Source organism: Lissotriton helveticus, chromosome 7, assembly GCF_964261635.1.
Source record: "Lissotriton helveticus chromosome 7, aLisHel1.1, whole genome shotgun sequence".
Taxonomy (NCBI): Eukaryota; Metazoa; Chordata; class Amphibia; order Caudata; family Salamandridae; genus Lissotriton; species Lissotriton helveticus.
This window is the reverse complement of record NC_136068.1, coordinates 1,591,541,532-1,591,829,889: the sequence shown is the minus strand read 5'-3', so window position 1 is coordinate 1,591,829,889 and position 288,358 is coordinate 1,591,541,532. Positions and strand designations below refer to the sequence as shown.

At 44.7% G+C, this 288,358-nt stretch overlaps 1 protein-coding gene across 1 annotated transcript; it reads left to right on the top strand.

The window, feature by feature from the left end:
* The first annotated feature begins 74,854 nt into the window (after positions 1-74,854).
* KCNA7 (potassium voltage-gated channel subfamily A member 7) lies at positions 74,855-272,018 on the top strand. Its single transcript, XM_078655162.1, has 2 exons — positions 74,855-76,066; positions 267,881-272,018. The coding sequence occupies exons 1-2, from the start codon at positions 75,419-75,421 to the stop codon at positions 268,760-268,762; spliced, it is 1,530 nt and encodes a 509-aa protein (XP_078511288.1). The 5' UTR covers positions 74,855-75,418; the 3' UTR covers positions 268,763-272,018.
* The last annotated feature ends 16,340 nt before the right edge of the window (positions 272,019-288,358 follow it).

Here is a 288,358-nt window from a genome sequence, read left to right as displayed (position 1 = left end):
TGACATTTTGAAGTCTGATAAATGTAGTAGGAAGGGGTGTAGTACAACATTCCCTTTTTAGGTTCGTTCACAGTAAATGGTTGGCGTCTTGAAAAAGGTAATATTTATGTTGATGATGAAGTCAATAGGCTCATAATATTGATTTTTAAATGTGGTGAGAATGGCAGTAGGCCTTTGATTTTATATTGTGAAAGACTTGACAGAGTGCGTGGAATTAAAATGTTTGATTGTTAAAAGCCTTAGGTTTCCTAATAGGGAAGCTTCAGGTTTCCCAAGTAAGGCCAACGCTGCCTTTTTACGATAACAGCCTGCTGGTGTGCATATTGGCACATGGTATCACATTTACAGGGCTACTGCCCCCCTGTGATTTTTCTTTAGGGTGCGTGATTACACCCTAAACATTTTCAAGGCCTTGACAGGAGTGGTTTAATTTGTAATTCCACTTGAACTCTTGTAATTATTTGTCATTTGATTATAGCATTTAGTTGTGTGTATATTAAAGAACGTTTCTGTTGTACTCTGTACATGAAGACACTGATAGCCAGGTTGTAAGTTCTTAAAGTCTTCTTTATTAATCCATGTCAAGGGGTATCAAATAAGGATCAGCCATGTAACAGCTCTAGGCTGATTCACATATGAATGTAAACCTTAGGATATAACAGTTTGTTGCTGTTTCTTTACTTTCTAGGCCCCAACATCTCCCTGAGCTAGCCCCCGTAGGAGAATTCCTCATGCCTTGCCGCCATGGAAAGGCATGTTTCCACCCACATGCTAATATGGATGGCATTGTCTACCAGACACAACCACTATATTAAAACCTTTTCCGCCCGGTTGACTTGTCGACCGGGCGGAAAAGCGGCGGACGGTCTTTCCGTCTGCCGCGGTACCCCCGCCATACTAATGTGGCGGGGGGAAATGGGTGGTGGGCAGGGAAGGATGTAGGGCGGATCGCCACGCCATGCAGGTGGTAGCAATCCACCCTACATCCTAAAGGGGCCCTAAATGCCTGGTGTATTCAGAGATGACGTTATATTCAGAAGAATGAATACTTTGCGTTTGGTTAAAATGTTTTTTTGCATCTTTCAAAGCAAATACCAAATAATTATGTGTATTTATTTTCACATTAATGCCAACAATCAGATTTATTATTAAATGTGGTGACAAAGACAGCAACCCTTTCATTCTACATTGTGAACAATTTCAAAAAGCCTGATTGTGAAAAAGGCTCTTGTTTTTCTGTACGCCTTCATAAGAGCATAGCTGTTTTTTATGATTAAAGTCTGCTGGTGCAGCTTGCCACATGAACATCACAAATAATGGGAGCAGACTACATTCATGGGGTTTGTTATGCCGTATTATATTTCTTAATGGTATATGATTTACACCCTTGTTAATTTCTGAAGACCCTAATGGAAGGATTTCAATTTGTAGTTGTCTGGATGCAGCCTAAGACACACCTATCATAGCACACTGATGCGCCCGACTTGGCTCATGAGTGTGCATGTCTTAAGGAGCGCTGAAGAATGAAAGGCTGTGCAGAATCTGGGTTCTGCCTGGAAAGAAGGCTTATGTTACAGTAGGATGCTCTTTTGAGACACCTGATTAAAGACAAGAATGATTACATGTCGCATGAGACCACAGGACTCTAACAAGACTTACAGAAGGTAGAAGACACCTTGAAGCATACAGTATACGTTCCTCGTGGTCCATTGCATCTTTGCTATGTAGCCGTGATACATAGTTGCATCTCGGGCATGTTGTTGGAATCAATTTATCTGTTCCAACATGAAGTCAACCAAAACATCTAAAACCAGAAAAGTATCTTGCAACAAATCGTCATACAGTTGTTTGTTTTATAAAGAGTCAACCATAGGGATAATGGCCTCTATAGCACTTGTTTGTTTCACATGGAGCCTTCCATGGGGATTACGTACTCTATAGCACTTGTTTGTTTCTAAAGGAGTCATCCATAGGAATTGCGAACTCTTAGCACTTGTTTGTTTTCACAATAGTCATCTATAGTGTTTGAACTTTATTTGAACTGTTAAAAACTCTAGTGGAGATAAGGAACCACAGAAGTATTGCTGTTTGTTATGCTGAAATCAAAGACAGTTAATAGATATACAACAAGGATTAGAAATTACACATGCAGTACTAACCAATGCTTTCATGTATTAGCTATCGATTTTTCACCTTGAACACTAACCAAGCATGAAAAGTTATTTCCTATATCTGAAGGTAGATCTCGTTAGTAAACAAGCTCATTATAATCCTGAGGTTGTTCAAAACTTAATAGTATTTCATCTTGGAAGAAGGCTGAGTTTCAAATTATAATAGAGGGCAGAAATACTGAGAGTGTCACCAGGCATGTCAAAAGCAAGACTTCAAATTAAAGCATCAATAGCCAAACTGTAGTTTTTTTTCTTTTCTTTATTGGTTTTTCAATTAACACAACACAACAACGATTATACAGTGTCAATACAGGGGTACAATTCAGGCGGTGATTACCAAGTGCATCTTGTCTGTCATTTGTAAATCAAATTGAGGTAGAATTATCCATACATGTCACTACAAGAAACTCCATAAGGTTACACATGCCCATGTAGAGTTCAGTTCTTCACACTTTCGCAATTACTCTAGGGTTGCCGCCCTTTCCCCGCTTCCTGCTTGGTCTATTGACCCTTCCCCATCTCCTGCTTCCTCCGGTTCCCCAGTTTCTTTACCCACCAGGTATTGCAGAAATATGCTCCAGTAAGCCCATGGCCTAGCTTGCCGAGGTAGGAGTTCACTATGGGCATCAGACTGAGTATTACAATAGATCATGTCTCTAACCCACTCCTTGGTAGTTGGGATCGGGCCCCTGCCCCATCTCATCGCCATCCTCCTTTTAGCCAGCAACAGCCCCATCGCCAGTAGCTGTCGGACCTCTTTATTGATTAACTTTTCGTACCCCAGCAAGGCGAGGAAAGGATCTGGGACTAGTGTGAGTCCAGTTATTTCGTTCACAAAGTGGAATATTTTTTTCCTGAATTTTAGTATTCCTGGGCAACTACAGGCTGCATGCATAAAACTAAGTCACTGGCCCTGTGCAGCGACAACAGGAAGCTGATTCTCATAGGCCATATCTGAACAACCGTTCTGGAGTATAGTACGTTCTATTGATATATTTAAAATGTATAAGGCGATGCCTGCCATTCAGCGATATTTGTCTAGTCACTTTGCAGAAATATTGACATTCCTTGTCTCCGATTATAAGCCTCAAGTCCCTCTGCCAGTCCTGTCTCACTTAGCCAAACTGTAGTTATACAAAAGCTCTTGTTTTTAGATATCAATATTCTGGTGGTCCAGATTAAGTCCAGCTTAATCTGTGTAACCAAACATGAGGCAGTATCCAGTGTCTGTTCCTCCTTCTTTTCCTATTCCCATTTTCCCAGGCCTACTGTATAACTTCACAATAGAGTGTTGTGGAGTTGGATGTGTTTTGACGACGTGTGGAAAATCGATTCAGTCCCGTCAAATCAGGATTTCCAGGTTAGTGCATCATGACAATAATTCCACCTAAAATTATGAATACATTTGTCTTTTTGAGTTTAGTATCTAGTTTGCATGCATTAAAATACTTCCTTTGTAAAAAAAAAAGCATTTGCTGGATATTGATTTATTGTACGTTATTTTTGTGTGATGCTAATTTCTGAGTTTGTAGCCCACAAAACCTCCATGAATCAACCTTGAACTGCTTTAAGTCCCTGAAAGTCAGGTTTTACACTGTGAAGTCTTTAACAAATGCCCATTGAAGATGGATTATATTGTTGGCTCTCTGACAAATCCTAAGGAAAAGGATTTATATTGAGAACTCTGTGACAGCTATAATAGGAAGAACGTCTCATTGTGAAGTTCCTAATGACCGCCATTGCAAGAAGCTATACTTTGTTTAACACTAAGAGGCCTTCTGTGACAGATCTCTAGTTCAGGTGGTTCTAGGGAAGTCTCATTTTCCTTGTGTATATGTGTAATGTTATGTTTAGTATTTTGTTCTGTGTTAATGAAAGTACTTTTGATTTTACAGTACAAACAGTAAAACACTGAACATTGGTTTATTTGTGGAGTTATTTAACCGTTGTTTAATCCCTTTAGTTGCTTTAATTTATTATTTTGCATTCATTCTCTTACTTTTTTTAACTACGCTGTTAATATTCAAATTCTGGAACAACAAAGTGGTAGTTAAACTTTTGTAATGTCTTGCTTCAGTCACATGTTTTATGACCAGTAACCTTTTGAAGTTGAATATAGATAAAACAGAGGTGTGGGTTCTGGGGAATCGTCCGTAGACCTTGACCTTCATTTGGTAGCTACAGGCGCTCTTGTTCCACTCCCAGATCCTGTTACTGTCACCATATATGTAGGTGTTACTATCAAAGCTGATCTTACAGTCTGCCTGTATGTCAACAGGATCACTGGTACATCTGATGCTATTTTGACGAGCCTAATAAACATTCTTTCTTGCCTCAGTTGAAGGGAGAAGGTTGGTTGTCCAGGCAGCGGTCTCATCCTGGTTGGATTATAGGCATACAGTCTTGCTTGGCATACCTAAATATCGGGAAACATCCTTTACAACGCAACTTTTACCACGCAGTGCCTTTATAACGCAGGTTTTATAACAAAAACCATTACAATGCATTGCGCTGGGGGGCGCTCTAGGATAGGGAATAGATTTAATTTACTATCCAACACCTTCCCTAATGTCCACGGGGACTGGAGTTGGAAAAGTAAATTAAACTATTCACTCTCCAGCACCCCAAAGCGCTATGCGTTGTAATGGTATGCGTTGTAAAAACCGCGTTGTAAAAGCATGCGTGGTAAAAACATGTGTTGTAACGTCATACATCCCTAAATATCTTATCTGTCACCTTTGGATTGTGCAAAATGCCGCTGCCACGTCTGTTGCTTATTTTACTTCAGCGTATTCTGTTAAATTCCTGTTAGACTTTCTCCACAGATTAGCAATGAATAAACTTATTTTAAGACACTGTGCAAGGTGCACAATGCTTTGCTGGCACTTCGCCTAAATATCTCAGTTATTGGGGTCATCCCTAGGCACCGCACCGCACCCTCTCAAAGGCTTTTTTCATCTTCTTATGCACTCTTGGTTGTGCCTGTGTTCCATTGTACCAGATCAAGAAGCCACTTGTTCTTGGTTCTTGCTTCTATTTCCAGTACACCAGAAGTAAAGTGCTGCCAATGTGAGCGCAAAATGAGCTTTCTGAGAGTACAGGATTCAGCACATAAAGGCCTGCCTCGTGGCATTGCTCGTACTTGTTTTTCTATCTAAAGCCATCGTGGGTCTGGTTTGCACTATATAAATAAAACTCACACGGAGATACTTGTAAAGTTGGGGCCCTAGGCCCACATGGTGAAAGGAATGAGACACAGGACACCAGTTAGGGGATAGTAGATCTGGCCACGAGCACGTGCGCTCGGGTTCCTTTCTTAGCAGCGTCACCTGACCCAGTGACGTCTGTGGTGGGTGGGTGTACAGTGTATGGTTACACTGAAAACAACTAGACTGTGTCCTGGCAGGACACTACATTCCTCCCAAAATCTAATGAAAGGAAAAACGAATGTCCAACCTGCAAGAAAACAGAATAATAACATTTGATAGCCCCAACAGATCTTCTTCAGACGATCAGCTGGGAGAATGTTGAAAGTTCCAGGACTACAAAGTTAGTCAGATGAGCTTCACCTCGGCGGTGTACTTCAGATCATCCTTGTCTTGCTGTGTTGACGCTTATATACAGTGTTCATCACTTGGAGCATTGGGAGCAGAATGGGTGTGACCCTAGAGGGGTCTCGCAGGTGTTCCTAGTCCAGTGGATGACAAGGCTTGTTGGTTGTAGGAGACGACTATGGCACGAGAGGTCTTTCCTTGGATTTGCTGATCTTGATGCCTTCACATCTCCGTCCGGCCAAGTAAACTTCCGACTTGCCTTTCTTGCCGGACTCCTCTCTCACTGGAGCCTCGAAGACTGGCCTCTCCTGCTTGGACTCTTCTCTCACTAGAGACGCTGGGAGGACCCTCTTGCCGGACACGATGGGACCGGGTGGACCGTGCGGGCTTCGCATGAGCCGCGCAAAGGCATCGCTGAGGAACTGCCAACGGACTCACCGCCAAGTCTCTCATGATGTCCTCGGGGGTGTTGATGTCATCCGCCAGGATGGTCTTGCCGTTAGGACATGGGTTCAGTGTCTTCACCAGACCGTTTCTCGGTGCCAGGTGTTTACCTGGGGCCTTCGTGCTTCCTGTTGCCTGTCGCGGAGCTGCCGCTGCTGCACCTCTCCCATCCGGATTCCTCTCTCACAGGACATGCGGCCGAGGCCCTTGTCCCCTGGACTGCCACTTGATCGCGTGGGCTGTGCGGGTCGCTGCGGAACTTCGGACATGGCCACAGTCGAGTCTTGTGTAGTCCACAAGGGTGGATTGTCTAGTGCTCGGTATGCTCTGCTTCGGCAAGCTTCAGGTACACGGGGCACCCATACAGTTCTTCAGTGGTTGGTCTCCTCTAATGCAGGTTGTAGGGATTACTGGGATCCACATGGATGTTGCGATGTTCCTTGGCCAGCACCGATGTTCCTGTGTGCTGACTGTTGTTCTCTCTCTTCTTCTGTGGAGTGATGTTGTGTTACTCCATTCTTCCTCTTCGTTCTCTTCCTCGACGCGGTCAAGTCTTCTTTCTTGTTTGCTCGTGCTAACCAGGCTTCTCCTTGTAGCGGGCCCTCTACATGTCGTCCCCTTGGTCTTGTCCATGTGGTAGGACACTGTCTTCACTTGGCTTGGTGACTAGACCTGTCGTGGTATCTTCCTGTCCCTTCTTCCTTTTCTTTATGGCGTCGCGCCCTTCCTTTCCATGTTCCTTCTTGCGACGTGGTCTGGTCCTCTTGGTGTCGTTGGCCTTCCCGACCAGTCTTCCCCAGGCGGCGTGCACTCCACCTGTTCCTTTCTGGTTTGGGCATAGCTCTCCAGCATGGTGCTCTTCTCTTCTCTGACTGGACCAGTTGTCGCGATCTTCTCTGTTACTTCTTTTCTTTCCTTGGCGACCAGACTGGGTGGTCGGCTTTCATCTTGGACATGAGTTGTCATGCTGTGCTGTTTACTTTGTGGTCGCTATTCGCCGTCACGGAGTTTTGGCGTTTGCGCGCTTTTGTCTGCGCGGAGGAGGGTTGCGTCACCACTCCTGGTGCATGCCGCCATGCGTGCTGACGATGGCGTTCTGGTTGCTGTGAGACATCGCTGTCTCCCTTGGGGACTTTTGTGCTATGTCCCGTGGCGTTGGCGTGTCGCTGTGCAGCGTCACTCTGGCGCTCCTGGCACGTTCCGGCGCAGTGTTGCGCGGTCCTGTCGTGCGGGTGTGGAGTTCTGGCACTCCTGTCGCGTTCTTGCGCTTTGTGGTACGGCTCCTGCGTTTTCTGGCACGTCCCTGCGCTGTCTCCTTTTGTCCTCAGGAGGTTGCATATTGACGTGGCGTCATTCGGACGTGGCTGTGTCCTTGTGCTGTTGCGCAGTTACTTTGTGTGTCTGTTTTCTTGGTGCACTACTGTGCTTCAGTGGAGATGCCTTGATTCTCTTGCTGTATGTCGCAGCAGCCTGAGATTGCTTCTGTGGCAGAATGCTGGTGGCTCTTGACACTGTGCGTAGCTACAGTCCTAGGGTGACTGCTTTGTGCAATGCTTGTTTTCTTTCTTATTGATGAAGGTGCACTTTTCCTTTTGGCCACTGGGTGGCAGTAGACTTCACTTTGGCAGCAGCCTGCCTTGCTTAATACTTTCTTCCCTGGTTGAGCACTCTATTGTCTGTCCCTCAGTGCACACAGGGGGCTGGAGCTGCTGCTGTGTCCCGGTGAGTCTCTCTCCTTCTGCATATTTTTCTATTGGGGCAGAGAGGCACAGGCACCCGATTGCTCCCAGTGTTGCATAGGCACAGGCTCATTGTTCGGGAACATTCTGTGTAAGGCACCGTTATGATAGATCACGGGGCAAATGCTCACATACTTGCCGGGTGCACCGGCACTTTCATTTGTTGTTGCTGTGGGGGCACATTCGGACTCGGCGGCGCTGGCCGCATGCCGGCTTCTCCCTCCCCCTAGCAGCAGGCCAAATGTTCACGGGCTGCGGGGGGGGGGGGTCACTCTGATCGCTGGAGGCAGTCCTGTCGGCTGTTGCTCTCCCCGTCCGTGGAAGCCCTAGACTTTACTCGTTCCGCGAGGCGGGGGAGAGCCGGCGCTGCAGCTGAGGCACTGTTTGTCCTCCGTGCATTCTCCCCCCCTCCCTGCAGCAGCTTCTTCATCCACACGCTGCCGGGGGGGTGTGTGTGCGTGTACACCGGGTCGCTGTGTGTTCCGTGCTGAGCGGGTGGGCTCCGCTTCAGCCGTGTGTTGGAGGGTGTTCAATGCCCGATTCAGGGCACCGCGAGGTGGTGCGGGCGGCCGTTACTTTTCCCTCTGTCCTCCCTGCCCGTGGCGGCGTCTAGCAGTCCTTGCGCGGGCGGGGAGGGTGGGGGGTGATGCTGGGGTCTTCGTGTCTTGTTGCGGGTGGGCTCCGCTTTTACTACGGATTGTCCGGCAGGGGGTCGCTGCACTCGCGGGTGGGCTCCGCTTGCAGTAGACCTTAGACAAACGTTGCGAGGGGGTCGGGAGGCGGTTAGCTACTCCGCTCCCTCCCCCTCGTTGTTTCCTTTAATTACGGGCCCGGCAGCACTCCCCATGCCGCTTGCAGTAGATTTGCCCCTCTGCCGCCTCCACTCGCGGCGGGGCAGGGGACGCCTCGGGCAGGCCGCGGGTGGGCTCCGCTGGTCCAGCTTATAATTGGGCAGTGTTCATGGGCGGGCACTTCTCGCCCTGGCTCACCTTCGGCCGGCGGGCCTGATGCTCAGTCGCGGTTGTGGCGGGTGGGCTCCGACTGGCCGGTGCACCTCTCCGGTGGGGGTCTCTGCCTCGCGGCCGTCGCAGGTGGGCACTGGGCGGTCCGCTCCTCCCTGGTGGTGCTTGTTGGTGGCGGCCGACGCGGGTGGGCTCCGGTCAGCTTGCTGTGAGCCTCCCGGTCGCTGCGGGGCACCGACGCGCCCACCGGCTTCTCGGCGCGCTGCGCCGTGCTGCAGGGGATGCCCTCCAGGCGGGCAGCTCTCTTCCCCTATTCCTTTTGCTTTGGGTAGTGGCACGCATGGGCTGCACTACCGACCTCGTCGCCAATGTAAAGTTGGGGCCCTAGGCCCACATGGTTAAAGGAATGAGACACAGGACACCAGTTAGGGGATAGTAGATCTGGCCACGAGCACGTGCGCTCGGGTTCTTTTCTTAGCAGCGTCACCTGACCCAGTGACGTCTGTGGTGGGTGGGTGTACAGTGTATGGTTACACTGAAAACAACTAGACTGTGTCCTGGCAGGACACTACAATACTGATTGGATTGTTCATTCAAGGATCACTATCTGCCCCCAGAGTTAATGGGGATATTCTGAATGGTGGTCCTAGTCAACCCATACTTCTCTAGCAAGAAGAGCTTCAGAATATCAAACACCAATTCTTCTATCGCTGCAGGTCATGGTCTACTCACTTGTGATCGCTGTAATTCTGCCTGTTGCCATTCGAAAGCCCTCTTCCCCTGTGCAGCATGGCCATTTTAATGTGATTTATTGCAATCTGGTGCTCTTTTGTTTTGGCTCTGTAAGCAAACTACAGTCAATGTCCTTAATGTTGCACTGTCCCTGGTTTGACCAATGCATTTTGAATCTGGGATGATCTGTTTGGAGAGAAAACTTAGCCCTAGAGGCTTCAGTCACGTTTGTCTCTGAATACATTTTTATTGCAGCGGAGGTAATCTGCTGCCCCCTCAGAAGTTCTGTTTGTTTTACTGTCGGTGACTTGGGACAGGGGCAGAACCTGCCAGCTGGGGATTAGGTTTGTTCAACTCTGGGTACATCTTGGCTTGACCTGGAGGGGTCACCTTCCCCGTATGGACTTTATTGAATTCAATTCTGATCAAGCCTTTGCTTGTGTTGAGCAGTGGAGAAGTGTGGCTCACTGGTTAGAGGAGGTAGACCCTGAAGCAGAGGTCAGACCCGGGACCAGGGTTCAATTCCCGACGCGGCAGGGTCTTGAGCCCAAAATATCCACGGACTCGATAATTCTCGTTTCGGTGCCTACTCGAATCACGGGTTCACACTCTGCAGCTCTGGGCATCAGCATGCTTAATCTCCACTACAGCCCCCCCGCGGCGGGATGCCTGGCTTTCACCTTGGGGATGCCCAGTACGGGTATCTCACAGGGAAAAAGCCAGGACGGGTTCCCAAGGCAAGCGCCGAGATGCCTACGGGTATTCGAGCGCTATATAAGAACGCATAATAATAATAATAATAATAATAATAATGTTGAGGAGATGCCTGCCCATTATGGGCTTATGTTTTGAAAAGCTCTGGATAAATCTTTGTTTTGGTGGATGGGACATGTACCCCATTAGAAATTATGTTCGGCTTTGGATAAATATTTCAATGAGTTGAGGAGACACCTGCATCACATGTCATTTGTTGAATTCAGGTCTGAATAAATCTTTGCTTGCGATGAGGGAATTCCTCCCCAACAGGGATTTATGGTATGAAAAGTTATGGATACATTTTTGCTTGGTTTGATGGGAACATCTGCCCCATAGCGACTTATTTTATGTTCCCCTCTGGTTAAATAGTTTGTTATGTTTGGTTCTGGATAAATATTTCGTTGAATGAGGGGCCCCGCAGGGACTTATGTTATGTTCACTTGGTAAATCTGTGTTTGATTTGGAGAGGACAGCTGTTCATTAGAGACTGACGGTGTGTTTGGCTCTGACTTTTTTGTTAAAATAATCTTATTTATTACATTGGGATTCATATTTTGTTTAAAGTTTACTTTCATAGCTTGTTAGAGATTACAAATGACATTAGTTCACAACATATTTTAGAGTGTCTGTAACCATATAACAATTTTGACTATTATATAACTTTGAAATGTAAGGTCAGTGGTCGTATCTGTCTTTTAGCCTCTTTATTAGGGATTGCTGGTCTGTATGTAATTTTTCACCTAGGGTGAAAGCGGATTCCTTTCTCAAATGATTTATATTCAGTAGATTGTTGTGTCTTTGCTGGTGATAGTTTCAGATGCCTCATGTTGTCATCTCTTCCGATTGCTGGTTGCTCTCTAGCATAAGAGTATCCCATGTTCCTATTTTATTTATTTTGGAATTTTATAAAGCGCTTAGTTACGCTCACCGGCGTGTCCCTGCGCTAAGAATGCTTTAGTAAAGGAGGAGAAGTTAGGGCAGTGCTAGACGAAACAGATGTGTTTTGAGGGCTCTGCGAAATTTGGGCTCAGAGGGTTCCAGGAGTAGTTCAATCAGCAGTAAGTTCCAATTCTTGGCGGCAAGAAAACGGAATGATCTTCCCCCCATGCGGGCTCTGCGAATTTTGGGGACAGTGACCAAGCCAGTGTCGGAGGATCTGAGCATCCCCTCTGGTCTGTAGGGGGTGATAAGACCGTTCAAAGGGGCGGGTGCTTTGCCTCCTAAGATACGCTGGCATACGCAGAGGGCTTTGTATTTGATCCTTTCACAGATTGGTAGCCAGTGAAGAGATTTTAAGGCCGCTTTGGAGGAGGTACGCCTCGGGAGCCTTAGTACCAGCCTGGCTGCTGCATTCTGCAGTACCTGGAGACGGTTAATACTGCTGACCGTACTACCCAGGTACAGGAGATTAGCATAATCCAATCTTGATGTTACCAGGGCATGCACAAGGGTCTGTCTGTCTCCAACAGAGAGCATATCAAGGACCTTACGCAGGGTTTTGAGTACTCCAAAACACATTCCTACTACCCGATTGATCTGGGGCGTAAACAATAGTTCGGAGTCAAACAAAACCCCCAGATTTTTGGCCTGTTGAGCTGGCATAGGTGTGGGGCCTAGGCAGTCTGGCCACCATGCTGAGGACCACACAGATGGACTCCTCCCCACCACGAGCACCTCAGTCTTGGAGCCATTCAACTTCAGGCAGTTGTTAGACATCCAGGAGGCTAGCTCCTGCATGCAGGCACTGAAGTTGGCGGCCGCGGTGCCGGGCGCCCGTGATAGGGAGATGGCCAGCTGCGTGTCGTCAGCATAAGATACAAGTTGGATATCGTATCTCTCCACAATAGTGGCTTCAGGAGAAGCATACAGGTTAAACAGGGTGGGGCTAAGGGCAGAGCCCTGGGGAACCCCTTGGTCAAGATGGAACAGCTTGGAGTAGCATTCACCCTGTCTGACCTGGAAGCCTCTTTCCGTCATAAAGGATTGTAGCCATCTAAGTGCCCTCCCATTGATTCCTCCCTTATTGAGACACTGTAGCAAGATGGAGTGTGCTACAGTGTCAAAGGCGGCACTAAGGTCAAGTAAGATGAGTGCCATAGTTTGACCCTCATCAACTCCTTGCCTGATGGTCTCGGTGGCCATAAGCAGCGCAGACTCCGTGGAGTGGCGAGGACGGAATCCAAACTGCGTAGGGTGGAGAAGATTGGATTCATCCACAAAGGCCATAATTTGAGAGTTGACCGCCTTTTCTGCCACCTTGGCCATATAAGGAAGAAGAGAAATGGGTCTCAAGTTGTCCAACCTGTCCCAGCTAAGGTTAGATTTTTTTTGGAGCGGGAGTACAATTGCTTGCTTCCATTTTTTGGGTCCTATCTCTGTTCCTCGTCCTCCTTGTGCTTGTATAGTGTTTAGTGTTTCCATCTTCACTGCTCTCACATCTTTGTAGGTCCTTTAGCCACGCTTTTATCAAAGGCATGTTGTGCCCTACACCAGGGCCTGCTTTAGCACTGGTGCCGCCCTGTGCGACAATCACTCTTGGCGCCCCCACTCCTCATAGCCGCCTCCCCAGATTCTCTCACCAACGCCGAGCAAAAGTGCCCCTCATCTCTCCAATAATAAGTTATTGCTTAATACAGCGCCCCTTCTGAGTTCAGTGCCCTCCTCCACAGGTCAGCACCCAGTGCGGCTACACCAGTCGCACTGCCCTAAAGCCGGCACTGCCCTACACCCCATGGCTTTTCTGCACTTGGCCAGCACTTCCGCCTGATCCAGACATCTATTTTTGTTTATATTTTTTAATATAGTGATTAAAACCAGTAGCCGACTTCCGGGGGCGCAGGCCAACCTGTGTTCTGTAATTTGCAACACTGTTGTTACCACTACTTTCCAAAATCCTTGATCAGCGCACGTTCCCACACCAGGTGGAACTGGAAGAAGGCTACCTGTTCTTTATGGCATCTTGGTCTCGGATGTATGACGTTACAATGCAGGCTATTACAACGCCTGCCTTTATAACGCGGTTTTTACATCGCAAACCTTTACAACGCATAGCGCTTAAAGGTGCTGGATAGTGAAAAGTTTAATTTTCTATTCCAACTCCAGTCCCCTTGGACACTAGGGAAGGTGTTGGGTAGAAAATTAAACTTATTCCCTATCCTAGAGCACCCCCCAGCGCAATGCGTTGTAATGGTTTGCGTTGTAATGACCGCGTTGTAATGGTAGTGTGTTGTAAAAGTTTCGTTGTAAAGGTTGTTCACCCTTGGTCTCATGGTGTTATCAGCAGCATATATATGTTCAATTTGTTTTGGGGAGAAATAGGTTGCTGCAGGTAGTTGAATTGGGTATATTTAATCCTCAGTATTGATGTCACTTTTTGGGTGTACTCTAGCACCTTCTGCATGCGTTATTTCTCTTTCTGTGTTTTTGGTCCACTGATTTCTTACCTCAGTTATGTGACTTTTGAGATAGTCTCCTGATTAGAAATGTTATGACCCACAGGTATTTCAGTTTTTTTGGCGCTGGGAAATATTTTTTTTAGTCAAGGAGGGTCTATCCATCCATCCATCCATCCATCCATCCATCCATCCATCCATCCATCCATCCATCCACCCGTCTATCTATCTATCTATCTATCTATCTATCTATCTATCTATCTATCTATCTATCTATCTATCTATCTATCTATCTATCTATCTATCTATCTATCTATCTATCTATCTATCTATCTATCTATCTATCTATCTATCTATCTATCTATCTATCTATCTAATTATCTATTTATTTTTTTCAATGAATTTCAATGTTTTTTTTAACAGAAAGTAAGATGCATATCACCGTGCACGGCGTCGGCTCGGACACGGGCTGGTCTGTGCACAGGGGTTGTCTGTAGCCAGATCCTGTACACAACCCCCTGTGGCCAACCTACCCCTGCAGCGCACAGCCTTTGGTTGTGTGCAGGTGGGTTTGGGTGCAGAACCTGGCCGTAAGCATTGGAGGGTTGGGCGCAGGGCCTGGAGTAAGCCAAAAGGCCCTGCTTCCGACACCTTCCCTCCTTCCCAGTGACCAACCCCACAGTGAGCAGCGGGGAGTGAGACTTGGCAGTTTTACGACGGGCCTGTACGTAAGTAGAGGGGTTAGGTGCAGGGCCAGTCCCCCGCTGAGATCACTGACTATGTGTAACAATGTAAAGAGTGTAATTTTAAGTAAGGCAGGCATACTGGGTTTGTCAAAAGTCACCAATAACTATAATCAAATGTAAATTGAAATTATTCACTCTGTGCAATGTTTAATAAGAGTGACCATTTAAAAAAAAGTTAATAAAAAAATAGAAAATCAATGTCTTTAAGTTTTTTTGAAACAGTTTTCAAATTAGAAAGTGCAGCATAGAACCAACCACAAGGGAGCTCTGCACTCCAGCTGAAAAGCATAGAGCTCCTGCTAGGAGTGCCTTAATAAAATATGGTAAGTTCTACCGGGTTCATGGATTTAATGACCCAGGAGACTTAGGGCCGATTATGACTTTGGCGGTGCGGTAGCGGGACACCATGCCGCTGCCCTGCTCATGCACCGCCAAAGCTCACCACCAGCCAACCCCCAGATTTCAAGTATGTTTGCAGTTTGGCAGGTGGTCCTTTGGCGTTTCCACGGTGGTGCCTTTTAAAAAGGCTCCACAATGGGAGTGTCATAGGCCGCTCCTGCACAGCATGGACTGTTAAGTCTGTGCTGTGCAGGAACAGGGGGTGCATGCACATGGGGGGCACAACATGTGATCCCCTGCATGCATTCCTAGGGGCACAAGTAGTTTCCTACTCGCCTTATTTTTCACGGCGGGCCCACCGCAATGAAAAATGATGAGGGGAGGAAACTCGTAATATACTTGGTGGTGCTGCTAAGTCACCGCCAAGCATATTGCGGCCTCTGGACAGCCGCACCTCTGCCGGGGACTGCGGATCCCCAGCGGTTGCAGCAGTTCCCTCACTGTCCAACCGCTGCACTCATAATGCAGCAGGTGGACCGTTGGTGCAGGGGTCCATGACCGCCACCATACCTCCACCACAGGTTTGACTGTCCCATGGAACGCCGAACTCGTGATCAAGCCCTTACTGCTTTTTCTATGTTGCTGAGGAGATACTGCACTCCCTGCAGCCCCCCACAGGAAATGGTTGGTGGTGACCCTCCTTCTTCTAGGGGCACCCCATCAAGAAAAGATGTAGTAGAAAAAAAACCCTAGGGCATTATAGGGCACTGTTTGTAAGAACGGTGAATAATAAATATTATGCTTTTTTTTAATTATTATTTTTTGGGATGTTCCGATGCCCACGCGGGACTCCCACATCTTTAAATGTCATTGGGGACTGCGAAGGAGTCCTTAGGATCCCTGCAGCCCCAGCTGGCACCCATCCTGTGTGCTGGCGGGAGCTGGTAATTATCTATAAAGTAGGTGTCCCGATGCTCACCCAGGTTACCCAGAGCTTCATTTTTGTTGGGAGATGTAGGGGGGAGCCCCAGGATCTCCATGGCCCCAGGTAGCTCCCTAGCTAACACCATACTGGGTGGTGGGGGGAGGCTGGCACTATTCGTTGGCTCCTGCCTATGCTGGAGCAGCATTTGTCACTTCTGCCGCCCAGGCAGGTGCAAAGTTCTGTTTCCTGCCCAGGAGAGTGCTAGCATGGTATGCCTGATCTCTCCCAGGCAGGGAACTGAAGTGTCACTGGGGGTGTGGAGTCGTCGGGACACTGCGATCGTGCTCTGGAGAATGGAGTCCCCTGGGTAAATTTCCAGGGAGGGATGCCACGCATGCCCTTCTCCTCAAAAACAATATGCTGATCACACTCTCCTTATTAAAAGATTTGGCCCCTAGAGCCTAAAGAGGATCAGGGAGGGGGGCCGCAGCCACCCCATATGTTTTGCTGCCCCCAAACCCTAGGCCCTGGCCCACCCAGATTTTTTTTTAAACACAGGAGAGCCTGCTCTTTTTTTTAAAATAGGTTTCATGCAAAATTTAAAAAAATGTTTTTGGCTCCAGTTAGAGTTCCTCTAGGAACCCTACCCACCAGGCCTAGGTGGGCAGAATATCCCTACCCTGCCCCCCCATCCATTTGTCTTTTTGACTTTTTTATCAGGACAGGGTACTGAGTCCCGAAGTCCTAAGATAGTAGCTGTCACATCTTAGTTGATGTGGTGACAGCCAATCAGATCCCATCTTGAGATCCATCGGCGATGTGGATCTTCCGCGGTGTAAAATAGCTGTATGTCTTTTAACCAACATTTCTGGAAAGCTAATGAATGGAATTACACAAAACATACACTTTCATGACCAAGAACTTGCTGTCTGACAAAATTATTATTTTTTTTTTTATTCTTTTATTGTCGCAAGAACATATATTGTCAATACCAACCAATTATTTACGAATGTGCCTACAACCCTGAGGCCGGCATAACAAAAGCATCGTAATTACAATCGTTTATTATACAGTCTACCCCATTCAGGCATGTAGCAAAGGAATAATTAGGCATTGTGTGTGTATCGTACGGTGGTAGTAGTTGAGTGTGTGCTGAAATCTTGCATTTTGTATTTTACTTCCAACTTGTAAAAAAAACTGAAAACATGACTCATTCGTATCTCACAAAACTCGCATCCTACATTGCACTCAAGACGCTACTCCAGAGTGTGTCCCTCCCATCAGTCAACAAAAGCCAAAACCTCCTTCCGATCTCCCTCCCCTGCTGTTCTCATTGCATCGGAAAAAGTCTGTATCCATCATGCCTGGCCTTAATTACAACCTCTGACCATCACTCAAGGTCCTCCTCCCCCTCTGAACTATCAAGGTCATCCTCCGGCAAAGGATCACAAATGTCCCCTCTGTAGGTATTCCAGGGCAGCCAGATATCATTCCATTTACGCGGACTAGTTCTTGATTGGTATACTGTCCTTTCCGTAAGCATGAGCATGTCCATATTTCTGCTCCATTGCGCCAGGGTGGGGAGCTCAGCCGACCCCCACTTCTGTGTGATATCCCGTTTGGCTGTCATGAGGCCTATCGTGACCCACAACTTCCCGTAAAGAGTCAAATCAGTTGGCCCCCACACATTGAGCAGGCACACCCGTGAGTCTAGTGTTAGTGAGGTGTTAAGTGTTTGTGTGATGGTGCGGAGCACTCGCTGCCAATAACTTACAATGTTGGTGCAGCTCCAGAGTGTGTGGAAGAAAGTACCCTCCTCACCGCAACCCCTTAAACAATATGGGTGATCCGCCCTCTGTAACTTATGTAGAGTGGTTCTCGTGTAGTATATCCTGTGCAGGATTTTCAACTGTACCAGGCGGAACCTAGCTGATATTCCAGCCTCCCGTGGGGAGGCAATAGCAGCGTTCCATTCAGAGTCGTCAAAATCGCCGACTTCCTCCACCCATTTCTCTTTCAGTTTCTCCAAGGGGTCAGACATCTTATTGAGTAGCTTACGGTAGGTCAATGATGTCGCTTTCTCTTGCATAAAATCTGTAAGTAAGCGGTCTTCGAGTGGTGAGGATTCTGGTGGTGTAGAGTCCTGAGGGATCACTGCCAGGAGGGCATGCCTAATTTGAATGTATCTAAAGAGTTCAGTGTCTCCCAATTCATATTGGTCCTGAAGGGACGCAAATGAAATTACCCCCCCCCCTGGACCACATGTCTCCCACCGTAGAAATCCCGATGGTATCCCATTGAGTAAAGCCCTTCGTGTGCCTCAGGTGCCCCAGCGCTTTGGAGTCCCACAGTGGAGTAAGTTTCGTAATGATCCCTTCCCAACGTAGTTTAGTGTGTGCTTTGTACCATATCTGCACGGTATGTTTAGTGGGCCCTATCAATTTCGCTGCTACCCCTTTGTGATACAGTGGTGCCAGTAGAGTATGGGTTCCTAGTTGTATCCTGTCCGCCTTGAACGCCGGGTCATTTTGTGGGGCGTGCATCCACTGATTGATGACCTTTAGTTGGGCCGCCCAGTAATACATTTGTATGTTAGGCAGTGCTATCCCGCCATCGAACCAGCTCCTGTTGAGCTTCGCGTGAGCTATTCGCGCCCGGCGATTTCCCCACAACAGAGTCGAAATCAGCGCCGTCACCTTCTGGAGGAAGCTGATGGGCACGAGCATTGGGGTCTTTTCGAGTATGTATAAAAAACGAGGCAGCGCCATCATTTTAAATAAAGCTGCTCGGCCGAGCAATGTTAATGGAAGCTCCTTCCAGTGTTGTACGTCGCTGCGCAGCCGCACAAGAGGGGGCTGTAGATTAAGAGCGATGAAGTCTGCGGACTCCCGGGTGACATGTATTCCTAAATATTTAAAGGAGGCGCCCGCCAGCGCCAGAGGACATGTCTCCGGGAGGGCTGGGAGCGGTCCCCTAAGCTCATAGAGTGTTGATTTCGACCAATTGATAGTGTAACCGGACAGACGTCCGTGTGAATCGCACAACGTGAGGAGGTTCGGAAGGCTATTTTCCAGGTCGGTGAGGTATATCAACATGTCGTCAGCATACAATGACACCCTGTCTTCCCAACTCTCCTCCCATTTAATCCCTTTCAATAGTGGCGTCCCTCGAATAGCAACTGCCAGAGGTTCTAGGACCAACGCGAAAAGGAGGGGCGAGAGCGGGCAGCCCTGCCTCGTCCCTCGCGCCAAACTGATCTCCCGCGATATGTGTCCATTGGCCACCACCCGTGCCACTGGGTCTTTATACAATAGTTTGATCCATGCGATAAAGGTGGGCCCAAATCCCATGCGGGTGAGCACTGCGAACAGATAGTTCCATTCCACCATATCAAATGCCATTTTGGCATCTAAGGACAGTATTGCCGCCGGTTCCCGCAGCAGTGGGGTTCTGGCCAATACTCCCTGCACTCTACGAAGATTCAATGCCGTGCTCCGGTGCGGCATAAATCCAGACTGGTCCGGATGGATCAGCTGGGTAAGGCACGGCATGAGCCTGTTTGCCAATAGTTTCGCTAGAATTTTCGCTTCAGGATTCAGGAGTGAGATAGGCCTATATGACGTAACTTCGTTAGGCGGTTTATCCGGTTTCGGAATGGCCACTATGGTTGCCATCCGCTGGTCTGGGGGCAATGCTCCCTCCCTTCTACTCTCTTCGAACATCCGGAGAAGGGGGGCACTCAGGGACTCCGACATCATCTTAAACCATTCAATGGGTAGCCCATTTGGGCCCAAAGCCCTGCCCGAGTGGAGTGCGTTTATAGCCAACTGAACTTCTTCAGTTGTGAGAGCGGCATCGAGGTCTTTTGCCGCCTCCTCAGTTAGCGTGGGCACGGGGATATGGTTCAGGGCCTCTCGAGCCTCGTCCTCTGTCACGAGTATCGTGGGGGTGTATACCTCAGAAAAGTGATCGGCCAACACACTAACAATGTCGTCCGGCCTGGTATATGCTATTCCGTGTGAGTCTGTAATCTGCAAAATGGTCCTATTGCCCCCCTGTTTTTTATCGAGCCATGCCAGGAGTCTGCTCGCCTTATCTCCGATTTCGTAAACCCTATGTTTGGTGGCTTCAATATCTGCCAAGGTTAAGCGCCTCAGGTGGTCGTCGAGGCGCCGCTGATGCAATTGCAGTGAGTGTAGTGTGTCATCTGAAGGATCCGCCATATGGGCAGTGTTGGCCCTTTCTAGGTTTAGGTCTAATTCTGAGGTCTCCCTCCCTTGCGTTCTCTTATGGTGTGTGATTGCTGCTATGGCTTGACCCCTAAAAACTGTTTTATACGCCTCCCATAGTATCGAAGGCGATTGTACCGAAGATCGATTTTCTTCAAAATAATATTGGGTAGCTTTCTTTAAGTCAGTACGAATAGACGGAATCTTAAGATACCCTGGAAAGATTGGATAGACCCTCTTGCGTATTTTCCCGGAGTTAGATATAGTTAAAGTAATCGGTGAATGGTCCGAAATGCCCCTCGGATGTATCTGCGCTTTGTCTATGGTAAAGAGACCGCTCCCTAATGTGAGGAAGTAATCTATCCGTGAGAGGCTATTGTGAGTGGCCGAGTAATAGGTGTATTGCCGCTGGTCTGGATGTAGCAGGCGCCATATATCTGTCAACCCTTGCGCTTCCAAAAAGCTATGGAACTTACTGGGGCCTCCCGTGTGTGATCGAGTTGGGAATCTGTCATGCGTGTCATGCAGTGTCATGTTAAAGTCCCCCCCAATGATTAAATCTCCCGCAGGGAGGTTCAAGAGGAACTTGCCGAGGTCCGGCAGCGCTACAGCGTGTAGCGCCGGCGGGATGTAGACCGACACCACGTTCAATGGCCTGCCCTCCCACTGGCCATGTACCGCCGCGAAGCGGCCCTGGTCATCAGTCGAGGCGGATTTCACAATGTATTGGGAGGATGTTCGTAGCATTATGCCGGTTCCGCGAGACCCCGAGGTGAACTCTGCGTGTGCAATCATGCGGTAGCCCCTTCTATCCAATGCCCGTGTGGCCGTACCCACTAAGTGTGTCTCCTGTATCAGGACCAGGGCAGGACTCAACCTCTTGATACTCTGCATAACCAGGCCTCTCTTGATCTTGTCGCCCAGTCCCCTTACGTTCCAAGAGACAATGTGCAATGGGGTCATCGGGGCAAGGTTATCTACCCTGGCCATAGCGGTGATTTGTCATGTGGCCCATGTAATTACTCTTGAGTGCACGTCCACTTTCGTGGGCCTGAAGGCGAGTCCCGTGGCATTGTGTATTAAGATTGTCATTGTATCTAGTGTGAGTATGAGTCAAACTTTGAACCCTGAGGACCAACTGGCCCCGAACACGAACCCCAAAACAACCTGCGATCCCCCCCCATAACTTCCCCCCTCCCTGCCTCTCTGCTAAACGGACTTGGAACTGCCCGCCCCCCAACTCAGCAGAGTGCCTAACCCAAACCCAAAAACACAGTACTTGCTCGCTGGGGTGAAGGACTCTCCGGAGTCAGCGGCCCCTCATCCAGTCCACGGAGGACCTCCGCCCAGTGTCCTTGGCGGCCCACCCAGCCAGAATTACAAGTGGATCAGCAGGAGTTCATTGTTCCTCATTGTCTGCATGTTCTGGAACCTCGCTCAGTGGCGGATGCCGTTCCGCATCTTCCCCGGATACCTGGGAGCTTGGCCGTGCATCTTGGTGTTGGTGCTTGGGCGGTCTATTGGACCGGCGAGGCAGTCCTGTCGTCCTCCAGCCCTCCAGCCAGTCGTGAGCCACTTCTGGGGTGTCAAAGAACCAAGTTTTATTATCCGCCACTATGCGTAGTTTGGCCGGGAAGAGCATTGCATATGGGATTCCTCTCGCTCGCAGTTCCTTTTTAACTTCAAAGAAGGTTCTTCTCCTGCGCGCGACCTCGGCCGTATAGTCTGGAAAGAACGCCAGCGTGGAGTTTTGGACCTTAATTGGGGGTGAGTTTCTTGCCGCTTGTAAGATCGCATCTCTGTCTCGGAAATTGAAGAGTCGAACAATGATTGGTCTTGGGGAAGCTCCTGTTTTCGGTCGACCCCCAGGGACTCGGTGTGCTCTTTCCACCGAGAAAAATGCAGAGAGACCCTTGGGTTGAATCAAGTTTTCCACATACAGATCCATAGCTCTAGTGTCTTCCGATTCTGGAACCCCTATTATGCGGATGTTGTTCCGCCTTGAGCGCCCTTCCTGCTCGTCCAGCTTGTCACGCAGTTCTCTATTTTCTTTCGAGATCCGTTCCATACTGATTTGTAGTTCTGAGACGTCTTCTACTAGCGACTTAGTTACCACTTCCATCGTCTTCACCTTTTCGGACATCTTGTGGAAGTCTGCTCTTATTAGTGTTATCTCAGCTGAGATCGACCCCACTGTCGCTTGGACCTGCGTCAAGGCCCGCATCACATCCTCCAGCGTCGCCTTCTTCCCTACCGCCGTATCGGCCGTCCTGGTTGCCGGTAATCTCGCGTCTGTCGGGGAGGACTGCGATTTTTCAAAGGCATACTTTTCGAGTCTTGACTGTGTATTTCCACCTTTTGTCCCCTTACCCGCCATTTCGGTCGTTGCCGCCGGGGGAAACCTCCAGAGAGCAGATGACAGGAGCAGTGCGCGTAGGGAGCGCCCGGCAATGGTTTACAGTGTCCAAAGGGTTATAGATACGTGTGGGCCCTGCCGGTGGATGCACCCTCTTCCTTCTTTGACAGTCTCCCCTCCCCGAAGGCAGACACGTCGTGCGACACTCCTGGAAAATTAGTCAGTGCAGGTCGTAATGATTCCGATGACCTGGGTCCACACGCCCACAGACGTTGTCCTCACTGTGCTCCTCTCACCCCGGTTAACAATGCGGCCCCGGTCGGGGTCTCTCTGTCCGTCGTAGGTACGTGCCCACCGGCCGCCGCTGCCAATGACCCTACGTCGCCTCGATCCGCTGCGGCCACCCCAGTGACACAGTCCCCTCCTCAGTTGGGCGAGATAGTGGGGTGATGGCTCCGCACTTTCGCGGCAGCATACAATGCAGGGCAAGTGGTGACGGGCCCTGGATGATAGGGCCCCCATCGGGACCTCTCTCCCCTGTTGTGGCGAAGGGGCCGGAGTGGCGCCTCGGCGAATCCCCCCGCCAGTCTTCCCGGGGTTTGGGCAAGGACTCCTTACCGGTCTCCACGGTGTCACTGGGCCCCTCACTAATAACGGCTGCACACTCGCCGCCTTCCGCCTCCAGCCGGGTCCAAGATGGCGGAGCCGCACTCCGACGAGGTCGGTCCGGTTGCCTCTTTGTAGGGTGCTGGGTGGATCCCGGGGCTCAGCTAGTCTCCGCTTGCGGCCGACGGCCTCCGCGCCGCAGGCGTCCAGGTTCCGACCTCCACCCCGGCCTGCGTGAACCTCTCGTCTCCGGAGCCGCACCACCAGCGGTCACTTCCGGCGCCGCAGTTCCCGGCTCGATGCACTTCCTGTCGGTTCCCGGATTCACTCCGCCTCCCGGCCGCAGTTCCCCTTGCGGCCCAGGCGAGTAGCGCTTCCAACTCCGCTTCTCCCAAACGGATCGTCGTTTCAGTTGCTGCCGGGTGTGCCGCCCGGTCCCGGGCTTCGGTACCTTACCGCAGAACAGCTGCAGTGGACGGATTACTAGTCGGATTTATGAAAGGGGCCGCTTCAACCTCGGAGCTCGCCCTCTTAGCTGCCGCCATCTTCAGCTGCTAGCCACGCCCCCTGTCTGACAAAATTTGATGTAATTCCGTTGAGCCTTTTTGGTAGTAGCTACACAAATTTTCCTATGGAAAAATGAATGGGAAAAATGTGTTTTTAGACCCCCTTTTTTTCTTGACTCCTGCTTTTGAGGGATCACCCGAAACTTTCAGGAGGAAGGAGCTGAGGTGGAAGAACATTTGTTTTGAAAGTTTTGTGAAGATTTGTCAAACGCCACCAAAGTTATAAGCATCCCCAAAAAATGTTCGTATGGAAACGTGACGTAACTACCCAGTGAGATATATATATATATAATATATATATATGTATATATATATATATATTTTTTCATACCAAATGCCCGAAAGCTTTCCAGAGGGCACTCAGCAATGCTTCTGCCACCAGGCATTTAGTTTGCAGCTTGCAGTAAAAGTTCCGATAATTATTTTCAAAGGCCGACGCGTTTCAAGGCTGAGTTGCCTCTTCTTCTTGGGCTGTAGGTCAGAACGTCACATCGAGGCTCACATGACCCAGTTTCCGACTTATCAGGGAGTGTCACGGCCCCCAGTGGGCGTTGTTTAATGCCAATGTTTTTTGCATTCTGGGAAGGGTAGTTCCTCATGTAAGCAGCAGTTAATGTCCATTCGTGGGATCGATGTGCATTCAAAATTAAGACCGATTTATTTCCTATAGTAGGACTCAGAGCTATCTGCAAGCATCTTTCGCATTGAAGCGTTGCGCTGAGTTGGTGTAGATTCGTGCTACTCCACAGCCTCGTTGTAGTATAACGATGGTGCTCATCTGCACGGCAGGGCAGCCGTGATCATAGTTTTTCATACCAAATGCCCGAAAGCTTTCCAGAGGGCACTCAGCAATGCTTCTGCCACCAGGCATTTAGTTTGCAGCTTGCAGTAAAAGTTCCGATAATTATTTTCAAAGGCCGACGCGTTTCAAGGCTGAGTTGCCTCTTCTTCTTGGGCTGTAGGTCAGAACGTCACATCGAGGCTCACATGACCCAGTTTCCGACTTATCAGGGAGTGTCACGGCCCCCAATGGGCGTTGTTTAATGCCAATGTTTTTTGCATTCTGGGAAGGGTAGTTCCTCATGTAAGCAGCAGTTAATATCCATTCGTGGGATCGATGTGCATTCAAAATTAAGACCAATTTATTTCCTATAGTAGGACTCAGAGCTATCTGCAAGCATCTTTCGCATTGAAGCGTTGCGCTGAGTTGGTGTAGATTCGTGCTACTCCACAGCCTCGTTGTGGGATCGATGTGCATTCAAAATTAAGACCGATTTATGCTTGCAGATAGCTCTGAGTCCTACTATAGGAAATAAATTGGTCTTAATTTTGAATGCACATCGATCCCACGAATGGATATTAACTGCTGCTTACATGAGGAACTACCCTTCCCAGAATGCAAAAAACATTGGCATTAAACAACGCCCATTGGGGGCCGTGACACTCCCTGATAAGTCGGAAACTGGGTCATGTGAGCCTCGATGTGACGTTCTGACCTACAGCCCAAGAAGAAGAGGCAACTCAGCCTTGAAACGCGTCGGCCTTTGAAAATAATTATCGGAACTTTTACTGCAAGCTGCAAACTAAATGCCTGGTGGCAGAAGCATTGCTGAGTGCCCTCTGGAAAGCTTTCGGGCATTTGGTATGAAAAACTATGATCACGGCTGCCCTGCCGTGCAGATGAGCACCATCGTTACACTACAACGAGGCTGTGGAGTAGCACGAATCTACACCAACTCAGCGCAACGCTTCAATGCGAAAGATGCTTGCAGATAGCTCTGAGTCCTACTATAGGAAATAAATTGGTCTTAATTTTGAATGCACATCGATCCCACGAATGGATATTAACTGCTGCTTACATGAGGAACTACCCTTCCCAGAATGCAAAAAACATTGGCATTAAACAACGCCCATTGGGGGCCGTGACACTCCCTGATAAGTCGGAAACTGGGTCATGTGAGCCTCGATGTGACGTTCTGACCTACAGCCCAAGAAGAAGAGGCAACTCAGCCTTGAAACGCGTCGGCCTTTGAAAATAATTATCGGAACTTTTACTGCAAGCTGCAAACTAAATGCCTGGTGGCAGAAGCATTGCTGAGTGCCCTCTGGAAAGCTTTCGGGCATTTGGTATGAAAAACTATGATCACGGCTGCCCTGCCGTGCAGATGAGCACCATCGTTACACTACAACGAGGCTGTGGAGTAGCACGAATCTACACCAACTCAGCGCAACGCTTCAATGCGAAAGATGCTTGCAGATAGCTCTGAGTCCTACTATAGGAAATAAATTGGTCTTAATTTTGAATGCACATCGATCCCACGAATGGATATTAACTGCTGCTTACATGAGGAACTACCCTTCCCAGAATGCAAAAAACATTGGCATTAAACAACGCCCATTGGGGGCCGTGACACTCCCTGATAAGTCGGAAACTGGGTCATGTGAGCCTCGATGTGACGTTCTGACCTACAGCCCAAGAAGAAGAGGCAACTCAGCCTTGAAACGCGTCGGCCTTTGAAAATAATTATCGGAACTTTTACTGCAAGCTGCAAACTAAATGCCTGGTGGCAGAAGCATTGCTGAGTGCCCTCTGGAAAGCTTTCGGGCATTTGGTATGAAAAACTATGATCACGGCTGCCCTGCCGTGCAGATGAGCACCATCGTTACACTACAACGAGGCTGTGGAGTAGCACGAATCTACACCAACTCAGCGCAACGCTTCAATGCGAAAGATGCTTGCAGATAGCTCTGAGTCCTACTATAGGAAATAAATTGGTCTTAATTTTGAATGCACATCGATCCCACGAATGGATATTAACTGCTGCTTACATGAGGAACTACCCTTCCCAGAATGCAAAAAACATTGGCATTAAACAACGCCCATTGGGGGCCGTGACACTCCCTGATAAGTCGGAAACTGGGTCATGTGAGCCTCGATGTGACGTTCTGACCTACAGCCCAAGAAGAAGAGGCAACTCAGCCTTGAAACGCGTCGGCCTTTGAAAATAATTATCGGAACTTTTACTGCAAGCTGCAAACTAAATGCCTGGTGGCAGAAGCATTGCTGAGTGCCCTCTGGAAAGCTTTCGGGCATTTGGTATGAAAAACTATGATCACGGCTGCCCTGCCGTGCAGATGAGCACCATCGTTACACTACAACGAGGCTGTGGAGTAGCACGAATCTACACCAACTCAGCGCAACGCTTCAATGCGAAAGATGCTTGCAGATAGCTCTGAGTCCTACTATAGGAAATAAATTGGTCTTAATTTTGAATGCACATCGATCCCACGAATGGATATTAACTGCTGCTTACATGAGGAACTACCCTTCCCAGAATGCAAAAAACATTGGCATTAAACAACGCCCATTGGGGGCCGTGACACTCCCTGATAAGTCGGAAACTGGGTCATGTGAGCCTCGATGTGACGTTCTGACCTACAGCCCAAGAAGAAGAGGCAACTCAGCCTTGAAACGCGTCGGCCTTTGAAAATAATTATCGGAACTTTTACTGCAAGCTGCAAACTAAATGCCTGGTGGCAGAAGCATTGCTGAGTGCCCTCTGGAAAGCTTTCGGGCATTTGGTATGAAAAACTATGATCACGGCTGCCCTGCCGTGCAGATGAGCACCATCGTTACACTACAACGAGGCTGTGGAGTAGCACGAATCTACACCAACTCAGCGCAACGCTTCAATGCGAAAGATGCTTGCAGATAGCTCTGAGTCCTACTATAGGAAATAAATTGGTCTTAATTTTGAATGCACATCGATCCCACGAATGGATATTAACTGCTGCTTACATGAGGAACTACCCTTCCCAGAATGCAAAAAACATTGGCATTAAACAACGCCCATTGGGGGCCGTGACACTCCCTGATAAGTCGGAAACTGGGTCATGTGAGCCTCGATGTGACGTTCTGACCTACAGCCCAAGAAGAAGAGGCAACTCAGCCTTGAAACGCGTCGGCCTTTGAAAATAATTATCAGAACTTTTACTGCAAGCTGCAAACTAAATGCCTGGTGGCAGAAGCATTGCTGAGTGCCCTCTGGAAAGCTTTCGGGCATTTGGTATGAAAAACTATGATCACGGCTGCCCTGCCGTGCAGATGAGCACCATCGTTACACTACAACGAGGCTGTGGAGTAGCACGAATCTACACCAACTCAGCGCAACGCTTCAATGCGAAAGATGCTTGCAGATAGCTCTGAGTCCTACTATAGGAAATAAATTGGTCTTAATTTTGAATGCACATCGATCCCACGAATGGATATTAACTGCTGCTTACATGAGGAACTACCCTTCCCAGAATGCAAAAAACATTGGCATTAAACAACGCCCATTGGGGGCCGTGACACTCCCTGATAAGTCGGAAACTGGGTCATGTGAGCCTCGATGTGACGTTCTGACCTACAGCCCAAGAAGAAGAGGCAACTCAGCCTTGAAACGCGTCGGCCTTTGAAAATAATTATCGGAACTTTTACTGCAAGCTGCAAACTAAATGCCTGGTGGCAGAAGCATTGCTGAGTGCCCTCTGGAAAGCTTTCGGGCATTTGGTATGAAAAACTATGATCACGGCTGCCCTGCCGTGCAGATGAGCACCATCGTTACACTACAACGAGGCTGTGGAGTAGCACGAATCTACACCAACTCAGCGCAACGCTTCAATGCGAAAGATGCTTGCAGATAGCTCTGAGTCCTACTATAGGAAATAAATTGGTCTTAATTTTGAATGCACATCGATCCCACGAATGGATATTAACTGCTGCTTACATGAGGAACTACCCTTCCCAGAATGCAAAAAACATTGGCATTAAACAACGCCCATTGGGGGCCGTGACACTCCCTGATAAGTCGGAAACTGGGTCATGTGAGCCTCGATGTGACGTTCTGACCTACAGCCCAAGAAGAAGAGGCAACTCAGCCTTGAAACGCGTCAGCCTTTGAAAATAATTATCGGAACTTTTACTGCAAGCTGCAAACTAAATGCCTGGTGGCAGAAGCATTGCTGAGTGCCCTCTGGAAAGCTTTCGGGCATTTGGTATGAAAAAAAAAATATATATATATATATATGTGTGTGTGTGTATATATGTATGTATATATATATATATATATATATATATATATATATATATATATATATTATCGCTCAAAGTGTACCAAAAGGGTCTCGGGTCACTCGCAGGCGGGTGCTTCTACGCGATGGTACTCGCGTTCAAATCGAGGCTCAAGCTCCGTCCCCATCCGTGGAACAAAGTACAGCACTCTGAGGGTAAAGGCAAGATTTCTTTATTTCCCCGTTAGCAGTGTGAACAACAGAGACGCGTTTCGGACGCAAGTCCTTCGTCAGTGTTTGCCCCTCACGCTGTACAGCGGCTACTTTTAAATACGTCATCATCCAGTGTCCATTAACAGCGATGACGGCTTGAAAATTACATTTATCGCGCTTGCAAATGTAGCGGCCATATTCAACGATTTACTGTTTACGTCTCTTAACAGATACATCTTTAGCATATACATATTTATTGTACTCTCGCCGTGTATCGGCATATGTGCCGCTAAAAAGCCGGTGTTTAGAATAATCTTGCCGTGTATCGGCATATCACCAGCTTACATTGGCATCGCGCATATTGCAATTTCAATAACCGTAATCAACATTGTGACACATTAATCATTGGGCATGTTCAAGATGACCTATCAAATTGTAACAATTCTCGACAGAGGAAAGAGAGAGGGAAAGATCAAGTGGACGGGTGAAAATAGGATTAGAATAAGAAGTATCAGAGTCAGCATCGAAATAGTACATAGGTTCCATTCATTGTCTGCTCCTCATTTGCCTAAATGTACCATAAGTTCTTCTCCACTATTCATCCCCTGTGGGCTTTTTGTTTGCATGTCAATAATGTACCGTGACTCTAGTCTGAGCAGACTCATCAATCTATCCCCTCCCCTAGGATTGACGGGGACATGATCTATGCCAAAATATTGCAATAGATCCCTACGGGTAAGCCGCCTCCAAGACTTTTAAGACTTTCCTCTTTTGGCTACATTGACAAGCGGTTTAATAATCTGAAGCAAGACGTGTGGGGTAAAAAGGCCGAGCACGGAGAGGCTTCTCCGTGCAATTATCGCTGAGCAGCATGTGTGATGAAGCAGATCGCCGTGAGGCGGCATTGGACATGTTCAAAAAACGAACACTAACATCAACAATTATACCAGATATAGGAGGTGGAGGGATAACATCTCGTAGTTCACTCCAGAATTTATTTCTAAAATTGGAAAGATGTAGTGAGAGGGAGATAAGAAAATGGTGGGAAGCCACCTCCCTCCAGAACTACATGGATGTCAATAGGGTTCCCAGGAGTCTACGTATATACACGGTCCCTGCCTACGAAAACCCGGATCCTAGACTATTAGAACAATGGGCCGAACTAACAGCGGCATCCTGCAAGGCTATGCTTGACCTGTTGGTTAAGTTTGCGTGGAGTGACAGGGCGAAAATATTGGAAGAAATTACCAATTTAGAAAAGGACATTGCGAAGGAAAGTGATAAAGCTAAACAGGAGCATCTACGAGAAGAAATGAAAAAACGACTGATAAAATATGAATTGAAAATCAGACAAAGAAAACAAGAGAAATATGAAAGAGACGAGCGCGACTATGCTCTCGGCAGGATTCTCACTTTCTCAAAGAAATTTGATGCTCCACGGAAGGCATTAAACAAAAAGAAAGGGGTTGCACCTACAGTACGAGGAGAGACTTCAGAATCCGAAGTCACTGAGGGTGAACAATCAGGCGATGAAACAGCTATATCATCAAGGGAAATGTTGAAGAGTCCTTTTCATTTGGAATTCAACCTAATACGCCAGAGTTGGCTCAGGGGTAGAAAGTCAAGACCCCCCGAAAACGAAGAAGAACCCGAAGAGGAGGTTGGAAAGGGAAGAGGAAGGGGTGGAACAGGACCCCAGAACTCCCGCAAGAAGAGGGGCAAAAGATGGTAGACCCAACTCCAACCTCCCAATCATTAATTTGACCAAGAAAACTCTGACAAAGGAAGAAGACACTTTACAACTTGGATTGACTTTCTGCCCTAATGAAAAACTCGAGTATACTCAAACTAGAATAGATCTTTTTAAACTTTTTCGAAAAATCAAGCTACATAAATTCTTCACATTAAAACCATCAACGACGTAAGCAAAGACAAGAAAGAAAAGATCGACCACACATGCCACAGATGTTTTAACTACGAAAGATCTCAAATTCATTGAACTCATGACAGAATTACGGACGGAACAAAATTTGGAAGAATGTGACGACCCAACAATAAGAGCTAGAAGAATCAACATAGAACAACAAGCACCCTTGACCAACTTTAAGGCACCGTCACAATTCAATCCACAGATGCTGTATGATGCCATCGATACCTTTTCAGATGCGGTAATCCAAGATCTGATGAAGTTCAGGACCACTGGGCAGAAACGAACCCTGAATAAAAACAATCTTTCCAAAGCGCAATCGAATGCTATACTGAACATCAGCAAAAATGATGAGATTATTGTGAAGCCCTCCGACAAAGGGGGAAATATCATCCTATTGACAAGAGAACAATATTGTCATGAATCCTTTCGCCAGTTAGAGGATTCCCAATACTACGTCAAAACGAATAGAGATGAATACTTATAAAGTATCACAATATACCATGATCTTCTGAACAAGTGGCGCAACAGATTAATGTTGGACATGAATGAGTATCTATTTCTAAGAAACCCAGAGCCTGTGACACCAACTTTTTAACAACTTCCAAAGGTGCACAAAGACCTTCACACACCACCAGGGAGACCTATTGTTTCCTCAAAGGGAGGACTCACTGAGAATCTCTCTATCTATATTGACTCATTTCTATCACAATTTGTTGTGAAGTTGAAATCGTATGTGAGAGACACAAAAGACTTCATAGCACAAGTCAAAACCATTGAATGGGATACTACATATGTATTAATAACTCTTGACATCACGAGCCTCTATACATGTATTCGACATGACCAAGGAGTGGAGGCTGTAAAATACTTTTTAGAGAAAAGAGCTATGAAGTACATGGAGCATGGAGTGATGCTGATTGAACTATTGGAATTCTGTTTGACACACAGCATATTTATGTTTCAGAATGATCTCTTCAAACAGGTCTCTGGAACTGCGATGGGCACCTGCTTCGCCCCCATCTATGCGAATTTATTTGTAGGCTGGTGGGAGGAGCAGGTGGCCCTCGCGGGTGACAACGCAAAATGGGCAGCATACATAGTTGTGTGGCGTCGTTATATTGACGACCTTTTTCTTGTATGGAGGGGCTCCTTCAAGCAAGCAGAAGAATTCATTAGAGATCTAAACGGAAATAATTTAAATCTCAAATTCACTTGTGAAATGAGTAGAAATGAAGTTCATTATTTAGACTTAAGGGTCTTTGTGAATGAGGGAACACTTGAGACAGCACTATTCAGGAGGACCACAGCGGGCAACAGTATATTGCACGCCAAGAGTAGTCATCCTCCGAATCTAATTTGTAGTATACCTTACGGTGAACTACTCAGACTTCAACGGAACTGCTCAAGAGACTCTGATTTTTTAATTGTAGCTAAAGAGTCTATTATGAGATTCAAAACTAGAGGTCATGAATCTACTCTCCTAGATAAAACCCTCAACAGAGTTTTAAAAATCCCCAGAAAGGACCTGTTGAGTAAGAAAGAAGAAGAAAGAATAGAGCAGTCGGAAGTCACTAACAAGTTCTCAGATGAAGCCAATCACCTGAGAAAGATACTCACCAGAAATTGGCATATACTACGATTAGATCCAACAATAGGAAAAGATGTTCCCCCACGACCCCTAATCACTTTTCGCAAACTAAATTCCATCAAAACAAATTAGTACAGAGTCATCTTATGCCTCCCAAATCAAAAATCAGTGGAACTCTGAAAGACATGAAAGGGTTCTTCCCCTGCGGCAAATGCAGAGCCTGTGAGAACAGCAAATGGGTTTTGTTATATAAAATTCCTGGCCTGCAAACTGCTAGATCCATCAATAAATTCATAACATGTCTAACCCCATATGTTGTGTACTGCTTGACCTGTCCATGTGGTCTTAAATACATCGGCAGTACTATCAACAATGTGAAAATGCGAATTTTGGAACACCAGCGGGCCATCACTATCAGTGATACAACTTATCCAGTGGCCCGGCACTTTGCCAAAGCACATCAAAGTAATAGGGATCTATTACAATATTTTGGCATAGATCATGTCCCCGTCAATCCTAGGGGAGGGGATAGATTGATGAGATTACGCAGACTAGAGTCACGGTACATTATTGACATGCAAACAAAAAGCCCACAGGGGATGAATAGTGGAGAAGAACTTATGGTACATTTAGGCAAATGAGGAACAGACAATGAATGGAACCTATTTACTATTTCGATGCTGACTCTGATACTTCTTATTCTAATCCTATTTTCACCCGTCCACTTGATCTTTCCCTCTCTCTTTCCTCTGTCGAGAATTATTACAATTTGATAGGTCATCTTGAACATGCCCAATGATTAATGTGTCACAATGTTGATTACGGTTATTGAAATTGCAATATGCGCGATGCCAATGTAAGCTGGTGATATGCCGATACACGGCAAGATTATTCTAAACACCGGCTTTTTAGCGGCACATACACGGCGAGAGTACAATAAATATGTATATGCTAAAGATGTATCTGTTAAGAGACGTAAACAGTAAATCGTTGAATATGGTCGCTACATTTGCAAGCGCGATAAATGTAATTTTCAAGCCGTCATCGCTGTTAATGGACACTGGATGATGACGTATTTAAAAGTAGCCGCTTTACAGCGTGAGGGGCAAACACTGACGAAGGACTTGCGTCCGAAACGTGTCTTTGTTGTTCACACTGCTAACGGCGAAATAATGAAATCTTGCCTTTACCCTCGGAGTGCTGTACTTTGTTCCACGGATGGGGACGGAGCTTGAACCTCGATATATATATATATATATATATATATATATATGATGAAAAGTCTGGTTCCTCTTGATTGGGAGCCTGCGACCGCGGTGTGCGTACAGCTGTGGGGCCCGTAAATGCCAAATCATCCTCCACCTCCAATGGAGATGTGCACTCCAGTGTAAGACGAAACTGAGGCATGAGTTCAATTCAAGGTTTGAATCCATTGTGATCCATGGGGAGGCAAGATGGCGGCCGTCAGCTCAGACATGTGAGCTGGATGCTCCTGTGCTCCTACATCCGTGAAGAAGAATGCTGTGTTGCATGGCAGCGAGAGGGCGAAGACGTGCCCTGAGCGCTTACTGAGACAGAGTAGAATCATAGTTTTTGATTTACCGGCATGCTTGGATTTGCCGCAAGGGTCTTTTTTGCTTGTTTTCACAGTATTCGCATGGGATACATTGTATCCACAAGGGGCCGGCTGTGGACACTGAGCCGTTCAGCGGCAACAGTTTCAGGCAAAAGTATCGGAGGACCGAGAGCGGGATTTTGTAGAACGCCGACAATGCCGCCTAAGGGTGTAAGAGGGAAAGTCCGGCTCCCGGCCGACGCTGGTGCTGGTGCTGGTGCCGCAGGAAATACCGCCGAGACTCCAAGGGGTAAGAAAGTCCCTAACTTGAATGGCAAAACTACTAAGGGTAAGAGCGCCAGCGGTACTAGCACCAATGTTACGATCAGCCCTAGCAAACACACTATTCCTCAACTGTTCTCACAGGGAAGATGCATAAAAAAGATACACAGATCTCCCAGACCTCCCAGACTTCCCAAATGGATAACCTTTCAGGTTCACTGGGATTTGAGAATATTGCTGAATCTCTGGGGCTCCAGGAAGTGATGGAGGAGAGTTCGGGTATACAGCAGATTATCCTTTATACCGCCCTGGGAGAAGATAACCTTACACCTGGCAGCAATATTGATATGGGTAATGGCACCGGGTTAGAGGCTGCACTTGACTGCACAGGAGTGAATAATTGTGAGTGGGAGGTGGTGAGCCCTGATATCGATATAGTTCTCCCTCAGAAATCGAGTATTGACATTGAGGAAAGAAGTGATGCTGGCTCGCTCGGAGCCCTTAATGGTGCAGAGTCTTTGAGTGTTGGATCGCTAACGAAGGAGGCAGAGCTGGTGGATCTAGTAGAAACGTTTTTTTCATTATTAGGTCACTTGGATGTGTCTAGTGACAAGGGGGCAAGAAATGGGAAGACCCCTATGAATCAGCAAGGGGTGAGCTGAGCGAGCACAACTGTACACCTCATGAGGAAAAGGGAGGGAACTCATTGGAAGAAAGCCCACAGACATTGCGTAAGAAGTGGGCTTTGACAGAGGACTCTCGCTACCATGGTTACTCTCCTTCACCTGTGCAGAAGGCAGGGATTAGACCCCCTGATGAGACAGATAAGTCAGAATCTGAGGTACAAAGAATGGCAGAACCAACATACGGTGTATCCCTGACTCTCATATATCAGACGATAATGATGCACAGGGAGGAAACACGGCTAGAGAGCCACAGGACACAAAACGTCTGTCGTAAATTACAAAGCTCAGTATGATGTATTGCCAAAACATGCACAGAAGTTACCACAAGAATCACTGAGGCAGAAGCACGCATTTCTTGTCTGGAGGATGAGCTGGCAGCACAAAAAACGACTGAGACCCTACGTGCGGGGAAGGACGATATGCTTTGGAAGCTCACCGATTTGAAGAACAGAGCCCAGCGGAATAATTTGAGAGTCCTTCAAATTCCAGAGGGGCTAGAAGTACAGGATCCATGTAAATGTATTATTGAACTGTTTACCTAGGCGTTCCCTGAACTAACCCAATGGGACTGGCAGACAGAGGTGCAGAGGACTCATTGCTTCCCCTTTTTTATTCGGGCGCTGCCTGGCCAGACAGCAGCAGTGTCTAAACCAAGGGCTATATTGATCTAGTTTAACAACTTTTTGGCACGTGAGTCTGTATCCGATCTGGCCCAACCCGATAGAAAAAGAACTGGCAAGGGGGTCGAGTTCTTTGTTAGGCCTGATTACTGCCATCAGACGGTAGAAAAACTGTGTCAACTTCGCCAACTTATTGTACCTTTTCAAGCTAAGGGAGCCAAAGCGTTTTTATTGCAACCAGCCAAATTGAAAATTGTGTACAAAGAAAATACCAGGTTTTTTACATCTGAGACCCTTGCGAAAGAATTTCTGCAAACCCTTAAAGATGGATAAGGAGGGACTTGGTTTAACCCCTTCCACGCTGATGACGAGCTGGGCTCGTCATGAGGTAGCCTCCTGCTATGCTGATGACGAGCCCAGCTCGTCACGTAAAATGCGGTTTCGCAAAACTCCGCGTACGAGCGGAATTCCGCCCGCACGCATGCGGTTAAAGAGGTTATTGGGCTTTAGAGTCTCTTTGAAGCTCATATGTTTAAGTTTTTTTTATACATCTCTGCTTATGAAGTATTATATCCCCTTTAGTAGCATTATGTTATGTATGTAGTGGAGAATTGTGGCTCAATGGTTAGAGCGGTAGACCCTGATGCAGAGGTCTAGCCCGGGGCCAGTGTTCAATTCCCCGCCTTGGCGGGTCTTGGTCTCAAAATTCCACGGACCTGATAATTCTCGTCTCTGTGCCTATTCCAATCATGGAGTCCCACTCTGCAACTCTGGGCAATAGCTTGCTTAATCTCCACAACGGCCCCCACAATGCTAAGGATGCCTGGCCTCCACCTTGGGGGTGCCCAGGAGTGGACACCTCACAGGGAAAGCCAGGATGGGTTCCACAGCGGTATTCGTACAAGCGCCTTGAGACCCTTGCGGGTGAGTAGTGCGCTATACAAGTATCAATTTACATTTTATATATATCTAGGGGGAAAGAGAATAAATATGGAATATTGTTTTCTGTTTATTAACTTGTTGGTTCTTTTCCTAGTTTTCCTTTTCTCCTCTTTTTCTCTTTTAGTTAACATGAATAATTATAGATTGGTTATTATTGTAGGGTCATTACACGGGTGTGGGAGGCACTCATGGGTGGTGGGAGCATGTCATCGCCAGGAATAGCAGTCCTAAAGCCTAGATGTAGGGGGGGTGGGTAGCGGGGGCGGTTCAGGGGAGGAAGGGTGGTAGGGGGCAAGGGGGATGGTGTGAGGGGAAAAAGAAAAAGAAAAATGAAGATTGATAACAGCTAAGAAAGGTGTAGAGGTTTAAGAATATTTGTGCGGGTTAAACAATTATAATAAAAGGAAGAAAGTGGTTAGAGCGCTTCGGGTGAATCAGCCTGCTGTAGTGTGTCTGCAGGAGACGCAAGATTTTGGAAGAATTAGGATATACAGTATTGGTATCTTCAAGGCAGTCAAATATGACTAGAGAGGTGGCGATTTTAGCAAGACTTTCTATTCAAACTACTGGGCGTATACTGGCTGATATGATTGGGCGGTGGGCTATTATGGAATGTCAGATAGGGGGAGTAATATTTACCCTCTGCACAATATACGGCTCCAATTTTGACGAAGCCCCGATATTGGAATATCTAAATGGGGAGCTTGCTACATGGCTCACTCTGCTATTTTTGTGAGGGGATTTTAATATAAATTTGACGCATGAACATTTTCAAAATTGTGGGTGAAACTACAAAGGTAGGAAACCTAGGGTATGCTAGGCCCTTTTTCAACAGCTAACTGACCATGGGTTATTGGATGTCTGGAGTAACCTGCATAAGCAAGACCCAGGATATACGTTTTATTCACACCCTCATAATAGGCTTGTACGTCTTGATTATTGCTTTTTATCTTCACTAATATTTACTGGGCTTAAAATTAGTGTGTTCCCAAGGGTGACTTCAGATCATGCACCATTGGTTGTGGAAATTCTGGCTCTTGGGCGGTGTGCAGCCTCCTGAACTCTTACTTTTGATAGAAAGCACCTGATGAATGATATGTTTATTGAGCATATGGAGGCCTGGATAAAAGAATTCTTTCAGATTAACCGACACTCGGCGTCCTGGGGGATTGTTTGGGATACATTCAAAGCTTGGTTTAGAGGGGAAACACAGAGTTATGGGTTTTTAAAACGAAAATTAGCTAAGCAGGCATTGCAGGTATTATATAATGAATTTAAGATTGCTGAAGAGGAGCTGGCTAATGGGTTAACAGCAGGATATAATACTGCAATACTACAGAACAATTTGGCTAGGTGTAAGTCTAAAATAAACTTAGAATGGAGTAAAGGAATTGCTATAAAATATCAAACTTATAGAAAAGAGTGTCACGAATATGGAGAGGACACGGGACGATGTTTAGCCCAGAAACTGCGTATAAAAGAGGCCGAACAAAGAATAACGTGGATTAAAAATGCGGCTGGGGTTATTGTGTCTGATCCCCAGGAAATTCTCAAAGTTTTCTTTGATTTCTATACAGATTTATACACAGGACATGATACTGGGAGCTCTCTGATGGATTTGGGACTCTCAGCTTTTATGGGGCCAATTGGCTCAGGCTGAAGCTGAGATGCTTGAGGAGCCTATTACGCTGGGGAAGCTAGAACAGGCCATACGTTCTCTTGCAGTAGGGAAAGCTGCAGGACCCGATAGACTGCCCCAGGAAATTTTTAAGACCTTTTGCCAAGATATTAAAATTGATATGCTTAACGTGTTTCAAATGGCACAAAAAGGGGAGATACCGCGATCTTGGGCCGAGGCCAATATCTGGAAGCCAAATGAACAACCTGGGTCTTCCAATTTCTCTTCTTAACTTTGACGGTAAAGTCTACACAAATATTTTGGCCACAGGGCTGGTTAAAATTATAACACCAATAGTATCTTTAAAACAAATTTTTTTTATACCTGAAAGAGGGACGGTAGACCATGTGAGTAGAGTAGTCACTCTATTTGACATTGCACAGGTAGAAGCTCAAAAATTAGGGCATATTTTACCCGATGCCATAAAGGCATTTAACCGGGTGTCTTGGAATTTTCTTTGGAGGGGATTACAACAAATGGGTTTTGGGCAGGGATATATCCAAGCTTTACAGGCCCTATATCATCTCCCTTCAGTGAAAATATGTTCAATGGGACATTTTTTCGGAGACCATTGTGATTTCTAGAGGCACACGACAAGGGTGTTCATGCTCACCACTTTTATTTGTGTTGTATAGTAACCCCTTTACTATTATGCTAGAACAGAGTAAAAAGATTATGCCTTTTATTGGACAAAAAGAACGGTTCTTTGTAATGGCATACGCAATATTACGATTGTTACTTCCAACCCTTGTCTAGCAATACCCGAAATAGAATCTTTAGCGCATAAATTTGGGGTGGCATCTGGGTATAAACTAAATTCAGCAAAAACCCAAAATCTAGGTACAAGTCAAGCAATGGATAGGAATGCTAGACTGGTTAGGGAGGCCACATATTTGGGTATTAAGATTCGCACCTCGGTAAAAGAGATTGTTGAGGTTAATTGTGGCGGTATTATTTGGGGAGTAAAACGGTCATTCGAAAGGTGGAAGAATCTTCATCTGTCACTAGTTGGCAGAGCCAATGATCTGAAGATAAATGTTTTGCCAAGGGTTATGTATCTTTTTTTAGGGCAGTGCCTCTGGCGGTATCTGCTAAACAAATCCTGCATCTACAATCACTCTGTGCCAGGTACATGTGGGCTCCGGGGAAACTTCGAAGAGCTGCGCAATATATGACCCTCTCTCTCTCTCTCTCTCTCGAGAAAGAGGAGGGTGGTCTATACCTGATTTTGCTTTGTATTATTTTTCTTGTATTTTGGTTAACTCATGCATTTTGTTGACTGGGGAAGAGGTTAGTAATTTGGCTGAAGACCCCTCAATCTATCAGATGATTCTTGGCTCGGAGGTGAACCATTTCATGTTCAAAAGACTGGATGGCAGCTACTTTAAAAGAACCTTTTTTATGGTGTTAAATGCCGTCTTTAAAGTCTTGAACAGTGTACGAAAAAGCTTTAAGATTCCTGTGCTCTTTTTGTATACCCCTACAAATCCCACCAGAGTTTTGCCTTCGATCTTTTGGGACAAGGTGTCTGCAATTTGGAGAGAGAAGGGTATTACCCGACTTGGCGATATGTATCAGGCCGATGGGAGGTTAAATTCATTTTCGGAGCTGGTGGAGAAATACCATCTACCCCCAACCCAATTTTTTAAATACTTGCAAGTAAGGGACTGCTTAAGAAAACATCCTATCTGTACCACAACGTTTAAAATTGTAGAAATCAGTAGATGACAGGGAAATATTGGGTTAATTTATAAAATATTGCTAGAACCAATGATTCAGAAAAGTACCACAGTAAATGGAGAACCTTCTTGGGAAATCTTGAAATTTCATTGGAGAAATCTATTGATTTGTCTGGGAGTATTTTTATGGCTGCTAATTTAAAAAGTCAAAAGATAGAAAGGAGGTCTCCTTAATGTTCCAGTCAGGGACAAGGAGAAAAGTCAAAACAAAAGAGAGGAGTCCCTATATTCCACAACTTTGGGAGAATTGTGATAGTACCACTCTTTTAGAAGCACACAGACCCTGGACATAACAAAACCACAGTGTAAAAAAAAAAATTTCAATTGGCTGAATGAAACAAACACAGTGTTGATTAAAATTAGAAATGATTGTATAATTTATTAAAAAGTTACATATATTCATTAACACTTTTAGTGCTTGCAATATCAAAATGATACAAGAAGAACAAAAATAATTAAAAACAGCAATGATTATTACACAAGAGTCAATTTTAAAAAACAGCAATAGTTGTTGCACACAAGTCGACGCAGCGTTTCGGTTTTATTTTAGCACCTTCATCAGGACAATGTTCTTAAATTTTCCAAAAAAGGAGGAATAGCTAGAAGTCCTCTTTTTTCAATTCGAGGTAGTTTTTCTTAGGCCATTCATTCCAACACTGGCATCAGTACAGTGTGCGAGGGATTCTTTTGTATATTGAACTATCCTTACATCTGAGGGTTGAGGGAGCCACCGTTTTCTTTTTGAAGTTCTTTTAAGGTGATTACTCCTTAGACGGAGAGAGATAGAACAACATCTAGGTGGATGCTCTTGACAACAGCGTTACGACTTGCAGTGTCCTTCAATGAACAATCATCCGTATTGTTTAGATATAAGATCCGTAATTCATCCAGATCTGATGTGCGTAGACCGGCCTCCCTGCTCCACTCGAAACCCTCGTCTTTTGATAAATTTAATTTAAAAAGTCAACATTATAAAATGTTAATCAACCTGTATCACACCCCGTTAAGATGATGAAGTGTGGGGGGGAGGGGGGGAGGGTCAGCATGATGGGAAATGCTTTTGTTGTGGAATAGACAGTGCAGATATCTTGCGTGTTTTTCGCTTGTACTGCATTGGACTCTCTGATTGGATCTAAAGAGAGGTTTCTGTCTCTCAATCTACGATGTTGCTTGGAATTGGGGAAGAACTCCGCCAGGGGAAACTATTGTATAAATATTGTTATTTAATTTTCATGGCTAAGGCGGTGGCTCGGTTAGTAATAGCATCATTTTGGTTACATCAAGAGTCCCAAATCTCCCATGCTCGAATGCTATTAAAGATGCCATCAGATGTAAGTATTGGGAGTATGTTCTCAGCGTTATTGAAAGGGGAAGGAGTTGGTCAGTCAGATTTTTTGTTTCAATTTGGAGACCCCAAGTTTAAAACAAAAGTTAAATTGAAGGTGTTGCAGGGTATGGCAAAAACTTGGGCTAGGTTGAGGTCATCAATAAAGCTGGGTTACTTCTCTCGCAGGTCTCCGAAGTGGGGTCTTCCGGAGAGTCCAGGTTGGCTGGGAGACAGTTTGGCAATCCCATTGAGGGAGGCAGGAATAGAAGTTTGGGGAGACCTGTTTGTGGAAGGGTGTTTGCACCCTTGGGATTGCTTAATTAACAAAGTTGGGCCTAATCTTTCGAGATTTAAGTACATGCAGATAGATAGTTGGGCTCATGCGTATGCCTCCCAGCGTTCTCGGGGGTGTAGATTACCAAAAGGGGGGGGGGAAGCTGCCAATTTGAATCATTTTTATTAGATAAATCCCTGGCCAAGAAGGAGATCTTCCTATGGTATAACCTACTCCAGGAAGAAATTGACGGCGAATTCCGTCTACCCGAGTCCCTGTGGGGTCCCCTAATCCTTGACCAAAATATGCAAGACCTTAGGTTGACATCTTGTAAGGTTCGGTGGGACATTGTTAAGCCGGCTTGGCTTCGTAGAAACCACTTCTTTACCATACACAGGGCTTACTATTCCCCTCAGAGGTTGTCTAAATTCTACTCTGGAGGACCGTGGCTTGTGCTCGGTGTGGCGTAGAGGCGGCCTCTGATGTACATATGTTTTTTGACTGTCCCCAGTTGGCTCCATTCTGGGACTCAATAAGCAATACGCTCACGTCCTCACTGGGCTTTCCTGTAATAATTGACCTCCGGCTTGTAATCTTTGGAGTTTTAGATCAGGCTCGGAGCCCAGCCAAGAACCTTCTGTTTTATTCCATTCTACTGGCACGTAGAGAAATCTGCAGAAGATGGAAGGACTCTACTCCCCCTTCTCTTAATGATTGGTATGCCTCAGCTCTGAACATATCAAAGTTAGACCTTGCGAGGGCCGGGAACCAAGATAAAAGAGCTTTTTGGTATTTACTTGATTGGGTTCATTGATAGTGCCGTTTTTTTTTTTCCCTGGTCCAATGATTATGCAACTATGGTTTAATCTCCCTGCTATGCCTCTCTCTTCTGTTGGAATCTCGGCAAGCAATGGCAGTAACTGGTACCTTGATTTTATTTGTCGTCTAGCCTGTTTGGCGTTTGACCTTTATGTAAAGAGTCAGTGCTGTTGGGAATTGGATTCACTCGCAAACCGAATTTCCCTGCCAGCCTGTAACTGAGGCAGCATGACGCTTTTTCTATTTTTGCTGTCGACATCTGGAACCATGGTGGCTAATGAGGACCCAAAAAAAAATAATAATAAAAAGAGTCCCCGTCCTTCGATATGTGGCACGCCAAGTTCTTTAATGTTTTTAATATGGAATACTGTCTATATGCTGTTAAAGGATATAGAAAAAGGAAATTGGGGTTACTGATTTGGGGGGTCTTGAGGGATTATATGGTAGGTTAATGAGCTTCGGCCAAATGTAACTTAGTAGGTTTTCAAGATATTTTGATGTAAGGGGATACTATGCTGGACCATGGTTCTTTTCTTCGTTATGGCTTATTACAATCAATGATGGATGTTTTTTATGTATGTTTTATTTATGTATTATGCATTTCATGGCTATGGATCTCAAATAAAAGTAAAAAAAATGAATCCAGTGTGATCACCAACCATGCAAACACCCTTTACATATATATAAAGTGTGCCATGAGTCTTATTATGCATGGAAAGTTTTGGGGTGATCTGTCAAGCAGGGCCGAGAAAAGGGGGCGGGGCAAAAAAAGTGCCTGAACTGCTGGACAGAATGACACCAAATTTGGCAGAAAGGTAGCTCTTGGTCCAGAAAGCGCCTTTTTTGTTATTTGGTGTAATACTGTTCAGTAGTTCTGGAGATATTAAAGGAAAAAGACATTTGCATATAATAATAATAATAATCCACTTATATAGCGCCTGGTTGCGCCTGGTTACACCAACCGGTGTGTCCCTGCGCTGGAAAAACTACTCTCCAGAGAGGCAGGAAGAGTCAGAAATTATAAACAGACTAAAGAATATGAGGGTCTCAGAACTGGAAAAACCACGTTTTTAGTTTTTTCTGGAGAATGTTTTCCGAGGGCTCAGCTTGAAGAGAGAGATGCGTTCCAGTTTTACCTGCCAAGTAGCCGAACAAGTGTGCACCCATTCTGGCTCTTTGGACTTTGGGTACTTTTACCAAGTGGGCTCCGGTTATCTAAGATGAAGGGCCAGGTGATGGGGGATAAGGAGATGGTGGAGATGACTGGGACCTTTACCCTGCAGACTCTGATGACAGTAACATAGGGCTTTAAAGAGAATTCTTTTTTTAATAGGTAGCCAGTGCACAGTTTAGGGCTATCAAGGCAGAAGTTCTTCTAGGATTGTTGAGGACGTGCTGCCGCATTCCAGATGTGTTAAAGCATGTAGAGACTTTGTTTTGCTGCTCCAAGGTAAATCATGTTTCCATAGACTAACTGGGAAATTACAAGGGCATGACCAGGGGTTTTGGCCGATACACGGAGAATGTCCAGAGTTTTTCTCAACATTTTGAGAATCCTGAAACATTTTCCTGTGACCTTCAATTCTGTGAGTCTTTAAAGAGAGTTGGGGTCCAGCCAGACACCTAGGTTTTTTGCTTCCTCCTTTGGGATAGGCGAAGGGCCCAGAATCTGGGGCCACCAGGCTGAGGACCAAATGGAGGGAGACTTTCCTACGATTAGGACTTCGGTTTTGCTGCCGTCCAATTTGAGGTCAGTTACTCGACATCCAGGAGGCGAGGTCACTCAGGCAAGAGAACTGGGTGGCTGCTTCCTCCGAGTTTTGGGAAAGGGTGACAGTAAGTTGCGCGTCATCTGCGTAAGACATGATGGTGACATTGTGTTTTTCCGAAATCTCTGCCAAGGGTCCGATATAAAGGTTAAAAAGAGTTGGGCTTAGGATTGAGCCCTGTGGAACCCCTTCTGAGAGTGGGATGCTTTTAGAGATATGTGGATGCTGCGCAACTTTGAAAACTGCGATCCTGGAGGAAGGAGGTCATCCATTTTAGGGCTACTTCCTCTAACCCGCACGACCCAAGTCACTGTAGGAGTAGTTTGTAGGATACTGTGTCTGCCCTGAGGTCAAGTAAGATCAGAGTTGCACTTTGACCCTCATCTGCACTCCTAAGTAGTGTCTCAGTAACAAGAGTGAGCAGCTCTACAACCTGATTGCATAGGATGCAATAGGTTGTTCCGGTTGATGTGGAGAACCAATTGATAGCTCACCACTTTCCCTGCTATTTTAGAGAAATAAGTCAGGAGTGAAATGGGACTTAGATTATCCAATAGACCCAGGTCAGCTGATGGTTTTTTCTTTAAGAGGAGGATGATCGCCTGTTTCTGCTAACACAGGACCACACCGCGGTGGAAGGAAAGCTCCACGAGCTGCCGAACATACGGCAGTATTGCGTTGAGTCCTTCCCTGATAACCTTCGGCGAGGCTGGGTCCACAAGGGAGCCAGAGTTAATACTTAAGGCTACACCTTTTAACTCCTCCAACATAGGTGGGGAAATAGCCAATGGAGTTTAAAACGCCACAAGAAGGTTTTCAGACGAGGGTACAGCCAGCAGGGCGTCAACCTCAATCTCCATTCAGTTAGAAAAAATGGGATCTAATATATAACCCAGCTGATGAGTGGGTCGGGTGGTTTTTTGATCTAGCTGGAAAGCAGCTAATTCCAGACAGAGGAATTGCACTTAGGTGTTCATATGGGAGTCAAGATGTATATTAAGACAGCCCAGAATAATGAGATTACTGTGACTCAACGCTGGTTGGACCACGGTCTCCACCAGACTTGAGATAAAATTGATCGCCGGGCCGATAAATCAGAAAACCATTAAGCGCACAGTCCTTAACCGCTGCTATAGTAAAAAAGGCAGTTTCACAGTTGTCTATGGCCGGTTGGTGTTCAGATATGCTCTGATTGGCCAATTTAAAGGAGGCTAGTCAATCGTGATTGGTTGGTGACCACCTGAACAAAATGCTTAGGCAGCCATTACAAGACTCAGGGATTTGGTCCTGGTGTCCTGAAGATGAATAAAAAAAAATATGTAAGTGGGCAGGGTCAGCAAACCTAGAGCCCAAAGGGCATACAGGGGGGTCCCAAATGGTCCCCACCCCTTTATTTTCTGGCCACAACATTGACAACATGCTGCCGCAGCACTTACAGTACTCAGAGTCATGGTCCCCATTGAAATGCATTGTAGTGAATGCAGGTTTGGAGGGTCTCAAAAAGGAGAACACTTAAAGGGTGATGACAGATTTTAGTTACTATAAAAATTATTTGTGGATGGTACCATACTAATATTTCAGAATTGTAGTGTGTTCTCAGGTGATTTTACCCTGTGAAAAAACCTTCTGCTGGGTTTTCATGTCAAGTCATGTTTGAGAGAAAACTGTTTGCTCATGATTTTCTCATAGAAGTTATGGAGGGTGCTGCAGACGCTAAAATGAAAGCATATTTTCTGTAAATTTACACACTCTTTCTCAGCCATATGATAATGAAGTCTGACATTCTCGGTAAAACGTACTTCACACAGGAGCAGCCTGTCAGTTGATTCCTTTGTGTTCGACTGCAGTCTCTCGGAGGGTTCTAAAGAACAGCCAGAGCACATGGGGCCAGATGTAGGTAATTTGATTTTACCGATTCTTAAATACCGAATTGTACCGATTCGGTATTAAAAAATCGGTAAATGATATGTAGTTAAAAAATCGGTATTTTTTACCGAATCGGTAAAAGTCGGTATCGGACTATCGGAAAATACCGATTCGGTAGGTACCGAATCGGTATTTACCGATCGGTATTTCCAATGCATTCCTATGGGCCAAAAGGCCCATAGGAATGCATTGGAAATACCGAATGCATTGGAAATACCGATCGGTAAATACCGATCGGTAAATACCGAATCGGTATTTTCAAAAACGGGCAGCAAACAAAAGTGAAACTTAACACAACAGCCAATCAGGTGCAACCACCCTCCCCCTTCCTACCAGGAAGTGGCTACCCAGGCAGCTGCAACTCATTAGAAGGTTCTGGAGAGGCAGTCAGAGCTGAGCAGAGAGACAGAGCAGCAGGGAGAGATTTGTTTGGAGTGAAATACAGAAATAATGGCAAGCAGCACAGAGAGCCAGAAGGCTGACAGAAAACGAAAATTAAAGTTTAGCAGCATGGAGCTGCAGGTACTGGTTAAGGAAGTTGTGAGGGTCCACAAACAGCTTTTTGGCAGGCTGTCCCTCACTGTAGCAGAGTCAGCCAAAAGAAACCTGTGGCTTGCCATAGGGGAGAAGGTGAATGCTGTGGGTGTGACCAGCAGGAGCCAAGAGGACCTTAAGAAAAGGTTTTACGACTTCGGGAGCCTCACCAAAAGAAAAATGGCTGAGATCCACAAGCAGGCTGGTGTGACCGGTGGAGGCAGGAACCCTGACTGACCTTGAGGAACTGGTGGCCTCCACCATCGAGCCTGACAGTGTCGTGGGATTAGGAGATGTGGACAGCTCCGCCAGAGCTACTAAGAAAGGTAAGAGGCCTGCGCAGCATGACACCCCAAAGCAAACTGCTTCCCTTTAGCCTATGTGTACAGCCCAACCCCAGTCCAGTACTGCTAGCACTATACATGAGCAATGCATTATGGGTAATGTAGTCAGCAAAAGTAGGACCACATGTAAGTGCACAGAAAACAGCAATGCATTGAAAGGCAATCACAGTAATGAAAGTGAAATGTGCAATGCATTTATTGTAGTGACTGTAAGACAATAGCACTCAGTGTTCATACGCTTCTTTATACCTAGGGCCAACATCAGCCAGTGGGCCATCTGCCTCAGAAGGAACTGCGCCAGCGAGGGAGGAGAGTGGTGAGGCAGGGCCAAGCACCGCAGCAGCCTCGCAGGAGGGAGAAGACGCCACTGCCCTTTCCATTGAGGATGACACTGTTCGTTCCCTTGTGTTTCCCCAATCCCCACACCTTTCCCAAAGCCCCCCATTGGTGTTCTCACCTGAGAACTCCCAATCACGGTCCCTGACAACACCTGCTACCTCACCAGCCAGGAGGAGATATGTGGCCCCACTGAGAGTCATGCCGGGAGGTGAGGGTGAGGCACCAGCAACCATAGAAGTCACTCCTACTGAACAGGTGTCCACACATCAGTCCAGCAGCACACGCAGGCGCCAACGCACTCCCAGCAGTGCAGGTCCACCTGGAGAGGGCACTGTATTCCGTGGCCTTGAGGGGAGCATGGTGCGCATCCAGCGCATGCAGGGGAAGTCCATTCAGGCCTGCCTCCGCCAGTTTAGGATCCTGAATCAGCAAATGGGAGAGATGGGCAAGGGCATCAGTGCTTTAGTTGAAACAAACAGGGAGGTTGCAAAGACCAACACTGACATGACCTCCGCCATCAACAAACTATTTGAAAAAAATGGATGCCCAGGAGCAAACAAGGCGCAGGGATGCGCGTGTGCACAACAGGGCTATGCACCGGCTGGCCACGGCAACATCCCAGCTATGCCGTAGGAGCGCAAACATGCAAGAAAGCCTCACGCAGAACACAGCGGAGGTAACCAGGGGCATGGCCAGGATTACCAGTGCCCTGGAGGCCATGATAATCTCACATACTGCTGCGAATCTTGCCCTGGACGTGGCTGAGGCATACGACAGCAGCAGCCGCAGCAGCCCGGCTAGCGCAGTTGTTGAGCCACGCCGGAGCACCAGGCGCTCAGCTGAGCCTGCAGGCCATGCCGAAGGGAGTGAACCACACCCCAGTGGGTCTGCGAAGCGCGCCCGTAAATGACATTTACAGTGTGTGTGAGTCAACCTGGGACATTAGCAGTCCCCACATTCAAATACTTATTATTTGTTCAACATCAGTGCATTAACGTTGTTGCAACATTAAAAATACTTTTTTTCACATTCACAAGCTGTCTGTGTCTCTTTACTCACTCAGAAATAGTTGTCTGTTATCTCCTCACGTCTGTATCTGCCATCACTTGGTGTTGACACTCCAGCAGGTTGTCTGTCAGACACAGCATTGTCATCGTCATGATCCTCGTAGTCAGACAACTCCACCTCAGTACCCTTCCTCACAGCCAAGTTGTGCAACATGGCACAGGCAGCAATTATCTTGCAGCAGGTGATGGGGGTATACTGCCTTGCACCTCCACTCTTGTGAAGGCATCTAAATCTGCTCTTCCAGATGCCAAAGGTCCGTTCTACCACATTGCGTGTACTTTTGTGGGCCCGGTTATACCTCCTTTGGCTGGGTGTGGAGGGGTTGAGGTAGGGAGTGAGGATAAATGAACGTAGGGCATATGCACTGTCTCCTAAAAGGGAAATGGGAATACATTACTCACATGCATACTTGTGATTCTCACTGCATCAGGTGTTGAAGGGGTCGCACACTCTGTCTTACCTAGGAGGTATCCTTCGCCAAATTCCCCTGCTGACAGCCATGCATAGATGCCGCTGTTCTGAAAAATATAGGAGTCGTGGGTACTTCCAGGGAATTTTGCGACAAGGTCTGTGATGACGTACTTTGCATTGCAAATCACCTGGACGTTGATGGTGTGGCTTGACTTCCTATTGCGGTAAATGTATTCTGTGGCAGCAGGGGGACAAATGGGGATGTGCGTGCCATCAATGCATCCGATGATATGGGGCAATCTTGCCATCTGGTAGAACTCAGATTTGGTTTGAACCAGTTCAGCATGGGTGGATGGAAAAGAAATGTAATGCTCCATCCTATGCAACATGGCGGCAAGGAATTTGTGAAAAAACCTTGAGAGGCTGCTCTGGGTCACCCCTCCCACCGCAGCAACCACGCTCTGGTAGCTCCCTGACGCCAGCAGGTGGAGGCTGCACAGCACCTGTACATGGGGTGGTATTGCATGTGCCCTTGGGGTGGGGTGCTGCAACAGTGGTTGTAGGTCCCTGATGAGCTCCAAGATGGTGTCTGGAGCCAACCTGTACCTCTGCATTATCTCTTCCTCTGTGAGCATGAACAGGGTCACCCTCTGCCTGTAGACCTGCTCCTGTCTCAGCCATTCCCTCTCTCCTTCCTCCTGTAGCCGTAGCCGTCTTGCGATGACATAAAATGCCGCCATTGTGCAAACAGCATTGCATTTTGGGTCCATTTTTATAGGCTGCACCTGGTTACCACCTGATTTGAATCCATGGTAAATACCGACTCTTAAATACCGAATTTGAAGCAAATTCGGTATTTCAGAGCCTCCCTACATCTCAATCTTCAATTTTACCTATTCTTAATTACCGATTCGGTATTTTACCGAGTCGGTATTTTACCGATTCGGTATATTTTCCGATTCGGTAAATATTCCAAGTCGGTATTTTTCCGATTCGGTAAATATTCCGATTCGGTATTTTACCGATTCGGTAAATTTACCGATTCGGCCAAATTTCTGTCACCTACATGCCGATCGCTCAATACCGGTCGGTAACGGCCGAAAATACCGATTTTCGGCCGTTACCGACCGACCTACATCTGGCCCTAACAGTCTTACTTATAACAAAAGTGTGGTACACCTGAAGCCATCTTGATTGAATCAGACAGGTAAAACTTAAAACATTTAATTTAGGAGGGATCATAATGAGGGGTTTAATTTTGTCATAGAAATTATGGTTAGTGCTGTAGAAAGAAAAATTAGGACACATTTTAAGCTTTCATCTATCTTCATCTTCTATTTAATTGAAACATTCTGACATGCAGACTGAAACCTTTTCTTTCAACACCAGCACCGGACTGCCAGTTAACTCCCTGGTAATCAGTAGTTTTACTACAATGTTTTAATGAACAACTAGAGTGATAACATTCTGAATTTATACCAAAGCGGACAGCCAGACTCGTGGTGGTGCGGCAGTAGTAGTCCAGAGGGCCTGATTACGATGGCGGGTGGCCGGATGAGTGTCCGACCGCCATCGCAGCAGGAGTGGGACTGCCCGACAAGTAGTCGGAGGTCTCAACCAACAGACTAGGATGTGACCACTGTGTAGGCTAAAAAGGGCCGCAGCATACGCCGCAATAGAAAAAGGGATGTTTTTACACATTCATGCACTTTGTGCCAGGCCCTAAATCGTTCTTGCACACGGTGCATGGATGTTTGGAGGGGGCACCACATGTGCCCCCCAGGCCACATAGTGGAGGCCCAAGGGGGACAGGGCCCTGCTAGGAACCCCCAAAGTCCCTTTCTGACACCTTTCCATGGCGGTGGTACAGCCATGGAAAGGCTGTGGGATATAGACTTTGTAACCTTAATTTTTATGGGAACACGACCCTCCCATTTTATAATTTCTAAATGAAATGCTTTAGGTATTACAGTTTTTATTACATCAAGATGAGGTTAGATGTGCCACACTTGTGTAATAAATATAGAATGTTAGGAATCTAGTTGATCATTAGAATACTGTGGGGAGGAAAAGAGGGAAGGGAGGAGGGTGCAGAGGTAACAAGTTGACCATGCTGAGCAGGCGGGGCAAGTGGCAGCACAACAGACCATGGAGGGCAGGGGCAAAAAACCATACATGCAGCACAGCCAAGAGAGGCTGTTGCAATATACTAGTCCATTGAGGAAGGGGCAGGTGGAAGAGGCAGTGAAAGTGCAACCATACATGCCTACAGACAGGTAGATTCAATTCTCAATGTTTTGTTTTCTCCAAAATCTCCCTCTTACCAAGTCAAAATGTTGGCAAGTATGGAACATTGGATCACCAAGGGCAGGAGGAATGGGGTAGGGACGTGGACTCGGATAACAGAGGGCAGAAGGCAGATGGGCAGGGGCATCAAATTGACCTTACAAGGCAGGCACCAGGGGTTGCAGCAGCACAATACACCACACAGGGCAAGCAGAACGGCAGTGCGGCACAACCGACCATGGAAAGCAATAGGTAGGGGAGAGGGTCATGCACACATGGACGACAGTGAGCAGAGAGGAAAGAGGCAAGGGAAGCAAGCTGAACATACAAGACGGAAAGGATAATGGACCATGAAGGCAAGGGGCAGAGGCCAGGGGTATGACAACGGACCAGACAAGAAGGAGGGAAGAGATAGAGGCCTATACATGGAAAAACAAAGAGTAGGGTGCATGGGGGCAGGGCAGGAGCAGCCAGCTGCCCATGGAGGGCAAGCGAGATGGGCACATGGAAGCACAACACACAATGGAGGGCAACAGTAAAATATAAAAGCCAGTACTTGTATAGCGCACAAATCCCCCCCGATGGGGTATCTTGGCGCTGGGGGCCGTTGGGAAGATTAAGCGAGCTATTGCCCAGAGTCGCAGGGTGCTGGGCAGACCCCTGCGGCCGGAGCCAGGGATCGAACCGTGATCCCCAGCGTCCAGCGTCAGTCGCCCTGGCCATGGCGCCACACCTCTTCCCCCAGTGAGACTATAATAGCATACCCACTGACAACGACGGAAAGGGAGGGTCGGGGGCAGCAAGCTGACACCACAGAGCAGCAGGTGGGAGGTGCTGTGGCATCACAGAGGACCATTCATGGCAAGCAGGAAGATTAGTGGCAGAACAATTTCCAAGGTGAGAACAGGGGGTTGGGGCTTGGGGATGCACAAAGGACCTTGGAAGACAGAAGGAAGGGGTAGGGGCTGGACACAAACAAAATAAATCGGATGGTGGGCTTCACAACAGACCACACAAGTCAGGCAGGAGGAGCAGCTGCAGCACAACATAGCATGGGGTGCAGAAGGGAGTGGCAGCAAAATGGACCATAGAGGACCAGAGGGAGAGGATAGGGACATGGAACTCGGACAGGCAGATTGGAGGTGGCAGCCATCTGACCATGCTAAACAGGCCGGAGGGGCAGTCCCAGTTCAACAGAACACTCAAAGTGTTGATAGGATGATCAGTTGCAGGTCCATGTAACATGGTGGGCAAAAAGGAGGGAGCAGGGGAATGCATACAGACATCGGAGGGTAGAGGGAAGGAGGGTAGAAGCAGCAAGCTAAGTACAGAGATTAAGCAGGAGGGCAATGATGGGGCATAGAATTGGGCAACGGAGGGCAGGAGGAGTGGACGGAGACTTCAAGCTAAGTGAAGGGCAGTGGTAGCATATCGACCATGCAGGGCAGGAAGAAAGGTGCTGGTGCATTGACTGAGACAGCCGAGGGTAAGGAGGAGGTGGATGAGGCAGCAAGCTAAGTGTTCAGGGCAGGTGGGAAGGGCAGTGGCAGAACAACGGTCAAACAGAGTTGTTAAGAGGGAGCAGGGGCATGGACCTGGACAATGGATGGCAAGGGGGTAAGAGCAGCAAGCTTGGGTGGGGGCAGCACAATTCCAGGCCAGGACGTGCGTCCAGGTCCCCCCCCCCCGACCCCTCCCCCCACCAGGCATTGCAATGGGCATCTTACTTCACGTTAGAAAACATAGTCAGGTATTAGAATTTTCCAAAAACATAGAAATTCACTAAGAAACAACAGTTATAGGGACGATATAGTTAGGTTCAGATTTTACATTCACAAAACGGTGTAATTAGAGTTATTTCAAGTAACTATAACTCCTGCCCAATGGTAACTATTCTATACTGGGTTTTCTCTTGTGTCTGGACAAAGCTATACCTCTCTGAAGAGCTCTAATGAGAGTGAAACACGTGTCAGGGGTTGCTTTTATTAATTTCAGGTTTGCTTGGATGGTATTTTACCAATTCAAAGCTGTAATACTGTGCCTGGAGTGGTAAATGGCGTTGGCCATTTTCACAGCTCAGCATGGATAGCACTGTGCTAATCCTATGTTTAAAGACTTTACTGTGGAAATCGTAAAAGACTTTGTTCCTTTCTATCTCAGTGTGGATGGCACTGTGCTAATCCTACGCTTAAAGACTTCGATAGAAAAGCAGACATTTTAGATGAGCAAATTTAGAGTGTCACTGGTGTTGAGACCTGCTTTCCACCTGAACTTGAGAACTACCCAGAGTTCTCTGCTTCTTTTTTTGCATTATTTATGCTTCACTCTATGCCCAAAAGGGTTTTGTTCTGACTCATACTGGGTGCTCCCTGGTGTCTGGACAAAGCTATACCTCTCTGAAGAACTCTCATGAGAGCGAAACACGTGTCAGGGGTTGCTTTTATTCATTTCAGATTGGCTTTGATGGTATTTTAATAATCCAAAGCTGTAATACTGTGCCTGGAGTGGTTAAATGTCTGGCCATTTTACCACTCTGCATGGATATCACTGTGCTAATCCTATGCTTAAAGACTTTGCTGTGGAAATGGTAAAAGACTTTCAGCCTGATTCATCATTCTCCCGTTTTGCGAGCCCCTAATAGCGATTCATAAGGAATCGCTATTAAGGACTTGCAAAACGGGATTCATGTAGGAATTGCTAAATAAATAGCGATTCCTACACATTCCTTATTTGCGAGTAGCAAATTGCTAATCGCAAATAAGGAATAACTCCCCATTCATTCCTATGGGCCAAAAGGCCCATAGGAATGAATGGGGAGTATTCCTTATTTGCGATTAGCAATTAGCTAATCGCAAATAAGATAGCGATTTAAAGGGTGCCAGGGGTGTCCAAAGGACACCCTGTAGCACCCCTTAAATGCAAATTGAAACAGGTGTTGCGCACACACATGTCCTTTGGACATGTGTGTGTGCAACATGCAACTTAGAAAAATGCTTTTAAAAGCATTTTTCTAAGTTTTCGCTATTTACCACGAGGTTTGACCTCGCGGTAAGTAGCGGGCCGAAATTGCGAATTCGCAATTTTTAAATGGATGATGAATTGCATTTAAGGAATCTCAAATAGAGATTCCTTAAATGTAATTCCTCGCAACATAGCGAAATCGCTATTACCGATTTTTGCATTTGGGATGATGAATCCCAAATGCAAAAATAGCGCTCGCAAAGGGCCAGATTCTCAGAATCTGGCCCTTTGCGAGCCGATTTCGGCTTGATGAATCAGGCTGTTTGTCCCTGTCTATCTTAGTGTGGAAGGCACTGTGCTAATCCTATACTTAAAGACTTTGATAGAAAAGCAGACATTTGAGGTGAGCATATTTAGTGTCGCTGGTGTTGAGAGTGCTCTATATTGGAGCTGCTTACTAAGGTTAAAGTTAAGTTATAGTTAGGTGAATTTGTCAGTGACAACATCAATGTTTTGACCTGAAAAACACAGAGATTTATCAGTTATAGTTAGCAGAGCTAACTATAACTTGTGCCCCAGCCATGCACTGCTTATGACCTCACATATTACATCAATCATGAAATGTTCTATTACATCATTTATGCTATCACTGATAACATCTCAAATGACATCATCCACTGAGTGTGTTAGTTTGTTTTGATAGTTTTCATAGTGGCGGTTAACTACCATATTACTTTTCTACCTAATTTTGTACAGCATGCATCCAGCTAATCGGTGTAAGTGTTGACAAAACGCAGCTGTTACTAATGCATTGTAGGTGTGTAGAGGTATTGAACATTTTATAAATCTTTGTATTGAAGAGTAACTCTGTGTGGAGGTAACAGTTGACGACTTGTGTTCAATATGTTCCTCACATGTTTTTTGGAACAGCAGACAAAGTTTACTGCACTGTAAATATTCTATGTTCTACATTCAAAGGGCCTGATCTACAAGAAAATGAAGCAGCACGGCCCTGCAAGCCTTTTAGCTGTGCTGTGCTGCATCATTTTCAAAACGATTCAAAAGGGGGTGGTGATGGACAGAGTATCTGAATTAAGCAGAACACTCCTGCCCAGTCAAAAGATCAGGGCTTGATCCATCACCGTTTTTTAGCTCACTGCACCATCCCAGTTCAGAACCTGGCTACATGCAAATTAGTCTGACCCTGGCCCAGTGCATCATGGGAACAGGGCAGACCAAACTACCAAGCCAATTCTTTACTGGAAAGGAAACAAGCTTCCGGGGACCGGTTTCTGGCATTACAGTTGTCTTCGGCCCGGCTTGCTTGAATCCTGATGGTGCAGTGAGCAAGGGACTCACATCTGAGCATACCCTTCCACACTTGTGGTGGCCAAAACGATTCAAAAGGGGGTGGTGATGGACAGAGTATCTGAATTAAGCAGAACACTCCTACCCAGTCAAAAGATCAGGGCTTGATCCATCACCGTTTTTTAGCTCACTGCACCATCCCAGTTCAGAACCTGGCTACATGCAAATTAGTCTGACCCTGGCCCAGTGCATCATGGGAACAGGGCAGACCAAACTACCAAGCCAATTCTTTACTGGAAAGGAAACAAGCTTCCGGGGACTGGTTTCTGGCATTACAGCCATCTTCGGCCCAGCTTGCTTGAATCCTGATGGTGCAGTGAGCAAGGGACTCACATCTGGGCATACCCTTCCACACTTGTGGTGGCCAAAACGATTCAAAAGGGGGTGGTGATGGACAGAGTATTTGAATTAAGCAGAACGCTCCTACCCAGTCAAAAGATCAGGGCTTGATCCATCACCGTTTTTTAGCTCACTGCACCATCCCAGTTCAGAACCTGGCTAGATGCAAATTAGTCTGACCCTGGCCCAGTGCATCATGGGAACAGGGCAGACCAAACTACCAAGCCAATTCTTTACTGGAAAGGAAACAAGCTTCCGGGGACTGGTTTCTGGCATTACAGCCATCTTCGGCCCAGCTTGCTTGAATCCTGATGGTGCAGTGAGCAAGGGACTCACATCTGGGCATACCCTTCCACACTTGTGGTGGCCAAAACGATTCAAAAGGGGGTGGTGATGGACAGAGTATTTGAATTAAGCAGAACGCTCCTACCCAGTCAAAAGATCAGGGCTTGATCCATCACCGTTTTTTAGCTCACTGCACCATCCCAGTTCAGAACCTGGCTAGATGCAAATTAGTCTGACCCTGGCCCAGTGCATCATGGGAACAGGGCAGACCAAACTACCAAGCCAAATCTTTACTGGAAAGGAAACAAGCTTCAGGGACAGACTAATTTGCATATAGCCAGGTTCTGAACTGGGATGGTGCAGTGAGCTAAAAAACGGTGATGGATCAAGCCCTGATCTTTTGACTGGGTATGAGTGTTCTGTTTAATTCAGATGCTCTGTCCATCACCACCCCCTTTTCTGAAGCATCATTTTCAAAGCACAGGGATGCGTCGTATTAACAACTATACAACGCATCCCCTTGCTTTCCCTTGCGCTTGACTTGTGCCATTTTGCAAGGGTGCCTACGTCACGAGGATGATTGTTTCTGTGCTGGATGGGATACCTTTCAGCACAAAGTCAATAATTAATGGTATTTTCCTTTTTCTATGCGTGCTGCAGAATGCAGCCCACACAGAAAGAGGAATAACTAGAAGAAATAGAAGTATTTCTCCTTTTTGCACCGTTCTTACGCCACTGAGGATTCTGACACATTCCTAGTTTTACAAAATGTTGTAAATCTGGGAATGCGTCAGGCTCCATGCATGTTGCGTGGGAACTTCCACAGCAACATCCACGGAATGGCCATTTCACGCAGAGTAATGCATGAAAGGGGCATATATTTACAAGGCCATAAAAAGTCATGCACCTTCAGATCGTGGTTATTTTAAGTGTGCACTGTCTGCAAACAGTTTGGTACAGAGTAAACTCTCTCCACAGAGTAAACAGTGTTAACAGTACCCGCTTTTCTACTTATATTAACTTAATTTCCCAATTTAGGTTCAGTGACTGTTAGGGGTTTAATAAAGGTAAAGACTGCCCATAGAGGGGCATTAGTTATGTAACAAGGCTTCAGTATCTGGAGGAAGTTGGTTTTCCCCGAATAGTTTTGAACACTGTGTGCAGGATAGGCTACCCTTTCATTTATGGTTCATAGTCAACATGAACTTGGCTACCCATGAAGTGTATGGTATAGGGTCAATGCTGCGCATAAAACAAGTTTGCTTTACCTATGGGGCTTGTATGTATGATATCAGTAATGATGCTTCATATTATTCTGAGCTATTTTGCGCTTGCTATCATATCTCTAATGTTATACCCGTTTATAGAGCAATTCGCACAAAAGAAAAACTTGGATGATGTCATCAGTGATGTCTTCCACGATGTCATTAATGATGTCATTCGAGATGTTGTCAGTGATGTCATAAATGATGCCATAGATCATGCCATGAGTGATGTCAAATGTGGGGTCATAAGCAGTGCATGGCTATAACGTTACATTAACATTTATTTTTCTAAATCGAATATACATATATATATAAACTCCAGCCTGTCCCTCGATGCACTTTCCGTGCGGACAAGAACGGGACACCAAAATAACGCCACAGCCAGACTGGAAATGGTATCACAAGTGATTTGCTTTTATTCGTGCATACAGGGTGCAAAGCCTTGTCAAACGCGTTTCGGGCACCGGCTGTGCCCTTGCTCACTGACAATTCGCCACCGTTACTCCACCAGCATAAATACAACTGAGTAAAAAATGCGCGCCAACCTTCCAATTCAAAAATAAACATAGTCAAAGGACTTATGCCGTTATGAGCTTCACAGGTTACAGGGAATGGTTCCGCCATATTGGAACGGTGCAATTGAGACTAGCCCAAGATGAACATAACAACTTAGTATCAACATAGGTATACCTAGATAAACGTTAACTCATTAAAAAACGTTAAAAAATGCATTTTATATATATAGCATTCATTAGGTTGTTGATATCCTGTGCAAAGGTGTTAGGAAGTCTACCGGATGATGAGAATTAAACCTTGATAAGTGTTGGAAACAAGGTTATGTGGTCCGTTTGAATGGTATATAATGGGATGCCTGTAAAAATTGGTCCCCAAAATTTGTATAAAAACAATCCACAATGTGCAAATACGCTGTAATGACATACCGATATGCATAAACATAGCAATGTATAAAAAAAAATTCCAGACAAAATGCCATATTATTCCAATAAAGTGCTAATGTGCTAAATTTCTCATTACAATTGTAAGCATATGACCTGTGCAAATTTATCCATGCAGACTAGATGAAGGTGCATAGTGCAAAAATGCAAACGGTATATACATACAAAAGGGACTTATCAGAAGCAGTACAGGAAATGCAATTATATTGAAGATCACAATTACATATTAGTTCTCCTTTAGTCATCTGGTATGGGGCTAATTACAATTAATGTGATGATATTATAGTGCACAAACGCATCCTGGAACATATCAGAGCGGTGAAAAATAAAGATTTGTCATACGCAACCGCTAAACACATGATGCTATGCCAGAAGGGAGATTGGAGATCAATGTGCTACTATGGCATAAAAACAGTCACCTTAAACGAACGAGGTGGAAATAGAACCAGAACACTCCGTCAGATGGAATCCAAATCCATCATAAGACTCAAAACTAAGACCCCGAGAGGGATGAACTATGATGAGGAACTTTACACACACTTAGAATAAGATCTGAACTGTAAATGACGAACTGTGGGGAGCCTGAAGGCATTGTTGAGCTGTGTAACAATATGGTTAAAAATTACTAATCTGCAAGTATGAAATGTAAAATGAATTTTTAATATCATAAATTGTCCACATATAACCAAATAACATTATACTTATGAGTACTAAACTCGGTTAAATTAGACAAAAATGTCAAATGCATTGACTTCACTGCAAATGAAATGTGAAATGAATTATGGCACCATGCCCTGTCACGATATTTTATATTTTTATTTAATTTTTTTATAAATGTATAGCATTGCCACTAATTATAATAATGAGTACTAAACCCGGTTAAAATGGACTAAAGATGTTATATGCATTGACCTTGCTGAAACACGTCAAGCATGTAAAATACAGAACAATGTTGGCAGAATTGTGAAATCATAATGTTTAAAAAACCTCCATGAAAGGACAGTGAATGTAAATAGAATTCTTTCTTTTTGTGTTAATATGATTTTGAGTATCAAATAAGAAAATCACTACAATGCCCAGAATGTCCCATAATGGCTGACTTGGCTTAAATAGTGTGGAAATAGAAAACTCACTAACCGTGAACAAAGCCGAGAAGGCTGAAACGCGTTGGTTGGGTTCGTTTTTTCGAATAAACAAGTTTAAGACTTTCACTCTGGAGTGCTCTGCATCTTTGCCCGCAAAATTGAATTTGGAGCCAGGATCCGACTCCCACGCCAAGCACCCACTGCGAGAGTGCGCTGTAAGAAGGATCACTTTGTGGACATATATATATATATGTATATGTGTGTATGTCACCTACTGGCGGTCAACAATAGGTAGTTAGAGATAGGACCTAGTTTCCGTAGGAAAAGCATTTTTGGACTTGCCTCTATCTTTGGCGTTGTATTATGAATCTTCATGAAATTGTCCCCATAAAACAGCCCTGGTGATTCTTGTTGCACATGGGAAATTTCGGGGTGATCCGTCAAGCGGGGGCTAAGCAAAAAGTGGGGTCCAAAAATATGTGTTTCCCATGTTAACTCCCATAGGAATTTTAGACATGACTACAGCCCGAACTGCTGAACGGAATTACACCAAATTTCGTAGAAAGGTAGCTGTTGGTCCAGAAAGTGACCTTTTTGTAAATTAGCGTAAATCCATTCAGTAGTTTTTTTAAATATTAAGGAAAATCTAAATGTGTATGCATAGGATCCTCCGACGATCCGACAGTACCCGTGCTCAAATCTGATTGGCTGCCAACACTTCAAACCAGGAAGTGTTGGCAGGCATTTCGGGACTCGGGCGAGTCCCGACAAAAAATATTTTTTCAAAAGAGGAGGGGGCAGGGGAAGAATACCCAGACCCCGTTGGCCTCTTGGGGATGGGTCCCAGGGGACTCTAGTATAAACACAAACAAAGTAACTGTGGGTCTAACCACTCTAATAATTAACCACGGTCTGACCAAAACCTCCTAAAAGTTTCTAGCCATGTGGGAAATTGAATTTAATCTGAACATAACAGGATACTTTCAATGTGTGAAAAATACCCATCAGTTATCGTCCGGTCCCGCCCTTGTCATCATATAGGACTCCTCACACAAGGAGAAATAGATCCCGCAGTCATCTGCGACCATGCAAAGGTGGGAGCCCCAGAGAAAAGGTTATGTAATTGGCATGTACTTGATAACTGAAAAAAGCAGTGCATGAGTGTATGGGACTGAAAAATTGTGAAGGGTACTAAAATTGGAGAGCTGGGAGGAAAAAGTGAGTTTATTAAGTGCCTCTCAAACTTCCAACATATAAAAACCAGTGCAGGTAAACAGTAGTTTCAACAAATAGCTACTGTACAAATTGGTCAACATGTTTCTGCAGTCTTTGGACCCATAAAGGTGTCCGCTGCTTTCGTCAGGACCATAGATTGCTACTGCTAGTGATAAAGGGTAAAAGAACAAAATGATATCACCTGAACGTTCCAGGTGTACAACAATCCTCCTATTCAATGGTGGATCCCCAGGATTGGGAAGGTGGCGAGGTCAGACAGCAGAAAAACAAAAAGAGAAAGAGGAAGAAAAACATTGGTGTCAGACAAATTAAGTATCACTACAACCAATGGTGGGGTGTTAAACACTCATAACACCCACTGTGTCCATTAAATGGGCACTTGAAGGCCCAGCGAGAGCCAATGATCCGCTTACCTTTCTGGTAGGAGGAAAATACTACGCCTCACGTGGCTGCGGCTCAGGTAGGTGGAGCACCGCCCTAATAAAAAAGGAAGGACAGTGAGGACATCATCAATGATATAAATATACAGATTAGTTGTCTAAAGAAGATTAGTTGTCTAAAAATGAGATGGTGTCAGGAGCTGTTAACCCTGATATTAGAAATAAGCTTGCATTTAGCGCTTAACCTTGTTCAGGAAATAGAGTATAAACACACTCCCTCTTATGCACCTTGCATAGAGTGTCGTGATAACTCACAATTGCACCTGGCGCATGTAAGCTCCATCAAGGCATAAGAAGCAATACAAGCAGCCACACCCATTGGCACCCCTTCATGTTGTTAACATGACCCAAATTTAGCTCTGATCATTCAGACCGAATTGTAACATTAAGCTGGAATCAGAAACTAAAAATTAATTCGAGTCGCCTTAGTACCAGAAGCACATCATGCCGGGAATTGCACGTAGAGCAGTACAGGCACACTCCAGAAGACTATAAGTGCGTGTGGGCTCTAAAATGGTATACGAAGCAGTGTAAGCAGCCTCCAATATCCGCACCCAGTCATATCATAGGTGTACTACAGCTTTTTTTGATTTCAAGAAAATTTTATTAATGAGAATAATGGTAAGAACAATAAATATAAAATGCAATACAAGTGATACAATCGATGCAATAGAGATATGCAAAAAGGGCTAAAATTGATAGGTAAATCAAGATAATATAAATACATAATGAACAATAGCCTGTGATAGCTATAGAATTCATTCAAATAAAAAAACCTCTACCAAGGCAATACAACATATGTATCACTTATCAAATGCGGAGAAGGGGATAGGGGAGGAAAAAGAAAGAAGAAGAGAGGAGAGAAGAGAACGAGTAAAGAGAGGATGAGTAGGAAAGGAAGACAGCGAGGAGAGAAGAGAAAAAAGAGCAAAAAGAAGGATTCCCACAGGACTAACCCAGCCTAGAGACCAAACAGCAGACAACAATTAGACAGACATATCAAAAGGAAACTGAGGAACCAACCCTTTGGAAGACAATTCCATATAATCATCCAAAGCTTTCCAAACCCCACTAGAGATAGATGGAGAGAGGTGAGCTTGATCAACCGAAGTGTGTGCACTACGTAAAAAGGAGACCCAAGCCCACCACGTATGATAGGAAACCGATGAAAAGGATTTCCACTCCATAAGAATAACCTTCACCGCTACAGTCAGGAGAAGATCCAACAACTGTAACTCCAATGGATCTAAAGGGAGAGGAGTAGGGGCAGCCAGTGGGCCTAATAAAATTACGGGGAAGGAAAGTTGGAGCTCAATACCAAAGATAAGAGAGAGATGTTTCTGAATGAGGTTCCAAAAAGGTTGAAGTAAGGAACAATGAAAAAACATATGAGGAAAGTCGCCTGCCATCAAGCCACAGCTCCAGCATAAGTTGTCCTCTTTAAGGTTAAGCGAGTGAAGACGCACAGGCGTCCAATGGAGGAGATTAATAGAAAAAAACTTAGATTGCATTAAAGAAGGTGCGATTTTATTACGAAGAGAGAATTTACCAATTGATTGCCAAATATCAGAGGAAATATGCTCTATAATGGCATGATCAAAATGATGTAACCATTTTTGATGAGCAACCGTCTGTTCGGGGAGTGCAGCAGAGGACAAAAATTTATAAATTTTGGAGGCAGCGTGACCAGCTTTGATCCAAATATTAAAAAGTGAGATGGTAGAAGAGGTAGGATGAAGACGAACTTTAGCAATGGCCACCTTAATCGTGAGAAAAGTATAAAAATCAAGATTTGTTAAGGAATGCTTCTGAGCCAAGGTAGAGAAGGGTAATGGTTCGTCAGAAGCACCATATAGATGTTTAACAAGAGAGATTCCTTTGTCTGCCCAATAGGAGATGAGGGTAGGAGAAATGATAAACTTAAATTTGGAATTCCGCCAGATAGATGTCCACCTGGTTTTATGCAACGGAATTGCCACCTTCTTGTCTATTTTCCTGACCGCCGCAATTGTATCAAGAATGATAGACCGGGAAAATAGGATATGTAAAGTGGATGCAGTGCAAAAAGAGGCAGTAGGCAAAGGAGATGCTAAATGCTGTTCTATGAGCAGCCAAGAAGGAACATGCAGGGATGGCGGAGAAAACCATAAAGCACCTTGAGACGCCAAAAAAGCAGTCTGATATTTCTCCCAGTCAGGAAAATTACAACCTCCCATATCACAAGGACGACGCAGAAATTTGTATGCAATTCGAGCACGTTTGTCATTCCACAAAAATTTAGAAGTCAGAATATCAATTTCGCGAAAAAAGGAATCTGACAGTTTAATCGGCAGCATGGATGAAATAAAGTTAATAATCGGCGTGATCATCATTTTGAGAGATTGGAGGCGACCCCACCAAGAAATATGTTTCGGAGACCATGTATCCAAAAGACGACGCACTTTAAGTATAGTCTGAGATTCATTATAGGCAACAGTGGTAGTTAAAGTAGAACAAAAATAAATTCCTAAGTATTTCAAGTGTGTAGACTGCCACTTAAAGCCCGCTGATCCCATATGCGAGGGGAAACAATAGGTATTTAAAGGGAACATTTCCGTCTTGTCTTTATTTAGGGTATAACCTGAAACCGAAGAGAATAGGGAAATGATGTTAGAAATAGCCGGGATTGCTAGAGCGATATCATCTGAAAAAATAAGAACATCATCCGAGTATGCAGCAGTTTTAATACAGTGAGGGCCAAAAGAGAAACCCTTGATATCAGGATGGAGGTCAATCAAACGAAGAAGAGGATCAATGGATAATAAAAATAAGAGCGGGGATAAGGGACAACCCTGTCGAGTGCCCTGACTAAGATTGAAAAAAGAGGACGTAGCACCATTAACCCTAATGTTAGCTTTGGGTTGAGAATATAAGGACATAATCATATTAATGAAAGAGTCACCAAGATTGTGCGCGCATAAAACAGCACGAAGAAACGGCCAAGAGACCTTGTCGAAAGCCTTTTCCGCATCAAGGGCCAAGGCCGCGGCAGGAAGTAGAGATCGCTTGGCAACACCGAGAACATGACAGAAAGTGCGGATATTGTCTCGCGCGAGACGGCCTTTCACAAACCCAGTTTGGGAAGGATGAACAAGAAGAGGGACAAAGGATTCCAGTCTTTTGGCCAGGATTTTAGCAAAAATCTTTGCTTCCATGTTAAGGAGAGAGATAGGTCGGAAGTTTTTAGGATCCGAATGATCTTTCCCCTCTTTCGGGATCACTACAATTGTAGCTTCAGCAGCCGTGCCAGATACAGACCCATCTTGGATAAAAGAATCAAAGACAGATTTTAATTTGGGGACAAGTGTAGGGAGAAAAGTTTTATAAAATAAGATTGGATACCCATCAGGACCTGGAGCTTTACCAGACCGAGTAGCTTTAATCGCAGATTCAATTTCGTCGGGGGAAATATGGTTATTTAAAAAAGAGCGATCAGCATCAGAAACCGACTGAATCGGAACCGATTTTAAAAAAGCTTGACACTGATCAAAAGAGGACTGACTCGAAGGAGTATACAACTTAGTATAAAAGTCCCGAAAAACTTCAAGTATTTCTTGTGGTTGGAATTTTTTAGAACCGGCGCGGTCAGTAATAGAAGAGATCTGCGAGGATTTAAAAGAAGAGTCCTGAAATTTTAGTGTAGCAGCCAAGATTTTCCCAGCTCGATTTTTTAACAGCAACTTCTTTGATTTCTGAGCTTGTACCCCAATATAGTCTCTTTTAGTAACAATGGTATTATATTTGTATTTAAGTAACTTGATTTGCTGTAAACAAGATGGATCCTTAGAATGCCTGAAGGAGGCTTCCAAAGTCTTTATTTCAGATGACAAATCCGTAAGTTCTTTTTTAATAGCCGAATTACGTTTGGACATACAATTAATGACCTGACCACGGAAAGTACATTTAAAGGAATCCCATAGAACAATTGGGGAAGAAACAGAGCCTTCGTTCTCACGAAAAAAGGTATCGATATCTTTAGAGAATTCATCAACATGAGAAGAATCATGTAACACTTCGGTATTCAATCTCCACGAGCGAGCTCGTGAGTGAGGGGCAAACGATGATAAAGTAAAAGTGACCGCAGCATGATCAGAGATCAAAATAGGATGTATAAGCGGAGAAGAAGAAGATGAAACAAGAGAAGAATGAACTAAGAGATAATCAATACGAGAGAAGGAAGAGTGAGGCGAAGAGAAGAAAGAGAAATCACTACCAGTGGGGTTATGAAGACGCCAAATGTCTTGAAGATGAGTAATGGAGCACATGTTAAGCATTTGTTTGTGGGATTTAGGAGGACGAAACTGGAATGCAGAATTCCTGTCTAAAAGAGGGTCCATTGGTAAATTGAAATCACCACCAACAATAAGATTGCCAGAGTGCGGGGTGTCATTTAGTTTTTTGGTAACCGATTTCCAAAAGGACGGATCATCAATATTAGGCGCATAAATATTCATCACATACAAGACATGCTGGCCATCCGATAATTTAGATAACAACCAACGACCCTCAGAGTCATGCTCAGAAGAAAGTAGCGATAAACCAGAATTCTTGGAGATTAAAGTAATAACTCCATTTCGTTTACCCAGGGCATCAGAGCAGCAAACATCCGAAACCCATTCCTTCCTCAAAAACAACGCTTCTTTGTTAGAGACCTTGGTCTCTTGAAAAAGAACCAAATCAGACGACAGGGATTTACAATAATCTAAAATTTTTGACCTCTTCACAGGGTGAGTTAACCCCTTAACATTAAGGGATAATACATTCAAACCCGGCATGGAAAGACATAAAAATCAAAAAACGACAACATGGGTGACAGAAACAAGACCAACGACAGAACTACAAGGAGCCAATCATCAAACAAAAGAAACACTGTAGGCGGGTGCATTTGGGGAATCCGAGAAAAAGAGAAATGGAGAAGAAAAGAAAAGAGAAAAGAAAGGAGGAGAAGAAGCAGGAGGGAAGGCCTAAAAGAGACCAACATCATACCAGGGAGAACGTGGAAAGGCGAGTAAGGGACCCGTGCGAGGCGAAAAAATAATTAATAGCAATAGCCCCCAAAAAAAAATATGGTGACCAAATAGCAGGAATAGGGGAACTGGTAAGAAATAAAAGTAACAGCGCACAACAGCTTGATAATGTAAATAAGTAAAACTATAGCCAAGAGAATACATAAACACATTTAGCTAATAGTCTAATGAAAAGCAACATAGTTATAGTACCAAATAGGATGGAACAAATTCTAAAGAAACAATCAACAAGAGGTAAAACATGAACACTAGATTATCGCATGGCAACCAATATGTAACTTCTACAAAAGATAACTGTATAGGTAATAAACAATTTATAACTGTATGTAATAGCACTAAGACTTCGACAGCATACTAGGGAGAACGCGGAAAGGCAAATAAGGGGCAGTACTAGTCGAAACAATAAGTGATAACAATAGCCCCAAAAACTACAATAGCCGGATGGTAGGAAACAAGAAACTGGTAACCATCAAAAACAGTATCGCCAAACAGCTTAATAACGTAAATAAACATACTCGAACTAAGATATTGTAGAAGCACATATAAAGCAGTCAATGGCGAGAAACATAGCTATATTACTAAATATTATGAGAAAACCTGATAAGAAAAAGAAAAGCATGAGGACAACCAAGAACAGTAGATTAATGCATGGCAAACAATATGTATATCCTAAAAAAAAATAGCTACACATTCAATGAATACACTATAACTGTATATAATAACATTATATATGTGAGAGAAGAAAAGTAGTAAAATAACAGAATAGGAGGAGAAAATAGAAAAAAGAAAGAAAGAGAGTGAACCATACCAGAAAAAGCAAGGGAACTATTAAGAGATGAGCAGCAAAAAACAAAAAAAATGGAGAAGTAAGTCGAAAGAAAAGATGACAGAGATGAGAGATAAGAATGGTTGAAGACAAGTGAAAGAACAGAATAGAAGAAATGAGTAAATGAGGAAGAGTAAAGATCGAAAAGCTGAGGAAGCGGAGTAGAATAGGAGAAGAAGAAAACATTAAAGAGATACGAAGAGGTACCATTAAAAAGAGAGCGATAAAAGGAACGAACAGGTGTGGATGCCAGAAAGAAGGATAGAGCAAAAATGAGTGTGAACACAAGAAGAACAGAAAAAGATCATTAACATCTATGGAAGTTGAGGTTGGCCCATAAGCTCAACAGGAATGCGTAATCTAAAAAACAGTAACGCAATAAACAGGCCTGATGACTTTATAACATACGAAATGTGAGAACAATTAAAAAATCATAAACAGTAGAAAAAATTGTAAGAGAAGAACGCAAAGAGAATAAGAGAATAAAAAGAAAGAAAGAAACTGAAAAGATGAAACACACTAGAGAAAGGTAGCTTGTAGTGGAAAACGAGCCTCAACTAAAGAGACTAACATGAAAAGAAAGGAAACGTAGAGTATATATCTCCAAAGGGGAGTACGAGAGAAAGAGAGGAAAAATAGAGATCGTCTAAGAAGCAATCAGTATATACATAATAGCAAAGAATGCAAGGAAGAGAAGTGAGAGAGAAATAAAACAGAATATAACATGGCTATGAAGAAAATATGAAGCAGAGAAAAAGAAAAAAAAAAACTCCATTAACGGAGTTAAAAGTCAACACAGCAGTATGCTAACAGCAAGCGAGAGAAGCGGAAACAGCAAAAAACAGAAAGCCACAATAAAGGAGACTAAAGGAGACAGTTCACGTGCCCGAAGCACCAGGATCCTGGGAAGTCGCCCTTTGAATCTCCATCTGAATCTCCATCTGATTGTCCAGGAAGGTAGCTAAATCCGCCGGCTCATCAAAAATCCTGGAACGTCCCTTGTAAGAAATGCGGAATTTGGAGGGACCTGCAAAGGAAAAGGGAATGTTCATCTCAGAAAGACGTTTCCGAAGATTAAGGAAGCCTTTCCTTCTTATGACTGTGTCCCTGGCAAAGTCTTGAGATATTGAAATTCGATGACCTTCCCAAACGACATTTTTAGTCTTGCGCATGTGCGAAAGAATTTGTTCAGTATGTTGATGACGCAGTGGCTTAAAAATTATTGCTCTTGGCTGGGTGGCAGACTTAGAGCGAAAAGTTGGAACACGATGTGCTCTTTCTATCTCAAAGTCTCTGTGAAATGAAATTTGTAGCGTATCAGGAATCCAATGATACAAAAAATCAATCATAGAGGAAGATGATTTCTCTGCATCTTCCGGCAGACCAAAAATGCGTAGGTTAGATCTACGATTACGGTCCTCCTGCTCAGTGAGATCTTTACGCAACGCCGCCATTGAACGCTCTAAGTGGCTGAGAGACCTGGAATGCTGGTGGATATTATCCTCTGAAGAACTGATACGTGATTCCGTGGCCGATACTCGAAGAGACAGGGCCTTGAAGTCATTCCGAATCGCCGACACCTCCACTTGTAGTAAATCCGTATTAGTTTTTGTAGATTGTGCAATATCATGCACCTCATTAAGGCGCGATAATATTGCGTCAAGAGTAGAGGTGGTGTCTGACGGAACAGTCTCAGGTGTAGGAGACACAGACTTAAGACGTTTGAGTGAAGCGCCAGTCTCTTTTGGGTCTTTAGTAGTTGTGGAGCGGCCCATACTTGCAGCCATGAAGAGACAAACCCAAAGAATATACACAGCCTCTTGAGAAAAAAATAAAAACTGCGCAGTTGCCTCAAAAACAAGAGATACAGCACACCAAGCGTGAGAAGCGTAAAAAACAGTGATAACGGCGGGCTTAGAAGGTGAGCAGGCAGCAGAATATATGGTAGAGCCTCAGAGACTTCAACAGGTTACACCAAAAACATCGTGAGGCAAAAGCAGTTCCATACATAGATAGTAGCACTGAAGAAAATAGAGAGCATGCAACATAATAACTAGCCACGCAGCCCAATGAGCATAGAAAAATAGAAAAAAGATGTTACCATTGCAGCGCTGTGAGCAAAAAAGGTCCAGGCTATCCCACACCGGCTAAATTGTAACAAAATCGGCACCTCTGAAGGGAAAGCGCCGTCACCGTCACCAGCTGTAAAATGGCGGCCGCTCGTGAAGAGACGGAGCGTCGCCTCAGCTGACCGGGAACAGATGCAGCCTGCACCAGAAGTCGTTCGAATGGACGTCAGGCGGCTCCTGACACATTCCGCCACCAGGAAATGTCCATGCCGCGCAGAGGGGCAGTCAGGAAGCGGTAAAGAATCGCCGCCGGCTCCCACTCACCTGAGAGCTCAAGCGCGACCCGCCATGTCCGAGCGGCGCGCAAGCCACGCCCCCGGTGTACTACAGCTTTTGACCCTGAGCGCAAATACATGAATAATGACAATGATCTAAACACAGCAAGCTGCGCTGTGGTATAAGCCGCATTCGTTAAAAAGGCATCGCGTGCCGAAATGCGTGTAATTAAAGGGGCTCACAACGACCATCCTCATGGTAACACCAGTTGCCTGAGCTGTAGAGTTGTGGCGTGAGAGCCCAGTTATGTAGGTGAAAGATGGTACTTCACCCAAAGCAGCTTACCTATATCAAACAGTGTGGCAATGTGGCTTACCTAACCATCGGTACTCCGGGCGTCCCTCTGTGCCGTACCGGCAATGTGGCTTACCTAACCGTCGGTACTCCGGGCGTCCCTCTGTGCCGGTAAGCATTATTAAATACCATAGTAGACAAAATTATATGCTTAGAAACAAATTTTAAAAAAACGTACCAATTCAATGAAAAAACAGAATGTTTAACATTTGTTAGTTAGAAAAACCTCATTTACTATTCTGTACAAAACCAACTTTAAGTACACAAACAGTATAAATTCAAAATGTATAGTTATAACTTTACAGTTATAACTTAAAGTTATAATATATGCCTACCAAAAATGTACTATTAATTGCGCACATCGATACAGAGTGTTGTCAAACTTGCTAGCCAGACAAAATTAACTATAACTCGTACCTTCCCCATGTGCTGGCTTTACCCTATCATAGTACATCACTTATAGCCTATAAAATTATAGCATTCATAATAACACTCATGACATCTCAACTGACATACTTAACCTCTTCGCTGAGGGGGGGGAATTCCTCCACGGTGCGCGTGGGGGAATCACATTGCTACTAAATCCTCCATTCAGACACTTATACGTGCACTCAGTTTTCAAGGCAGATTGCTATATATATATATAATACTTATTTAAATATCGAACCAAACCATATTCAGTGATGCCATCAGTGATGTCACTGACCATGTCATGAATGATGTAATATGTGACATCAGCAGTGGATTGCGGATGCGCAAATTATAGTTAGTACAACTAACTATAACAGGGGAATTTCAATGGTTTTGTACGAGTGAAATGTCCAGCTAACTATAACACCCCTAAAACCTATGGTTTTTTCAGTGAATTTCTAGGGTGTTTTTAAATGGTAATTCCTAACTATAACATGTCTGAAACCTATGGTTTTTTCAGTGACTTTCAGAGGTTTTTTAAATGCTAATTCCTAACTATAACATGTCTGAAACCTTTGGTTTTTTCAGTGAATTTCAAAGGTTTTGTAAATGAAAATGTGTAAATGTATTAATTCTCATATTTATTTTTTTGATACTGATTTATTAAATTTTTTTAAACTATTTATTTTTAGATATTTTATTTTATAAATGACATTATACATTACATTACAAAATATACTTTCTCAGAATGAATTACTATAGTTTAAATACTTTGCAAATAGGCAATAGACTTTTAAGTACAGTAGTTACAGTTGTAATGCGCAACATAATTTCAGACACAATGCAACAATGAGCTCAATGTGAATTTCCAGTTAAATGCAATTAGTTACTTTTTGGATTACTTTTCTAACCACAAGACTAGATCCTAGATTCAGTCCTGGGATATCTCCTGCAAACAGTTGAGTAAAAACGTTTTGGTTACAGTAGTGATTTTTAAGGAATATTATTGTATTATAAAAGTTGAAACTTAGAAACTTTTTCACATAGAACCACCAATGTTATCCTTTGGGAGGAAATTCACTTATCAGGTAAGTAGTCAGACCCCCCAGTATATTGCGGCATAAATTTGCAAATTTAGCGGCACAAAAATTGAAATGTAGCGGCACAAAAAGAAAATAGCAAAAACAGCAAATAATTAGGGGAGACACATAAGAGCACTGTCACACAATTATCTACTTTCTACAATGAAAAACATGTCCTTACCCAAAAAACTAAATTTGACTCTGCAGTGTCTAAACTCCCTGTGAAAGTTTTTCTTTGATTTGAATAGTATATGTTAGTTCACAGAGGTACCTTACAGGGGGGCCCCCTCCATTATCGTTACGCCACTGACTGTTCTGTCGGCAATTTGGTGTCTTGTATTGCATGAGTTCGGAATAGAAAAATGTCAGAAAAAGACATTCCCTGATTGGGGGCCTTTAGCGGGCCCCCAGGTATTTTGGGGTAGGAGGTGCACATGGGGGGTACCTATGGTACCCCCCTGTATTTGAATGTACAACGTGGCAGGCACGCAAAGTGCCTGTCATGTTGTACATTCAAATGCACAACTTGCATTTGTGGCATTGCGGAGAGCGGTGCTTTCAGCACCACCCGCCGCAATGTTAGAAATGCGGGATGCGCCCACCAGTGTGGCGGACGCATCCTAATGGAATGTGCAGGACCGCCGCATGCATTGCGGGCGGTCCCATTCCATGGGGTATGGCGGGCAAAGTCCGCCCGCCATGCTAATTATTATTATTTTTTTTGCAGAATTTTATATAGCGCGAACTAGTCCCGAACCGAATTGGGTATCAGAGCGCTTTACATAGCACCAGTTACGTTACATGAGGATACACATTCATTTTAGGCACGGGGGGATTAAGTGATTTGCCCAGAATCACAGGAGGTTTTGGCGTCGTTACCGAGACTCGAACCCAGTTCCCCAGGTCCGAGGTCGAGCGCCCTAGTTGTTAGGCCAACTCCTCCTAATGACCCCCTTAGTCTTGGATTTTATATGTAGCGGAAATTAGGTGAGAGTAAATATTGTCTTATGGGAATAATTGTGTCAGACTGCTATAGATTTCCAAAACTACTCCTAAATATGTTTGCGAATCTCCAAAAAGTCAGAAAAATATTCCATAGGTAGGGGTAAACTAATGGAAGTAAATTTCAGATGTATCAGTGTTTGATTTTGTGAATCTGCCCTATGAGGGTACCAGCAAGCAGTACACCTCTGCATATTGTGGAGGAGTGGATGGCTGTTTACCAAACGCGTATAACTCAAGTCCCTCTTTAAACTTACAGATGCAGAGGGTGAAAAAATGCAGAGAGGATTTAGAAAACAGATTAAAGAATCCCCGTGTTTTCCTGTTTTGGATCCATTTCACAGGGGAACAAATTAACAAAAGAAGGAAAGGGAGGGTGAGAACCGTTTCTTAGAGTCACGGTTTTCAGTAAAAGACGAGGAGCTGCTAGACAAACAGAGGGAATAAGAGGGAGAAAGAAAGAAAGGGGGAGGGCAGCTGAAGCGGCAGAGCAGTGAAGAGTCCTTTTCTTTCTCTGCCCTTCCGCCCGTCTCCGTGCTGGGAGCCTCCTTTTTTACATTCTTTACTGCAATTACAGGACAGCAGTCGAGCCTGCAAGCTGGAGCGCAGAGAAGCGACACTTTCGTTTTCTCGCTCGCATTTCATAAATAGTGTAATGGAGGAAGCAGGCAGCTCTCACGGTTGTACAGCGCCGTTCACGTGGTGACATCGGCGCTTACAGCGTATAAAATGGCTTTATTTTTTTTGACCTGCCGGGAGACCTTTTTTTGCGGCCGGTTTGGCAAATATCGCGGCCATTGCGATTGCCAGCTGATTTTGCGATTTTTCAGTGAATCGCGAAATTGTGAAATGCTGGAGGATCTGAGTAGTGTTAACGTTACATTTTCTGAGGCCCGCCCCTTTTTACAACACTCTGCAACACAGCTCTGTGGCGCTTACTGGAGGTACCTGGTGGGCTAGTTGACTCCTAGGGGACCTCTGGATTGAAGAGGAATTAATTTCCCAATTTAAAACACGCCACAGGGCGTGTTTGCACATATATCACCTTAGGCCCCACCCCCTACTTTCACCACTGTGCAAAAACGCCCTGTGGCATGTTTTAAGTTGGGGTATTAGGTCCCCTTGAATCCTGAGGTTCCCTGGCGGCCAACTAGCCCACCAGCTCCCTCCATTATGCGCCAGGGAGCTGCATTACAGAGAGGTGTTCTGAGGCCACACCTCTTTTACACCACTCTGCAATGCAGCTCTGTGGCGCTTTCTGGAGATACCTGGTGGGCTAGTTGACCGCCAGGAGACCTCAGGATTCAAGGGCACTTAATCCCCCAACTTAAAACGTGCCACGGGGTGCGTTTGCACAGTGGTGAAGGTAGGGGACGGGGTCTGAGGTGATATGTGTGCAAACACGCCCTGTGGCGCATTTTAAGTTGGGGAATTAATTCATCTTCAATCCAGAGGTCCCCTGGGGGCCAACTAGCCCACCAGGTACCTCCAGTATGCGCCAGGGAGCTGCGTTGCAGAGAGGTGTTCAGAGGCCGTGCCCCTTTTTACTACACTCTGCAACACAGCTCCTTGGTGCTTAGTGGAGGTACCTGGTGGGGGAACATCCTTTACAACGCAACTTTTATAACGCACTACCATTACGACGCAACTTTTACAACGCATGTCATTACAACGCATTGCGCTGGGGGGCGCTCTAGGATAGGGAATAGATTTAATTTACTATCCAACACCTTCCCTACTATCCACGGGGACTGGAGTTGGAATAGTAAATTAAACTATTCACTATCCAGCACCCCTTAGCGCTATGCGTTGTAACAGCATGCGTTGTAAAAACTACGATGTAAAGGTAGGCGTTGTAACAGTATGCGTAGTAACGTCATACATCCACCTGGTGGGCTAGTTGGCCCCCTGGGACCTCTGGATTGAAGAGGAATTAATTCCCCAACTTAAAACGCGCCACAGGATGTGTTTGCATACATATCACCTCAGGCCCCGCCCCTTACCTTCACCACTGTGCAAACGCACCCGTGGCGCGTTTTAAGTTGGGGGATATGTGTATATATATGTATATATGTATATATATGTATATATGTATATATGTATATATATATATCAGACCAATCTGTGGCAGTAACTCGAGGTTGGATCAGTGCAACAGGAGAAATAACAGTCACAGCAGGATGCTGTAAATGAGGTCAACTTTGCATTCACAAGAACAGATCTACATTCTGTATGGTGCTGGTGCAGGGCCAGGTCCAGGTGCCATACCTAGTAACCCACTCTAGTCCCACTGAGACTCACAGGTATGCCCCAGATGTCCTAGGAGACCGGTGCAGGAGGCGGGAATAGACCGAAACCACGGGCTGCAGGCAGGTTTATATGGCACAATGAGGCCTGCTGGGTTCCATGGAGTGGAAACATGTGGATCTAACAATTCCCTCCACCCTCTCCCAGCGCAGCGGGCGCGTGGTCCTTCATTTTCAGAGAGGGATAGCCCCGAACAGCTGGAGGTATCCCCTGTCCCAGACACGGTGCGAAAATAGCCCGAGAGGAAGGGAGAGGCCCCTGTAAGATGCCGGACCGGTGTTTGAAGACGGCAGGTGTCGGATGAGGAAGGCGCGCGCAGCGTCACCCACCTCCACCTGTCCGCGCGCTCGTGGCCCCTGGCTCTTCAACTTGTCACAGCGCAGTGTGCGCGAGGAGAGTAGAGTTGCTGCGTAGGACCCTATCGGGGGTGCTGGCGCCCTCCGCACCCCCACCCTTGGGCCCAGGGTGTCGTCTCTCTGGCTCGCGGTTATTTTTAGAGGTTGTGCACTGCAGGCCTTTGGGGCAGTACTGGCCAGCGGCCTTTCGTGAGTTATGGACAGTGGAATACGGGAGGGGGCGAGGGAGGGAGGAAAGGAGCCGAGCTGGAGCAGCAGATGAGTATTTTTATTTTTGCATGGAACTGTGAGCCGGTGCACTTCGGAGAACCTGACACCTTGACACCCATGAGGCCATTCGACGGCAGAAGAGCCCGGACACTGCACTAGGAACGGGGGGCTCCACGGGAGCTCAAGCAGGGCCAGAAAAGGGGGGGAAAAGACTCTCTAAAAGCAGAACGAGAATGTTGGTTGGCAAGTGGGCGAAAAGAGCTGAGCATGGAGAAAAATACCTGCTATCACGAATGGACCCACCTTCAATGTGAGGGCACAGCCGAGAGCAGAGGGCAGAGCTGAGCAAAAGGAATGCCGAATGCAAGGAAAGACGACTCCGGATAATACAGACTCAAAAAACGGACACAAAGAGTGCCTAAGTCAAGTGTGGAGAGAAGTCAAGAAGAACAAGCAGCGACGTGGTGGTTGGTAGTTGAGGAGATTGTGGCTGAAGTATTTGTGGACATCAAACAGGATTGCTCAGGGTAGAGGGCAAGATAATCCCCCAAACCTGGAAAAAAGACTATGACCAGGCTGTTGTGACTGTACTGAGACTTGTGAGTCTGCTGCACTATTGTCTGCCATGGACAACTGCACCAGTGGGATGGAGTTGGTGGAGAGCCCCCCGCTGCTGCCGGAGGTGGTTGAGGACAGCCCCCTGATGTTACCTGAGAAGGCAGTGGAAGAAGAGGATGAGGAGAAAAAATATGAGCTCTGCCACATAAAAAACTGCTGTGAGAGGGTGGTAATCAATGTGTCTGGTTTGAAATTCGAGACCCAAGTGAGAACCCTGGGGCGCTATCCTGACACCCTCCTAGGGGACCCCCGGAGACGAATCCGCTTCTTTGACCCAATGAGGAATGAGTACTTCTTCGACAGGAACCGGCCCTGTTTCGACTCCATCCTGTACTACTACCAGTCTGGGGGTCGTCTTCGGCGGCCTGCCAACGTGCCCTTGGATGTCTTCATTGAAGAGCTGAAGTTCTACCAGCTCGGGGACGAAGTCCTCACAAAGTTCCGTGAAGACGAGGGCTTTGCCAAAGAAGAAGTGCGGCTGCTCCCCGAGAATGAGTTCATGAAGCAAGTGTGGTTACTTTTTGAGCACCCGGATAGCTCTTCTGCCGCTCGTATCATAGCTATCATCTCCGTCATGGTGATCCTCATCTCCATCGTCATCTTCTGTCTGGAGACGCTGCCAGACTTCAGGGACGAACGGGACCTCTCTTTGCCGGTATGTCCTCTGTCTCATCCTTATCATCATAAGAAACAATAGTGTAGTAGATAATGAAATAAGAACAAAAGAGAAGAGGTTTAGGAGAATGTTCCTAAAAATGGAGAAGTTGGTTTTGGAATCGATTCTAATGTGCACTGGTTGGTGGCTCACCACTTCAATGTTCAATGTGAAAACAAACACTGCAAAGACATCTTTTGTAAAAATGACATACTCCAAAACCTAGATTATCAAACTCAAGACCTTCCAAACATAAAGCTCTCTACAAACCATTCGACATGTATTCCTACTCTCAGTCAGGCTGTTTTCCAGCATATTTTAGGTTTTGTGTAATTTAGCACTTTCACGCCAGCCCTACCAAATCTAAAGGAACATTCTTAATACTGGGGTAAGGTGCAGGGCTAAACTTTAGTAGTGGGGTATTTATGTGATGTCAATGGTTATGGTAGTCCATATTTTGGAGTCTATAGTTTTGCAAAATATGTTTTTGCAGTTCTTTATGAAACATGTATTGTAAAATAGATTTCAAAATAGGCTGATGAAATCTAAACTTTACATAAATATCTTCCTACAATAGTTTGCACCATTTAATTCTTCAATTAATCCGAACCCACTTTATTAGGATAGGGTTAATTTACTATTCTAACTTGATAGAAGGTTTAAATGCAGATCGACATTTTTTTAAATAAAATATGTTGATTCCAGATTTTGATAGTCTATGTTTTGGAGTCTACATTTTTGCTATTTTTTGTAGTCTGTTTTTACATGCTAGCGTCATACCTGACATTTTCTAACGTATTTAGTTTGTTGGTGTCAAAATCCCGAAATGTAGAAGAAACATGGGTAACTTTTCCCACCTCATCATTTGTAATTCTGTAATCTACCAAAACCCACTGAACCTTCCAGCTTGTGAATAGCTGTATAATCAGTGCCCATCTCAGGTACAGTTCCACTGGAAATGGAACGGTTAGTCCATGCAAGACAGCAGCGTAATTGTCTAAACTCTTCTAGAGATGGTCACTTAAAGATGGCAAAATAAGAAAGTGTATATGTTTGTGGGCAGCCAGATGGGTGTCGAGAGCTTTGCGGTAAATGCTTCTTCAGAAAGGCTTTCTAATTTTGTTGACGTATAATTCCAATCTTAAAGTCCTCAATATTAATCAGACTTGAGCGATGTTTACCTACAAATGTCAAGGCACATTGACCAACAGTTGTATGCCTTGTCTTCCTTGCTATAATAGTCCACCTTAATTAACTCAGGGATGTAAAGCTGTCTCAGTGGAAAGTCGTGTGAACCTAGTGCTTACGCATGCACACCTAGTGATGAAAATATGAGGCCATGTCGGATTACATTAGCGCTGTCTGCCTGAGGGCAAACCACTGAAAGAGCGAGGCAAGGTGTACAGCAATCTAGAATCATGGGTTCAAAGGAGTAATATTGATCACGTTTGAAAATTTGAATTTTGCTGTTGCTGACTTACTCTCGTCTGGGACTGACATACTTCCCCAGATAGGTTGTATTACCACAGGGACTGATGAATCCTGTTCTCTATTGCTGCAGTCTCAAGGTGGTGCACAAGATCTGTCGGACTCGGGTTTCCCTGACGGCACAGCTTGAGTTTTTTCAAAGTCACGGGTACTCTATTTACAGAAAGCCGCAAACTCAGGCACTTAGTACAGCATGGTCTGGTGTGCCCGAGGGTCTACATGCAGGAATTGCCTCTGTGAGTCCTGAACCTTGTGGGCCACATTATGAATAGTGATGCATCGCTGGGCAAAAACAGGGATGCATGACTTTTCATAGCACCATCCTTACGACACCATGGATGTGCCATAATAACAATACGGTGCCTCATGGCGCAAGGATTTACAGGTAAGTCAGGAATTCTGACGTATCTGGTGGTGCAAAAATTAAGCATTGCAGGAGTGTGTTGTAAAACTGATGCAACTCCAGCAATGTGTCATAACCCATGTTCAAGTCCTATTTGATAGGACCTGCGTCAAACCTAACGCCTGCTTGAAGCAAGCGTAAGGATTTTGACGCAGTCAAGTCGTAGAAGAGACGTGGTGAAATCTCATCAATTTCACTGTGCCACTTCTACAAGCCTTTTTTACGGGGGAACGCCCAGCCTGCATACATTATACCTGACGCAGGTATAATGTAGCTCAGGCCTTTACGTAGTGACGCATTTGCCTAGATGTGTCACTTTGTAAATAGAGCGCAGTGCATTGATTACGCTGCTGCAGCGTCACAAAAAAGTGACACAACTGCGATGCAAACCCTTCATAAATTTGGGCCCTCAGTATGGAACAGCTCCTCAACTTTGGGTCTCCAAAGCAACTTTTTCATTTTAGCTTTACGTTTTAGTTCTTGCACTTTTCGGATGTTACAGCCTCACCATTACCAGATTCTGTAAGTTATCCAGTTATGTTAGGAGGAGGAGTGTGGTTCAATGGTTAGAGCGGCAGACCCTGATGCAGAATTCTGGCCTGGGGCCAGGGTTCAATTTCAGCGGACTGACAATTCTCGCCTTGGTGCCTATTCTAATCATGGACCCCATGCTGAAACTCTGGGCAATAGCTTGCTTAACCTCCACACCGGCCCCAACAGTGCTAGGATGCCTTGCTTCACCCTGGGGGTGCCCAGGAGTGGACCTCACAGGGAAAGCCAGGAAGGGTTCCACAGCGGTATGAGTAATAGCGCCAGGAAACCGCTTGGTGGCAGTGCGCTCTACAAATACCTTGACATTTACATTATATTATTATGTGAATGGCACCAAAAATCTTAGATACGAAAGAGCTAACAACTGCTATTGTGGGCAACGAAAATAGCCTTCATTTTAAGCATGCAGCATAACCTACTGCGCCTATGATGCCTCTATTAAAATATTCCACTTCTGAACATACTGCAATTCCTCCTCTTCTGATGATGAAACGATTCTTTCATTTCTGAAGATGGAAAAATTCTGTTAATTTCTGAAGATGCTGTTAGTTCTTTATTTCTCATGATGAGGCACATGTTATGCTTCCAAAGAAGATGAAAGTCAGCAACTTACGGAGAAGAAACCTGTGAAGATGGAGAAAACACTTCATGTCAAAAGAAGCAACCGTGCTTTCACTTTTGAAGAATTGTTGTGGTGCCCAGAAGCCACTTTTGATGAGGCAACAATCTGACACTTCCGAAGATTCTGCAAGAGCTCACCTCTGAAAATGTTGTAAGCACTTAACTTCAGAAGATACAACAGTTGTGCAACTTATTAACTTTCTGCAAGCATTCTACTTCTCAAGAAGCTGCAAGACTTCCACTATTAGAGATACGGCAAGCTCTTCATTTTAGAAGATTCTGCAGGTACAAAACATCTGAAGTTGCTAAAAAGAGTTATTTTTCAGAAAAATCTACCTGACTTCCAATTTTGAATATACTAAAAGCCATTTACTTCTCAAGATACATGTCTGCTCCTTCTGAAGATGCAACAGTGTTATCACTTCTAAAGGTGCTGCAAGTCCTCCACCTCTGAAGAAACAATAACTCTGTAAAGGAGAAGAAGAGGTCGGAGGAACCTGAGGCGTCAGACCAAGGGAAATTGATAACTCAGGAGCAAGAGCCTCACACACCCAAATGGGTGTAATGCTGATTCATCGGGAAGCTACTTGTTGGGCCTGTACTGCAATGCCCAACGCGCCCTGCACTGCAATGCCCAACGTGCCCTGCAGGGGGCCTCCTTGCCTGAGTTCTTCTGTTTTTGCCGATGTGAAGAGTGAGGTGCAGTGTTGAGTGTAATAAGTTAGTAGATGTGAGATTAAAATGAACTAAAACGGATACCCAAAAGTCAGTTTAATATGTGAGTTCCCTTGACATTGATAAAAGCAACGAGAGACTAGATATGGATACAATAGTCCACACTAGCTCTATAAGTGATAATTGAAAGAGGGTCTACTTGTTTCTTGCCTATTTAATATCAACTGATCACAGGAATTCATCAGTACCAATCTACTCAAGGTTGGGTCGGTAGAGGGTGCAAAATGTTTAAACCGTATTCAACAGCAATACTATACCCCAACTATGAATGGCAGAGAACAACGCTTGATGGTGTCGGACCACAGTTTGCCAAGAGCGTGATTTGTGAACAACGTACCTGAATCTCTGCCACCTCGGAAGACCTCTATTGTGGCAGATATCCGGGTAGGTAATTCGCAAATCGCGCTCTCGACAAACTGGTTTAACACGATCAGGCATTTTTTCTCTGACATTCGTATTTGGTGTATACTATTTGCCCACATATGGTAAATTTTAACCCTGAAGGTATATTATATACACTTGTGATTGCTGTTGGGTACAGTTTCAATATTTTTCTCCCTCTTCCATACACCAACTTTGAGTAGATTAGGACCTTGGTCCTGATGAACTGCTGTGATCAGTTTGATCGGGTCTGGTGGCTCAGTGGACTAATGCATCCACTGCAACTGCCTGTGTTCAGCCTCATGGTCACAGGTTCAATTCCCAGCAGGGCCACTCAGCCTTTCATCCACCTGAGGTCAATAAAATGAGTACCATAGAGTTGGGTAACAATAAACATGTTATTCAGCACCAAGATGCCTAAGGGTGAACGTGCGCTTTACAAATGCACATATTATGTTATATTGAATAGGCACAAAACATGTCAACCTTCTTCTAATTATCATTTATAAAGCTAGTGCGGACCATTGTATCCATATCTAGCCACTCATTGCTTTTAACAATATCAAGGGAACTCATATTAAACTGCCTTTTGGGTACGCCTTAGTTAATTTTAATCTCACATCTACTCACCTTATCACACTCAACACTGCACCTCACTCTTCACAGTGGCAAAAATAAAAGAACTCCAGCAAAGAGCACCCCTGCAGGGCCTGTTGGGCATTGCAGTGACGGCCCAACGAGGAGCTGCAAAATGATGAAGCATGACACTCATTTGGGTGTGTGAGGGCTCTTGCAGAATCAGATCCCCCGATCTGATGCCTCAAGTTCCGCCGGCCGCTTCTTCTCCTGTTATGAACTGCATACCCTTTGATTTACATAGCCTGTCACGGGGTATGTATGCTGGACCTTCTTTCGCCCCTTGCCCCCCCCCTGTAGACTCCAAAATAATAACTCAGTCACGTCCCCAAATCCCCACATCTGAAGGTAACATTCATCCTTCACGTCTGAAAAGGATAGACATTATATAAATATATATAGGAAGATACTTTATGAATCCCACTTTGAAGGTGCTGTGAGTCCTCCACTTTTGAAAGCACTGCAAGTCACCCACTTTTGAATGTGCTGCAAGTCCTCCAGTTCTGAAGATGTAACAACCTGCCACTTCTAACTGCGATCAAGTGATTTACAAATAGGCTGCACACACACAACTGTAGATGGGTTACACATTTTCCATTTCAAACACACCACAGACCCTCTGCTACCTAAGTCCTTTATTGGTCGAATCCAATTATTCTACTTTTGGAAGTTCCAGGATTCTTCACTTCACCATGGGTGATACACGCTAGGACATATTGGATTTTCTATTTTTAGAACTCTCAAAATCTGACTTCCCTACCTTGGCACCATGATTCCTTTATTTGCAGGAACATTTTAGGCTAGTACCAATCCTCCAGTTTTTCATTGCCACCAATGCTCTATGATGAGGGCCCTTAAGGAGGTCTTTCACTTTCAGGACACCAATGGTTTTTTGATTTCCAGGATGCCCTGTGCTGTTACTTTCCCTGACACTGTGGATTCTTCACATGCAGGTATACTATACTAGGCTTCATGTACAGTGAACTGGAGGTTCTTCCCTTCCAGGATGCCAAGGATATTTCAGTCCAAGGACAGTGAGGATCCTTAGTTTTCAGGATGCTGGGAGTCATCTACTTCTTTTATACTGGATATTCTTTCTTCTAGGACAATGATGGTGTTTTTTTTTAACAAGGACAGTGTGGATCTATAACTGCCAGTACATCATAGGAGCTTCACTTCAAGACACCATGACTGCTTCACTTCCAAGGAGGTGTGGGTTCTTCTTTTCTTGAGTGCCAAAGCGTCTTTACGAACAAAATGGCAGAGTTCCGATCCTTTCAAAGTGCCATGAATTCTTCTTTTCAGGGGATAGGAGGTTCTTAATCTGCAGGAGACTGGAAGGCCTTACCCAGCAGTGCACATAGTGATCTTCAGTTTCAGGAGCATTGAGGTGCATCACCTAATGTTCACTTTCAGATATCAGTGGCCCGTCACATCCAGGACACTGTATGATCTTCAGCTCTAGTACATTCTGGATCCTTCACTTCTAGAACATCAACAGTTCTTCACTTCCAAGATGGTACTTCACTTTCAGGGTGCTAAAGTATCTTCAGTTTCAGGAAAACTGAGAATTTTCACTTTTATGGTGCCAGAAATTGTTTAATTCCAGTGTGTCATAGTCAGTCGCAGAAATGTATTTAGCCAATTGCGGCCATAAAGTTACGGATAATAAAAAAACATTCCATAAATGAATAGAGCCACATTTCAAGGTTCAAGACACATCCAGGGATACTACAGTTAGTTTCAAGGGAGACACTACATAGTGTTCGTACCAATGATAAGATGCATAAAACATATATTAAAGGGCCAATGGGTATCAGACTAAAGATTAACATTTTTTTTAAGTTTAAAAAATGAGGTCAGATCCTAACATACAAATATGATAAGGACTGGGGTAGTTATGCTGAACCATATTTGTTTCTAACTCCCAGTAAAAGGCGGACAAAATTTCCCACTTCCATGAAAATATTCTCATTCTTCAGCCTTTGCAATTGCTCAAAAGCCTCCTTATGGAAGTTCGTATTAAAAGAGTAAAAAATAGGGCCCAGAAATCGCTTCCTAGCGTAAGTATAGAGAGTGCATAATACAATAATTCCAGAGTGTCAGAGGTTTTTCACTTCCTAGCACACAAGAAGTACTCCCTTCTAAGAGAAAATACTTTACTATCAGCACACTAGAGCAGTGGGTCTTAACCTGTGGTCTAGGTACCCCTTGGGGGGTCCACGGATGTTTTATAACGTTAAATAATATTAAAATTAATACATGTAGATTAATAACATGTATAAAAGTAAATAAGCAACATTTAAAATTGTAAAACCTTTCTTTTGTTGTGAATAAAATAAATATTCCAATATTTGAGTATTTCTTTGGTGTACATGTATTTTTTTTATTTTTGTGTATTGTTTTGAGGTTCAAATCATAGAAATTGCTTAGACTTGGCGTCTCCGGCTTCCGATAATGACTCAGTGGGGGTCCCCAGATTCCACTAATGATTCAGTGGGGGTCCACTGCAGTGAAAAGGTTAAGAACCCCTGCACTAGATGATCTTTACATACAGGACACCAGAGGTTGTTCACCACCATGTCATGGATTCTGTCATTCTAGAATTCCATGAGTCCTTCACCTTCAGCTGAAGCTTCACCTTCAGAAGGTGCTTTATTTCCAAGGCTATGGAGGAACTTCACACCCAGAACACCTTAGATTCCTCACTTCTAGAAACCCAGAGATTTTTCACATCCAAGATGCAATGGTCCGTCGCTTCAACAGTGCTGGAGGTTTTTCAGTTCCAGGACATCCTGGGTACTTTAATTCCAGATTGCTGGAGGTTCTTTAGTTCCTCAATACTGAAAACACCTCACTTCGACGATGTCAGAGGGCCTACCATTCCAGGATGCCATGATCATTCGCTTTAAAAATTGCCAGTTATAGTCCTCATCCCAGATGCTCCACTTCCAGGCTGTGAGCCTGACTCCCAGGCCATAGGCGACTATTGCTTTTGCAATGTATTAGAGATTTTACAATGAAAGAACAAGAAATTAAGTTAGATCGTCCTCCAAGTCCATGGCAAATGTAACTAAGTGTAATAACTAAATTGTGGTCTACAGAAAATTAATCAAACATTAACATAGAATAATGGAAATTATACAAATATTGTAAAGGCCCTTGTAGGGAAAGTATGAGTGAAGCAGATGTGGTGATAGGAGATAAAACTGTAGTGAGGTATACATTATAGCTACAGAAAGAGAACAAATGTGTTAAAGAGGATCCAGTCATACAAATCTTATGTGAGTGATTTACAACATACACTTCTAAGTATCTTCCAAAAACTTTACCCAAAACTGCAGTTTACTAAGCAGTTGATAAGAGATCTTTTCTAGAGAGGCCTAGGTGGTCACATTGTTGACCCAGTTATCAATAGATAGTTTGTGTGAGTCTGCACCTGCTGCATGTGCTCCTCACTACTGTGGGTGAATCATAAGCGGTAGATTCTCTTTAAAGAGTGTGGCCACTGACGGACCCACAGGATTAGGTGTCTGTCAAATCTTTATGTCCTAAATTGTCCCAGCATCTCTTGGGCCAAAGTATTAAATGTGAGTCAAATTATGGGGCCTGAGCATGTCTCAGCGACTGTTTGATTATAATAGACTGACATCTAGATGTCATAAAAAGTGCCAGTCATTCCTTGGCCACAGTAGTAGATATGAGTCCAATCTAGATGTTTCAATAATTCATAGTGACCCTTTGGCCACAGTATTAGCTGAGTGTCCCATTTAGGTGTCCCAACAAGTCTCAGCATGTCCTGAGCCTTAAAGTTGGTGTGAAACCAATCTGGGTGGCCCAATAAGTTTCAGCGGCTCTTGGGACACAGTAACAGATCGGTGTCCAATATAGGTCTCTCAACATGGGTCTGACAACATATGCCAGTGTCTCTGGGGCTGAAGGTTTAGATGAGAGTCCAATCTAGTTGTCCCAACAAGTCTCCGCATGGCATGGGCTTTAGTATTAGGAGAGACTCCAATGTAGGAGGCCCCATAAGTCATAACATCTCTTGAGGCATATTAGAAAATTGGAATGTGGAGCACTCCATTGAATACAATGGAGTGCTCCGTGCTTCTACGGGCTGGTAAAGGCCCGCAGAGCAACATTCCAATGTTGCTTGAATAAAGGCCTCTCGGAGCCGAGGGGATTTCAATCCCCTCGGGCTCCGAGAGGCCTTTGTTTTATTTGTCAGAACATTCTGCCCTCTAGTGGCAGAATGTTTTTTTTTTTTTTTTTTTTTTTTTTAATCCAGACCGTGGCAGAATGTTCTAATAGCAACAACAAACGGTACAACTCATGCTCCTTAGCTCACACACTGCAATCATCCACGAACCTGACATACCGTAGCGGCTGCTACCGAGGAGTAATGTTGGGGTGGATGCCGGTGTTAAAAATAAGAAAAGGGGGGAATAAATAAAGAAAAACCTTCTTACCTTCCCGGCGGCGGACTCTCCTTCATCCTCTTCGTCCACGACGCACGCAGGAACAGGAAGCACCCAGGCTCCCTCCCCTAAGCCAATCACAGCGCTGCAATGCAGCGTTGTGATTGATCTGAGCGCCCAGCGGGGACTGGGAGGCTTTAAATCTTCCTCACCAGGCTGTGTAATGCAGCCTGGTGGGGAACATGCAAAGAGCGCATGGCTGTTCGGCCAGCCCAAGACGGCCGGCCAAACAGTCATGCACACTTTAGAGCATGCTCTCCACTCCTCCCCCTGCTCTGCGGCCGGCACAGCCCGCCCCGCCTACACCTTTACAGTACACCACAATAGTGATAAATAAAATGATACACTGTTATTATCATTTTATTTTTCTTGTGGGGCAACGCTTCTCTGCCTTAGCGGAGGAGCCGCCACTGTTGACATAGTTGACATCATTACACATCCCAACCTAGGTCCACTTTTCATCATAGAGACATGGTTCACACTCACCTCCACAAACATCGTGAATGTACTCATCACCCGGGACTACAACTTTCAGTAGGTAAAATGTACATATGAGATATTTGGAGGACTTGGGATCACTCAAAAATCTACCTGGGTCTACCATTTAAGTGAACCAACAACACCTTAGTAATGACTCTTCTCCCCTGCATCTTCTACTCTCAGCATCCTGCTTGGCCTCCTTTGAACTCAGCTGCATATGCTCAAGAATCTCACCCAAAATCTATACCTGTGCCTCTGTCCAGCACACCAACCCACATCCCTCTGATACTTCAACCTAGCCAGTGACTTTAGCACAAAGTTAATGAAAGGACAATAAGTAGCACATTAGCAAATCTTCCCACTCCAAAGGCAAACATTTCTGGCTTCGACATAGCCACCTCACACTAATTCACTCTAACGCCCTACTAATGACTGGACTAACCATTGTGCCGCCTTTCTCTTTACTCCATACCACACCAATACTCTACGGTCAACCAAAATTAGAAAAACAAACATTAAGCAGCATTTAGAACTTCTCTGTAGACACCCTCCAAGAAGGACTCAACCTGTTGAACACCCACATTTCCACATCAAATTTCACCATACTCATCAGCACATACAACCCTACATGGGAAAACATGTGAAGTGACACACCACTGAAAACACAACCCATCAAGCCAAAACCTTCAGCTCTATGGTAAGTGCTGAATACACAGACAATTAAGGATACCGAAAAAACCAATGACCCCGACAACGTCGTCCATTGGAAAGAACTCCAGATGCTGGACTTTGGTAGGTTCTCAGATGAACTATTGACTTACTGCTTCTAACAATCTGGGAGACACCACCTATTATATACTAAATTCCTGGACAGAGTATATTCTATTTTGCAGCTTCTTTTCCACTTTGCTCTCCATACACTCTATTCTGTGCTGGAAGTGGATATGAAAGAACGGATTTATTATTACATTTCGCACAGGCATGTACAGATATGTATGTGTAATAGATAGGAGTGTTTAATGAGATCACTAAAAAGACTGAATTATCATTAGCTCTGCCAATGTAAGTGGATCCATAAGGATACATCAAGGAGGTGCCAAAGGCACCTGCACATTCACAGCCTTGGCATTCCTCTTGGTGTAAAGACAGATAGCAATATGCTGGGGGCAAGAACCACTGCTACCGTTAATCGTTGGATTCATGATCTGATATTTTGTAATAACAACATGGATCTGTATTTCTTGCTGATGCCACCCAAACTTGAAGCACAAAGCTACAACATACTCAACTCCCCCAAGGCCACCTTCTACAAAGATGACATTCTGCCATCACGCATTGTGAAATGCCCTCAGAACCTCCTCAACATCATCAACTCCTCCATCAGCCATGGAATATTTCTGGACGTCCTCAAGACATAAAACAGATACTTCCCCTGCTGAAATATCCTATCCTGGAACCAGGCAACCTCGCTCTGCACCTGCTGCTCCATCACCACTGCAATGTTAAATGTACAATCATCGAGGAATGATTCTATATTCAGTTGTGGGATCAGAGCAATAAAAATAACCTGCTACGGGACTGCTGATCTGGAATGCTGCAGCACTGATACTGCCATCCTTCAGATAATCAATGATCCCGTCCTCATCAACAATGAAAATGTCTTTTGCCCACTGATCTATCTCGACCTCTCCGCAGTCTTCGACACATGACCCACAAGCACTTATCCACAACCTCAAAACGCACCTAACTTTTTTGTGGCAGAAACCTGCAATGGTTTACCTCTTTACATACCAGCTGTCCTCCACTCATCCATAGGAACCTCAAGATCCAAGAAACTCCTCATATCCTGCGGAGTATTGTGGGATTTATCTTCTTCCTCTTTATTATCAACTTTTACATGATACCCCTTGACCTATACTCATCGGCAACAGCAACAAGATCCATTAATATGATGATGAGACATAATTCTGACTCTCAATTTCAGATTATGGCATTCAGTGACTCAAAACCTGCCTCGATATCATTCAGAACTGAATTTCAAGCACCTACCAAAAATTCCAGTACCTAAGTACTCCTCCCATTATCCAGCCACTAGACTGTCCGACCTGAACTTCGATGACTTCATCACCAGCTGACAACCAACACTAAATCACTTTATTTCGCCATCATCATCAATAGCTACTAAGAATACTGTTCCTAGAAAACCAAGACAGCATGTTATGCACTTCTGAAAAAAGTGGCACCCTTCTTATCCAAAACTGACATCAGGACAACTCTCCCACAGAGATGTAGGCAATGATCTTTCAAGGTGCCTCCCAACACCACTCTGCACCAATGAAAGGCATCCTGCAGGAACAATACCACTTCATACCTGGAAGGGAAATTAACCACCTCAGATGGACAGCACCAAACCTGGGCCCAGGGCATTATGTTAATGTAAATGTTAATGTTAACAGGATTTATAAAGCGCACGAATACCTGGAGGTGTCTTGGCGCTGAGGAACACAGTAAGCCCGCTCTAACGTCTAATTCATGGACAGACAGATTTCTAGTTCTTTCCTGAAGGTGGAAAGGGAGCTTGCACTTCTGAACTCACTTGGAAGAGTGTTCCAGAGTTTGGAAGTGCCGTGGTGAAAGCTCATAGTGATGATGAAGAAACACAAGAAGGAAAAGTCCAAAAAGCAAGCATTTTACATCTAAACATCCAGGATATGGAACAAAAGCCCCATCAACATGAGAATGATGCCTCCCCCTGCAATACAGAAAGGAATTGAAGAACCATCTCCTCAAACAGTGCTACCTCTTCAAAAAATATTGAGAGGGAGAGGTGTGGTGCTGCGGCCAGGGCGACTGACGTTGGAATCTGGGGATCACAGTTCGATCCCCGGCTGATTAGCCCAGCACCATGTGACTCTGGGCAATATCTTGCTTAATCTTCCCAACGGCCCCCAGCGCCTAGAGACCCTTATGGGTAATTGTTTGCACTTTACAAATGTGGATTATTATTATTATTATTTAAAAAATATATATATTTTTATTAGCATTTTCAGTGCAAAACAATAAAACAGGCATGTCAATATCTCTCCAAAGATCCAAACCCCGAGCCCCCCCACGAACCCCCCCGAGCCCCAATCCTCTACACATCATGGAAAGTCTTAGCAGCGTACAGTCCACTTCAATGTCTCTGGCAAAAATGATTAGGACAGCACCCGCCAGTCCGTGACCCACATGGTCCCCCAACCCCCCTCCCAGCAACGTTTCAGAGACCACCATCCAACCCATGATATTGGCGCCATTTCCCCCACACCCTCCCAAACTTCTTCGGACACCCCGTGCCTTGTAAGTGACCCTCTCTGCAGCCATATACAGGTCAAGGCCATCACGCCATTCTGCCAGTCTCGGGCACTCTGGGGCTCCCTACTTCCTGGCCACATCCCTCTTGGCCACCACTAAGGCCAGCACCAGGAAAACAACGTTATTTGTCATTCCCAATAGGACCAGTTTGGGGTCCAGCTGAAGTGTGGTCTCCAGCACCGCTCCCAATTCTTGGATTACTGCTGCCCAGTAGTTCTGAATTTTCGGGCACGCCCAGATAGTGTGGAAAAAATCCCCTCTTTCAAACCCACAACGTAGGCAGCATGGATCTGGCGCCCTCCCCATTTTATGCAGTCTCACTCGATCAAAATAGGTCCTGTGGAGCACCTTGAACTGTATCAGCCGCAGGCGGGATTTAATTGCCACTTCGCGTGGATGCATTAAAACAGTTCCCCAGTCCACCTCATCCATTTCCCCCACTTCACTTTCCCAGATTTGTCGTAGCTTTACTAGCCCCTTTAGGTGGCTTATTATTATTAATATGAAACTTCATATGCCCTACCATTCCTGTAAACAATCCTGAAGGATATTGTAGGGCTCAATTGCACTGTGGCTCACTCTTCTACAGTTTGGTTCTTACATCAAGAATACCACAAAAAACATACATTCATACATGTTTGGTTACCTGATTATTAAATAAATGCAGCTCTCTCGCCCTATTATAATCACTACCAGGATGGAGCTTGTCCGTGTCATCATTTAATATCAGTGGAGACTGTGGGTTCAAAGGCCTTTTGTGATAACACAGTCAAAACCACATCAAAACCACATTTAAATCTTAGAGGGCGTTTATGGTATGTCCAAAACTTTGAGAAAACATCAACATGCCAGTATATGATTTACTCTCTTAAAGAACAAGATTTTGCTGCAACATTTTTGTAGCCTCCTGTTGGTCAAAATATGGGTCATTATAGATTTCGTCCTGAGTGCCTAATTGGGACAGTGGCAAACCAACTCCAGTGATGTCTATAATTTTATGGAGAACATGCTCCAAGAAGCCATGTACATGTTTACACGTATGCCACATATGGGCATAGGCACCAGTCTCATTGCACCCATGCCAGCAAACAATGGAACTGTCAAACATCTCCTTCAGGTACACCAGCAGCAAATACCATCTAAGCATGAGTGGTTTCTTGGAATTTTTAAGTCCATATTAGCACTTGGGGCATACAGCAGTGTCTGCAAAGATTGTGATCGTTCCAGGGCTTGATAGATTTGTGTTATGATGTGTACCCCTCCTCCCAACTGCAACATACCCTCCAATTTAGTCAATGTTCTACTTCTGCTTGCTATCATTATGGGGTCCCTTGACCAGTGCAACGGTTGGGTAATTCTAGAGATCTTGTGGTCTCAAAAGGAGCTCATGAGCACACTGGTTTCTACTTTTAAGCATTCCTCGTTCATACACCATGCCTGGGGCCAGCCCCCCCAGCCAGTAGACCAGGTCGAGTAATTGTTGTTAGACATCCCTGGCGGAAAGTCTGGGTTTCCCACAATAGATATGAAGTGCAATATCGGTGGATGTTAATAATCATCTCTGAAGTTTATGTGTAGATGGTGGGAGCCAGAGCAGAGTAGTTAAAGGGACCCCACTAGTCTCCAGGTAAACGGAACACCAAGGTTTTGCAACAAGTTAAGAAAACCAAGTCAAGGCTCGAGCCAGTTGTACAATTACTATATATCTATAAATATCTGGAGCACCAACTTCCCTCCCAGTGAGACCTGTGCCACAAGGACCTCGCCAAACGGGGTGATTTGTCATTCTATACCATATCTTTTTCTGTATGCCTCAGATTACTTTAGGAGAAAAAACAAAGGGCAGTGTTCTTGCAATATACAAGAGTCTTAGGTAGAAATTCCTTTTAACCCTATTAATCTGGCCCAGCCATTTATTTATTTATATGGTTTGTAAGGCGTCTGAATCACCCCCGAAGGGGTATCTCTGCGCTGTGGACACCCAACAGTAGGCTGAAGGAGGGAATAAATTAGAACAAAACAGCTTTGAGGAGCCTTCTAAATTGAAGTGGGTCAGGGCATTGTCTCAGATGGGTGGGGAGCTGGTTTCAATAGAGAGGAGCAAGATGAGAGAAAGCTTTCCCACCCATCCTTGATTTCTTAAACCGAGGAACCAGGAGAAGGGATTTGGTACATAAACAAAGAGACCTTGTAGAGATATAATGTTTAAGTATCTTTGCAACGTAAGTGGGGCCCTTGCCAAGCACGGCCTTATGAACGGTGCAACAGATTTTAAACTTAATTCGCTTCCGTACCGGGAGCCACTGAAGCTGCTGAAGAAGGGGATGGGAAGCTGTTCTGGGTAGAGCATTCGAGACAAGGAGCACCGCTGTGTTCTGGACTACCTGTAATCTGCACAGTAAGGACTGATTAGCTGAGACCAGGAGAGCGTTACAGAAGTCTAGTCAGCTTAGTACCAAAGCCTGAATGAGGGTTTTGTGTGTGGATTCCTGGAGGAAAGAGAAGACTCTCTGTAGCAGACCAAGCACATGGAAACAGGAGCTGGCAGTATTGGCCACATGTTTTTTCATGGTCAGTGCCTGGTCTAGGCGTATGCCAAGATTCTTGACAAGAGTCAAGTCAAGTCATTATCACAAGCCTTTGGGTTGGTGAAGGATTTGAGGATCTGAAATAAAGCTTTGGGGACGTTCCCTGCCTGGTTGACCTGTTGCTTGATAAATGCTTTCTGTGCAGCTTTTATATTTTTGTGATAGTGGGTGTGAGCGAGCTTATATCGCGTCTCTCCAGATTTTTACACCGTCGTTTTTCTGTCCGAAGATCGGACGAGAGCCATGCTGTCTGGGGGTGCCTGGCCATACTGGGAAGCAGTTTCAGAGGGGCAAGCTGATCTATGGCCGTTTTTACGGAAGAATTATAATGGACGAGACCTTCCTCAATGTTGTTTGCCTCCACATTCCATGAAGTAGAGAAAGCAGCCTGGAAAAGATCCGGAGTGATTTTATGCCATTGTCTACGGAGGTGATTGGAGGCAGGTTAGGGTGTATCATGCAGCCTAGAGCCTTTAATGTGGAAGTCAATGACATGCATGGTCGGTCCAAATCAACAGGGGGAGAGATTCGCATAGGATACTGGGCGAATTGGTGAGGATAAGGTCCAGTGTATGTCTTGCTGCATGTGTGGGGCCGTCGTTGATCTTAGCTAATTCTAAAGAAGCAAGATCTGCTAGAAGCACCGAGGCATCTAGATTTGACGTGCACTCACTATGTACATTGAAGTCTCCCAGCAGTACATTTTTTTGGGTTTGAAGTAACATGGGGAGCTATCAATTCCGTGAGTTGAAGTGAAAAGTCCGCAAAGGGGCCAGGGGGCCGGTAGACTAAGGCACCCTTCCAATTGTGTTGTGGAAGTAGGTCCATTCGGAAGACTAGAATTTCAATCCAATCGTTGCACCATTGCTCAAGTATAGATTCTTTGATGCAATCTTTATTGACAATGGCTATCCCACCCCCCACTTTAAGCTGTCTATCCAATCTTTGGATCCGGTAGCTCTCTTGGAGTGCTACTGTAATGGTAGGGGTGGATCTGTGTTTAAGCCATGTTTCTGTCAGGAATCCTATATCCGGGTTCTCGGAGGTAAGTAGGTCCCTCACCTCAACCGCATGTTTTGGCAGGGATCTGACATTACATAGGAAACCTTTCCAATTATGGTTGGAGTTTTTTGGAGCCATGAGAGCTCTACCCGCCCCTTCTGTACAAATCCTTGGAAAGGCTTTAATATGGGCGTAAGGGTTGACTCTATCATTGTGGGGGTAGCCCTACAGGTGTCCATGAATGTAGCAAACAACTTAGTCAAAGGGGAAACCAGGATTTCAGCAAAGACATTGTAAAAAGATTCGAAGAAACCATGAAGGCAAGTAGTCTTATTATTTGGAAGGAATTTTATAGCACTCCTAACTTCTCCTCTGAGATAAGTTCCTCTAATCCCTCCAACAGTTCTCAGGCAATCTCTGGAAAAGTGACTCCCTCTAGATAATATTGCTGAGGAATCACAAAGATATCCTCTACATAGAGCTGTGTTTAACTGCGTAAACATTTCTAGTATGTCCTCATCTGAGGTGTTGTGCACCTGGATTGGTGTCATTATGGCATGAATGTAATTTCTAGTCGATTTGTGATGTAGGTTGTAGGCCGGTAGCTTGTCAGCTTGTCTGTCCTCTCCTAATATGATTGTTTAATGCTCAGTAACTTGCGGGCAGTGTCTTTGCTCAAAAATGCTTCTAGTTATCCCCTTCAGGAGCAATGTCACTGTAAACCCTTGACCCTGTTATTTTGTGCTCATTCTCAAGTGTGGCTATTTTGGCCTCTAGCTTTAGCCACTCTAAAAAAAGTGGTTGTATGTTTTATCAGTTGTCCTCCCATTACTGCTTTGGTCTATTCCCATATCACTGACAATGACATGCCCACTGCCTCGTTCTCTTGTAAGTAGATCTCTTTAATGCTTCCTTTAAGTTTCAATGAAGCACGGGGTCTCTCAGTGCTCTTTCATTTAGTTTCTGTAAACATGTACTTGTAGGGCTACCAGAGGCTTCTGGATTGTCTTGTGCACCGGATCGTGATCTGAAAAAGGCCTTTGCCCCAAACTCTAATGACACTAGGGATTGCAAAAGGGTAAATGATCATATACCTAAAGTTCATTAAAGCATTGCAAACACTGCAGAAGTTTCTAAAATCCAAGCATATCTGCTGAACTTTGACTGGTGGCGCAGGGAGTCCAATAGCATGTCCCTAGAGGGCCTCCACCAAACAATGGACATTGGTCAAAGAGGGTGCACTTGTACGTTTCCCATAAATGGTAATGGCAGATACAGTTTTTTCTTGATATTGGTAGATGCACAGTCAAAGTAGAGTAGAGTAGAATACTGTATGCAATGCGAGGGCATAAAAAAGGATTCAAGATTGTGCACAGACTTATACAGAGAAGAGAAACCTTGTGTTGTGTGGCCATGCGCCTGGCTGTAGAGGTAGATATATTTACTGTCTCTGGTTGATGAGATACGTTTTTTAAATGTGTTTTCAGTTTCTTTCTGTAGTGTAGTAGTGAAAGAGTGGTATGGCCGGTGGATGGGGAACAACCTTTACAACGCAACTTTTACAACGCACTACCATTGCAACAAAACTTTTACAACGCAACATCCATTACAACGCATGCATTTACAACGCCACCATTACAACGCATGACACTACAACGCACACCACTACAACGCATGTCATTACAACGCAGTCATTACAACGCATACTATTACAACGCATAGCATTACAACACATAGTACCCTTACACTATCCAACACTTACCCTACTGTTGCACCCCCTGGAGTTAGAATAGTAATTTTACCCCTACACTATCCAACACTTACCCTACTGTTGCACCCCCTGGAGTTAGAATAGTAATTTTAACCCCTACACTATCCAACACTTACCCTACTGTTGCACCCCCTGGAGTTAGAATAGTAATTTTAACCTCTATACTATCCAACACTTACCCTACTGTTGCACCCCCTGGAGTTAGAATAGTAATTTTAACCCCTACACTATCCAACACTTACCCTACTGTTGCACCCCCCGGAGTTAGAATAGTAATTTTAACCCCTACACTATCCAACACTTACCCTACTGTTGCACCCCCTGGAGTTAGAATAGTAATTTTAACCCCTACACTATCCAACACTTACCCTACTGTTGCACCCCCTGGAGCTAGAATAGTAATTTTTACCCCTACACTATCCAATGCTTACCTTATATGCAATGTAATGTTATGCGTTGTAATGGTATGCATTGTAAAGGTAGTATGCGATGTAATGGAATGCGTTGTAAAGGTAGTTTTTAAAAATTCGTTGTAAATGCATGCGATGTAAAGGAATGCGTTGTAATGGATGTTGCGTTGTAAAAAATGTGTTGTAAAGGTAGGCGTTGTAAAAGTATGCATTGTAACGTCATACATCCCCGATGGATGGATGTTCAATAATATTACGGATCCAAGATGCGTTACTTTAGAAGGTCTTGTCTTCTATTCCTTTTGAGATTTCTAGGTTGATGATGCTGTGACCTGTTGGTTTGTGTTAGCCTCCTGAAATGGCTATGTTTTCTGCGAAGTAGAGCGCTGCAGTATTTGTTTATAGTATACCATGTAAGTGATGAGGCAGTTCACATGTATAGGCTGAAGGAGCAGCCAACAGAGGTCATCCAGAGTGAAGATGATGTGGTGTGTTCTAAGGTCCTTTCAGGTGGACAGAGGCATGCACGACTTTTCAGTTCAGTGAGGGATGCTGGCAGACAGAGTATTTCTATCACCCACATATTTGAGTGGATCAATGCTTGGACAGACATTCTGAAGTTTGAATCTTGAAGATAGGATTTTCTCTTTCCAGGAGGCTGAACTGATACCAACCTGCTTGAATGTATTTAACAATATTAGCTTTGAGGACAGGTCCAGCTTCATATCGATGTTGGAGGTAATGTCACAGAAAGCAACGCAAGGCAAGACGTGATAAAAATCTCAATGATGTTTTTCATTAAATGAATGGGTTCTTTGGCACTACATTGCCATCGTTTATATACTTTTGTTTTTGCTGTTTTTGATAACTACAAAGCACATAGATCAGCCTTCAAAATGTCAACCAAGCCTAGGTGATTTCTATGTTCCATGAAAGATATCTAAGTTGTTACGTTATTTAGAACCATTGATGTGGACAAATTGCTAAATTCCACACACAGTATTTTGTGTTGCTTGGAGCCAGAAGGGCAGTATATTTTCGGACATTTGCTGACTTTGAAAGTGGTGGTGGGACAGGGGGTTTGGGGAGAATCTGTGTAGGCCATGAAATGCTCAGAAGTGCATTTCAAGCCCAAAATGAGTATGAATTTGAAACGGTACACATTTTATATCAGGGAACAAGAGGAGGAAGAAACATTTGATGGGTTTCATGCCACCTTGCCTGTTAGCTACAACCTATAATTCCTGAGTTACTTTGGATGAGATGTGAAGAGATCAGATTGTGTTTCACAACAATAACGAAGGAATACAAGAACTATGGTGGGTGATTTGGAACTCTGTTGAAGATGAGATGAGTTTATCAGGGCTGCCTAAGCAGCCGAGCAGTCTGCGGGAAGTAAAATTAACAGAGAAGGGGAATATGGAAAACATGCTTAAGGTCTATACCGTGTTATGAGTATCAGAAAAGTAATACATGAAGAAGAACAAGTCATGTAAATGTGTATGTTACATACACTTATTCCCATCACTAGGAGTTAAGCAGCTGCTGAGGAAAGTGGGATTGTGAGTGCCGTCCATTAAGAAAGGGGGGAACCCATGGTTGCGATAGTGGAAGACATTAAAGAAACAGGACTCCATTATCCTGTCCAGATGTCCTGGTGCAAGGGGGAAGCGAGGAAATGGACTGGAACAAGCAACTCGTGTGTGATAAGAATCTTGGGGGAAGAGGTTCCCTGGGATAAAGAACCTGGGTTTCCCCTTAAGACAGTGAAGGTGCCTACACCATATTACTAAGTGAGAGTGTAAAGGAGATATGGCTTATTTTACAGCAGAGGTACATTACAAACAGGTGGCGGGAGGTTGAAGTGTGTGTAGTGAATTAGGATGGAGAGATCAAATGAATGCGCACTCAAGTGCAGCTAGGGAGTGTGATAGAGCGTGATAGGATAAAAGGATGAGTATGGATTTTTGCATGGGTTTATAGCAGTGAACTGTTTGTTAAGGAGCTATCAGCATTGGACTTGTCTCTGGTCTCCCTCCACACCTATGAAGCAGTCTCCGAGGGGTGCCCATCATGAAAAGATCTGTTGGATGAAATGTTCACACTGGAAAAATGAACGAACTAGAATGCTGAGAGTTAAATGTCCCCATGTTGGGTTGTTCAAGGTTGATGGGGTTTGAGTATGTGCATTTACCTTAGGTGATTAAATAATTATATCTTGGTAAGTGCATATCCTTTTTCTCACCTCAAAAAATCGTGTGACTGTTGGGGAAGCTGCAGTGTTCTTGATTCTGGATGTACTTTCTGCCTACCCCTAGATACAGCCACATCTGATGTCTGAAGTTGACAGTTTTAATCATTAAAGCGCGCTTCCCATTCTAAAGAATGGCACTTGTCCAGAGGGTGAGCCACAGCGTTTTAAAGCAAGTGAGCGATAACGTGTTTCCAAGATAATATTCTATCATGTACTAGAGATGAAAGTTCACATAAAGAAGTGTTGGATGGACTGATATGAGGTTGCAAAATGTCAGTCTGACCTAAACATGCAAATTGTTTAATAAAGCAGTAAAATAGAAAGGCATCAGGCTGAAATTTTGAAAGAAATTGGAAAGGTTTCCTGGTCGAATAACAATAAGCAATGTCTGTTATTTTGTAGCATGTGGGAGTAGCATTTTAAATGTATACATCTTGCTCACTAAGTGAGTGGGAAAAGATCAGAAAAGAGTGTTTACTGCTGTAGAAAACGCGTTAAAGACAACAAGACTGTTCGCTGTGGTTAGAAGGTGCATTGTTACCACCTGTACAACTGTCTATATCGTAGGATAGAGTCTGTCCTGGATAGCTGGTAAGTAAGCGTGAATCGAGCTTTGGCTACCAGGATGCTAATGCTTTAGAAATGTAGGTATCCCATGAATAGGAGGGAGAAAATTGTTGTTTTAGGCAGTTGATCAGGTTCTCTGGAGGACACCTGTCATTGTGTATTGGCCACAAACCTTTGGTCCACATGCTCTCATTAGCAGGTGATAACAAGCTCACTGCCTCTGTTATCATGGTTTGTAAAATGGGATTGCCTATTGCTTGACCAGAATACTGGGATGGGGAGCAGGATGTGATAGCCTCTGTTGTGGATGGAAAGGAAGACTTGTAGACAAAAAGTGTGCCAAAAGTTTGAATAAAGACTTAAAAAGATTCATTGCTTGACTGCTGGGGGGTTGGCATATTTATGCAAACAGAATTGAGGTTTTTTAACCATGTTTTAAGTCTACGGGGTGTTCATTGTAAGTTGTTGCTATAAATAGGGAGTGTGTTAGGTTAATAAGTAAAGGGGTAACATACGATTTCACACCAACAATGAACACCAATTAATGCTGGCAACCAATTTTATTTCTTGTCAGATTTAGCTTTGGATGGAATAGTGTGGTAAGAAGCTGTGTGAAGTTTTTATTTTTTTATTTTATTGTTTTAATCTTGAAGTGTGCGGTATAAGTGACAGCAGGCTGAAGACTAGACCTGCACCAATATCATGTGTTGAGTAACTTTGTGATCCCCTGTAGAAGGTTTCCTTTTATATTGCCCGGCCTTTGAATGTGTACCTGCAAGAACAGATGTTGGTAACATTTGAACGCATGTCACAACCTCACTACATGACCAACAGTACCGGTGTGGAGATTTCCCGCTGTTTTGAAAGAAACTGTGCAGCTTGTACTGACCAGTGGCATTCAAGGTTAGACAATTTAAGGAAAACACATTTGGATGCATCGGGAGACGGCTTTACTCGAGTGAACCCTATAAGATTGCTTAGAGGAAGTAAGGCAATTTATTTGTGCCCCTTGAAGGTGACGGCTTAGTGTGGTGACGAAAGCACAGCAATACAAGATGTAAGAGAGAAAGTAAGAGAAGTACAGACACACAGTGAGGGATGATTTTATAACAAGAATAGGAAGGAATATATAATTATTGGCGATTTAGTAAAGCTATTTAAAGGAAATTCCAACTTTCGAGATCTTATGGACATTGTTTGTATAAGTAAAAATGGTGTGTGCTTCAGGTTGGTGCATGCTGAGCTGAAAGCTTTAGCAAAGGTGGCTGTTCAGGATGGGGAAGCTGAAAAGCTAGGAAAAGACAGCAAGTGGAGAACTGACATGAGTTCCCTCGAAGCTCAGTTGGTGGATCCTTCTTTAGTTGGTAGCAGTCATTTCAACAGGACTGCATGATGCACTTCGTAACAGATATTTAGGAAGTTGAAGAAGTTGCTGTTGCAGAGCAGGAAATCAGTGAAAGATCCTTGTGTGCAGGATTGTGTAGCTGCCAGAGAGAAAAGTACTGAGCACATAATGAAACAACGTGTGGAATATTTGTGCTTTTAGGAATAGTTGTGGTGATTGTTCTATAAGTGTGTATGTGTATATGTGAAATGTGCTATAACGCATTGTTATGTCTTTGAGCATTCTAGTAGCTGGGCGTGGGTGGAGTCATGGGGTGGAGGAAGAGGCGGGGCACGAACAGGAAAGGGTTAGTTAGAGTAGGGACAGAGACGAGGAAGGAGTGTGTTAATAAAGCTCCTTGAACATCAAGTAGTGTCTGTCCTTATTGCATGCACGACACTACAGCTGGCGACGAGGGTGGGATGAAGTAACCTGCCATCCCCACATTGAGGAAACGAGTGTCCTGTCCCTGGGCAGCACCGAGAAGTAGTCGCCGTCGCGACACGTGTGCCCCCAGAGAAGATCGCCGCCTGAGGACCCAGGCCAGCGATAGCTGCGACAACTCCACGATCCGTCGATCGTGTGGAGCGCTGCAGAGTGAGTGCTAAAATAAGTTTGCTGCCGAGAAGTCACTTCGCGCCAAAACGGGAGCTCACCCCAGATGCGTGCAACTTGGCAAGGCGTCGGAAGTGACAGCGAGCGAAGCGACAGAATCGCGAGCCTACCGTGACCCCTTTGCGAAGAAGTTCCAGAGAAAGCAAGTGGAGCGCGGCTGCTACAGTGCTACTGACAAGATCGGCGATCCGGTGAGTCTCAGTAACTGGATCGGAGTGAGGAGAATGAATGAGGTTGAAATCTCGCGGGAGCCCAGATTTCACTAGCGGCGGCCATCTTGAAGTCAGGCAGCCCACAGGACAATCCCTATGTGCAAATGGGAAGCGGCCATTTTGAAGTCAGGAGGCTCACAGCTCCAGCAAACAAGCATTGGTGAATGCGAAACAAGCACTGGTAAATGCAAAACAAGCACTGGCAAATACAAACAAGCATTGGTGAATGCGAAACAAGCACTGCTAAATGCAAAACAAGCACTGGCAGATGCAAACAAGCATTGGTGACTGTGAAACAAACATTGGTAAATGCAAAGACAAGCATTGGCAAATGCAGAATAAGCTTTGGTGACTACGAAACAAGCACTGGTAAATGCAAAAGCAAGCATTGGCAGATGAAATAAAATAAGCAGTGGTGAAAGAAAACAAGCACTGGCAAACGCAAACAAGCATTGGTAAATGCGAAACAAGCAGTGGCACCTTAAAACGGGTTTCGACGAAACGACTGGCACCAGTAAGATAAAAGGTGACGTAGCCAATCGCGCTCAAGGATGTCGAATCCACCGCAACAGAATGGCCATGCTGCCGTGGCTACCTCGACTGAACCTAATATATCACACTTGCGTCCCCTGAACCACTAATGTTGGTGGCTGGCGGAAGCATGGGCCCTCGATGGCAGGAGTGGCTAGAAGATTTTGAGGACTATCTTAAAGGTTCAAAGGTCACTGTAGATAGAGAGAAACTCATTGCACTGCATAATTTAGTTGGCAAAGAAGTCAACAAAGTGATTAAAGAGCTGCCAGAAGATGACAAAGGGACTTATGCCAAAGCAAAAGAAGCGCTGAATAAGAAATTCATACACAAGAGGAACGTGGACTATGAGAGATATGTTTTTCATCAAGCTCGTCAAGACAAAAAAGAAATGATGAGCACCTTCATCTCCAGGTTACGACGACTGTCTCAGTACTGCAATTTTGATGCGTTTTCAACGGAAGATGCTATCCGACTGCGAGTGATTGAAGGCTGTCACTCCGAAACACTCTGGAGGAGGTTGCTAAGAAAAAGCCATAACGTTAATGAGATAGAAGAAATGACAAGGGTACATGATCAGGCGGAGGAACACGCCAAGTGCATGGAGACAGGAAGAAGCGAGAGAAAAGAACAAGCCTTCTGTATGCACAGCACCAAGACTCGCAGGAGGTCAGGTGAACAGCAGAGGAGGTCCAGACGGGCCTCTCGTCATCAACTCAAAGGACGCAGACGCTATGAGTCTAGCCGGAGAGCCAAGAAGGCTGAACCTGCAAAGAAACTGGACACGTCTAGAAAGTGCTATCGATGTGGATTTGATTATCCGCATTCAGACGTCTGTCCAGCGATGGGTCAACAGTGTCACAAGTGTGGGCGCAAGAACCACTTTGAAGCAATGTGTGGAACATATAACAAAGAAAGGAGAGGTGAAACGAACAGGCGGCAGTCTGACCCCAGAAGACACCACGCCAAAGCGGTGCAAGACCAGGCGATGTCATCCTCTGGATCGTCCCGCTCCAGCCGAGACTCTCGTGAATCTCAGTGGACCAGAAGGTCACCGAAACGATCACCGTCGAGAGAGTCCAGATTGACATCGGCAGAGTCTAATTATTCTGATGAATATGTCTGCATGGTATCAGACCCTGATCAACTAAAAAGGTATCCTCCATTGGACATAAAAGTGGGGACTCATGCGACACAGTTCATGCTTGACAGTGGGGCATCCCTGAACTACATGCCCGTGACAGAATATAACAAGATGAAATCACCACCTCACCTGAGCCCAGCGCACGTAAGAGTTTTCACCTGGATGGCGAAGAAACCACTTCCATGCTTGGGCAAATTCGAAACAATTCTCACACACGAAGACAAATCGGTGACAGCATATATCCATGTCATTGAAGGTCCCGAGGCGGAGTGCCTCCTCAGCCTGCCGACGGCGGAATGTCTCCGCCTGGTGGAGATCCTTTACAGAGTCAGTGATGATCTGGATTTAATCCGCAAGTTCCCCAAATTATTTACTGGGCTAGGCAAAATGAACAAATGCCAGATCCGCCTCCACATCAATGATCAAGTGCGCCCTGTGGCTCAGCACCCTCGACGAGTGCCTTTTCATCTTCAGCAAGCGGTGGAGGAGGAAATTCAGGAGCTGTTACAAACTGACATTATCGAAAAGACAGATGGTCCGATGCCATGGGTGTCTCCTGTAGTCATAGTCCCAAAGAAAGGCACTCCAGACAAAGTGCGCCTATGTGTAGACATGAGACTTCCCAATACTGCCATAGAGAGAGAGCGTCACCCAGGACCCCACCTGAGTGACATGATAACCGCCTTGAATGCAGCCCGAGTGATTTCCAAACTTGATCTGAGCAAGGGCTATAACCAGCTGGAACTCCATGAGAAATCAAGATATATAACGACTTTTGCTACACATTTAGGTTTGTTTAGATACAAGAGACTAAGTTTCGACATTTCATCAGCAGCTGAAATCTTTCAGGAAATGATTCGGCAGACCATCAGACACATACCCAACTCGCTGAATTACAGTGATGACATCCTGGTATATGGGTCAAACACGCAGGAGCATGATAAGGCGCTGGATCGAGTATGCCGTGCTCTTCTGGAGGCCAACTTGACTCTCAATAAAGATGAGTGTGAGTTCCACCAATCCACTCTCAAGTTCTTTGGCCATGTGCTTCCGGGAGCCGGCATGAGGCCTGACCCGGAGAAAGTGACTGCACTCAACGCCACCAAGAGGCCCCAAGTTGTTAGCGACATTCGTTCCTTTCTGGGCATGGCGAGCTATTGTGCCAGATATATCAAAGACTATGCCACCATCAGTCATCCCCTGAGGGCTCTCACCAAGCAAGGACAACCTTTTGTTTAGAGTTCCCAATGTGAGAGGGCCTTCCTGGAAATCAAACAGGCTGTTGAGGCTGCAGACAATCTGGCATACTTTAGCCCCAAGAGAAAGACTGAAATACCAGTGGATGCCAGTCCAGTAGGTCTGGGTGCCATCTTGGCTCAGTATGACAAAGACAATGATCAACGGCACATCGTGGCCTACGCCAGTCGCAGTCTGACTAAAACAGAAAAGGCCTATTCTCAACCAGAGAAGGAGAGTCGCGCAGTTGTCTGGGCTTGTGAGCACTTTCACGTCTTCATCTATGGCAAGCATTTCACCATGATAACTGATCATCAGGCGTTGGTCACCATATTTGGCAACCCTCATGCCAAAATGCCACCTAGGATAGAACATTGGGGCCTGCGCCTACAGGAATACACATACACAATCATACACAAACCGGGGAAAGGGGAGAATCCGGCGGACTACATGTCCCGACACCCTCAGGAATCCCAGGCCTCGCCTCCGACAATTGCTGAAGAATACATCCATTTTGTAGTAGGATCAACCCGACCTCGGGCCATTCCCTTAGAAGCAATCCAGTAAGCCACTGCCCAAGATGGTGTTCTTCAGAAAGTCATGCGCCGACTGCGCACCCATCGATGGAGACACAACAGTGAGGATGAGCAGACCGATCCTCAGGTCCGCCAAGAAATGCAGGCGTTCAGACACATCTGTGAAGAGCTATCCGCCACCTCGGAGGGGCTCCTCCTGAGAGACCATCGGATTGTCATCCCGAGGCAATTACGACAAGGAGTCATTAACCTGGCTCATGAAGGTCACCGGGGAGTGGTTGCAACCAAAAGACATCTCCGTGAGCGAGTCTGGTTCCCGCTGCTTGATACCATGGTGGAGGCCACCCTCAAAGACTGCCCCCAGTGTCAACTAGTCAGCCATGGAACACCCCCGGCCCCGCTTCAAATGACTAAACTACCAAATGGAATCTGGCAAGAACTAGCCATGGACTTTTACGGACCCCTTCAATCTGGCAAGTATGTGGTGGCTATCATGGATGAGTACTCAAGGTTTCCGATAGCCCAATTCGTGCCCTCCACTAATGCCTCCTGCGCCATCGCAGTTCTTGATGAGGTGTTTGCCGCCTGGGGTGTCCCAAAGGAACTCAAAAAGGACAATGGTCCTCCTTTCAATGGCCAGGAGTTTAGTGAGTTTGCACGACACCTTAACTTTAGACATCGAAAGGTCATGCCTCTGTGGCCCAGGCTAATGAAGGACTTGCAAGTTGCCCTCAACGAAGTCTTGCGAGCTTACCGGACTACCCCACATGCCACCAAAGGAAAGGGCCCGGCCACTCTCATGCTGGGGCGACCCATCAGAACCAGAATCCCGACAAGGGAAGGTGCTCTGCGACCAGTGTCCCCGACACATGTCCACCAAGAGGTGGATCTTGCTGATCGCACCAATAAGAACAAGACGAAATCATATGCGGACCATCGACGGCGAGCCAAGTCTCCTTCCTTGCAGACGGGGGACTGTGTGGTGGTCAAACAAGAACAATCCCGCAAGACAGACTGCAGGTTCAAAGACGAACCGTTGGTTATCACCCAACAAAAGGGCACCATGGACACTGCGGCATCTGACAAGAGAAAGATTACCAGAAATGTGTCTCACTTTCAAAAATGCACGCCGGGCCTGAAGGAGGCTCTTGAACAAGATGGAGACATACCGGACACACAAGGACCCAGTCAAGTGGGCACATTCCAAAGACTTGATCAGCAGACTGAGGCTGAATTGGATGCTGGCGGTATGAGTCTGCGACCGAGAAGGAACATTCACAGACCTAAAAGACTGATTGAAGAACTTGAATAAAGTTAGTTCGTTCTTTTGTTAACAACGGGGGAGATGTTATGTCTTTGAGCATTCTAGTAGCTGGGCGTGGGTGGAGTCGTGGGGGGGAGGAAGAGGCGGGGCACGAACAGGAAAGGGGTAGTTAGAGTAGGGACAGGGACGAGGAAGGAGTGTGTTAATAAAGCTCCTTGAACATCAAGTAGTGTCTGTCATTATTGCATGCACGACACTACACGCATCATCTCCCTTGTGGCCCTGAGTTTGGCAGCCAGAACCAAGGTCACAGCTCAACAGGTAAAGTTCGCAGTAAAGCATCATCCTTTCTTTTTACATTCTTGCAGATGTATTCTCAAAACTGTATTTGCAGAGTGTTGCTTGTCAGTTTCACTTTGGACAATTGAATATTGGTGGCAGGACTAAGTATGAAATGCACCCTGTGAATAGGGTAGTCAGTAGCCCGAACTTTGCCCATTTTTACACGATTGCTTGTCAAGTAAATAGTTCTACCATGTGGTTCATCCAAAGGCTTGCCACGTTCCTTCCAAACCTGTTCATGCACTAGAGGAATGAGGCTCAATTAAAGTATGATCTGCTTGGAGCCTTCTAGAGAGGTTGTACATCCACCATTGCTTGTAGGAACCCCTCGTTATCCACAGGGACAAGGAGATCAGTTCCACTGCTTACGATATCAACATTCTTTCATCTTGCATTTTGATGTACCCTATCATACTGTGCCATGCTCTGGAAGAACTGAATCACAATTTGCTGTTGGGGTGGACCATCAGCCCAGTATCTGCATACGGGTAGCCTTTCACAGCAGGGACTGCACGGATTGATACTGGCCTGGGTAAGGCCTTATAATATGAATGATCATTCATAGTATAGGTCTGTAGTGCTTACTGGAAACTCTGTGGTATTTTCACTGTATTATATAAATCTACCCTAGAGTACAGATCTGCTCCTCTTAGGCTTATAGGGTCCGCAAGGTAGCAAACCGGGGTAAATCATGTGCACCAAGTTTGAATTTGCAGTCACAAGTAACCCACATACTCATCTTATGGGACTTGATTTATCATATTCCTGTGGCTCAGCTCATAATCAAATTCTATGCCTTTGTAGCTGCTACAGTGCCAAGTTATTAACTTTGCTGCCCAGCAGATAAATTGTATGCCTCCACATACAAAAGTAAAATCAACAGTGATTAACTACGTTTCTGGGAAAGGAAGGGGTGAGGAGGAAATTTGCATCTGATAGGTAGCTTGTCACGCTAAACCTGGGCTGAAACAGCCAAGGCCCATTGAAAAACAGAAGGGAGTCGAGAACTCTGGAGCTAACAAAGGAGGAGCTCAACTTTGAGGTTTAGGTGGGAAGGCATCAGCTTACTGTATCACCGAAGGGTGGAGGTGAGGCTACCAGAGCAGCTCTTACCAGAACAAACTTGAAGTTGCCATCTTGGATTGTGCACATATGCCCTGGAGGGATGATGTGACTGTCGTGAGGTTAATAGCCCAGCACAAACATTTCCATTTTTCATGTTCATGTTTAAAGCTGACATCTTTTCAAACTGTGACTTTGCACACATTTGCCTGCACGCCCGTATGGGATAGGGTGCTCAAAAAAGGTTTGCTTACAAATACATTTCTTCGTAGGCACATTATCATACCATAGAACATTCTGTCCAAGGACTGGGTACACTGTGCAAATTGGCCTTGTTTGTTGTTGTATATTCGACAACAACTCTGAGTGGGTAGAATCAACAGTGACAGCTGGACCAAAGTTCACGCAGAGAGCAAAGGGGTCCAGTTTTAATATGTAAACTGCACCAAGCCTCTGTTCAGTAGAGCAGCATTTTGATGAATTGTCATTGTCGACCTGTGCCTGAATTCTAAGCCAGCTGAATTCTATCACTATCCTGAGAGGGACGGCGGCCTGCTCTACACCAAGGATGGCTACGAGATGGCGCACGTACCCAGGTAAATGGGGAGTTAGGCCACTCTATGGTATCTGACAAGGAACAAGGGAACCCTACTCACAAGGAGCATGGGATAAGTCAAGTATTAGATCAAAAAACAACGACTCCTGTGGACACGTGATTAATTGATAATAATAACAAGATGCACAATGGCAATGGTACGAGTTAGCAAAGGATATCTGAGAGAGAGCCACAACATAAACATCGGCTGTAAACAATTTCTGTTTAGTGTATAGCCCAAAGATTGAAATAACATTTGCAAAGCAAATTACAATGTTGAGTGGTGTCCCCGTGAAAGTGTAAGTAACCTATACCAAAAAGTGACATATTCTGTGAAATATTTACATGGTTTCCTTTGAAACACAAAAGCGACCGTTATCAAGTATACATAATTCAATCAACACTTCAAACAATAAACAAGTGTTGTGTAATGGTTCACTTTTTTAAAAGTCGACGGCGTTTTGACCCTATGTGTGGATGAAAGGTCTTTTCAGGACCTACAATGGTAGGGACACCTGGTAGATGTATGTCACTGTCTAATGTGAAAAAGTGTCACCGTGCGTCGTAGTGAAGAAAAATACTCACAGGGTGACCCAGCCGGGCACCCATGTGAGGGTAGTGGTAGACAATGCTTGTGGTGGATGGCACTTCTGAGGTTTATCTGTTATATGCTATGGACAGGTGAGGGCGCCACTCGGGTGCGTGTGGGCGCTAGAAAATGTTGGGGAGGAAAACGAACACCGTTAGTTGTTCGTGGACTGGAAGTATCAGGATGCGTATCCAGTGAACCCTGGCAATTAAGTAGTTTGTTCCTGTGGTCCCCCGTGATGAAGGAGAGCGTACACGTGTGAATCACGTAGCTCGGTACAGTGACACTGTATCGAGCTACGTGGGTTCACTGATATGCTACAGCAGTTGTGTATGTTGTGGCTCTCTCTCAGATATCCTTTGCTAACTTGTACCATTGCCATTGTGCATCTTGTTATTATTATGAATTAGTCACGTGTCCACAGTTGTTTTTTAATCTAATACTCTATGGTATCTGGCAGAACAGCATTCACCCTGTGCTCTCTAGGATAGGAAGTGCTACGTAGGAGTACAATTATAGGTATTCATATAATGCATGCAACAATTAAAATGGTTGAATTATTTATCTTCATCATTCTTGCTATGATGTTTACTATGCTTTGTTTTTTCTACTAATAATTGCAATACATTTATTTTACACAAGAATCCGCCGGGACACCTCTGATTGAGGTAGCTGTTTGTGCTTTATAAATGTCTGTATTATTGTTATTATAATCCAATTGCCTCAATACATTTTTGAAAAGCTAGTGTGTGTATTTCTTTTGTCTCCCTTTGGCATGCCTGAGTGAACAGCAAAAGGGTAGATCTGTTTCCACGATTTCCATGGGGGAATTAGGGTTGTCATGTTTTGAGGTTGCAGATACCATGAGGTACCCTGTAAGGTTTATGGGTCCAGATGGCATACTGTGAGCTAGCCAGGTCAACATATTCTGCGGGTGTGAGAGGACACAGCCCCCATAGTTTTGACGCTTATTTTGCCCAAACGCAGAGTCCTACTGAAATAGTAAGAACCGTACAACATTGCACCACCAATGTTCTAGCTCAGGCACTTATTTAACAGGTCTTCTAAGTCTTTTTTTTAGGTGTGACTAAAGCCACTAGTTGCCATCCTAAAGGAGATGCTTATGGTTGTAGGGAAAACTCCTACTCAGCAAAATAGGGAATCCTAATTTCTGGCAAATCCCTAATAATTATAGAGCATACAAAGATTTAGAAATTGCACTATCATTTCAGGAATGCATAAGCTGATTCCAAGGCACCCTACCACATCCACTAGTAAATGTCAGTCTGGGTCCCCTCAGCAATGATGGGGCAGCATGGCCAGTCCTAGCCGGCTACACACCATACCCACAAATAGCAGCACTCACAGCATCTGAGCTGCGTACACTTTACACTGGTCTAGTTAGATTATACAGATGTATGACACAGTTCGCCACTCGAACAATAACTCGGAAGCTGGGAGCAGAATGCCCAGCTGGGACAAGAAGCCACCTGATGTCCTGCAAGGATCAATTGTGAACTTTGCCTCATGCTGACTCACAGAACAAGAATGGGTCTTTTGGGGGCCAGTGGACTGAGGGTCACTTAGGGAAAAGGACCTGCCGGGGGAATTCTGTGGACTGGCCATTGAGTCTGCTGCTGACACACAGATACGCTGCAAGACAGCCAGGAGAACATGGGGCTTAGGGAGTGTGGCAGGGAGGGTGCTCTTCTTTTTGGCTGTGGAGAGGTTGTGGACGAAACCCCAATACAGAAGAAAGCTGCTGGAGCACCGGCAGGGGACAGGTGTAGCGCAGGGATCTACAAAATCCATCTACCCCCTTTACGAGACCAGGAAGCTGAAGAAAATGCTCCTGTTGGCTTGGCCTGGCCACAAGGAGCAGAGCAAGCCTAAGATTAACAAAATATATCCAGTGGACCAGAGAACTGCTGTTTTAATGAATTGCCCTATTTAAAAGAAGATAAAATAGAAAAATGGGTGCAGCAAGATATCCAAAATACCCGCACATTGAGCCACGGACCATGGTTGCTATGCAGATCCATTTATTGATTTGAACTGGGCTGGGAGTGGGACAGGGTCCCCTTCCTAAAGGCTCTTTCAGCCTTGGGATCCCATCCCTCAGAGCCAAGGGCAAAAACAATGCACCGGAGACTCCCTCTCCTGGGACACCGAACTTGTGCAGGCAAACCTTCAGCCTGGAACTTTACCACCACCATGTGCCTTTAACTGGGGGGTGGTAGGAGCAGATGCACCTGCCTCCTGCCTCCATGCTTTCTCTCCTGCAGGCAAGGAACTGAGCATGGCTTTTGCTGCTGACGGGAGCCAAGGTGTGAATGCCTCAGCCTGGCAGTAACAGAGAGACTGGCTGCCAGCTCCTTTGTGACACCAATAGAGAGTTGCTCTGCATGTAGAGCCAGTAGGGTCGCGGGAGCCAGGGGCTCCATTCATTACCTCCAACAACAATCTGCATGTGTGGTACAAGAACACTCTTGAAAAAAGATACAAAAAGAAAGAATACTGTGGTGCAAGGCCTCAGAGTAAGAGAGCTTACCAGACATTAAATATGCACAGCTCCAGGCTGAAGTATCCTGTAATGCCCCCTTGAAATGGATTCAGTGTGAACATCCTTTCCTTCTGGTTCCCAAACGAGGGGCAGGGGCACCACTAATGGTTTTGAATCACTGTTAGGACTGCAAGGATTGCTGCAGCTGCCAAGACGTTCTTAATTAAAAGTCACTATCTCTCCAGAGGACATAAACATTATAACCTCAGGAACGGTTATCATTTAGTTAAGCTCTCCTACAGCTGGAGCTGTTGCTCTTGGGTTATGGAAAGTGAAAAAAGACTCTAACTCACATTTCCATTTTAAATTGCTTCTCTGACAGTATTGATAAAAGCAATTATAACATTTTAATGGGTGCTTTTGGATCCTGATATGTTTTTTTATTGATCCTATATTGATGAAACATTACATGTAGCTGCTCTTACTAACGTGGTGACACCCTGACAAAGCCAGTAGGCCTGCATTATTTAAAAAGGACACCTTTTTTAATTGTGATATGGGAGTTATTTTGACACAGGTGTTCAGGACCCCCTTGGGATGCAATGACAAATGAGGGTGTCACAAAAGGTATTATCGTGTACCTTATGTATAAAACATGACTTTATTGCATAGTATTTAGTAGTGTGTGTAATAAAAGTACTTTTACATTTTAAAAGAAAAAGCACTGACTGGACGATCATTTATTGAGAGTTGTTGCGTACCAACGAACTGGGATTTCTAACCCACAACACCTCCCCTGAATAGTCCTTGAGCTGGTCTGCTTCACTATCCTCAGAGAGTCAAGTGCTACAATGGGGTACTTAGTTCCCAGTAATAAGACAATTGTGGACCTATCACTTGTGAAGGATTCACATTCTTCGCAACTAATAACACCATTTCTCACAATAGTCCTTCTGTTTTTGAGGATGCAGCCATCCCTTCTAGCTTTCAGTACCTCTTTCTGCTGCCACAGACCATGGATTCTTATGATCCACTGCCACATCATTGTGGCTTTCCTTCATGTACATGTTACCATTGAGTATACTGTTGAGTATACTATTTAAAACATTATCTTAGTGGAAGTAGTAGAACACGCCTATGCCAGTACCACTGTCAATTGTGAATGCATTGGTGAACAGAGTAGCAGTGACTTGGTTTTGAGTCAATTGTCTATTCATCTTTGGAAAGATGTATAAATATATCATATTAATGGGATGAACTCACCCATACCCTCTTTATATATATATATATATATGTAATATTTTAATTTAAAATTATAATATAATCCCTCTTACTCACTTGTTGGAACTGGCACGCTCTGGTTCGCTGAGCGAAGGCCTAGCCAGGCAGAGCTACCACTCCTTTCAGGGGTGGGTGATTACATTCACTATATAGCCTGTGCTCTCCCTTGGGTAGCTTGGCACTGAGCAGTCAGGCTTATCACCGAGGCAATGTGAAAAGCATAGGCACAGCACTCACACAAATAAATACACTGAGCGTCAGAAAATAGACTTCAAACGTGGTGTATGTAAATAAAGTTTATATTCAACACACACATTAGTCAACACAACATGGACATCATGTATTTCTGAGCATAAATCAAATTTTGAAATATCACTAGCAGTACTAGGCCCAACTGTGCTAACATGACATCAGTAATATACACACTTGGGAAAGATCCTACTGTCCCCCCAGCACTGATATGTGGTGCGAAACGCTGTCAGAACAAGGCCTACCCTGGCTAGTATTATAATTCAATACTACACAGTTATAGTGTGTACCCCAGATCACAATGATATCAGAAATGTGTACACACAGAGAACTGCAGCACTTTTAAACAGCAACATGGGCCAAGGCCGCACGGGTAAAAACTAATGTCAAACTGGAATTATCTTGGCAAGAAAACAACATGTAAAGCAACACCGCCATGCGGTACAATTAATAATAGCCAGCCACTCCCACACACTCACTCAGCACAGATATGCGGTGCCACAGATATCAGGCAGGTTCATGTGGAGCGCACTCTCACACACATACACATAGCACTGTAATGCGGTGCAACTGACATCCGGCATGTCAGTTGATAATGCACATGCATACCCTATGGCCCAAGCCCTCCTCCATCTTTCAGCTAACTTCGAGTACCATACACTCATAGGCTGGAGATAAAGAAAAACCTTCCCGCTGATACTAGGCTGATCGCGCCAGAGTCACACTTAGTCAGGGTCCCAGGGAAGAAGGTGGGGTTAGGTAGCAGGGCTAATTAGGCGGCAGTCAACAAACTCACTCAGGAAGTTCACCCACGGTATGCGGAGCAGAAGCGGGCTGAGGGCAATAGTCATTCAATCAAAAGGGTTCAATACTGTGCCTTCCGGGACCAGCCCAATTCTGCAAAGCACAAGGAGGGTCTGAAAGTCTCTTGACCCGTTTCCGATAGCTCTCAGAAACGCCCCTCAGCCCAGTCAATTATTCTCACCACCCAGGCCCGATCCGTGCAATACTACCTGGCAACACAAAGTCGTTGGGGCCGGGTGAGGATAGGGGAGTTGGTCCACCGCACTGAAGGCACAAAAGGAACAATCGATGAATGGGAGATGAAGTAGGGAGCCTCTCGGAAGAATGAGGCACCCTGCCAGGCACACGTTGATCAAAGCAGCACCCCGACAATCTGGGCACACCAGAACATGAATCCGCTCCTCCCTGGAAATGAGGCACAACATCTGGTGGGGAATGATCTCAGTCGCACTAGACATTCTGGTCACACACAACGAAGAGTTGCAAATTCCGTACCTCCTTGGAAATGAGGCACAACATCTGGTGCACGTTGATCTGAGTCACACTAGACAATTCCGGTCACACAGATGCAAGTTCAACAGTGCATCTAGAGGTAGAATTGAATTGAATTGAATTTGTACTTTTAAAGCGCACTGCTGCCCCAGCAACGGGGTGTCCTGGCGCTGTACTCATACCGCTGTGGAACCCTTCCTGGATTTTCCCTGTGTCCACTCCTGGACACCCCGAAAGTGAAGCCAGGCATGCCAGCACTTTTGGGGCCGTTGTGGAGATTAAGCAAGCTATTGTCCAGAGTTGCAGAGTGGGACCCATGATTAGAATAGGCACTGAGGCGAGAATTATATGGTCCGGGGAAATTGAGCCCAACTCTGGTCCCGGGCTAAACCTCTGCATCAGGGTCTGCCGCTCTAACCATTGAGCCACACTTCTCCACTACTAGGTACTGAGGTACTACTATGGGTACACCCTCACCTGCGAGGGTCGCAACTTGTGAATCAGACACTGCACGCAATGAGCATGCAGTCCGTGTGTTGCACGAGAGAGATGCAGCACGATCGATAAAGCGGGCCACACAGGGTACCGCAACCGGTGAATCCACTCACAATCAATAAGACACTTATGCGTGTTGAGGCCCCATGATGCAGGAGCCACACTCCTTGGATGCCGGCAGTACTTTTGGGGCTCCGCACAAGGCAATCCAGTCTTCAGGAACAAAACTTAGGAACACACTCACACCGCGCTACCCGTTGGGGTCCAGCAGATGATGTGGGACCTTAAGAGGGCACCGCTCTCCAGGTGCCACAAGTAGATCATGTGAGCTCCTGCGGGAGGTCTTTGATGTCCATGAGACATCCACAAGAGAACAGAGGAAAAGCCAACAAGCACTTAGAGAGAACACTTCAGGATGCCACACATCAGCAGGTAGTTAGCCCAGGCCAGCCACTTTTAAGGAAGGGTGCATGGTCCCTTCCACTGGTAGTAATACTCCTTGTTCAAAACAGATTCCTCTGTCAGTGTGCACCACACAGTTCCAGGATCTCCTGGTCTCATGTTTCTACAACTGTGTTTCTCTCCTGCTGAAGTATGACACCAGCAGTTATACTGTAGAGTGCTTTTTAAGTTGGGAGTGGTTCTGAGGGTTTACCTATGAACCACAGATGCCTCCCCTAAATGTCAGTCCTGTCTGCCATGGGGCCGTGGAATGTAGATCTTAATCTTTAGTGGGGCCAAGATCTGGCTTCCCAGAGGCCAAGTGTCAAAATCTCTCCCTCCAATTTATCCAGCATAGCCCTCAAATGGCGCACAAAGAGTTTTAGAGCAGAGGAAAGCACACTTTCTAGAAGTGGTATTTTTAAGCTCTTAATTACAAACCCCTCTTACCACAGGAGAGGTTTTGTCATTGTGAATCCAATGACAGGAAACATTATAAGGCTGCTCCACTGTAAGCCTCTATTGCAGCTCAAAGTATCAGCCATTCTCCTATGTTAACCTATGGGAAGAGCAAACCTCATAGGTAGTGAAAACACACATGGGTATTCTTCACTATCTGGGGAGGGAACGCACATGTGTACCTGCCCTGCCTTTCACCTAACACTTGCTTCTCCCCTTAAGACTTACACTATAGCTGCCATTGTGGTAGTGAAAGGTCCCCTCAGGATTCACCAGTTGTGCTTCAGAAATGCCCACCTGAGCATAAGTGCAATTGTGCACACACAGGCCTGCAATAGCAGGCTTGACACATGTTTAAAAACCTCATAGTTGCAAGTGCACACCCACAAGCCTTATATGGCTGGCGTGAGGCATGTTTAAAAATATCATGTAAGCACCACTTCCTAACGTGTAGAACCGGTGCGTACACTTTCACACGGCCACTAAAAGAGAATCAGAAAAAAACCCTGTGTTGTCCCATAGGAAGAGCCAACCTCCTAGTCAGGGAAAACTCACATGGGCATTCTTCACTCCCTGGGCATGGAACTCCCATGTGTACCTGCCCTGCCTTTCGCCTCCCACTTGCTCCGTCCCTCAGGGCTCACCCTACGAGTGGTTCAGTAGCAGTGGAAGGCCCACTCAGGGTTGGCTAATGAGTTAGAAATGCCAACCTGAGCATAAGCGCAACTGTGCACCCACAGCCCTGCAATGGAATGCTTGATACATGTTTGAAAGGCTATTCTGGTGGGTGGTACAATCAGTCCTGCTTCCCACCATTAGCCAGTGTGGTACATGCCCTGGGTATGCGGTGTACCTTTTTACAGGACACTCGCAGGTATAACACTTAAACCAATCAAGGACGGAAAGGGCGCACACGGTTTCACACTGCATTGCAGTGTGAAAGTCCAGACCGTACTAAGGCCACAAAAAGAGGATCAGCGTTAACTATGAGGAAAAAAAGCTAAATGTTTTAGGGAAATCCCCTAAGAAGGGCCATGTCCAATCCACCCTTATCTCTAAGAACCCCTTACTACATGTTTCCACTACCCATCTGTGAAACCCTAACTTGCCCTTCCTATCTCTTAGCACTACCAATCCCTGAAGCCTGAACAAACAATTACTGCACATAAGTACCACGATGTTGGGGTACTGAAAAGTGAAAACGACCCTCCAAGGTAGTTGCGTGCAATGTAGTGACTGTAATGTACTTATCTGCGATGTAAAGGCTGCTCAGTTTGGCAGTAGACTATCGTGGAAGATAGAGAGGGATTGTGCCAGAAGGCATAAGTGTTTTGAATAATACATACCATTTGTTCCTGGGAGACATTGATGTAAAAGTCTTATGAGACTTCCTGTGTGTCGATGTTACATACATGGAGTAGACACTTCATGCACAGGCTGCGCTGCAGTGCTTGGACCATTTCCGGTGGGACAGTAACATTTTCACAGGACACTGTTCTTGGAATGCCAAAAAGTGGCATCACCAATCCGCACAGGACACCCAAACCAGGGGCAAATCATCTATCTGTAGACCATCAAGAGCGCTCTGAGGCTTTTTTTTTCAAGCAGTATTTTTTTATATTCACTCACATAAATGTCATAGTTTACTCACAACATAAAAACATGAAAAAAGAAAAATAAACACGAAAAAAGAAAAAGGGGCAAATTCAGCAGAAATACTTAAAACATTAGCTTGGAAAGATCCTAAGGCATACTGATCGTGGCGGACGTTGTCAGTGGGTACATTTTAGATGGATTTACTAAAGTTACGGGAAGAAATGGAAGCAGTATGTGTGATGGGAGGGAAAGGGGATGGGGGGGGGGGGGGTGCCGCAGGGTGTAATGTGAGCATCATGCAGTGTGACCGCAGTGGTCTGCTAGCGGGCAGCAAGCTGTAAACAGCGTGCACTCCAGCGACACCGTTCAGGAACCTATGAATAGCCGAATTAAGTGTGATTTTCTATTGTCAAAGAGGAATCATTTAAACGGCACGCCATTCTACCGTTTTTATTGCATAAAATGCTGTGCAATTCAGTCTTTTTAGTTTGTGCTGTCGGTTTCTGTCCACACATACGAGCAATTTCAGCTTCAAGGCAGCATTCCGCTAGTAAGATGCAAATTGTACAGCTGTTGTTCTCTGCTTTAGCCTTTGTGACTTCGTGACTCAAACAACATGTTTAATCTAAGAGCTGTTGCATTCTTCAGCGTTTCTGGAACACTCAAATTTGCCCACTTTCCCCACCAGCGCAAAGTGCTTTGAAGTGGTCCCTGGGCACTTTCAACACTACTTAATACAATACATAAAAATAAATCACCCAGTAGATAGATTAATACTTTATACATACATATAGGAAAAATCAAGATATGTTAAGTTGCATTGTGTAATATGCAGCTGTGTGGCACTGAGTTTTGCTGTGCTATGTTACGAGATATGTGGAGTGTAGAGGTTTGAACAGAGTTTTTACAGCAATGTATTCTTGAATATGGGTGTTGTGACTGTCCTCCTAAAATTATGTTAATCTTTTTCAGTTATTAGTTCTTTGTGATGTGCTTTCCTTAGGTTAATGTCCAGGACTGTACTTGAGTGACCTCACTACCGCCTGATTTTGTTTGTTGAGAAAAATATGTTATTGGAAGGCAGATTGCATTGACTTTTTTGCACTGGAAATATAACGGCGACGTACATTAGATGCTGCATACTTGATATCTTTACGGTTGGTGCAAAGGGGTATTAATTTAATAATTCTACTTCTTACAGACAGCCAAATATGTTGTTCTGCTTTTTCTACCAACGCGTAACTCTTGCTAATAGATTCTGACCTGCCCATAGCTTTTACTCTGTATGTGTAAGAAAGTTGCTAGAGTGACGCTTTCCAAAACTAACATAAATAAATTGTCTACTGCATGTTAGCTCTTTGGCATTTCATAAGGATTTTTTTTACAATCTATTAAACTGGCAGATAGAAGAAAAGACTGTGGTTGGGGAGCAGTCTCTTGTATTTGGGAGATGTGTTTACACTTTGTTCTGCCTACACATTAGGGCTATTTATTTATTGCTGGTGAATAAATAATCTTGAGATGCATCTTTGAAGAATGTAATCTTCATTTAGCATTGTGAGGTTATTCCAAGTGGTCGCTACTTTGCCAATTTCTTTGTATACAACTGAAAGGTATCTACACATTGTTGAACTTGACTTCTTGGTTGTCTGGTCTTCTTACCATAACGTCTATAATATTGTTTATAAATACAAGACACAGTAAAGTCTGCTAGGGTACAAAGGTCCTTCTACTTAGGCTCAGTGCTTCATGTTACTCTTTTGCCATTGAACTCCTGTAGGAAGGATTCAGACCACTGCAAGACAGCACGTTGGATGTTGTTTACATTTCAGTTCCTCTTTGCTCCTAGTTGTTAGATTATCTTTGAATGAAAGGACTTTCTGTTTGCCATATACAGGTTTATGACGACTTGCAGTTTCAGAAAAGGTGTGCTGTTTTTAAGCTTGATCGAAGAAGTTTAACTAATGACAGATATTTCATGAAATTTTTCTTTGAATAGCTATTGTTAGATTATGATTTAACTCGGGCACACTATTCTCTTAAAATAGGTCTTGCTGTTGTTTATTAAGACATTGGTGCTCAAGCTATGGCGATGTAGCCTACCAAGGAATTTGCCTAGTTTCATTAAACAAAAATTTGAAAAAGGCTGTAGCTTCCATATGATGGATTGTAATTCTTTAATATTTTCAAACGTTTTATGTATTTTTTTTAACATATGTATGTTGCGGAAAAATTGTTTTTTATTGTTTAAAAATATCATGAAGTTCTAAGAGCATGTTAAAAGGGGTGCCTGGGTCTTATATATGTTTTCTCATGGGGATATTTTATTAAAACCATCAGATATTAAAACTACTAGTTTCTTGTATGGGTGAAGTTATTGTTACAACTTAAAAACGTGTTTTTTCATTCTCAGATATATATATTAGAGTTAAAACAAAGCTTGCATCATAATAAATATAGTTCATTCAATAGTGAAACCTATAAATATATTTGACTGTATGATTCAACCTACCTATATTCTACTAGGTGAGAGCTACATTAACAAAGAAGCCTAAGACAACATCATGAACAATTATAGATACAACAACTGTGTAGAATGAATCTAAATGCTATATAGTTTTTATAAAATATCTTGTGCAAGGCCCCCATCTGTATTTTATGCTCTACCACCTCACTATCACTGCAAAGCACTCAAGGGACCGTCACATTCCAAAATGCACACAACAATGTACTTCCCTTTGTCCTCTGCTTATTCTTACCAATGTACTATCTTCCAGATTATGCTAACTCGGTAGAATACCAAGTCTGTGCCATTTCTGGCAATATTTTACATTGTTCTCCAATGTCAAGTATTGTTCTTCGATTACATTTTCTCTTTTTCCTCTTGTTGTCCTGCACAGTGAGACACTTCTAGTGCACAAGCTGGGATAGAGCTGCTACATTATAAATTGCATTGACTCCCCTGGTTTTTTTTGCGGCCCCTTTATCTCCACACATTTGTGGAATTGATGCATTGGGGTCTTTGATATTTGTTCAACATAAAATGAGTTATCTTGCATTTACATCAGACTCTGCTTCTCTGCTATCATTTCTCACTCCCCTGTACTCACAACTTTTATGTAGAATGGTGGATTCTTTGGTTACCAGACACAGTCAACGGGGGGAGCAGTTACTGCTTCAACTTTTCACCAAAGTAAAAGTTCAAACAGGTTAGTAGAAAAGGACTTGCATCCACAGTAGGTCATCGTGTATTTTTTTGAAGCACAGACTATTGCAAAAATATTGAGGCAGCATTGGCATCCATGAGACTTTGGGCAACAACTGAACAGAATAACAGTTCCAATCTGTAACTGGGGAACTGGAAGTTAGAGTTAGTGTTCAGTTGTGCTTTTATACTGCAGTATCCCTAGAATAGTAAGTTGTACATTTTGAGATCAGCAGCAATCTGTAACAAGCAATAGGGATGCAGAGTAACTCCCATTACCATAGAGTAGCAACACTAATGGAGAGCATGTACCTTACTGGTAAAGTGCTGCCTCTTGGTTTAACAATCTTTTCCTTGCTATTAATGTTTCTTAATGTCTGCATCTTGTATTCGCAGTAGTAGCGCCAGTTGTGCTGGTCTGTCTTGTTTCATTGGTTATCTGCTTAAAGCAAAAATAAAAATACATTAAAAAAACAATCTGTTTTGTAGCTTCTGCATCAACAAGATATTTTGCTAAGGCATGGCAGACCATAATGTCTTTCGTAACCATTAAATATTGAAGACCCTCTTGATAAGAAACATTCAGATTTTTTTCTAGTGTTTCCGCAGATTTGTTATTCCCCCCCCCCCCCCGACAGAGATTTTGCGCTCTTGTCCCTTGGATACCTGAAACTATTTCTGCAGATTGTTACAGATTTTTCCCTATTCGGACTGCCTCTTTTAATAGGATAGGGCTGGATACCAACTTTTCTTAATGTTATAATACTGTGTTCTACTAGTTCCAAACCTACTACAGCCTCCTGGAATAAGTCGTGACTACTCAACCTCTCTTTGGAAAGTAAATTATTCAAAGGGAATAAATTGCTTATCAAATACAACAGTACTTTAGACACTGCCCCAGTGACAAACAAATAGATGCATCACAGATATCGACGAGTAACATATGGATGCCCAAGGAAGCAGAGAAATGGGGCCTCGATGTCCTCATGCATAGACCAATGGTACAAAAGCAATAGTTACATGAGTCCATCTTTCTCTCCTCATTCATCTCATCTTAATGGCTAAAGCATATAGTGCAAGGTACTGTGGATCCAGCAAAACATCAGGGTTACTTTTGGCTCTGGTCTGTGCTCAGTTCGGGTATCAATCTTCAGATCTGTAGTATCTGATTTGATCACATATTTTTCTTGTTTTTTATGTTGGTCCATTGTTAGCCAGTGTAAAACCTTTGTTGCTGTCTCCACACTAGGAGAAACACAGTGGAGGTGTTGTGGTAGACGTTTAAGTAGTAGATGTAAAAGATGTAATGTAGCTCTAGGTGTCACTTCCTTCTCGCTTGCTTGCTTGCTCTGTGCATTTAGCCTTTTTGAATGGTCAATACCAGCTGTTCCTGGTTCTCAATTTTTGGAATGGCATTCTTAGGCTGCAGTTGTTTGTATTTCCCATGCGGGACTCTTCCTTGTGGTCCCAGAGAAGTCCAAGGTTACTGGGTAATGCCTTTTGGTCATAGTACAGCTGCACTCACATTAAATTACTAATTGCTCTCTATTTGCTCTTGACCTTCTCAGGGTATTGAAGTTAAGTAGTCAAGTCACAGTGGCGTCTGGTTAAAAACTCAGAAACAGAGCAACACCTCAAGTAATTGTTACTTTTAAAAATACAAAGGCTTTTTTCAGATAATTAAAAAATACACAACAACAAAGAAAACTAGAATTACCTAGAACCTTCTGGGCCAGATTTGCAACTCCAAAACGTTTCTAGATCATACCCTGTTTATGAACTATTGAGCCTATGGCTATTGTTATCACTAGGAAATCATTTGTTGTTGTTATGTTATGTTATGTTTTATTATCAGTGTTTTTATAGCACGCTAATCACTCTCGAGGGTATCCAGGTGCTCTGTCGCAGGCATGAGAGGTCAGCCCTGGAGGTTCTCAGAAACCTTCCTGTTGAGGTTTCTTCAAAGACATTTTAGAAAAGTGGTCAAATATTTCAACCAATGGTTCATGAGAGTTTGGTATTCAGTGATGGCAGATCACGGTTTCTAAGTGATCGTCCCCATACATTTACACTATGCGCCTGCTATAATATTAAAAGATGCTAAACACCCAGTTCCCAAATAAAGAAGAAATGATGTGCCCTTCCTGCAAATAAGCTACTGTAATTATTTCTCAGAACCATTCCCAGGGGTCTCTAGTAGTACCCAATCACCAGTGCCCAGTTGAAGTGTACAGGTCCTTCAGTAGCATGAAAGAGCCCAGTAGGCGTTCCGACATGAAGGGGACTATGGCTTGCTAGAGTACCAATTCAGTCAAGGAGACACAAATGGTGGATTTTGTGGAAACTTCATCTTGAAAAGCAGTCATGGTTGAGTGGCCGGTGCCCCCCACAATAGACTCTGGAAAATCCAATAACCAGTTGACTAATGGCCTGCATAAAGGGAGTCTTGAACGGGCTTCAGATGGTGGAAAGGCGGGATTTTACCTCTAGAGTCTGCTTACCCTTCTCCAGAATCCCGTCACAGGTCGACTAGACCTTTTTACCTGTCATAGAGTGAATTAGGCAATCTTTTCATATGGAATCAACAACATTTTAGAAATCCCAATAGCTTCCCCCAAGAACCACCGACCAAAAACTAAGTTTGAAGGTTTATTACATAACCAAAAACAACTGAAGATGCAAGCACCTCAGCAAGAGTTTCAAAAGATACACTGGTACTAATACAAACATAATTCTACGGAAAAGTCTCAAGCGACTGATGAATAATACGAGAATCAATTCCAGAATCATCAGACTAAACAAAATTGCTATAACCTGGGTTCTGGTACTCATTGGGATAATAGACATAAGTTCAAATTAGTCTGTCCCTACTCTATACTAAGTGTCATCCCTACTCAGCAATAGCTCATCCTAACAAAAAGGTGTCAGCCATGGGGACTTCCCAAAGAAGTTCGCCCACTCCTCTCTTAGACTAGAGTTCCTCATCCACACTAAGCTCCTTGCCCAACACGACCACTCTCTCTAACTCCTCAGCCCATCTGCTCTGCTTCCACCCTCGGGGCACTGTCCCTAATACGAAACCCCACAATGCGAACGACACGCCTTCAGGTACGCCCCTCTCGAAGGTGCTGGTTTACAGAATTTTCCACTATGGCACTGGTCCATCCTCATCTGAACAGACGTCCTTGGGTCCCAGACTCTTCATCCTTTCAAGTTGCTTCTTCAAATTCCGGATCTACTCCTCCATGTCTGAGTCTAGTATTTCTAACATTCATACACAATGGGCCCTTCTACTCTACAGTCTACTTGGTGATGCACCTGCAAAGAAATACATACAATTCGGCTCACATTCCACTAATGTTGCAATATTTTCTAAAAGCATCTTTTGCAAAAATTTCTACCGTTAATATGTTAAGCAAAACTTTTGAACAGGCCTGCATCATTTCTGTGAACTAGGCCTCTGCTTGATTTAAAGGCCCAACATTTTACATTAGCAATCCCTTGTCTCACTAGGCCTCCAACCTTAATCGCAAATGCATTTTCTACTTCAAGCTAGTTGTCAACTCTAAAAGGCACAGTTATTTCCAATAAGCAGAACTAAATGCACAATAGTGCTCGTTTAAACGCACTTCTCATTAGTGAAAGATTTCATTTTAACGACATCTCTAGGTTAAACAGCAAGTGTGGATTTGCATTTTGTAACATGTGCTCTGCACATTTTCTAATACCAATTACTCTAGTACTCTATCCCACCTTGCATCTAAACATGATTAAAAGTCCTCTATATATACAGGTGCTGACTACTTGTACATATGATGCACCCCTTCAAATTTTTCTGCAAATGGCGCTCTCTCAGTTCCCCCTTTGATGACCCGTGTCATCACCACCCTTACACCTTCCTCGGGGTAAGAACCGATCTAAACTGAGCTTGTGGCCATTTTCCCTCACTTGAGCATTTCCAACGCCCTCAAGCTGCGGTATTGACTGTCCTGCAGCCTCTCCATTCGTATCTCTTGCGCTCTCATTGATCTCGCCAATCTAGTGGACTTGTACCACTTGTACAATCTCACTAAATCCCACAATCCAATCACACACACCACTGCTATGATGAGGGGTTTCAGTACAAACCCAAGGAAACTCTTCCCCAAATTGGCAAACCAGTTTCCAACTTTCCCAAATCCCTTGCCAACCGTCTCCCACACATTCTCTTGTGTCAAATCCTCAATTTCATAATGGATTGCAGTAATATTGCTTATATATTTTTCCAGATCTTTAGAGTTGTCTGGAATGTAAGTACAACATTCCTGAACCTTCAAACGTTTACAGACTCCTCCCTCTTTTGCTAGGATGACGTCGAGAGCAAGACGGTTCTGTAAAACCATTGTCCTGATCGACAACATCTCACCCTCAACCAACACCAATGACTTGGCTGTATTCATTGACAATTCATCCACTACAGTTGCCAATCGCCGTATTTTCACATCATTCAAAATGACACCCAACATAGGTATCGCTGCTCCAAACACATCTCCCACAATTGCTCCAGCACTTTCCCCTCGCTTTACCCTCCTTTGAGGCCCTCCCTCTAAGAGCGCAAAATCTTCAGTATGATAAATCTTGGGAAAAATAATTGCTAGATAGCATGTTCCATACCACTTCTCTGGCAATCTCACATACGCATTCCTTCCGCAAACAAAATATACAGTAGGAATCACCTGTACCACGCTCTTCAAGAAATCTTTGGTGTAATATTCCAATGTGAAGGTGTGTTCACACGTAGTATGACCCACATACACATTTTCATAATAAGTCTGTGGTCGGTGAGGGCACAACTTCCCCTTCAGCACTTCATCTAGAGCTATTGGACCATAACTCCCTCTTGACTTATGCTGCTTCTCTTCTTCTGTCCAATCTACTTTGCCTTGCCCTGAATCTCGCAACTGTTTTTGCTTCGTGTACCTATCTTCCACCTGTTCAATAAACTTCTTCTCCGTCTCAGATAATGAGCAGGTTGAGTTGTGTCGGTGTGCGTACGGGGTGTCTAGCTCTTGTGTGGGAATGAAAAAATATCCAAGTCTGTCCTCTGACTTATAATAATCCCACTTGTTCAAGTGCTTGTAATTCGGGACTTCCGGCAACACAGCATCATAATTCGAAAAGAAATATTCAAAATGATTTCGCCCATAAAGTATACTAATCAGTAAACTACATGATATTCCATATGTCAATAGAAGGGAATGGTATCTAATGCCCTCATCTACTGAAACTGGCAGTTGCATACACACATAACAGTCCTTCGCATCCATCGCATCAATGTATTCATACAACAGCTTTGCATACGCATTCTGTCCAAAATTTCCTTTAGACAGATCAGTATGTAACCTACGACTTTCTGCAGCCAGCAAGGCTTTCTCTCTTCTTGCTCTGTCTTCCTTCTGACTCGGGGTGGTAGGTGTCGGTGTCCCCTCAGCCTTCTCTACCTGTTCGTGTGGTGCAAAATAGGAAACTAAAACTACCATAGCTATAAGGAGTATCACTCCTCCTAAAAGAGTTCCTACTATGCACTTGGCTCTACGATTCGGGTTTCCAGGCGCCATGGTCTCAGCACAAAGTAGTTCGCTCTCGGAAAGCACCCAAAAGTCTCTTTCTTTGTTATTTGAGTCTCTCGAACCACCTCGGAAAGTAGAAATCCCCGTTTCAGTTCTTCTTTTGTTTCAACAGCAGACAACCCTAACCCTTCTCCGTCCTCTGTGGAAAGTCCCTAAATTTGTTCTTCTTCCACTCGGTTCTAGGTTAGGTTAAACAGCTATTTACAAAGTCTTTTCAAAGTCTTTACAAAATCTTTAATAATCAATGATGATACTTGCTCCGATTGCCTGCAACACATAGTCCAAAAGTTCAATGCGGAGCACAACTGCGTCATAAGATGGTACGTCCGGACCAAATGTAGGAAAAATCAGTCTATCCAGGAGTAAATCACGTATCTTGCTTAGGAGAGGGGGATTAGGAATTGTGAGTGTCAGTACGCCTTCAATTTCAAGTCCAGGTACCAACAGTATCACTTCCAGCTTAACATTGGGGATTGTACTGGTCACCGCCACTGACCTCACCCTCCCGGACCTCAGTACACCTGGCATTTGTAAAAGGGTAGGTCCACTCAGGAGTGGCGTATCTTCGGCAAGGTACTCTCACCCTCCTTGACCTTCTCGGACCCCTTTGCTCTGATTCTTGTTCTCCCTCTTCCGGATCTGATTCTTCGGACACAGGAGCAAGATCTCTTTCGGAAGCCAATCTCACATTCGTTCGTCTCCGTCTCTCGGGCCAATGAGCCTCTGCACTTCTTGCTCTTCTGCTTCTCGTTTGCACACCCTGTTCGTGCCCACTGTCAGCCTCTTCTGCGCTCAGATCACCTTCGTCGCCACTTCCCCTTTCTGAGGCCGACTCAGTGTCACTGCTGTCGTGTTCACTTTTGGCTCGATCAGGAGAGTCACCAACTTCCACTGTCACCCCCACAGCTGGACTCGACCCCTCTTGTGGATCTTCTTCCTCGTCAGAATTATTTCTCTCTTCTAGAGGAGCTGTTTCTTCCAGGGGTGCTGGGACTCGGCGGGTGTGAGAAGCATGTATCCAGTTTGGCAATCCGCCACACTTCACAGCAGTAGTAGTCACCAGAATAACTTGGAAAGGCCCTCTCCAGCGCACATCCAGGCACCTCTTCCTGACGTGCTTCCGCACCAAGACCCAGTCACCCGGGCACAGGTCGTGACAAAGGTCGCTAGAAGCCGGGATTTCAGCAGCCTGCACCTGAAGGGACACAGAACGGATGACATCAGAAAGTCCCCTGCAGTAATCAAGAATCAGGTCATCTGTGATATTCAGCAAGGCAGTTGTAGGAATAGATGGCAATCTCATAGCCCTCCCCATCAGCACTTCATGGGGCGAGAGCCCTGTCCTCCTGTCTGGGGTACTACGCATACTCATTAGTACCAACGGCAATGCATCGGGCCACTTCAGGGATGTGGATGAGCACACTTTTGCCATTCGGGCTTTAAGGGTTCCGTTTATTTGCTCCACTATGCCAGAAGCCTCTGGACGGTAGCTACAATGCAGTCTCTGGTCTATGTTCAGGGCAGAGCAGAGCATCTTCACAACTTCGCTATTAAAGTGCTTTCCTCTGTCCGATTCCAAAGAGGTCGGAACCCCGAATCGTGGCACTAGCTTCCTCAACAATAGTTTTGCTACTGTGAGGGTATCGCACCTACGAGTGGGATATGCCTCAACCCATCTAGAGAATACACACACAATCACTAAGACATATCTGAGGCGGTTACACCTCGGCATCTCAATGAAATCCAGTTGCATCCTATAAAAAGGTCCTCCGGACCTCCCAATGTGACTCAATGTAACTGGTGTTCTTTTCCCAACATTCATCTGCTGACAGGTTACACATCTCTGACATACTGCTTCCGCAGCCTGTCTAAATTTCGGATTGTACCACGTTTGCCTGAACACACGCATCATCGCATCCCTTCCCAGATGCACAGGACCATGTATCTGTTGTGCCATTGCACTCACCAACTCATTCGGCAACACAGCTCTTTCGTCAGCCGAAACCCACATGTCCAAATCTCCTTTAACACAACCAGCCGATTCCCACACCATTCTTTCATAGTCTGTCGCCTGTCCCTGCATGTCTCTCAACTCTTCCCATGTGTCTGCCACCTCAAGCATCATGCTTAGTTCGGTTCTTTCCTTTTGTCCCTCAATTGTTTGTTCAGTAAAGGAGTATCCCTGCTCCGCACAATAACGTACAACTTCATCAGCATAACGATTCCCCATTGTCACAAAATCTGTACCTTTGGTATGGGCTGTGCATTTTACCACGGCTATCTCTGCAGGACCTTGCAAGGCCTCCAGCAATAACCTGATAAATTCGCCATTCCTGATTGGGGAGCCCGATGATGTCATGTAGCCCCTTTGAGACCACAATTGACCGAAGTCATGAACCACCCCAAATCCATATTGGCTGTCAGTGAATATGGTGATCCGAATCCCGTTGGCTGCCAGGCAGGCACGCGTCAACGCAATTATCTCAGCCACCTGCGCGGATTGTACTCCTTCCAGGCAGGCTGCTTCAATTATTCCAGAAATAGTACAGACAGCAAACGCTGCTCTCAACTGACCAGTATTGTCTCTTACACATGAGCCATCCACAAAGTAAATTTCATCAGGGTCCGTCAATGGCTCATCAACAATATCCGGTCTAGGTTTGGTGCATAGTTCAGTCACATCAAGGCAATCATGGTCTTCCCAATCATCTTCTATATCGTTTGGTAATGGCAACAAAGTAGCAGGATTCAAGACAGAGCACCTCCTGAGAGTCACATTCTCTGCAGCAAGTATAACCTGCTCGTAGCGTGTGAGCCTATTGTTGGTCAAGTGCTGCGTCTTGGTCCTGGTCATCAACAATTCCACAGAATGGGGTACATGCACTGTCAGTGGATATCCCATCACAATACTTTCACATCTTTCAATGCTGACACCTGTTGCAGCAACGGATTTGAGACATCCGGGCAACGCTGCGGCTACTGGGTCTAAGGTATCCGAGAAGTATGCAACTGGTCTACGGACTCCCCCATGATCCTGCACTAGGACTGCCAAAGCACACCCCTCTCTCTCACTGCAGAACAATGCAAATGATTTGGTGTAATCGGGCATTCCCAGAGCCGGAGCGCGACACAAGTCCTCTCTCAGCTCGAGAAAGGCCATCATACAATCTGTGTCCCATGGTACCGGATCACTCACGTCCTTGTGCGTCAGTTTCTGCAATGGTTTCGCCTTCAGAGAAAAGTTAGCAATCCACTGTCGGCAGTAGCCAACCATGCCCAGGAACACCCTAACCTCTCTTTGAGTCGAGGGCACCGTCATTCTCATGATCGTCTCAATCCTGTCAGGCAACACTTTTCTCTTTCCCTTCTCTATTCTGTGACCCAGATACTGCACTTCAGATAGGCAGTACTGTAACTTGTTGGGGGATACCTTGTGTCCATTCTCTGCCAAATGGTTCAGCAAGGCAATGGTGTCAATCCTACAAGCATCTTCGGTGTCTGACGCAACAAGGAGGTCGTCTATGTACTGCACAAGAACAGAGTTCTGCGGCAGTACCAGACTCTCAAGATTCCTTTTCAGCAACTGATTAAAGATCGATGGACTCTCTGTATACCCTTGAGGGATACGACACCATGTTAAGACGCGGTTCTCTATTTTGAACGCAAAAAGAAATTGGCTCTCCTCATGCAAAGGTATGGAAAAGAATGCCTGACACAAATCAATCACAGAAAACCATTCAGCTTGGAACGGTATCTGAAACAGTATCACTGATGGATTCGGTACCACTGGACAGCATGGAACAACTATGTTGTTAACCTTTCGTAAATCCTGCACAATCCTGAACTTCCCACTTGGCTTCTGCAAACCCATTATCGGAGAGTTACAGGGACTGCCCATAACCTCCTTTAGAATTCCCTGTCTAATCATGGACTCAATCACGGGTTTTATCCCTGCAATTGTTTCCGGGGTCAACTTGTACTGGGGTGTTCTTGGGAATTCAGCATTCGGCCTTACTTGAATTCTGACTGGCTCTACTCCTTTAATCAATCCGATTTCCTCCCCTGTAAAGTCCCAAACCTCCGGTGAGACTGAATCTCTCAAATCCCAAGGGAGTTCCTCCACCGTCAAAGCAGGGTACAATTCAATGCAGTAAGTATCAATGAGGACTAGCTAAATTAAAGGGGAGGGGGGGATAAAGAGTGACTCAGGTACGTCAGACAATAAAAGGAAAAAAGCAATGTTTTCCTTTGAAAGCCCTCACCCACCGACCTAGTCGGTGGCATGCTTCATCATCGGGCCCACCACAGCCAATGAAATGACACAAACACTTAATATAGTTTATTAGTTTATTATTTAACTGCACTTTTTCACTTTACTCTATTGGTCCTGAGGAAAGCCAGCTTATAATAGAAAAGGCACTGGCAGAAACATGTAGACCACACTGGACATGGGAGATCATTATTCACTCCACTTTGTCCTTTCGCCTTTTAAAACAGCTAACGGAGGCCCAGTTTATTAAATACTTGTTAACCCTCGGGTGCTGGGACCGCTTGTATAGCTTTTTAAACTTTCACTTCTCACTCCTTCACTGCACACGCAGCAATATACCAGCTCCGCAGTCACCTGGCGTTGCAGCACACCCGGGGCACATTCGGTGCCACTGTGGTGGGCCCGATGATGAAGCATGCCACCGACTAGGTCGGTGGGTGAGGGCTTTCAAAGGAAAACATTGCTTTTTTCCTTTTATTGTCTGACGTACCTGAGTCACTCTTTATCCCCCCCTCCCCTTTAATTTAGCTAGTCCTCATTGATACTTACATATAAACACAGGGGATACGGGCCAGCATATCTAGTCCTCTCTCTCTCTTTGATCTGTATATTACAATTCAATGCACACATGCGTATTTGCAACTTTAAAGTCAGCATCGTCATCGTTAGTCTGTAGCTCCTCTCCCTTTGGGGTACAATAGATGGTGCAATTGAGTTTACACAAAAGGTCTCTTCCTAACAGGCACACGGGACTGGAATCACACACTACGAACCTGTGTCTATCTCTGAAACTTCCGATCTTCACAGGGACTGGCTCGGTCAGGGGGTTTGTCATTCTCCTGTTTGCGACTCCTACAACTTTGATGGTCTGTCCTGAAAGGGGTAAGTTGGGGACTACCGCAGATCGCACAGTAGAGCGAGAAGCACCAGTATCAACCAAAAAGGTGGTGGGATGTCCATCTACATCTGCCTCCACAAATGGTCCTCTCTGATCTACCTCCAGCACCGCTCCAAGAGTACAGCCCTCCTCCCCATCCAAGTACCGTCCTGTCACTGGGTCAAAGTAATAGCACTCGTCCCCTTCGACTATGAAAGGCATCTGCTTGTATACCTTTGTTCCCTGCTGAAATCTTCGGTGGCTGGGGAACCGGAGCCCTAGGGGCTGAAGTCCCCCCTTACGTCATCTGGAATTTTGTCACTGTTACTTTCCGTACCGGAGGGGCTTGGACTTCCTCCTCCTCTTCCTCCTGTACCTGATTGTCTGGGTTATGGGGGCACTCGCGTCTCCAATGCCCGACCTCATGACATTGATGACACTTGGTTGTCTTTTTCAGGGTTGCTATATCTATCCTTGGTCTCGGACCTTCCTCGTTGTCCCTTTTCTGTCCCCCCGATTTCCTCCCCAGTGTGCCATTGCCTGACTGACCCTGTCCTCCTGATTGCATCTGTACTAACATCAGTTTATCCTTAAGTTTTCTTGTCTTCGAGTCTATCTCGTCACTGCAATACCTCGCATACCTCAAGATCTCATCCAGAGGCTTGTTTTGCCAACAGATTAAATGTTGCTGTATCATGAGGCAGATATCAGGCCTTAGTCCCAAAACAAACTTGGACACAAACTGTCCCATGTCCTTTGGGTCCATCACGTCTAACCCACTGTACTGTATAAAAATCTGCAACAATCGCTCATAATATTCATGTACTGTCTCCTTTGATTCCTGCCTAGTCCGGTCTATTTTCACCCAGTCAATGTCCTGTGGTGGTACATTAGCCTTTAGCCACGTGATCGCTTGCTCATACTTTGCCATCACCCTGGGTGACGGTCCATTTGTGGCAGCATCTCGCTCTGGCTCTGCGGTGGGCCATTCAACACTGACCTTACATGCTATCCACAAATCACCTGGAACCACAATGTCAAACAGCGTGTTTAAATCAATCCACAGCACCTTTGAGATTTTAACGAACCTCTCTACTTGCTTGTGCCATTCCACTGGACTCTCACGCAACTTTGGAAATGTGTTCGTAAAGGCGGCCAAATCTCCCCTACTCCAGGGCACGTGTACATAACCCCCATGAGCCACCTCCCGCAAGGGGTACGCTTCTGTATGCATCAATCCTCCTCCCGGGGATGTCTCAATATCACTTCGTCTAACCGTCTTTTTCTTTGACCACCTTTCTTCCCACTTCTCCAAATTGGACCACGTTCGGATTCCCACAATCAGTTCCCTGATGTGGGTTTTTAATCCGATCACCTTCTTCTCTTCCTGGTCTTGGTCCGAGTATTGCAACCTATGGCCACCCTGTAGTGCTTTTGTCTTTGCCAAATCCACTGCATACTTGCTTGCTAATTCAGAGAGTTTCTCATGAGCTGTCCTAGCCCTCCGTGTAACATCCTTCGCCACAAATAACAGCTCATCCGGTTCATAGAGTTCGATTCTTTCTAGTGGCAATGTACCTTCCACTATTTCCTCCACTTCTGATTTTAGTCTCAGCACATCTATCCTTCTTGCCTTAATTGCAGCCCTCAATGTACCTTGACTAGAAGTCCCATTAGTGTCCCTCCCACCACAGTCCTGACTCTCTCGTCTGTTTTCTTCAGGTGTGTTAGGGGGAACCCTTCTGTTTTCCCAACCTTCTCGGTCCCACTCTTGTCTACTGTCGCCAGTGGTGTGGTGGGACGCCCCCCTATTCCCCACCCCTTCGCGAACCCATTCCTGCCTGCTTTCACTAGGCACACAGTGAGACTCCATCCTATTCTCCTGGTTCTCAGACCCAAACACATTCCTCGATCTATCACTCTGAGTGTCCACAATGGTCTCCCAAGTTCTCAAATCTGGCCTTAATTCTCTCATCGACCTCGGCCGCGGTCCCCTCAGATCCATTGGTCCTCTCCAACCCATATGCTCTTCTGAGGAGTCTGCTGATGCTGCCAAAGGAGTGCTTCTTTCTACGGGCCTTGGCCACTGCCTCCACCCATCCGCCACGTTACTCCTGTCCTCACTGACACATCTCTCGCTCTCTCTTCGCATTGTTTCTGTTCTGGATTGTACACTGATACTATGGGACCTATGGTAACTGGTACCGTAAGAGCATCTGGCAGTTTCTGAGAGTTGACGCCCTCTCCTACCCGAACTTTTTGTACTGTAAACCTCCCCACTACTCTCGTCACTGGGGAAGGTGGAGGTGCCTTTTCTCCCTCTGCTGGGCAAAACTTGTCCCCTAAGGTACTCGATCCACTCACCATTTTAACCCCATCATCCCCGTCAGAGACTTCCCAGTTCTTTGCTGATGTTGGCGTTCCCTCCAACTCAGGATTGTAAGGAGGTGGTCTCTCTGACAACAGCCTCTCTATCAGGCTGTCGTCTGTCTCACTGTCCTCATCCTCCGTACTTTTCCTCTGTGCATCTCCCGTATTTACCAACAACGGGTACAACCTATCTCCTTCAATGGTCTGTACCCTCCACCTCTTGGCCATTGCATCCCATCTCGCGTCTTGCACCGCCCTAACTGATCGCTTCACCCTTTCTTGTCTCCTATCTCTGTTCCGTTCATGGGCTGCCCTGATCCATGCATTTAGTGCTTCAAACTGTGTTGGTCTGGGCAAAGGTCGCAACGCAGCCATAATCGCTTTCAACTGATACAACACCTCTAGTCTAAACGTTCCATATTTAGGAAATGTCAATTCTTCGTTTCCGTCTGTCATCTTACACCAGGTACCAAGCCACAATATGGTGTATAACCCAACATTCGTTGCCATATAATAAGCTGGAGTATCCTCGGGTGGAGCCTCCTCCCCACCCCGAGGTTCTATCATGTTGTCGCCCTTGAAGCATTTCCGCAACACTTTAAAACATTTCATGATGAAAATCCACAATGTTTTCTTGTATACTGCACTCGTTAACTTCCTGATGACAATCCACCAATCTCAGTGCGGCTTCTCACTAACCGCCCTATCCCAGCGCAGCTCCACGCTAGCCGACCAATCCCAGCGCGGCTCTTTCTGACGTCACTCGCCTCCGTTTCGCAGCAGTTCCCCTCCTCTCACCGTTCGTCTCGCGGACTCGCATGCGTCCCAATCATACACTGAAAAATGGTTACTTCCGACCAAGCAACCACTTCCCTGACTGTACATCCACAGTCTAACTGTAATTGTCACCAAACTGGCAAATGTCTGTCCGCGAACGACCGGACAATCGCCTCAACTGATAGGTTACAAACTCACGGCAACTTCCGACCAGCGTCCGTTACCCACGCACTCACACATTCGTTCCCCCTATCTCGGTCCTGCGGGCGATCAATGGTACCTCATGACCCCCTTAACAATGGTCGACAATTACTTTGGGTGTTCGATACACCCGAACCACTTAAACTCCCCTCGAGCTTAAGATTTTCTCCGGTTGCGCGCGCTCACAACCTGACTTCCTTTCATACAACAAGCATTCAACTCCGCAGGACAACACAACACAACAACTCAACATAACCGCAATCTAACGACGCATGACCCTTTTCATACTCACTCTCCTCCGACCTGCTCCTCTCTCTGCCGCACCGTCACTCTCCGTCAGTTTCCATGGAACGCCACGGATCCACCTAAACACCTCTGTAGTGATCAATGACTTGTGCTGTCCTATATTACTTCCTTACCTGATTGTATATGGATTGGTTTTATGTATGTTTTTATTATCCATGTTATTACCATGTTATTGACTATTATATTGTTCCCATTATCTCTGTTGACTCCTACTGCCCCTACCCTGTCTTTGTGAAGCGCTCTGATATCTGTAAGGATCCTGTTCGCGCTATATAAAACTTTGAATAAATAAATAAATAAATAAACCTCCGTCCGCAACTCTCTGGACACTCTTCATTTGTTCTCTATGGGCCTCGGGGAAATCTCAACCTACTTCTAGATTACCCTCACTCCAGAAGATAAACCATCCTACTCTGCTACCAACTGGAAAGGCGCGATTTTACCTCTAGAGTCTGCTTACCCTTCTCCAGAATCCCGTCACAGGTCGACTAGACCTTTTTACCTGTCATAGAGTGAATTAGGCAATCTTTTCATATGGAATCAACAAAATTTTAGAAATCCCAATAGCTTCCCCCAAGAACCACCGACCAAAAACTAAGTTTGAAGGTTTATTACATAACCAAAAACAACTGAAGATACAAGCACCTCAGCAAGAGGTTCAAAAGATACACTGGTACTAATACAAAACATAATTCTACGGAAAAGTCTCAAGCGACTGATGAATAATACGAGAATCAATTCCAGAATCATCAGACTAAACAAAATTGCTATAACCTGGGTTCTAGTACTCATTGGGATAATAGACATAAGTTCAAATTAGTCTGTCCCTACTCTATACTAAGTGTCATCCCTACTCAGCAATAGCTCATCCTAACAAAAAGGTGTCAGCCATGGGGACTTCCCAAAGAAGTTCGCCCACTCCTCTCTTAGACTAGAGTTCCTCATCCACGCTAAGCTCCTTGCCCAACACGACCACTCTCTCTAACTCCTCAGCCCATCTGCTCTGCTTCCACCCTCGGGGCACTGTCCCTAATACGAAACCCCACAATGCGAACGACGCGCTTTCAGGTACGCCCCTCTCGAAGGTGCTGGTTTACAGAATTTTCCACTATGGCACTGGTCCATCCTCATCCGAACAGACGTCCTTGGGTCCCAGACTCTTCATCCTTTCAAGTTGCTTCTTCAAATTCCGGATCTACTCCTCCATGTCTGAGTCTAGTATTTCTAACATTCATACACAATGGGCCCTTCTACTCTACAGTCTACTTGGTGATGCACCTGCAAAGAAATACATACAATTCGGCTCACATTCCACTAATGTTGCAATATTTTCTAAAAGCATCTTTTGCAAACATTTCTACCGTTAATATGTTAAGCAAAACTTTCGAACAAGCCTGCATCATTTCTGTGAACTAGGCCTCTGCTTGATTTTAAAGGCCCAACATTTTACATTAGCAATCCCTTGTCTCACTAGGCCTCCAACCTTAATCGCAAATGCATTTTCTACTTCAAGCTAGTTGTCAACTCTAAAAGGCACAGTTATTTCCAAATAAGCAGATCTAAATGCACAATAGTGCTCGTTTAAACGCACTTCTCATTAGTGAAAGATTTCATTTTAACGACATCTCTAGATTAAACAGCAAGTGTGGATTTGCATTTTGTAACATGTGCTCTGCACATTTTCTAATAGCAATTACTCTAGTACTCTATCCCACCTTGCATCTAAACATGATTAAAAGTCCTCTATATATACAGGTGCTGACTACTTGTACATATGATGCACCCCTACAAATTTTTCTGCAAATGGCGCTCTCTCAATGGCAATACTCTGGAACCCTTTGGCTAGAAAGATCTTTTCAACTATCCAGGAATTAGGGTTTCCTCTTCCAGTTATTGCCATAAGACCCTATGCCCAGGTGTCGATGTCAAGATTTCTCAGGGCTCCCAGGGAGGCCAGAGAGGTACGTACAGGCACCGTCCATGTACAAGAAAGGCTAGAAATTATATAAAATCACTTTTCTTAATTGTGAAGATTATAGAGCAGCTACTCGGTCCAGATGGTGTTGTTGGTTCCTGTACCTGTATCAAAGGAAAAGGGTCCATTTGGTGCTCTAAATAATAATAAACAACTGGAAAAAGAACTGTAATTTGTATAGGACTCAGAAACAGGTGTCCCACAAAGGGTGCTGTGGAAATCACAAAAAACAGCATGGCGAAAGTAAACAATAAGCCACGGACGAACAGTATTCAGTATAAACCAATACCCAATGTGATGAGCTGCTACAATCAAAAATAGAAATGGTGGCACCGTGCTCCTATGTACACACATACTGAACAGAGTACAAAAACATCAATAGAAACAGAACACGAGTGGCTGCCAAAGCAATAAACAGCGAAAACATACACAAAATGTATTCCTAATTGTTTGGTATCCTATGGTTTGATCGGCAAGGTTAAGTGACACATAGTACTTAAATCGGGGAGAAGATGTGGCCTAATGGGCTAGGGTGGTCGATCTCAAATCTGGGAAACCAGGTTGGAGTCTCGGCAATGACGCTCAACATTCTGTGATTCTGGGCAAATCACTTTTGTCCCTAACAAAATGGTATGTGTCCTTGTGTAACGTAACTGTTGCTCATGTAAAGCGCTCTGATACCTGATACGTTCGGGTCAAGTTTGCGCTATATAAAACTCTTTTTAAAATTCTTTCAGATGGGGGTTCAGGACTGTGGTGTTTAACCCTTTGCGTGCGTCGGACGGCCCGGGGCCGTCCAACATCACGGTGGGCGTGTGCGGAGGACGGCCGGGGGCCGTCCTGACCACGCCCAGTCATAAATCAGCCGCATCGTGGAGGAATTCCAGCCGCGGTCAACGGGTTAAGGTATTTCGAAGTAGCACTATGATTGAGACAATGGATGTCAATCCAACTGGAGCTCCAGAATATATCAAGGGCTTTGTATGGCGACTGAGAAATCAATGGAAAAAAGTCACAAGGGCAGAGCAGCCATTCCTGTCAAACAGGGGTGTCCTCAAACGCCACTTTAGCAGCTACAGCGGGATGGAGGTTTTAATAAGCCTCTTCTGTCTGCAGATTAGCAGACAAAGGGTCACAATTAACTTGAAAGGGTAGGAGGTGAGTGGATGGATGTAGAGTGAAATGGTGGATGGGTGGGTGAGTGAAAGGGTGGATGGATTGGTGCATGGATGAATGAGTGGATGGGTGATGAGTGAAAGAGTAAATTGATGGACGGATGTGATGGCGAGATGGATGGACGGGTGGAAAGGGTGGATGGATGAGTGGATGGATGGATGAGTAAAAGGACGAATGTAAGGACGGATGAGTGAAAGAATGAATGAATAAGAGAAAGTGAGGATAGATGAATGGCTGTATGCAGCCAAAAACATGAATCCAGATCTTATCTATGAGTAATAAATCCTGATCTCAAATTGACACCAATCCAACAGAATCCTCTGGAGATTGCTATGAATGACCATGAAACTTACAAAAATACATCTGAATGACTCAGATACCTGCGGGAGATGTGGCTGCACAAGCTGTAGGATTATAACACCAGCTCAGAACAGAACATTTGAAAATATCTGGAAAGATATCTTGCATATGAATGCTTAGCGCAATATATAGAAAAGTGCTAATTCATTCAGGGGCGTCATCAACCCCCTGCTTTAGCAGCAACAGTCGGGTGGGGGTTCTTGATGGCCCTCTTCTTCTGCAACTCAGCAGATAAAGGCTCATAATTAAAGTCAATCAATAAAACAGGGGTTTATATAGCGCGCTACTCACCCACAAGGGTCTCAAGGCGCTGGGGGAGTTAAGATGGGGGGTGGCTCCGGATCAGTCGAAGAGCCATATCTTGAGGTCCTTCCTGAAAGTGTGAAGGGACGGGGAGCGTTTGATGTTCACAGGGAGCTTGTTCTAGGTCTTGGCTGCGATGTAGGAGAAAGCTCTCTCGCCGGGTATGTTTCTGCAGATGCGGGGGACCTCTGCCAGGGATAGGTCGGCAGAGCTGAGGTTCCTATTGGGTACATGGAAGGATACTCTTTCGTTGAGGTAATTGAGTCCGATGTTGTTGAGGGATTTGTAGGCGTGGGTGAGGAGTTTGAAGGTGACCCTCTTCTCCACGGGGAGCCAGTGGAGGCCTCGTAGGGGTTGGGTCATGTGCTTGTGACGCGGTGTCCCGAGTACGAGTCTGGCTGCGGCGTTCTGGATGGTTTGGAGTTTGTATAGCAGAGTTCTGTTGATTGCGGCATAGAGGGGGTTGACGTAGTCCAGTCTGCTGTTTATGAGTGCGTGGGTGATGGTCCTTCTGCAGTCTGGGGGGATCCATTTGAAGGTCTTATGGAGGATGCGAAGGCAGTTGAAGCTAGTGGAAGCGATGGCGTTGATCTGGTGGTTCATGGAGAAGGAGGAGTCAAGGATGATGCAGAGGTTCTAAGCGTGGTCTATAGGGGTATGTGGGCTCCAGAGGGCAGTGGGCCACCGGGTGCTGTCCCAGGCAGAGGTACAGGGTCCGAGGATGAGGACCTCTGTCTGAGTTGAGCTTCAAGCAGCTGTCTTTCATCCAGGCTGCCACATTCTTCATTCCTTCTTGGAAGCAGAGTCTGGTATCTTCGGGATTCTTCGTGAGTGAGAGGATGAGCTGGGTGTCGTCGGCGTAGGAAATGATGCTGAGCCCATGCTGTCTGACAATGGCGGAGAGGGGGGCCATGTAGATGTTGAAGAGCGTGGGGCTGAGTGATGATCCTTGAGGTACTCCACAGTTGGTTTCTGTGAGTTCGGAGAGGAAGGGAGGGAGTCAAATCTTCTGTGTTCTGCTGGTGAGGAAGGATTGGATCCAGTCGAGGGCAGCTCCTTGTATCCCCGTGTCGTGAAGTCTGGCTGCGAGCATGCGATGTGAAACTGTGTTGAAGGCTGCGGCGAGGTCTAGAAGTATTAGGGCCGCAGTGTGTCCCTGGTCTAGCAGCATGCGGATGTCGTCAGTGGTGGCGAGGAGGGCAGTCTCGGTGCTGTGGTTGCTGCGGAATCCAGACTGGGAGGCATCTAGGATGGAGTTCTCTTCTTTGAAGGCAGTCAGCTGGGCGCTTACGAGTCTTTCATGACTTTGGCCGTGAAGGGGAGTAGAGAGATGGGCCGGTAGTTTTTCAGGTCCGTTGGGTCGGCCATAGGTATCTTGAGGCGGGGTTTCACCTCCGCCCGTTTCCAGTCATCTGGGCAGATGCCGGATCTGAGGGAGGTGTTGATGATCCGTCCTAGTTCGGGTGCGATGACAGCTGTGGCCCTCTGGAAGATGTGCGGTGGGCAGGGGTCCATTGGGGCTCCTGAGTGTGTTTTCTTCATGGTCGCGGTGGTGAGTTTGACGGTAGCGGGATCCCAGGATGTGATGGTTGGCTTGTCAGCGGCGGTGGGAAGGGGGGTGGTGTCCGGCGCTGGTTCGCTGAAAAGTGAAAAGGTGGGAAGGTGAGTGAGTAAAAGGATGGTTGGATGTGTGAGTGAGTGAAATTGTGGATAGGTGGGTGAGTGTATTGGGTGCATTGATAGATGTATGAATGAATGAGTGAAAGGATGGACGATAAGTAAAAGGATACATGGATGAGGTGGGTGAATGGATAGATGGATGGATGGATGGATGATGGATGGAGTGGAAGGCTGGATGGATGAATGGGTGGGTTGAAATGGTGGATGGAATAGTGAAAGTGAGGATAGATGGATGGCTGGATGGATGGATGGATGGGTTGAAATGGTGGATCGAAGAGTGAAAGGATGGATGAATGAGTGAAAGTGAGGAAAGATAGATGGTTGGGTGAAAGGGTGGACAGATGGATGAGTGAAAGGGTGAATGGGTGGATGGATGAGTGAGTGAAAGGATGGATGGAGGGTAACTGGATGGGTGGATGGAACTGTGAGCAAAATGGTGAATGGATGAGTGAGTGAAAAGGTGGATGGATAGATGCATGGATGAACAAGCGAAAGGATGGATGGATGAGTGAAAGGAAGGAAGGATGGATGAATGTATGTATGGGTGAGTGAAAGGAAGAGTGGGTGGATGATGCAAATGATGGATGGATGAGTGAGTGAAAGGATACATGGATGAGTCAGTGAGTGAAAGGGTAAAATAATGGATGCATGAGTGAAAGGATGGATGGATGAATGGATGGATGATGAGAGAAAGGATGGATGGATGAGTAGGTGAAAGGGTAAATGGATGGATCAATGAGTGAAAGGATCAATGGATTGATACACTGAGTGAAAGGGTGGATGGATGAGTGATTGAATGGATGATGGGTGTAAGGGAGGGTAGATGGATGCTGGATGAATGGGTGGACAAATGGATGAGTGAAAGGGTGAATGGATGGATGAGTGAAAGGGTGGATGGATGAGTGACTGAAAGGATGTAAGAATCAGTGAGAGGGTGGATGGATGAGTGAGGAAAAAATGTAAGGATAAATGAAAGGGTAAATGGATGGATGGATGGCTCAAAAGGTGGATGGAGGAATTAAAGGATGGATGTCTGTGCGAAATGGTGGATAGATGGATGAGTGAAAGGAAGGATGGATGGAGTGAAATGATGGATGGATGAGTGAAAGGATGGATGAATGATTGGGGAGAGGATGTAGCCTAATGGTTAGGGCGTTGACCTCAAGTCTGGGGAACCGGGTTCGAGTCTCAGCAAGAACGCTCAACATTATGTGATTCTGGGCAAATCAAATAATCTCCCCATGCCTAACAAAAAAGAATGTGTCCTTATGTAATGCAACTGGTGCTCATGTAAAGCACTCTGATACCTGATACCTCTGGTCAAGTTTGCGCTACATAAAACACTGAAAATAAAATAAATAAATGATGAAGGGGTGGATAATTGAAAGGATGGATGATTGAGTGAATGGATAGATGTGTTTGATGGATAGGCTTGAAGATAAATAGATAGATAGATAGATAGATAGATAGATAGATAGATAGATAGATAGATAGATAGATAGATAGATAGATAGATAGATAGATAGATAGATAGATAGATAGATAGATAGATAGATAGATAGATAGATAGATAGATAGATAGATAGATTTGGAAATGGATGGGCGGATGGATGGATGGATGGAATGGTGGCAGACTGAATGTTGAATGAAAGACTGAATGGATGACAGAATATAAAGGTGATATAGTGGATACCAGGATGAAAAGATGAATGGACAGATGCTTGTATGAACTTACTATGCTTGCTTGGTGCCTTAAGAGCTTTTGTTCAAAGTTAGGGGGTATTTTAATTTTCTGGCTACTCCCTTGCTGTCAAAGGTCATCCTTGGCTCACCTATCTCCAACATCAGGAGTGGAGAGACCAACAGCCCAAAAAAACCCTCCAAGTCAAAAGGTTTGTGGGCAGATATCTGGGTGCTCTTGTAGCTCCTGGGCAGTTTCACCTGATGAGATGTCCTCCAGGACTTCCTCAGTGGCAAGATAAAAATTCAATAAGGTAGAGGCTGAGAAGGCAAGTACTTTTGCTCCTCTGGTAGCCAAAGCCTGGTCAACTGTGGAGGGTACAACCTTACAGGTAGTCATAGCCTGCTACAATGTGGAATATAGGTGTTGTCATTCCACTCTCAGGGTAGAACAAACTCTCACAGAATGGAGGATGGCCCTTTATGCCAGTCCGTCACAGTCATTCTTTAGGTAAACAGTATGAGCAGAAGAAAATATCAAATAGCATCCTCACAGCAAGTGGGACCTGGGGTGACCCTCTGACTCACAATACAGCCGATAGACACCTAGGGCCTGTGAAGGTGTATCTTTTGTCTAGGGAAGATTTTTTGATTCTCTCAAGTCTGTCCTGATGACTGTACTTGAATTTGTGGGCTGAATTGCATAGAACCCAGTCAACTAATTATGTGTGCAAGTGACCAAAGGTACAGATAAAGTCTGCAAGTTGATTATCCATAGTTATGCCTTTTTACACAGGCAAAGTAAAAACAAAATGCTATGATGCTATACAACATGGCTTAAAAAACACTTATAAAGATAATAGATCAGTGCAGCGGCTGTGCAATATGGCTGACAGTAAAAAAAGAAAAAGCGCATTGAAGTGGCCAGTGTTGACCGCATCATAGTGCTTTCTTTTTTATACTTTCAGCTATGCCACACTGCTGTGCAACATGGCTAAAAAAATCTTTGACAAAACCAACAGATCTTGCATAGCCAAGGCATATTGGGTTTACCAATGCTTTTCCTTTTTTGTATTTAAGTCCTTACAAGAGGGTGGACTTAGAAGATACCTGTCTCCCATGAATATCTAAATAGAATGTTATGTTGCCACTACTGTTAGTCTCTCGCTGAGGAATAAAGGACAGTAATCCCCAAAACGAAAGTGGGGCCTTGACATCAGATCCCACCTATGATGTCTCAAAGATATAAAAAGAGAGAACCCTCAATGGACTCTCCTTAGTCTAACTCACAGATGTAAAAGTGTGCAAGGCAATATAGAAAATGACAAAGAGCAATATGGCATAGTTATACAAAGTCAGCAGTCGTTAATTTGTAAAAAAACATAAGTGCCGGAGCTCTCTTCAAGAGGCACCAGCCCATTTCTTCTGTTAGCGCCGCCTAAAACAGAGCCAACTACTAACCATGAAAGTGGGGAGAGGATGTGGCCTAATGGCCAGAGCTGCAGACTTTGGAGCGGGGGAACCTGGTTCGGGTCTCGGTGTCGGCTCAACATCCTGTGATTCTGAGCAAATCACTTAATCTCCATATAAATAAATGTGTCCATAACCAGTGCTCATGAAAAGCACCTGTGTTCAGTGCTTAATTTGTGCCAGTGCTTTCCGGTGCTCAGCACCGGCACTTATAGCACCTATTAAGGACGCACTCATTTGGAAGGCACGCAATTTTCCCCAGAATCACAGGACGTTGAGCCACGCCGAGACTCAAACCTAGTTCCCCAGCTCCGAAATCGGCAGCTCTAGCCATTAGGCGAAGTCCTCCCCAGAATAATACGTGCCGGGGCTCCAGTCAGGAGGCAGTTTGAATCAGCACATTTCTCCTGTTAGCGCTGGCTCCTGAGGAGAGCCCCGGCACTTTTTATTTCACAAATTAACCACTGCCTGTGTTGATGGTTAAGTGCCGGTGCGCACCGGAAACCACTGGCTCAAATTTTGCCTTCAAGCAGAGGACTTTAGTCCCTCTCCTGCAATGCATTATTTAGCAAGATCTTTGCCCCTCTGGAATTCCTCGTCAGACAAAGGGAGAGAGGAAAGAGCTGGGAGACGAGGATTATCTCTGGCTTGAACAGTCTGCTTACCCTGTTCAACCCTGTTCTTGCCTTCTGGAGCTCCTATATCATTCTTTGCAGGGTTGGATTGGGATAAAAAATCGGCCCAGTCACACCAAACAAAAGTGGCCCACATTTGCGTATTGCTGTTCCACAAAACACTGCTTCAGCGAAGTTTTATGAAAACAAAGGGGGTGGGGGCATGTTTTAGTCCCTTCATTTAGATAAAAAAAATGCTCAGATTAGTTCACACTGCTGAGCCACACATGAATGCAAGTGAGACTACCTCTGCTCAGGCCTCCTGTCCCGGCTCAATCAGCATACATTAATGGGCCGGCCCAGCGAGAGAAAGGGAGTGATACCTCCGCACATCTGCCTCTAGAAAGCCCACTCAGGCACCCACTGGGCCGCTGGCGGCATCCTAACAGCACAGATAGCCCCCAGGCTGCCCAAAAAAGCAGCTCACAGCTGGAACTCGGCTTCCGGCCCATCGGTCATTTCCCGAGTGCCCACCTTACCAATCTTAAAGACTGTGAAACAAACGGGCGTCTGCGTCAGGCACCTCCATGGACAAAGGACCCAATATGGCGGCCTCTGTCCTCACATTCTTAACAACAAGCAACCCATTGCACCAAAGCGGCTGCATTCGAGGTAGAGTGTAAGCATTTCAGTCACCAGGGGCTGTGAAAGAAGCAAAGAAGCTTTGCTAGTGTGGAAATAAATTAGGGGGAGCGGTGCAACCCCGGCTCGTTTACCCCAGTTGCGGCTCTGCACAGTGCTGTACAGTATACTGTAATTGAACCCTCGCCCTGTCACTCCGCAAAACACATGATGTGCCCCTGACTGCTAAAAAAATACATAAGACACGCGAGCTATGCCTAAATGTGTGTATTCTTGGATGCTTACATCTCTATTAATTAATGTGTGTTTCAAATAACAATCATGCCTGGTATTGAATTGTTACACAAGGCTCAATTGTACTGCACCTTACCCTTGTCACGATGTAACAACCAAATGCTTCTGTGGGAGAAACATTTTAAACTGATATTCTCCTGATGCTGGCCATGGGGAAAAATGTGCATTCTTGTAATTTGATATTTAAAACATATTAAACTGAGCACAATTTATTCATTTAAAGGCTGAATCCATATGTTTCATATTTTACGTTCCCTTAATGGCAGTGGCTGATGGTGACATTTAAAAGTGTTGGGGCGTAAATGTTGGGTATGACTTTTATGTAACAAGCAAAGCGAGGAAGCTTAAAGGACAAATGTGGAGAACTCCTCCAGAGGAAAAAATTGAAAAAAGATTGGCAAATTATGCATTTTAAAGAAAATTAATTTGGTGAGAAAGCAAGGTTCATAACGCAATGTGAACTTATAGTCTTGAAATATTAAGCACATTAAAAACTGACCCATATCTTACTGAATTAACATGTTCAACTGTTAGTGTAATATGCAAATCGCACAGCGTGACAACTTCAGGCCTTTTAAAGTGTGTGCCTGTCCTGTGTCTTCAGCCCCCTGCTTTAGCACCTACAGTAGGGGTGGAGTTTTTCATGGATCTCTTCTGTCTGCAACTCAGCAGACAAAGGGTCATAATTATTGTGAAAGGGTTGGAAGGTCAGTGGGTGAAAGGATGGATGGATGTGTGAGTGAAATTGTAGATGGGTGGGTGATGAAGGCGTGAATGGATGAATGAGTGAGTGAAAGGATGGATGATGAGTGAAAGAGTAAATTGATGGATCGCTGGATGGATGCAATGGAAGGTGGATGGATGGACAGGCTGAAAGGGTGGCTGGATGGAAGCGCAAAAGGATGACTGTAAAGAGGGATGAGTGAAAGATTGAATTAATGAGTGAAAGTGAAGATACATGGATGGCTGGATGAAAGGGTGGACGGGTTGATGAGTGAAAGGTGTGAATGAGTGGATGGATGAGTGAGTGAAAGGATGGATAGATGAGTGAACAGGTACATGGATCTGTGAGTGAAATGGTGGATGGGTGGGTGAGTGAAAAGGTGGATGGATAGATGCATAGATGAATGAGTGAAATGATGGATCAGTAAAATGGAGGAAGGATGGATGGATGAGTGTAATTATGGGTGAGTGAAAGGAAGGGTAGATGGATGGATGAGAGAAAGGATGTATGAATGAGTGAGTGAAAGGTTGGATGGATGAGTGAGTGAGTGAAAGGGTGGATTGATGAGTGAAAGGGTGAAAGGATTGATGTATGGATGGATGATGAGAGAAAGAACAGATGGATGAGAGTGAAAGGTTAAATGGATGGATCAATGAGAGAAAGGATCAATTAAAAGGGTGGCTGGATGTGTGAAAAGAGGGATGGATTGATGATGTGTGAAAGGACGGGTAGATGGATGCTGGATGAAAGGGTGGACGGATGGATGAGTGAAAGGGAGGATGGATGAGTGAGTCAAAGGATGTAAGGATGAGTAAAAGCGTGGATGGATGAGTGAGGAAAGGATGTATGGATAAATGAAAGGGTAAATGGATGGATGGATTAGTGGATTATTGGGTCAAAGGGTGAATGGATGGATGTGAAAGTGAAAGGGTGGCTAGATGGATGAGTAAAAGGGAGGATGGATGGAGTGAAAGTATGGATGGGTGAGTGAATGGGTGGATGGATGACTGAAAGAATGGATGGATGACTGAAATGATGAATGGATGGATGCTGAAGGAGTGAATAACTGAAAGAATAGATGGTTGAGTGAAAGGATGGATATGTTTTATGGATAGGTATGAAGATAGATGGATAGGTTTGGATATGGATGGGATAATGGATGGACAGAATAGTGGCTGACTGAATGTTGGATGAAAGACTGAATGGATGACAGAATGTAAAGGTGAAATAGTGGATATCAGTGGGTGGATGGAAGGATGAAAAGATGAATGGATAGATGCTTGGATGGAAGAGACAAGCAAGCTTGCCTTGCCAGGGTTGCGATGACTTGCTTCACTTGCTTGGTGCCTTAACAGCGTTGGTTCAAAGTAGGGGGATTTTAATTTTCTGACTACTCCCTTGGCATACAGCATCCATTTTGGAAGAAAATGCATTAACCAGGCTTAGGGAAGCACCCACAGCTGCTGGCTGCAATTAGTCATAGAAATATGTGCAGACCGGTCTTTGAGTGGGATATTGGGATAGTTGGGGCTTTCTAAAAGGAAACATGTAACATTCTTTCTGTGATTCCTATAGAGTGTCACCTGACTGGTATTTTGGTTTCTCTCAGAGATGTAATTGCATCCAGATATATAACACAATAAATGACACTCACCTAAAACTTCCCGTACTTTTGGCTTTGTCAATGGTTGTTAGCTGTTTAAGATAAATGAGTAATAATGATTTGTTATAAATAATTAATATTGGAACTGCTTCAATTCTGAAATTGAAAGACTGTGAATCAGATGTTATTGAGTCCTGTAGGAGTATTAGACTTCAGTTATGTGTGCTTCATGTTAGATATGTATGCCCTTTTTCTCTGCACATCTCGTCCATCCGTACATCTTCAACCTCATCTCTTTTCTCCTTGCCACCCTTTTTCACTCTCCACCAAATGCACTTCTTCACATCTCCCTCATTTCACCACCCCCAATCATGTACTGCATTCAATCACATAAAAGCACTTTCTTTTCTTTTTTTTGCCTTATAAATATTTTGACATCTGTGTACTGTATCTGTCTTTATTATAAGCACATTTTTCTCTTCTTCTGAGCTTGACTCGGATATTTGGATCAACCTCGCAAGGGAACAAACATCCTGGTCATCTTTTGGATCAATTTTGTGGAGTAACAGATACACTAGCTCAACTTCTAAAGGGGCCAGCGACCTGCAGCCAGGCCTGAGGTGTTACAGAGAGGGAGGTTAGCGTGACAAGGGGTCTCAGCACAATATACATAACACAACATTAGCATTATGACACTTACACTTACTGAGGACAAGGTGCCAAATCACATATGCTTTCATCCAGTTCTACCGTGTGACGAATGGGAAATGGTGGGATATATGCCAGTTAATAATGGATGTCTGGCCTCACGCAGGGATGCTACCTTCGATGCCCAAACTGTAATGCTGACAGCATCACTGGCCTACATTGCATGCTACTGATAGAGCGCGCGGGTTACCCGACCAATAATTTCGCCACTTCTGGCTTCGGGCCCATATATTTCAAATCACCATATACATTGATCAGATGACCTCACGCTCTGCTATCAGGTATTTGTGAGTTCCTTTCGTTTTTCTTCAGCGTACCCGACTTACCATCCACCGACGCGGGTACCTATGACCAGAATGGATCAGGGAGCTAGCTGTAAAAGGAAAGGCAGCAAAATACAAACCCAACAAAATAATATTCAATACCTTTTTGTAAAATGACCACGGACAACTGGAAGTTTTAAAGTCTTTATCTAATTTAGTAAATTTCAGAAATAATCAAATTCACAGTAATTAAGCAATCGATAATCAGAATAACAGAAAGTACATAGCTGAATAGCAAATAAGTCAGAGCAACCATTTATAGACTAATGGAATCCGGACTAACTTAATATGCAGGATCAGGAATTAGAACGTTTCAGATGAATTACTAAAGATGGGATAGGCTTTGATTAGGACTCGTATTCTAGATTTATTTCAGAGAAAAATGAGACATGAGTTCGGGACATTTATATCTATAGGAGAGTCTATGGAGAGAGAGAGACACTATACTTTAAGGCAGAAGTTCTTTAGACAGTAAGGATGTTCTAGACCATATGGGAAAATGACAAACTGCAATGCAAAATATAATTTCTAACAGGTAGGATAACATAGGAACACGTTTTGAAATAAAATGCAAATGACTTTATGATTCAATGGTTGCGGAAAAAGCATGGAAAATTAACATATGCAAAGATATGTATTTATTAAAGCAAAAGACAGAAATATAGAAAGGTGCAGTTTCAGGAGATTTAGAGCAATATTTACCTAGACTGGTGTGGAAACCAGATTAGGAATCAGGACAGGACCTCTCGGACAGAACCCTCAGGACAGGACCAGCACCCGCAGTTCGGAAGCAACGCCTGCGCTCCACCCTCTCTGCAGCTATCGATCAAGACCCCGATTGGGTCAGCGAACTCCCAGCAAAGTGCTCCGCCAGCACTTTAAGGCTTAGTAAAACCTTAGTCTATGGTCAAATTTCGGACAGAGTGCTCCGCAGTACTCTGTATCTTCAGTCACCTATTGAGTGCGTTGGGTCAGTGACAGTTAAACCAGACAAGTCGGACAATTTCCCTAGGTGAACCCAGGGTAGATATACTGTTTTGGGACGGTGTACCACCCCCCAATGTTGCAAAGTGTCAGAATCCCTCAATTTGGATTGGTCCTAAGGTAGGATTTGGGTAACACACCAATCAGAATAGACTATTTGGAGGCCTAATTTACATCTCTGGGTACCGCCTAGCAAGATTGGGGTTCCCATGAGAAACTGCACGGCAAATAGTAGCGCAACACACAATGTATCATATAAGGAACAACTTTCTCCGTTCTCGTAGGGCAGAGGTGGCTTTCCCATGAGCATCTTGACGGTGGCTGCCAGCTGGCTGAGTTCCACTGTCCATTGTTGCCACCCTTCAGTGCACCACGAGTCTGCGCAGAAGAGACCCTCAATATGGCTCCCAACCGGTTCGGACCCCCATTTCCCGCAGTACATGAAAAGTAAGCGAGAACAAATTAATACATAGAAATAAATGTATGTAAACACATCATTGGTCTTGTACTTCAAACTTATCACTATAAAAATATACTATGCAGTTTAAATGTTAGCAACATATACACGCTCACAAGAGCATTACCACGTTATTCACGAAAGCTGTGTATTACGCATGCGCACCCTTTCCCTCCAAAACTTATAACTACGTCAGGTCACGTGAGTGTGACTGACGCATGCGCAGAAGCACTTTTTAAGCAGCGGCCATATTTTAGAGACATTGTTTAGTTGTATTAGAAATACACGTATGCAAGCTTCCTCTACCTTGTTCGAATATAAAAATAAAAGATTAGTAAGACGTACAATCTATTAATTGATTACACACGGGCGAGGTTCTTGACTCGAGCAAGTCGCGATGCGATGCTTGCTCTATCAATCCCCTCTTTGATGATATTTACTATCATCACAAAAATAATGGAACCAGATGCCAACTTCTCACACCTTATACATCTCTATCTCTTCCAACAAGCGATTTAGCTTTTCTTTCTCATTTTTGGTAGGGTGAGAATATTTCACCCTTTTGTATATCTGATTATTCATTTCCTCTAATTCAAGCTCATCCACACTTCGTTTCACTCCTCTGGCATTCACTTGATGCTTTCTGGTGTGTTTACGACACTTGCAACAGACAAATATGAAAAATAGGATAAGACCTATAATTCCAATTGGCATCAGTACCTTGAACAATAAGCTTTTACCTAAACTAGCAAACCAATGACCTACATTTGAGAGACCATCTACTAGTCTCTTCCAGGCACTGTCAACCTCGAGTGGTTTAAGTTCCCTTTCCAAATTAGTAATGTTTTTCACATATCTTTTGAGCTGCACACTTTTGTCCGGAATATAAGTGCAACAATGTTGCGCCTTCAACATCCGGCAGACTCCGCCCTCTTTTGCTAATAAGGTATCAAGAGCAAGTCTGTTCTGCAAAACCATTGATCTGATCGCAACCATTTCGGTATTGACCAGCAGAAATCCATGAGCTGTGTCAGTAGACAACACATCCACTATAGTGGACAATTTGCAAATTCTGTGAGTGTTCAGAACCACTCCCACTCCAGGTATCAGTGCACTGAAAATACTACCCATTATTTCACCTATGCTTTCTCTTTTACTACGCACTAAGCCATTAGTATTTTCACTGCTTCCAGCAACTTTGTTCACATGGTATATTTTCGGGAAGACAATGCCAAAATAGCAGCTTCCATACCAGTGATCCGGCAATTTAAAATAAGCCTTGTCTCCACATATATAATAGATTCCAGGAAACACAGGCTCTGACCCATTTTTGAAACCCCAACCTCCAATTACCTTGTAATTATGTTTACATTCACTGGAACCAATGAAAATGTTATTATAATAGCTAGTCTTCTCGCGGTGAAGACATAGCTTTCCTTTCTTTTCAAAATCCAGCAACAGAGCAGGACCCGCCCCACCATTTGAGGTGCCTTCCATGTTCTCAGCCCATTTTGGCCTTTTCTGTGTTTCGTCATCTGCCTTTCTTTTTATTTTTATTCTCCTCTTCTCTGCCATGTTCAGGAACATCTTTTCCTGCTCACGCAAAGAACAGGTCAAGTTATCTCTGTGTGCGTCACCTATGTCTATATTACCTATAGTCAGGAAGTATTCGCCCATATAGCGAGTAACGTCACTTTTAGTATGTACAGGATTCAAGTTCCCACGTATAGGAAGTTCAGAAAAGATCACGTCATTGTTAGAGTAATAGTACTGTAACGGTCCTCTTTTGTAAAATAAGCTTGCTAAAATGCTACAGGAAATTCCATATGTTAGGGGCAGGTGATGGTATGTCACACCTTCAGCTACAGAGGTAGGTAGCTTCATGCAGACATAGCAATCTTCAATTTCCGTAGTCTCTACATAGTGTATTAACAAGTTTGCGAAAACATTTAAATGCGTTTTATTCTTAACTTCATGATAATGTAGTCCTCCCTCATCTGATGCTTCTAGGTCTTGTTTTGTTTGTCTGAGTGCTCTCTCATGTCTTGCTACACTTTGTGTTGTCAGTTCTTCTGTCTCAGTATTTACAATCTCAGTAGGGTCAATATTAGTATTTTTGCTCACCGCAAAAGGAATGAAAACTGTTAGTCCTATCCAGAGTAATATCACTATGACTATACTACATACACATACCTTGCAGCATGTTTTGCAACGACTGCATCTAGGTCTACCATTCACGGTTGAATCAGACATTTTGGCTCAGAAGAAGTTTCTCGACCCCTCTTTGTGTCTTTACACCAGTAGCTTACTTTGTGCAAATTCACGGTGGCTCGTCTTCTTCTTCGGCAGAGTACTCAGCGACTGGTTCTCCGTCGCTCTCGTCAGTTATATCAAGGTCTTCAAATTCCTCCAAAACGAGCGTCCATTCAGGAGACTTGTACTTTTTGTTTTGTCTTTTTATTCGATCGCTCCTTCTTTTGGAAGTGTCTTCTGGTTGTTCTGCTATGCGAGCACTTCTCCTTTCTTCTGCACGTTTTTCTTCTACCGTTTTTATTCTCAGTCTCAATTTCTTTATGTATCCAGGCTCAATGTGCTTTCTTTTCTTAAGTCTCTTAGTTGGCACTGAGACCTTGTTCTCTTCTCTTGCCCTTTTATTTTCATTAGTTTGTGGCAATTCTGCTTCTTCTATTTCCCTTCCTGTCTCACTAGTTCCAGGACTTGCATCTATTTCTTCTGCCTGGTTACTAATCTGGCCTTGTTCAGGAGAATTTTGTTTTTGCTTTTCGAATGTCTCTGTTTCTGTTTCCTGAACACTTTCTCCTAGTCCTATCTGATCCTGTTCGAGCTCTTCGTTCTCTTGAGTTTCTTCCGCTCGAATCTCTTTACTAGGTCTGATCTGTCCCTTTTCGATATCAGGAGTCAGTGGAGGAGTATCGATCACTTGTTCTGTCCCTGTCTGACCTTCTCCTTCCTCAGTTTTGATGTGAATCTCAATACCCTGAGGTTCTTCGCCTGTGCCTTGTTTTTCCTCTCTATTCCACTCTCTACCTTTCCAGATTCGTTCGCTTGTTCTGATGGGGTCTTCGGTAAGGTCAATCAATGGTATCCACTCATCTGGCCATATGCTTGTCAGCTCGTCATCAGCTACTTCTGGACCAACCTTTGGGAACCCTTCAGCAGGCTGGACTCTTGGTAGCTCGTCATCAACTACTCCTGGACCAACGTCTGCGGACCCCTCAACTTGACTGGTACTGGGCTGTACGTCGTCAGTCACTTCTGGTCTTGCTTCTGCAGGGCCCTCGGCTGGACCATCGTCTTCTCCAGGCTCTTTGTCTGGTAATACCTTCTGGGTGTGGCTGGCGTGGATCCAATGGGGAACACCTGCACACTTCACTGCTGTGGTCGTTACCAGGATCACTTGGCGCTTCTGTCCCCACCTTGGTTCCAGGCAGCTCGACCGAGTATGCTTCTTTATTTTGACCCAGTCTCCGGGAACCAGTTTGTGGAGAGGAGTCGTTGGATTGGCGACGGCGTCTTCTCCGATCTGGCGAGAGATATAACGCACTTGGTCACCTAATCTCTTGCAGTATTCAAGCACCAAATCATCAGTAATACTCAACAATTTGCTTCCTGGTACCCATGCTTGTCTCATCACTCTTCCCATCAGGATTTCATGAGGGCTCAGGCCTGTCTTTCGGTCTGGAATACTTCGGAGTCCCATCAGAACCAGAGGCAGGGCCTTTACCCAGGTCATGCCAGATGCATCACACAATTTCGCTAGTCTTGTTTTGATAGTCCCGTTTATTTGTTCCACCACTCCAGAAGCCTCTGGATGATATGCACAGTGGAGTTTTTGCGAGATCCCAAATGCCTTACAGAGTTGGTCGATCAGATCATTCTGAAAATGTCGGCCTCTATCTGATTCAATAGTGACTGGAACCCCGAACCTAGGTATCAGTTCTTTCAGTAAACACTTTGCTACTGTCAGTGCGTCACTTTGGGGAGTAGGGTAAGCTTCCACCCACTTTGAAAATAGGCAGACAATGACAAGGACATAACGTTTTCCCTCACACCGGGGCATGGTGATGAAATCAATCTGTATTTTCACAAAGGGACCCCCTGACCTCCCAATTTTCCCTAGTTCCACCATTGTTCTTTTGCCTGGATTCATCCTTTGACATGACAGGCACCTCTGGCAGACGGATTCTGCTACTTTCCTGAACTTTCTGCTATACCAAGTCTGTTGGAATACCAGAATCATGGCATCCCTACCAATGTGTGATCCCTCATGTATCAATCTCGCCATTGTGCCAAGCAAGTGTCTGGGTAACACAGGCATACCATTTGGGCCCAAGATGACACCATCCTCTCGTCTTGGTCTACACCCTTCTTCCTTCCACTTCTCTCTCTCTTGCCAGGGTGCCGCCTGCTGCCATTCTCTCACTTCCTCCCATGTAGGCACTTCTTCAAACACTCGAAGTTGGCAGCTGGTTCCGGGCCCCCCCCGTTTTGGATTTATGATATATCGATCTCTGGCGCATAATTTTGCCACTCGATCCGCGAAATCATTTCCCAAAGATACAGGGCCAAAGTCCTTCTTATGGGCAACACACTTGACCACTGCCAGTTCCTTTGGTAACTGAATTGCCTCTAAAAGGTCTTGAACAACTTTTCCATTTCGAATAGGGGTACCTGATGAGGTCAGGAACTCCCTCTGTAGCCATAATTGGCCAAAGTCATGCACAACCCCAAAACAGTACTGACTGTCAGTATACACTGTTAGGCGTACGTTTTTCCCCAATTTGCAAGCCTTTATCATAGCGATCAGTTCGGCTACTTGTGCAGACTTTACTTCAAATAAATAACCTGCCTCTTCAATTTTGGTTAAGGAGACTACCGCATAGGCAGCACTCAGGCCTCCTTGTTCATGTCTTAGGCATGAACCATCCACAAAAAATTCCAGGTCATGTTTAGGCAAAGGTGTTTCTTTAATGTCTGGGCGTGGCTTTGTGCTAAATTCTGTTAAATCAATGCAGTTATGCTCATCTTCCTCCCCATCTTCCATATCCATTGAATTGGGAAGCAGAGTGGCGGGGTTCAGAATGTTGCACCTGACAATTGTTATATTTGCAGCACCCACGAGAATCCTCTCGTATTTAGTCAGCCGACTAGGGGTGAGATACTGAGTTTTCGTTCTTGTTAACAAAATTACCACTCCATGTGGAACATACACAGTTACAGGATGTCCCATGACAATGGATTCACTCTGCTCTAAACTTGTGCAAGTAGCAGCTACTGCTTTCAGACATCCTGGTAATCCAGCAGCCACTGGATCCAGGGTGGCAGAGAAATATGCCACAGGCCTTCTGGTTGTGCCATGTTCTTGGGTTAGAACTGCCACCGCGCAATTATCGCGAGTGTCACAGAACAGGGCAAATTCCTTGGAATAGTCTGGCATTCCCAACGCAGGGGCTGTACACAGACAATCTCGCAATTTTGTGAAGGCTGTTAAGCTTTCCTCATCCCATTCTACGATATCCGGTGTTCCTCTCTTGGTCATTTTTATCAAGGGCCTAGCTAGGACTGCAAATCATAGAATCCATTGCCTGCAGTATCCTATCACTCCGAGGAACATTCTGATCTCTTTCTGAGTACGGGGTAACTGCATCTTTTGAATTATTCTTACTCTTTCTGACGTTACTTTCCTGATGCCTTTCTCTATCTGGTGCCCCAGATATTTCACTGATTTTGCACAGAACTGTAATTTTTCAGGGGCCACTTTATGTCCCTTTTCACTCAGGTGATTCAGTAGGGCAATGGTGTCAATCACACAGTCCCTGTGACTTTTGGACGCCACCAAGAGGTCGTCAATGTATTGCACCAAGACAGAATTTCCAGGTAAGACCAAAGTTTCCAAGCATTTTTTCAAGATCTGATTAAAGATAGAGGGGCTCTCTGTGTACCCCTGGGGGACCCTGTTCCAGACATACACGTGACTGTTGAAGGCAAATGAGAAAAGAAATTTGCTGTCTGGATGCAAGGGAATGGAAAAGAACGCATGACACAGGTCTATCACAGTGAACCACTCAGCACCCAGGGAATCTGATACAGAATCACTGCTGGGTTCGGGACAATAGGGCAGCAAGGAATCACTATCTTGTTTACCTTTCTTAGGTCCTGCACTACTCTGTACTTGCCACTAGGCTTTTTGATGCCCATAATCGGTGAGTTGCATGGGCTACTCATTACTTCCTGTATGATGTTTCCCTCTAGCCATTTCTGTATTTCCAGGGCAACCCCTGCTCTCACTTCTGCATTCATTCTGTAGGGTTTAGTATTAGGGTATACTGCATTGTCCTTGATGGCTATCTGTATGGGGTCTACGTTTTTCATTAATCCTACATCTTTTCCGGTAAAGTCCCATACCTCTGGCTTCACTGTTTCTTGGAGTTCTTTGGGCAAATCCTGCATAGTCATTCATTTAATTTCTGAGTCGGGTCTGATTAACATTAATTTATAAATGCCATCTACATCTGGGGTCTGAATTTCAACACCCTTTGGTGTGCAAAAGATGGTACAGTTCATTTTGCACAGCAAATCACGTCCCAGTAAATTCACTGGACTGGTGTCACAAACGACAAATCTATGCATTTCTTTAAAGTTTCCAATTGAGATCTCCATGGGCTCGGTAACAGGAGTACTAATCAATTGATTAGATACACCCACTACTTGGATGGCTTCTCCCGAGAGGGGTAGGTTTGGAACGTCCACTGTTCTCACAGTAGAACGGGTAGCGCCAGTGTCCAACAGAAAAGTGACATCATTTGCGTCAACCTTTCCTTCAATGTATGGTCCGGACTGGTCTACCGGCAAGGAGGCGCCAAGTACGCACTCCTCGTCCTCCCCTCTCAGGCCCCGTCAGTACTGGTCATCACAAAGGAAGGTATCGTTTAGTAAATACTGCGAAGTTGCTGTATTTCTGTTCTCATTGCTTTCCCAGACCTCTACGTCATCACCCTGCGTGGACTTTCCCTTAAATACTTACTTTGGTGCTCGGGGCAACTGAATCGTTTTTACCTGTGGTTGGGTCTTTCTTGGTCTTTCTTTCTGCGTCTGTGGAGTTAAATCAGGTGTTTGGGCGTTATCATCCTGCAGATAAGGACACTCGTTTCGCCAGTGTCCAATTTCCCCGCACTGGTGGCAGGGAAATTTCTTCTTTGCCTCCTCCCTGCTCATTTTGGGCCGGGGCTTTCCTCCACCCCCTTCCCCAAGACTTTTGTTCTCATTAGATTTAACCATTTTACTCAATTGTTTTTCCTGCTGTTCTGCGAGCTTCACTTGAGCCCACATAACCTTCTCCTTAAGAGCCTTTTTCTTTTCTGCCATCTCGTCCTCACAGTACTTTGCGTACCGTAGGACCTCATCCATCTTTTTTGTATGCCAACAGATTTTGTTATCTTTTATCCACTGACAAATTTCGGGTCTTAAACCATTTACAAACCTGTAAATAAAATGTGTCATATCCTTCATCTCGATGTTGTCTATACCGCTGTATGTTTTGAACACCTGCAACAGCCTTTCATAAAAGGAGTGCACTGTCTCGTCTCTTTCCTGTGTTGTTCTATCTATCTTGGTCCAATCAGTTTCCTTTGCTGGCACTTTTATTTTCAAATGCTGAATTACTTGTTCACATTTTTTCATCACTTCTTTCGATGGTTCCCCTGTGTTGCCATCTCTCGGGTATTCTTCACTAGGCCAAGCTATGGCTATTTTGCACTCTGTCCACAGATCTACCGGGACCACAATGTCGAAAAACCCATCCAGGTCTTTCCACAGGCATTTTTGCAACTTTACGAACCTTTCCACCTGCCGGTACCAGTCTACTGGTTTTTCGCGCAATTTTGGGAAATCGTTAGTAAAGGACACAATATCCTGTCTGGACCATGGGACGTGCACATACTTCCCACCTGGTACTTCGCGCATAGGGCATAACTGCTCTGGTTTTTCAGCTTCTTTTAGCAAAAATTCGGGAGTTGCCTGCCTAGACCTGGCCTCATCCTTTTTCTTGGCCCATCTAGCTTTCCACCTTTCCACATCTCCCCATTTTTGCAATACTGACAATAGTTCCTTGACCTGTGCTTTCTTTCCTGAAGCATTCAAGTTTTCCAAATCTTTGTCTGAGAAATCTGCTCTATATGGTTTTTGCAGCGGTTTCGATCTTGAAATATCTATACCCATGCTAGCAGCAGTGTCTGTCAGTTTTTCATGAAGTACTCGGGTATTTCGGGTGAGACTTTTGCAAATAAACAGCATTTCGTCTTCGGAGTAGGTATTTAATCTGTCTAATCCTACGTTTCCTGCCATCAATTCCTCTATTTCTATTCTCAGCTTGTAGAGATCTAAAGGTTTCGTTGGGGACGCTTGCTTTTCCAATTCCTGACTCCATCTTTCGATTTCTTCAGGAGTCACCAATGTGACACTCCTAGTACCCGAGGTCGATTCCTTCTGAATTGCCCTCGTACTAAACGTGTGCGGCTTCGGGATCCTTTTCCCAGTCTTTCTAATGGGCAGATCTAGCAGCGAGACCTCCGACTCGCACTCACTGGTCTGATCATCTATAATTAAGGGTTCTGGTCTGCTCGGTGCAATGACAGGGGTAATTACGGGAGTTTTTGGAGTCCCTTGACGGTCCCCGTACAGCGGAACCACCGGTCCGATTGTTACTGGGATCGTCAAGGCTTCAGGACTTGCATTTAGCTGTGACATTTTCCGTATTATTTCAGCTCTCTGATTTCCTAGCGCTTCCCGCTCTTTCTCTTCTAATAACCTGTCTAAAGTGTTTCCATGTAACACCTGCGGGGTCAGAATGGGAGCATAACTCGGGGCAGTGGGATGAGTCTCACTCGGCCCTCCGCCATAGTTAGGCTTCTGAAACAAACTTCCTGTGCCTAGAATTCTCGGATCTTCCTCACTCTGGGGCTGTAATAACGGCATTCCTGAACCTACGGACCTCACCTCTCCTCCATAAGGGGGACGGGGGAAAAATCTCCTTCACGTGCATATCTTGTCTCCTCACCTACGGGTCTCCTGGGGTATATACTTCTGGTTTCTATGGGTCCCAGATTCTCAGTATAAGGAGGAACTATATAATCCCCTCCTACACTTGCGGGCCTGACCTCTTCCCTTTGTAGGGGTCTCCGGGGAATATCTCCTGCACTCGAAGGTCGGTGTCCCTCATTATAAGGAGGCGGACTTCTCATGCACATGTCATCTAACAATTCGTCATCTGACTCTCCCAGGGGCCCCCAATGTTTAGTCTTTTCTGTTCTTTTTCCCCCCCCCAGGAGGATCTTCTGCTGGCATCATGGGAAACAGTCCCTCAACAATCATGCTCTGTCTCCATTGTTTCATCTTTTTATCTCGGGATTCTTGTCTCAGTTTTGGGTAATACTTTGTCAGCCCTTTGTCCATTCGGGGCTTCTATCTTTGGAAAGCCTCAATCTCCCATTCCTCTAATGCCTCATACTGCGTTAGTCTCGGTCTGGGATGTAATTCATTCATTCGGGTTCTTAAGTTAAATAAGATCCTACCATTAAAGGTACCTTCTAACGGAAAAGCCATTATTCCGTCGTCTTTTGTGTATTTTACCCAATTTTCTAACCACACACACGTATTGTACCCTCTGTCAAACATCATGAAAGAGGCGGGAGTATTTGGTGGTGGAATAACAATGCCCTCTCTTGTTTGAATCGGCTTGTCCTTTTTGAAGTAATTCTTTACCTTTTTTACAAGGGACATTTTTCTCTTAGTTCCGTACATAATATCGTATCTATTAGCTTTCCACTGATCCCTTTCAAACCCTTGGTTTCTTGGATCGGGTCTAGTCTCTGGAGAATACGAGTGCCACATACGATTTATACGCTTAACTTTGTTTACAAATTACCTCCAATCAGAATGCGTCTTGTAATTCCGTGCGACCAATGGGTGCACGCGTTCAAATATTTTCGGCCAATGGGTGCGCGGCCTTTTCGCGAGACAGTTCTCACGCTTCGGCGCTCACCCCTCCTTCACAATTCCAGCCCCGCTACCCGCCTGCTGTATCTACCAATCCCAGCGCGGCACGGAGTGACGTCAGAGACGCTTTGCGACCGACTCCCTCCCTTCACAAGGTAACGGAAACTTTCTTTCTTTCTAAAGTGCTAGTGCTTGGTTATTTTACAACGAATACACATTCGCCACAGTGCTCAAGTGTCTAGACAGGAAAGAGTTGTTTTACTGCAAGTAAACTACTTCCATTTACTTTTCACACGCTGCGGGTAGATCTCTTCCGCCTACCCTTCACTCTAGCATCAGTGAACCTGTTACTTCCCTAGACCGATCCACTCTTTCCGGGATATATCCGAGTCTTAAGGTTTCCCAGCGGACCCCTTTTGCTTTCACTCAAGCTCCGATGAACCTGCTACTCTTCCGATGTGACCCTTGCTAGGTTACGCCACTATTGGAATTTTGCCAATGAACCTCGTTACTAACATTTATTCACACATGTCTTCAGAAAAACCCTAGTTAGTGCTTCCTGGTTTTACCTAACCTGCACCTAACTTTCCTTGAGCCTGTGACCTCAAGGCAATGGATTCTATTCACCACTTGCCTATTCAATTCCCCGGGGAGTTCCGACAACACTTAACGATACGGTTTACATACGCTTGGATTAATACATATAACAATATAAGAACAAGAATAACAATTTTAAAACAATTCATAAAATTTCAAAAAACAGCGCATTCTCAAGAGATTGATCAGGTCCCTCGAAATGGCCGCTCTTATAGCAGCATCAATATACTAGCAGCTACCGACTTGACTTAGCTTAACTAGTCCCTAACCTCTAACTAGTCCCTAACCATCCTCTGCTTACCAGAAAATACTGATAGAGCGCGCGGGTCACCCGACCAATAATTTCGCCACTTCTGGCTTCGGGCCCATATATTTCAAATCACCATATACATTGATCAGATGACCTCACGCTCTGCTATCAGGTATTTGTGAGTTCCTTTCGTTTTTCTTCAGCGTACCCGACTTACCATCCACCGACGCGGGTACCTATGACCACAATGGATCAGGGAGCTAGCTGTAAAAGGAAAGGCAGCAAAATACAAACCCAACAAAATAATATTCAATACCTTTTTGTAAAATGACCACGGACAACTGGAAGTTTTAAAGTCTTTATCTAATTTAGTAAATTTCAGAAATAATCAAATTCACAGTAATTAAGCAATCGATAATCAGAATAACAGAAAGTACATAGCTGAATAGCAAATAAGTCAGAGCAACCATTTATAGACTAATGGAATCCGGACACACTTAATATGCAGGATCAGGAATTAGAACGTTTCAGATGAATTACTAAAGATGGGATAGGCTTTGATTAGGACTGGTATTCTAGATTTATTTCAGAGAAAAATGAGACATGAGTTCGGGACATTTATATCTATAGGAGAGTCTATGGAGAGAGAGAGACACTATACTTTAAGGCAGAAGTTCTTTAGACAGTTTAAGTAAGGATGTTCTAGACCATATGGGAAAATGACAAACTGCAATGCAAAATATAATTTCTAACAGGTAGGATAACATAGGAACACGTTTTGAAATAAAATGCAAATGACTTTATGATTCAATGGTTGCGGAAAAAGCATGGAAAATTAACATATGCAAAGATATGTCTTTATTAAAGCAAAAGACAGAAATATAGAAAGGTGCAGTTTCAGGAGATTTAGAGCAATATTTACCTAGACTGGTGTGGAAACCAAACCCTGGCCACGGGTCAGTTAAGGACAGGAAACCCTCAAGGAAGGATACCCCTCAAAGGACAGCAGGTGCAGAAGGGACACCCAGGAAAGGACAGGAAACCCTCAGATTAGGAATCAGGACAGGACCTCTCGGACAGGACCCTCAGGACAGGACCAGCACCCGCAGTTCGGAAGCAACGCCTGCGCTCCACCCTCTCTGCAGCTATCGATCAAGACCCCGATTGGGTCAGCGAACTCCCAGCAAAGTGCTCCGCCAGCACTTTAAGGCTTAGTAAAACCTTAGTCTATGGTTAAATTTCGGACAGAGTGCTCCGCAGTACTCTGTATCTTCAGTCACCTATTGAGTGCATTGGGTCAGTGACAGGTCAGCTAAACCAGACAAGTCGGACAATTTCCCTAGGTGAACCCAGGGTAGATATACTGTTTTGGGACGGTGTACCACCCCCCAATGTTGCAAAGTGTCAGAATCCCTCAATTTGGATTGGTCCTAAGGTAGGATTTGGGTAACACACCAATCAGAATAGACTATTTGGAGGCCTAATTTACATCTCTGGGTACCGCCTAGCAAGATTGGGGTTCCCATGAGAAACTGCACGGCAAATAGTAGCGCAACACACAATGTATCATATAAGGAACAACTTTCTCCGTTCTCGTAGGGCAGAGGTGGCTTTCCCATGAGCATCTTGACGGTGGCTGCCAGCTGGCTGAGTTCCACTGTCCATTGTTGCCACCCTTCAGTGCACCACGAGTCTGCGCAGAAGAGACCCTCAATATGGCTCCCAACCGGTTCGGACCCCCATTTCCCGCAGTACATGAAAAGTAAGCGAGAACAAATTAATACATAGAAATAAATGTATGTAAACACATCATTGGTCTTGTACTTCAAACTTATCACTATAAAAATATACTATGCAGTTTAAATGTTAGCAACATATACACGCTCACAAGAGCATTACCACGTTATTCACGAAAGCTGTGTATTACGCATGCGCACCCTTTCCCTCCAAAACTTATAACTACGTCAGGTCACGTGAGTGTGACTGACGCATGCGCAGAAGCACTTTTTAAGCAGCGGCCATATTTTAGAGACATTGTTTAGTTGTATTAGAAATACACGTATGCAAGCTTCCTCTACCTTGTTCGAATATAAAAATAAAAGATTAGTAAGACGTACAATCTATTAATTGATTACACACGGGCGAGGTTCTTGACTCGAGCAAGTCGCGATGCGATGCTTGCTCTATCACTACCATAGACTACAGTGGTAATGAAGAGCTTTAGAAAGGTAAGCCCTGCGTTGTGTGTCATATTGCAGAAAGTTGATATACTGCCTGGCTTCTGTCTCCTGCTTCAGAGCTAGGCGGGGAAGGCAGCCTGGGTCAGACAGCCCAGACTTAAGTACATCGATTTGTTTATAGATACAATCATATTTCCAAAAAAAGTGATCTACCCACATTTTTTTAAGGTAAACATGTAGAAATTTCAGAGGAGCGCAGCCCCAGAGCCCTAATGGAGAAACCATTCACTCCACTGCACACCACTAGGAGGTAAAACACCTCAGTTCATAGATTTACATAGGGCTTGTATGTTTTGTTATGTAGTTCTGTATAGCAAGAAGCTACTTCATAGGGCCTTAGTGCTAGTGGGAGCTTGGAGTAGAGATCACATGTTGGTTTTCCCAGTAGAGTGAGTTTTGAAGGGGAAGTGGGGCCAAAGTGTTTGTCTTATTACATTCCACAGAGGGTCCCAAAGAGTGTGTTCTCCGTTGTTGATTATGGGGTTTATTTCAAATGAAATCAGATATATGTCTATATCGTTTTTCTAATTATAAGAAAAGAAAACACTGCAATCCCTTGCACGCCTCTGTACTGTGCTGACATGCAATGTGATGTTTACCTCTATGTTTGTCATTTTTTCCAGTGAGCTTTATAGTCATACACTCTCATTCAGGGTTCTCCCTGTTAAATGGATTCAGATCACTGAGCTCTACTCTGATGTAGAGGACCATCCTCTATCACAGTGACTACTGCCTTCTTTACTCATGATTTTTTGTCCTAGTCGGTGATGAAAGAGTGATTCATAGTGAAGAGACAGGCCTTTTTTCCTGTATACTTGAGAGCGAAATCACTACTTGCCTTTCCCATGAAAAAGAAATCTGCCAGCCTCTCATAACGGGGATCTTTTGCTTCCATACATGTGAGTGTGTGTCAGGATTCAGACATGACTCTGGCACTAAGCTACTCACACAAATTGTGGTAAAAATCGTGGAAGACAGGGTGGAGAGTGGGTATTTGCAGACACTAGGCTGCACAACACAGCGTCAGTAGACCGCCTAACTTCCAGGTTATCATAAGTGTGTAGGGGTAGGTGTGGGTGAGTCCGTTCTCAAGGCCTTTCTTAACACGGAGCAGATGCCTGGCAAGGAGTTGTTTAGCTGCTATGGCTTTATGCTTCACAATATTTCACTCCTGTTCATCAGTCATGAGAGGAAGGGTCTTGAGGTGCTTTGCCAGGCTGAAGATGTCATGCCTCCTGGGGCTGTGACTTCTTCAGCCCGACTAAGTTCCGCTCAGGCAACCAGGAGCCTGTTAATTTAGCGCATGTCTAGCTCCTGGCTTCCTGACCTGAAAATAAAGAGTGTCTGTGAGGTTGAACTTTGCTCAGCCTGACAGACATTCTTTATAGTGGCCAAAAGGAGAGGGTGTGTGGCCCTTCAGCCTATTAGGGACATGAGAGGTTTTCGGTGTGCCTGAACACACAGAACCAAACAGTGCCTGAGTGAATATTTGCTAGACTACATAGTGGAGTCGATTTTACATCCACATGTGTGTGGCACCCTAAAATGGTGGAGGGCATTGTGCAAAGCTGTTCTCTGCTGACTTAGGAGCTCGCACTACGCGTTCCTATATTTCCCGCCAGTGTAAAGCGATACATTGCCATTGTAGCGGAACAGGACTTCATTTGTAGTTGCTATAGTGCCTCTGCCATAGTAGTTCCAGCTCTTGGCCCTATACCTGCCTTGATTTACATTCCTGCTAGCTCTGTCAGCTGCTGTCTGGGGCTGGGTGTAGTTTGTAACTGCCCATTTGCAGAGATGTGGAATATTAAGGGACCGACACCCGGGACATATCGATTTTTGTGTGAGACAACACGTTTTAAGCTCTTTATTGTCCGACAAACAAGCAGACTTCCCTCTACCCTCCTGCGCATAATTTGACTATCAATTATTTTGAGCTTGCAGTTGGCAAAACAAGTTTCCTATAGATCATAGATCATATGTGGAAACCAATGAATGGAATTGCCTTTTATAAAACCCCAAGATGTATCTGCTTCCTGTTTTTTCATACATACACTCTTTCTCAGGTTCAAACCCCCTTTGTCCTCAGGGTTCTGCAGTAAGAGAGAAAAATCCATCTCGCACTTGTAACTACCTGAGGGCTTATTGCCAACTCTGTATAGGTGGCACACAGAGGAGTCCCTGGGAGAAACACCCAGTGCACTCCTGCAGAATTTACGGTCAGTAATAATGAGGCTCACTTAAACAGCTACCCCCAATAATCAGAATGTGATCTTCGGCACAACTTTCCATTCATATACTATGAGGAACGGAGACAAAGATCCCCATAGTCATGTTAATACTTTGTTAATAATTTAATTAAAGAAGTAGCCACCCCACTTGAAGTTTCAAGGTGCCTGTCCCACTTCATACTTTGAATGGCATCCAAGTTATTTAAATATGTTAAGCTTGTCGTTGATTGTATAGTTCATTAATAAGTCAAATTCCGTCTTTTCTTACCATCTCTATTTTGCTTGTACTGACGGTGATTTGTGATTTTTTTCTCGACATGACTAGCTAGTGAATGTGAACTATCTGGCGGTAGCTTTCGATTTGGCAATTAAAACAATACCTATATATGGCAAGACTATGTAGGACTCAATTCTAGGAGAGGGGCTTTCGGGTAGGTCATCTGGACTTTAAAGGGATCAGATAAGGCTTGGGATGGCAAGCAACAGGTCTCTATGGAACACGTGAATGAGGTGTCACAAACCAGGGTGGATATTTAAAACTCTGAAGGCCATTGAATAAAATTCATTTGTAATGCGGGGAACTGCACATCTGTCACATTTGTGATGGAATAACCTGTCCGCTGAACTCTAAATCAGGCCCTCCATTTTTTCCACAGGGTTGTTCTAGAAACGAACTTTTAAGTGCTCTTTAAATCAAAGGACCCAATAGAAAAGATACCTTCCCGTAGCAGGCATCTGCTCTTATAGTGAGGAGTTTTTCTTAAAGCTGGTGTTCTAACCATCCAAACTCACCTGTGTGTCCAGAATGGAGCAATATATTTGTCATCAGCCCCTGCTTCTAATTGAAACCAGTTTTGTGTCAATCTTATTTATAACAATTAGAAGTGAAATGAATGCAAAAAATTCAAGAGAGCCCATATTGCATCGTTTACGTATGGGAATCACTTCAGCTCCTAACCCTTCTTCCCGTAGGGCATCAAGCAGCATGCTAATACTGGAAGCGAATACCAGGCGCCACCATTCAGAACTTTCTTCCGTACGGTTGCCCATTATAGCATCAGCCCCAGGGGCCCTGTAATCCTTTGGTGACAGAATGATCAGCCATATTTCAACATGAGTAGCGGAAGCTCTAATTGAAAGCTCTTTCCAGTAAAGGGCTCCTCAGTGTCTCTACTGTGGACCAGGGAACTCAACTAGGAAAAGCCTTTCTGCTCTGGAATCTGAAAGTGTCCTTCCTTAGCCTTAAAGCGGGTTTCACCTGAAACCATTCTCTCATTAAACTATAACTCTCTGCTCTTGCTACACAGTCACAAGCACCATAAGCTTCATTAATGCACCGTTAAACCTGGGGTATTTCAGCATTTATTACACTTAAAATGTTTCCTAAGGAACTCAATTGTTGTCACAACTTTTTTTCTAACATGCATTGTTTGCATAAGTTGCTATCCATTCTTGTTCTATTTCATATTTGAGCAAACTGTTTTCCAGTAGTGCCAAAACACCAAGAGGGTTGACCCGACTTGGCCTCCCATGGCATGTCCATCTTGTTATGTTCTTAGCTTGATGGCTGGATTTAGGTGTGGGGGCTCAGAGACCTCATGCTGTAGGACCCTGGGACTTAGGGTGCCTGGCTGGCATAGACTGTTGGAATCCATTCTCCGCAAGTTTAAAGGAGGACAGCCTGGAGCAACTGGCATCTAAAAACAGGTTTGGTCTTTGGCAGCATCGAAATAGTGCAGTTTGCAGTTGCAGACACTGTAAAACGGATCCTGGGAGTAATGTTCTTTAATGCTCATTGTATAAATGGGGATGCGAGTGTGGAAGACTCCACACAGTCCAGAGAGACTTCTCTGATGCAGTATTGAAAAGTCACGTAGTTTATCATCATCATCAAAGCTTTATTCGATATTGAAATATCTTAAAAGCACAGAACAATAAAAATACAATTCAAGTTATTAATAAAAAACACTTAATAAATAATTAAAAGACAAGATAAAACAGCATTAAACAATTTACAGCTTTGGAATAGTTAGGAAAAGAAATAACAGGGGATTGCCAGAGAAAAATTCATCACATAGCTTTGAATCTAATCACCCACGCCCAGCTAAGGAATTTAGCTACCCCACAGGCTAGTACTGTGTTGGGATCGGATTGTAAGATTCTTAGCGCTGGGCATAGCCTCTAGTCTCAAGTAGGCGACAGACTGGGTTTAGTCACGTAGTTGATTGTAACCTGATTTGAAGTCCATTTTTGAGAGCCAGAAGGCTCCATTGATCTCAGTGACCAGATGGAGTACTGTGGGTGTTAAGAGGCAACTACTTTGAATTGCAATGTTCGAAAGGTGCATGCCCACACATATGTGCACTTCATCTGGTTGCTTATGCTTTCAAGCCACTAAGGTTGGGGTACACCAAGGTGTGGGCCTGCCTATTGTTTCTGTGATTTCAGCATTTTCAAGTCAAGTAAGATCTTTTTCCATGTTGAAATGCATGTGGAATGCAACACATAAATGGCAGTATACACAGCTGGCCAACCTTAGAAGTCAAGAAACGGACAGCAGAACATGACGTTCAAAGTATCAATTAAAACAGACTCAGGAATGGAGCATTGATGTCTGTGTGCCCTTCAGCACTGGCACATTGCTCTTCGATGCTAGTCCTGTGACGGAGTACCAGTGCAAAGTACAGCAAGACAGGTACTTTAGCTTCCGTAAGCTTAGAGCTGCAGAATCTAACATAAACCAACAATTAATAGAGTGACACCCTTTGCCATATTGGAACCGGCGCTGCTGCTATTAGCAAGGAGAAAGGCTTCTCAACCCACGCCTCGCGGTACCGGCTTCGCGGGTCCCGCTTCGGATTTACCTGCCTTGCCTGACGTTCCAGACTTCTCTGCACCAGCTGTTTCTGTGGGGCGTGACTGAGGCTGCAGGGCTGCGAGCGTGAACCGGGACTCACCTTCCCAGGAGTCCCGGTGTCAGTGGCCGAGTCACCTGGCCCCGCTCTCCCTGACCGCCCCGCCCCCCCTCCACTACTATGGTCCAATGGTCTTCGGCCTATAAATATTAGAGTTCTACGCTGCGCGGGAGCGCGCTGGAGTGCCCGGGGCTAAGCCCGGGCAAAGGGCGGGCCCTCTGTGGCCCTCCGAGGCCTGAGGAGACTGGACTGGGCAAGATCCCTTGGTTGAGCGTCACGGGATCCACCCGGCCCAATTATTCACGTATGTAAACCATCTACTGCTAGAGTAAAATATTCGCCGTAAAAACAGAAACTGTGTTCCCGGTCTTGTGCCCCGTGTTTTACCTGGACTAGCTGATATCTGTTGGTGTAATATTGTGGTTTTATTGCATTATTTCTTAACATGCCTAAGAAAAATGCCCTTGTGGCACCAGAAACATGTAATACTCTTGATAATTATTTAGTCCAAGTCATACACAAAATAAACACTGAAAGAAGGCAATCGTTAGGTTTGAGTCAATCCCCCGTGCTCCACTTAGGGAGCCCTGTCCCGAGTGTACATACGTGTGAGGAATCAGAGCAAGATCACAGTATAAATCTTCTTGAGATCAACCCCCCTGATACTGTATGCATTGATCAAAGCTCAGATTTATTGGTTGACTTAGAGACAAACGTAGCTTCTGACCCAGAGTTTCATATGGACCCCTTAGTTGATGATTTACTATCCCCTGTGGTTACCAATAGGGCGGTGAGAACATGCAGAAGAATACAACCAAAAAGAGGGGGGACACGGGCGGGAAGGAAAAGGGTCACCACACCTCCAAAACCAAAGGGAAATAGATCAGAGTCCGAGGACGTGAATGCCAGACAAGTCATAGATGACGAACTTTTCCGTAGGATATCAGATATGATAGATCAGAAAATAAAAACAATTATTAAACCCATGATTGGGAAAATCGATAGGCTAACTGCAGAGGTGAAAAAGTGGGGTGGTCTGCAAGGTAAACTAGCAGAAGAAATCGAGAATGTAGTATCCATTGTCTCCAAACCAATAGACCCAGTGAAAGAAAATAACACCAGTGGGGGAGGCAGCGTAGCAGTTAAAGGCCTACCGGACTCTTCTCGGCTAGTACAAGCACTAGTTGAGGGCACTGGTCGAGAAGTGGTGAGGGAGGCTTCTACATTACCACCCCCTATACCAACTATACCAACTACATTAACACTGACATCCTTAGAGGATGACTCCCAACAATTTATAGTTGAGGCTTCACCGGTGGTACTGGTCCTAGCAAATGCCCCGACCTTATCCCCTGGCCAAACGGAATCCACCTCATCCCTGACAAGCAAGGCCCTACATTGGCTATCAAGCAACATGCAGATGGCACAGCATGGGAAAGAACAGTTGGCCGAGGAAATTGTATTAACAAGGAGGATGTCTTGGATTGGGAATAAGCAAAAAAAGTTTAAGGGGGACTGCATAGTGATAAATTTTGCTAACGCAACAGTACTCCCGAATGTCCTACAAAATATACTCCCGCCCCAACGCAGAAGTGGATCCATTATCCCCCTCACGCAAAAATTTTTTTATAACGAGCGACAACACGCGTATCACCCAAATACCTCAAGATTGGGATGGGCGACAAGTTGTAACAGAAGGGGGGGTGGTTTAAGATCAACATACGATGAAAATGGCCTTGGTCCGTTAGACAGATTTGGCTCAGGGCTTCATAATTACCAACAGAATATGAGATCTTTTAAAAACCCTAGACCATTATGGAACACTCTGAACAGGCGGGGTTTGGGTGGTTTGGGTGGCATGGGGACAGATTGGGGGAATTGTGGAAATAGGTTTGGAGCCTGGTTAGGAGAAGAGCAGTTCCCAATGCGTCCCAATACCCCCTTACCCAGGTGGGACACAGCAGTGTTTGGGCGGGGATCAGGGGCCACACCACAGGCCTGGGGGTTTGGAACCGAGAATAGGTATGGGGTTCTGGCCAATCTAAATGACTGCGATTGACGCAGGGGGGGCACAGATATGCTATATAATGGCCCAAGACCCTCTTGTCCACAAACTAATCCTAGTGACAGGGGTAGCGGCACTTTGAAAGGAATAAATAGGCTTGAGCTAAACAGTTTGGCTGACCGTAATACACCGATCTGCTTGGAAAGGGAAACTATCTATGACCAAGTTCAGGCCGAGGTCATTGAGGACCCCTTTTTAGAAAATGTAAACGGAAATGACAATGCTTATGCTGAGTCTATTATAGTAGAGTCAGAAAGTATCCTTTTGGCTATGGAAACGCCGCATGTGCAAGCAGGAGAAGGAGTCCCTTTGACTGATCTTGCAGCGAAGAATACTACGGATACTTGTAAAATACTAAGCTGGAACGTAGCTGGACTTAATGCCAAACGGGACGATAAGGAGTGGTTAAGTTTTGTCTCGGGCCATAATGTTATCGCCCTCCAGGAAACTTGGGACACAACTGCAGGTTGCTGGTTGGATGGTTATAGCAGTTTTGCCACGGCGGCGATTCCTAGCCGTACTGGCAGACCTAAGGGTGGCCTGCTGATGCTGTTCTCTTTGGCCTTGAAGGGTACCCTACAAGTGATCAGTAGCGGATCTCAAAACATCCTCATCATAGAGAGAGTCATTAACTCCGCCACAAGGTCCTTATATATTAACTTTTATAACTCACAGAATAGGGAGGATAGGGGCAGTAATATTGCTATTTTAGATGCTATACTAAGGTCAGGCAGTCAGAACCTACAGTGCGACACAGAATATATATTATTAGGCGACTTTAATATTCACCCCTGCATGCTAGCCTGTAGTCTAACTAACCAGGATTGGGGTGAAGGCCCCGAGCTCCCACATTTCGAACATACAACAGATGGCGAAGAGCTAGAAGATCTACTGGCAGATTTCAATCTGTATGAACCAGAGGGTGGCCCAAGAACAGTTACTTTTACTGGCACTAATCCTGGAACTATAATAGACTACATCTTTATCTCACAGGGTATCTTAAATAGAGTGATCGCTTATCGCACTATACCATCCCACTTCAGTGACCACAATCCTGTTTTGCTAGAAGTCGCATGGGGAGACCATATGGGACCAACTCCGGGGAAAGGGAGGTCTCACCATACTTTGCGTACCTCCGATCAGGGCAGGAGAGTCAAGTGGGCTAAGGTGGCACCAGACAACTTTTATGCAGTAGTATTCCCTAAAATTATGGATCAGGTGGAGGTTTGTCAGAACCCCAGTGCCCTGGGGAATGAAGTTATAGGGGCTTTTGAGTCAATCTGTAGTCAGGTAGCGCAGGACCTCCTGACTAAACCTAAAAAGGGGGCACCGAAAATGACGCGCTGGTTTGACCACGCATGTTCAAAGGCACATAGATCTTTGATGGCCGCCCTGAAAAAAAAACCCAGGGTAAAGGATGAGATTGCTAGCTTAAGGAAAAATTATAAGCTAGCAATCAGAATCAGAAAAGAATCAATTAAAAGAGAAGCCTGGGAAAACCTCCTCTCCGTGGCAGTCCGAAAGGACAGCCACAAATTTTGGGAAATAATCAAACATCCTCTTTTTTCCGACCAAAAAAACGAGGCCATGGACTGTGTTATCCCTGATGATAAGTGGCTTACCCACTTTAAAAACGTGTATGGGGAAAATGATGGGGCAAGCAAAGACACGTTGCCAGCCTTCCTAGAAGCTACCCCACTACAGTTCAATAGCCTCGAAGTGGAGAAAGCTATTATAGCCACAACCAAGCATAAGGCCCCAGGCCCTGACGGGGTGCCAGCTGATTTCTTCATACATTCACCAAAATTGTGGGCAAAGGTACTGGTCAATGTATTCACTGCTGTAAACAGTAACCATGCACCATCTTCCTGGGACATCTCTACCATCGTGCCTATTTTTAAAAAGGGTCAGCGGGATGACCCCGGGTGCTACAGGCCCATATCCCTCTTGGACTCCTCTGTAAAAATTTTAGGTAGAGTACTCCTGTCCAGGTTGAGGGATAGTGTTGAGAGCTGCGGAGGGCTGTCTGAAATCCAGTATTGGTTTAGAGAAAGGAAGGGCACCATCGAACAATGCTCCAACCTACATCTGCTTATTTCAAAGTACACGGTGGCCAAGGGGGGGTCCCTGTACTTAGCATTCATGGACCTCTCCTCGGCCTTCGACCTGGTCAACAGGTCCAAGCTATGGACAATTTTGTTGGAGATGGGGATTGAGGAGGCCCTGGTGAGGTTTGTGGCCTCCCTACATCAGGAACTTTTTGCGGCCGTACGGGTCACAAATGAGGGCAGGTGTACGTCTCGTTTTAAATCCTTGAAAGGAGTAAGACAGGGCTGCATATTGGCCCCATTGCTTTTCACTATTTATATCAACGGCTTGGGTACTTATCTGGAAGAGAAGGAAGTCGACATCCCGCGTACAGGTGCAGTTAAAATCCCAGCGCTCCTGTACGCGGATGATGCCGTGCTAATCGCCCGCACGGGTACTGGGCTTCAACGCCTCTTAAACGCCTTTGGCCAATTCATGGATCAGCTCGATTTGAAAATTTACGCCAGCAAGTCACACACAATGGTAGTGGGCAAAGAAAGCCGCAAAAAGAGAATAAAAACCTTTAGCTGCAGAGGGGACATGGTATCTAGGGTTTCCACTTTTCCCTACCTTGGGGTCCTATTCGATCAAAGAGGAACTTGGGGCCCTCAGGTGAGGGCAAAGAAGTTGGCGGTTTCGAGATCGTCGTCTGCCCTTATGGGCTTTGCGGGCAGGTTAGGTGCCAGGCCTATGGAAGCACTATTAAAAATATACAGGAGTAAATCTGTATCTCTCGCGTCATACGGTTCACCTCTATGGGGCTATGTAAACTTGGAACCTATCCAGAGAGCTGAGAACAGATTTATAAGGTCACTCCTCTCCTTGCCACAGTCCACGCCTACCTATTCCATACATAGGGAGGTGGGCCTAGACTACCTTACTGATGGGCTGAATATGGCCCCCCTGATCTTTTGGTTAAAGTCATGGCTCAATGAAGATCTGCCACTTAACCACAGGATCATATCTGATGTCTTATCCCTGGACCACTTTAAAAAGATCCCGTGGCTGGCCTATCTGCAGAAGGCATTTACAGAATTGGGACGACCAGAGCTCTTCAGCTCCCCTCAAGACATTAAGGCACATGACTTTGATTTGGTCAAAAATAATTTTATGGCAAGGGCAAGAGTGTCTCGTGAAGAGAAGGAACTAATGAAACCGACAGTGAGGTGCCATTATTTACTTATTAATTCTCTCTCCTTGGCACCTTACCTTGGTTGCGTTACAATCCCGTTTCATAGGTTCCTTTTAACCAAACTGAGGTTTAATTTGTTACATTTTTATCTTGGCACTTTTAATAAATGGGAAAAACCGGAACTAGCAATTCCATGCAGCTGTGATGATCTTTCAGTTCAAGATACCATGCATTTTGTCATGTTTTGTCGGTTTTACGCAGAGCCAAGGAAAAAATATTTGGTACCACTCTTGAAGGCGAGTGGTCTCACACAAGTGAGGCCGGCTCTGCTCTTTTTACAATCCTTACCCAACACATACGTCACTTTCTGCATGGCTAATTTCTTGGTAGCGGCTGCAAGGATAAAAAAGTATTCTAATTAGTTCCATTTTCTTTTATTTTTTGTATGCCTAGATTCATTGCAGCGAAGAGGACTTTTAGTGTCAAATGTCAATATATAAGAAACGTTTTAAACTTGTGTATGAAATGTTTTTAAATACTTTGTATGACTTGTAAATGAGTCGAATAAAGATATTTTTGACTTGACTTGACTTGAGTGAACCAACAGTCAGGATTCTGTGATATAGGGCCATATGTATCAAAGCAAAATGGGTCCGCAAACGCCGAAATTCGCAGAATTCCGGCGTTTGCGAACCCATTTTCGCTAAATGGTATGTATGAAACATTTTTGGTGCAAAATAAGGAATCGCTAAATTTGCCATTCCTTATTTTGCGATTGCATTTAAGGAATTGCAAATTTTGCGATTCCTTAAATGCAATGTATCAAGGAAACAAACATTCCAAAATGCCATTAAGGAATCGCAAATTACCACCAACTTCTAGTTGGTGGTAAGTTGCGAATTCTTTTAAAAGTTCATTTTTTTAAACATCAAAAGGTGCCATGTGACGCTCATACATGCCCTTAGGGCATGTATGTGCGTCATATGCGCACACATGTCATTTTCAGGGGTGCAGCAGGGTGTTCTTGAGACACCCCTGCACCCTTGAAAATATTCACAATTTGCGATTAGCAAATTGCGAATCGCAAATTTCCCCTTCATTCCTATGGGCCTCCTGGCCCATAGAAATGAATGGGAAATTATTCCTTAATTGCGATTAGCAATTTGCCAATCGCAATTAAGGAATTTTAAGGAATCGCTAAAAAGAAGCGATTTCCTACATACATACCATTTTGCGATTTCTAAATAGCGATTCCTTAAAAATCGCTATTTAGGAATTGCAAAACAGAATGTTGATACATATGGCCCCTAGTCCTTCATTCATGTGTCGCAAACATGCAACACTGCACCCCCAGAGTTTAAAAAAAATTGCATTTTCATTCCCCAGTCAGAGGCACAACAGAATGGGGTCCAGGAGTACAGAGGGTGAAGAGAGCAGGTTCGGTGGATCAAGCAGCACAGTCATCAACATAAGAGAATGATCCCTTGCTGGCATTGGGGCAAGAACTCAGAGCTCTTAAGCTGGTTGGTTCTAGGACTTGCAGCGCTCCATTGATGGTGTCTCCAGACCTCCCCATCAGTGGCACAAGGAGTTCCGGGTACAGAAAGGATAGTGAGCCCATTCCTTCAGGTTGGGAAGACAGTGGGCTCCATATAAGTGGTAGCTTTGCAACATTCCTGTGTGGTTTTTCCTTTTTTGACGTCTTTCCTAGGAGGGTGGGGCCAACTATTAGGTCTTTCAGAACTCCATGTATTCTTTGTGAGTGTGGTTAGAGTTGTCTTAAGAAGTGGAGCTAGCCTGTAAAGATATTCTTGACAGCTGTGGGGATTGAAAGTTTGGGTCTTGTAAACTTCCACGAAACCCATCTGAGTTTCAGCCATGGGCTGTAGTGTAAAGACGGCATGCGTTTGTGGTTTTATGCCTCTCCTTTTCTGTTTTCTGGTCTATGTGTATGTATCCCTGTGTCCAAGTTTCCTTGTTCCAATATTTTCTTATATCGCTAACCATGTGTCTTGAAGGCAAGGCGTCTAGCCCTGTGAACCCCTACGCATCATCTTTCCACTCTGCAGCCCTCCGATATCCATAAGGACTCTGGGCGCCTGCTTGGTCCCTCTTTCACCCCCTGCTAACAATCTACGAAGAACGAGAGCAAATACGAGCCTGATTCCATCCTCCTATCAGATAGGCGACCAGACTCCGCCTCTTAACTGAAGAAACCACCTCTCCAAGCACCGGCGTGACCCGGACAAACCCCGGGGCTCTCTCCCTACATAGCGGGTACCCATTGGACATCCTAACCCCGGGAACCTACATTGTCAATTTGTGCACGTCTGCGGACCTCCCCAAAAGAAGTCCTCAGAGACATTAATCTTTCTTGCTATCTGTCTGTCCCATACCATCTGGTCCTTCATCGACCTGACGAAGGTGTGGCCTAAGTGGGCCGGAACACCGAAACGCACGTTGGCGTTATTTCTACTGGGGATTGGATCAACTATATCATCCATGATCCTTTTTCCATCTCTATGCCCCTTTTTTGCACGTTTCACTCTCTGTCCATGAAGTCTTGACCATTGTCACTATAGTCTGAGGCATTGATGCATTTTTGTGTATCATGTTGTGTTTTGGGTGTATGAATGAATGATTTGTGGAATGACTGTAGTTTTTTGATATGATTGTGGCCATGAATGTTTAATGAATGTTGTGCGTATGGGACTTTTCCTTCATTGGTGAATATCAAGTATTATGAAATATATGTGGGTTTTAATGTTTGTAAATGAACTTGCATCTTATCAAAGAACTGTTGAAAATATATAAATTATGAAAATAAAAATGACCAAAAATGAAAAAACCATAGTGTTCAGGTGCTGAATATCTTGTGTGGCTTTGATCGTACTGATCGTTGCTCATTTGAAAACTATAGGATCCTCTAGTAGGAGCATTATTGAAAAGTGACGGCAGGGTTCTGTTTCTATTTTTGTGTTATTTATCCCCATTCCTGCTGTCCATCCTTACCCACTGGGGAACCCTCTTCTATCCTATTGAAGGCACTTTGTCTATGCGCTCCTTGTACTTATGTCCCTGTCGTGTCCTCCTGTCCTGTGTCTTCCTGTGTCTCCCTATACTTCCGTTTCAGTATTCACAATGCTTCCCTGAAGTTCCTCTACCAATTTAATTTTGCTATCCCTTTGAGACTTTGTTACGGTGCCTCGCTGCACCTCAGTGTCTTTGTCCCTCTGCCTGTCAGTTTGTGCACCATCCTATCCCTCTCCCTTGTCGATGTGTCTGTCTAGCCTCCTAAAGTCTGGTAAATAAGAATCTCCCTCTTTCACACCCAAAATCTTCATTGCGATTGTTCCCAAAATGTGGCATGCATGAAAACTTTCTTTCCCCTAACCCATGCGCTCTTCATACATTTCCCCCGATCATCAGGTGCCAGGCAGTCTGCTGTCTAAGCAAGCTCATGGGCTGACATTCACGATCCTTGAAGTCACGAAAAGAGATCAGAGCAAGCGCCAGACACAGGCAGACATTGGGCGTGTAAGGGATGGACTGAGCAGCATGCTAGTTGCACTGTACAGATGTGCATGTAGCCCTGGTTTTCCTTTGAGTCGGTAATTTGATGGTATGTCAGGTTGACGTGACCGTATGAAAGTTTGACGATAACCTGAAATGGAGTGCGCATATCAGGATAGAAATCTATATTCACAGACCACCATCATGCAGACTTTAATGTGCTTACTCAATTTACAAAATTGAGCCTCCAACTGGTGAATGAGGTTTTTACACACATCTCACACACATACAGCCTCTGCTGGCTGGTAGCATACTCGGCTCTTTATTCACAAGTAAGTGGCTCCCTGACACAGTGATCCATCTTTCTGGCTAATCGGAAAATTTGATCTAGGGGTATACTTATCACAACCTTCTGGAAAGCAGTTCACACATGAGACACATATCTTACCATTGAGGGAAAACATAGATGAGACATCACTCACTCCGGGCCTTTTGATTCTCACTCGTAAGGTTTTTTACAGATGTTTCTGTTCCTTGCTTCAGAACTGGCGCAAAGTCTACACTGGATCGACCAAATGCATGCATGTCCACCACCGTTCCTGGGGGTACTGACCAGCAGGCAGTAGCAGGAACGTGTCAGTTGATACGAGGATCTAACCCAGCTCAGGCCCACCAATAGTCACTCCTTGCTAACATACCTAACAGAGAACCATGGTACAAAAAGAGTCGTCCTAGACTAGAGCATGGTCTTGTTTAGGGCCCATTGTGGCCCTTCTCATCCAGAGGATTGATGACCCAAACAAGTGGTGACCTCCCACTGACTGCAGCAGACATGTCGGGTCTGAACTTTGTTAAAACCCTTTCATCTTCCCTTCATCTTTTAGACCTTAATGACTCTTAAAGATGGCTTGGGGGTCAGTATAGCCATGTGGAATCTACCAGTCATTGACATGGCATTCCAAATTACCTTACAGATGTTTTTCTTATCTGAAGGACTCAAATGACAATCCTGTTCAGTCTCATTAGCAGGACGCGAAGCTACTGAGATACCCACAACTCTACTAGACTGATGTAATAGTCTTGGCTGGCACATTGGAAGACTTTGTGTCAGTCCTTTGATCGCTGGGTTGATTGTTAGCAATGTCTTAATAGTCCCGTCAGAGACCTTCCAAACTGTTTCCCAACTCCATCCCAAAGCCTCAGATTGATTTATGTGAGGCACTATAGATTAGTATTGATATGGGCCTGTGGTGGCATCTCCTCCACCAAAACCACAAGGCACTTCCGGTTGTAATGACTGCTCTAGATTTGATCTGCTCCATTCTTCGCTTTGTATATTACAGAAGGGCCAATTTAAAAGTATTGCTTCTTCCTAGACATTGCTCCATATAGTGCATGATAATCTGTGCGTTATATTGCATTGACACCAAACCCTTTCCAACTCTTAAAATAAGGCTTTCATGATTGATCGCAAATTAACTAACAGAATGATAACATAATACATGTTTTGATAAAAGCATACCATATTTATGTTTCCTCACTTTCTCAATTTGATGGATATAAGCGGACAAAACATACACATTTGACTCTGTGCTTCTGAGAAATAACATATTCCTTCCTTAAAATAAAATGTCAATTCCCCACTGAAAGCTGATCTTATTGCCACCCACATTACAGATCATGAACTCCAATGAGTTCTGCTTCAGAGTTGCAGAGCCTTCACATGGCCTTCTGCCCTTTCCTTCCTCTGGGCCTTTCAAGTGCATACAATTATGGCAGTCTGCAGATGGACAATGCTCTGGGCTTCTGAGCTGCCCACGCGTCATGCACAATCAAGAGTCCTCAAGGAGTCAGGCGTATTTATACACAACTCTCTTCTTTGCTTGGGCGTTCTATAAACACTGGAACATATTTCAATGCATAGAAATCGAGTGCCTGAATGAGGCTCGTATATCCTCAAATACGAAAATTTCAACGCTCCTTCACAAGAGTGTCAAACTACGCTGAAGTACAGACATTACTTTAAAATTATACTACCAAACTCTAGAGGAGTAATGGTGTCTGGGTTAAATTGCATAGCCACAATACAAATGTTGCTTCTCTTTTTTCAAAACGTAGAATTAAATTAACATGACACCCATAGATACAAAAAAGTTACCCTAGATTAGAATTACTAATATGGCGCTGATTATGTGTCAGGTAGAATTGTCATACTGATTCTGCTCAGACTGAGCACGACTGTCTGGGTATTTCTGCATCCAAATTTGCCAGGTGCGGGAACAATAGACCGGTAAATTAGCAGAAGCCTTTGGCTGCAACAGCCTGACAAACTTTTTATGGTGGCAAAAGGACGGAAAGGGAGCAGTCGCAGCTGCTCCCGCGAAGCAGGAGTGGGGCGGGGAGAGAAAAAAATAATTTAAAAAAGATCATTTACCGCCAGCTGCAATGCAGCGGTGTGATTGGTCTGAGCGCCGTGGTTCAGCGCACCCTGGTTCAGTGCTCAGATGGGTAATGGGAGCCTCGGCATGTTCTCCCAGCTGTAATGCAGCCTGGGTAGAGAGCATGCAAAGTGCGCATGAATGTTTGGCTGGACCCAAAGGGCAGACCAAACATTCATGCGCCCTTAGGAGGGTTCCACCATTCATCTCCCCTTTGCAGCCTAGCCCCGCCCCACAAAACTGCCCCAGCACAGAAAAAAAATGATAATAACATTGCGTTATTTCATTTCATTTTTCCTTTTTTGCAGTGATAAAAAGTCAGTGGGGCGACGCTCCTCCGCCTTAGCGGAGGAGCCTCCCCTGAAGGGAGGAGAATCCAAACTATTCTTCCCTTTCCCTCCCCTCTCCTCCAAGCCCCCTTTCTCTACCTCAGCCCAAAGTCAATTCATTGCTCCCATTTACCTCCGGCTGAGAGCAAGTGGAAATTGGAGCGTCAGACCTTCATAAGAGGGAACACCATGAGAAATCCCACACTGTAATTTCATGTCTGCACAGTTGTTCCCCATTCCGATGGGTCTAGGCACAATTGCACATGGAGATACAGGCCCATAACTAACACCAGCCACTGCAGATCCCTGCTTGGAACTGTGTCCAACTAATAATTTTGGCCTTCCTCTTTTGAGATCAAACATTTGCTTTAAAAGGCCAGACTGACCTTTTATTCCAACAGGCATTTTCCTTGTGGGCTGGAGACCTTGGAGGCCAGTTTTAAGAGCCCAGGGCGTGCTGCTCTCACTTTCCCCAGATCTCCGAGATTAATTGCAGGACGTCCAGGGTGCATCGAGAGGGAGAGGTGGGTGAGAACGAGAGATCAGCGGAGAAGTGAAAAAAGAGGACAGAGAGAGCAACAAGAGGAAGGAAACAGGGCTGGTTGGATCGTTGTTGCCAGGGTTTCCTTTGGCTGCCAATTCTAGCCCTGTATTTTGCAGTTCCTTTTCACGCAAAGGATACTTACCCTGCAATAAGGTTATAAGCTTACTTAGAGTGTTCAACCGCTATTGTCATTTTTGTAAACAAACCATCATTGGAAACAGTGCCATTCGCAACATTCCTGAAATAAAACTTTTCTACGGCAAAAGGGATATTTTTTTGTCAATTTTTTTTATTTTAATAAAGAAAATAATGTGTGTGGAAACGTCCATTTTACTGTTGGATTTAACTTGAGCTCATATTTGCAGGGAAAACGCACTTTAATGTGTAAAAAAAATGTGCACAACCAAAATACGACAAACAAATGATGCACCAACCTAAACTGTGAAAATAGCTTCAGTACCTCCCTTTAAATGTGTTTTTCAATTGTATTTAAATAAACCAATCATAGATAACAGGCCAGCTGACTGATATCCTGAACACCATGCAGCCAATGGTCGAGAGAGCAAAACAAATCTTTTTCAAAGTGAGTATTATATAACATCACTACTTTAGAAACGTTTATAAGGATAGTAAACTATTTCAGCGACTAGGGGCCCGATGTAGGTCGGTCGGTAACGGCCGAAAATCGGTATTTTCGGCCGTTACCGATCGGAATTGAGACATCGGGATGTAGGAGGCCGAAATCCGGCAAAATCAGTGATATTACCGAATCGGAAAGTCACCGAGTCGGTAGAATTCCGAATCCGAAAAAAGTTGGAATCTGAAAAATATCCGAATCGGTAGAATACCGATTCGGAGTTTTTTCAGATTCCTTATTTTTTCCGATTCGGAATTCTACCGACTCGGAGATTTTTCAGATTCGTGACCGTACCGAATCGGTATAATTACCGAATCGGTGATATTCCGAATCGTTGTGAAAAGCTGAAGAATGAGATGTAGGTAAGCACTGAAATACCGAATTTGCCTCAAATTCGGTATTTCAGAGTCGGAAATTACCATGGATTGGAATCAGGTGGTAACCAGGTGCAACCTATAAAAAAGGACCCAAAATGCAGTTCTACTTGCAACATGGCAGCTTTCTATGTCATAGCAAGACGGCTACGGCTACAGCAGGAAGGAGAGAGGGAATGGCTGAGACAGGAGCAGGTGTATAGACAGCGGATCACCCTGTTCATGCTTACAGATGCAGAGATCCTACAGAGGTACAGGCTGGACCCAGAGACCATCAGAGACCTCATTAGGGACCTCCAACCCCTGTTGCAGCACCCCACCCCAAGGGCACACGCAATCCCTGTGCATGTGCAGGTGCTATGCTGCCTACACCTGCTGGCGTCTGGCAGCTATCAAAGTGTAGTTGCTGTGGCAGGAGGGGTGACCCAGAGCAGCCTGTCAAGGTTCTTCCACAAGTTCCTTGATGCCATGATCCAGAGGATGGACCAGTACATTTCCTTCCCTGCAACCCATGCAGAACTGGTACAGACTAAAGCCGACTTCTACCAGATGGCAGGATTCCCCCACATCATTGGCTGCATAGACGGCACACACATTCCGATTTGCCCCCCTGCTGACACGGAATACGTATACCGCAATCGGAAGTCACGGCACACCATAAATGTCCAGGTCATTTGCAATGCCAAGTGTGTCATCACTGACCTGGTTGCGAAGTTTCCGGGGAGTACCCACGACTCCTATATGTTCCAGAATAGCGGAATTTATGCACGGCTGATGGCAGGGGAATTTGGTGAAGGATACCTCCTAGGTAAGACACAGTGTCAGACCCCCATAACCTAAATAGCAGTGTGAAGTACATGTATGCATGTGAGTAATGTCACCCCTTTTCCTTCTAGGCGACAGTGCATATGCCCTCCGCTCGTTCATTCTCACCCCCTACCTCAACCCCTCAACACCCAGCCAAAGGAGGTACAACCGTGCCCACAAAAGCACGAGGAATGTAGTGGAAAGGACCTTTGGCATCTGGAAGAGCAGGTTCAGATGTCTGCACAAGAGCGGAGGTGCAAGGCAATATACCCCCATCACCTGCTGCAAGATTATTGCTGTCTGTGCAATGTTGCACAACCTTGCAGTCAGGAAAGGCACTGAGGTTGAGTTGTCCGACTACGAGGACCCTGACGATGACAATGCTGTGCCACTACCACAACCTGCTGGAGTCTCTGCACCAACTGACGGCAGATACAGGCGTCAGGAGATAACAGACAACTATTTCTGAGTGAGTACAGATGCACAAACAGGTCAATGTATGTTTTCAAAAAAGAAATTTAATAATGTTGCAACAACGTTACTGCACTGATGTGCAACAAAAGAAAAGGTAAACAAGAAGTGGTGAAATGTCCATTGTCCGGGTTGCCTCACCCTCCCTGCCAGTCTTATTTTTTGCTGCGCTTAGCAGCCCCACTAGGATGTGCCTCACCCCCTTCTGTATGCCCAGCAGCCTCAGCTGAGCGCCTGCTGCTCCGGCGCGGCTCTGACACTGCGCTGGCCGGGCTGCTGCGGCTGCTGCTGTCCCCAGCCTCGCCCAGGACGGGATTAACGACAGTGTTGGAGATCAGTAGTGTCTCCATGGCGGTGGTAATGCGGCCCATGCCCCTAGTGACCTCTGACATGTTCTGTGTGAGGCTGGCCTCCATGTTTGCCCCACGTTGGCATAGCTGGGCGGTCGCAGCTGCAAGGCGGTTGAGGGACCTATTCTGCACACGGGCATCCCTGCGACGACATTGCTCATGGTCATCCATTCTGTTGCAGAGCTGGGTGATGGCAGTGGTCATTCGGCCAAGAGATGTTGCAATCTCCTTGTTGCTATCTACAAATGTCTTGAATCCCTGTGCCATTTCCCCCATCTGCAGGTTGTGCAGGCGCAACTGGCGATGGCAGGCCAAGATAGATTTTGCCTGCATTCTCTGAATCTTCACCATACTGCTCTCCAGCCCTACGAAGACGCTGCCCCCCTGTGCTTGAAGTGGACTGATGGTTGCATGTGGCCTCCGGGGATTTCTGCTGCCCTGCTGTGTGTGCTGGGGTGACGCTGGTGTTACAGGGTCTTGTGCTGGAGCCTGACCCGCTGCTCCCTCCATGATGATTAATGGAGCAACAATTCTCCTCCTGGCAGGGCATGTGGCAGGTGCAGGGTGGCTCTGTGGTGGTGTGTTCTCCGGGGAGAATTGCAATGGGGGCGTCTGAGACAGAGACAGTCGGGGGGAGTGTGGATATGTGAGGGAATGTCCAGTGCTTTCCTCATTGCCCAGGGCACTGCTGTTGTCCTCCTCCTGTGCTACTACACTGGTGCTTGCCACTGCCACCGCACTGGCTGTTGGTGCTGGAGCTGGTGCTTGAGTTGGTGCTGCTCCCCCGCCTGACGGTGCCCCTAGGTATAAAGAAGCATTTGTCAACTGAGTGCTAATGTGTTCCAGTCACTACTATTAAAGCATTGCACATCTCATTACAAAAACGTAGATGCAGTATTACTGTTATTTTTCTTATGCTTCTGCAGTGGCAATTTTTGGGTACTTTTGCTGACTACATTTAGCAAGATGCATTGCTCATGTCTGTTGCTAGCAGTACTGGCCTGGGGTTTGGCTGTGCATTGGGTCTATAGGGGAGGTGTCTGGTATGGTGTGTCAAGTTGCGCATGCTTCTTACCTGTAGCTGTAGCTCGGAATGAGCTATCCAGGTCCCCAATTCCCACAACACTCGCGCTCTCAATGGTGGTCGCCACTAGTTCCTCCAGCTCAGTGAGGGGTGGCGCCCGGTTTGTGCCTCCACCAGTAAGTCCAGCCTGCTTGTGCAGGTCAGCCAGTTTCCTCTTTGTCACGCCACGGATATCGTAGAACCTCTTCTTGAGGTCGTCGTGGCTCCTGTGGGTGACACCAACAGCGTTGACTTTTTCCCCAATGTCTATCCACAGCCTCCTCTTAGTGCTCTCCGGAACAGTGAGGGACAGCCTTCCATAGAGCTGCCTGTGCACCCTCACCACCTCCTCCACCAACGTTTGCAGCTCCATGGTGCTGAATTTGGTCTTCCTCTTGCGCTCTGCCTTCTGGCTCTCAGAGCTGTTTGCCATGTTTCACAGGGATCCTGCTAACACTGCTGCTCACTGTGTTTGCTCAGCTCAGGCAGCCTCTCCAGAAAGTTCTGATGAGTTGCACCTGCCTGGGTTGCCACTCCCTGTGGGGGAGGGTGCTTCCAGCTCATTGGCTGATGTCTTCAGTGTCAGTTAACCTGCTCGACGAATCGGCATTCTCCGAATCGGTATTTTCCGATTCGGAATATACCGAATATGTTCGGTAAATACCGAATCGGTATGTATTATGCGTTCCTATTGGCCTTTCGGCCCATGGGGCGTATTGCTATTTCCGATTCGGCGTTTACCGATTCGGTAGGATCCGCATTTTTATTTACCGATTCGGAAGTGTCCGATCCGGCCTATACCGATTCGGTACTTGGCGAATCGGTACGTATCGACTCACGATACCGATTGCTACCGAATCGGTAATGTTCCGAATTATTTTTCCTACATATCATTTTCCGATTTTGAAATACCGATTCGGTCCGAATCGGTATTTTAAAATCGGTAAATGCGTTTTACCTACATCGGGCCCTAGATGCCCTTAAATAGAATATACAAAGAAGGAAGGTCACAGCCTGCCCATAACCTTGTCCCGGAGCCTCTGCGCGTGAATACAAGTGTGTATTTCCCATGCCAAATAAGAAGTTGTCGATGTTGATTGCTTTGTGGTATGTGACATATGTATGTATGAGGGGTTACGTATATCACCTTAGCAAGTTGATTTCAGTGCTTGTTTCGTTTAGTTTTTTTTATCGTAACCACAATGTCAAGGTTTTAAAGAGAATTTTTATATTTTTATAATTCACATTATTTGCCATTTGAGTAAACACTCATATATTTTGTTTCTCATAGTTTTTACAGTAGTTTCTTTGAAATGTTCCCGGTGTAACTTTACCACTACCCAAAACCTTCACCTGGCTCTGCCTTTCGCTGCGTTGGGAGTGCATTGGGCAGAGCCTTTTGACATGGCCAGCAGTCTGTCCACAAAGTGGGTTGGGCCCGGCATTTGACCCTGCCTGCCAGGTTTTGGGATGTGGCTTAGAAGCAAGACTTTATTTCCTCAGTTGGAGCAAACAGAAGAGGAAATAGACATTGTGTGTGACTTCAGTTATGAGATCAATGTTGTGATCTTACATTAAATGTCACAAGTGATGTATATTGCTGATGTCCTTTCTTATGTAGTGTGTGTAGAAAAAGGGCTGCTGCAAATCTCCTCACCAGTAATGCATTTCTTCATACGTTGATCGGTGTTGGATATATACATCAGCAATTGCATGGCAGACACTGTTCCTCTTCCTATGTGTCATTTCCTGTTCGCAGGTATTTAAGAAGCGGGGCAGAGAGGGCCCCCTTTATGGATATTTGTTGAGACAAACCAAGTACCAGGATGCTGGGGACCCATGACAATATGGAGACAAACTGTACCTTGCAGTAATGCTTGTGCGACAACAGAGTGGAACTGTGCTATCAGAACACACTTAAGTCACGTCCACGTTATAATAAAAGGAGGTGTATTTCGAGATGAAAAGCACACTAGCATCCACATATAGAGATCCCAGACACCGCTCTCAAACTAATTTGGAATCTGAACTCTCTGCCAAAGAATGCCGGAGCTGCAGTTCCAATGGAACTCAACATATTAAAGACAGCATGAATAAATATATAACATCACAGCATATAACACACCATCCTCCTAAACAGAATTTCCAACCAAACCAAAAATTAGGATAAAACAAAGTAATTGAAAAACTGGGCATACCAACCCTTCTCTTAGGTCTACACACAGCCGACCTTAAAACATCCGACTGCTGAACATCTAAGGACTCCCCACTAAGGTTCCCACAAGCTTGTGAAAACTCATCAGAAACACCAACCACTTCCCCATGTCTATTTCCACCACCACAAGCATCTCACAACTCCCCAATCTGAATCAACAAAATTATTATCAACTACTGGATTAGACGAATGATAACTAGCAGTTCTGGCCTCAGCAGCATGTTCTGGCACCACAATCTTACTCTCACCTTAACCAAAAAATGCACTTCTCTTGCTCCACCACTTCCCATTCTCCACCAAGATAGCATGTTTCAACACCTTGATACCACGTGCGGTAGAGTAAAACTTCAATCTGACCTTCCTATTGCCAGGAGGTCTTTTAATTCTCACCAAATCCCCCACCTCAAAAAACACGTCCTTCACTCTATTAAGATGATCATACCTGCATTTACTCTTAGCTTGCGCCAACTCCACTCCGTCCTGCACTTCATTCAAATTGAACATCTCCTTGTCAGCCCAAATGCTTTCGAAAGCCCAACTTGGAAACAATTTATCAGAAGCAGATTGACCTCTTAGCAATATAAACAGAGGAACTCCCATGGTAGAATGAGGAGCATCGTGATAACTCCACAACCTTTTCCTCACTTCCCCACAAACATCCCAACCAGAATCGAAAGCCAACTGGATAGTATACTTTACCATTCAATTAACTCTCTCCACCATACCATTACCCTGATGGCTATACACAGCTACCGCTAAATGCGTTATGCCCAGCAAACTCAAAAACATTTTCATGGAGTCTGACTTAAATTGCACTCCATTATCAGACACCAAAAACGGGTTAGCCCTTTCCTCTGAAACAAAATTCTCAAAAAATCAATCACACCCTTAGTATTGGGGTCCCACATAAATCTGAACTCTACCCAAATGGAATAATAATCGAATACAACAAGGCATACCTCAAGTTTTCCTGCAGGCTGCTAAAAGGCCCAATGAAATCCATTCCTAACTTCTCCCAAGGTTTTTTTGGAATGTCCAATGGGGACCAAGGCGTGTTGCATGTGCGAAAAGACTTCTCCGCCTCAAAACACTCATTACAAGAGGCTATGAAGGACTTAATTACAACATCTAGCCCTTCCACCAGTAGTACTGGCAAAGCCTTTTCTTAGTGCCTATCCCGCTGTATGTCCTCTTTGAGCCAACCTATTTAGACGTGATTTTAAGACAGCTGGAGGAGCCAAGCAATTCCTTCTTACCACCAAATCCCCTTCAACAGTCAACTCATCTTTTACTTTAGAGTAACTCTTAAGTTCACTTTCCAAATTGCCTTCTGCTGACCAAACAGCAGCAATGTGCTACTTCGATGTGTTCAGACCGAAATCTTGTTCTGGACTTTTAGTCCCATTCTTGAGTGATACCACACTCTCTGAAACAACTATACCATCTATCTCGCACACCACATCATCAAAACTGCTATCCCCCGGAGAAGGATTAATTGCGCACCTAGAGAAAAAATCTTCCATGATATTCTTTACACCCAGTATCTGTTTCACCTGAAAATACATACATTTTTTTACAATAATCTAACGAGTCAAGGACTAGCACAGTTTAAGCTCTTTTCATTAAGGAGACAAACAAGGAGTTTGTGATCTGTCACTAACAAGAATTTACTGCCCACTAATAGGTAGCAAAGGGATTGCTAGCCCAAACACACACCACTTCCTCTCTCTAAATTGTACTGTAGTGTTGTTAAGACAGATAGAGAGACCTTGATGCAAACATAATAGTGTATTCTTTACCCCCCAAATTGAACCAGAGCAGCACCTAAACCCATGGCGCTGGCATTGACTATCACTAAAAGGCTGAAGAGCTTGAACACTGAGAATCAATCTTTTCAAATTCTCAAAGGATAATTGTTCCTCATTTTCCCACATAAACCTGGCACCACTTCTTAACTTCCTTAGAGGCTCAGTTTGAAAGGCAAAATGCATAAACCGTTAGTAATGCTTGCATAACCCCAGGAAGTATCGCAATCGATCCTTCCTTGGTTTGAAGCCTACATCTGAGATATTATGCCCAAGTAGCGCCAAGACGCCGCGGCATTAGAGCGCTTTATAAATATTTCAGTCAGTCAGTCAGTCAAGTACTCCACCTCTCTCACCAAAAAATTACATTTGCTCTTCTTGACAATAAATCCTCTGTCTAGTAAAATACTCAAAACACATGCAAATGTTCTTGCTGTGTCTCAGTGAAAATAAGGATGTCATTTTGATAAGCGAGAACACAATCCAAATCCTGAAATTTATGGTACATCACCTTCTGGAAGACCAACGCTGCTGCTGCCAGTCCATATGGCATTCATAGGAACCTTATCACACCAAAAGGGGTGATAAAGGTGGAAAGAGATTTTGAATCACCACGAAGTGCCATTTGGTGATGAGCTGATCTCAAATCTGTGGTCAAAAATATTTTAGCCTTGCCTATCTGCACCAGCATATCCTGAATTTTGCGAAAAACAATCCACAAGGATATTCTTATTTAAGGACCTCCGGTCTATGCACAGCCTCAATTCGCCTGTTCTTTTCTTCGCAACCACTATGGGTGAAATCAATTGAGAGGAGTCAATGGGTTCAATGACTCCTTTCTTACATAACACATCCGGTTGTTCACACAATACCTTCCTAATGCTTAAAGGGACATTTCTGACCTGATGTACCACCGGACTAGCTTGCTGTTTCAAAATTATTCTGTGTTCAAATCACTGTGCCCAACTTATCCTCATACAATGCCATATGTCCAACAACTCCCCAATGGACTTGTCCTCACCATCCATCACATCAAAGAAAGAAATGGGGTACACTATTCCTGACCTAAGAACCATCCCAAAATCTCCCTAACCTCTCCATCACAAATATTTTGACCTCTCTTAGCAACATAGACTATAGTCTTCACACCAGGCAAAGCAGGGTGGGCGCTGCCACGGCCCAGGGGACTCTTGCTTACAGGACAAGACCCTGAACTGATGTAATTTGTAACGCAATGTTTCTCTGTTACAGCGCTCTGATACCTACGGGTCTAGCCAGTGCTCTATGATACTTTTGATGTACCTTCGATTTCATGGTTACTCATAGTACGGCCCGCAGGCCGCCAGCGGCCCGGTAAACCTTCCTTGGCGGCCCGCGGACCTTGCAGACATCGTACCCATGTTTTAAATTTTTTTTAAAGACTGTCTGCAAACACTGCCAGTTGCAGCAGCACGACTCTGAGACTCTGCTGATCTGTGGGGGGCCTGGCAATTCCAGACACAGTCAGAGTGGAGCTGCAGGGGCGCTAAGAGGTGAAATACAACACTGCCTCATTAACATGCAAATGGTCTTTTAAAGACCTGTGAAGTGCTCGGGTGTGTGTGTGTGTGCCCAGAAGCTGTCTCAGGGACTGACACACAGGCAGGGTGAGATGACAGAGGGTGACAGAGGGAGATAGAGGGAGGGAGACAGAGAGAGAGGGAGGGAGGGAAAGGGAGGGTGACAGAGGGAGGGAGGGAAAGGGAAGGAGAGGGATTCGATCTGCTTCGCATTCCAGTCCATCTTTTTGTTGCTTTGTGCCCACTGACCCAAACTGGTGCAAATGAACCATGGCCCCAACCAAGGGACAATTCAGCCCAAACGTAGACCTAACCTGTCTGCAGGGAACGCAAACAAATCTAAACGTGTTTTCTCTTGGTGGGCCTCCCAATGTTAGCGCAGTTTATGTCATGCCACGGGAGCAGTGACACCGACGCATGAGCCATCAGGTACATGCCCCATATCTGGGTTATACCCGTAGCATTGCAGGTGCCTCACTTAGAAACAAAAGAGGTGATTGATAAAATGCTTGCATTAATCTCCCTACTGGAGGAGCCCACACTATTGTGCCTCTTGCTCAGTGCGCCACTACGACACTGGGGACACACGTTGGTATCAGACTATTTTGCCTTTGCTCAGTGCACCCCTACGAGCACATTTGGGGGCAAATGTATCAAAGCCATTTTTAGTCGCAAACGCTGCGATTCGCAAAAAAGCAGGGTTTGCGACTAAAAAATAGCAAAACTGTATGTATGATGGAAATCGCTTAGCAAAATTAAGGAATCGCAAAATTTGCGATTTTGCGTAAGCATTTAAGAAATCGCAAATTGCGATTTCTTAAATGCTATGCCTCAAGCGTTCAATTTTTGCAATTTCTCCTTAAGAAATCGCAAATTATCACCAACTTCAAGTTGGTGGTAATTTGCGATTTCTTTCACAAATGCACTTTTTGGTATTTGTGAAGGTGCCATATGGTGCACATACATGCCCTTAGGGCATGTATGTGCGCCATATGCACATACATGTACACTTCAGGGGTGCATCACGGTGTCCTTATGACACCCTTGAAATTATTCTCAATTTGCGATTCTCAAATTGCGAATCGCAAATTGAGAATAACTCCTGGCCCATAGAAATGAATTGGAAATTATTCATTAATTGCGATTCGCAATTTGCTAATCGCAATTAAGGAATTTTAAGAAATCACAAAAAAATTGCGAATTTCTACATACATCCCTATTTGCAAATCTCAAATAGCAATTTCTAAAAAATCGCTATTTTAGATTCGCAAATCAGGATGTTGATACATCTGCCCCTTAGATACCAGACTATTGTGCCTTTTGGTCAGTGCGCCACTAAAGACACATTTCAGTCCCAGACTCCGTGCCTTTTGCTCAGTGTGCCACCTCAGACACATTGGTCATAGAAGAAGTCCAAACCAAACTGCAGGACCACGCCTCCACTAAACTGGAGCACAAACTCAGTTTTTGGTTTTGTTGAATAGTGTACTGACGCATCTTTCTGCATCCTGTGCCCTCCAAAGGTGAGAAAACACGGATGGGGTTATTACTCAAGGAGTTTATTGGCAATGCACTGAGTGGAATGCAGACTTGTTTGGCTGACTCTTTTTGACCCCGCTATAAATTGAAAGAAAAAAGAAATAAAGGTCTATCAGGTTTAGCCCTACTTCATGTACGGACACTATGCATTGCAGTTTCTGACTTACTACAATGCAAGGGATTAATAAACCTCCATTTCTATTTATTGTAGTCCTTTCCAGTGTGTAATGTAGTTCTCTCTGTTTTTCTTGACCTGTAACCTCTGGTGTGTTCAAAGTTGGCACAGACGCTTACGGAAGCGTTCCTGTATGTGTGCTGGTATGTGATTATGTTGTGTTTGGTTGTAGCCAACCTATGCACTCTTTTGGCCTGTCCCAGCATCCTAGAGGCCTCCGTCACATGATGGGGCCATGCCTGGATTATTTACACATATGAGGTGATCGGACCAGCTAAAGATGGGTACAGCATACACATGCTTTTCCTGGCATACAAGAATGCCACTCATATTTGTTGGGCAAATCCTGGCACGATATGGCCATTTCTGGCGCTATGGTGTCCATCTCTGGAATATTTCTTGGCTTGGTATAATAGGACCATCACAGGTACCTTAAAAGGGTCTTGGATCGTCTGCTCTAATGCTCTGGACTTACACCCTAAATCCTGCTTTTGGTATTATTCTGCTTTTCTAGTCACTTACTACCCTCCCAGTTGTCTATGGTTCAATTATTATATTTTCCTTTGTTGTCCCTCATGTTCATAGCCCTTTTGTTTGATATGCATATTTGATTTGCTTAGGTTGGTATTCCTTTGATGACTGTACTGCAACTATTACCTTCCTCTCCCTCAAATTGTAAAGCGCTCTGATATCCTTCGGGATCATGTTCGCCCTATATAAAACTTTATACATAAATAAATGAAAAGGGAGATAAGGGAGACAGAGAAAGGGAGAGGGAGGGAGACAGAGGGAGGGAGACAGATTGTGACAGACAGAAGGAGCTAGACAGAGGGAGGGAGACAGACAGAGGGAGGGAGACAGAGGGAGGAGGGAGACAGAGGGAGGGGGAGACAGAGGGAGGGAGACAGAGGGAGGGAGAGGGTGACAGACAGAGGGAGACAGAGGGAGGGAGACAGACAGATGGAGACAGAGGGAGGGAGACAGAGGAAGGGAGGGAGACAGACAGAGGGAGGAGGGAGACAGACAGAGGGAGACAGACAGAGGGAGTGAGACAGAGGGAGGAGGGAGACAGAAGGAGGGAGAGGGTGACAAACAGACGTAGACAGGGGGAGGGAGACAGCCAGATGGAGACAGAGGGAGAGAGACAGAAGGAGAGGGAGGGAGGGAGACAAAGAGAGGGAGGGAGACAGAGGGAGGAGGGAGACAGACAGAAGGAGGAGGGAGACAGAGGGAGGGAGTCAGGGGGAGACAGAGGAAGGGATAGGGAGACGGAGGGAGTCGGGGAGACAGAAGAAGGGAGAGGGAGACAGATAGAGGGAGACAGAGGGAGGGAGACAGAGGGAGGGAGACAGGGAGGGAGACAGAGGGAGGGAGACAGGGAGGGAGACAGAGGGAGGGAGACAGAGGAAGGGAAAGGGAGACAGAGTAAGGGAGACAGAGGGAGGGAGTCGGGGAGACAGAGGAAGGGAGAGGGAGTCAGAGAGAGACAGACAGAGGGAGACAGACAGAGGGAGACAGAGTGAGGGAGACAGAGTGAGGGAGACAGAGTGGAGGAGACAGACTGAGGGAGACAGAGTGAGCGAGAGGGAAGGAGAGAGAGGGAGACAGAGTGAGGGAGTGGGAAGGAGAGAGAGGGAGACAGAGTGAGGGAGAGGGAAGGAGAGAGAGAGAGACAGAGTGAGGGAACGGGAAGGAGAGTGAGGGAGACAAAGTGAAGGAGACAGAGGGAGGGAGACAGAGGGAGGGAGACAGAGGGAGACAGAGTGAGGGAGAGGGAAGGAGAGAGAAGGAGACAGAGTGAGGGAGAGGGAAGGAGTGAGAGGGAAACAGAGCAAGGGAGAGGGAAGGAGAGAGAGGGAGTGACAGTGAGGGAGAGGAAAACAGAGAGTGAGATAGAGAGGGACACAGAGAGAGGGAGACAGGGAGACAGAGGGAGTGAGACAGTCAGAGTGAGTGAGACAGAGTGAGAGAGGGAGTGAGACAGTCAGAGTGAGTGAGACAGAGGGAGACAGGGAGAGAGAGAGAGAGGAGAGGGAGAGAGAGAGAGAAGTGAGGGGGAGAGAGAGAGAGAGAGAGAGAGAGAGAGAGATGTGTGTATGCCGGGTCCGCTGCAGGGACCTGTGATCAACCTCATGGTCACAGGTTTCTTTTGTTGCTCTAACCCCGCCCACTACCCCACTGAACCCGCCCCCACCGGTGTGGCCCTCGGACACAAACCACAGTGTAAATTTGGCCCCCGAGAGAAAGTTTGTGAGTACCCATGTTCTAATGCAACGTTCCCCTGGTTATGCGCTCTGACACCTCCGGGTCTAGATAGCGCTATATAACCTTCGCAAATCAAATAAACTAAAAACTGTTTTTTTCTGAATGCTGAGACTGAGCAACATGGCTGATGAACGGTGGGGCTGCTTGACAGCTAAAGAGGAGATTGGTCCTTGTTTTCCCCCTTAACCGTCACCTACCTAGTCAGACATTGGGCATTGTTCCTCCTCGTCTCCCCGCTATTACTCCTTCCTCCCTCCCTCCTACGAATTATTGAAACATTTTTTTATGTACCTTACTATGCTCTTGTATCTGATGTAACTTGTAACGGTACGATCCTAAATGTATAGCGCTCTGATACCCTCTTGGGACAAGTTTGCGCCCTATAAAACTTTATAAATAAATAAATAAAATAAATAAATAGTGAAGATCTCTCTTTCCCTGTACAAGACGTTCTATTGAAAATACCCCAGTGTGTCAATAGAGTACCCTCCAAAGGCAGTAGTACAAATATTTGGTGGAGATAGCACTACATAACCCCACTCCTTGAAATTCAAGCCATCAGTAATAAAAGTTGCAGGTGACCCAGAATCTACAGTAGCTTCTGCTTGGATGTCCCCAAATATAATAGTGCACACTGGATCAATCTACTACTGCAATTTAGATGAAACCCTTATGATAGATAATACCACCCTGTTGACCATGCAATCAACTTTTACAACCTTCAGCTTTGAACTGGACATTTGCTCATTTAATAACACCACCTTTTGGGGCGCTTTGCATACACTAGCAAAATGGGCAATCTTTTTGCATTGTAAACATTTTTTCACTAAAGCAGGACATGTTTTGGCATGAGCTTGATGAGATTTAAAACATAATCTGTAAAACATTTTACTAGCAAAAACCCCAGTCTTTTCTGTTTTCTTATGGCCAAAATATGAAGAGACATCAGACTTGAGAGGGAAAGGTATGGCACTGTGGCCACAGTGGCTGACTCCGGAGTGTGGGGCTCGCGGTTCGATCGCCGGTGGCAGCTCAGCACCATGTGACTCTGGGCACTAGCCAGGGCACCGCGAAACCTTAAGGGGTGATATGTTCATGCTTTACAAATATGGATTACTTGTTTTTAATTAGAATGACGTTCACTGTTTCAGCTTCTACACCATGTTTGAAGTTCCCTTCCTCTTTGAAAGCAAAGACAGATCTTTCAATACCTCTTGCACCTGCAAGAGTCTCACTGAAGCTGGGGTTTCTGCAGCATAATAGTTTCACGATGACTGTCCTGTCAAAGCAGTTGACTATGATTTGCTTTCATAGAAAATTATCGCGATTACCATCAAAGTCACATGTTGAGGCTAGATTCCTTAGTTCTACAAGAAATATGTCAATAGGTTTGTGTTCCAAATGGTGATGAGCGAAAAATGTGTGATGCTCTACTATAATACTAATGTCACCCTTAAAATAAGTTCATAGCCTATTGACTGATTCTGTTGTGCAGTTCCTATAAACCTATACATGACCTGCACGTTTAGACAACATACATTGTAGGATTGGTGTCCGGACTGATTCTAGACATCCCCACCGGGTATGTTAGCCTGTGTACCAGCTAGCTCACAGTGCCACTAGAAACCCTTCTTACCAAGGAAAGAATAGCTCTTGGCAATTATCGAACATGACAACCCTGATCCCTAAGGATCGTGTAAACAGTGCGATACTTTTCGCTCAGTTACTCGTGCTCACTTTGTCTCAGAGAGATAAACAATGGGGATATTTTCCAATAAGCATTTATTGAACCAGCATCATTCTAGTGTAAAATAGGTGTGCTGAAACAACCATTAGACAGAAATAGATCTACATGATTACAAGCACTAACAGAGTAAAAGTATGGTAGATTCCTACCATCTTGCTAAAACAATGAATACAGGCAAGTATATAAAATACATGACTGCAAAAATGTATACTCCTATGATGCGACCCTAACTAGATGTACCTCAGTGTACCTAGCATGTATGTAGGTATAAAGCCAAGAATTCCTCTAGGATAAAGTCAACCCCGTTACCTGAAGTGAGAGACTGTGGGACCCCGTCTTGGACTCGAGATGGACACCCCGCAAGGGATGTCAGACCACTGCGAGCTGAAGTGTCTGCGTGCAGGCACCTCAGCATCTTGCGTCAGTGTGTCAGCATGAACGTCCTTTTCTCCTCTCCTTATCTTATCAAGATATGGTGTTTATATACCCAAACTGGTACCCTCAGGGGTTTCTACCTTGCTGTGTCATGTCGGACTTAGAATGACGGAAGGAATTATCCTTATACATAGTTATCATGCATGAGATGGTAGTCCTGCTGAGTTTCAAAGAATCCTCATGCATAAAGGATGAGGCTAGTTTTCAGAGAAAACCCTTCATCCTGTAAGCAGTATCGTAACTAGGTAAAAGGTCAGTCTTAAGAACCGTTATGCAGTGTAATGGTAGGGGAGAATATATGTGAAAGGTTAGGTGACTACCTGAGTCTATATTGGGGTACTTATATGAAACATAACATCCACTCCTCATCCGACTGGATGACGCACTAAAATTGTAACGTACTTCTAGGCCTTTGGACGAAAACAACCAATAAGTTCAAAACAGTAGTGCGTTTAAAAAAAAAATATTTTTTAAAATGCTAAAATCATATTTTAACGGTAGAAGTTTTACTAAAATATGTTCTTATATATAGTTCGAACAACTATGAGTGACTGAAAGCCATGTAGTTTTAGGCAAAACTTTCTGTTGGTTGAAAATTCCAAATGTGGATGTTTTTGAACAAGCCAAATTTTTCCCAGCACACGATAAGCCAGATGTTTATGTGTCCTGGCTGAGAGACGCAACATCACTGTTGCCAGCAATCTCAGACAAAGGTCCCTGCAACACCTCACAGATCAGGTCAATAGAGCACAGATGTTCCTCTGTATTCCCCACAGCCGCCGATGGGGATGCCTGTGTAACAACCCAAGGCCTGAGTACTTGTTGAGGAGACGGTATCTGTTCCGACAAGAGCAGAAGCATTGTGTGGGCGCTCTAAGAATGCAGACATCAACATTGAAATACGCTGAGGACACTGCAGAACATAGGCCATTATCGGGTCCAGTAAAGCATCAACGTCTGGTGGCACAACCGATGGAAGTGTTAGACAGAGATCCAACATGCATTCTTGTCCGCAGAACAGGCATTGGAGGATAAGTTGAATACAGTCGATCCTGACTGGTCTAAAAGATAGGAACCAAGATTCACTTAGTTCGCGAAGGCGAGGTGTGCCCAGTTGGAGTACCATGCGATCACGGTATCGGTGCTCCAAGAGATTGTTTTCTCATCTCCTTGGTGACTGGGACGTCCATTACGTAGCAGTAAAATGACAATCAGGATACCTGCTATTAGGAACAGGATCAGCGGAAACCCTCCAAAAATGCTTCAGAATACGAGTGTATGAAGTTGAGAATAACTCAGAGGATTGTCAGAAAGGTGCTTAACAGTCCAGACATATGGTCTTAAATAGGTGTACTATACCCGTTGTATCAGACATGTCAAAGATACGTTGTACCATTTCTGTGAAATGGAAAGGGCAGTTTGTTCGGACTAGTGCCTGTATCTCAGCCGAGGACCTTGCAACCTGTAGATCATAAGTTTCTCGTGCGGGGGTCAAGGGCACGGTTTGCTGTATAAGCATGGCTTTCATTTGGATCAGAGAATCGAACGGTATAAAGGACACATTCAACACAGGCCATAACAGTGCTTTCCTGACTGTATGAGTCGGTGCAAACAATACTTGCATACAGCAAGTAACCCTGGAGCTTACAGTGACCAGATATGTGATGCCCAGGAGTATCCCACAACAACCTTAATCATTCTGCATCAAGTAACTCCCATTTGAAAGTAACTTGAAAATTGGATTAATCACTGGAGCTTCGGGCCCTTTCAAGTGACAGGATAAGTTTTCAACTGAACCATTACAGGTCCTGTGAAGCATGATATCCTGGCACATGAGAGATCCACTTATCGAGTTCTCGAAGTTTGCACGCTTAGAAACACTTCCATGTCCCCATTCCTGCATCAAAATCTGTATGGTAATTCCCAAGGTTCCTTGATAAATTCCATACCCATCACTGCCAGCCTGTTGTTGTTCAAGGCCATACTGAAAATGGAAAGTTGTGACCGGTAATGTTAAATGGCTATGGATTAACCATTCTGTGGATGGTGACTCTGCCACAGTAAAAGGTCATTTGTCTAGTTTTCAATGCGCAGCATTGTATATTTTGCTCCCCTTTGTGCCATCATTATCTGCTTCTCAGTTAGATTGTATGCAGAAAATAGGGACGTTCTGTTGATAAATTGCCAAGGCACATAACCAGCGTGCAATGATTGCAGTGTCTAGCTTAATAACATAATAGAACGTAGTTGAGATTGTCCGTGTTGTAGTATGGATAAGTCCTGTTCTAGTATATCTATAGCAGAAGATACAATGTTGCCCAGTGAATAAATCCTGGATGTTAATGTAGTCATACCATTGTCAACTACAGCCAGCACCTTTTCTCTGCTAATTCTATATATTTCACAAAGTCCCTCCGCAGCTTCTTGTTGAGAGATCTTCCAGATTTCATTATAGACAGCCTATAAGAAATGTTTCTGACGTGGCTTCTCTTAGATCCACCTCATCTGAGAGTAAGTGCTGTTGCACCTGGGACAGTGGCGAGGTTTTTAGCCAATCAAGACACAACTTCCCAACACTGTATCATGTCACCACCCCCGAATGTTCTCTACATAGAATTGGCCCGGCCTTTGGATACTAAACCCTTCAGTTGTACCCCTGAATCTTGATTGATATCTGTTGTGTCTGTGGGCCAAACTAATCGTCCTTTGAATTGGGATCTGAAGTATTGTACTGTATGATGTCGACTATTGTACCCCCTCCACGTGATGTAAAATTGATGTGTGAAGGTGTGGGAATCCTAGTTATGTTCAAATCCTTGTTCTTGGCTAGTCCAAGACAGGAAGTCTGTTATACAGTGTCATTCAAAAATATTATCTGCTATGGAATGAGGCACGCTCAAATAGTGCTTCTGTTCCCTCAACTTGCCATTCCTTAGACCCCCAGACTGATTTTATGTCTATAGTGTCCTTCCATAAGTCGAAACCCTGTTCAGACTGTTGGGAAATAAAGGATTCAGAATAAATCTGTTTGGTGTTAGTCAGCATATTTTTCTGTGCAGGTGTAGGTGCAACCTTATAGTAGCATGAGGTCGGGTCAGAAGTGCTAAACGCTGAAAATATAAGAAAACATCTGTGCACACGTTTTTGAACTACCTTTTGGTGGTATTGGGCAATGTACATATTGGTGGTATGTGAAAATATTTCATGGGATACTGGGTTTGTGTAAAAAGTGATGACCATAATGATGGTAACAGTTCATAGTGTCAAAATCAGATATGTCCTCTAACATTTCATTGCTTGAAAATGCAGCGGATTGTTCTAAGTCAGACAACATATTATCTACAGTTTCAAAATCCCAATCATCAGAAAATGTACTAGAGGTAATGATATAATTTAGAGAAATTTTAAATAAATGTAGTATTTTCAAAAGTTCAGTGGGACCAAATACATCATAATCAACCTTGTCCCAAACTATACCATCTGGAATTTGGAACAGCTGTAATGGTCACGGAAAACAGGTCTCTAAGTTCACATTTGATACTGTAGAGCGTTCTATGAGATATTTTCCATTCATGAGTAAGCAGAAGGCAGTCACAAGGCAATCCAGAACAGAAAAAACAGTATTCCAGTTATTGTACAGAGCTGGTGCCAAGGTGAAACTAAGTAAGTATTTTTCAGAAATTTGTAGAATTACGAATTTGTTGCTTACGTGAAACTGGAGCTCACATTGTCTCAGGTTCACAGGGACCAAGAGAGAGGTAGCCAGATGCTGTTCGATCTATTTTTGGTAGCCTAGCAGGTTTTGTTGAACTGGAAGGTGTCTCTATTTGAGGCATATTGATGTAGACATCGCTGTTAGGCCGAATTTAAATTTGCCATTCATTTGTGTTTTGAAGTTCTGTTTCAAGAAGAACAAATTCAATTTCATTGTTGGAAATTCCATCATTTTGTATTGAGTCTCTCTGTCTGAACTTCATGTATGGTAGCAAGAGGAGAGCGTCAGCTACCCAGTAGCTCACGGAGCCTACTATTCAGTATTGGCCACATATAATGGTTTGATCAGATCAATGGAGACAAATTCCTTTTATTTTTTTGCGGCAAGAGGCGGATAAAGTACTGTTCTTGTACTTTCGACACCCAAGACAGGTACAGGCTTTCTGTATGATGGCCCAAATTCCTTTTCGTCCTCAATCTTTTCTCTGACCAGATTCCCCAACTTTTCGGATCCAGGCAGGTCTTGCTGTGACTGATTTCACTTCCCCAGTGGTGGTGCGTTTTACTTGCACATTGCTTAGTAGTGCCCGGGATTCATTCAGATCCTGTAAAACAGCCAAACGTTTATTGATGTCAAATTGTTTTTCATCCGCCACTGTGCTTTCATAATCGAGATCAGGTACCCACATTCATGTCCCAAAAGGACCTCATAAGGAGTGTCACCTCCTAGGGAACTTCTTGGTATATTATTAAGGGCTCGCTGTACCCCGTATAGGTGATTGACCCAATTACCACCCGAACCTAATACTCTTGCTGTTAAAGATTGGTTTAAGTCTCGGTTTTCCCTCTCCACCACCAAATTTCCCTTGGGATGGTACAGAGAGGAGCACCGAAATCCTACATCCAAACTTCCCATGGCTTCTTTGTAAGCCTTAGAGATAAATGCGGGGCCACTATCAGAAATGTAATGTGCCAACTGCCTATGTCCCTATAAAGACTCGCAAATCTTTTATAACAGTTTGAGCATCAGCCGAGCTCTGAGGCCATACTCATAGGAATCTAGAGCATGAATCCACTGCCACCAAGATATACTTGTAAGCCCTATCCAATTGTAGGGGGCCACAGTGTCCAAATAGACACAAGTGAGCAATCTATCTGATATTAGTAGTGTTGTCTGCGTTGGACGTGCTATGGCCACCCCAATAGCACTGTGTCAGTAATGAAACGTTCACAGTAATCCCTGTGTGTACAGAACCTAGACCCTCATGTGCAGCTAGTAATAAGCCTAATCTGAGATCCATGTTTGTTATTACTCTATCCCCCACTCATGGAATTTGAGCATACAGAATGTTATTTGCATCTAACATTTAGGAGTACTTGAGGCGAAAACCTTTCGGTAAGGCTGTGCTGTTTTTGCATGGACCAATGATAGCTACCATTATCTGTATGTCTATTCTCCTTTTTGAACGAGTGATTGCAGCTATGGCAGCAGTAAGTACTGCCCCCTTCACGGCTTCATCATCCAATGGATTCCCAAAAACGTGAACACCATCACTTTGATGACTCATTGTGTATCACATGAGCTCTTGATAGTTCATTTTCCAACTCAGCTACCTGTTCCCAAAGCATTTTGTGTTTAATTGTGCCACCTTTTGAGTCTTTAAACCCATTTTGACCACAGTAGTGAAGATATTCGTTGTATGACTGGACATAATAGAAAGAATCGCACACAATCAGTGTGGGGAATTCTCGATCCGTATTTATTAGTGTCAATAGCAGGGCTTTTAATTCTGCTATTAGTTCTGTACAGTCTCCTAGAGACTGTGTCTTCGTACTGCTGGGATGGAACTTGCCACCTTGCATACGACCCTTCACAATCGCACACACGGCACTGTATTGCTGTTTACTTCCTATGGTCAGCTGAGCAGATCCTTTAGTTTAAATCATATATTCATACTGACTTAGAGGCATAATTTTTTTTGGTAGAAGATACTCTTGTTCATATTGCGGGAATGCTTGTGTTTTTAGACTAGGGTTATATCTGTATTCTATATCTATTGCATTGAGAGAATGAGCCCATTGTATCCATCTTGGATGTAAGGCTTTAACATTGGGAACGCTTGCCTCTGTAGCACCCTCTAGGCTGGTACCGGAGACACGACAATTATTTGTTTCCCCTGAGTCAGTGCTCTTTCTCTTACTCTCAGGGTTTTTTCTGCAGAAGCAAAGCGCATTTCAGAGTCTGTGTACAAGTGTGATTTGTATGCTATGGGTACCGTTTCTCTTTCATTGAAGTTTAGGTAAGTATATCCAGATTGACCCGCTATAACACATATCACCAGGTTGCGGACATTTACGCGTGTCTGGAAGGGTTTTGAAGCTATCATGTCAGCTTGTAGGAAATGAAGGATATCTGTGTGTTCTTGTGTCCAATGCCTAACTGAAAAATCAGGTCTTATTAAGTCGTAGACAGGTTTTACTCTTTACGTGTAATCTAAAATGTATGTTCTGCCAAAATGTAAAAATCCCAATATGGATTTTAAGTTTTTCAGCAATTTAGGAGGTTGGAGCAGCGCACAATTTCCTAAAAAGCTAGCTGCACAGCTTTTTCCTTCACTTGATAACTCATATCCCAAAAATAGGACATTGAGGTAGGCTATTTTTGATTTTTTTTAAATAAATTTGTAGCCCATAGAGGAGAACCCCAAAATAATGTTGCTCACCCTGGTCAAGTGATCCTTTAAATCATCATCCATCAGATAAATATCATCTACATAGGACAATGCCTCTCATCCAAATTCTGAAGTAACTCTGTTACCCTCGCGGAAAACAACCCAGGGCTATTCTTATACCCTTGGGGTAGTCAACAAAATTGACATTTTGAACCTAGCGCTGAGAATGCTATCAGATATTTGCTTTCAGGCACTATATTTTGGCAGAAGAATCCATTTGAGATATCTAGTGTTGTTTCGTTGTTTTTTTAGCACAATGTTATTCATCAATGCGGCACTGTGTGCATTCTGTACTGCAATTGTTTTAGTGAATGTGTTCAGATGTCTGTAGTCTCAAACTAGACGGTATGAATTATCGGGTGTCATTACGGGAAACAAAGGATTATTCATTGAAGAGGTGTAACGTTCAATTACACTCTGGTTTTCAAGTTGATCTAAGATCTCCATGACCTGTTTTTTCGTGTTTTGTTTTATTGGGTACTGTCTCTGTGAAGTTGGAGTAGTTTTTACAGGGGTTGTATGGTGAGGTAACTCAGCATCCCACCCAACATGGTTGCGCTATAATGCTGGAGCAAGGACTACCGCCCACTCCTGCGCATATATATGTTGTAAGTATATTGGAACGTGGTCAGAAAAAGACGGTAAAAATATAGTTTCGCCCTTTGGGCAAGCCATAACAATTTCAGGCAGCCAATCTTTTTCAGCTAAAAGGATATCATAGCCAAAAGTCAGGTTCTCCTAAAAGAGACCTTTAATTTTTCTGGGTTTGTCCCCCTCCATTTGGAGTGTTATCTCATGTAATCGATGTGGGATACTTACCTTTGTATTAGGTGTTTCCACCGTGATATGCTCATTCAACTCTGTTTTCACCAGAATTTCCATCAGGTTCTGGTGAGCTATTGTTACTTCTGCTGCGCTGTCTAGCATCGTCAGAGCCCATTCCCTGCTTAGAAGTTGAGTCCTCTTAATTCTGGGCATTTCTTACTTTGAGACCTGCTACTTTCTTCTTTTTAAATTGAGGTTTTGATTTTGGCTTCTCTTCTTTTTTGGAAGTATAATCAGAAGTGTGTGGCATATCTCTGGACTTTGTACGCTCTTCTTGTCTGTGTTCTGAATGTCCTTCCCTCTCAAAGTTTATCGATGAACCCTGAAAGGAATGAGAGGAACGTGTATCAGTATCCTGATACTTGTCAGATTTTTTAATGTTATCACAGTTCCTAAGGTTATACCTCCTTTCGGAGGGCTCCTGTTGAGGAGACCCATCCCAGGATTGTGATCTATCCTTTGGTTTTTTAATTGTTTTTATACCATTTCTTCTTGGAAGTATCAGGTACTTGCTTGGTGTTATCCTTTTCAGGACCACCCCTGAGTAGAGGTTTTGTTGCTCTAGCTCCCAAACTATCTCTACCTAATTCAGCATGTTTGTCTTAAAAAATGTTAGGCAATTCACGTTCCTGTTGTAAAGGAGTGAAATCCCTCATGCATTGGCGTATTGCCACTGCTGCTGCACCCCCTTTAACGTTAGCTAGTATGATCGCTGATACCTGGGCAAAATGATCTAATAATTTCACGCCTAAGTTCAGAGCAGGTTCTTCTCCCTACTCATTCTGTATTTGCCTTAATACATCTGGTATTACTGCTAATGACGGGATACCATGAGTTCTGGTATATATGGCAGCGAAAACTGTACCCCTAGTGGTACAATCTTCCATTTGGGGAGCAATCCCCATTAGCAAGCAGATTGTTAGCATTCTGTGTTTTTCTTGAGGACTGGTGTGTGGAAATACTGCCTCTAGCTGTGTTATTTTCTGGGCTATCCAGAATGGCATTTGCTCATGTTTAGTGGCCATTTTACCCATAACTGCGTGTAGCGTTTGTTGTGTTATCTTCGTTGTAGATCCCTGAATTTGTCCTGTTTGCGTAGACCTTGTTGGCTGAAGTGTGAGTGTTCTCATCATGAACTGTGTCAGGTTTCTGTAAAGAGTTATTATTTCTTTTGTTAAGTGAATGTAAGTCTGCCACTGGCATTGACTCAATGTCTGGATGTGGTTTATAAGCCACAAGGACTGGCCAAGTGGCTCCATCTCTTCCGAGCGGACCCAGTTTTACTTTGTTTTTTGTGTGGGGGAGGGCGCCTTTAAACCAGTTTGTGTGCTCCTGGTAGGTGGGCAGAACTTCAATGTCCTCATACAGACAGTAATCCTCTGGTGTTTCATCTTCAGTGTAAGAATGAAATGTATGTGATTGTGCATCTGCATGTGAGAATTTGACCCATGAATAGAATACTTCTGTTCTATAAGACTTGTGAGCCTCAATCACGAATGTTACTGTCCCACCCCTAGCTGTGACTCCATAGTCTGTTAGTTTTGAAGTAAGGGCATATCTGGCATTTTCTGAAGGAAGAGTTTCATAGAAACTGAGATAAGGTTTTATTCACAAATAGGAACTGTTTGTCCTACAAGCTTGATAAACCTACACCTAATACATAGGGTATGCCTACTCAGCTGTGGCAGATAGTTCCCTTCCCAGTCCAGACGTCTCTAGGGAAATGTGAGTCGGAGTCTCTACGTCTGAACTACTCAGATTTGACTTTTAAATAAGCACCAAACCAACGTTGGCTGCGCCATGTCGTGTAGTTCCTATAAAACTATACAGGACCTGCATGTTTAGACAACATACACTGTAGGATTGGTATCCAGACTGATTGTAGAAACCGGGTATGTTAGCCTGTGTACCAGCTAGCCCACAGTGCCACTAGAAACCCCTCTTCCAAGGAGAAAATAGTTCTTGGCAACTATCGAACATGACAACCCTGATTCCTCAGGATTGTGGAAACAGTGCGATACTTTTCACTCAGTTACTCTTGCTCACTTTGTCTCAGAGAGAACATAGAATAAACGATGGGGACATTTTCCAATAAGCATTTATTGAACCAGCGTCATTTTAGTGTAAAATAGGTGTGCTGAAACAAACATTAGACAGAAACAGATATAAATGTTTAGAAGCACTAACAGAGTCAAAGGATGGTAGATTTCTACCATCATGCTAAAACAATGAACACAGGCAAGTGTATTAAATACATGACAAAAAAATGCGTACTACTACGATGCAACCCTAACTAGTGTACCTAGCATGTATGTAGGTATAAAGCCAAGAATACCTCTAGGATAAAGTCAACCCCGTTACCTGAAGTGAGAGACTGTGGGACCCCATCTTGATCTCAAGATGGACATCCCGCAAGGGATGCCAGACCACTGTGAGGTGGAGTGTCTGTGTGCAGGAATTTCAGCGTCTTGTGTCAGTGTGTCAGCATGGAAGTCCTTTTCTCCTCTCCCTATCTCAGCAAGATATGGTGTTTATATACCCAAAAAGGCACCCTCAGGGGTTCTGCCTTGCAGTGTCATGTCAGACTTAGGATGGCGGAAGGAATGACCCCTATACATAGTTTTTTTGCAGGAGATGGTAGTCCTGCTGAGTTTCCAACAATATTCATGCATAATGGATGATGTTAGTTTACAGGAAAAACCCTACGTCCTGTAAGAAGTATCGTAATTAGGTAAAAGGTCAGTCCCAAGAATTTTCATGTAGTGTAGAATATAGGTGAAAGGTTAGGTGACTACCAGGCCTATATTGGGGTACTTATATGAAACATAACACTTCAATATATATATATATATATATATATATATATATATATATATATATATATATATATATATATATATATATATATATATATATATATATATATATATATATATATAATATGTATGTATATATATGTATATGTATATATATATATATATATATATATATATATATATATATATATATATATTACAGCTCCAAAAAAACACCAAAGCGCCGCACTCCCAGGCGGGTGCTTCCGTTGCGAGGGTGCACTCGCAAATCAAGTACTGCACCACCTTCCAGTAGCGTGTCTCCCGCAGGAAGAAACGAAGCACTCACAGAGGATTAATTACTTCTATTTTATTTGAACTACAGCAACTGACGCGTTTCGGTCGGAACCTTTGTCTAAGTTTACCGAACCGACAGAGGCGTTTCCTTTTTATTGCATCCGGGTCATAAAAATAAACAAAGGACATACCATCAGGGAAATGGAAAAGACACGGGAAAGGAAAAAGAAAGGGAACGTGAGCGCCATATTGGAGTCTAGATGCCACAAAAGTAAAAGTTATACTGACACTTTCACAATAGCGAATATTATATATATTGCAATCAAGCAGTGCATGACTAAATAATAAATCAACACTGATATCACACACCCCTTCTCAGAACTTAAAATAATTAAGCACAAATGAGCTAATCAAAATAGATCCCCGGTGAATAGTCCATATCCCCACAATAATTCATTAGTTTAAAAAAACACACTCAAGATGCAATCAAGCCCTGGATGGGCTAATAAACTAATAATTCGGCTTATGAACCAAGAAGGACCCTTACTCCTTACATTAACGCAAAAATCAAAAGCAAATGGCATAAACAAGAACATAACCCAAGTTAGACAAGTACAACAGACCTGAAGCCACTCATCAAGATCAAAAGTATATGCTTCAGGAAGAAAATACTAGGAACGAATTATCAGGAAAGTATTGTCCTAAAACCCAATATTGAGTAATTGATCAAATTCAAATTCATGTATCCAAACCCATACATAAAAAATGTATGAGAATTACCAAATATGCAAAAATTCAAAATTCACAAAATTTACAGAATTTACAAGATTAACATAGTTTGTATATCGCAAAAGCAGAATGAAGATGAATGCAAGTTAAAATAGAATAGAAACAGAGCATCCAACTAAGTCATGATTCCCCGTCATCAGTTCAGTAAATAAGCATACAAACAAACAGACAAACGATCCAACAAGCATTATTTGTTCAAAGAGCAATGTTTGTTCAAACTCTATGGGTATTAATAAGGTTGCCTGGTCGAAGGTACATGCAGTTTCCAATTCATAATCGACCAAGGTACTCTAAAATACACATCTACAGATGGGAAGATAAACATTACTCCCCTAAATGTGATGACAGTTCTTCATGTATATTCATACCCATTGGTATTTTCATTTGTAAATCAATTATGTACCTCGATTCGAGTCTACGGAGTCGGACAAGCCTGTCCCCTCCTCTCGGGTTCAATGGTACATGATCCAGACCAAAGAAGCTTAACTGGTCTCTATTACGTTTGTGAGCTTGATCGAAGTGGCGTGCCACTGGGTACGCCTCATCGAAGTTGGCTATCGCACGCATGTGCTCTAAGACTCTCAACTTCAGTGGATTGACCGTGCTGCCAATATACCTCAGCCCGCAAGGGCATGTCAGGCAGTAGACACAGTAAGGGGTGGAGCAAGTTATGAATTTATTAATCTTACGTTCTATCCCAGTGTTCGGGATAGTGTACGATCGTACTCTCTTGCTAAATTTACACGCCTTACATTTCCCGCAAGGGGAAAAGCCACAGATTTCACCAAAGGCGTTGGTCTTAGGGCGTTCTATCAGATAGCTCTGAACCAGATCATTCTTGATTGAACGAGCCTTCCGATAAGTGATCTGGGGATTGGCTGGTAAGTCATCCTTCAGAAGGTGATCAGTCTGTAGAATATGCCAGCTTTTCTTGATGGTTTTATTCAGAAAAGCGGCATCTTGGGAGAAGGTAGTTATTAACCTGAATTTTCCCCCACTCTTCTCAGATGTATTCTTGCTTTTGCCTTTAAACAGATCTTCTCTATGTGTCGAGTTTGCTCTTTTGTAGGCATCATTGAGGATTTCTCCCCCATACCCTCTCGACTTGAAACGGTCTATACATTGTTTGGCTGCCAATTGAAATTCCTCATTATCCGTGCAGTTACGCCTTATCCTTAATAGCTCCCCGTAGGGGATACTCTTCACGAGGCTGACACGGTGACTGCTCGTTGCTCTCAGGACACTGTTGCCCGCTGTGGGTTTACGAAAAAGTTTGCTTTTTAGTGTGCCCCCCTCTACATAGATGGTCACATCGAGGTAATTCACAGAGATTTGACTCACCTCACCTGAGAATTTCAAGTTCACACTATTATCATTTAGTATCCCCACATACTGTTTAGCGCTCTCAGTTGTACCGTTCCAGACAATAAACAAATCGTCTATGAAACGATACCAACTGATCACATTGTGGGTCCATGATGAATTCTCTGTCCCCCAGGCCACCTGCTCCTCCCACCAGCCCACGAACAAGTTCGCGTAGCTGGGGGCGAAGCAGGTGCCCATCGCAGTCCCGGACAACTGGCGGAACAATTCTGTTTGGAAAAGGAAAATGTTATTGGTTAAACAAAATTGAACAAATTCCAAGAACATTTGGCTGTGTCTCATAAATCTCAAAGGTCTCTGATCCAAAAAATACTTTATGGCCAGCAAACCATCACCATGATCGATAGCGGTGTAGAGGCTGGTGATGTCCAACACCATTAAGGTATAGCCCTCCTTCCACTCGATGTTACTCAGTTTTTTAAGAAAATCTGTAGTGTCACGGATATATGACTTCAAAGTCAGAACAAAAGGTAACAGAAAATAATCCACCAACATCGATAAATGTTCAGTGAGACTCCCCTGTGACGCCACAATAGGTCTCCCTGGTGGTACAGTGGGATTCTTATGCACCTTGGGGAGGTGGTAAAAAGTGGGAATGACAGGGTTGAGACGTCTCAGGAACACAAATTCTTCCATTTCAAGAAGACTTTCGTTGTGCCATTTTGTAATTAGCGTATGATAGTCATTGATACTTCTTTGATATTCCTTCTCAGTAATAATCAGGTACGTAGATTTACACCCCAGTTGTCGCGCGGCCTCTTTGTTGTAATTCTCTTTGGTTTGTAGCACGATGTTCCCGCCTTTATCAGCAGGTTTGTACACTATGCTTCTATCTTTGCATAAAGATTAAGTGCCAAACTCTGTGCGTTGGAGAAATTACTATTTCGATCATTTTCAACAAAGTGTTTTTTCTTTTTGCGAAATGTCTTCAGATCTTTCATGACGGCATCCGAGAACACATCAAAGGCATCATATGCCAGTTGGGGATTAAAGGTGGAGGCAGGTTTAAAAGGGGTGGTGTCTCCTTCTTGTACCACTCCTGTAACAGAAACTTGCTGTGACGCCCTCAGGTCAGTGTGGTTCTCAGTCTCGCTGCCATCCCCAAGGTCCTCCATTACCATCATCGCACCCAAATCACTGATCATGAGACTATCAGTCTCCAAAGGTCTCCTTGTTTTTGTTTTTCTCTTCTGTGTTGTGGATTGCACTTTGGTCTTAAAAAACTTGTGCAATTTCAGCTTGCGGGTGAACTTATAAAGGTCAATCCGCGTTTGTGCAAATTCCAGATGTCTTCGTGGGCAGAAGTTCAAACCTAACTTCAAGATAGATTCTTCAGTCTCTGACAAGGTTTTGTCAGTCAGGTTTATGATGGTTTGACTCTCTTCCCCCATCACTGCCGTTTGTTGAACCCCCTCTTTTTGCTCCGTGTCACAGGCGGTGAGGTTGATCTTATTCCGCCTCCTCTGCCCCCGCCTCGTTTTCCTCCTGCTCCCTTTTCCGGGGGTTTGCCTGCCCCCCGCTTCTCCACGATTGGCAGATCAACTTGAACTCCTCGTGAAAAGGAGTACGAACAAGCCCTGATCGGAGGCGTCCCGCAATATCCTCATCAGAGGAATTCTCTGCTGCAGAAGATTCTGAAGTGACGGGTACCTCGGGTTGAGTTGTAGGGGCAGTTGACAACTTTTTCAAAAGCTCTTTACGGGGTGCATCATACTTTTTAGCAAATGTTAATACCCTCCCCAGGGCATAATCTTCCTCATCTCTGTCGAATTTACTTTCCTTCCGCAGCTTAATTTTCTCCTCATATACCTTTAATCGTATTTTCATCTGTTCCTTGAGTTCTGTTACTTTGTTTTGATCCTCTTCCTTGGATAATTCATTCTCTAGAACTTTAATATCTTCTAGCGCCTTTTCTCTATCGCTCCATGCGAACTTTATATATATATATGTATATATATGTATATATCCTAGTGGCAGTCGCTAGTAGGTAGTTATAGTTAGGACTTAGTTTCCATTGGAAAAGCATTTTTTGACTTGGCCATAACTTTGGCGTTGTTTGACCCATCTGTATGAAATTTTCCCCAATAAGTGTCACGGTGGATTCTATTGTTATGGAAACTTTGGGGGTAATCCATGTAGTGGGGACCGAGAATTTTGGCCGCAAAATGAGGCTGTGTTTGTAATGTTAATTCCTATAGGAACTGTTAGCCACACCAACAGCCTGAACCGCTGAACGGACTTACACCAGATTTGGCAGGGATGCAGAAGTCTGTTCAAGGAAGTGCCTTTCCCTTATTTGGTGTAAATCCATTCAGTAGTTGTTGAGAAATGTAAGTGTTAAATTATAGGGATATCTTCTGCTAGTGGATATTTTGCAGTGGTTTTGCAATGAATCGCGAATGCACGCACCAACTGGAATGTTCTGATTGGCTGGACACAATCTGAATAGAAAGTTGCGGCTGCTATTTTATCTATCAGAAGAGTTCCCAGGGCTGAAAATCTGTGTGAAAGCCCACATAAAGGGTCAGGGTGGAGATTCTCTGATCCCACAGTTGAGAAATGGAGGTGTTAGTAATACAAATTATGTGTCCAAAATAGATTTTTTGAACCGTGCATGATATTCGTGGTGATGGCGCGACTGCCAGCGCGGCCCCCGTGTACCATCGTTTAGACTTCGGGACTATTAACGTTGTCGCGAATCTTGGTGGAAATATAAAAAAATTAATTAATCATTAATACATTGCTATAGAGATATTGAGATATTGGTAAATGTTTTTATAGAGTTCTTTATATGATGAGTTATCTACTCTGATTGTTATAATTAATTATAAAGTTATACTTTTTTAATGTGGTAGTGGCTATTGTATTCCTGCTTTTGTTTGTGATGAACCGCAGGAATCACGATTACCGACGTCATTGCGATCTCCGGCCTCACCGCGAAAACATAACATAGGTTTTAGAGATGGTTGTTCTAGACATACACTACAAAAACATGATTTTGAAGTGTACAGTAATAAACCCCTAGTGTGTAAAATATTGTAGTGTGTGCATATATACTTTTGTCACTTTGTGGAAAAGGCACGATCGTCGCGGTTAACAACATCATTCGGCATTCTGAATAACCGTGAAAATGGAAAATAGGCCTGAAAGATGGTTTATAAAGTACAAAAATATGAGTTTAAACATGCTTTGAAAGAAGTATGTATATAGTAATATGTGTAAGGCAATGTTCAGAATGGATTTTTATACAAATTATTTTTGAATGTGTTGGTAACCATTAAATGACTGCATTTGTTTTCCGTTTTCGCGACATATCCTCTATAATCGCGAATACCAATGTCATTGCGATCGACTGGAGTCACTGCAAAAAGGGAAAATAGGTTTAAGAGATGGTTTTTATCTAAACTGTGTAGAAAAACTGTAGTATGTGTGGATATATGTGTTTTAGACATTATGGAAAAGTCGCGATCGTCACGGTTAACGATGTCATCGTGGCGTCCTGATTTACTGTGCAAACGGAAAATAGGTCTGAAAGATGTTTTTAAAAGAAATTTAGTACAAAAAGATGAGTTTAAACATGCTTTGAAAGAAGTATGACTATAGTAATACGTGTAGGGCAATATTCAGAATGGATTTTTTTACATAATATTTTTGGATGTGTTGTTGACATTTGAATGTCTGCTTTTGTTTTCCATTTTCCCGACATGTCCGCGAGGATCATGACATCGTCGCGAAGATCCCCAAAACCTTTAGAAAAAAAACCTTTAGAAAAAAACTTTACAATATTTTGTGTACTAGGGTGGCTCTGACAAGAGCTGTTGTGTTGGTTGTGTGTATATGGCTGCTATACATAAGAGAAAATGCAGAGTTTCAGGTTACTTAGAAACACCCTGTTGCCTTCATCTGTAATGTGCACTCCATCCTTTCTATAAATTCCATGCATGTCAAAACGCATATTGTTGTTATAGATACAGCCCATGCAATGATCTCCGAGGAATGCAGAAACAGGTTTATTGACATGTTTTCTGGCTTTGTCAATCTGTGGACAGAATTGATTTGACCTCTTCTATTTCTGTCTTTGGCATATATTACACCAAGACAGTGTGCGGGAAAAGCAACACCAGTTCTGCAAAGGTTTCTTTCATTAGGATTTCCAGCCCTACCTTAGTCAATGTGCCTAAGTCATTGCCACCACAGTTCACAATCATGAGGACGGTTACATGGATGTTATAGTTATGAATTAGCATTCAATCAACCCTTTAGAAAATCACTGAAAAAAACAATGGTTACAGGGCCATTATAATTAAACAGAATTTTAAAAAACCTTAGATATTCATGGAAAAAACCAAGGGTTACAGAGACGTTATTGTTAGGCTCGGATTTCACATGCACAAAACCAGAGAAATTTAGCAGTTATTATTAGCTGAGCTAACTATAACTTGCATCCACACAATGCACTGCTTATGACCTCACATATTACATCCTTCATGACATCTCAAATAACAACACTCATGACATCATCCACAGATTCTCTCACACACCCACCCACACCACAATATAACCTTTCATACACCCACTCCAACTTCTACACTAGCATTCTCAAAACAATTGACACACCCATATCAGTACCTACACACCCACTCACTGATAAGGCCTACACACACATCCAATCAGTTACCCATACATCCACTCATACACCAACTCACTCACTAATATAGCCACTGATATATCCACTTATACAGACAGTTACACACAGTCTCACAATCACTCACTCACACATACAATCAATCAAGTACTCCAACACTCACCTATACTATCTTTCACATATGCAGTTACTCACCCATATATCACTGACACATCCATTCACTCACTGACACAGCCATACATGCACTCACTCACCAATACAGCCCCTTACACACTCACAAACCCATAGAGCCTCTAACTCACCCATGCACTCATCGAAACAGGCAGTTACATCCCCTTACCTACCCACACAGACATTAAGACACCTATACATGTACTCCGACAACCAATCACTCCCTCATACAGAAACCCGCATACCCACACATTTATAGCCACTTATACACCAACTGACAGACAGATACAGACATTCACACAAGTCACTCACCCATACATTAACGGAGGCACTTAATTATTTACTTATACATTTACTTATGCATTGTCTTTAATGACATCTTAGATGTCATTCATTTTCACTGAAGCTAGGAAAATCCCCATTCCGACCCATAAAACAAACATTGCCAAAATCTTAAACACAGCAACAACAACAATGTGATGGATGAAACGCTTCAGGGGAATGGGGTTATAAGAGATTGCACCTATCTTACGTCCTGTGTCTTATACAGATTTTTTTGGTGCCACGGACCGGAGATTCAAAGTCCCCTAAATCTCCCAGGGCAAAGAACTGTCCTTACATATAAACACAACACAAATTGGTCCAGCACACTTAAACAAAAGGTAACCAAATTTTATATACACAAATTGATTATTCAAAGGCAGAATTAGTGGTCTTGTAGAAGTTCATTCTTTATTAAATTATTATCCAAAATAATGATACAATATGTACAATTAAAACAATTTTCAATTCAATACATTTTTACAATCCTTTTCTCAATATATACAATTTATACAGTATTTACAATCATCATATAATCCAAGTCATACGATTTTATAAATTCCTTCACTGATTCTGCACCATTTGCCTTTACACATATATAACCTTTTGTAAGTAGAGGAACAGCTTCAAAATAGATTTGGGCCTATTACATATATTATCATTTTGTTCTTATTCTTTTTGGGTTTTTCTCATCCCACAAGATATCAATGGGTTACTAGAGAGAATAATACTAATTATATTTAGCTTACCGAAATAAATCTGTACCATGAAGTGGTCATACGCCAGTTTCAGTGTGTCCTCTTATAAGGGACAGTCACATAGCACAAGTCTCTAACAAAATTAAAAGCAGCACCGTTAGTATTGTCCATGGTATTATTTCATTACGCTAAACAAGAGCATCTGAGCACACACAATTGCCAAAATCAAATCACCTCGAATGAAAGAGTTTTACATCCTCCTTATGATAATACTTCCTCAAATGTTGTGGTAACTCGCTTTCACGTTGGTGAATAACTTCAAAAACAGTAATTCCTTTAATAGGTCACTATAGGAAGCAAGACAAAGGAAATAAGGATGTATTTATAATATATCCATTTTATTCACATCACATTTTACTATCCAGTGTGATTTCTTGTATTTTATTTAAATTATCAATCTCCTATTTTGAATTTTTACTATAATTTTTAACCATTTAGGAAAGCAATAAATGGATGAAATGCCTGTATTAATCTCAGCCACTGGCAATCACTCGGGCCGCATCCTAATTCACAGTTTTTTGACCACCATGCCACCTCAGTTTAGACCCAGCCATATGCAAATCAGTCTTGATCATGCTCCAATGGGAACAGTCCAGCCCAAACTGCCAAGCCAGGACCTCTCTGAATCCGAATACAAGCAACCTAGGACCGTTTTCTCCCTTATAATGGGCTCTTCAGCCAGATGTAGCTTGATTCCAGTGACACAGTGATAATGGACCCATGTCAGGGTACAGCCGTCACTCTTAAGGCATCAACTGCAACAACAAGGTGATGGTTGAAATGTCTGAATTAATCTCATCCACTGGCAATCGCTCGGGCCGCATGCCAATTCATCATTTTTTCCCACCATTGCACCTCAGTTTGGACCCAGCTATGTGCAAATCAGTCTTGACCTTACTCCAATGGGAACAGTCCAGACTGAACTGCCAAGCCAGGTCCTCTCTGAACCAGAATACAAGCAAACTAGGACCTGTTCCACCCTTCTTATGGGCTCTTCAGCTAGGTATAGCCTGATTCCTGATTGGCACAGTGAGCACAGGACCCACATCTGGGCATATCCATCGCACTTAGGGCGTCAACTGCTACAACAAGAGGATGGATGAAATGCTTGAATTACTCTCCACCACTGGAAATCGCTCTGGCTGCATCCCAATCCATCACATTTTTGCCCACCATGCCACCTCAGGCTGGACCCAGCCATATGCAAATCAGTCTTGACCCTGCTCCCGGCTGAAGAGCCCACAACAAGGGCAAATCAAGACCTGGGTTGCATGTTTTCTGGTTTAGGGAGGATATGGCCTGGCAGTTTGGGCTGGACTGTTTGCATGAGGAACAGGGTCAAGGCTGATTTGCATATGGCTGGGTCCAAACTGAGGTAGTGTGGTGGGCAAAAATGATCGATTGGGATGCGCTATCATTGTGAAAATATCAGTATGTCGTGAAGCACTTCCAGGATTGTAGAATGTGTAAATAACAGTAATAGTTGCGGACTGAGCGGGCTGGAGAGGTATCTCAGCAGTGCTTGCACTTTGACGAATGTGTGACCACAAGCAGCACCAAACCGCCTGATCTGCATGTTATGTAATTAAAACAAGTATTAGAAAATCTACTGAGGACACGTTGAAGAGAGGTGAGCGCATTAGGCCTCACGTCAGTGCACGGAGTGCATGCACCTTATAGGAGCAGGGACACAAAGCGGTAGATAAATAGCCCTGACCAAGTCCCAAGACCCCTGTGGGCTCCTGGTGAGGGCCGAAACATGTTGGCACTTTACAAGGGGTACAACTGAACATATATATTCAGGAAACCCTGACCGTTTCACGTTTTTATTCATATCCCAGGTACCGTCCGAATAAAACACATTGTTTGGGTATACCTGTAGATATTTTTTAACCCTGGGCGGTGAACTCCGCTCCGCTCGCGGAGTTTGCAGAGTTTCCAGCACTCTGCGTCACCTGCATAGTTGAAGGCTGTGTGTGGCAGGTCGTTTACATGAGAAGTTGGGCATGCTCAGCAGGGATACAGAGCAAGCTAGGCTAACAATCTACAGAAATCTTTGAAAACACTTTGTTAAAGGTAAAGTATAGTTTTTTCCAACTCATAAGACATAAATGTATTTTTTTTTAAATCAAAAGTTTCTTGTATAAAACACAGTTAAAATGAACCTAAAGGTATGATTTTCAGTTGAAAAACTACTGACATTTGCCAGTTTTGGTTACCTACAACGCAATCATAACTCGATCGCAAAGCAGTGCTTATGACATCACACATGATGTCATAGAGTACGGCACAAATTACATTATCGATAACATCAGTGATGTCATCACATATCGCCTCAGGATTGACCTTATTGATGACATCAATATAAGTATGAAATTGTTAACTTATTTGCATGTGTGTTGTTATATACTGATGTTGTATTCTTATGAGATTCTATTTATTGTTTTCACATATCACTTCACCTTTGGCCAATAGGAGGTTAGGTAAGCAGATGTAGCGTGAAAAAAAGAAAAAAGGCAGAGAGAGTGAGGGTGAATGATAAGCGGCACTGAGTGTTCACTGGTTTAACACATAAAATGATCCATAGAACCAAAAGAAATTTTGAATTGAATTGAATTGATTCATAGAACCACAAATCCAGAATTGCAGTTACTTGGAAATTCTGAACATTTGACTTGCACCATCAGGTATCCACAGACCAACATCACTTTTCTACACACTCACAAACAAGCACCAACACACCCACCATCCCATGGTAACACATTCACCATCATGTACCACCAAACACCCATCATCAGACGACTACACACCCGCCATCAGACAGCCCCACGCCCAACATCAGATGATCACAATTCCCACCATGCAGTGCCAACACACCCACCATCATACAACCAGATAAGCAACATCATGCAGAACATTCATAATTCGACACCTCAACTACCACACACCTCATGTATCCAAACAACCTTGAGGTAAATGTTGTAAATAGTTCATGAAAATGTTCGTAAAAAAAAGAAAAGCCTGCACTTCACTGAGAAAACACTGTTAAAGCGGCATTATGGTTGCAAAACCAGAAAAAACACAAAAATTCAAGTTTTGGTAGTCTACGTGAACCAAACTGTTACCCTTTGCCAGGAACTGCTCATAAACAAACATGACATCATTGATGATTTCTCAAGTGACATCACTTAGGACATCCCGTATGACAAAACCAGTGACATGACCTAGGACACCACTAATGTGCTCATTTTTCCCCATAGAAACTGTTATTTTTATATTTTAGTTATTTTTTAAAAGAGCTAGATGCAGGCAACTCACTTATATATTTTAAATATATTTTTGGTGAGGGCTGTTGGGTTTGTAGAAGTACAGTGTGGGAAGTTAATTAGGCAATAATTAACAATTCATGAAGTATTTATTATTCATTATTTAATTGATAATTATGTACATAAGTAGAACATCACCCTAGCAGTTTGTATTATCAAAACAGTATGAGTAATATTGAAATTTTATAAAATAGAATTATTTCTATAGATATTTGGACAAAACACCGAGATGTAAATATCAGGAGACAGAAATATCAGGAAAAAAATGATCATGATACAAACATATTGTCGTGCTGAAATGTCATTCTCAAGAATATTGGTTTTGCATGTAAGTGATATTGTTTTTAAGAATATCATTTTTGTTATTCGTTTTCAATATTATAGTTCTTAAAATATCGTTTTCTAAATATATTAATGTCTTTTAGTTCATATATTCATTTCATGTGTTAATATTGTTTGTATATTTGTTAATATTTTTAAATAAAGTTGTAATTTTAAGTGATCAATAATTTTTAATTTAATTGCAAATAGTAAGTGTTGTAGCGGGTTGCTAGATTTGTAGGGGTAAAGGGTGGGAAGATAATTAAGTAAGAATTATTTAACAATTGAATATGAATTATTATTAATAGTGTAATTGATTATTAATTATGTAAATTGTGTAATAATTATTTTTGTATATTAGGAGCGCTTGGCTGGGTTTGCAGGGGTATAGGGTACAAAGTTGATTAAGTAATAATTCATTAACAATTAATTATTCATTTATTATTAATATTTTAAATGATTGTTATGTAAATTGTGTAATAATTATATATTTTATTCATATTATTAGTGTAGGCTGCTGGGTTTGTAGGGGTAATGCGTAATAATGAATTAACTATTTTATTAATGTATTATGACTTTTTAATTGACAATTAATTAAGTGAATTGTGTATTCACTATATATTTTAATTATATTTTTGGTGAGGGCTGTTGGGTTTGTAGAAGTACAGTGTGGGAAGTTAATTAGGCAATAATTAACAATTCATAAATGTATTTATTATTCATTATGTAATTGATAATTATGTACATTAAGTAATATTGATTTATTTTAGTTATATTTTAGTTGAGATTTGCTCAGTTTGTAGGGGTATAAGATGAAACGTTAATTAAGTAATACTTAATTAATAGCTAATTATTAATTGGCTGTTAATTAGTTAACTGTTTATAAATTAGGGAATTTGTGTTAAACGTATTTTAGTTATATAGTAAGTGTGGGCAGCTAGGTTTGTAGAGGGTTGTAGGGGTATAGTGTGGAAAGTTAATTAAGTAATAAATCAATAAAAATGTGTAATTAATTAATCAATTGTTTAATAATCATGCAGATTGTTTATTTTTTATATATACAAATAGTTTTTTTAGTTTTATAATTATATATGTATATATTAATAGGGCTACTCAAATATGCAATGCGTTTGAAGTGAAGTACTTTCCCTACTGTCACTTTCATTTGAGTGGGAATAGTAAATTTGACTCATCTGAAGTCCAACGCTTTCCTTACTGTTGCACAGACTGGAGTTGGAATAGTAAATATAACACTTCCGAAGTACACCATTTTCTCTAGTGTTGCACGACTGGATTGGGAATAGGAAATCATAGCCCTCCGAAGTCCAATACTTTCCCTTCTATTGTACTCTCTGGAGTGGGAATAGTAAATGTAACCGCTCCAAAGTCCAATGCATTCACCACTGTTGCACAGATTGGAGTGGTAATAGTAAACTTAAGCCCTCTAAAGTTTAGCGCTTTCCTTACTGTTTCACAGACATAGGGGCCGATTACGATTCCATTCGGAAAGCATTCTGACCGATTTTGTCCCGGAATGCTTTCTGTACAACTCGGATCGGGGGAGTCTGTCCGAGCGATTTGGATGCTTCTAGATACGATTCGGTAAGACTCCCTTTGACTTCAATGAAAGCCTGTGTTCTGAATGAGAACAGAGACTCCTATTGAAGAAAGGGGTGGCTGTGGAAAATCATGCATCCTGTGGCGGGCACCCCATGGTGCCTGCCACACTGTACATGGTAGGAAACGTGGTCCCTTGGGTACCCCCATGGGCCCGATTTGGAGGAGCCCAGGTGAAGGGGAGCTGGCTACTGTCCCACAAAGCCAGTTTCCGACTCTCATTTTGTCTCGGGAAAACCGAACCAGAATGGCTGTCTGAATCGGTCATCGTAATTTCTCGTTCGGAAACCGTGTCCATAGAACAGTACGAATCGGCTCTGAAAGACTCGACCTGTTTGAATACCTATCGGAACCGATTCGGACACTCTGAACTGTTTCCGGGCATCGTGATTGGTCGTTCGAAACAGGGTACGATTCGATCTGAAACAAGGGTTCCGAATCAGATTCAGCAAGCCCGAATCTGATTCGGAACCCTTCTGAATGGGATCGTAATCGGTCCCTGAGTGGGAATACTAAATCTAACCCCTCCGAAATCCAGCGCTTTCCCTACCGTTGCAGAGACTGGAGAGGGAACAGAAAATCACCCACCTTCCCCCCCGAAGTTCAATGCTTTCCGTATTGTTGCACAGACTGGAGTGGGAACAGTAAATTGTATCCCTTCCGAAGTCCAATGCTTTCCCTACTGTTGCACAGACTACAGTAGAAATAGTAAGGGCCTGATTCCGATCTTGTTTGGAAAGCATTGCAACTGAATCGGTTCCTGAAAGCTTTCTGGATGACTCAGATCGGAGAAGTCTGCCCGAGCGAGTACGATGCATCCGGATGCTCCCGGATATGATCTGGTCGGGCTCTCATTGACTTCAATGGGAGCCTGTGGTCGGAACGCGAGCACAGGCTCTATTGAATGAAGGGGTAGTTAGGGATAAGCATGCACCCTGTGGCGGGCACCCCATGGTGCCTGCCTCACTGTGCATGGGTGGGAAGAGGGGACCCATGGGTACTCCCAGGGTCCCGATTCGGAGGGGCCCCCGGGTGATGTCGGGCCTGCTACGGGCCTCCTAAGACCGATTCCGACAGCCGATTCGTTCCGGTCAAACCAAATTGAAAAGGCTGTCCGAATCATTCATCGTACTCGCTCGTTCAGGAACCAAGTCCTTAGACCTGCACGAATCGGATCCGAAAGGCTTGTCCTCTCCAAATGCCTTCCGGGAACTGATTCGGTCAGCGCTTACGGTTTCCAGGCATCCTACTTGGTCGTTCGGAACTGGGAACTAGTTGGTCAGAAACAAGGGCTCCGGAAAAGATTCGTCAAACGATATATATATATTTAATTTTTACAATATGTTTAATTAATGTTATTATAAAATAAAATTATATTTTAATACTTTGATCATTTGTTTAATGATTTTCAGTTAATATTTTTATGTTTCATATATATATATTTTACGTATACACACATACGGATGCATATAGTTTCATTTCAATTCAATTCAATTAATTTTGTTTTGAAACTCCTACGGAGGTCCACAAAAACATACTAACAATTTAAAAAGAGAGACATTGCATACAGTACAAAATTCCTTCCTTATACATTACTATAACATGATATCAAACATAGTGTGAAGGGTGCAAATAATGCTATGATACATAGAACAATCACATAACCAACCAATAAAATTTCTTATATACATACTAAGTAATGTGCAAATGATGAAATGAATACTTAAAACAATTAAATAGCCGACCAGTTGATATTAAATCTGAACCAGAGTACTACTATTAGACAAAATTCTAATAAATAGGCAAAAATGTTCTAAAAAATTGGTATATCTTAAAACAAACCATTTCATTCGGGGGGGGGGACAAAACCAGGGAACGTGCATCCTGAGCAGAGTGAATATTAAATTTGATAAATACTGGTTTTAAAAACACTCACCTGGCACTTTGCAGCTTTGAACATACAAATAAGACATGATTTAAATCTTGGATTTGCAACTGGCACAATTCTCTTCTCTCTAGGTGTTTTATCCCAGATGCCAGTGAGTCTCTTAAAGGCAGTAGATTAAATCTCAGTAGGAGTATCAGCCTTCTAATCCCATGAGGGATATTCCCAGTTAAATAAGGCTGTGGTTTATTCCCTAATGCACTCCCACTGACCGCCACGTTACTGGACCTGGATTTACTTAAAGCAGCATCTCTCGCTAAACTGATAGGAGATCTAAATTTCTTTAAGAACTGTTTCAAACCAGATTTAGGCATTGGAGAAGCAGGAGTTAAACTAAGACCGAAACTATCAATTGTACATAAAAAGGACCTAAAAAACGTGGATTGTGCTTTTAAAGTGCAAAAGATTTCTATTCTCAGAGCAGCCCTAAAAGTACCCTCTTCCCCCAAGAAGAGAGAGTTACCCCACCTAAGAACTGCTGCCTGGGCTAAAATAAAGGACGAGACTAATGCAAATTCAAGGCGCAAAACATGTGGGGCAGCCAGAGAATTTAAATTACAGATTTGACGCATAATTCGCCCTTCTGCCTTATCAAACATAAGCCAATAATTCATGTCCACCACCTCGGCAGCATATATTAATGAGGGTGGGATTTTAACCTTGAAAACAGATAAGACATGGCTAAAATGGCGTCTCCCGCAAGTTTGATAGAATCTGTTTAATGCACTTGCCTGAGAGACGGCTTTACTAACACAATGTTAAGTATGCTCCAAGTCTCGACCAGTTTTGGAAAAAACTTTCCCTAAATATACATACGAGTCAACCAATTCCATTTTTTCACAACCAAGCATCCATCTTAAACATTTCTTGATGCATATAGAGATTAAGGGGGGGGTCATTAGGATGGCGGGCAGACTTTGTCCGCCCGCCATCCTGACATAAAAAGGGACCGCTCGCCATAAGGGCGGGGGCCCTGTAGGGGCCATTAGGATGCGCCCGCCACAGTGGTGGGTGCATCCCACATGTTTAACATTGCGGCGGGCATGTGTGGAAAGCACCGCCCGCAGCAATGCTAAAATGCACGTCATGCATTTCAATGCACAACGTGACAGGCACCGCGCGGTGCCTGCCACGTTCTACATTGCAATGCCATGTGCACCCTCCACCCCCCAGAGTCCCTGGGGGCCCGCAACAGGCCCCCGCATGCCACGGAAAGGCATGTTTCTGCCCCATCATAATATGGATGGCGGTGTCTAGCAGACACCGCCACCATATTACATTTTTTTCTGCCCGGTCGACTTGTCGACCGGGCGGAAAAGCGGCAGATGGTCTTTTCGTCCGCCGTGGTCCCCCCTTCCATAGTAATATGGTGGGGTGAAATGGGTGGCGGGCGGGGACAGATCTCGGGTGGATCGCCACCGCCCGAGATTCTAAAGATCCCCTTAGTTTGGGGTGCAGGGTTCCCAGTTGCTGTTTGCACCAGGTGTAAAATTGATTATTGGGACGTTGGTCATGAATCCACATTGCCAGTGGGTTCCAAACTGTGCAGCCTCGTTTTTTCTCTTTTTTCCCTTTGCATCGATATGGCACATTGTCTATGTGATACCTTGCTAAGTAGCGATTTAGCCAGAGCTGAAAAGACAGGGTTGGGGTTCAGCCACTCTACAGCTATACATATCCGACTTATCGTAAAATTCACAAAAAGTGAAGGAAGAATACCAATATCAAAATCATAGCCGAATACGATGGTCTGTAGTTTCGGCACATTAGAACACTGCAGGACGCAAACATGTGAATTATGCCGGCATCTGCCTTTCTGCAGCGGGACACTTGGGTGCAGATTTACGAGAAAGTGCCGCAGCGAGGCACTGACAGCCTTTTGCCTGCGCCACGCTGCTGCACTTTCAGAGCACAGGAATGCAACATATTTACAATGATATGTCGCATTCCTGTGCTCTCCCCTGCGCCGGCACACAAACAGCTGCCATGCACCGGCGCAGGCACCCTTGCCCCATTGTGCAAGGATTCCTGCGCCATGGGGAGATTGTTTTTGTGCAAAAGGGGTACCTTCCTGAACAAAAACAATCACCACAGGCATTTTCCTCTTTCAATGTGTGCTGTAGAATGCAGCACGCATTGAAAGAGGAAATAAACGAGGAGAAATGAAAACATAGGCGTGGCATAGCATACTGACGCATTTCCAGGTTTACAAATTCTCGTAAATCTGGAAATGTGTCTGTTTCAATGGGTGTTGCGTGGGAACACCCACAGCAGCACCCATGGAACTCCCCAGCTGCGGTCGGTAGTGGGTGTACCTGTAGGGCGGTGATGTGGGGAAGGGGAGGGGCAGGGGGGGGTAGTAATGTATGGATTACGGACCTTTACAGGTATGTAAACATTTAAATAAATAAAACGAATTTCGTTGCGATGCAGTGCGAGCAACGAAATTCGTTTTATTTATTTAAATGTTTACATACCTGTAAAGGTCCGTAATCCATACATTACTACCCCCCACCGTGCCCCTCCCCCTCCCCACGTCATCACCCTGCAGGTACACCCACTACCGACCGCGGTTGGAACTCCCCTTTCACGCAAAGGGCTGCGTGTAAAGGGGACATATTTACAAGGGCAGGAAAAGCTACTCAGGGTTGCTTTTCCTGTCCTTGCAAATATGGGGCAGAGAAATGCGCTGCCAGTGCGTCACAAAAAGTGACATACTGGCAGTGCAAGGGGCTTGTAAATATGCCCCTGAGGGTCCACCATGCAGCCCCATTGCCACATTTTAGCAGGAGTATAATATAAATCGGATATTGTTTTGTAGTTCTATATTTTGAGATTAGCAGTGTAGTAAACGGCTAATAAACTCTTTGAAATCAACAAGTTCCAATTTCATATTAAATCTCCTCCCCCACTTTTGGTTTTGGCTCGTTATGCCATATTCATCGAGATCAAAGAACAGTTTGTAATAGTCTTTAATCCTTTCTTTTTAGTGGAGTTTATTTCCATGAAGTACGTCAATCTTTATCATGGATAGCTTTTCTTTGGGCATTTGAAACTATTAACTTGTTGAAAATTAAGTACGTCCTGTCCTAGTATCAGTCCTACAAGTACTTAGAATCTTCATCCGTCCCATACAATTTAATAACCATAAATCCAATCTATATACTCTTGCACCCACCATCTCACGGCACATACCCGAAATCACACAAGCACAAAGCAACCATAAAAAACCCGTGCAGCCACCATCACACATCAATAAATAATACATCTAAACCAACATGATATGCAGACATATGCACTATCATACGACACACATTCACCATCATATATAACATCATACACCAACAAACCCACCATCAGAGACCACACATCTACCATCACAAGGCCACACATCCCCTATCAAGTGACCACACAGCCACCGTTACATACCCACTATCATATAACACCACACCAACAACACAACCCCACTTATCGACCATAAGGTGACCTCACACACCACCATACAACCACACAGGCACATTAAAAAGTCAAACACTGGTTACAATTGCCAAAACCCGTAAGATAATATGGAAATTCGTCCACCTCATATTCTATGCATCCACCATCATATGGCCACATAGTGACTACAATATATCACCACACAACAAACAACCTACACCCATTCAGTTACCAACACCCACTCACCAGCACACACTTGTTATATGCTAACATACAAAGTAACATAAGGACACAGAGCAATCATCACACACGCACCACAATCGATGGCCACATAAACATTAACATAAACCCAAATACCCAAAAGGAGATGACTACACACACACTATCAGATGCTTATCCACCCACAATCATCTGACCACACAGCTCCCTTTATACAGCAATGAAATGAGCTCATCAGTGATGGCGCTGGTAATGTTGTAAGTTGTATTATCAATGTTATGTGAGATGTCATTAGTCATGTCATCAGTCATGTCATCAAAGATGTCATCAGAACCCCTGCCCTGCTTGATCTGGCAGTCTGCAGCTGTGAAGGGGATTATGTTTGGGTTGCGGGAATTCAAAATCTCCCTGTACACCAATGACATACTCCTGTCACTGGGCTCTCCGAGCACATCACTCCCAGCAGTAGTCAAGTCACCCAGGTCCTTTAAGCTAGTTTCAGGTTATAAGATTAACTATGATAAATCAGAGACATTGAACTTGATGCTAGGTGCTGAGGAGGCAGCTAGACTGACCACTCTTTTCCCATTCTGGTGGGCCAAAACTCCCATTAAGTGCTTGCGAGTTCCACATCCGGAGACCTTTGGGGAACTCTTTTGTGCCAACTATTCCCCTTTTTTGTAGCAGCTATTGCAAGTTTTTTGAGTTCCTGGGGACACTTGATGCTTTTCTTGCAAGGCGGGATTAACATGATTAAAATGAATAAAAACAGAAGCAATGGACCGCACTCCGCTAGCCCCTCGTCCGGGTCGCCCCTTGGGATTCTGGTACTTGGTGTAGAAGAGTGGTTCACCCAAGTGGGTGCAAGTAAGTACTTGTAAGACTGATGATCTCTAGACCCGATCCATGTCCCGGGTTTTTGGATGTCGCCCGAGACATGGCTCGGGTTTCGGGATGACTTCCCTCATCAGTAGAGAAATGGTTTAGGGGTGGAAGAGAAGGCCGCCAAACAACCGTCAAAGGCCTTGTTGCCCAAACCGGCACGCAGGTGCGTAGTCCAGGAGCCCGTCGGCTCAAGGCTCAAGGGAGCCATTTTGTAGAAACAGAAGCAATGGACCGCACTCCGCTAGCCCCTCCTCCGGGTCGCCCCTTGGGATTCTGGTACTTGGTGTAGAAGAGTGGTTCACCCAAGTGGGTGCAAGTAAGTACTTGTAAGACTGATGATCTCTAGACCCGATCCATGTCCCGGGTTTTTGGATGACGCCCGAGACATGGCTCGGGTTTCGGGATGACTTCACTCATCAGTAGAGAAATGGTTTAGGGGTGGAAGAGAAGGCCGCCAAACAACCGTCAAAGGCCTTGTTGCCCAAACCGGCACGCAGGTGCGTAGTCCAGGAGACCGTCGGCTCAAGACTCAAGGGAGCCATTTTGTAGAAACAGAAGCAATGGACCGCACTCCGCTAGCCCCTCCTCCGGGTCGCCCCTTGGGATTCTGGTACTTGGTGTAGAAGAGTGGTTCACCCAAGTGGGTGCAAGTAAGTACTTGTAAGACTGATGATCTCTAGACCCGATCCATGTCCCGGGTTTTTGGATGTCGCCCGAGACATGGCTCGGGTTTCGGGATGACTTCCCTCATCAGTAGAGAAATGGTTTAGGGGTGGAAGAGAAGGCCGCCAAACAACCGTCAAAGGCCTTGTTGCCCAAACCGGCACGCAGGTGCGTAGTCCAGGAGCCCGTCGGCTCAAGGCTCAAGGGAGCCATTTTGTAGAAACAGAAGCAATGGACCGCACTCCGCTAGCCCCTCCTCCGGGTCGCCCCTTGGGATTCTGGTACTTGGTGTAGAAGAGTGGTTCACCCAAGTGGGTGCAAGTAAGTACTTGTAAGACTGATGATCTCTAGACCGGATCCATGTCCCGGGTTTTTGGATGTCGCCTGAGACATGGCTCGGGTTTCGGGATGACTTCCCTCATCAGTAGAGAAATGGTTTAGGGGTGGAAGAGAAGGCCGCCAAACAACCGTCAAAGGCCTTGTTGCCCAAACCGGCACGCAGGTGCGTAGTCCCGGAGCCCGTCGGCTCAAGGCTCAAGGGAGCCATTTTGTAGAAACAGAAGCAATGGACCGCACTCCGCTAGCCCCTCCTCCGGGTCGCCCCTTGGGATTCTGGTACTTGGTGTAGAAGAGTGGTTCACCCAAGTGGGTGCAAGTAAGTACTTGTAAGACTGATGATCTCTAGACCCGATCCATGTCCCGGGTTTTTGGATGTCGCCCGAGACATGGCTCGGGTTTCGGGATGACTTCCCTCATCAGTAGAGAAGTGGTTTAGAGGTGAAAGAGAAGGCCGCCAAACAACCGTCAAAGGCATTGTTGCCCAAACCGGCACGCAGGTGCATAGTCCAGGAGCCCGTCGGCTCAAGGCTCAAGGGAGCCATTTTGTAGAAACAGAAGCAATGGACCGCACTCCGCTAGCCCCTCCTCCGGGTCGCCCCTTGAGATTCTGGTACTTGGTGTAGAAGAGTGGTTCACCCAAGTGGGTGCAAGTAAGTACTTGTAAGACTGATGATCTCTAGACCCGATCCATGTCCCGGGTTTTTGGATGTCGCCCGAGACATGGCTCGGGTTTCAGGATGACTTCCCTCATCATTAGAGAAATGGTTTAGGGGTGGAAGAGAAGGCCGCCAAACAACCGTCAAAGGCCTTGTTGCCCAAACCGGCACGCAGGTGCGTAGTCCAGGAGCCCGTCGGCTCAAGGGAGCCATTTTGTAGAAACTGAAGCAATGGACCGCACTCCGCTAGCCCCTCGTCCGGGTCGCCCCTTGGGATTCTGGTACTTGGTGTAGAAGAGTGGTTCACCCAAGTGGGTGCAAGTAAGTACTTGTAAGACTGATGATCTCTAGACCCGATCCATGTCCCGGGTTTTTGGATGTCGCCCGAGACATGGCTCGGGTTTCGGGATGACTTCCCTCATCAGTAGAGAAATGGTTTAGGGGTGGAAGAGAAGGCCGCCAAACAACCGTCAAAGGCGTTGTTGCCCAAACCGGCACGCAGGTGCGTAGTCCAGGAGCCTGTCGGCTCAAGGCTCAAGGGAGCCATTTTGTAGAAACAGAAGCAATGGACCGCACTCCGCTAGCCCCTCCTCCGGGTCGCCCCTTGGGATTCTGGTACTTGGTGTAGAAGAGTGGTTCACCCAAGTGGGTCCAAGTAAGTACTTGTAAGACTGATGATCTCTAGACCCGATCCATGTCCCGGGTTTTTGGATGTTGCCCGAGACATGGCTCGGGTTTCGGGATGACTTCCCTCATCAGTAGAGAAATGGTTTAGGGGTGGAAGAGAAGACCGCCAAACAACCGTCAAAGGCCTTGTTGCCCAAACCGGCACGCAGGTGCGTAGTCCAGGAGCCCGTCGGCTCAAGGCTCAAGGGAGCCATTTTGTAGAAACAGAAGCAATGGACCGCACTCCGCTAGCCCCTCCTCCGGGTCGCCCCTTGGGATTCTGGTACTTGGTGTAGAAGAGTGGTTCACCCAAGTGGGTGCAAGTAAGTACTTGTAAGACTGATGATCTCTAGACCCGATCCATGTCCCGGGTTTTTGGATGTCGCCCGAGACATGGCTCGGGTTTCGGGATGACTTCCCTCATCAGTAGAGAAATGGTTTAGGGGTGGAAGAGAAGGCCGCCAAACAACCGTCAAAGGCCTTGTTGCCCAAACCGGCACGCAGGTGCGTAGTCCAGGAGCCCGTCGGCTCAAGGCTCAAGGGAGCCATTTTGTAGAAACAGAAGCAATGGACCGCACTCTGGAAGTTATCCCGAAACCCGAGCCATGTCTCGGGCGATACCCAAAAACCCGGGACATGTATCGGGTCTAGAGATTCATCAGTCCAACAAGTACCGACTTGCACCCACCTGGGTGATCCACTATTGAACTACAAGTACCAGAATCCCGAGGGGCGATCCGGTGGAGGGGCTAGCGGTGTGCGCTCCATTGCGGTGGTTTCAATTAATTGGCTCCCTTGAGCTTTGAGCCGACGGGCTCCTGGATGCTGCCCTGCGTGCCGGTTCGGGCATCGAGGCCATTGACGGTTGTTTGGCGGCCTTCTCCTCCACCCCTAACCATTACTCTACTGATGAGGGAAGTTATCCCGAAACCCGAGCCATGTCTCGGGCGATACCCAAAAACCCGGGACATGTATCGGGTCTAGAGATTCATCAGTCCAACAAGTACTGACTTGCACCCACCTGGGTGATCCACTATTGAACTACAAGTACCAGAATCCCGAGGGGCGATCCGGAGGAGGGGCTAGCGGTGTGCGCTCCATTGCGGTGGTTTCAATTAATTGGCTCCCTTGAGCTTTGAGCCGACGGGCTCCTGGATGCTGCCCTGCGTGCCGGTTCGGGCATGGAGGCCATTGACGGTTGTTTGGCGGCCTTCTCCTCCACCCCTAACCATTTCTCTACTGATGAGGGAAGTTATCCCGAAACCCGAGCCATGTCTCGGGCGATACCCAAAAACCCGGGACATGTATCGGGTCTAGAGATTCATCAGTCCAACAAGTACCGACTTGCACCCACCTGGGTGATCCATTATTGAACTACAAGTACCAGAATCCCGAGGGGCGATCCGGAGGAGGGGCTAGCGGTGTGCGCTCCATTGCGGTGGTTTCAATTAATTGGCACCCTTGAGCTTTGAGCCGACGGGCTCCTGGATGCTGCCCTGCGTGCCGGTTCGGGCATCGAGGCCATTGACGGTTGTGTGGCGGCCTTCTCCTCCACCCCTAACCATTTCTCTACTGATGAGGGAAGTTATCCCGAAACCCGAGCCATGTCTCGGGCGATACCCAAAAACCCGGGACATGTATCGGGTCTAGAGATTCATCAGTCCAACAAGTACCGACTTGCACCCACCTGGGTGATCCACTATTTGAACTACAAGTACCAGAATCCCGAGGGGCGATCCGGAGGAGGGGCTAGCGGTGTGCGCTCCTTTGCGGTGGTTTCAATTAATTGGCTCCCTTGAGCTTTGAGCCGACGGGCTCCTGGATGCTGCCCTGCGTGTCGGTTCGGGCATCGAGGCCATTGACGGTTGTTTGGCGGCCTTCTCCTCCACCCCTAACCATTTCTCTACTGATGAGGGAAGTTATCCCGAAACCCGAGCCATGTCTCGGGCGATACCCAAAAACCCGGGACAAGTATCGGGTCTAGAGATTCATCAGTCCAACAAGTACCGACTTGCGCCCACCTGGGTGATCCACTATTGAACTACAAGTACCAGAATCCCGAGGGGCGATCCAGAGGAGGGGCTAGCGGTGTGCGCTCCATTGCGGTGGTTTCAATTAATTGGCTCCCTTGAGCTTTGAGCCGACGGGCTCCTGGATGCTGCCCTGCGTGCCGGTTCGGGCATCGAGGCCATTGACGGTTGTTTGGCGGCCTTCTCCTCCACCCCTAACCATTTCTCTACTGATGAGTGAAGTTATCCCGAAACCCGAGCCATGTCTCGGGCGATACCCAAAAACCCGGGACATGTATCGGGTCTAGAGATTCAACAGTCCAACAAGTACCGACTTGCACCCACCTGGGTGATCCACTATTGAACTACAAGTACCAGAATCCCGAGGGGCGATCCGGAGGAGGGGCTAGCGGTGTGCGCTCCATTGCGGTGGTTTCAATTAATTGGCTCCCTTGAGCTTTGAGCCGACGGGCTCCTGGATGCTGCCCTGCGTGCCGGTTCGGGCATCGAGGCCATTGACGGTTGTTTGGCGGCTTTCTCCTCCACCCCTAACCATTTCTCTACTGATCAGGGAAGTTATCCCGAAACCCGAGCCATGTCTCGGGCGATACCCAAAAACCCGGGACATGTATCGGGTCTAGAGATTCATCAGTCCAACAAGTACCGACTTGCACCCACCTGGGTGATCCACTATTGAACTACAAGTACCAGAATCCCGAGGGGCGATCCGGAGGAGGGGCTAGCGGTGTGCGCTCCATTGCGGTGGTTTCAATAATTGGCTCCCTTGAGCTTTGAGCCGACGGGCTCCTGGATGCTGCCCTGCGTGCCGGTTCGGGCATCGAGGCCATTGACGGTTGTTTGGCGGCCTTCTCCTCCACCCCTAACCATTTCTCTACTGATGAGGGAAGTTATCCCGAAACCCGAGCCATGTCTCGGGCGATACCCAAAAACCCGGGACATGTATCGGGTCTAGAGATTCATCAGTCCAACAAGTACCGACTTGCCCCCACCTGGGTGATCCACTATTGAACTACAAGTACCAGAATCCCGAGGGGCGATCCGGAGGAGGGGCTAGCGGTGTGCGCTCCATTGCGGTGGTTTCAATTAATTGGCTCCCTTGAGCTTTGAGCCGACGGGCTCCTGGATGCTGCCCTGCGTGCCGGTTCGGGCATCGAGGCCATTGACGGTTGTTTGGCGGCCTTCTCCTCCACCCCTAACCATTTCTCTACTGATGAGGGAAGTTATCCCGAAACCCGAGCCATGTCTCGGGCGATACCCAAAAACCCGGGACATGTATCGGGTCTAGAGATTCAACAGTCCAACAAGTACCGACTTGCACCCACCTGGGTGATCCACTATTGAACTACAAGTACCAGAATCCCGAGGGGCGATCCGGAGGAGGGGCTAGCGGTGTGCGCTCCATTGCGGTGGTTTCAATTAATTGGCTCCCTTGAGCTTTGAGCCGACGGGCTCCTGGATGCTGCCCTGCGTGCCGGTTCGGGCATCGAGGCCATTGACGGTTGTTTGGCGGCCTTCTCCTCCACCCCTAACCATTTCTCTACTGATGAGGGAAGTTATCCCGAAACCCGAGCCATGTCTCGGGCGATACCCAAAAACCCGGGACATCTATCGGGTCTAGAGATTCATCAGTCCAACAAGTACCGACTTGCACCCACCTGGGTGATCCACTATTGAACTACAAGTACCAGAATCCCGAGGGGCGATCCGGAGGAGGGGCTAGCAGTGTGCGCTCCATTGCGGTGGTTTCAATTAATTGGCTCCCTTGAGCTTTGACCCGACGGGCTCCTGGATGCTGCCCTGCGTGCCGGTTCGGGCATCAAGGCCATTGGCGGTTGTTTGGCGGCCTTCTCCTCCACCCCTAACCATTTCTCTACTGATGAGGGAAGTTATCCCGAAACCCGAGCCAGGTCTCGGGCGATACCCAAAAACCCGGGACATGTATCGGGTCTAGAGATTCATCAGTCCAACAAGTACCGACTTGCACCCACCTGGGTTATGTTATGTTATGTTAAAAAGCTTATACCGCGCACGTACACCGAGACGGTTTCTTGGCGCTCATAACAGACATAGCAAACTTGGGCAGTGGGAATTACTCAAAGGCAGCTTTAAAGAGATGAGTTTTTAATGTTTTACGGAATAACTCATATGAAGGGCAGTGACGGAAAGAGAAAGGGAGAGAGTTCCAAAGGGAAGGCCCCAAAAAAGAGAGGCGCAGACCGCCATGTTTCTCACGGCGGTTGGTTGGAATGCACAGAAGGTTGTCAGCAGAGGAACGAAGGTTGCGGGTTGGGAGATACCGCTTCAATTTAGAGGAGATAAACACCGGTGCACAATTGTGAAGAGATTTGAAAATGGTGCACCCAAGTTTGAAGGAGCACCGTTTAACCACTGGGAGCCAGTGGAGGCTCCTTAGGAGAGGAGAAACATGCTGGTGTTTTAGTTGGTGGAACACCAAGCGGGCGGCCTGGTTCTGAATAAGCTGAAGTCTTTGGAGCTGGTAGGCGGGAATTCCCACATATAGGATATTTGCAAAGTCAACCCTGGAGATGACCAAAGCCAGGATGACTAGTATGAGTGCCTCTCTGGTAAGAAATCGACAGATCTTACGGATCCTGCGCAGTTGGAAAAAGCAGGAAGATGTTACAGCCGAGATTTGAGATTTCATAGATAGATCCTCAGAAATAACCACTCCAAGACTTTTCACCGAGCTAACCGGACGAGGGGGAGTGCCAAGAGAGGGGGGCCAGTAATTGGTATCCCAAGGATTGGTCGGGCCGCCTACCAGAACAAGTTCCGTCTTAGATGGATTCAACTTGAGCTGGCTGTGAGCCATCCAATCAGAGATGTATAACAATGTGGTTTGGAAATTAGTGCGGGAAGAAGGTGAAGAATCCAGAGGGAAAATTAGTTGCAGGTCGTCCGCATAATTGAAAATAGTGGCCGGGGAGTGACGGAGAGAAGCCATGAGTGGTTGCATGTATAAATTAAAAAGAAGAGGGGATAACGCCGAACCCTGGGGGACACCACAGGAAAGGGGGAAAGAGGGGCAGAGAAGGAAGAAAGGTGAACTGCCTGAGAACGACCTTGGAGGAAAGATCGGACCCAATCAAGGGCAACGCCCTGGATACCGGCGTTGGTGACACGGTCGATCAGGATGACATGATCGACCGTGTCAAAAGCCGCCGACAGGTCAAGCAGAACGAGGGCTTGAGGAGTGTTATTGTCAGCCCCTGTTCTTAGAGTATCCATGACGGCAGCTATCACCGCCTCAGTGGAATGGAGGGGGCGAAAGCCGGCCTGTTGCGGGTCCAAGAAAGATGAGGTCTCCACAAAAGTGCTCAGACACCGCGTTACATAGGTCTCTAAGATCTTGCCTAGGAAAGGGAGAAGGGAAATGGGTCTATAATTGCTCAACACTAATGGATCTGCATTGGGCTTTTTCAAAATGGGTAGTACCACAGCCTGCTTGAAGGAGTCTGGAACAATGCCTGTGGCTAAAGAGGTGTTGAGAAGAGCCAACGCAGGAACAGGACAGGTCAGGAAGATTTCTTTGAGAATATGAGGGGGGCAACAGTCTTCGGGGGAGCCAGAACTAACTTTATGAAGAAGGCTGTGAAATTCGGTGATTGAAATGGGAGGAAAAATGTTAAATTGCTGGGGGTTTTCGGAGGGAAGGGAAAATGATTGAGGAGGAGAGGGAGGGGTGATGTCATTTTTAATTGTGGAAATTTTGTCCTGAAAAAAGGAGTTGAGCTCGTCACATAGGGCCTGGGTGGGCATAGGGGGAAGAGTGATACGGTCAGGAAGGGAGAGCTCGTTGACAATCAAAATGATGTCTTTGGCTTTGGAGGCTGACTCCAAGATTTTATGGGAGAAGTAAGATGTTTTTGCCTCTAAAATGGAAGATTTGTATGTATTTAGTAAGGTCGTGAATTTTATTTTAAGTAAGGGATCATACTCATGGCGCCAACGGCGTTCGGCTTGGCGGAGGGCCAGTTTGTCGAGTTTTAGCTGGTCGGTAAACCAGCGCTGGGCGTCGTGGGGACGCGAGGCTTTTAAAGTCTTTATAGGGGCTACAGCGTCGGCCGCTGCCATCAGCCAGTGCTCCAGAGTGGCGGCTTGGTCGGAGGCTGACCCAAGAATTAAGGGAACTGATACTGCCAGGAGGGAATGCAGTTCAGACATATTGACATTCTTCCAATTACGAGCTGTGGTATGAGTAGGGGGCGGAGGGCGATTTGAACTAGATAGGTCGACTGAAAAGGAGATGAAGTAGTGGTCTGACCATGAGCAGGGGGTGATCAGAGGAGGCGAAGTGTCTAAATTAGCCGTCCAAACCTGATCGAGTATGTGGCCCTTACAATGGGTAGGCGTAGAGATCAATTGCTGGCAGTTCATGCTGGTGAGAGTTTCTGAGAACTGCTCAGACAATCGACTTTCTCGGGGGTCAGTAGGCCAATAGTTGAAGTCACCCAAAATGATGACTTTGGCGTGATTAATGAGAAGCTGGGAGACAAAGTCCCCAACTAATTGTGAAAAGGAAGGCATATAGATAGGAGGTCTATACATAAGGACACAAATGAGAGAAATCCTGGCAGAACGAAGTTGGATAACAAGGGATTGAGTATGGGGGATAGGAGTGCAGTCTAAGATGGAAAAGACATGTTCTTTGCGGATGATAGCAGCAACTCCACCCCCAACTTGTCCACCAGGACGGTTAACTTGTAGGATATAGTAGCCGTTGGGAGTAGCGGCCAGGATATCAGGTACAGAGTCGTCCGTCAGCCAGGTTTCAGACAGAAAAAGAATATCAACATTAGTATCGTCGAGTGAGCGGTAAATTTCCAATTGGTGTTTTACCATGGAACGTGTATTGAGGTATAAGATGGTTAGGGCGTGGGTCTCAGGTTTGGGGAGGGTAGGGTACCGGGGTCCAGTGGTAGGTACAAGTTCAGGCAGAGGAGGGGTTACCGTGCATAGAAAGGTCGAGATACCACACTCCTGGGCCCTCCTGATGGCGTCGGGCGGAAGAGGGACTACATGTTGCAGAGTGCGTAACTCCGACGATGAGTTTGACTAGGGTGCAGGGCCGCGGGACGCGGCTGGCCGCGGACGGTCGCAGACGGGCTGGACTTTGGCGCGACTTCGGCGCGAAGTCGGCGCGCCCGCTGCGCTCGTCCGCTGCGCTTGCGCCATATCATCTTTTATGGGGGGCTGGATTAAGCCACTAGACCGCTAACCTGCGCTGGGTAAGGCAGGGCGGAAGTGGTGAAGAGAAGGCGGAGAATGGCGCTCAGCTGTTCGGCCCTCCGCACAAACGGCACTCAGCCGGGGCGGAACGGGGCCAGGAGCGGAAATAGTCAGGTGAGAGTCACTCACAGAAAATTATTCACAAAGAAGGTTAAAAACACACACTTTCAATAAATGCGGGAATCGTTATTAAAATTGAAGCTAATAGACTAGTAATCGGCTATCAGCGTCAGCGTTTCAGGAGAAATTAAAATAAACTGGAGCAAAACACATCAGCAGCCTCAATCGCCGCGTCTGTCCGCGGGTGATCCACTATTGAACTACAAGTACCAGAATCCCGAGGGGCGACTCTGAGGAGGGGCTAGCGGTGTGCGCTCCATTGCGGTGGTTTCAATTAATTGGCTCCCTTGAGCTTTGAGCCGACGAGCTCCTGGATGCTGCCCTGCGTGCCGGTTCGGGCATCGAGGCCATTGACGGTTGTTTGGCGGCCTTCTCCTCCACCCCTAACCATTTCTCTACTGATGAGGGAAGTTATCCCGAAACCCGAGCCATGTCTCGGGCGATACCCAAAAATCCGGGACATGTATCGGGTCTAGAGATTCATCAGTCCAACAAGTACCGACTTGCACCCACCTGGGTGATCTACTATTGAACTACAAGTACCAGAATCCCGAGGGGCGATCCGGAAGAGGGGCTAGCGGTGTGCGCTCCATTGCGGTGGTTTCAATTAATTGGCTCCCTTGAGCTTTGAGCCGACGGGCTCCTGGATGCTGCCCTGCGTGCCGGTTCGGGCATCGAGGCCATTGACGGTTGTTTGGCGGCCTTCTCCTCCACCCCTAACCATTTCTCTACTGATGAGGGAAGTTATCCCGAAACCCGAGCCATGTCTCGGGCGATACCCAAAAACCCGGGACATGTATCGGGTCTAGAGATTCATCAGTCCAACAAGTACCGACTTGCACCCACCTGGGTGATCCACTATTGAACTACAAGTACCAGAATCCCGAGGGGCGATCCGGAGGAGGGGCTAGCGGTGTGCGCTCCATTGCGGTGGTTTCAATGATTAAAATGAATGTCCTGATTTACTTGTTTCAACCACTACCGATATGTCTGGACTCTCCCCACCTGAAACTACTTCAACAGCGAATAATGTCCTTCATCTGGAGGATAAGGGCTTGCAGGGTCTCTCATAAAATACTGATACAGCCACGAGAGACGGGAGGTTTCCACTGCCGGTTCCCAGTATTCTCCGATACTATTCAGCGGCCCACTTATGAGTGGTAGTGGAATGGTCCAGGATGGTGTCTGAGAAGAACTAGCAGCTGATGATTATTAACCGCATGCGTGCTACCGCGTTTTCCCGCAGTGCACTGATTTATGAAAATCGCGCTGTTTATGACAAAGCCAGCTCGTCATCCGCGTAGCGCAGGTAACGCCCATGACGAGCTGGCTTTGTCATTAGCATCGAAGGGGTTAAACGACCTCTCTGGGACTTGGTGTGGATGGTAAGGAGTTACAGACTTGCCAATGCATATATTAGCAGTCCAGTGTCTTCCACCCTCAAGACGTGGGAATGGATGTAGCATCGCGGGACTGGTGTAAAATTCATCCCCTTATACTCAATCCATCAATCAGGGATTTTGTAGAGCACACTACTCTCCCGTTAGGATCTCAAGGCGCTGAGGAGTGGGTGTGGTGCAAAAGGGGGTGGTGATGGACGGAGCATCTGAACCAATCACACACTCACACCCAGTCAACAGATCTGGGTATAATCCATCACCGTTCTTTAGCCCACTTTGCCACCCCGGTTCAGACATGGCCATATGCAAATCAGTCTGACCCTGTGCCTCATGGGAACAGTCCAGCCCAACTGCCAAGCCATGCCTTCCCTGGGCCGGAAAAAGCTTCCTAGGACCGGTTTCTGGCATTACAGCCGTCTTCAGCCAGGCTTGCTTGAATCCAGAGGCAAAGTGAGCAAGGGACTCACGTCTGAGCATACCCTGCCAACTTATGGCAAACAGGAGTGGGTGTGAGCAGCTCCCTTGGGGTCATTCGAACAGCCAGGTCTTGAGGCCTTTCCTGAATTGGTGCAGTGTCAGGCTTCGCCGGAGGTGAAGGGGGAGATCGTTCCAGGTCTTGGCTGCCAGGTAGGAGAAGCACCTTCCACCCGCTCTGGGCCTGCAGAAGCGTTGGACACTCCATTTGTTACAGCCCAACTTTCAATCCTGCTCAGAAGGACCAGCCCTTTTACAAATGAAGGGAGGGGAGGGGGCAGAAGAATGATCTCTCATATGTATGACAATGCTACCCCAAAGTGTTCCTGCCATGTAAAGCGCCATTTGACCTTTCGGAGTCTGAACAGCTTCGCTATGCTCGGATTCGGCTATGGGTTACACACCCCTCAATTCACATTGGGCCACCAGAGCTAAGTCTTCGTGACTGTGCTCCCTACATTGCTGGGCACAATAGACATGGTTTCCAGGCTCTATAAAATCTTATTGGCACATGGCATCCCACCCACATCGCACCATAATAGGGAGTGGGAACACATTTCGCGGACTCAGGTCACAGACAAATGCTGGGAACAACTGGGCAGAGCTTTCCACTTTTCTTCCATTTCATCTCTGGCGCGGGATGTACACTACAAGGTATGATACTGATGGCACTGCACCCCCAACAGAGTACACCGCATATAGTGGATCATACTTTCTATGGAACGTTTGATTAGTAACATAAATGGTACACATTTGCTTTTTCAAATCAAATGGAAACCCTTGTACGCAGGGCCGGACAGGCCATAGCGGGCATCGGGTGTTTAACCAGGTGGCTAGAAGTGTGGGGCCGTTTTTGGAACGGTAGGAGCTGGTTTTGTTAGTGGGGGCGAGTTTTGCAGTAATGCTCCTGGGTCTCTTTCGTTGATGTGGCATGTCTGACTCCTTACATGCCTTTATTGGGGCTCCCATGCTGCGTTCGTCTTACTATACAGAATTACTTTCTTTTTGGTTGCTAGATTTGGTCCTTAGGTGGACACAGTGGGTGTTCTTTTCTTCTGTGAGTTCTGCGAGTTGGGGATGACAGAGGGGGCTGGGAATAAAAGCTAGGACCAGCCTACTTGTAATCTGGCGGATATTTTGTATTGTTTTACCAATTTGACTGCCATTTGCATGTTGCTTATGTTGGACTGTGACTTTATGACTGTTCGGCCAGCTGTATGTTCCCTTTTCACCTGAAAACAGTAATAAAAAGATACACAAAAAAGATGTCATCAATGATGCCATCTGTTACATCATGAGCAGAGCAGATTATGGTTTGGGCAGCATGCAATCAGGGGTGCATCAGGGGGGTTTATTTTTTTACAATGGAACCAAAAATGTCACTTAATTGAGTTTTTTAATTGAATTTCTTAGAGCCTTTTCGCAATGGAAAGTAAAAAGTGTTTGCACGATGTCAATCACAGATTACGTTTAACTATCTTTCAGTGAATATTATCCTTCTGCTATTTTTCCTTCCAAAACTAAAGTTAAATTCGAGCTAAGGTTGACGGTGGTAATAGTGGGTATGATAATGAGTAACAAGTAGACTATTTAAGCATTTCACCGTCAGGATAGCAAAGTCCAACAATCTAAGGCTTACTCAGGGAGGTGGTGTGAGGTTAAAGACTTAGAACTAACCTGTACCTACATCTTTAATCCCACACTCAAAAATAACCTGTACCTGTACAGCCAATGCTTGTTGTTTTGAAAATGAATTATTTTACTGAAATCACACACAGCAAAATAATGTACATAATGTTCCAGAGCAACAGGTAGTACTCCCATGGAACAACCTCCTAGCGTACTCTCTGTGCAGTTGTTGAAGTCTCCGGGGTCTCTCTTGAAGGGGGTCTATTCTGTGGATGATGATCTCAAGGGAGTATTAACCAGGTGGTAGGTCAATACATCAGAATATTTAGATGAGACCCTTTTCCCTTAAATGCAAATTTCCTAGGTATACAAAGAACATTTCCCGTAGTCTCGGTTTGTTAGTGGAAAGGTTATTGCAGCATTCTGCTGATGGATCATGTTGCTCCATGTGTGCACTGCGCAGACTACTTAGCACAAGGAGCATTAATCCTCCAGCACAGGACAAGCACCCGGCTCTAAAAATCTGTGCTAACAGCGACACCTAACGCACTCCACCGTTTGCGGAACTTCGCGTTGCGCGGCAGAGTTTTTTGGTTACTTCAAGGAGTTCTGTGTAGTGGAACTCTGCAAATTCCATCCAGGCCTGCTCCCAGGGCATTGAGAATCAAGACCTCACACTCGTAGAGTGGTGCAGGTCCTTCCCTGATGTGGCAGTGGGCGGCTTTAACGTGTCTCAGCTCAGCTCCTTCATGACCTTTTTCTGAGCATTATCTTTCTTGTACAAGGGCACATACAATGCACTTCTTGAGATGTTAGTCAGTTCTCTTCCTCAAAGCCAATGTGAACAGTCCACATAGAACCGCGGTGCCAGGTCCCTCCTAAAATGGAGCACAAGGAACCCAAGGCCAGTTTTGCCCTTATTCAGGCTTATCAGTTGGGTATAGCTTGGCTCTAATGGGGGCAGTCCCCCACGTCTGGGCATACCTGTCCTACTTAAGACGTCACACTGAAGTATTCATTGGAGCAGGATCAAGACTGATTTTCATATGACTAGGTCCATGGGTAATGGACTGGAATGTGGTCCGCATAATTACCATTGGCTGAGATGAATTCAACTGTTCCATCCATCACTTTTTAATATACTTCATTGTGGTGCCGTAAGTGGGATTGATAAGCCCATACATAGTTCCTGTGCACACTTTTCCACTGTAAACAAGCTATACTGAGTTATGAACCCCAATATGGGGAAACCGTTCTTGGGTTGCTTATGTTCCAGATCAAAGAGGACCTCTACTGGCAGTTTGGAGTGGACTCTTCCGAATGGAGCAGGGTCATGACTGATTTGCATATAGTCGGGTTCAAACCGAGGGGGCATGGTGGGCAATATAAGTAAGGACTGGGCTGCACCCCGAGTAATTACCAATGTCTGAGATTAATTCAAGCATTCCACCTATCACATTTTGTATACTCTAGTATACAAGAGGTGCATGCAGGAGTTGAAATGAGGTGCTCATGGTGGGCCCCACCAAACCAGAGAGCCTGCTCTTGAGTGTCAATCCATCTACGTCCAGTGCATACACATGGTAGTCATGTGTGCTGAGGCAGGGGTCAAAATGCTGCCGCTTGCTAGGATGAACTTGAGACAGAGGCACACACTCGCATGAGCCATGCGATGGACCTTCCTCCATCCCAACATTCACTTTCCCCAAGTACAGCAGGCTGTCCATAGTAATGCCATCTAAGATGTAAATTATGAAGTGACATGTGATGTCATGAATGATGTCAACTGTGATGGTATATGTGGTATCATGTTTGAGGGAATGAGCAGTGTATTGGGGTGAATTATGATTTTCTCAGCTGTCTATAACTGGTCCCAATGTACTGCTCATTACAGCACATAGAGATGTGGTTACAGAGCTAACCTGAACTGGTCAATACCAGTGTCTTCTAGATTTAGCTTCCTAATGATAACGTAACCTCAATTGTGTTTTCATATGGTAATTTCAAAGGTTATAGTTAATAACTTACGAGGAAAATAAGTCTTAAATAATCCCTAACAATATTTTTCAGAGAATTTAATTTTGAGATGATATATTACGTCAAACTCTCGTGTTTTCACATTCCACTATTCCCAATTTACTACGCATTCTGACGTATCACCGTGCAAAGGCATTTACACATGCATAATTGCATATCGTGTGTTAGCGCCCGTGGAAAAGTATGTGTGCAGGAGCACTTTTTCTGATTTTCTTCTATATCTCTCCCAATTTTGAATAATTTTCTCACTTTGGAAATGCTCTTAACCTAGCATGGAATTTACTCTAGCCAATAAAAAGTTCACAATTCTAATGGTTTTCAGGGAGCAAATATGTCAGAAAAAAGTTTGTGTTTCCCACAAAATAGGTATATTTGTGATTTAACCAATCTTTCAGGGCATTCCAGCCATGGATCACTCCAGGTCCCTGATAGTTGATTTTGTCCCTGGAAAATAGTGAGTGAATATAGTATTTTAATGAGCGTAAACCATCTTTTGTGAATACATAAAGTGGTTTACATTCGAAAAATGGCTATTTGTGTGTGTGTGTGCTAAACTTAAAGGTAATGTGAATTGTGAAACGGATGCTATATTTTAAGTAATAATTTATTCTTCAATTTACAAGTTTGAGATTATGCCAACTAAAAGTACATAGTATGTTTTTTGCTACTCATTGCTGACATTAAAAAGCATTCCTATGTTAAGGCTTCACTTACTAGGATCCCAGTTATTTGTATGTGTTTCTCAGTTAACCATCTAAATAATGTACATCCACTCACAAGGCCCCCTTTCCCAGGTCAGAGCTGAATCAGTCTGCTCTTACATAAAAAGTTGCACTAGTTCATGAAGTTAGCTAAGATATGCCTTTCAGCCTGCTTAACATGCTAATCAGGCAGTACCCCTTGCAAACTTTGGCACACAAGGGCTGGAGCAGCTCTCAACATTCTGCACTTGACTTTAACAGTAATTGTCCGTAGCCTGGGGCCGATATATGCTCCAATGGCAACAGACCGTGAGACCAGCAATAGTCTCGGGGTGTAATAAGCATAAATGGCCCCAGTCCATAACGCAGATTAGCGGCTTTTCACGGGATACACATGAATAGCCCCATGCAGGTATGTGTAATGGACCCAGGTGGTAACCAAAACGAATAGCCTGGTGCAGTACATTAAAGTGAGCAATAGCACAAGGCAGTAATTAGCAAATTGATCAGCAACCCAGTGTCTTGTCATTCCTCCTCTCATCCACGCCTGTCGACTGCCTTCCCGCCAGGGCCACCGTGTGGCGTGAACAGCATCTCTTACCCTGTGCATTCAGACCCAGGCATTCAGAACTTTGCACCAGGCAAGTACCCTGGCATATGTGCTATGGTTATGGTTAGGCTAGTGTCCGTGATGTGTTGAGGGTTTAGGAACAAAAAAGGGGTGTGGTGGGCCTAGGCTGTGATCAGCATAATGGGGGGGGGGGGGTGGGAGGTATGGCGGGGGGATTATAGTGAGTGGGCTGTGGGATTGGGTGTCATGTCCTTACACTTTCTGTTTATTTCCGATGGTGGCTCAGCTACATGTGGGAACAGACTACATTCCTAGGATGGCTGGCTGTACCCTAGAGCAAGTCAGAAAGGCTGTGTGTGCTGATACATGACATGGCTCCTATTGATGTCCCGTATATTTGAGAGTAAAATTTATCTTCAAAATTAAAAAAGTTCCTTCTGAGCACTATCTGTAGGCACTGTGGGGCAACGGTTTGGGAGGTGGCATAGAACCACTGTTGGCTGTGGAGTGATGTTGCTAATGCAGCCAAAGTTACAGCATGGGGAATATTAGTATATGGAGATTCTATTTCTAAAATGATCAGGAGCTGGTTGGTGTTGCCAAACCTTATTAGTCATAATGTTCTGAGACTATCTGTAGTGTATTTGACATACGCTGGTTGCTGTATGATGCTTTCTCGAGGAAAGAAGGTTGCAAATTTGGAAAGTGGTTCTAATAAATGGTCTATACCCAAGCCTGCATGGTGATGGGTGCTGCGTTTTCTGTATTTTTGGTACTATATAAAAGAAGGGTATATACATGGATTGGTGTTGAGTAAAACTTCTTCTTTCTTTGTGATCCATTATTTACTCTATCCTCCTGTATCATGTATGATGGTAATTCTATTTTAGGGTTGTTTTTGAGACGTTTGTACTTCTTAATACCTCTTGTCGATTAACTGTGGTATTAAAGATAATAATTACACTGCTCTTGTCAGCTGGTTTTATAGTTTTATTATTAGTGTATTGCTTTTCTGTTTTCAAGAGATTTTGAAAATGTTCTGCACTGATTTGGTTCAACAGTCGTCATTATTTTATTCAGGACAATGTGTTCAAAAGTAGAAACTTTAGGACCTACTGCTGATGCTGGAGGTGTAAAAGAAGGCTTCTGGTGGAGATTGGATGAACAGAGAGGTGGTGGATATCTTTTTTACGTAGTTTTATTTTGTGCTTTGTGTTCTGAAATTCAGTGTGAAATTTGGAAGCATAATATGGTGACAAATCCAAGAACCCTGTTGAGGATAATTACTTCCATTTTCGTCAGTTGGGAGTCTGATAGATAAACTACAATAGATGTAGCGTTTGCTGAGTCTGTCCTCTGCTCCTGGTCATTCTGGGGGAGTATGTCTGCCATGGAAGAGCTGTGGCACAGCAGTCAGGGCAACCAGATGCCATTGGATGGATGTCCAAGAAAATCTTGCCATACACCGAGCTATCTACATTATCATGTTATACACCCAGTAAGTTAAAAACTCTTGGTGGCAGATCTTTCCATAGTCTAGGCTCCTCCCTCTGAAAATAGTTTTCTCTCTGTATCTACAAACTGAAGGCAAGTTCCTAAGAATCAAGAAGTGCCTTAAGAGTAGTCTGTGGCAAAAGGCTTTTAGGCTCTTGCCCCTATTGAGATTTAGGGTTAACAGGCCCTGTCCTATTTTGGGATTTCCAGCATCAACCAACTGTCTTTTTACTGGATTTCTTTGCCCTGACTCCACACAACTAAATGATAAGGAAGAAACCTCTGGCATCCACCAAGTCCAAACAATAGTAGTATTACATGTTGTCAATCTTGAATTACCAGAAACCTGCCCTAAACATGAAGTAATGCCACAGTACCAGATTTGAGATTTTCTAACTGAGGCATTAGGGAATTGGGCTACAAGACAGTAGGAGCAGCAGTCTGCTGTAATGGATGCTGATAGGTTGTTCTGAACCTCAAAGAGCACAACACTGAAGTTGAACCAGAGTTTTCCAAAGCCGGTCTTGGAGAACCGCATCCATGCCAGATTTTTTGTATATCCTCATTTAGATACATGTCGTTATCTTAAAAATCTGGCATGGATCCGGCCTTCCAGGACCGACTTTGGAGAACCCCAAGCTCTCTGGGAGCACAAAGACCTTGCATTCAAGCACTATTAACATAGCAAACCAGTGAAGACAGCAGAACATAAACCGCCTATGCTCTCATGCTGAATTCAAAATGTGAATCTCACCCAAAATGGTTTTTCAGAGTGACTGAACACAAACACCCAAAAAATAAAAATGACTCCAGCAAGTCTCTTGTGAAACACGAACTATAAATTCCAGCTGCCAGTGTGATCTGCTTCCACTACATTTGGTCAATAGCAGCTCTCCATTCACCGGTTTGGATTGTAAAAACGGTAATGTACAAAATTGTAAAGATATGTAACCACTATGTGTGCTAAGCTGTTGTTATTTGGCATAACCTTTCATTTGCCCTTCAACGATCATAATTAACATGTGAACAAAGCATTTTCTGTGGTTATCTAAAAAAGGCTTTTGAGTTTATTTGATAAAATAGGGGGGAAGCTGCTACAAGGGTTAATTATGTTGCTGTAAACTGTTCTGTTTACATCATTATGCCATATCGTTTATCATGTATTGCAGACGCTGCAGACAGCTAGGATTAGTCCTTGTTAGTTTTGGTGGGCCTTCCTGCAAACCTGCTCGCACATTCCTTAATATAATCAACTGCTCTGTAAAATGGAATGGGTAAAACAGACACTCTTTGGGAAAGGTCGTGAGCTCAGCTCCTCCAGGCCCACGACCCCCACTTCCTATTTGTGCTGTACCACCCCGCACAGAGACTATATAGCCCGAGCCTAACCAGCCCGAGCCTGGCTGGTTTGATAGTACAGTCAAAGATGAACAGGGAAAAAAGTTGCTTCCAAACAGTTATTTGAAAAGATTAGACCAAATTCTTCTTAATGATGGTATTTTACTTATTACTGGTATTTTTCCAAGATTTATTTTGTAGCAAAATATGTTAACATTAATTTCCGTCCATCACTTAACACAACAATCGCATATCATTTCATTATCTATATTTTAATTTTATTCTTCAACTAAAATTATTTCACACAAAAATAGGTGAAAGTATTTTTACTCGTTAATATGGAATGTCGACATTTAAAGTTGCTGAAATATGGTTTAACTCTGTAACTTAAATCCCAAAAAGAAATGTAGCAATCCCTAATGCTCTTTAGGTGTGTATACCTTTATTCCTGAATTACCAATATAAAAAATGTCAATGTAATATGTCAGAGAACCAGTGCTGGTCAATGCGACAGGAAAGTTCTGATTCGCTATGTATACATATGTATAAACTACAAGAAAAAAATTGCAATTTCTAGTATAACAAAAAACAGCTATGTTTTTGTCATTTCTAAACGTTCAGAAAACAAATTACACTTCCAAGCGCTCATTTTATTCTCCGGAGCACAGTCTGGCAACGCATAATCACTTTGCACTTCCTCTGTGCCTATCACATGCACTAACAGGTAGTGGAACAGAAAACACACCAGAAGGATCATTGACAGGGACAATCAGTCAGTAGACGGTAACCTACTAGTAGCCGCCCATACCCTGCCAAAGTGGTGGGCGTGCCGGAGGAAGGAGGTGAAATCAGGGACAAAAAAAAAACTTACCTCAACGCCCCCATCACCACATCGCACTCTTCCTTCTGGGCACACGCTCCAAGCCTGCTTGATTACACTGAAGCGCAGCAGCCGTGAGTCAGGAAGCGGAAGTGATCGCGGGGGAAGCACGCGAGTGGTGCGCGCAGCAGTAATCACGCCATATGGGGCACCTGCTCAAGCGCGCGCCCGCGCACATGCACTGCAAGCTTCTTACTTAATGTCTGGCCAGGGCAGCGCAAGCGCTGGGTCAGGCGAGATCTAAAAAGGAGTGTTTTCGGAATTTGGCCAACTTGTAGAACTTGTTGGATGTTCTGCTGTCAGTATGGCAGTCAGCGGGCCTTTCATTTTCAAATCCCTACAGTGAAGGGTAAAGCATTTACAGGGAAACACAACACTTTTTATTGAGTCCTGAGAGGGAAGGTCTTCTTCCCCTGCACACTAGTGTTGATTTTTGTCTGCTAAGTCGGCTGGTCCCACAGAGAATTGTGGTGTTGTTTTAAAAACACAACCGTTTATCAACACAGTATCACACCAGTGCAATTTACTATGTATATGGCTGAATGGACGGGCAGCTGTGCTCGCTTGCTTTGCTGTAACCATAATAAAAAGGCATGACGTAGTAGAACGGTTACGCAGAGCTTTAAGTGGGCCAGGTTTCACCGGTGCTGAGCACCGGCAGTTTTGTTTACGGAGGCCTTGAAGCTGGTCTCTATCGGGCTCTGTTTTGTGCCCTGCATAGGCGGTCTGTTTTTTTCCCAGACTGCAGACACGTTGATGAGCGCGTACTCACACTGCTCACTTCTCACTAGTGGAAATGTTACGGCATGACATCATGCCAGGTGAGCGTTGTCGGGGAAGGGAAAGCCTTTAAAGAGAGTCATCTTCTCTCTGGATTTCCCTTCTCTTTTTGAAACTCAGGAGCAAAACATTGTTGTGGTGTCACCAGACCTTTAAGTGGAAGCTGTTTTAATATTATATACAAGCCATAGTTGCTGCTTATTTATCTTATGCAACTAACAACCATTGACAAATCCAATAGTCCTGACTTGTTTTAAGTATGATGTTACTTGTATCATATATCTGGATGCAATTACAGAAACAGCAAAATACAAGTTGGGCGGCACACTATCCTAAGCACATATTTTTAGGTTACGTGTTTTTAAGCCACTCCCTTAATGACATTGGTGACGCTCCTTAGAGAGACCCCCAGTTTTTCATCCCACTTAAAGCCCTGCAGTTATGCCTTTTAATGCACCAATAATGAACCAAGCCACAGAACTGCTCCTACCAGGCCCCCTTTAATTTATTCAAGACTCCATGGAAGGACCGTTTTGTGGTGCAGCTGCTGTCTGTGCTGGCTCGCAACTGGTCTGTGTGTTTGTTTCAGGCATCTTTAGAGGTGGGCAAGCCAACAAATCAACAGGGAGAGCCGAGCCTGAGCCGAGCCAAGGATCTGGCTGGACCCTGCCCATATTTGCTGTGTAAATCATACAACAAACATCACCTAACATATGATAATGTCTCTTCAAAATTCTTTAACATCAGGAAGCGTTGCCATTGTTGGGGGACATAATAGCACTGTACTGATGAGTACTATTATAAGTGATAGTTTTGTACTACTGGTATCCTGAAATCACATATTTAAAAGTGATTTAATACGTGATAATGAAGAAAAAAAGAGTTTCGGTGAAAGGAAACAATTGCCTAATATAAAACAATTTAAGCATGGAAGCCACGATTTATCCAGGTTTTCTTTATCTGTTCAAAATATTTTATTGAAGAAATGTTAATGAATATGAAATACAATACAAAAAAGAATACCGAAACATATAGTATAGAAACATACTACAATATATAAGAAGAGTAGAATAGCAATGCCAATATTACATACAACGGCCCCAAAAGCGCTGGGATGCCTGGCTGCACCTGGGGGGTGCCCAGGAGTGGACATTTCCCAGGAAAGCCAGGAAGGGTTCCTAAGCGGTATACGGACAGCGCCGGGACACCTCCGGTGGAGGTAGCTGTGCGCTTTACAAATTCCGACATTTACATTTACATTTACAAGTATAAACATGATATAAATAATAAAATAAACATAAAAGGGCTACAGTAAGCATAAATTAATTATTACAAAAGGAAATAAGTTTCCTAAATTGTAGAACATATACTAATGTAGGAATCTAAACTAGACCTCATATTAGATTTAGAAGAAGAGGGGTGCTTATGAGAGTGTGGATAAAGACATTGCCCACGTCTAAGAAAAATAATCCATTCCTACCAGGCACTAACCAAAAGTGAAGTAGTATCCAGGTTTTCTGGTTGCACTTTGTACAAATCAGCCATTAAATGGGTATCTATTTGTCTTTGTCTTTCCCTATGTTAAGGCTTTGCTTTTACCTCTTAGCACACACTCGACACAAAGGTATTTCACATTAAACAAGGTTACATGCATTATTTATGGGCATGGGGAGATTAAGTGATTTGCCCAGAATCACAGCTGTTGAAACAATGCTGTTCCCCAGTTCCACTGTCGTCAGCTCTGGCCATTATGCCATACCTTGGATGGAGAGGGGGAGGCAAACAGGAGCCACATGAAAGCTTGCTTGTTATGGGCCTGCACTTTCAGTGGCTACACCTTTAGGGGCATCCATTAACTCAAAATATCTTGAAGTTAAAGTACCTTTTGTTGACAACAGAGCTCCGAAACAAAAGTCTATAATGGCCTCTTTTTGTTTAGCGAGCCCTGCTGTCAGCAACCCACCCACTAATATGGAGATATTTAGAGGAATAGTTTGCGCTCGAGATGCGCACAGACCACTTGTGCACAAGTGCAGTTCAAAAGAAAGCATTGCAATGCCTAAAAATCCATATACGTTAATGACTACTTATGATTTAAACTCTTAGCTAGATAATTTACGGTGTTTGTCTCTGGCAGCAACACAGATCGGGCTGCTGCCAGAGGAACACCACTGTAAATTATCTAGCTACGAGTTTAATCCCATTACAACGGCATGTGGGTGCCTCTTTAAATTCAAGCTGAGGCAGCTAGATAAATAAACAAAATGATCACACATGTGTGGAGGGGAAGCACTCTCTTGTGGAAGCACACAACCTCTGCCGGATCAAAACATGTACTCCTGGTTCCCAACATGTGGGCAGAGCCAAAGCACCTCTCCTGGAGGTTCTCACATAATAGTCTGGACAGCCGCACTGTCGAGCCACACCATAAAAACAAGCATTTGCAATGCAATAGGACTTGCATTTATGAGAGTTTGAGCTATTGGCATTGTAAATGACAATGCCTTTTATTTATGTGTTGTTTTTAAATCAGATAAATAGAAGGCATTGTCATTTACAATGCCATTAGTTTACACTCTCGCAAATGCGGGACCTATTGCAGAGCAATTGCGTTTCGCCAAGGGCAGTTACAAAATTAGACAAGGCGGTACTAAGGAGGGACCACTAAGCCTCTTGACCAATGAACAGCCACGGTTTACAGTGGACAATGACACAAGCCAAGTCCCTTCCTCAATACAGCATGCCTCGCAGCAGATGCGCTGCCTAGGCTCGACCTAATGACATCACAACATATTACCTGGACTATATCATAATGAGCTGAGCTGGCTCATCGTAGAGCCGAGCACCTGTTTTTTTGAAGTTCATACATATAACTTCGAATTTTCTTGAATGAATGCACAAACATTAGATAGCAAAACAGGCAGGCAATTTCTACTCACTGTTTTCGACTTGAGTTGTTTGCATTTTATGTATTAATTCTGAGAAATATATATATATATATATATATATATATATATATATATATATATATATATATACATATATATATATATATATATATATATATATATATATATATATATATATATATATATATATATATATAATCTCAAAAGAATACCCTTTCAGGCTTAGAGTGATGCATAAATTAAGCAAAAAAGAAGTAGAGAACTCTGGGTAGTTCTCAAGTTTAGGTGGAAAGCAACTCCAGTATAGAGCACTTTCAACACCAGAAACACTCTAAATTTGCTCACCTCAAATGTCTGCTTGTCTATCAAAGTCTTTAAATTTAGGATTAGCACAGTGCTATTGACACCGAGATAGAAAGGGACAAAGTATTTTACCATTTCCACCACAAAGTCTTTAAGCATAGGATTAGCCCAGTGCTAACCATGCCAAGCTGTCAAAATGGCCAAAGCCTTTTACCACTCCAGGCACAGTATTACAGCTCTGGTTTAGTAAAATACCATCCAAGGCAACCTGAAATGAATAAAAGCAACCCCTGACACGTGTTTCGCTCTCATTAGGGCTCCTCAGAGAGGAATAGCTTTGTCCAGACACAAGGCAGCACCCAGTATAAGTCAAAAGAATACCCTTTCAGGCATAGAGTGATGCATAAATTATGCAAAAAAGAAGTAGAGAACTCTGGGTAGTTCTCAAGTTTAGGTGGAAAGCAGCTCCAGTATAGAGAACTCTCAACACCAGTGGCACTCTAAATGTGCCCACCTCAAATGTCTGCTTTTCTATCAAAGTCTTTAAGCCTAGGATTAGCACAGTGCCATGGACGCTGAGATAGAAAGGGACAAAGTCTTTTACCATTTCCACAGCAAAGTCTTTAAGCATTGGATTAGCACAGTTCTATCCATGCCAAGCTGTAAAATGGCCGAAGCCTTTTACCACTCCAGTCACAGTATTACAGCTCTGAATTGGTAAAATACCATACGAGGCAACCTGAAATGAATAAAAGCAACCCCTGACACGTGTTTCTCTCTCATTAGAGCTCTTCGGAGAGATAGCTTTGTCCAGACACAAGAGAGCACCCAGTATAAGTCAAAAGAATACCCTTTCAGGCATAGAGTGACACCTAAATTATGCAAAAAAGAAGTAGAGAACTCTGGGTAGTTCTCGAGTGCATTTATATATATATATATAGATATATAGATATATATATATATATATATATATATATATATCTATATATCTATATATATATATATATCTATATATCTATATATATATCCACCAACAGTTGTCTTTTTAGTCAATAAACAACACGCTGAGGCCCATAATCGTTCCTTAGTGAGTTTTTAATTGGCAAATTCACCTGACGCGTTTCGCATCGTCCGCTGCTTGTTCATGGGTACGGGTGCCATATTTCATCAATAAAGTTATATTCAAACCATGCATCACGTGGCATTCTTTTCGTAACAAGTAAAAACAGACTATTGTAAAAGTATCGCGCTCATAATGTGATTCACAAAAATTTCAATTTTGTTTTTTAGAGTAATTCATATAGTTCATTACACTATATAAAATAAAATAGTGGACTTCTGACCAACATTTCAGTTGTGTACTTCGATGACAGGACTCCATTTCCCATACATCCTACTCAGTAGTATGACGATCCTGTTTCATTTGCGGCAATATACATGTCAGTGATAAATGTTATACAAAACATCACGGCATGTTGCACGTATTTGCAATTGTAGTACTAACTGTAAACGTACCACCGTATATACTGAGTCACTTTGTATATTGCCTACATAATTTAGGGCAGAGTCAAAAGTACAGGACTCCATTTCCCATAATGCTGTATTTGCAACTATGGAGACACGATTGTATTGTTATATACAACTTATATTGGTCATAATACAGAACATTCAGCCCTTGTGGGCAGTTCATAAAGAAACGTCCACTATAAACTAATATCCAGTCGGTGTCAGTTAACTTACTATGTAAAACACATAATTGCTGTAATAATATAAAGATAGTATTTTGGCTCGCGCTTTCGTGGGTGAGATCATTCATAACTCATCCACGGCATAATAATACGCTGCCTTGAGCCCCCACTTAAATTGGACCTTGTACATAAATCAAAGACCGGTAACAGTAAGTTCCATAAACTGGAAGTGGGCAATCAATCATGTTTGCTGCCTATTCTATAAACATTCATTTCATGTCTATATCTTTAATCAAGTAAAAACCTAAAACTTATGGTTCACTAATCCTGTATTGACGTAGATGTAAGAAGTAGAGATGACCTGTTACGATTAAAAGAGAACTCACCAAAAGATGGAGAAATAGACAAGATAAGTTTTATCACTACCTACAGTAATAAATGGTGGGATCAAAGGAAATGCCTGGCAAAACATTGGAGTATATTGCAAACTGACTCTGACCTAGAAAAATGTATAGGTGATTCCCCACAAATTACATATAGAAAGGCAGAATCCTTGAAGGGTGTTCTGGAAGATGTTTTCTTAAGGTGGTGTCGGTTTTTAAAATGTGCCAGTTTTTATTGAACACATGCACGAGCTCTCCTGATCTTACATTGAAATTGTTAATCATTTATGTGGGGTCTTCTACTTTCTGTTTGACATTATCCACCAATAGATCTTTCCTATCTATTTTTTGTACCCTTTCTGCAGCGGCACTGAAAATTGTGTTAGAGTATCCTCTCTCCTGAAATCTTGTTATGGCTTCATTTCTTGCTTTTTTGAAGTCCCCTCCATCCGAGCAATTACGCTTTAGCTGGAGAAGTTCTCCAAAAGGTATATTTCGTACAAGGCTCTGGGATGGTGACTAGCTGCATGTAAAACAGCATTGCCTGCTGTAGGCTTTCTATAAAGCCGTGTCTGTAAGACATTTTCTGTTACAAAGACCTCTAAGTCCAGGTAGTTCACCGAGGTCTCACTTATGGTGCTGGTAAATCTCAAGTTGAACTCATTGTCGTTTAGCGTGGCGACGTATTCCTCAGCCGAGGCCCGATCGCCACGCCAAACGACAAAGAGATCATCAATGTACCTTGCCCACATCATGATCTTATCCATCCAACATTCATTGGCCTCGCCCCAGGCCACGTGCTACTCCCACAAGCCACGAAAAGATTTGTGTAGCTGGGGGCGAAGCACGTGCCCAGGGCCATTCCACGTATCTGTCTATACAGTTTGCCTGAGAACAGGAAGATATTATTTTCAAGGCAGAACTCAATCATTTTCATGAGCATTCGATTGTGTTGGTGAAATTTCAGATGTTTTCTATTCAGAAACCAGTTTACGGCTGATGCCATCCTTGTGGCTTACATGTATATAGATTTATGACATCTAGTCTGATTCCCATGTGATGTCATTTATCAACCTTAAAAAATCCTGAGTATCCCTCACGTATGATGATAAGTCCCTAATGAGTGGTGCCAAATAGGTATCTATGAATCTTGAGGTATTCTCCAAGAGACTACCAATCGACAAGACTATTGGTCTCCAGGAGGATTTGTAGAGTCTTTATGAATCTTAGGAAGATGGTAGAAGGTGGGGATGACTGGTGCTTCACATTGCAATAATTCAAATTCATCTTTATTAAGAATGACTCGATCCCTCCACCCTTCCAAAATATTTTGATACTCTAAGGTACATTTTACATATTCTGTCCTTTGTATAGTCTAATAGCATTCTCCGTTCATGAGTTGTCTCATTGCTTCTTGTTTGTAATAATAAAATAATAATAATAAAACATTTATAAAGCGCATGGTTGCACAGACTGTGTATCCCCGCGCTGACTACTAACAAAACTAACAGAGGAAGAGGGACGAAAGAGGAAACAGAAAAATGTTATTGGGGGAAAAGATGAGTTTTTAATTTGGCTCTGAATAGAGTTTCTGAGGGTTCCATTCGCAAATGAACAGGGAGGGCATTCCAGTGTTTTACTCCAAGGTAACAGAAGGAACGACCCCCCATTTTAGCTCTGTGAATACGGGGAAGTTTGAATTGTGTCATTCCCGAGGATCTAAGGTCTCTGATCGGCCGATGGATAGTAAGAAGGTTTCTTAGATAGATAGGTCCTTTGTTGTGGGCAATCTTATGGGCGTAACAAAGGCTTTTAAATCTAATTCTTTCCCTAACAGGGAGCCAGTGGAGTTTGGACAGAGCCGCTTTGGAAATGTTCTTCTGGGAAGACCCAGTACCATGCGGGCGGCTGCATTTTGAATGCATTGAAGCTGGTGTAGCTGCTTTTGGTTCAGACCTAATAGGAGAACATTTCCGTAGTCCAAATGGGGTGTTATGAGCACGTGTACAATCGTTTTTCTGGCTTCAGTAGGGATGAGATCAATGATTTTTCACAAGATTTTTAGCGTGCCAATGCACTTACCTATTATTTTGCTGACTTGGGATTTTCCCGACAAATCCGAGTCAATCATAATCCCTAGATTTTTGACCTTCTCTACAGGGCGAGGGAAGTCGCCCAGAGCTGTAGGCCACCATGCCTGGGACCATATTGAAGTCTTGTTCCCCACCACCAACACCTCAGTTTTGTCTCCATTTAAACGGAGGCAGTTGTTTTCCATCCAGGTGGCGACAGCAGCCATGCAGCCAGAGAAATTGGTGGCAGATTTCTCACTATCTGGGGTGAGCTTGAACATAAGCTGGGTGTCATCAGCATAGCTAACAATGCCCACCCCAAAGTTCTCTACGACGCGAGCCAGGGGCTCCATATAGATGTTGAATAAGGTCGGGCTCAGACTAGAGCCCTGTGGAACCCCATAGCTTACGTCACGAGAAGGTGATTTAAAGGGAGGGCAGTGTAGCTGGAACGATCTTTTGGTGAGGAAAGACTTGAACCAAGCCAATGCATGGTCCTTCACACCTATATCAGAGAGTCGAGACAGCAGCGTGGCATGTAGCACAGTATCAAAAGCTGCGCTTAGGTCTAACATGACCAACGCTGCTGTCTCTCCCTCGTCCACCATCTTGCGAATGCATTCCGTGGAATATAGAACAGCTGATTCCGTGGAATAGCCAGGTCTAAAACCTGATTGTGTAGGATGGAGTACATTTTCCGTTTCTAGAAAAGCCATAAGTTGTTTATTGACAATTTTTTCTATTATCTTGGCACATTGTGGCAAGAGGGAGATGGGCCTGAGGTTTTGGAATTGGGTGACAGGGATGTTGTTTTTTTTTTTGAGAGGAATGACTTGTGCTGTTTTCCAAGCCTCTGGTACGTAGCCTTCATGAAATGAAAGAATAATCATGTTTCTTATTTGATCAATAAGACAATTATCCATGATGTCTTTACTTTTTGCCAGAGGGCACACATCATTAGGGGAGCCTGAATGAATACTGTTAATAATGATGGTCAGGTCATTTTTATCAGGTGTGGTAAATTGGGTAAGGGTGGACTTTTGAGTGGGGAAGATTTTGGTCCTTATCTCCTTTCCTGATGTCGGGGTTTTAGGAAAAGTAGCGTGAATTTTCTCAACCTTTTCGACAAAGAAGTCAGCTATTTGTTCGCATATGTCATTTGAATATGTGTCCTGCGTATCTAAACATGTTGTATCTGTGAGTTCCTTATAGATGCAGAATAATTCTTTCATAGGGTTAGTTGCCTCTTCAATTCTTATTTGATAAAAAGCGCTTTTTTCCTCTCTTATCATTTTCTGATATGATTTTAATTCCAGTTTATAGATTTCCTTAAGTTCAGGAGAGTAGTTTTTTCTCCACTTGCGTTCAGTCGATTTGCAGTGGGTCTTAGCGATTTTTAGTTTTTCCGAGTACCAGGGTTCTGACTTGGTTCTCCTGACTGGGGGCTTCGAGGTCCACGGGGCAATTTTATCTAATGCCTTGCTCAGCCATGATTCGTAGGTAATCCATGTGTCTCGTAAGGACTGTCCTGTAGGTGAGAGGTGTTTCTTTAATTCGATGATCAAGCGTTCAGGGGTATAATTTTTCCAGTTTCGACGCTTTGTAAACAATGGTTTGTTGGGAACATTCTTAGTAATGTTGATAGGGATGTAGAAAGTAATTATATAGTGGTCGGACCAGATAATAGGGACCGGGGGGACATTTCAATTCCTTCCCAGGTGGCAAAGACAGGGTCGAGAAGGTGGCCATGTTGATGCGTGGGGTTGATCGATAACAATGTTATTCCCAACGCGTGTAGTGCTGTCTTGAGTATTTGAGCCTCTTTAGCATTATTATCTTCGAAGTGAAGATTCAGGTCGCCTAAAATCAAAAAGTTGTTATGCTTTATAGCTAGCTGGGTGGCTGTTTCTATAAGTTGGTTGCAAAAGGAAGTTGCATTGCCAGGAGGGCGATATCTAAGGAGACCAGTAACGGTCATCAACGGAGTCAGTTTTATAGAAAATGTCCCGCATTCACTATTCATGATGGCTTTATTAGTGAGAGTACATTCCAATTCCTTTTTACAAATCAGTGCCAGTCCTCCACCGCGTTGTTTAGGCCTATCGATTCTTAGTAGACTGTAGTTCAGGGGTACTGTCTCTAAGATGTCGGGGGATGAGGATTCATCTAACCATGTTTCGGTAAGAAACAATACATCGAAATCTTGTTTCTGCAGTAGTTCTCGTATTTCCGTTTTATGTTTTATCATGGATCTGCAGTTCAACAACATCACTTTTAATTTCGGTGCGGGGGCATCACAAATCGGAAAAGTGGGAAATGAATAGTTACATATATTACAATGTGACGGAATCATATTAGGGTCAATGGTATGTCGACATGGTTTATTAGAGATCTTACCTAGTTCTAATAGGGTGGTGCTTGAATAGTGGATTCTCGGCTGATCAACCATCCTGTCAATCCCCAGATATGTGTCAGTGGAGTCCTGCCCCGCGCCCCGATCGATCGCGGACGGGCGCAGACGGGCAGGACTCTGGCTTGACTCCGGCGCGCGATCGGCGCGCCCGCAATGCGCGTCCGCTGCGCGGAGCCATGGACGTATGAATTTATGCACTTGGTAGCGCGACGTGCAGCGCGAGCCCTCACTAAGATGGCCGCTGCCTGAGTCAAATACTAGCCTATTCCCCACTGATGACGGTCAAAGGATCGACCACACCCCCAGGGCAGGCGAGTATAATGAGTCCCAACTAAAGATTCGGATAATTTAAAAACAATCGCCTTTGCCTAGTTAGGCGCTAAGGAGGCTGTCAGTGCGCTATTAGCTCAGTGCTGGAGTGACAGTCAAAGCGCTTTAAGCTCAATGCTGGGGGGAGGGAAAGGACACACGGGGAAATAATAAAATCCAAAGGTGCTGTAATTTTAAAAAGATCCTCCCGGCTCAAGCCTCAGGAGTAAAGTAAAAGCAGTCTGCTGCTTATTGCACACTACCTAGTTTCCTCCTTTATCCGAAGGTTTTATTTCGATATTGGAGTCACATTTGAGAGATTTGATGGCTTCCCACTCCTTCCTTGTAATATTAGAGTTTTTTTATCTCTTGTTCTTTTGATGTTTGTGCCAGTTTCTGTAGATCCATAAGGACAGCTTCATTAAAAACGTCCACCGCATCCTGGGGAGTTTGTGGCAGTATCCTAGATTTCCTTTTGAGGTTGCTCGGATACTTTTGTTGTGGAACCCCTGCTGCCTCTAAGCTTTCAATAGAATTAGAAATTTCATCTGGTTGTGCCAACGATTGTATAGTCATTAAGGTTTCAAAATCATTGTTCGATAGCTCGTCATTGTTTTCATTGCCCTGCTCCCCTGCATTGTTCTTATTCCTTGGGTGAAGCAAAAAGATTTTTGAGAATTTGAGTTTTCTTACATATTTAAACAAGTCTATCCTGGTTTGGACCAGATCGAATTTTGCTGTTGGGCAGAATGTTAAGCCTCTTTGTAGTACCTTTAGTTCATCCTGTGTTAATATCCTGTTCGAAAGATTTATGACTGTATTGTCTTCATTCACCATCGACCTCTCCCGCCTTTGCTGTGTGTTCCCATTGGTGTAGGCACCTCTGATTTTTCCCCTCCTGCCCCTCCTCGTTTTGTTTTTCTTTTTTGACCTTGGTCTAATTTCCGGGGTGCGTTCACTGAGGTGGTCGTTGGCGTGTCTCTTTCATGACGTTGTACTCGTCGAAAAAAGGAGGTGCCTTGCCTCTCCCTCCTTGTTCTCTGCTCGAAGATTGTTCTCCCTCTGATACTTCCGCCTCTGACTCAGATGTAACTCTATTGCTTATACTGGGAGTGCCTTGGGCCAATCTTTTCCCGGTTGCATCAAATTTCCGAGCAAAAGTTAAAATACGTCCGGTCCGGTAGTCCTGTTCATCTCTCTGGAACTTAGTTTGTTTTCTCTTTTTTATTCCAGTCTCATATTCCTTTAAACTCTTCATCATTGCTTGTTGCAAATCTTCACTGGATTTGGTGTCCTTGTCCTTACTTATCATGTCCTCCCCCCCAAAAAAATATATATGTATGTATATATATATATATATATATATATATATATATATATATATATATATATATATATATATATATATATACATATATATTTATAGCTCGTTTCTCATCCAATATCCAAGGAAAAAGATACCGCACTCAAGGTAGGGGGGCTCGCTTTAGACTTTATTCGGCAGAGCGAGAAACAACAAACGTTTCGGCGTGGAGCCTTCTTCCGTGTTACTCATTTCGTCATGAGACAGTGTATATAAAGCATTTTTGACAAATGGGCAATGAAACAGAAAAGGGACACAAATTCCTCTTGCAAAAATAAGCGCAATTTTGAAGAGGACACAAGTCAATGTTTATCTTAATAAAACATATTATAGACTAAAATGCTGTGATACAAACCCAAATCAAATCAGTGCGGTATCTTTATCCTTGGATATTGGATGAGAAACGAGCTTTAATTGTAATCCTCAGTCACGACCGCAACCGGCACCCGCCATAAGGAAGTGCGCTGTCTGGGTGAAAGTGACACAGAGAGCGCTAATATATATATATATAATATATATATATATATATATATATATATATATATACATATATATATATATATATATATATATATATATATATATATATATATATATATATATATATATATATATTACCTACTGGCGATAGCCAGTAGGTGTATATAGTTAGGATTGTTTTCCATAGGGAAATCGCAACATTCTATTGGGAATAACTTTGGCGCCGGTTGAGGAATCTTCCTGAAATTTTCCTTAACTTTGCCTCTAGGGGCTCCGCTCCTTCCCTGAAAGTTTGGGGGGGATTCGTCAAGCGGGGGCGAGATAGAAGGGGGGTCCCAAAACGTGTTTTCCCCATGTTAATTTCCATAGGGCGGTTGGACTCACTTTTAGCCCGAACGGCCGAATAGTTTTCCACCAAATCCATAGGTAAGTGATTAGATGTGTGTATACATCTATGAATCACTGAGTGGATTTTTAGATACTTGTATTGCTGTGACAATGGATTTAAATATGATACTCTGTATTTTACAAACAGTGATGAAAAATTGTAATAGTGTATGAAAAGGTGTATGTGATTGTCACGTGGATGATGTCATCAGTGATGTCATCAGTGATGTCACTGACCATGTCATGAATGATCTAATATGTGACATCATCAGCAGTGGATTGCGGGTGCGCGAAATAAAGTTAGTACGACTAACTATATAGGAGCAATTTCATTGGTTTTGTATGAGTAAAATGTCCAGCAAACTATAACACCACTAAAACATATAGTTTTTTGAGTGAATTTCAAAGGTTTTTTAAAAACGAATTCCTAACTATATAACTCCTGAAACCTATGTTTTTTTCAGTGAATATATATATATATATATATATATATATATATATATATATATATATATATATATATATATATATGTTAATTGTTGGGCTTTGTGCTGGGCAGCTCTGCACTGCCCATCATGATAATTCCCCTGGTCTCACCTAAAAAATAATACTGCACTGCACATTCTTCTGGATATTTCACTTCATTATATGATATCAATAACACTATGAATTTCACTGTGCAGGCCCCCCTTCCCATACAGTGCATAAACATGTGAGCTTTAGGATAAGACCCCATCATCCTGATTTGCGTTTGTTGTTCGATTATAGAAACACTTCAGACTCCCTGGTTTTATCAATTTAATCAAACTTTCAAACATAAATCGAAATATATTTGCAGGTTAATTCTAGGATTGTTTGATAAGGCGTAGGTCCCAATATAGAAAAAAGCATGATTCACAGATGAGGTCCTGGATGCTGTTGCAGAGGTACGAGTGGCTTCCATTGCGGGAAACACAGGGAGAGCTGTGGGTCATGTGTGAGGGACACCATCAGTGAATTTATATGCAGAACTAGAATAGCAGAAAGTGGTGTAAGTTGAAGGGATGACATGGTTTACAGATAGGTCTTTGTGTCTCTGCTAGTACCGTTATAGCTGTGAATCATGAGTGGCAGAATTCAAGACCATTAACAGTGTTCTGTGTGAGCCATCATAGTACCAGAATATCTGTGGCAGGACAAAACTGGTGCATTTCGCAGATTTACATATTATCCCTAACCCTAAATAGTATGAGGTGGTGCAGGGTATATTTGAGGTGCATTAGTGGAATTCACCTGCAACATGGGAGGGAGTACTGCAGGTCAGAATTAATGCACCTTGGTAAAGTTGCAGAGCTGTGTGTAACTTTACAGGAATAACAGGGTTCCATCTATCAAGACTGTGGGCCTCTTTTAAAAAAAATGTTTTTATTGGTTATTAAGAAAAATCACATTAATACAGTACATGATTGAACAACACATTGCAGAATAACACCAAAAAGTTACAAGTCACCATCACTCAGTAGCCTTCAGGGTACATCTCTCACCAAGCTTTCCTGCCTGCGCATTTCCATTTCTACCGTGGGTGCCACACATATATCTTCCCTATGTCTGTTCCAGTGGGACCACTTCCTATCTCATTTCTTAGGGCACCCACTTGCCTTATAGACCTCTGTCTCCGCTAGCATGCAGCGGTCCATTTCCTTGCCCCATAGGGTAACACGAGGCGGGGCTCTGTCCCCCAACCCCTAGCCACCTCTCTCTTCATCATTGTGTAACCCAGTGTAGTGAACTGTTGTTCGATTTCCATTAGGTCAGTGGCCTCCCAGATGTTTAGCAGTCCTAGTCGTGGGGTGAGAATTACTTCCTTCCCTTTTGCAGTGGACATATGTGTCGTGGCTGCCTCCCAGAGGGGGGTGGGCTTCTTGAAGAGCTGTGTGCTGCTCCAAATATTAGAATAGCTGCAGATGCTGCATATAAGATCATGGGCTTTACTCCAAAAATCTTGTTACACCTTAATATTGTTGATAAAACATCAAGGACAAAAACATTGAGAGGTAAGTGCATACAGGGAAGTACAGATTTACTGTTCTTAATCTCAAGCTACTCAACAAAATCAAACCCTACATTCCACCTACGGATCTTAAGCAAGCCACACAATCGCTGGTGTTATCCAGACCGGACTACGGGAACGCAATCCTCTCTGGTACGCCTCTCTCCCACCTAGCACCCCTTAAAACCACCCTCAATGCAGCGGCCAGAATGATCTCCAGAGTAAAAAAATGTGACCTCATTTCTCCCACACTCAGAGATCTAAAATGGCTCCCAGTGGAAATGCGGGCCAGCTTCAGAAACGGCCTGCCTGACTCACAAAGCCTTGCACACAGGGAAACCAGAATACCTAGCCTCTAAACTCAAGAAAGCCGGTCAATGTAGAAGTCTCAGTAGATCCAACTCCCTCCTCCCCCATCCCCCAGAAAACACGCAAACATAAAACGGCAACTCGTTCCTTTGCAGGGAATGCTCCAAAAATCAGGAACACCATCCCGTGGACATCAGAACTATTCCTTACTTTCTAAAGTTCAAAAGCCGCATAAAGCACTCTACATCAACCGTGCCTTCCCAAACCCAATTACGTAACTCTCAAGCTCTAACATGTCAGCCATTAGACTGCACGCACCCTCAACCTACCTCATCCCCTCTATCCTCCCCATCGCATGGAGTCTACACCACTAGGAGAATCTCTCAGGATAATACTTTGCCGCGTCCACAGGAATTTACCCTGACCGCTTTACCTCAACGAGGACCTCCGATCCCCTGAGCCCTATTCCTCAGCGTCACAATTCAGCCCTCATCGCCTGTGGACTCTCCGAACTCTTATGTGTGTTTGTATTTTACTCGTTGACTCTGTATTTGACTTCTACACATCCTGATGTGAAGCGCTTCGATACCCTCGGATCTGGCCAGCGCTATAGAAAACTACTAAAATAAAAATAAATCTACTTACCTTGAAGATAAATATATGTATATTGTCATCGGGCATATTATATGTCGAGTTAGAAATATAAAAACTATGCATACATACCTTTTGATATATTGGCTACGATATTAGGGTATAATAGTAATACCTACTAGATATTGAGGACCCACATCAGAAAAAGGTGAATTTACAAGGTTATGCATGTGTCAGTAGTAGAACAAAAGGCGGTACTGCAATGGCAGATCTTTGTGGCTCATACATGTCACATTTGAGATGCTTTAGCCGAGTTGTGGGTGGATCATCATAGCTGGATTTCACTGGTTGCGGCAGGACAAAAATGTGATGAATTAGCAGATCTATATAGGAAGTGTAACAAGAAAGGGCAGAGGTGAGTAGACAAATCTCTGTTGATACCAGTGCTTGAATGTAAGCCTGAGTGAAATTTTAATCATGCTAGAGCAATCGCTTAATGTAGGTGATTTTGCATTCCAAAAGCAAACCAAAATGACCAAGATTATGTCATTACTCCACTTCATTTCATTTCAAGGAGAAATTTGAATGCAAGATGCACTGTTCAGGTATTTTTTTAACGTGAGCGGTAGGGCCGGACTGGTGAAGCCGGGCACCGGGCAATCCCCTGGTAGGCCTGAAGGGTGGGCCAATTTTGTTACTGAAGGCTGATGTTTTAGCAAAATCGGACCCCTGTAACAAAATCAGAAGGCCACCAGTCGCCGTGACAGTCTCCTGCTCTGCACTTTGACCTGTGTGGGGAAAAAGCATCTTTTCACCCACCGCACAGAGGTCAGACCGCACACACACTACTAAATTCAAACAACAGTGAACTCTGAGTCAGAGTGCACTGTTGTTTGAATTTAGTAGTACATATGCAGTACGCACCGCATACACGTTCAGCACCGGCTTATGTAAGCAGGTGCAGCGCCAGTTACACCAACCATCGAGGACTGGAGCGCCCGCCGATGAGAGTGCGAGTATAGGGCAAACTTGTGGAGGGGACGCAGGCCAGTGGTCCGGTTCGCGCATCGCGCAGCGTGACTCGTGAGTCGGACCATTGATCTACGCCCCCTCCCCAAGTTCACCAGCAAAGTAGGTAGTGAGCACGTTCTCCAAACCATAGAAGCAGAATTGTCTACAAGGGCCGGAGAAGGCCTCCGAGTCCGACCACATCTCAGTTAACTAAAGTATGTAAGTGTCCTTAAAAAATGTTGCACATGATAGGGCAAAAAATGTGTTAAATGTACAGAGGTGCGTGGTGCACTGGCCGTGAATATAAAGACCTTCAGGCCTGTTAGCCTTTGAATTGGATCTAACTCGTGACCTTGCTGCACATCACCTCACCAGCCAGCAGGTGATGGGTGACCCTGACCTTGCACTTTTCACTCTCTGGTTCAGTGGTTCAGGGACAAGTCATCCCCTCCGCTGACTACATCCTCCTCGGAGACATCAACTTCCACCTGGAGAACAACAACGACCGCAACACCACCTCCCTGCTGGACAACCTCGCCAACCTCGGCCTCAAGCAACTGGTGACCACCCCCACCCACTACGCCGGACACACACTCGACCCCGTCTTCTCATCCAGCAAGGACATCGCCTTCAGCCACGCCACCGGACTCCACTGGACGGACCACAGCTGCGTCCACTTCAGCTTCAGTAGGACCGCGACCCACCACCACCAGCAACAGATTGCACGCAGAAGCTGGAACAAGATCACAGCCGACCAACTCGCGACCTCCCTGAGCCCGAACCCTCCCACCAGCACAGCGAACCCAAGCCAGGGGGCCATCAACCTCGCGAATTGGATCCGAAACTGCGCCGACGACCTCGCCCCCTGAAGACCCCGCCTAGCAGACCCGGCAGCAAGAAAACCCCATGGTTCACCGACGAACTCAAGAGCTCCAAGAAGAACTGCCGAGCCCTCGAGAAAGCCTGGCGCAGAGACCCAACACCGAACAACATGACTGCCCTCAAGCTCGCCACCCGAAAACACCACCAACTGATCCGCGCCACCAAGAAAACAGCATTCAAGGAACGACTGGACAACAACGCACACAACAGCAAGGAACTCTTCAACATCGTGAAAGAGCTCTCCAACCCCAACGCCGGAAACAACGACATCACCCCTTCACAAGACCTCTGCAACTCCCTCGCCGCCTACTTACACAACAAGATCGCGGACATACACAACAGCTTCAGCTCTCAACCGACGCACGCCACGACTGAACCACCGTCCCCCACCACCACCCTCCGCGCCTGGACCCCAATCAGCACCGAAGACACCACCCGCACGATGAACTCCATCCACTCCGGATCTCCGACCGACCCCTGCCCTCACCACGTCTTCAACAAGGCCTACACTGTCATCGCACCCCACCTGCGGGACATCATCAACACCTCCTTCGACACCGCCACCTTCCCGGAGAGCTGGAAGCACGCCGAACTCAGCGCTCTACTTAAGAAGCCACCAGACGACCGCACCGACCTCAAGAACTACCGCCCCATCTCGCTGCTCCCGTTTCCTGCCAAAGTCATCGAGAAGACCGTCAACAAGCAGCTGGCCGCCTTCCTCGAGACGAACGGATCCCTCGACCTCTCGCAGTCTGGCTTCCAGGCCAACCACAGCACCGAGACCGCCCTGATCGCAGCTACCGATGACATCCGAGCCCTGCTCGACAACGGAGAAACAGCGGCCCTCATCCTCCTAGACCTCTCCGCGGCCTTCGACACTGTCTGCCACCGTACCCTAATACAGCGCCTCAGCAACGTCGGAATCCAGGAGAAGGCACTGGAATGGATCACCTCATTCCTCGCCGGAAGGACACAGAGAGTCCGCCTCCCCCCGTTCAGATCAGAAGCCACCGAAGTCATCTGAGGCGTCCCTCAAGGCTCCTCGCTCAGCCCAACCCTCTTCAACGTCTACATGAGCCCCCTCGGAGACATCGCACGCCAACACAACCTCAACATCATCTCCTACGCCGACGACACCCAGCTGATCCTCTCCCTCACCAACGACCCCGCCACTGCCAGAACCAACCTACACGAAGGGATGACAGACGTAGCCAAGTGGATGATGACCAGCCGTCTGAAACTGAACTCGGACAAGACGGATGTCCTCATCCTGGGATCTTCACCCTCCGCCTGGGACGACTCCTGGTGGCCCCCCGCCCTGGGCAGCGCACCCAAACCAACAGACAATGCACGCAACCTAGGCTTCATCCTGGACTCCTCCCTCTCCATGACCAGACAAGTCAACGCCGTCTCCTCGTCGTGGTTCAACATCCTGCGCATGGTACGTAAGATCTTCCGGTGGATCCCCACCGAGACCAGGAAGACGGTCACCCAGGCCCTCGTCACCAGCCGGCTGGACTACGGCAACTCCCTCTATGCCGGAACCACCGCCAAACTCCAGAAGAGACTCCAGCGGATCCAGAACGCCTCAGCACGACTCATCCTGGACATCCCCCGTCGCAGCCACATCTCCGGACACCTGAGAGATCTGCACTGGCTCCCGGTCAACAAGAGAATCACCTTCCGTCTCCTCACCCACGCACACAAAGCCCTGCACAACCAAGGACCAGCATACCTCAACAGCCGCCTCAACTTCTACACTCCCACACACCACTTTCGATCGACCAGCCACACCCTCGCCGCCGTCCCCCGGATCCGAAGAGCCACCACAGGAGGAAGATCCTTCTCCCACCTGGCCGCCAAGACTTGGAACTCCCTCCCGACCCACCTCCGCCTGACCCAGGACCACCTCACCTTCAGGAAGCAGCTCAAGACCTGGCTGTTCGAGCAGTAGCGGATCCCCCCCCCCCCTAGCGCCTTGAGACCCTCCGGGTGAGTAATGCGCTATATAAATGCTGTGATTGATTGATTGATTGATGATGCTTGTCAGGAACGGGCTTCAAGTGTGATGAAAAAAACGGGTGTCTCAAAGGGGCATGGCCGATGTTATTTAAGGGCATGGCTTAAAAGTACAAAAGCTAAAAATCTGTGATTAGTATAGTATGCCACCCAACTGTTATTTTGCTGTTTCTGTCATTGTATCCGGATATATCGTGCAACTAGTAACATTATACCTACAACACGCTATTGGCTTTGTTAAAGGTTGTTAGTTGAATAAGAAAAAAACAGTAACTACTGCTTCATTGTATATAATATTGAAAATCCGAAAAGATGAGAGTGTGAAAGAACGGATCCAAGTCTCTTCGCAGTTACATCGAAGGCAGTGAAGAGTGTTACTGCTGCAGAGTTAAGATTCTTTTTCACCCTGAGGGTGAGGACAAAAATGGAGAGCCCAATAGGGACCCTTCTCAGCAGCTGCTTTTTACCGCAGGACCACTGTTGTCAGGTCTTCGAAAGGGTGCTGTTTTAAACTAAAATGCATGATGCGGAAGGCATGTCTTCTGGTTCTCTTTCTGGCCCTTTCTGGTCCTTACTCTGACAATGCTAAGACTGCATCTGCTGTGCCTGCTATATTAATTTGAAGTCTAAAATGTGTCGGCTGGGCAGAGTGGCATGCTGGATGTAAATGTCCAGTCCATCTATAGTGTCATTTGATAAATCTGGTGATCTTGCTTTTAGTGGTGTTGAATAGGTGTGTGGGAAGGCTCAGATCTGCTAAAGAAGAGTCTTCAGCTTTCATGACACCCACACAGATAGTGAATGTAGGCTTCTCAACCTGTCACAGAATCTGATCTGTTCTGAGAGGATGTCATGTGCTGAGTTGAAATTTCGATCTTTTCAACTCTGAACCACACCCTCACCACCTCTGCCGGACTAGGCGAGGCTCATTTGGTACCCTTGTTTGTTGTGTGGTTCTTGAATTTTTCACAATCCCATTACTTCCGTGAGGTAACATTGAGTTCAGCACCAACACTCTGAAAAGTGTTCCAGGGCCACTGGCCTGGGTGCCTTTGTGTGAAATGTTCATGCTTTCTGGTCTGTGTGCTCATGTGTGATGTTTCCATATTTCCTGACCTCAGTGGCATCTGTGCTTTATGTGTGACATTTCCACAGCGTCTGTCCTCAGTGGCCTGGGTGCTTATGTGTGAAATTTCCATGCTTACTGGCCTTGGTGCTTATGTGTGATGTTTCTATGCTTTCTGGGCTTGGCCTGTGCTTATGTGTGATGTTATCATAGCTTCTGACCTCAGTGGCCTGGGTGCTTATGTGTGACATTTCCACAGTGTCTGGCCTCAGTGACCTGGGTGCTCATGTGCATCATTTCCATTCTTACTGGCTTATGTGTGGCATTTCCACTGTTTCTGGCCTAAGTGGCGTAGGTGCTTATGTGTGAAATTTCCATGCTTGCTGGCCTGGGTGCTTATGTGTGGCGTTTCCATAGTTTCTGGCCTCAGACCAGGCCTGTGAGTGACATTTCCATGTTTATTGTGGGTGGCCAGCAAACATTTCAGACAGTTTTTCTTACTTGAGAAACCGTTATGGCAATTTTTTAAAGCAAAACTTCAGATCCGAAAGCAAGTAACTGGAAATCAACTATAAATTACATTTCAGGTAATCTGCATTTGTGCAACTATGCAAAAACTAGCATAATTCTTTCTCTAATTTCGTGTAATTACACTATGTGAAATTACACGTGTTGCACCCACCCATACTTGAATGGAAAGAGGAATAGCATACCATGACTGTGGTGCATTACCAGGGCCTTGTGTCGGTGCCAGTTCTGGAACAGCAGATGCCTTTACTGGTCTTTATTGAGGTGCATAGGATGAGCTGTACTGATATCAGAACTTCAGCAGGTGTTGTTGGTAAGGATTAATTTAAACTGACAGTTTTGTGTATTGGCCCCAGTACTTGAATAGTAGAGGCTGATGCAGTTCAGCTTTGAGGTATAGTGGAAGAGCAGGTTGCCTATAACAGGAGTAACAGATGTCCTGCAGGCCAAGGTTAGGGTGCATTATCAGGTGTGTGTTGACCCAGTACTGATATGGCAGACAGTGACGGAGTTCATCTTTGAGGTTTATCTATTTTATTTTATTTATAAAGTTTTATATAGCGCGAACAAGATCTCGAAGGATATCCGAGCGCTCTACATTAGTATGGAAGGAAGGACATAAATGCAAAATTGGCATCAAGTAGGAGTAAAACAGACAAAAAACAGGATTCATCGCAGATTCCAGGACAATTGCACCATGGAGGGTAATACAATAAACAGGTATAAGCCGGCAATGAAGGGGGTCACAGTATGGGGTAAAGAGGAGCAGTAACAAATGATGGTACAATGGAGGTACATTGGCAGAGCAGTTTGTCCTAGAATATTTAGAATAACAGATCAGGTCTGGACGGATGGGCATTATAAGAGCTGTGTGTTGGCCCCTTTATTAGAATGGCAGAGGGTGCAGCTCGTCTGGATTGGGGAGTACTGGCAGAGCTCAGGAACATCATAAGGATTTTGGGGTCATTGTGGCAAGTGTATTTTGGGAGGGCCCCTGTTCGAAACAGTTTTGAATTTAGGATCCAGTTTCAACTCTTTCATGCCCTCTTTGGCCAGGTCACTGACAGTGCACAGACACAATCATCCAAATTCTAAATGTGTTTACATCTAAAAATCTTAGAGATAATGACAAGTGTTTACAATATTGTAACACAGCAGCAGCCCACTAATATTACTGCAAATTGTAACACAGCAGCAGCTCACTAATATTACTGCAAATATTCTCTGTGTCACTGTACTATTTCTCATATGTGAGCTACTTTGTTCTTATCTAAAATAAACTATTTATGGATGTTGCATGAAACATAAACACATTTTGCTGAAAAATGTCTGTAATAGTCTCCCACATTTCACCCACATAAAAAATATGTTAAAGGAAAATCGCATTTAAAGCAATCTATTTAAGAAGTATATAAGGGCAAGGCTCTCTCCACAACAGAGCTGGCTCAATGGGGAGGGGAGGTGTCCTGAAAGGCTGGGCCACTGGGTAGAGCCCTATTTGCCCATGACTCACGTCTTTTGCACGGCTGGTCCTAAAACTGGAATACCAGACACTTCTGGTGAGTGTGTATTGTGGTGCACTGCCAGAGTGATGCGTCCGCTCAGGGGTGAGGTGCACTGGCACAGCGGCTGTTGGTCCAGTTACAGAACAGCAGGGTGTACTCTGGGTCATGGCTACTTTGGTTTGGCATAGTTACATCTTAGGATGGGCCACAGCATGCCTGCAATAATGGTTATCTACCATGCACTAAAAAAAGTATGACGTGAAATTGAACCAATGGATCCCATACCTTCAGAATGAACAATATCAGAGTAATTCTATTCGCATAGGGTTTTGAATATATGTACATAAACATGCTTGTTTTCGATTATCTCTTGTTCATTATATTGTTCTCCATTTGCAGGTGCAACCCCATCAGAGAAGCAACTATACGCAGTTGGTCGTGCACAAGAGCCCATTTGAGGACCCATTCTTCATAGTGGAGACCATCTGCATCTGCTGGTTCTCCTTTGAGTTGATGGTGCGCTTCATCGCCTGCCCCAGCAAGGCTGCCTTCTTCAAGGACATCATGAATATGATAGACTTTGTGGCCATCATACCTTACTTTGTGACGCTTGGCACCGAACTGGCCCGCCACCGGGGTGCGGCACAGCCTGCCATGTCCTTGGCCATCCTCAGGGTCATTCGTCTGGTAAGGGTCTTCCGTATTTTCAAACTCTCGCGGCACTCCAAAGGTTTGCAGATTCTTGGTCAGACTTTAAAGGCCAGTATGCGGGAGTTAGGTCTCCTCATCTTCTTCCTCTTCATCGGTGTTATCCTCTTCTCCAGCGCTGTGTACTTCGCTGAGGCCGACCATGATGGTTCCAGCTTCACCAGCATCCCTGAAGCTTTTTGGTGGGCTGTAGTCACCATGACCACAGTCGGTTACGGGGACATGTTCCCCCAGACGGTAGGTGGGAAGTTGGTTGGCTCACTGTGCGCCATCGCAGGTGTGCTGACTATTTCCTTGCCTGTTCCTGTCATTGTCTCAAACTTCAGCTACTTCTACCACCGCGAGACGGAGTGCTCTCAGACCGGCCAGTATAACCATGTTAGCTCCTGCCCCAGTGGGTATCCTCAGACCCCGAAGCAAAAGAGGATAAAGACCCCGCAGACGCCTAAGAAGGAGAAGGACATCATCGCTAATTCCAACTCTGGTCTACTGGACGGACTCTGCCCCGTGGACAGTGGCCAGCTGGAGAATTCGAATCCTGATCAGCCATCAAACCTATTCACTCAGGTGTGATCCAGAATCGTGTTCATTTCCATCTGCCATGCGCTTTACGTGCCCTCGAGTCTTATTGGAGTTTAGAAAAGTGGACAGCCTCGTAGGCAAAGACATCATTGTAGGTCAATGCAAGTGAGATATTTTGCCAGGAGTGCAGGTCAAGAAACATCAAAAGGAATTCCTTCTTATAGACAATTTTTCAAATGTTATCGTTTTGTCAAGGAACTCCATTGGAGTTTAACGTGTTTGTTTATGATGAAACTTTCAGGCTATTCTCGGAGAAGGTTCGAAATCTGAAGCCGTTAAAAGCTATTTTGAGGCAGAATTCATTGATCCTGTCTCCTCCCTTTATGTGCTGTGATGTGAAACTAATAAGCTAGAGTCAGGGGAACCTGAGAAGTAGTTGCTTTCAGAAGGCCATGTGACCAGACTGAGAAATACCCCAGCTCGGTCGAGGAATCCCATTGGCTCTTGTCCTTAACAGATGCCGCCTTTGGCTAATAGATGGTCCAGAGGAGGGAGGGATTCCAGAGCCACCATCAGTGACAGTGACTCAGACAGCAGCTGGCATTAGGTCTCCATGAAATAGTAGAAATGAGTGATTGAGTTACATGTGCTGGAGGAACGAGAGGGTACAGCTAGAGATCAACAGCCTGAAATAACAGCAACAAAATGAAACCGTACACAAGACCAGAATGCGCACAGCAAGGAATCAGAGCAAGGCCAGTCAGCGGGTGAGAGATACCCCTTGGAAAGGTACCAAGGCACTGCTGTAAACTTGGTCTGCAGAAGGACCGCCTGGGTGAGCTGCAGAAGCTGTGTACTAGAGCAAAACCGTATTCTCTAGAGATAATACAGCTGTAAAGCCAATAGGAACTGCCTTGCAGAATAGAATAACTGAATGAAAGTGCCCAATAACCCGTGGGTGTTAGAGGTATGTTTCAAGGTGATGGCAGATTCCCTGTCTGCAGGTTCTCAGGGTGACCTATGTAAAAGTGGGAGGCGATATCTATGCAATCGATTCCTCCCTGTCACAGCTGCAAGGGGTGTCTCAGTACACTCAGAATCCCCTTCTCTGCGCACACAGCGAGTGTGTGGTACTTGGAAATTCTTTCTCTGCAGAGAGTAGTCTTTTCTCTTCACTTACATAGTCCGTTTGACATTGGGGAGGTGGCATCTGGCAGCTTCTGTTTTAGTTTTTTCTGCCTTAAACTTGGAAGAACCGTGTTTATACCTTGCCGCCAATTTTGTCAGTCTCTTGAACCTAGTAGCCTCTTCTGTCAGCAGTCTCCATGGCTTAGTGGCCCCTTCTGGAACATCTACAATCTTGCATCCCATTCTGACATACTGGGAGAGCAGCCGTTACTCACTAGTAGCAAATTCTGTCATACTGAGAAGATAGGTCTCATCACAGCCAGAGAAACTCCACTCTGGTCTGTCAACAAATTGCTTGAGCCTTACCAATGAGTCAAGTAACTGCTTTCATAAAAGTATCTTTGACCTCCCCTTATAATCCAATGACCATAGGGCACATGGTCACCTTCCCAGCGTTGTCCTTCAGCTCTTCTGACTCAATAACATCTCCTCTCATGTAAATACATGGTGGTAAGAAATCAATGTCCTCGTCTGATTTCTTCTGTGCCCTTAGCAGTATGATCCTGTCTTAACGTCACATGCTTTCCGCGTGCCAGCTCTGGTCCTCAAAGAAAGATGCATCAGCTGAGCAACAGCCCCGAATGAGGCTGAGAAGGCAGCTGACAACTCCATGTCTTAATTGTATGTGTAGCTAAGACTCTGGTGCAGCAGTAAACTGGTTGGTGAGATGGGGTGTTGCAAATATGGAAATCCTAGGTCCTGATGATCCGCATGTAAATATGATGTGGCTGAACCTCTTGTAATTCATCCATATTGTTGTCTTAACTCTGTTTAAATATGCAACGGTCTTAAAGTCTGGACTTTCCAAGCGTACTGATGTTTTCTTAGGGGAATGTAGGCCTATGAGGTAGCTGGAGAGACACGGTCTAGCACGTTAGCAGAATTTGAAAGAGCATGGAGAGGCCAGAAAGGACTGGGCAGTGTAATGCAGGGACTACAGTTCCATCCTTGCAAACATGTGCACCCACACAGAATTGCATCCCATTGACAAGTAGTGGAAATGCCACCCTGGCACAGGACATCCACTGCAGTGAACCAACAGAGACTTGTGGCCAGGGATTACAACTAAGTGAAATGTGATTTTTTTCTAAACTAATTACAGTGAAGCCTCGATTATCTCCATAGACTGAACATGAGCAAGTGTGTATTACAGAGAGGATCAACATACCTGCAGCTGACTCTTCGCATAACAACTTTCCATGTGTCCAACCAGGTGCACTGTGACAAACCTGTCCTACCTTGTCCCATGGCCCTCACTACTCTATTCATTAAGATACACAGCTTGGCTTAGACTGGAATTTCTACCCTTCAGCTTTACAGCGTGGTCTGCTGGTAGCCCTGGGCTTGGTAAATTGGTTCTGGGAAAGCCAAATAATATTTCACTGTTGAGAAGGAGAATCATGTAATGGGTAGCCAGTGAAGTGAGCCAAACTACAAGAGTGATGTCCGTCAGTTCTGTACTTTGAGCCCTTCCTGTGAGACTGTGTAAGGAAGTTGGGTGTAAAAAGAAGAGATCCTGGAAGGAAAATAGATGCTTCTGTGACTGAACCTGATCCAGGCGCTGGTTTGGGAACAGCACGCGGAAAGCCACCATTGCTCCTGCTAAATCTACGTTTCTCCAGGGAATGCTGCTGAGGCTGAGAATGTTTTTTGTTTTAAACTGTATTATTTTTCTAAAAAAGACAAAAACGCATACATTGTATTGGTTTGGGGGCATATAGAAGTTTGCAGTGGCTGTGAACCTCTCTGTGACGTTGTCCATCACTCCCAGACTCAACAGATGCCAGAAAGGACCTGGCCTCACATGTGATATCAGCAAACACGAACTGGTCTTAAGGGAAGCGTGCGTTTTCAAAGCAGGCTGGCATCTTGGAATGGCTGGTAGGGCTGGGGACAACGACGATGACTCTTGGTAAACCCTTTAGGCATTTGGGAGGTGCGTGTCTGTTGTGGGGGGTCACCTCTTCTTTGTACAGGTTAGTCTGCATTGCAAAGGACAAACAGATCCTAAGCTCGTATGTAAAAAATCTCACTGCAATTCTTACTGAAGTGTGATAATGAAAGCAAAAGACGACTAAATCCCTTGTATTTATATGACAATAAAATTGGTTCCAGTATATATTGTGATGAAAATGATGAGAAACTTGACTTCTCCTTCAAAGGATGGGAAATGATCTTGCTTTTTTTGCTTCCTCACAGTAACAGCGACAGATGTGCCTTTAAAAGACCTAGGGCCATATGTATCATGCCCAAATGCGTTCGAAAATGCCAAAATTCGCATTTTCGCAAAATGGTATGTATCACACAAATCTGCATGCAAAATTTGCGATTCCTTATTTTGCGATTGCATTTAAGGAATCCCAAATTTGCTAAATGGCCTTAAGGAATCGCAAATTACCACCAACTTCTAGTTGGTGGTAAGTTGCGAATTCCTTGAAAAATGCTAATTGTTGCATTTTTCAAAGTGCCATGTGACGCACATACATGCCCTTAGGGCATGTATGTGCGCCACATGTGCACCCATGCATATTTCAGGGGTGCAACAGGGTGTCCTTTGGACACCGCTGCACCCTTGAAATTATTCTCAATTTGCGATTAGCAAATTGCGAATCGCAAATTGAGAATGACTTCTCATTCATTCCTATGGGCCCACAGAAATGAATGGGAAAGTATTCCTTAATTGCAAATTCGCAATTTGCGAATTCACAATTAAGGAATATCAAGAAATCGCTAAAAAATTGCAATTTTTTGATACATACCAATTAGCGATTCTGAAATAGCGATTTCTTAAAAATCTCTATTACAGAATCGCTAATTGGTACCTTGATACATATGGCCCTTAGACTTGGTGAAAGAGTCAAGCTGTAAGAGCAGATAAAAACTAAACATTTTGACGATTATTTGTCGAATACAAGTGTTCAATACTGTAGAAAGGAATACGATTCTATTGCAATGGCTGACTTCGACAGGACGTGAAAATATCCCTAACATGACTAACTGAACAAGTTCGACCTACATCACAAGGTGAACATAAACCAATTATTCCGAAATCGCCCAAGCAGATCCTTTCTGGCTCACTGAGCGAGTACAGCCTTTATGGTCCCCTGTAAAAGTTCTGTAGTGATGAAAATCGGTAGCTTGAGGGGCAGTTCGAGATTTTAATCATTTTTATTTGCATTTTAAACAAAACAAAATGCAAGCATGCGTTTGTCGGTAATTGGCCTCCGAACTATGGGCCATATGTATCAAGCCTTTTTGGATTCGCAAAGGCCGGAATACGGCGAATTCCGGCCTTTGCAAATCGCAAAAGGCTGTTTAGCATTTTTTACTATGTATGTAAAAATCACATCATAAGGAATCGCAAAAATGTGCGATTCCTTATTTTGCTATAGCATTTAAGGAATCGTAAATTTGCGATTCCTTAAATGCTATGTATGATGCAATTTTCAATAGCGATTTTAGCTTAAGAAATCGCAATTTACCATCAACTTTCAATTGGTGGTAAATAGTGATTTCTCATAAAAATGCACAAATTTAAATTTTTAAATGTGGCATGTGACGCACATACATGCCCATAGGGCAAGTTATGTGCGCCATATGCACACACATGCTGATTTAAGGGGTGCAGCAGGGTGTCCTTGAGACACCCCTGCACCCTTGTAATCAATCTCATTCTGCGAATTCACAAATTGCGATTCGCAAAATGAAATGCATTTCACATGCATTCCATGGGCCTCCTGGCCAATAGGAATGAATGGGTAATTATTCCTTATTTGAGAATTCGCAATTTGCGATTTTCTACATACATACCATTTTGCGATTTCTAAATAGCGATTCCTTAAAAATCGCTATTTAGAAATCGCAAATGGTGATGATGATACATATGGCCCTATATCATTCAGTTACTCAAATAATTGTATATCAATTTATAGCCAGGCACTGATGACCAGTGATGACCTCAAGCATGCTATGGCAAAAAAGGGAAATAAAGTAATTGTGTGATGCTAAACTAAAATGTCAAGGCTAGGGAACATCGCACCCAGTTCATTATAGGGAGGCATTACAGTCATGGGGATATCATGGTGTGGTATTACTGTGACTGCATTATTTGTGTATTTGTGCGTACCAGGTGGTGAAAGAGGCAAGTTTGAGGTAAGGGTGAGAATTTAGCTATAACAGACTAGCAATGGCCATTGGCGAGTAAAGTCAAACGCCCCCCCGAAGGATTAGGGGGCATATTTATCAAAGAGTTGCGTCGCCCTTGCACCGTGCATGGGGGTGCAATGGTGACACGACTATTAAGTTAGATTTATCAAGCCACGCAAAGCCACCTTGCGTGATCCAGAGTGGCTTGATAAATCTAGAGTAACGTAACATAGCGCAAATCGCTGCATTGTGTTACTCTGCACCCGGGAGGCATTCCATGGGTGTTCCCACACATCCATACATGGATTTTGGCGCATTCTGCAGCACACATAGAAAGCGGAAAATGCCTCAGAGGACTGTGTTCTTTTCAGGAAGGTTTTCCTTCCTGCACAAATACAATCCTGCTTACAACGAAGACACCCTTGAGCCATGGTGCAAGGGTGCCTGTGTTGGTGCTAGGCAATACACTGTGCGCCAGCACACGGAAAAGACAGTAATGCGCCGTATAATGTTAAATACAGCGCATTCCTGCCCCTTCCCTATCACACAGCTCTGCAAGGTGGCGTGCTGCCTGATTTCTTGATAAATGTGCTCCTAGGTCTGGTAGAGCAGCTAGACTAAGCACTAGAGAATCCTCCTGGCGAGTACGGGAGGGTGCTAGAACAGCAGGGTGTCATCCTGTGCAACAGATTTGAGGTTGAGTAATATGTCATCCCAGCTGCTAGCTATGGGGCATTTCCTGATACCTTTGAACTCTTCTCTTCTCTGGGCTCTGCTCTCAGCCCCATAGCCTGTTACCAAGCAGACACTGCAGGGGATGTACTAGCTTTCTATCTGAGTGTTATCTTGCGTTTGGCTATCTGTAGGGCAATGTCTAGAAAACAAGCTGCCACATCTGTTCTTCTTGGTTTTTGTAGAGAGACACACAACACAAGCCTCCCAGCTTTTCAAATTAAGGCAGCGGTGATGGTAGTAAGGATGACAGAGACTGCCGATAAATAGTCTATTGGAGAGGAGCAGTCCCACAGTATGAGCTGGAGATCTGCTGAGGAAGCATCACAGTGGAGGCATGTAGCATAAGCTTAAGGGAAACTTTTCTTGATTCTTTCGGATGTTAGGTAAGCTCTATGTAGAATATTAAACTGAATGTAATTAAAGTTAGCATTTCAGGAGACTGTGTGTAAATGTTATTGCCCTGACCCATTCCTTGTTGTAAAGCACTCTCCCTAGCCCAGTTTTCCATGTCTCACATAGGCCCCGTAGAGAAATCTGTATGGGCTCACCCAAAGCCTTGTTTATCCAAATTATAAGCCTCAGGCCATTACCCACTGTAAATAAGGTTTTATGAGGGTGTGTGTTGAGCCTCTTCGGTAGTGATGTTCCACTTAGACCAAAGAACCTTGATTAAGACCCTATAAGTCAAGAATTGGCCCATGTGAGTTTCAAACTACTCTATGAGTGCATTAAAGGGGAGAAGCGGGCCATCTTGGAATAGGTTGCCCAATGTTGTGAGGTACACTCAACTTCAGTGCCTCAAGTTCCCAGTGGAAAGATGACGTAGGTGTTTAGGTAGACGCAACTGGAGGACTACAGGTGTATAAGGTGTGACATGCTTGGTAACCAGAAAACCCTTTTGGAAGCATTTAAGGGCTATCTGCAATAGTTGGGTTGGGGAAACATCCATAACAACGCGGGCGTTACCCAGCACTGCTATTACAACGCTGCTATTACAACGCAAGTTGTTACAACAACTTGCGCTGGAGGGCGCTGTAGGATAGGGAATAGTTAAATTTTCTATCCTACACCTTCAAGAAGAGGCTGAACAGGTAAGCAGGCTGCAATGGGCCACGCCCTGAGCAGGTGTTTTCTATGGCATGTCCTGGGGAGGAACAGCATGCCCATTGTAACCGGGTTGACAGATAATACCCTTCAAAATTAGGGGCCCCAGTCCTCTTATCAATCAGAAGACAGCTTGATCAAGACAACTCTACCTCAGCCATTGGCCATATAAGATCTCAAAGCAACATATCCAGGACCCGAAAAAATCTCCTCGGAAGGTGTAAAAGGAGAGTAGTGAAGTAGTACAATAAGAGGGAAGTATCAGCATCAGGGCCGGCCTTAGGCATGTGCAAGCTGTGCACCTGCACAGGGCCACCAAACCCCAGGGGCCACCACGCCAATATATATCCTTAATATAATAATCCTCTGAGGATGGATACATATTTGCTTGGCGGCCCCTGGCAGGGATTTGGCGGCCTCCTGCTCTGTTCCACTTCCAAACACCCTGACCCCCCCTCTTCACTGGCCTCCGCGCCTCTTCCGGGGCCCCCTACCTATGCTCCCTGCCCAGGGCCGCCATGAACCTAGAGCCGCCCCTGTCAGCATCTTGGACAAGATGATGTGCTTAATTGCTTGAATTATGTGCCATCAAAATGTGAACTTGGTCAGCACCATAAACAATCTTAGTGGGCTTCCACTGTACAGAATGATTTAAAGATTCGAGAACAGAAGATATTACACACCCCATTTACAAAATTTAGAATAGATGTAACAGCAAGCATTGGCATTGCCAATAGGTCTGGCTTCTGAATGAAATTACCTTTTGTGCCATTGATTCGTTCAGGAACTCGATAAGTCATTGTACTCGCAGTCTGTCACTGATCTTTACATTCATGCATCGATTCATCCATCTACTGACCCATTCTTGCATTCCCTTTCTAACACAACTGCCATAAAAACACACACAATCAACTACATATGCATAATAAATTAAAAGAATACAATTAGAAAAAAGCATATGCTTGCAATAATGTAAGTAAACATAGCAACAATTGTCCATCTTGCAGAGGTATTGCAAACTGTGTATTGTTGTTAGAAGGTTTCAGCATGGCATTTAGAAATAACGTGTTAGTCATCTTGGAATGGTTAAACAAAGATACTCCATGGACAACAACATTCCATAATGGTCTCTTGATTTAGCAGAAGTGGCCACGTAGGATGCAGTGCACTGCAGATGAATGGAGTGGCAAGCAAATGACCGATTAGCACTCCCTGGCGAGATGAAGTATCCTCTTATGAAGCATTAAAATAAATAGAGAGAAGAAGCAAAGAAATGAAGGTTAATGCCAATTCTCCAGTTAATATGCAGAGAGTATCTTGATTTCATTAAAGACAACAGAGGCTACCATTATGCATACACCTTTAATGCTTCCCAACATGCTGCCCTTTTAAGAACATACACACATCATAAAGTAAAACATATTCCAATTCTGGAATCATGGTACATTATATATAACCATGGCAACAACCATCTTCCTCTTTTAGGCTGCAAAACGAAGAAAAATCTTGAACTTGAAACCACTTGGAACATTTCTATCAAAGTCAGCAACAGGAAGATTCCAACATTTCCTCGTGGTCTGGACCAATCATGAGCTGTGTCTTATGTTAAAAATTTATAGATTAATAAACTTTTCCTTTCAATAGGATGCAAAATCCCAGACTTTTCATATTATGGATTTTTTTTTTTTACCAAATCTAAATTGTCACATTCTTCAATACATTCCCTCACCTTAACCATATGGAAAAAAATCAAGGTGGGATAATGATAGCCTTTGTTGTCCTTAATGAAATCAAGATTCACTCTGCATGTTAATTGGAGAGTCGTCATTTCTTTATAAGACCGGAGACTATCATTATGCAAGTTTAAAGCTGTCTACATCCAAATTGCTTAAATGCTATACTGGCCTCAAATAGAACTTTGCAAAGGTGCTGGAATTTGACCAATCTGCAGCTTTTAGGATCTCAGAGAGAGTACTACCAGCCCAGAATACTTTCCTGGCCATAGCACCTCTTGCTGAATGTGCACAAAATGGTGGTAAGTTTATGCCTGCTTTACTCATAATAGTCTACTCCACCTGGCTATAGTGGCGGTAGATACTGCTTTGTGCGGTTTCACATAGGATATTAAAAGTTGATTATCACCCTCATGTCTGACTTCTTGCATTCAATGCTCATATACTTTTCTGCACTTTACCACACACAATTTTGGGCAAACCTGGAATGAAGGATAAAAACATGACCAGACATATTCTTTGTACTTTTCCAAATATCGAAATGAACACCATCTGATGACTAAACCCTGTTGGAAAATCTCTAGAACTTTAATATCAGAAACCCTTGTGAAAGATACTAAACAGAGAAGAGTTACCAATTTCTGGGAAATCTGGCTTATGCAAAGTTAACAATTACCTGGCAATGAGTCAAAAACTTTGAATACTACATTAACATCACATAGGGAAGTACAGCAAGGCTTAGGGGGTCTCTTAAGCCTTATTCCCTTCTTCATCTTACATATCAGTGGATCACTCCCAACAGCAATGTCAGCATGGCCTGCTGAAACACTCGACCTATGGCAATTAATGGTTCTCGAAGATAAACCTGCCTGAAATACTTTGCCTAGATAATTGGTTAAATCTGTCCGGTAGCCTCCATGGGATCCAGATATCCCCTTCCCATGCACCAACAACACCATCTTCACCAAACCCCCTTATATCTCTTTCTAGTACCTGGTACCCATGGCTCGTTCAGTAAATCTTTAGCCTTTCCTGAAAGACTTGAGAACCTTGCAGAGCCTCTGATATATTCCAAAAAGAAGGTCCAGATTTCCTTCTACTACCAAAGAATGCTCTTCCCCATCAGGGCCTATCAGTAAACCCTGATATACCGGCATAAAATGAGGTTCCGGCACTGCAAGATCCCTCAGCCTTGGGCACCGAACTTGTGAATAGCAAAAGGTGGTGACTTGCATTAACTTGCATCCCTCCTTCCGAATACCCTTTGGATCATTGCAAACGCCGGGAAGGCAGAAGCCCTTCCCGTGTACCAGTTCTGATCAAAGGCATCCACTGCTAGGGCTTCTGGGTCCAGTCTCCAACTAAAACACCTTGACACCTGATCTGTGAGCCTCTTGACAAAAATATCTAAATCTATTGGGCCCTAAGATTCCGATCATTCCTGAAAATGTCCAGGTTCAACTGCTAATTTCTGAAATCCCTGAGGTGAAGAGAATTCCAATCTGCTCTCTGGTTCTTCTTGCCTGGAATGTGACATGCTGTCAAAATAATGTGTTCACTACAGAAATTCCATCCATCCCTTGCTAATTCTGCTAACTGCTTTGACTTTGAACCTCACAGACAACTGATATAGGATACTGCTGCTACATTGTCCGTGCAATTCAACACTACCCTGTTTGCCAAATGAATATTAAAGCTCCTCAATCCATCAGCCCTGCCATTAACTCCAAACAATTTGGGTGCAATGAACTCTCTAGGCCTGATCCACATCCCCAGTCCCTGGGTTATTCAGACGGGCTTCCCAGCCCAGAGAACTGGCTTCTGTTTCTAAATCAAACATTGGCACATTTACGAAAAATATCTTTGCCATTCCCACTCACTAGACTGTTCAATCACCACTCCAGGTCCGTATGAGTTTCCGGGGACAAACCTTTTGAATCTGCATACCATAGACCCTTGCGTAGGCCAACTGTCTTTATCTCTAATGGGTCCTGTAATGCAGGGGGCCTGGTGAAATAGCTTGGATCGATGAGTACAGGAAACCAATTGTCCTTGCTAAGTCCCTAAGAGCCCTGCTATCTTAAAATACATCTCTCCTCCTTCCTTATTTTCTTTCTCTTTTTCTGAGGTAAAAGAATCTGGGATATTAGAGTTCCAGAAAACCTAAAAATTCCAAGGACTGACTCGGTTCTAAAACTGATTCTTCTATATTGTCAATGAATCCCAGATTCTTTAGGAGTTCCTTTGTCATACATATAGGATGCAGCAACTCTGTCTTCACAAATATATTAATAATCTAATTCTCCTCTCCCTCACAAAGATCACTTGGTAAAACACCGCAGAGCAGAGGATAGCCCAAAGGAAAGACAACAAAACTGATAAACTATACCTTTCCATTTGACCTGGAGGTATTTATGCAAATCCTCTGACAGGGATCATGAAATATGCATCCAGTAAGGCCAGTTTTACTAAGCAATCTTTTTTTCTGCAGAGTATCTCACAAAAGATGGTTTCCCTCCATCTTGAAGTGACTGTTAACCAGGAATTTGTTTTGATCTCTTAGATTTTTAACTGGATTCCATGCCCCCCTTGTCTGTATTTTGTACCAGAAAAATTGTGCTCACAAACTCCTCATTTGAGTCTACCACTTTTATTATTGCACCCTTCTGCAACATTTGAGAAACCTCCACATTCACCAAATACATTGCCTATTTGTCGAAGACAGTCTCTCAGGGTTGAAAAGTCTAAATGGGGGTTTCTCAGATATCTATGCTGAAACCTGATACAGTTTCTAAAACTGAGGGGACATTTGCTACCTCTCTCCATCTATTAACAAAAAATTCAGACTTCTGGCAACCTTCACTAGGGAAGAACCCGTACAAGTCATTCCACCTACCTTCAGGTGCTGAACCTTGAGAACTCGCTCTTTCTCCTCTAGTACTTAAACTTCCCTTCTGCGGGTAGAAACCTGATCTCATTTCGAAGCCCCTGCCATAACCACTGGAACTTTGAGTGTATTGGTTTTGGGTATATAAATGGGACCTTCCAACTCCAGACAGTTCCCTCATGTTGGCCCTTCCAAAAACATGTGAACCAAATACACATCTCAACTGATATTGGGCTTTGCTTAAGGTCATAAAGGTAGACACATATTTTCCCAATAATTGTATACAATTGTGTCTGAAGAGAAGACCCCCAAGGTCGCCCTCTGCCTCTTCATAATGGCTTTCTTCCTTTCAGCTCTCAGGCCGTGTTAGCATTTTGCAACATGCAGATCGCTCTTTGGCTCCAATCTCTAAGGAGGTCTAGGTCTACTTCAGAGTCATTGATATGTGACTCTTTGGCCAGGTCCAGTATTCAAGCCAAAGGGCCCAAGGCATTAAACAGACCATCCTGACACTATTTCGGGCACTGTTCCAGTCCCTTCCTTGGGTCCTTACCAGATTCAAATAGGAATGTTATCAATTCCGTGTCTAAGTTTGGTGCCTTACATGCCTTATCATCTATTATTGGTCTGGGACGTTCAGCCCATATTAGATTTTGATGTTGCCCCTCGAGAGCTCTTCTTACTCACTGCTTTATAAATTTTGCCATGTGATTGAATGGCCACCACTCGGAGCTGCGTGGGTGTTTAATGGCATGTGGGCTGAACATCTTCTTTCCCAAGGGGTCCTTCATTGGCTTAGAGAACGAAGTGCCTTATAAATAATCATCTAAACTGCCAAAGGCATCCAGGAGCTCATTAGGGTCAAGCATGAATTCATCAAACCCCTTAACATCGTCATTGAGATCAAACATATCCTCCAGGTAAAGCGAGTCCTGGTTGTCTATTGTGCCGTGAAGGACACCACTTTCTCTTGTGCCGCAGCAGACACCATTGTCTCTTGTAGCGCTATGACTGCCCCAGTCTTTTGTAGCGCTAAGGCTACCACACACAGAGGACAGGAATTCGTCTCTCTTTGTCCTTGACCCGGTGTTCTTGGGTCTGTCCAAATGTCTTGTTTTCCTTAGGGCCTTTCTGCCCTTCTCTGGGTTTGCAGGTCTGTCATCATCAGAGACAGAAAAGTATTCCTCCTCTGAAGGATCACTCCTCTTCCTTTTAGACATAGCGTCCTCAACCGCCTCCTTGATGGAGGTTGTGAGAGGGATGGGCGGAAGAAAAAACAAGGAGGCCGAAGTATGGGCTCAATGATGTTATAATTTATTTAAATGTCCAATACAGAAGAATTTGTCAGAGGGAGGATTGGGTTGTCTCCGTCCATTGGTGGTCACACTTGTGGTATCTCCTTTGTCTCCGGGTGTTCTTCTTGCTGGTGGAGGTCCAAGGAGGCTCACCAATGAGAGGAAAGAAAAAGAAAGGCGCGGTAAGTTACTCTGACCCGGTATTATTCCTAGCAGGAAAGAGCCCTTCACCCTTCTTTCTTGTGGTATAGAGGCCTTGTCGTATCAGACATGAGGCTTAGCCCCTAGACACGTTGGCAGGACACTACCCATGTGGAGGGTGCTCAGTATGCGCATTGACGGAACGAACAAAGAGTGTACAATTGGTGAATGGAAAAGTGTGGCATCTCAATAAATTCACCAATTGTAACAGAGCCAATGTGATTTATCGGCTGACGTGTCCATGAGGCTTGAATTACATTGGCCTAACAACAAGGAAAATTAAAATTCGCATACAGGAACACCTCAGTACGATTAAGGCCAGTAGATTGACAACACGACTGGTTGAACACTACAAAGAATACAAACATAATTCCAGAGAGATCTGATGGGTTGTTCTAGAGAAAGTCTGGGGAGATCCATCCAACATTGAGAACAGATTGATAGCCAAAGAAGCCCGTTGGATCTATCCGGAAGGGGCAGATAAGACGGGAGAAAATGATGTGATTGAATGGAACAAAGTCATCATACGTGGATGATCACATCACATGGTGGGCCCTTCTAATCATGAAATACTGACGGAGTGCCGGTCCTGATGGTTTCTCTATGACCAAAACAGACAGTACCACATAACTTGTACATTTCCAGAACGCTCCTAGTTGTAATATCTAGCAGGACCATTAGGCCCAGAGTTCAGGGGGGCTAGGAAAGTATTGTACATTATCTATAGTAAAAGAAAGGGATAGGTCACAACAAAAGATTTTTTTAGATTCAGTGATACTTGGTATCATCCTGTCCCATCCTTCTGAACGCCACATATAATATCCATAAAATACACTTAGTATTCCTGGATAAATAACTAAAACAGGGATTAGAATGTGACACTACCAAGCATTATAGATAGGAGGTCCCATATGTTACGAGGGTTTTAACTTCTACCCCTTGCTAAGATGGCCGCCATTGAATAACATCACGTGACTATCATCCACACCACACGGGTTGAATGTAACGAGCCCCCGTTCCACACAGGGTTACTCTAATGTTTGGCATTTATACACATAAAATAGATGTGGGCGACAAACAAAACGAGCATACGAATGGTTAAGCAAGCCTAGGTTAGTACTAAACGCGGTGCTTAACCACTCTAAGATGGCCGCCATAGGATAATCACCACGTGATATGTGTGCGCACGGCGACGCGCCCGTATCGCATTCGGGGCATCCACTCCTTTTAAAATCAAACCCGCGGGTATAGCCCAGCGGAACGGGTGCCCGATAGAGCGTCAGCCTACTGAAGGTGCCAGTAAGAGGGGACGGCTATGGAGGGGATGAACGGTGACACCGCAACTTTGATGATATATGAGCGAGTGTTGGGCCAGTAGCGCTGGTATCATAAGCGCACGGCTAGATGAGTGAATGAGTTACGACCGCCATGAAAGATGTGATCGAGGTCTCACCAAAGGGCAGGCAGGGACTTGAAGCAGGTAGAATGGGGCCATGCTTCTTATAGAGGTTGTATGGAGCATTATATCAGCCCGATAGTAAACGGCGTATACACAGGAGCTGCCCGTAGTTCCCAGCAATGGCAACAGCATAGCCTTCCAGTAAGCGCTAAACATCAGAAACAGAGGACAAATAATGATCTACGTTAATGCATTTAATAGTAATACAATGCACACCATGTTACAGGTTGACATAAAGTGACCGCAAGCAATTAACGAGGACCTACAACGAAGTACGGTACACTGGTGGCCTCAGGTATGCCAGCAGGTGGCCAGCACGAGGTAAATTTCAAACGTCCATGAAACATTTGGTAAACAATGCAATCAGTTGGAGTATGGGCATCTTATAATCAGTGTCACTCTATGTTTTTATTGGTGTGTCTATGTCTGTGTCTCTACAGGTTTGAGCGCTGGATGTTTACAGCAGTGTGTGGCAGAAAAAAAACCAGCCCTGAAGAAGTTGCCGATCAAGTTGCTTGAAACTCAACTCCGAGAAGACCGAGGTGGTCATCTTCGGGAAGCTCTCCCCTCGCTGGTCATCTGTTTGGTGGCCTTCATCATTTGGAACCCTGCCCAACCCTGTTCTAAAGGTCAGGAATTTGGGAGTTATGTTTGATGAACATCTCAACTTCTCCGCTCATGCTAACCAGACAGCAGCTACAGCTTTTTACAAGTTAAAACTGATTACAAAAATCATGCCGTTTCTGCCTGACAGTGCAGGCAAAACTTTGGTTAGTACTCTTGTATTATCCTCACTCGATTATTGCAATGGCATTCTTGCCAATGCTCAACTTCGGGTCATTAACAAAATGCAATCAGTCCAAAATGGTGCAGCGAGAGTACTATCCAAAACACCCAAATTCAATCCCATTGCCCACATCATTCGGAACTATCACTGGTTACCAATAAAAAAACGTATAAAATTTAAAACACTCTGTCTGGTGTTCAAAGCATTGCATCATCTTGGCCCGCAGTTCCTTAGTAATCAATTCCAACTCTATCATCCGGCAAGGCAATTAAGATCTACGACCTTGCACCAATTAATGGTGCCCCGCACTAAGACTGTCTCCTGGGGTGACAGACGTTTCTCAGTCACGGCAGCCAGACTCTGGAATTCACTCCCGCTCTCAATTAGACTAAGCCACTCTCTTTACTCTTTTCGTAAAGATGTGAAGACCTGGCTATTTGCCCAGTAAATCACGCAGCAAACACACGGGTAGAGGCATGAGTCGAGTTTTCAGCGCCAAGACGCCCTCGGGCATACGTTCGCGCTTAACAAATTGCAAAAATAAATAAATAAATAAATAAGATAGGCAACGAAACGTGTTGGCTTCTCCTAGGTTAAAACGAAGCTCAATTGAAGAGTGTAGGTTTTAATAGGAGTAGATACCCAGCAAGAATAAAGAGTATCATTTAGCTAGGGATATCTAACTCATTTTTAGTAGGGTAGAGCATTGAATAGCGGTTCTCTTACCCCGGGGGGCGGGTGAATATAGATGTAAGTAGGTAGGATCACATTTGAGTTTTTTAAATCACTTACACTTTTTTCACATCATTTTCGTTTACGGTTGGAAGGAGCCAATGATGATAAGAGGAACAAACTGACGAGTACCAGTCAGCAGTTCCCTGGTGGTTGCTCCCGTGAGGTTCCATCCTGCCTCACACACAATTTTCTTTCCAGGACACTAAGGGGTCGATTCCGATTCGGGAAAAAAAACGTCCGTACGATTTGTATCCGGAGCCCTCTCCGTACGAATCGTACCCGTCCGTCCGAGTCGCGAAGTACGATCCGTATTCCGTGAATCCGTCCGAATCGTCGCGATTCGTACGTATTGCAAGGCTGAAACCGTGAACCGTACGACTCGTACACATACGGTACGACTCGTACACATGCCGTACGACCCAACGAGTACGATCTGGACCGGGGTATGAGGACGCGATTCGTACAGTCCACGACAGGTAAGGGCGAGTCGTACGGAAAAGCACACAAACACATACACACCGTACGGTCCGTACACCCCATGATCGCAGGGGTACGCACCGTACCCCTGCGATCATGGGGTGTACGACCCCTACCCCGATTGTACGATGGGCGTATGAGCCGTACCCCATGTACGATGGGGGTACGAGCCGTACCCCCATTGTACGATGGGTGTATGAGCCGTACCCCATGTACGATGGGATTGAAATTACCCTCGTGTTTCTAATGCCTTAATTAAAGGCCTTGTCTGCTCCAATTGGGGGCCCACAGCGGAGTCCTCCTCACTGGAAGGATTCAGGTTCAATGACCAGAGTTTAATCCTTAGTCACTCCGGCCGCGTAATTACGGCAGTGTTATTGCTTCCGTAGGAATCTACGAAGTAACAGACGTGGGGGGGACTCAATGGTCTCTCTCCCTAGACACTAGAAACACGAGGGTAATTTCAATCCCCTAACAACGCCTGATTCATGTCCAAAAGGACACGATAGGCGTCTGCAATACAAACAGGCAATAATTAGTACAGTCCAGATGATGATCCCGTTCTATTAGGAGCCAGGGGATCGAAACGTCGACGATTTAACAGTTCTACAGCTAACTCATTTATATATTGCTGTGTAGATACTGTGTGTCGAAACTTGTCGAAATTATGTAAGAGTGTGCAAGCGACAATTGGCTCCAACGTTCTTTGCCTGTTAAAACTTTCTCTTTACTTGTCTATCTCAAAGATTCAAAGATTCAAAATAAGCTTTATTCGATATTCAAAAAGAAATATCATATAAGCATACATAGGAATAAATTAAAAAATATCAATAATTTTAAGGAACATACCAGTACAATCTAAAACCCTCAATTTGTCAGCTAAAAAATACAATAAGCAAAATAAGGAGCATTTAAGAATGTCATCAGTATATACAGCATTACAAACAACCAAATACAGATGGTATCATAGGGATTAAAGTTAGTTATTACAAGTCCAAGTGTTTCCCAGGAAGGTCCTGATGTATTTTATAAGTTCGACCATGTAAGGTGTGATTTCTGAAAAAGGGGGAAACAAGGAATTGAGGGATAAAAGTCATATAAGTCCCATATAGATATTGGGCCGTCTCTCTCTTGAGGCGGCCAGGTTTTCAGGTAAGGGACAATGTTTGTGGCTCTAAATCTCACGAGTACCAGGTCCCCAGGAATATCCTTAGGAAGGGAACCCAGCCAGTCCACCCTCCTAACGCTCCTTATTGTTCCATATAAGTGACGTGGCAGTGGCCTATTTTTTGACAGCCAAAATTTGGTTTTATTAACTAAGTCATGTTGACTCTCAGTTTTTCCAGGTGGAAGAGTAGGGACCCCCGCAAGAATGCACACGTATGGGGTCGCCTCCGGTGGTAAATGGATAGAGTTAGCCTTGTTATGAACTACTCTAGGTGCGGTCAACTGGGGAGAGGAGACTTTGGGAGGGTGTTTAATTACTTTTTGCCCTACTGTACTAGGGCCAGTTAATTGTATTTGGCAGCTTCTATCCCGCAGAGATGGTTTAGAGCCTTGATGAGTGGGAGGTGACTTTAGGCGGTTGTGTGTGTCACTGCATTTGTCAGCCAACAGGTTTGACTTGATGGCTGACTCTATTCCAATGAGCCTCTCCCCTAACAAGTTAATTTTTTCCAACAACGGGGCTATCAGAGAACTAAGCAGTTGTTCAATGAGCGGAAGTATATGCAGGTGTGGAGGGGGGGTTAAGGCATCTGGGAGCTCAACAGTCGGTGAAATCATTGGGGAGTTAACAGTGAGTGAGCTTGGGCACGGGGTATGATTACCTGGATTGTTCAGACTGCAAGTTTTGTTGGATGAAGTGGGGTACTCTATGAGTGTGAGCTTATCCGATTGTATATTATCGCTTTTAGGCGGAAGGGGAGTTTCTGATATAGCGTAGGTGGTTTGACATAGGGTGTTTAACTCGTCTAACCAAGAGAACTTTTGGTCTATACCTGCTACGCTGGCTAAGTAATCCACTTTAGAAGTCATGTTGATAAAAGGATGTAAGGCAGCGATATGTCAGCAAGACCATAAATATAGAGACAGATGGGTGAGTAAAGGTCTTTACCTTCTTAATGACCTACAATGTAGCAGCCAAGGGGGGTGGCCCGTCCCGGCCTTTGAGGGCCGTAGAGGGCCCGCCCTTGTCCCGGGCTTCTCCCGGCACGTCCCGCGCGCTGTCCCGCGGGACAGGAGGCGTTTCGGTGTTTGTAGGCGCCTCCGGGCGCAGCCTGCAACGTCCCAGGTGCGCCTCTGCCACCGGGGCACCTGGGAAATGGAGTCCTGTGAGCTGGGAGCTGTGGTTGCCTGCCCGGCCGTTCCCCTCACGGCGCTCGGTGGGCTGAAGGATGGCGGTAAGGCTGGAAGTATGGGGCTGTGCAGCTCTCCTCACGAGCTGCCAGGCAAAGTTTTGTCCCCCACGGAGCTATCGGCGCTCCGCTGTTTGTAGGCGCCTCCGGGCGCAGCCTGCAACGTCCCAGGTGCGCCTCTGCCACCGGGGCACCTGGGAAATGGAGTCCTGTGAGCTGGGAGCTGTGGTTGCCTGCCCGGCCGTTCCCCTCACGGCGCTCGGTGGGCTGAAGGATGGCGGTAAGGCTGGAAGTATGGGGCTGTGCAGCTCTCCTCACGAGCTGCCAGGCAAAGTTTTGTCCCCACGGAGCTATCGGCGCTCCGGTGTTTGTAGGCGCCTCCGGGCGCAGCCTGCAACGTCCCAGGTGCGCCTCTGCCACCGGGGCACCTGGGAAATGGAGTCCTGTGAGCTGGGAGCTGTGGTTGCCTGCCCGGCCGTTCCCCTCACGGCGCTCGGTGGGCTGAAGGATGGCGGTAAGGCTGGAAGTATGGGGCTGTGCAGC

What these genes read in the sequence shown, in the direction of transcription:
- KCNA7 (XM_078655162.1), top strand. Translation starts at nt 75,419, where the DNA reads ATGGACAACTGCACCAGTGGGATGGAGTTGGTGGAGAGCCCCCCGCTG. An exon ending in AACGGGACCTCTCTTTGCCG is followed by an intron (nt 76,067 to 267,880) that starts GTATGTCCTCTG and finishes CTCCATTTGCAG; the next exon opens with GTGCAACCCCATCAGAGAAG.